The sequence below is a fragment of the Myotis daubentonii genome, chromosome 18 (assembly GCF_963259705.1).
Source record: "Myotis daubentonii chromosome 18, mMyoDau2.1, whole genome shotgun sequence".
NCBI classification, from domain to species: Eukaryota; Metazoa; Chordata; class Mammalia; order Chiroptera; family Vespertilionidae; genus Myotis; species Myotis daubentonii.
In genome coordinates this window covers 30,840,098-31,120,216 of record NC_081857.1, presented here as the reverse complement: position 1 = coordinate 31,120,216, position 280,119 = coordinate 30,840,098, and the positions used below count along the sequence as shown (strand labels likewise).

At 43.2% G+C, this 280,119-nt stretch overlaps 16 protein-coding genes and 2 pseudogenes across 52 annotated transcripts in view; 10 read left to right on the top strand and 8 right to left on the bottom strand.

Annotated features, from left to right (window-relative positions):
* MLLT11 (MLLT11 transcription factor 7 cofactor) overlaps positions 1-4,010 on the bottom strand; it is a 6,223-nt gene extending 2,213 nt beyond the window's left edge. Inside the window, exon 1 of one of the 3 annotated variants that reach the window (XM_059673827.1) lies at positions 3,529-4,010. The gene's annotated coding sequence lies outside the window, so the exon portion shown is untranslated. Of the gene's footprint in view, positions 1-147; positions 317-3,528 lie in introns of those variants that run through there. The other 2 variants (XM_059673826.1, XM_059673828.1) reach the window with 2 other exon arrangements.
* A 395-nt stretch (positions 4,011-4,405) lies between these two features.
* Positions 4,406-10,314, top strand: CDC42SE1 (CDC42 small effector 1). Its single transcript, XM_059673829.1, has 5 exons — positions 4,406-4,564; positions 7,462-7,730; positions 8,281-8,391; positions 9,313-9,401; positions 9,666-10,314. Exons 2-4 carry the CDS (start codon positions 7,677-7,679, stop codon positions 9,385-9,387), a joined length of 240 nt encoding a protein of 79 aa, XP_059529812.1. The 5' UTR covers positions 4,406-4,564; positions 7,462-7,676; the 3' UTR covers positions 9,388-9,401; positions 9,666-10,314.
* Positions 10,315-11,765: 1,451 nt separating this feature from the next.
* C18H1orf56 (chromosome 18 C1orf56 homolog) lies at positions 11,766-14,403 on the bottom strand. The gene is made up of 2 exons (XM_059673825.1): positions 13,262-14,403; positions 11,766-12,412 (listed from the first exon to the last, which is right to left on the bottom strand). The coding sequence occupies exons 1-2, from the start codon at positions 14,234-14,236 to the stop codon at positions 12,392-12,394; spliced, it is 996 nt and encodes a 331-aa protein (XP_059529808.1). The 5' UTR covers positions 14,237-14,403; the 3' UTR covers positions 11,766-12,391.
* A 124-nt stretch (positions 14,404-14,527) lies between these two features.
* BNIPL (BCL2 interacting protein like) lies at positions 14,528-22,803 on the bottom strand. Of its 9 annotated transcripts, XM_059673815.1 has the most exons (11): positions 22,615-22,773; positions 21,985-22,155; positions 21,627-21,730; positions 21,375-21,439; positions 20,937-21,161; positions 18,301-18,483; positions 18,058-18,160; positions 17,763-17,894; positions 16,474-16,560; positions 16,104-16,202; positions 14,528-15,166 (listed from the first exon to the last, which is right to left on the bottom strand). In XM_059673815.1, the coding sequence occupies exons 2-11, from the start codon at positions 22,033-22,035 to the stop codon at positions 15,130-15,132; spliced, it is 1,086 nt and encodes a 361-aa protein (XP_059529798.1). In that variant the 5' UTR covers positions 22,036-22,155; positions 22,615-22,773; the 3' UTR covers positions 14,528-15,129. The 9 variants fall into 9 exon arrangements, with proteins under 9 accessions (XP_059529798.1, XP_059529800.1, XP_059529804.1 ...); XM_059673817.1 differs by lacking the exon at positions 21,985-22,155 and having other exon boundaries at positions 21,635-21,730; positions 22,615-22,801; XM_059673821.1 differs by lacking the exon at positions 20,937-21,161 and having other exon boundaries at positions 22,615-22,795.
* A 709-nt stretch (positions 22,804-23,512) lies between these two features.
* On the bottom strand, positions 23,513-42,630 carry PRUNE1 (prune exopolyphosphatase 1). Of its 2 annotated transcripts, XM_059673800.1 has the most exons (9): positions 41,314-42,630; positions 37,413-37,479; positions 34,662-34,754; positions 33,613-33,815; positions 31,797-31,981; positions 30,332-30,490; positions 29,202-29,296; positions 27,411-27,569; positions 23,513-25,337 (listed from the first exon to the last, which is right to left on the bottom strand). In XM_059673800.1, the coding sequence occupies exons 3-9, from the start codon at positions 34,698-34,700 to the stop codon at positions 24,918-24,920; spliced, it is 1,260 nt and encodes a 419-aa protein (XP_059529783.1). In that variant the 5' UTR covers positions 34,701-34,754; positions 37,413-37,479; positions 41,314-42,630; the 3' UTR covers positions 23,513-24,917. The 2 variants fall into 2 exon arrangements, with proteins under 2 accessions (XP_059529783.1, XP_059529782.1); XM_059673799.1 differs by lacking the exon at positions 37,413-37,479.
* A 178-nt stretch (positions 42,631-42,808) lies between these two features.
* Positions 42,809-52,910, top strand: MINDY1 (MINDY lysine 48 deubiquitinase 1). The gene is made up of 10 exons (XM_059673798.1): positions 42,809-43,342; positions 46,012-46,982; positions 47,360-47,417; positions 47,777-47,841; positions 49,183-49,341; positions 49,668-49,770; positions 50,122-50,264; positions 51,493-51,684; positions 52,013-52,162; positions 52,367-52,910. The coding sequence occupies exons 2-10, from the start codon at positions 46,362-46,364 to the stop codon at positions 52,445-52,447; spliced, it is 1,572 nt and encodes a 523-aa protein (XP_059529781.1). The 5' UTR covers positions 42,809-43,342; positions 46,012-46,361; the 3' UTR covers positions 52,448-52,910.
* An 822-nt stretch (positions 52,911-53,732) lies between these two features.
* ANXA9 (annexin A9) lies at positions 53,733-63,437 on the bottom strand. Of its 6 annotated transcripts, XM_059673804.1 has the most exons (15): positions 63,238-63,437; positions 62,849-62,923; positions 62,608-62,712; positions 62,055-62,140; positions 61,796-61,892; positions 60,863-60,957; positions 60,537-60,650; positions 60,001-60,091; positions 58,677-58,756; positions 58,432-58,491; positions 57,631-57,715; positions 57,399-57,494; positions 57,256-57,314; positions 54,128-54,250; positions 53,733-53,928 (listed from the first exon to the last, which is right to left on the bottom strand). In XM_059673804.1, the coding sequence occupies exons 1-15, from the start codon at positions 63,338-63,340 to the stop codon at positions 53,866-53,868; spliced, it is 1,332 nt and encodes a 443-aa protein (XP_059529787.1). In that variant the 5' UTR covers positions 63,341-63,437; the 3' UTR covers positions 53,733-53,865. The 6 variants fall into 6 exon arrangements, with proteins under 6 accessions (XP_059529787.1, XP_059529788.1, XP_059529790.1 ...); XM_059673805.1 differs by lacking the exon at positions 62,608-62,712; XM_059673807.1 differs by lacking the exon at positions 63,238-63,437 and having other exon boundaries at positions 62,055-62,145; positions 62,849-63,159.
* Positions 63,438-70,684: 7,247 nt separating this feature from the next.
* CERS2 (ceramide synthase 2) lies at positions 70,685-80,608 on the top strand. Of its 5 annotated transcripts, none has more exons than XM_059673887.1 (11): positions 70,685-70,797; positions 76,833-77,006; positions 77,409-77,526; positions 77,734-77,852; positions 78,050-78,107; positions 78,216-78,266; positions 78,468-78,560; positions 78,748-78,876; positions 79,077-79,183; positions 79,307-79,460; positions 79,646-80,608. In XM_059673887.1, the coding sequence occupies exons 1-11, from the start codon at positions 70,793-70,795 to the stop codon at positions 79,784-79,786; spliced, it is 1,149 nt and encodes a 382-aa protein (XP_059529870.1). In that variant the 5' UTR covers positions 70,685-70,792; the 3' UTR covers positions 79,787-80,608. The 5 variants fall into 5 exon arrangements, with proteins under 5 accessions (XP_059529870.1, XP_059529872.1, XP_059529871.1 ...); XM_059673889.1 differs by lacking the exon at positions 70,685-70,797 and adding an exon at positions 71,268-71,285; XM_059673888.1 differs by lacking the exon at positions 70,685-70,797 and adding an exon at positions 71,993-72,216.
* On the bottom strand, positions 80,478-102,722 carry SETDB1 (SET domain bifurcated histone lysine methyltransferase 1). 11 transcript variants are annotated; one of them, XM_059673878.1, is made up of 22 exons: positions 102,639-102,722; positions 101,165-101,435; positions 100,363-100,514; positions 96,142-96,176; positions 95,608-95,707; positions 94,545-94,670; positions 94,180-94,381; positions 93,583-93,656; positions 92,245-92,435; positions 91,310-91,439; positions 90,444-90,675; positions 90,195-90,353; positions 88,566-89,369; positions 88,008-88,124; positions 85,600-85,769; positions 84,389-85,017; positions 83,782-83,810; positions 83,547-83,679; positions 83,099-83,264; positions 81,921-82,132; positions 81,589-81,677; positions 80,478-81,421 (listed from the first exon to the last, which is right to left on the bottom strand). In XM_059673878.1, exons 2-22 carry the CDS (start codon positions 101,422-101,424, stop codon positions 81,304-81,306), a joined length of 4,128 nt encoding a protein of 1,375 aa, XP_059529861.1. In that variant the 5' UTR covers positions 101,425-101,435; positions 102,639-102,722; the 3' UTR covers positions 80,478-81,303. The 11 variants fall into 11 exon arrangements, with proteins under 11 accessions (XP_059529861.1, XP_059529858.1, XP_059529860.1 ...); XM_059673875.1 differs by lacking the exon at positions 102,639-102,722 and adding an exon at positions 102,528-102,628; XM_059673877.1 differs by lacking the exon at positions 102,639-102,722 and adding an exon at positions 102,531-102,623 and having other exon boundaries at positions 101,165-101,439.
* Positions 102,723-108,729: 6,007 nt separating this feature from the next.
* Positions 108,730-122,071, bottom strand: CTXND2 (cortexin domain containing 2). Of its 2 annotated transcripts, none has more exons than XM_059673285.1 (2): positions 121,981-122,071; positions 108,730-109,760 (listed from the first exon to the last, which is right to left on the bottom strand). In XM_059673285.1, exon 2 carries the CDS (start codon positions 109,697-109,699, stop codon positions 109,541-109,543), a length of 159 nt encoding a protein of 52 aa, XP_059529268.1. In that variant the 5' UTR covers positions 109,700-109,760; positions 121,981-122,071; the 3' UTR covers positions 108,730-109,540. The 2 variants fall into 2 exon arrangements, with proteins under 2 accessions (XP_059529268.1, XP_059529269.1); XM_059673286.1 differs by lacking the exon at positions 121,981-122,071 and adding an exon at positions 119,375-119,511.
* LOC132221116 (large ribosomal subunit protein uL4-like) lies at positions 111,647-112,772 on the top strand (annotated as a pseudogene).
* Positions 122,072-122,193: 122 nt separating the features above from the next.
* ARNT (aryl hydrocarbon receptor nuclear translocator) lies at positions 122,194-183,725 on the top strand. 2 transcript variants are annotated; one of them, XM_059674051.1, is made up of 22 exons: positions 122,194-122,374; positions 135,007-135,118; positions 140,076-140,120; positions 144,330-144,374; positions 150,414-150,458; positions 154,365-154,578; positions 156,741-156,954; positions 158,094-158,196; positions 160,680-160,745; positions 161,138-161,223; positions 163,273-163,349; positions 165,240-165,374; positions 168,103-168,177; positions 170,596-170,747; positions 175,624-175,734; positions 175,888-175,960; positions 176,115-176,238; positions 176,429-176,531; positions 176,915-177,062; positions 179,562-179,724; positions 180,603-180,769; positions 181,748-183,725. In XM_059674051.1, exons 1-22 carry the CDS (start codon positions 122,350-122,352, stop codon positions 181,835-181,837), a joined length of 2,373 nt encoding a protein of 790 aa, XP_059530034.1. In that variant the 5' UTR covers positions 122,194-122,349; the 3' UTR covers positions 181,838-183,725. The 2 variants fall into 2 exon arrangements, with proteins under 2 accessions (XP_059530034.1, XP_059530035.1); XM_059674052.1 differs by lacking the exon at positions 122,194-122,374 and having other exon boundaries at positions 135,019-135,118; positions 140,042-140,120.
* A 296-nt stretch (positions 183,726-184,021) lies between these two features.
* CTSK (cathepsin K) lies at positions 184,022-193,368 on the top strand. The gene is made up of 8 exons (XM_059674049.1): positions 184,022-185,137; positions 186,636-186,759; positions 187,228-187,350; positions 187,435-187,590; positions 188,999-189,217; positions 191,544-191,709; positions 191,973-192,078; positions 192,813-193,368. Exons 2-8 carry the CDS (start codon positions 186,637-186,639, stop codon positions 192,910-192,912), a joined length of 993 nt encoding a protein of 330 aa, XP_059530032.1. The 5' UTR covers positions 184,022-185,137; position 186,636; the 3' UTR covers positions 192,913-193,368.
* A 5,590-nt stretch (positions 193,369-198,958) lies between these two features.
* LOC132221276 (superkiller complex protein 8-like) lies at positions 198,959-201,208 on the bottom strand (annotated as a pseudogene).
* A 617-nt stretch (positions 201,209-201,825) lies between these two features.
* On the top strand, positions 201,826-217,270 carry CTSS (cathepsin S). 2 transcript variants are annotated; one of them, XM_059675462.1, is made up of 9 exons: positions 201,826-201,844; positions 202,097-202,193; positions 203,346-203,472; positions 205,062-205,184; positions 207,589-207,738; positions 209,879-210,106; positions 211,137-211,302; positions 212,540-212,642; positions 216,512-217,270. In XM_059675462.1, the coding sequence occupies exons 2-9, from the start codon at positions 202,168-202,170 to the stop codon at positions 216,609-216,611; spliced, it is 1,023 nt and encodes a 340-aa protein (XP_059531445.1). In that variant the 5' UTR covers positions 201,826-201,844; positions 202,097-202,167; the 3' UTR covers positions 216,612-217,270. The 2 variants fall into 2 exon arrangements, with proteins under 2 accessions (XP_059531445.1, XP_059531443.1); XM_059675460.1 differs by lacking the exon at positions 201,826-201,844 and having other exon boundaries at positions 201,928-202,193.
* Positions 217,271-221,407: 4,137 nt separating this feature from the next.
* Positions 221,408-240,279, top strand: HORMAD1 (HORMA domain containing 1). Of its 2 annotated transcripts, XM_059673959.1 has the most exons (14): positions 221,408-221,455; positions 222,035-222,179; positions 224,225-224,288; positions 224,951-224,987; positions 226,960-226,980; positions 227,253-227,279; positions 228,261-228,328; positions 228,811-228,962; positions 230,833-231,092; positions 233,939-234,005; positions 234,082-234,158; positions 235,358-235,441; positions 238,139-238,210; positions 239,994-240,279. In XM_059673959.1, exons 1-14 carry the CDS (start codon positions 221,423-221,425, stop codon positions 240,072-240,074), a joined length of 1,188 nt encoding a protein of 395 aa, XP_059529942.1. In that variant the 5' UTR covers positions 221,408-221,422; the 3' UTR covers positions 240,075-240,279. The 2 variants fall into 2 exon arrangements, with proteins under 2 accessions (XP_059529942.1, XP_059529940.1); XM_059673957.1 differs by lacking the exon at positions 226,960-226,980 and having other exon boundaries at positions 221,423-221,455.
* A 1,210-nt stretch (positions 240,280-241,489) lies between these two features.
* Positions 241,490-264,357, top strand: GOLPH3L (golgi phosphoprotein 3 like). Of its 3 annotated transcripts, XM_059675220.1 has the most exons (6): positions 241,493-241,683; positions 242,143-242,264; positions 243,660-243,854; positions 257,730-257,861; positions 260,600-260,714; positions 261,901-264,357. In XM_059675220.1, exons 3-6 carry the CDS (start codon positions 243,672-243,674, stop codon positions 262,326-262,328), a joined length of 858 nt encoding a protein of 285 aa, XP_059531203.1. In that variant the 5' UTR covers positions 241,493-241,683; positions 242,143-242,264; positions 243,660-243,671; the 3' UTR covers positions 262,329-264,357. The 3 variants fall into 3 exon arrangements, with proteins under 3 accessions (XP_059531204.1, XP_059531203.1, XP_059531202.1); XM_059675219.1 differs by lacking the exon at positions 242,143-242,264 and having other exon boundaries at positions 241,494-241,683; XM_059675221.1 differs by lacking the exons at positions 242,143-242,264; positions 257,730-257,861 and having other exon boundaries at positions 241,490-241,683.
* Positions 264,358-276,102: 11,745 nt separating this feature from the next.
* The window catches only part of ENSA (endosulfine alpha), a 9,641-nt gene continuing 5,624 nt past the window's right edge, over positions 276,103-280,119 (top strand). The window contains exons 1-3 of the mRNA XM_059674588.1: positions 276,103-276,303; positions 278,011-278,136; positions 279,398-279,564. Coding sequence (XP_059530571.1) covers positions 276,247-276,303; positions 278,011-278,136; positions 279,398-279,564 — 350 coding nt within the window. The 5' untranslated portion in view covers positions 276,103-276,246. The remainder of the gene's footprint in view (positions 276,304-278,010; positions 278,137-279,397; positions 279,565-280,119) is intronic.

The following is a 280,119-nucleotide window of genomic DNA, read 5'->3' as shown; positions in this document are numbered from 1 at the left end:
TTTTATCCCCCTCCTTTCCACTCGCTCTCTTAAAAAAAAAAAAATCAACCAATGAATGCATAAATAAGTGGAACAACAGATTGATGTTTCTCTCCCTTCTCTCTAAAATAAAACTTACAATAAAAATAAATCCTATTATAAACTCACCTCTTTCAGGAGGACTTCCTTAAACTTATTCGGCTCCAGCTACCCATTTCTTCTAGCATCTCCCTTACCACTGTAGTTTTACCTGACTATATCAGTTTGGGGTTACAGATCACTGTTACAAGTATAGGGATAGTCTTATCTCCTTCAAGAGACTGAGAGTATCCCCAAGGGTAAAAACCAATCTACTTAGTACTGGGCTTTGCACACAAAAGACATTCAAGGCTGCTGATTAATTTTCTCTCACTCTTTATTTAATACAATGAATACCTCGCCACTCCCACCTATTAGTCCTCAGATAAGCTTTAACAGCCTATCTATTTCTCTCTAACCTACCTCTGCTTCTGAACAAAACCCAGGTGCTAAACGAGTTTTCCTATGCTATAACAGGTCTCTTCTCTGGTCACAATGCTAGAAAATATCTGATGATGGTGCGAGCAAATGGATTAGAAACTCCAGGTAAGTAAGGTAAAGTTTAGATTGGGAGGAGGAGGTGCTTTAACAGAATTAGATACTTGTCCATGCTTTCATCAGTACTTTTATCACCCTTTCTGCTCATCCTTCCCATACACTGATGTTATGTGACTATTATAAATCACCTCCCTGCAGCCTCCACTCTGCTGCTTGCTAGCCAAGGGAAGGGGCAAGAAGCATTAGCTGAAACGTTCCCAAAGGAGCAGAAAGAACATTCCACCACTGCCTCCAAAAATAGAACCCTGTTTCAAAAGGACTTCCTCCAACACACTCCATTGGCTCTCATCAGGCCTTGAGATGCCTAAATAGTGGCCTAAAATAGGTTCCAAAATGTGTTAGGCAGACATGATAACTAGTCCTGACTGGTAGTTCAGTGGTTGGAGCATCAGCCCTTGCACCAAAGAGTCATGGGTTCGATTTCTGGTCAAGGGCATATATCTGGGTTGCAGGTTCAATCCCTGGCCCTGGTCAGGGTGAGTGTGGGAGGCAACCAATTGATGTGTCTCTCTCAAATCAATGTGTGTGTGTGTCTCTCTCCCCCTCCCTAAAAAATAAAATATATTGGATGAAGATTGTTTTTTTTTTTTCTAAACAACAAAAAACATGATAACCAGTACCCTACAGAAACCCTATCAACCCATATAATGTGAAATGTCTCTAAGTAAAAAAGGCAGAAAAAGAATGCATTAATCTAGAATATGTTTCTGTGTGAGTGTGGGAGCTTTAGGAGGGGTAAGTAGGTAGACTCAGATGTTTTTAAAGTTAAAAGCAACTGCTGAGTTGCTCTTTTTTGTCTTAGGTTCAAGCTCCAAAATAAACCCCAAGCAGAGAAGCAGCTTAGGAGTGTGATGCAGGGACCGGGACAGGGGTGGGAACATGTTAGAAAGGTGAGGTCATCATCCTATGATAGGCAGCTCTGATCATCGCTGCAATAATCTGCAGAGACATGTGCACAGAGAGTTGCAAAAATGGTTGTACCTATTAACCAATCAACCAGGGTTATAGAGATCCTAAGAAGCAAACCTTAGGAGACAAAGTGTTACTTCTGTCCACAGGGATATTTTACTAATATTACTAGTTATTTGCCTGCATAACGGGCTTCTTTTATATCCCCGCCCTTACCAGTTTTCTCCAGTGAGAGCTTAGTATAATGCTGGGCAAATACAATAGGCTCTTTAAAAAAAAAAAAAAAAATAGAATCGTAAGGTGGGGAGGAATTAATAGATTTTTAAAACTAGAAAACACCTTAGAAATTATCTAGTGACTTGTGAAGCCTCCCAGCCAGTTTGGATTAGAACCCAGGTCTCATAATCCCCAATCTGGACTTCTTTGATGTGTTGTACATAGATAGTTGCCTTTAGCTTTACGTAATCCTATACCAATATTCTCAAAACTTGCAAGAATTCTTAGTTCCTGGAGAGCAGATACTCAGTGGGTTAGGTACTGATTGTTCTGTGGTTCCGATCTGAATGGTGAACATGCAATAGGCAATGGAGAGCAAGCTAGAATCCGAGAAAGGGAGAAGGCTCTGACAAACGGACTCCCTTCCTTACAGCCAGCATATGTCTCAAAGCTCTCTAATCCCTGAGTGTCTGGCAGGGCTTCTCTTGACAATTAAAAAAGCGGAGGGAAATTGCACGAAATATTGACTTAAAAGGCCTAAAATCTCTAGGTATGGCTCAGAGACATCTACAGAGAGGACCAAATACATTCTAGAAAGATACTCCTACAAGTATTGACAGCATTTAAAATCAAGTCAAGCGCATTACCTACACAGAAAATGGAAGCTAAAATAGCCTTTACATTGATAATGAAATTTTAAAATTTAATAGAGTGTGAATTTGATTCCCAACTACCCAAATTTTGCAAGGTCTCTTTTCAGCTAGAGTTCTCTTCCCCTCTCCATTTGCTTGATTAGCAAATATATATAAAAAGAGACACTCTCACTGAACCACACAGACCCGCCCAAATACCCTTTGTCCAGCCCCCCAGTGGGAATCCAAGGTCTACCAACCAGGCCTTGCTGTGTCATGCTGCCACCGTGGGGTGGAAGGACAAGGCATGGTGATGGTGGGGAATGGAAGTGCTCAGGCATCTCACTGCATGTGCCTCATTCTGGGCTTGGATCTTTCTCATGGCCATATCCTTCCCCCACCGATTCCACTGAGCTGCAAATAAGCATTCCTTTTCCAGAATCTGTCCCTAAACCTACTAGCTTTTGTGTGCTGTACTAATTCAATATGGGGTCCGGTAGTTCTCCAACACAGAGGCCCCCCACCTTCCTACCTCAAGCTGCTGCTTTCTTCGGAGCAAACGTTTGAGATGTGGAGGAGATTATTAAAGGAAATGTGAGGATTAATCTCAATATTATCTCATATCCCATCCCCCAAACTGCCTCCCTCCTATGGAGACAAGTTTGGGGTGAAGGAAGACACATCAATAAGACACTACAGGGAAAAAAAGAAAAGAAACAGAGGGAAATAGAGACTAGAGCAATACAGTAGGACTAGAGATTCATAAGAAGAAGAAAAAAAACACACCACACAAATTATAGCTTGAAAGAAAGATAGAGATAACTAGACTGAAGATAAAATACACAGGACAATAAATTGTAGGCAAATAGGTACTTGACATGAGATAAATGCTAAGAAATAACTACAGGTAAATTGTTAAAAATTAATGTCTGTGTTCAGGATTATAAGGCATGGATGGAGATGTGAGCAAGAGATGGAAAACGGTGAACAAATTAACTACCGTTGTTCATAGCGGCGCCTTCTCTCCGCTAGAACTGTCCCCCAACCTCATCCTTATTTGGGGGTCCCTAACCTAACCAGAAGCAGCTGCTCTTCTATCTCTGCAGCCCCCCTCCCCCTCCCCCCTCCCCCCTCCCCCCTCCCCCAGTTAGTTTACCTGTTATCAGTGAATTACTAGTGTGTTCCGAAGATGGAGGGAGGACCCCAGGCTCCGGTCCCTGCTCTGGGCTGGAGAGAAAGGCAGCAGCGGGGGCTTGGCCGGCTTTGTCTTCTCGCTCCCGCTCCCTCTCCCTCTCCCTCTCCAGTGACTGAGGCTCGCCGCCGCCTCCCCCTGCAATGCAGCCCCTCCTAGGAAGGCGGGGGACCTCCGCCCCTCCCTGCCTGACTCGGCCGATTCAAACCATAGGCTCCCGGGCGCTTTCGGAGGCAGCGGGCTGAGGCGCCTCCGCAGGCTCATTGGTCTGCACGGTGACCCCAGCCCTTCCAGCGCCCCCTGCAACCCGAGGTGCACTGAATAGGCAGCTATTGCCCTCGGATTTCAGGTTTATGGCTTAAACATCTTCACTCTAGACAACAATGGAGGCGTGCCCCTTTATCCCCCCGATTTAAGGGTTTCAGGTGACCAAGTATTTTTGAAAATCAGGGAAATTCTCCCTCCAACCCTCCTCCTCCCGACTCGCCTCCCCACCCCCATAACGGGTGCCCTGCTCCACTGGGGGTAGAACACAAGATGGGGGGCGGGGGGCTCGCTGCGTCTGGGAAACTCGGGACTTGGTGGGGTCCGGGGGACATGGGGGGTTTAGGGACTCCGCTTCGCAATGCCTGGCGCGCAAAGAAAACGTGCGATTCCGGGGGGCCCAGCTTGGGTGCCGGATCCCCACCGACAGGTCCCCACTCCGCAGTGCGCCGAGAGGGGCGGCGGCCCGAGGGGGCTCCCGAGGCCCCGCCCAGGGCCCGCCCCGCGCGCAGCCGCCTCGGTCCGGGGTGGGGGGAGCTGTGCGCCCGCCCCCAGCCGGACGAGTTTCGTAATCGCGTCGCCGCCGTTTCCGCCCTCGGCCAGCCCCACCTCTGCCGGCCCGCCCTCGGCTCCCCACCGCGCCGAGGAGCGATCCCGGGGACCCCACACTGGCGGGCACCGAGCGGGAGCCCCCCAACCAGCTCTAGCCGGGCGCCTCGATGCCGGAGCCGAGCAGGTGAGAGCGTGGACTTGGTCCCCGGGCGGTGCGCCCCGCCCGTCCCGCCGACCGGATGCTGGGGGTGGGGGAGGCGAGCGTCCAGGGCGGCGGGCGGGCTGGGTCGGTGGGAAAAGGGGTGCGTCCCCTGAGTAACCGCCCCCGTCCTCGCTCACGCGCCCCCCGCCCCCCCGGTGCGGCCACTGAGGAGTAGAAGGGAAAGGGGGCTGGGGTGTTGGGGAGGTGGGAGGGGAGGTCTCCTCCGAGGCGCACTGGCCTCGGGCGGAGCCGAGCTGGGTCCGGGGAGGTCTACACCCGGGGCTGGGGTGGCCACGGAAGACCGTGACAGCGCCCGAAAGATGCCCCGAGGGGCCCCAGGCCCGGTGCAGCGCTGGGAGGAGCAGCAGAGGGTGTCGGGGTCGAGTTGGGCGGTCGGCAGAAATGGAGTTTGTGTGGCCAAATGACAGCACGGAGGGGGTTTAGGGCCGGCTTCTGTCTCATCTGACGCCCCACCAGGCCTTCCCCGGGGCAGATGCCTGAAAACGGGGGTCTACCCCGACTGCCCTCGAGCCCCCGGGAGCTCTCCTGGCCTGGAGGCCCGCGGGGGAGCAGCTGCAGCCCCGGGCTGATTGCCCCTCCATTCCCTCCATGCGCTCTCTCTCCAGCTGCTGCCTGTGAAGGCTTGTCAGGCAGCGGGTTGGAGGCCTTGGGGCTGCAGGCAGCGGGACCGGGAAAACCGGTTTGGGGCTAGAACAGGACCGGGGAACTACCTATGAACATCCTTCCTCCCGGAACCTTCTCCCATCCCGTCTCCGCTCACCCCCCATAGCTCCGCAGCTGCTCAGCCGCGAGCCCCGGTGACCTGGTGTCCCCCCAGCTCCAGTTCGCCCTTCCTATTTGGGACTTAGGCCCGGTTCTCGGAACCACCCGACTGTCAGGATGTGCACCTCTGTGCTCTAACCCTGACCCCTCCTGCTGTTTCCCCTTCACTGGGCTTGGTACCTCTTTTAAAGGAGAGTGGCAGCCAATCACTTACTTTTCTGGCCTTGTTCTCCCCACCCTCCCAGCCCCAGTTTCACCCTTCCCGGTTTTCTCCACACGCTGACACCCCCCGCCCCCCAAGTTTTAGGCACCCGGAGGTCCTGTGTCCGAGGGAATGGAATTTCCTGGTCACTTCGCATCATCACGGGTCATTTCATGCCAAGTCCCACACACACACTTTCCCTCCACCCAGCTCTGGCCAGGTCCCTGGAAAAGGAACAGAACCGGCCTTGTTCCCTCCGTTGCCCCGTTCCCTCTCCCTCTCTCTCCTCTCCCCCTCTTTTCTTCTCTCTCCTCCCACCATCCACTTCTGTCCACTCAGCTTTGAGCCAGGGGGGTGCTGGGGAGAGTCCAATCTCAGTGCAGCCTGTCTGGTGGTGTTGGGGGTTTCCTCTCATTCTTCATTGTTGTCTCCATCACCCCCCACCCCTGCCTCCAACCCTTACCACAGGCTGCCACCGCCATCACTACAAACCCTGTGACTGACTTCCCCATTGACCACAGCTCCCCTCTCTGGACAGCTGTGTTCTGACTTCCACTCTGTCTCGTAACTCCTCCCTCCAGCAGTGGGAAGGGAAGTAAGAGAAAGGACCTGGGTCCTTCCCTTCCTTAGAAGCTGTATCTCAGTGTTGGTGTGATCTCATCTCGGGGCTTTTTAAAACACCACCAACTACTAACTCAGTTCTTAGATCCGTCTAGGTTGCCAGAGCTTCAGGGTTCAGGGCCTGGGACTGGAGGGACAGGAGGTCCATATTCATGCATTGATAGTATTTATCAAGCTGCCCTGTCCGTGGAAACGTTGAGCTCGCCTGTGTTACAGGACTGCGGAAACGCAGTGAGCACAGAGAAACTCAGCTGTGCCCTACCCTGGCTGGCAGTCATGAGAGTTCTTCCTGGGGCACTAAGGCTTTGGAAAGTTCCTTGGGGATGGAAGTGGTGAGGACGGAGGAGAGAACAGGTCACGGCATGAGGGGAGGAGAGAGGGGGAGAGAGAGGCGGCCCCGGAGCAGAGTGGCACGATAGGACATGTGGAGAGGGCGGGGAGGCTGGAGAAAGATTCCTCCTGGCCGGCAACCTGTGCACAAGTCACACACAGAGATACGGCCATGCCACGGGGGTGCACGTGCAGGGGTGCAGTGACATAGGACACAGAGAAACAGTGTGTGCAGCCTTGAGGCAGGATCTCAAGGTCAAGTCATAAAGGCACTGCTAAATGTCTTTGGGAGGGGTTGGATCTCCGTGGAGGGAAAGGAGGAGGAACCAGGGCAGGGAATAGAAAGAGAGGGAGGGAATTGCTCACCGTGGCAAGTCTTTCTTGAGGATCAACCTGCCGTACTTAGTTACCTAGGACTTAGGTGGTCAGGGTCTTAAAGAAAATGTAGGTGTTGAGGGTAAGGTAAGGGAGAGCGGGGGAGGGACAGGGGCGGAGGCCTTGTTTGTGAGAACAAAAAAACCACCATTTCCTCTTCAAAGTCACTTCGCTGCCCCTCCCCTTCTGGCCTGTACCCAGGGAGAAGGGAGGTAGAGCTTGTAGTACCCCCCAAAGTGTGCTCAGTTATGCCAATATCCTTTGGTCCCCTCCCATCCCATCGTCCTAGATGCCTCCAGCCCCCTTCCTCTCCCTTGGTGCCAGCAGCTGCTACGCCTTAACCCCTTGGTGCCAGCAGCTGCTACGCCTTAACCCCTTGGTGCCCTTCGGTTCTTTTCCTTCCTTTGAGAGCCTCCCTGTGAGGTTCCGCCGACTGAGGAGGTGAGTGTCGGGCACAGGACTAGGGCTTTTAAGGGAGAACGCCCGTCTGAGCTGTGTAGGAGGCTTCTCAGGGAGGGAGGGATCCCCGTTCACCTTTTCTTCTCTCTCTCCCTTTCTGCTCCTCCAGGGTTCCAGGCCAGAGAAAGAGAACCGCGCGCCTGCCTGCCCACCTCACTCCCTGGCCCTGCTGGTTTCTCGGGGTCTGAGACACGGGCCTTTCCTGCGGCGCGAACCCAGGGTGTTGCGACACCTGAAGGGAGTGAGGAGTGGGCAGTCCAGGCACCAGGGCCAGAGCCCTCTGGGGCCTCGGGCAGCGGAGTGAAACTGGAACCATCAGGGAACATGAGTGAATTTTGGCACAAACTGGGCTGCTGTGTGGTAGAGAAACCCCAGCCGGTGAGTGTCCCTGCCCCCGCCCCACACGCACAGAAATCAGTTACCGTATCCTGTCGGGGAGGCTCACCGTCTAGGACCTGCAGTCTAGAAAGCACTGGTCTAGCCTCCCTCTCTGTCGGGATCGTTTTGGGTGGCGAGGCAGGTGTGTGCCACAGTAAAGAGGGACTGGGTGATGGGAGAAGTGACTATCCTAGCTCTCACTTCCTGTCCCTGTCCCTTCTGAGTTGGGTGGGGGTTGTAGGTGGAGCTTAATACCTGTCAGTTCCCCCCATTGTTTCCTCATCAGCCAGGGGTGACTTTGATGTGTCCTTTCCTTGTCCAGTGTTCACTCTGCCGGCCACTGCCCTCACCGCCCTGCCTGTGTCCTCCCTGTGTCATTCCAGCGTTGCCTTTCACACCCTCGTGATTTATTTCCCTATTGTAACGCCATATTCCCTTTCCTACCGGGCCTTAGCTCTTCCCTTGGTGGTTTTCAAGACTCTTTTTTCCTTCCTCCACTGTGACTGCAGGAGGGGCTTTCAGACATAACTCCCCTATTTTCTCCAAGCAGAAGAAGAAGAGGAGGCGGATCGATCGGACCATGATTGGGGAACCAATGAATTTCGTCCACCTGACTCACATTGGCTCGGGGGAGATGGGGGCCGGAGATGGACTTGCCATGGTAATAAGGGAATGTTTGATATGGGGTTGTGGCCTAGCACGGTTCCTCTTTGAAAGTTCGAGCAGGGGTCATCACAGAATGCTTGATGGGGAAGTAAGCAGCGAGGATTCTAGTCCCGGTCACCAGTTGGGTAAACCTGGGACCTTGGCATTTCAGGTCTCTGGCATTTTAGGCTCCCTCATCTTTACAGTTAACAGATTGTTATTAATTGGGGTGGGAGATAGATATGTCTTTAAGAGTTACTTGGACGGCTTTTTCCAAAAACCGTATCCCTTCCTTCTATTCATTAAGAACTGCTGTCTCAGTGCTGTAGTAAGTCACATTGTGGTTGGGATGTTGGGGCAGGAAAAAGGCCGAGCACCTCTGTCCTAAATAACATCTAATATGTATTTTGCTCTCAAAATAAGGGAAAGGGAAATGGGGATGGAGATAGTGAAGGAGTCTTTTCACCAATTGCAGAACTTAGATAACTATGATAGGGTCCTTTGTGGGAGGATCTTATAAGTAAAAGAATACTTTTTCTTTTTTAAGTCCTCACCCAAGGACATGCTTTTATTAATTTGAGAGAGAGAGGAAGGGAGAGGAACATTGATGTGAGAGTGAAACATCAATTGGTTGCCTCCTGCACATGCCCCGATGGGGGAATCGAATCCATGACCTTCCGGTGTATGGAACCATGCTCCAACCAACTGAGCCACACCAGCCAGGGTGTAAAAGACTAATTTTTGTCTCATCCTCACAAAGGTCAGTGTGAAGGGAGGCATGGGAACCTCCCTTGGAAGAAGGGTGATTAATTTTAACCTTTCCAGATGATTTTATCTTCAAGGAGATGGGGTCAGCCTCTTCCATGGAGGGCACAGGGGAGGTTTCTTACTGTGAGACATGAAGACGTGGGAGAGTTTCACACGTGCTTTTCCACAGACAGGTGCTGTTCAGGAGCAGATGAGATCCAAGGGAAACCGAGACAGGCCATGGAGCAATTCTAGGGGCTTGTAGCTCCAACAGGAATGGTGAGTAAATAGAGAGCACCTCCAGCACCTGCTGAGCTCTGCCTTGGAACCCTGATCCTCTGCAAGAAAGGGAATCGAGGGAAGGAAGAATTAGACCGGGAGAGGCAGTGACGTGGGATCCAGAAAAGCAGAGAGAGAGGGATGTGCAGACAGGAACAGAGAAAAGAGCGCGCTGTGGAACTAGTCTGCACTAGGTGGTGCCTTTCTCCCCGAGACCTTGGTTTTCTTTGAGGCTAATCTTTTTTTTTTTTTTTTTTTAATCAGTTTTTGCTGTCTGAAGTCTCCACTCTGTGCCCAGCCCAGAAGAGATGCTGCCTCCACCAGATCCTCCGAGAACCAGTGTCCTCAAGGCCCCTTTTTTCCTTATCTGCCTGATAGTGCCTCAAAAGGCTTGGGGGCTGGACTCCCCGCTCCCTCCTCTGGCTGTAGCCCCTCCTGGAGATGGGGTCAAGGCAGCAGGACTGACCAAGTAACTACTGGTTGGCCAGAGGAGCTCAGCTGAAGCCCTGGACACTCTCAGATCTGAAATGGGAGTTTCTGGAAACCTGGAATGAGTTCCCTCCTCCTGAATGACAGTCTGGGTGCCGCCTGTTTTTAATCTATTAGCCTGAACTCCTTAAATGGCAGGTGGGTGAGGTTACCAAGCTGGAGCTGGCTTTGCTGAGAGCTCCCTACCTCTCTGCCCTTCTCCTTCCTTCTGGAATGAACTGAAGCAGACCTCAAGCAGGGGCTGGGAGGGGGACCACTGCCTAGTCGACTCTCTTTAAATCTCAGACCTTAAGCTCACAGCCCTTCAATATCTCTCTGCCAATACCAGCGTCTTTCTCTAGTTAGGCCTCTAACCCTGTTTCTGTAGCATTGCTAGCTCCCCAGTATCTTTCCTTTTTAAAAACTAATTAAAGAGTAAATTTAAGATGCATTCTCGTAATTACCCCCACCCTGCTACTACCTCCGTCCTTACCCTTAGAAACCTTATTGTTTCCCATTGAATAAGACTTAAGAGATGGGTCTTAACCTGATGACATTCCAGTTAGATCTTGGGGACCTGGCCTGCCCTCTGCCAACCTCCCTGCTGGCCCAGGTGAGAGGAAGAAGAGGGAGCTGGAGAGAAATCCAGATGGCAGCGAAACTAGGAGTTATGTCTCAGGTGGACTTCCTGACCCTGGAGGATGGAAGGTGGGGAGATGAATTGGTTGAAAACAATCACCTGGGAGTTTAGGAATCTTAAGATCCTCACAACCTGGGCGCAGGGAGACAGCAAGGTTTCTCAGTCTGGACACTTTTGACATTTTGGGCTGGATCATTCTTAGTACTGGGGACTGTCCTGTGCATGATGGGATGTTTAGCAGTGTCCCTGGCCCACCCTAGTTATCGCACCCAAAAATGTCTCCAGACATTGCCAAGTGCCTCCCGGGGGGGCAAAAGCGCCCCAAGCTCAGAGCCAGCGCTCTAGAATCAACACATTTTTCTCTTGAGTGATTTTTATCCCCTACCACACCCCCATCCCATTATTCATCCTAAGCCTGAGCCTGGATGAACTAGACCCCCTGTACACTAGGCTTAATAGTCTCCAACAATTTTGTACTCATTGTGTTGCTTGTGCTTGCATGGGTTGCTTGTGATGGACATGCTTCTCCCTTGCTCGGTGGAGGAGGGGTTCCTGCAGTGGTGGGATTGGGGAAGGGAGGGAGAGAAAAGCAGTAGAGCCGTAGACACCCCAGCTCTGTCCTCCCCAAACTTGAAGCTCTGTTTCTGTGCCCTAGTCCTGGAACCAGACACAAATAAGACTCAGGGAGTTTTGTCTGAAGAATGCCCCACCTGGCCGAAGAGCCTGCTTTAGGTGGGGAAGTAACGGAGGAGCAGGGTGTTCAGGCACTTTCCGTTTTCTCAGGTGTGTTTTGTCCTGCCCCCTTCCTCTTGGGGAGATTAGGAGGCAGCACAGGACAGATGAGCTCCTGCCTGCTCTGTGTCAGTAGCTCAGTAGCAGGAAGCATGGTGGTAGTGGGGGGTCAGGAATGGGGGGGAATGAGGATCCACTCTGCTGATTCCACCATCTATGAAGTTTGCCCCCAGCTACAGTGACTGAGGTTCTAATTTTTTCAAGTTTCCATGTATTTTCTAAAGTTTTCCAAGGTCTAAAATTGCTCAGAGATAACATTCCAAATCTACTCTGTGCCAGTCAAGCTAGTTGCTCTGAAAGTAGTTCATCTTGTTGCCCCAAAAGTAGCTCAATAGCATGAGGGTTTTACTAGATCTAAAGGGTTGACGGGATCGGGTAGGAAGATGGAGGCTCCTGGAATCTGGTCGCCCTCATCTTTTAGCCTCATTCTTAGGCCAGTTCTTTGGGCACGATCTTTCCTTTGGTTCTCTCTCTTTTAATTACCTTCTCTTATGTGTGTGCTGCCATCACTTTAACAATATTTAGAGTGATGGGAATGGGTTTGAGAGTCGTAATTTATATTGAAAATTTGTTGGACTTCTAAATATACTTTTCAAATAAAAAGTTGAAGCAAAATAGTCACAGAGTAATCACTACAGGTGCATATTGGATTAAACGATAGATACGGCTGATGAAGGGTAACTCCTCGAAAGTGGTTGGTGTGGGATTTTGTACCATTGTCCTTTCTGAGGAGAAGGCTAAGTATTGTGAAGGCAAGACCACCATCATCTAAGGGCTCAACTCCTGCTGAGATTTTTTCAAAAGAAGGACTTGTTTTAAAAAACAACTCTGGAAATAAGGAAGATGAACAACAACCATTTTATCCTGGGGGACAGGAGAAGCCCAAGCCAGATGCTGCTAGCTACCCAGTTCAGTTTCACAAAATTTTTGGTCTCTCCTCCCTCAGATACCTCTGTAAAAAGACACAAGACCAAACAATTTTTTTTTCTAGTTTTGTTTTTCTGTACTAAAAAATACCCAGTGGGTGCTGGGATTGAAAGGGGAGGAGAGGTTGAGATGCTGACACCTCTTCTTGCAGATCAAGTGGCCATTACCTCCGGTTTCTGTCTATCTGGGTAAGGAAACAAAATAGAGAAAAGGGGGAATATTATAATGACATCTACTTCGTTTTTCCTTGCTTCTCCCTCTGCCCACAAACCCTCATTCCCTCAACACGACTGCCCCCATGGATGCTTTTTTACATTGAATGATGGCTGTGGACACACAAGGAGAGACACAAAGACCATTAAAATGACCATGCATACATTTTATTGTCCTTCCTCTCTCCCCAAAGGTCCTGTCATTCTGTCAACTGAGAATATTTTAGCAGGTCAACGAGAGCCTTCGGTGGTTCTTTTGGTAAAGCAGAGGCCTGTCCTTAAGAATTCTTAGGTTGCTGAGGATGATACCAGAACAATTCTTGGGGATAGTGATGGTTAAGAGCATCGACACTAGAGTCAAATCTGGTCTAAGTTCTACTGTAACTCTGCCACTTACTGGCTTAATAAACCCCCATTTCTTCAGTTGTAAAGTGGGGATAATAATACCTCATAGGCTGTTGCAGGATTGATCCAGGTGAAGTGCATATAGCAAGACCTCAAATATTGGCTGTTGTTGCTCTTTAACTGCATTAATAAGCTGAAAACTTAATTATCTTCCATATCCATTAATTATCTGCGTCAAGAATTCTTAACAATTTGGTCAGTTATCATCTAGTGACCAATAATACATGTTGCCTAATGACCAACCAGTTGTTCAAGACATAACAGGTGGAATCCATGGCCAACAATAATGTGAATAAACCAATGCATATTAGGAATCAGTCACCAGACAGGTAAGTAGCAGTTCATGCAAGCACCCGGGCTGGTTCAGGACTTTGCAGAGCTATCGACAAAGATCTGGCTCATCACCAAACACTTACCGGTTGCATCTTGGTGAACACTGAAGAGAGGCTGTTCCAAATATCCTCCAGCCCAGCCCTGACCTGCTTCCAAAACATAAGCGCTGGGCTGGGGCTGGGACTGGGGATGAGCCTGGGGATGGGCATGGGGGTGGTGGTGGTGGTGGTGGTGGTGGTCTGAGTTTCAGACCAGAGGGCCGTGTCCAGGGGGCACTCCTCAAGACGCCGATCACAGCGACATTGCTGGTAGGTGCAAGGCCGGTGCTCTGTGCGGAGTTGGCTCAGTGCCCCAACTCGAAGGCGCCCAGAAAGGCCCTGCAGCCTCCCGGCCCGGGTCCTGCTCATGGTGCCCGACTTGCAGTGGCAGTGCCACGGGCCCCAGGGCATCAGCACCAGCCGCAGGTCCTCGGGAGGTGGCATGGATGAGGGTGAGATGCGAGACCAGCGCCTGGGGCTGGAGCCTGCTGTTGGCCAGCGGGTCAGGCTGGTGTCGTACAGCGGCTGGTGCTCAGTAGACCTCCAGCTGCCGGGCGGCAGGCTCGTGGTCAGCCTGTATTCCGGCTCCTGGATATTCGCTGCAAACCTGGAGGTGAACCTCCTCGTGGTGCTGGAAGGCGTGCTGTCAATCCCTGACTCGCTGTTATTCTTTTGGGCGTTAATCACAACCCCCTCCTCCAAAGACCCATCCTGGTCTTGCTCCCAGGAACGCAGCTTGTTCATGTCCGTGAACACCGTAGAAGCCAAGAGCTCGTCAACGGCGGGGCCCGCCAGGCGGTCGGCAGTGGCCCCCACGTCATCCTCATCCTCCATTATTACCCTTCTCTTCGGGGGAACACCGGTCCGGGAGGTGGGCCGGTAGTGGCGGGTCATCGGGCCCCTGGAGCGGAACCTGGTCGGCTGCTTCCCCGTTGAAGCCAGGCCTTGGGCCCCCGCCACCGCCCCGGTGCCCAGGCTCAGCAGCAGGGCCCAGAGCAGCGCGCCGGCGGCGGGGACCATGGGGCTGGACCGTGTGGGGCTGGGAGGGAGGCCAGTGACCGAGGCCCGGCTCCTCCTTTCTCTCCCTCCTCCCTTCCGCTCTCACCGACCCGCCGGGTCGTTAGAACCGAGGCCCGCGGTGGGGGCTCGGATGCGCGCGCCACGCCCTCCCCCAGGGCCCCCGCCTCCCTCCCGAAGCCCCAGGGGCTGAGCTGGAAATCCTCGGGGACCCCGGCAGCGAGAACGCTGCGGACGGACGGATTGTGATGTCAGGGGCGGGGGAAAGAGCAGGGCACTTCGTGGGCGCACAGCTTCAATCTCTCGCAATTTATTGAGCACTGCACATCTGGATTGACTAGAGAAAGGTTTTGAAAACACTCCTTCCCAGGCTCACAGGCAGCAGACAGGACTAAGAAGGAATGAGGCGGCAGACAGCGGTTCTCCAAGCTTTGGGGGGAAAGGGGGGCCATGGACTCCTTGCTGGCTCCCACAGGCAGGCTGGCTGTGCTCGGTGAAGTCCTGCTCTTCCCATGGCCCCTCATCGGGCGCCTGGAATACCCCAGGTGGAGAGATCTCAGCCCCTTCCTTGAAGAGGATGCAGATGACTCCTGGAGATGAAGTGACTGCCCCAGGTTCTACAGCTAAAGCAGGACGAAGACCCACAGCTTTGCACTGGCCCATACAAAAGACCACTCCTTGCTGAAATGAAAGTCACCAGCAGATCAGGTTCCAGACCTCAAGCTCTGCTTGGAAGGCAAGGACTGGGGAGGAATGACACACGGAGATGTACAGATCCCGTGGTACTGCGGTTGACGATGAGATGATTTACAAAACAGCTTAGATGTTTCGGGGGTAAAGGTGTAGGCAGACTGATATCTTTGCTTGGTTCCAAGGCCTTTTATTCCAATCCCAGGCTAGGTCCTTCCTGAGTCATGGAGATCCTGGTCCAGCCTAGGAGAGAGAAGAATAAATGGTACAGGAACAGGACCTGGGTTTTCTTGTTTATTTGGTATATATATATTTAATTGATTTTTGAGAGAGAGAGAGAGAGAGAGAGAGAGAGAGAGAGAGAGAGAGAAACATCAATCAATTGCCTCCCGCACACACCCTGACTGGGGATCAAACCCGAAATCTAGGTATGTGCCCTGGCCAGGAATAAATCCACAACCTTTTGGTGTACAGGATGATGCTCCAATCCACTAAGCCACCAGGCCAGGGCAGAACCTGGGTTTCACTCGCTGGTTTGGGGAGAAAAGCCAGGTGGATGGAAGATCGGTGATGCTTGCGTTGGTCATCATTTAGGGTTCCTTTGCTCCCCAGCACCCCTCCCCGACTGGATAGTCTCTCCAATTTACTGCCAACAAAGGTCCCTTTCTAATTTCTGAATCTCCTCTAAATTCTGTGCTGTGGTTATTCCTTCATTCCTTGTTGCCTCGGCACTCACATGTACAGATTTTTATTTGTTTGTGTTGGATACAGTAGAGTCCTGTCCTTAGCTTTTTCTCTGCATATGTGCATATTTGCCCAGATGCTTCGGAACATCTGAAAGCAGGGCCTCAGGTTTTTAGTTCCTTTGTGTCTCCCCCAAGGCATTAAGAAAACGGATACTGGCCCTAGCTGGTTTGGCTCAGTGCATAGACCTTCGGACTTCGGGTTGGAGGGTCCCAGGTTCGATTCCAGTCAAGGGCACATGCCCGGGTTGCGGGCTTAATCCCTAGTTGGGGGAGTGCAGGAGGCAGCCGATCAATGATTCTCTCATCATTGATGTTTCTATCTCTCCCTCTCCCTTCCTCTCTGAAATCAATAAAAGAAGAAGAAGAAGAAAAGAAAATGGATACTGGCTTTACACATCCCACCCCAAACCACTATCCTTAAGCTCAGGACTCACCGTCTGACAGCTTCGGGGATGTGGACCTGATCCAAGGAGATGAGTTGGCCCAGTTCTCCCAGGCTGTTCAGAAAACGAATTTTTCGTGTGAACTTGGAACTGAAAAGAGGGGATAAACCATATGTGTTGTATACTGGGAAGAGAGCTCCTGGAGACCCTTACAAAGGGAAATGGAACAGGTGGAGAGTGGTTAAAAGACGGGAAAGAGTCAGGATGGGGCAAGTTCTTCTTGATTTTGAAAATGGGAAAGAAGTGGGGAGCATCTGAGATCTTGTTCTAGAGCTTATGTTGTCAATTTGGCTCAAATGAACTCATTTAAAAAAATGGGAAGAAGGGGAAGGTAGGGGGTCCTTGTCCCCAGAGCTCCTACCTGATGAAGGGCCGAAGCAGTGCCAGGAATGCCTTCATATACCACGTGGCATGGACAACCACCAGGGCACGCAGGTTTTTCCTTAGCCTGAAGAAGAATAGGAGATCATCCTATTTCTTCTTCCATCTTTCTACCTGAAGATCAGGTGGAGCTATATTCTTTAACTTCCTTTCCTTTTCTAATTTCTAGATTTTTCTGGCAACTGGGTCTAACCCCCATTCTTTTAATTGCAATCTCAGCTCCATCCATCTTATTCAACCCTCCATGCTCCTCATTCTTAGGAAATTCTCCTCTCAGTATCCCTCAGCTTGATCTTTTTTTTTTTTTTTTTAATATATTTTATTGATTTTTCAAAGAGAGGAAGGGAGAGAGATAGAAAGTTAGAAACATTGATGAGAGAGAAACATCGATCAGCTGCCTCCTGCACATCTCCCACTGGGGATGTGCCCGCAACCCAGGTACATGCCCTTGACCGGAATCGAACCTGGGACCTTTCAGTCCGCAGGCCGACGCTCTATCCACTGAGCCAAACCGGTTTCGGCCCTCAGCTTGATCTTTGATGCCCCATTTCCCTCCCGTGTCCTACCCTCCTCATATAAGTTCCTTTAGTACACTTCTCCATCCCTCCATGACCAGGCCTATTTATAAAACTCCAGGTGGAAGAAGGCCAGTGAGGAGAAAATAAAGAAGAGGGAAGAAGAAAGAGACAAATGAGCAAATGGAAGATGGGGGAAGAAAGGAACAAAGGAGGGGAAGAGATCTGTGGGTCAGGGAGGAAGGCAGAAGAAGAAAATGGATTGGAATTTGAAATCAATGGCAAGACCACAGGGAAAAGGTAGGGTGCCTTCTAAATGCCGGGCAATATGCCACTCTGATTTACTTTAATTTCAGAAATACCCCGCAGCAAAGGTATTTTGCCATTTTGCAAATAAGGAAACTGAGTCCCAGAAAGGTTAAAAGGTTAAGTGACTTGTTCAAAGCCATAGAACTGATAAAAACAAAATAATCAATCCCCCCTGCCTTCCCTCCTCCTCTCTACCCACCCCCCCCAACCCCCGAGCACACACAAATCCAAAGTCAGATAGCTGGTTGGCAAAGGCAAGATTTGAAACTTGATTTCTCTAATCCCAAGAGAGAACAGAAGACAGGAAAGGCTTGGAAAGGGGTGTAGAGGGACAAAAAAGAGGAAGAACTAAATGGAAGTAGAAAGAATGGAAAGATGGAAAAGGGTGAGGATTGATAAAACAAAACAAGGTAAAATAGGCTCAGCCCCTTGTTCTGAGGCTCACCGCCGATCCAGAGTCCGGTAACACTGGCGTATCCAGCTCAGAGGTGGAACTTGAGCCCTGCTTGTGCCTCCATTCAAATGAACAAGCAGATAATTTTCTGCTACCAGCAGCTCCAGAGTTCCCACCATATACCTGGAGGGACAAAATTATCAGGAAAGGTTTATGTTTTGCGTTGTGGGAAATGAGAGGGACCTTACTGTAGACTCTACAACCAGCTACTGAGCAAGAAGGGGTTTCTTTCTTACTTTTCCCTCCCTAACCTCCACCCTGGAGCCCTTCAGGCCTTCCATCTCACCTAAATAAGTGTTCCATGACATAGGTATAGTTGGGAATGCTGCTTCTGGGTAGATAACAGGAAGCAAAGAGGATGACAGCATTGAGGCCCTCACCATGGTAACCTGGGAAGGATAAGGGAAAATTGACAGACCTGGTTAGGTTGAGGGACTCTGAGGATTGTGAACCCAATAACAAGGTTCCAGCTTCGGCATTTTATTCCAGAAGTCACCGTTCTCACCCCTCCACTTATGCTAGCCATTACCTCCATGAGATAGGACTTTCTTATAGGGCTCAATGACAGTCATGTCCACTCGCTGCTCCCTCTGCCCTGTCCGGAAAACCCTCCAGCGATGGCCGTCTTCTCCAGCCACATCCCACATACAACCCTGGCCCAGCCTTTCAGCTGCCTCACTGGCCCCCAGGCCCTCTGCCTGGGGTAGCTCATCTAAAAGAGAGGGATGGGGAAGGATCAACAGGGCGGAATACACACCTTCAGTATCTTGTACCTTCCCCAGATGCCTAGAGTTTATTACTCAACTTCTCATTCCTCAGTTTTCCCCCATGACTCTAGCCCTAGTGTGTTCAATACACCCAGACCCTGGCGGGTTTCAGTTTCCTGTGACTCGTTTTCCTCACAGTGGTCTTGAGGTAACCTTGACTCTGGTAGGTCAATGGCCCTTGACAGTATCAGTTTTTTTTTCTGGATTTTTTCTTTCTTTCTTTCCACACTTCTCCTTGGGTGAGCTCACCTATTCCCATGTTTCAGTTGCCACCAATAAGGTGAGCATTTCCAAATTTGCCTCTTTAACCCAGGCTTCTCTCTTCACTCCAGACCCATGTCCCTCCATGCCTAGACTGGACATCTCCACCTTGTCCGTCTCTGTCATCTCCTAGTCACCAGACACAAAGTGCAACTCGATGACATGCTCTTCCTCCTCGCTCCCATATTTCCTTTCTTGGTGAATGACCCATCTCCCTAGCTTCCTGAGAGAGAAAATTGTACATCGTCCAAGACTCTTTCTTCTCTATCAGCCCTCAAGCCAACTGGACTCCAGATCCTCATTCCTCTACCTCCATTACATTCTTTCCGCTATTACTGTCCTGGTTCAGGTTCTTACCTGGCATTAGTACAACGCTCCTAACTGGCCTCCCTGCCTTTAGTCTGTTTTCCTCCATTCCACCCTCTACGCCACCACTAAAGCAAGCTTTCTGTTCTCCCCTACCTTCTTTACTGAAATGGCAATATACTGCACCCACTAATTCTCCAAAATCTTTCCATGACAATAGAGCTGCCTCATTTTAAAAAATAATTGCCTAGTACTTAGTATTCCATTGTATGGATGCACCATAATAGCATTAATATTCTACTGGGGGAGCCCTTAGGTTATTTCCAATCTTTTCAGAGCAATTAAATCTGATCATGTCATTCCCTTGATTAAAAGCATTCAATGACCCCACCCCCCAATTGCCTATCAGATAAAAATCTAAATTCTTAGCATGGTAGCAAGGATCTCCATGATTTGACATTGCTTATTTAACATAGCACTATTTTTTGTCATTCTCTCTTCACCTCTCAGCCCTTCCTATCTGAGTGATATTATATTTTGTTGTTGTTATTTTGTTCCTGGCTCTGGGGACAGCTCCTGATGAAAAAAGTGAAAAGGTGTTTTGTTATTCATAACAAGCCCCTTTCAAAAACATGGGTTTGTATTAATGAGGTGACATTGGAAAGCCCCTAAGGATCCGTAGCTGGTTGCCAGGGGAACCATCCATGTGATTAGAAGGTTGGAACTCTGGGGAGGGGAGAGAGGAGAGAGAGGTTGTGTTAATCACTAATGGTCAGTGAATTAATCAGTCATGTCTACATAATGAAGCCTCCATAGAAACCCCATCAGAGGGGTATGAAGAGGCTCTGGGTCAGTTAACGCATGGAGGTGCTAGGAGGGTGGTGTGCCTGGAGAGGGCCTGGAAGCTCTACACCCCTGCCCACTCACCTCGTCCTATGCATCTCTTCCTTCTGGCTGTTCCTCTTATAACAAATCTGTAATCCAGTAAGTAAATTGTTTTCCTGAGAGCTAGTGAGCCATTCTAGCAAATTATCGAATCTGAGAAGGGGGCATTGTGTAGCCAGTTGGTCAGAAACACAGGTGACAACCTGGACATGCCACTGGTGTCTGAAGTGGGGGGAGGGGCCACAGTCTTGTGGTACTGAGCCCTTAACCTCTGGGGTCTGTGTTAACTCCAGGAAGTTAGTGTCATAACTGAATCTTAGATACCTGTTAGTGCCTGGGGAGTTGGAGAATTGGTTGATGTGAGGAAAACTCACACGTCCGGTGTCAGAAGTGTTATGAGTAGAGAAGAAACAGTTTTCCTTAATATCTAAATAGTCATGCTTAATCCTTTGAGTTCCCAACATGTCATGCTATAGTCCTAGTTGCTTCTCCAACCACCTGATAAACAACTGCTCAGAATCACCTCTGTGAAGTCCTAGGCAGAGCTGACCTTTTCTTTCTCCCTGCATACATTGTACCCTATACACAGGCAGGTCATAACCTTTAACTGCACTTATTTGTATATATGTTTATTTCTTACCAAACAGGTAATTCTCTGAGGGTAGGGATCTTATTCATCTTTATAACTCCAATTTTAGCTCAGTGATGGCATGCAACAGTCATCCAATAGTTTTTCTTGATAAACAAAAGACCCCACCCCTCCTCTATTGGACTACTCTCCCATTGGATTTCTAGGTTCTACCTTTCCATCCTCAAGAACTAATTTTGCTGACCTGACCTCTCAGTCCCCACCTTATTAGTTCTAACTTCAGTCCCATTAAATCCATCCTGAGCTTTATCACGGGCCTCTACTTCTACCTGATTGTCCCTCAGGTTTCTTTCCCACCTTCCCATTCAAATTCATGTCCACTGTCCAGCTTCTCAGAGTCTGAAGGTGTCTCCAATTCGTCTATTTCCAGGTCAGTACTGTCATCAGGAGAGGAAGGTACAGAGTGGATGGGAGAAACACCATTATCTCCAGGCCCCTTCGTCAAATTCAGTCGTAACTCTGGGGCAGAAAGACGTTTACGCATGCGGCGCTGGCCACACAGGGCTAAAGTGCTGGGGGTACCTGGGTAGGGGTAGGGGGACAAAAAAATAGAAAGATGCGTGTGTGTTGGTTAGGATTCTTTGTATGTGGAAGTGATAATATGGGGTGAATTCTAAAGGACTAACACAGGGGACAGTTGGGAAAAGGGAAGTAGAACTGCAAAGGGATGAGGGCGGCATAACCCTCCACTGGATTAGAATCAAGAACTTGAGGCCTAGGTCCTAATTGACCTACCTGCCTGTGAGTCTCTTTTAGGATTGTCGGGGTCTTCAGAAGAGTCAGACTCTTCAGGAAGCAATCTGGAGGGGGGAAAAAGATTAAAAGGGGGAAGAAACGTAGGCTAAAGGCATCAAGCCAGGTATCAATTCTCTCTCCTTGCCATGAGTTTACACCTCTGCTTTCCTACTCCCACCTCTTCAAGTTCTAATTTGCCATCCTTGTCCTCCATTTGTGACCATCACTTCCGTCTCCCAACCTCCCGCTCACCTCCTCACCTGGGGAACTCTTCGTCCTGCCATTCCTCCTTCAGCTCCAGTTCTCCAAGTCTCGCAGAGGCCCCCAGTCCTGCTGCTTCTGCGTTCTCCCTGACCCTAAGGAAGTCCCCCGGCCCCCGGAAGAAAAGATGATCATGAGACAAACTAGGTAATGTCTCGAGGGAACTGGATTATACGTAGGAGACACAGGAATGAAGAATAGTAATTAAGGGGCAGAGCAGAGAACAGGCCTTGAAAAGAACTTGTCTGGTAGATGTTTCTACCATCTTCACCACTTTCTGGAAACAGAACACCCCGACTGTTAGGGCCAGGAGCAGAGGAAGGGGAGATGTCAAGCTCCTCATATTTACCTCTATGGCAGTTGCTCCACCTACACAGTAGGGGTGAGAGGTATTCCACATGACAATTGGCTGGAAGCCGACAGACCTGCCCAGCTGTCACTTGGCAAAGTCCAGGAAGATGGCACCTAGGCAGGCCTGCCTTTCCTCCACCTGCTGGGGAGTGGTCAGGGGAAACCAGGTCTAGGTGGAGGGGAGAGGAAGAAGGTGAGGAGGAAGAGATTTGCTGGGGAAAGCCTGGACCCAAACTTAGTTCTGGGTCGGCTTTCCTGACAGCCATTTGGAGTATGGGGGTTAGAAAACAGAGAATAGGGGCATATTTATCAGACACAAAATATAGGAACTTCCTTTACGAAAACACACACTAGGGAATTACCCTGGACTCCTTAGTCACCAGTTCCCATACCATACCAACATTTCCTACCTAAAGCCACCCCATCTCTTCTCTGTACATTAATTCCTACAGCTTTTTTTTTAGGTTGTAAAAGTAAACATTTTTATTTTGATTGATTTCTCAATAATTCCTACAGCTTTATCGCCTCTAGGAACCCAAGATTAGACGTGGTGAGAGTTGGATGGTGGGGAAAGTCCCAAGAGTATTCACTTTTTGTTTCCAACCAAGTTAGCTAAGGTGTTACTTACCCAAGAGCCAATGTCTTTTCTCCTGCCTCTTGTGTAGTTCCCATCTTCACAAATGTGCCCCCTTCTTTAAACACCTGGAGTCCTCAGGGAATTGGTCGCCCCAGCTCTCCAACAATTCTCTACCCTTTCTCTGCCTCAGCTGTTGTTGTCTTGCCTCTAAGGAGGAAGGTGTGGAAGGGAGGTAACCTCACTCTCAAACAGGTTTTGCCACCTCCCTTCTCAATGAGCAGGTGTGCCCAAAAGAAAAACCATGCCTATGTGGGGGCGGACTTTGGGGGAGGAGAGTACATTTTCTTTTCTTTTTTTAATTGATGTTTTTAGAGAGAGGAATGGGGGGAGAGAGAAACATCGATTGGTTGCCTCCAGTATGCGCCCCAACTGGAGATTGAACCTGCAACCTAGGTATGTGGCCTGACTGGGAATCGAACCCACCACCTTTTGGTGTATAGAACGCTCCAACCAACTGAGCCACACCAGCCAGGGCGGAGAGTACATTTTTTTTAAATGGCCAGTCATGAAGGGCTCTCGGGAGGCAATTTGCTCTTCTTTCTAGACTCCTTATAATCTGGTAGCTGCTCTTAAAAAAAAAAAAAAAAAAAAGGCAATGGTAAAAACCATTTGGTTGTAGGACTATCTTGGTCCTACACCTTTTAGAGCATAAGCAAAATCAGTGACACGGGAGTATATTATAAGGATGGTTCTAGAAGAAGAAACAAATGGAAGGAAAGGCTGAGGACGGGGAGAGCTAAAAGACTGTTGCTCCTTATTCCCCACAAGAGTCAACTGAAGGAAGATATTAAGTACAACAGGAAGAAAGGAGAAAATATTGAGGAGGCTAAAACAATTACCTGATGGAAAAGCCTGATTGTAGTTGTAAAAAGAGACACTAAGACCCCAACCAGGAAAAAATTATTTAATACTTTAACAAAATGCAAAATAAAGTACCCAAGTTACAAAACATAAATTCCTTTGGTTCAGTAACCACACCACTATTTTTATCTTCCAATGGCTACACACATCATCCCCTCAAAGTGAAGTCACACGGTTGTCCCCTTCGCACTGAAGACATCATGCCAAAACCATCACATACCTCACTATTCAGCGAAACTGTTGGCAACTTACATGGAATAGAGCCTGGGGGCAGGAAAAGGGGGAACAGGTTGGTGTGAAGAAAAAAGGGAACTACACATGCAGAACGAGTCAGTGGGAGGGAGCTCTTTGTTGAATCACTATGGCATGAATCAGACCCCTGTACATGCTACATGAGGCTGAGTCCCTCAATACAATCACATATAAATACAGACAATCCAGTGACCCTGAGCACTCCCAGGGAAAACAGAACTTCTAGTCTAGATCCTTAGTTTTATTGATGGGGAACATGAGACCTAGCGATGAAGTGTGTTGCCAAAGAACACACAGCTCATGGCAGTCCCTATTGGGACTCCATGTTTCCTTGTAATCAGACCAAGAAGAGAATGACATGGACAAGAGATTGACAGACCCGCTAAGGCAGGGGACAGAGTTGAGGCTCTCAGTGCAGTTCTGCCATCTTTGGAGAAGAGTGCCCACTAGGCCTTTCTGAGCGCCTCCTGAACGCTCAGGGGTCTTTTGAGTTTCTTCAGGCTCCCTGTGGCTTTGGAACAAGGGATCCAAAGGAACTGAGAGCCAGGCCACATGATCAGGGCAGAAGATAATGGCCTCTAACCTGCTCCCAAAAAACCCTAAAAGAGTCACAATAAGTTCAGGAAAAACATTTAGCCATCTCAGAATCAGACACCATTACCTAACGGGGCAGAAAGAGGAGTCATGGAGCTGGAAATCTAAAGGCTGAAAGCTGGAATAAGAGTTTCCGAAGCACTCTATTTTTTGCCGGGCTTAGAGTGGGTATTCCATCAATACTTCAATCAATGAGAGAACAAATGAATACATGGAGACAATGAAAGTTTGGTTCCACGGGAGATACTGGTTCTGTGAGAGCCTTGCTGAGGGCACTGTTGGGGTGCACATTCTTTTTGTGCCACGCTGCTGGAACAGCATAGGAGTTACATCGTACCCCTGGGGCGTCAGTGCAGAGCTAAAGAATTAAATTAAATAACAGAATCTGACTGGGGGAGATGGGGGCGGGCAGGTAGAAAGCCATTCCTAAAGCAGCTGCTTTCTCTTCTTTCTCCTTCCAGATTTACGGGAACAGGACAAGTGCACCAGACCCTGGAGCAATGGAGACAGAATTGCTGAAGCCTCTCAAAACATGCATTCGAGGTGGTTCAAGCAACCCCGCCCCCCGCCCTCTCCCCTCGCAATAGTCACTTCTTGGACAGGAAGGCAGCGGTGGATTGTGACAGCGAGATCTGGCTGCACTTCTCAAAGATGGCCTCGGCTGAGAGTTTAGGCAGCCCCTGATCCAGAGGGCACTCATCCACCAAGCTGTTCATGGGTGTGGGGGGCAATGGAGGCTCCTCTTCATCTTGACTCAGTCCAGGAATCAGGGAGGTACCTGCCCTGTCCGATTCCTTGTCCACCTGCTCCCTGGCAGCCTCAGGGTGGCCCGAAGGGATTGTCATGGAGTCAAAATATGCTGACAGGGCTTCCTGGAGCAGAGGCAGAAGTTTCTTTCGAGAGACCTGGGTGTTGCCTTGAAGATAGGCCTGGAGGTTAGGGTGAGTGCTTGGGGCAGGGGTCAGCTTCAGGGCCGGGGAGTGCGACCGTTCCAGGGCTCCACAGATCTAAAGGGGCGACAAGACGGGGAAATGGTATTTCAGGTGGTGAAGCAAACTGCGGAGGCAAACTGCTGAGGCTTCTAAGTTGGGGGCTTCTCTTACAGAGGAGAAAACATTTTTAAATCACCCAGAGTTAAGCTTTATTGCTGGCAACAAAAGGCATATCAGCTAATATACATAGTATTTTATTTATTTATTTATTTTGTAATTAATCCTCACCCAAGGATATTTTTTCTCCCATTGATTTTAATTTATTTTATTTTTTAATATATTTTATTGATTTTTTTTTACAGAGAGGAAGGGAGAGGGATAGAGAGTTAGAAACATCGATGAGAGAGAAACATTGATCAGCTGCCTCCTGCACACCCCCCCACTGGGGATGTGCCCGCAACTAAGGTACAGACAGGCCCTTGACCGGAATCGAACCTGGGACCTTTCAGTCTGCAGGCCGACGCTCTATCCACTGAGCCAAACCGGTTAGGGCTCCCATTGATTTTTAGAGAGTGCAAGGGAGGGGGAGAGACAGAGAGAAACATTGATGTGAGACACATTGATTGGCTGCCTCCTGCACATGCCCCGATGGGGTCAGGGATCGAGCCTGCACTGCAATTTAGGTACGGGACATGTACCTATACTGAGGTCAAGGGAAGGACAGAGGCAGAAAAAAATGAATAGATCAAAGTGAGGGTGGGAGGTATGCCAGGGATGGTGCCAAATCTGGCCATTTATCAATACTGTATTACCTCATTTAATCCTCACAATTGCTTTATTAGATTGGTATTGCTATTACCCTCACTCACAGGTAGGGAAACTGAGGCTTAGATCAGGTGACTTCCTAACGTCTTAATATGAAGGAAGCAAAGCTGACACTGAAACTCAGGTCGGTCACCAAAGCTGGTGTTCTGAATCACCGTGTTCCTAAAACAGGAGGAAGAGAGGCAATGGTAGGGCTGACTGTGAGAAGAGGGCCCATTTCCCAGCACCAGGCAGCCTGGGCCCTGGCAGTGCCATCACAACTCCAGGGAGCAGCACCGAGGGGCTGTGGTCGGGAGAAGGGGGAGAGATACAGGAAGGTGGAGAGAGGCACTTCTACTGGCCAAAGTACCTTTTCCTTTATGGCATGATTAGTAGGAGCCACCTTTTACCCAGTGTTTACTTTGTGCCCAGCAATGTACTATTCATATATTATGTTTAATGATCACATCCGACTAATTAGGAGGTAATATTATGCTATTTACAGGCTCAGAAGTCAACTGACTTGCTTTAGCTCAAAGAGAAAGTAAGTGGCAAATCTGGGACAGAAAAGCACGTCTATTTGCCTTTAAAAACCGTAGTCTTTCCACAGTGCCCAACTTCCTTCCACTGAATGAAGTCACACGCGCTTCCTCGAGGAGGAGACAACGGCAAAGAGAGGTGTGGGAAAGGGCGGGCGTACCTTTTACAGGCTCAAAGGGTGACCTGGCTGTATTCAGACCAGTCTTCAGCGGTCATCACACAGCCCAAGCAACCCAAAGAGGCCCTGGGCTGCCTGAGGTCCACTTTCAAATTCTTCCCGGGGCTAATGAGTAACCAACAGAGGAAACGAAAGGGGAGGAGCTGGGAAAGGGGCCGAAGGGAAGCCCAGGCAAGAAAACAAACCTGCTCCCGTCACTGTCACTTCCCCACCGTCAGCCTACACAGCCGTTACTCCCGCAGGGTGAGTAGTAGGAAAAGCTCTTTCCCCTGTCCAGGCGATCCGGTAAAGAGAGGAATTGACTTTCAGGGGTGAGGAGTTCATGATTCAACAAGAATCAAGTTGAACTCCAGATTCGTTTACATTCACTTATAACCTGATTTTCAGATCTCTTCTAAGTAGGAACTCCATCTCTAATTCTTCTTGGAGTCTCTCTTTCTCAACAACAATATGATTAGGGGAATTCACATAGACATAGAATGGAAAAAGTGGGAGGGGAGATTCTGGAACGAGGTCAAGGGGGCTGTGTGTAAATGTAAGAACCAAGGAGGGGTCTTCACAGCGCAGGGCAGCGTGTGCAGGCAGAGCTCCGCAGAGCCCTCAGGCTGGAGGAGAGCGAGACTCACTGTCGTTCGGAGTGCTGCATGGGGACAGAAGACAGCCAGCTGCCGCACCGGCTCGTTGTGCGCGTTGAAGAAGATAGTCATGGCGACCAGGGCGTCATAGCTGTGAGCCTGGCAGAAAGCATGGAGGTCTGCAAGGAGGCCAGACCTCTGCAGGAAGGCCTGAAAGAGACGAGACGGGCAGGGATGAGGGCTACAGCTGGAACCCCCTTGTCACCACCAACAAAAATGCTTATGAAGAGTTTCTTCGCATCTTAACCTGGGACTTGTACTCCATAAGAAAGGGTGCCTAGTACTTACTCTGTGCTATCTATGTGCTGGGAGGCAGTGTGTAGAATGGGCAGAACACAGGTTTTGGGTTCAGACAAAATTGATTTGAAAATCAGCTCTATTACTTATTAGCTATTGATCAAGGAATTATATTAACCTCCCTGGACTTAAGTTTCCTCATCTATAAAATGAGCATAAAACATCTACCAAGCATGACTGTTTTACTAGGGAAAATGATAATGTTTCCGATCCTTGGCTGTGATTATGGTACTTGGTAAGCCTTTTACATCCTATTGTTTGTTTCCCAAACTAGATTATGAGTCATAAGGGAAGAGGTCATGCTGTTTTGTTTTTATTTAATTATTTAGTATTTTTATATAGCATTTAGTAGAAAGCTGTGCAGACTATGAGAGTATGTGTTCAGATCAGGCTGTCGAAGGATTTAAACCAACATGATATGGAACCAGGAATTAAAATACCATTATCATAGTTATATTCATTTACCCATTCAACAAAATTTACTGAGCATCCACTTTGTGCCAGGTCCTGTCAAAGGTGCTGCAGGTATAGCAGAAACAAAAGAAATAGGGCCCTTGCTCTGGCAGAGCTGATAAACGAACAGAGGAGTATAGACGATAAACAAGGAAACCATGAACTATGATTATTTCAGTGTATTGAGTGCTAGGAAGAAAGTAAGATAACGATTAGAGATTTTTAAACAGGGAGGATATTATTTCAGTTAGGATGGTCAGGAAAACACTCTTTAAAAATATATATATTTTTATTTATTTGAGAAAGGAAGGAAGAGGGGGAGAGAGATAGAAACATCAATGAGAGAGAATCATTGATCAGCTGCCTCCTGCATGCCCCCTACTGGGGATCAAGCCTGCAACCTGGGCATGTGTCCTGATAGGGAATCAAACCGAGACCTCCTGGTTCAGAGGTTGATGCTCAACCACTGAGCCATGCTGGCCAGGCTGGAAAAGCCTCTTAAAAGAGGAGACTCCTGAGCTAAGACCTGAATGACAGGAAGGAGCCAGCTATGCAAAGGGAAAAGCAAGTACAAAGGCCCTGAGTTGGGCATGAACTTAATGATTCCAAGGAATGGAAAGGGAATCAGTATGGCTGCTGTACTGTGAGTGGGGGGAGCAGGGCTGGAGTGAGGTCAGAGAGAAAGACAGGGGCCAGACCAAGGTGGGCCCTCTAAACCATAATAAGGCCTTTACATTTTATTAGAAGTGCAATGAAAAGCCAGTAAAGGAAGGGGGTGATATGATCTAAGTTACTATTAGTGTCATCCCTCTGGCTGCTGTGGAGAGAATGGTTTGTAGGGGTACAAAAGTGGAGGCTGGTAAACTGTGGGGGCTAGTATAGTAATACGGTGAGAGACAATGACTGTGGGAGTTACAAGAGCTGGAGAAACACAGATAGGTACAAGGTATATGTGGAGGAGAGTCAGACGTGAGGGGCAAGGTTATCTACATAACTGAAGGTTTTCTTTCCCCACCTACATCTTGCTCTTACCTCCAAATCCATATATATTGCACTAATGGCCACCTTGATGCCTTGTCTGAAAATGGTCTTCTGGTCCTTTCTCAGCATCTGCTCAGTGGTCAGGCCTAGAAAAATAGATGTGAGACTATGAGTCAAAAAAGAGAGCCCAGGGTCCCAAGACTAGGAAGAGGAAGATACCAAGGTGGGTCATAGGAGAGGAAAAACACAGCCTTTCTTTTGGGCAATAAAAAGGGCTAACTGAAAATGTGATTATATGATAAAAATTACCTTCAATTACTGGGTCACAACAGTTACCTTTAGAGCAAGGGACTTGGAGAGAAGGGTACATGTAGTACTTTACTTTCAACTAGAGGCCTGGTGCATGAAATTCGTGCACAGGTAGGGTCCTTAGGCATGGCCAGTGATCAGGGCCCTTTGTGGGGCAACTGGCGGGGCGATCAGGGGGCCCCCACTGGCACCTGCCTTGGTTGGCCTGGGGCCTGCAGGCTGAGGGCAGCTCCTGCGTTGAGCATCTGCCCCCCTGGTGGTCAGTGCACGCCATAGCGACCAGTTGTTCTGCCATTCGGTTGATTTGCATATTAGGCATTTATTATATAGGATGATGAGAGAGAATCATTGATTGGCTGCCTCCTGCACACCCCCTACTGGGGTCTAAGCCCACAAGCTGGGCATGTGCCTTAACCGGAATCGAACCCAGGACCCTTCCACAGGCTGACGCACTGTCCACTGAGCCAAACCGGCCAGGGCTATTTATTTTTTTAATCAGGAGGTAGCTGGGTGGAAAATTATGTAAGTTTTTTTGTTCTCTTTCTTTGTCCTTGGTATAGTCACCCTGTTTCTTCTGCTTCCCTAACCAATTATCTAGATCTCAGTCTGATAACTTAGCATTCCCTCAGCATATTTTCTTTATAAGTCTATATTCTCTGATTAGATTGAAAACCTCCGAGACTTTAGTATATTCTTCCTATCTTCCCCAATAGCCCAAACAGAACAATCCAGTAAATGACTAATTAGTTCCTGATCAGACGCACACACTACCTCATTTATCTCCAAAGCTTAAGCCATTACCCAAGCTCTGAAATTGTTTTGATGGTGTTTTCTCCTGTAGGAAGGAGAGAAGTCAGTTTGACACTTCATACCTGACACATCAAACTTTGCCTTTTGCAGAGAATCAAAGATGTCATTTCTCTTGGGCAGATCTGTGAAGCGGGCCTCCAGCTTCTCCACATATTTCTTGTCCTTTGGGGTTGCTTTTCCAATTTTAAGGTCCATGTTGACACAGTCCAGGATGATTGTTGCTGTGGAAAGGGAAGATGGCAGAGCTCAAATCTTGTGGCCCTCCATTTATGACCATGGAAACACACATAACCCTCCAAATAGTCCCAATACAGAGGAGACTGTATGCAAACTCACTGAAAATAAAACAAGAAAATGGGGTTATGCCCTAAGACCTCCCAAATCGAAACTAAAATGCAGGCAGGGAAATGGGGAAACAGTAGAAAGAAAACCCAAGCATCTCAATCCTTGGAGATTGTGAGACCTAGTAAGAGAAAGATGACTTCTCTTCAGGAGGCCAAATTCTAGTAAAGAATCCTTTTTTGTTTTGTTGTTAATCCTCACCTGAGAATATTTTCTCCACTGATTTTCAGAGAGAGTGGAAGGGATGGAGGTGGAAGAGAGAGAGCAAAACATTGACATGAGAGAGACACATTGATTGGTTGCCTCCAGCACATGCCCTAAAGAGGCCAGGGAATGAACCGGCAACCCCGGTACATGCCCTCGACTGGGAATCAAACCCGAGACTCGCTGGTCAATGGGCCAACGCTCTACCACTGAGTCACACCAGCCAGGGACCAGTAAAAACAGTCTAATCCAATTCTCTCTTTTTTCCCCCCTCTTTCTCTTTTTTACAAATGGAGAAAAAGAGAACAAGAAAGGTTAAGAGATTTGCTCAAGGTCACATAACTACTTCCTGAGCAGAAATGGTACTGGAATCTTTTCCTGCTTCTTTGGCTACCTCTTTTCTTTTCTTTCTTTTTTCTTTTTTTAAATGGTGTCTGAGTGTCCTACACCATTTGGGTAAACTTTCCCCTCATGGTTACACATATAATGGGCTGCATTTATTGATTTTTTATTGATTTTTTACAGCGAGGAAGGGAGCGGGATAGAGAGCTAGAAACATCGATGAGAGAGAAACATCGATCAGCTGCCTCCCGCACACTCCCTACTGGGGATGTGCCTGCAACCAAGGTACATGCCCTTGCCCGGAATCGAATCTGGGACCCTTGAGTCCGCAGGCCGACGCTCTGTCCCCTGAGCCAAACCCCAAACCGGTCAGGGATGGCTACCTCTTTTCATTGCATAGTGCTGCTGAGCCAGCTTCTAGGTCCGTTGCCCCTGCTTCCCTTCTGCATTCTCCAACAAGGTATCCCACAGCCTTTTAATACTTAATTGCCCCCCTGAAAGAATCCCAGCCTTCAGTATGGGCTGACTGGCTCTGAGAGGGTATGGTCAAGGTGGAAGAATCTAGACTTTTCAACTGTCCCTTCTCTGGGACAGGAATGGAGGTACTACCGAGTCAGGCCCCAACCAAGCCATCCTCACCATGCAGAAGGGCTGCAGTTTGCCTGTCCAAGATCTCTGGCGCCCCCTGCAGGATTCTCTCGGTCACCAGGGTAGCGCAGGACCCCACCAGCTCAACTGAAACATGGCAGGGAGGGCAGCGCTTCTGCTCGATGGGCCGATGGTCTAGCACCTCTGCCACCGCCTCCTCTAGGGCTGCGTCACTTCTGTGTGGGGAAAGGCGGTGTGGGAAAAAGAGAAACACAGGTAGGTAGGAGCACTCCAGCTGCTTCTAACCAATCTCCACCTCACTCAGGAAGGAAAATGCCGGCGTCTTAGGTAAACACCTAGACCTCTGGTCACTTCTACCTCTGCCTCACTCCTTTCAATTCTTTTCTTTCATGTTATAACTGAAGTCATCTTTAAATAGTGTATACGTGACTTTGGCAAAGTGTCTGCTACTCATACCTTATCCACATATCTGAGGTCCTTTAGGGGTGCCTTTCCAATTGACACCCTTGATACCCAACATCTAAATGGCTCCTGTTCCCTCAGTTCACTTAATACCCAAATTCCATGCACGTCACCAGATCCTGTGGCTTCTATCTCAATTTCTATTTATTTCCTCCTTTTCAACCCTCTGCTACTGCCTTATTCTAGACCCTCCATATCTCTCATCTGGATTATTCCAATAGTTTCCTAACCAAACACCTGCTTCCAATCTTAGGCCTTCCGTAGCTGTCCTCCACAATGCTGCCTGGATGATCATTTGAAAAATGCAAATCTGATTCTGTTAGGGCCTGGAGTAAATATAATTAGCAACAGCTCCCCACTGCCCTAAAACAATGTCTGATCTCTTTGGCAGGGTCTCCATGATCTGGCCTGTCTACCTCTCTAGTCTTATCTTTCTCCATGTCTTATTTCTCACTCATATTTTATGCTTCAGCCATGCAAAACAAATTCCGGTTCCCCCAACTCACCATGCTATTTCATGCCTGCCTGCCTTTGCGTGAATTAATCACTTTCTCTGGCTGGATGCTTTTCCTCACTACCTTACCTCCCCACTCCCTGAGTAAACAGCTCGTCCTCTTTCAAGACTGAGATCAAGGGTTAACTCCGTTAGGAAACCTTTCCTGACACCCTCTACTGCCCCCTGGTATATTTAACCACTCCATCCTTCCTCACCTGCTGTCCCCTAGAGTGATGGCTGTCCCCTACCTCTAAGCCCCTTACGGTGATCTGTTTGGCTAGTTCCCTCTTCCTGACTGAAAGCTTCTTGAAAACAGGGACTCTGTCTCACCATCATCTAAACAGAAGTTTATTAATGAGTGAATAGACAGCTACCCTCTGTCAATGTCCTGCTACAACCAGTGTGCTCAAGGAAAAAACACATTTTAATACTAGTAGGAGCCAGATAGACTTACTTATGTTGCTTTGTTGGCGGTTTTTTCCAGTCTTAAATTAGGGATGGAATTATTATAGGTGTGTACCTTTATTAAAGACACTAATAAGATACTGTCTTATGTAGAAAATAATTTTGCTAACTTTTTAAAAATTAAAAAGAGTTGGAACCATTATTCAAAAGTTTCTATTATAATAAATCTGCCACGAAATCTTAAAATATAGTAATACCAAAGGCAGACTTAAATGATTTCTGAGTTATCTTTTAATTTGAATTCTCCAAGTTTCTACTGGCAAACTGGAGAAGCGATAATATTTTCTATATCCAGTGTGACCCATCAATCACCATTAACACGTGAGATTCCCAAGAGCAAAAATTCTTCCTCTCTTTAGATCTTACTCATCAGAGCTCAACATGGCACATGATTGAGTATCAGCTTAACGTCCTTCCACATACCTGGGTAAGACATGGTGGTCAACAAGGATTAGCGTGAGTTGGCCAGCCTGGTGCAACGTGTGGAGGTCAATCTCATCCCGGAAAATTAAGAGGGATTCTGGAATGTGAATCTCCTGAAGGAGGAAGACGCTGTCACCTCGCAGAGGTAGCTCAGAACGTTTTATATTTAAAACTGGAACAAAGACATCCTCAGTCTCCGTCGTCTGGAGAGGAAAGTGAAAAGAAGGTATGGCAATGTTTTGGAACAGGCAGGAAAAGTAACAAGACAAGTGGGACCAAGGAAGACATGATTTTGGGTGAGTTGCTGCTCTTCTCAAAGCCACAACTACCAAGTCAATAAGAATAAAAGGACAACCCTTGCCCTTTCTCATTCTTAGCAACAACATGAAGGTCAACAAGAAAACTCATGCCCTAGCCGGTTTGGCTCAGTGGATGGAGTGTCAGCCCGCAAACTGGGGGGTCCCGGGTTCGATTCCGGTCAAGGGCACATGCCCAAGTTGTGGGCTCGATCCCCAGTGGGAGGCTTGCGGGAGGCAGCTGATCAATGATTCTCTCTCATCATGGAAGTTTCTATCTCTCTCTCCCTCTTCCTTCCTCTCTGAAATCAATAAAAATATATTTAAAAGAAAACTCATGAAAAAGAGCTAGTTCTAGAGATGCTGCAGAGAAGGGATTATCAGCCTTCAAGAGCTGACGTGGACATGAGGCATACACATTAGATTATGGATACCCACAAGTTACTCAATAATAAACTCTTTGAATATTGCTTTATGGTTTACACATTCTTATTTTTGAAAATTTGTGAGTTAATTTGAGCCAAACTGATGATAATTACCAGGAAGCACGATCTCAAATGCTCCCTGTTTACACATTCTTCAAAATACGTTTATTCATTTGATCCTCACAGCAACACTGTAAATTATTTCAGACTTTAGACTCGGAAAAGTTAAGGGATTTAACTTACCCAAGACTAGATGGTGTTAAGCAGCAGAGCTGAATCTTGAATCCAAATCTTTTCATTCTAAGAGATTCTGTTCCTAAGTACTCACCTTTGCCAGGTAAAAAGCCAAGGCGAGAGCGGACACCATGGAGTCCAAGTCACAGGCTTCATTTCCCAGCACGACATGCAGTGGCTGGGACTCCTGGAAGGAGAATGGGAAACTAGCAGAGGCATCTACGCATTTGCCTTTGCCTGGCACTCGCGTAGGGCTTCACACGCATCCTCTCCCTGATTCCCACCGAGGAGGTGAGCAGGTGGAATCTCACGGGTCCTCATTTCATGGACGAGGACATTGGCTCAGAGGGCATCTGTGTTTTGGCAAAGCTTTGAGCATTCCACACAGATCCAGTTAGTGGGGAAGTGCTCTTTTCTCTCCGCTACACTGTCTCCTTGACTGTTAATTTACAAAAAGCCAGCAGTAAATAATTCTGATTTCTGATGTTGCTTTGGGCACTTGAGAAGTCAAAGGTAAGCTGATGTACGAGTATTCAAGCCATGGCTTATTTTTCCCCCATTTTCAAAACAGGGAAAAGAATCCTTAATACTTCAAAAAATAAGATCTAGCCCATTATCCAGTTGTCCATAAAAGCTTCCCCAAGGAACCTCCATGATAACCAGATATAACCAACACCTCAGTCAGAGAAACAGGCCACTTTCCCAGTAGGTTTAGCTTAAAGCAAGCACAGTTGTTGCTGCTGGAACTTTTACTTTATGCTTTGAAAAGTCCAGCTGCTGATAAGAATGGGGTAGGGAGGGTTATTATTAACCTTGTTCCCCTGATTCTCCCTAGCTATCAGAGTTTTAAAGAAAATACATTATAATCTACAGTGCCCACAACAGCAGAGACTAGGGTTTGGTTTAGCTCTGAGACATTTAGAGTGTGCCATGTACTATTCTATAGCTTAATGCGCACAAACTAAAATTTAATCCTCAAAACAACCCGAAGAGGTACGTATTTTAAGAGTGATGATTTCATTATAGGTGTGAGCATTCGGCCAGACGAAATGAGACCTTAAAGTCTATGGTTCAGCTTAGGGCACAAGAATTCTCTCTTACTAATTTGCTTTTGAACTTCTCTCTCAACCTGCTTCTGAGGGACGAAGGGATAAGAGAACAAATGAGAAACACTAGTTATGGCAGAGTTTCTTAATTTCAGCTCTATCGGCATTTTGCACTGGTAATTCTTTGTTGTGGGGGCTATTCTGTGCCTTGTAGGATGTTTGGCAGCAGCTCTGGATTCTACCCACTAGATGCCTATAGCACCCCCAGTCATGGCAATCAAAAATGTCTCCAGACTGGCCAAATATTCTCTAGGAGCAAAATCACTCCTGGGAACCAGGCTGGCCTGGCTCAGTGGTTGAGCATCGACCTATGATGTTGGGGCACATGCCTGGGTTGCGGGCTCGATCCCCAGTGTGAGGTGTGCAGGAGGCAGCCAATCAATGATTCTCTCCCATCATTGATGTTTCTGTCTCTCTCTCTCCCTCTCTGAAATAAATTTAAAAAAAATATTTTTTAAAAATTACTCCCAGGTAAGAACTATTGGGTTATAGAAAGGTAAGATAGAGTGTCGGCCTGGGGACTGGGGGGTCCCAGGTTCGATTCCGGTCAAGGGCATGTACCTTGGTTGCAGGCTCATCCCCAGTAAGGGGTGTGCAGGAGGCAGCTGATCGATGCTTCTCTCTCATCGACGTTTCTAACTCTCTATCCCTCTCCCTTCCTCTCTGTAAAAAATCAATAAATATATATTTTTTAAAAAAGTTCCAAACATTCTGGCTGCTTCTATCAGGGAAGATTTGCTAGATGGGAATTTGTAACAGTAGAACAGGAGTTCAGAGGAGCAAAACATAACAAGGAGCAGTTATCAAGTAATTAATTTTAGGGAAAAAAAGAATCTAGAATCATCTTCCCTGTATTGGCTATTACTCCCCCCCCCCCCCCCCCACACACACACTCCTCCACACCATTCTCCCAGAAAGAGACAATTTTAGAAGATTTCTGGTGGTATAAATTGCTTGATCTCATAACTAAGTTCTTGTTTTTAAACTACCCTCTTTCCCACCTCCTATTCCCACTCCTAGAGAGAAGTACAAAAGGCAGGGGTCATCTGTCAAGATTTTGGGCAAAGGGTCTCTGGGGAAAGTTTGCCCTGAGATTCTCCCCTGTGCCCATTTATTTAAGCCTAATTCAACAGGGTGGCAGCCAAGACCCATTCATACTAAGCAGCATGGCAGATTCTTTTCAATATTAAACTCTTTCCCAACACAATATGAGGATTCTGTGCCCAAGACCCCCCTGCTAGAGGCACTTTCCTGACTTGTGATTCCTCCTCCTGATACCAGAGAAGGCCCCTCTGTTCCCTGGACACCAAGAACTGCCCAGATGGCAGTGGACCAGAGTGACAACAAAGCACTTGAGATAGTGGCTGCCCAGATAACTTGTTCACTGAACCAGTAAGGGGGGGCACAATGTTCTCTAGAGGGAACCATATAAACACAGCGGCCAGATGGTCCTGGTTCTGGAGCAAAAAGTGAGAGGAACAGAGAAAAGGCAGAGCAAGGGGCCCTGGCCAGGCGGCTCAGTGGATTGGAGTGTCATCTCAAACACCAAAAGATTGTGGGTTCGAGTCCCAGTTCAGCGCACGGATGGGAGGCAACCGATTGATGTTTCTCTCATCAACGACTCTCTCTCTCTCTCTCTCTCTCTCTCTCTCTCTCTCTCTCTCAAAAAAAAAAAAAAACAAAAAAAAAACGGGCAGAGCAAAGGGGAGAGACCTATAGAGGCCCTTTCTAAAACTCACATTCGTGCTGCTTCATTTCAGTGGCAGAGGGATCAGGGCCAGTCAGATCGTCAGCGTCGAGAGACGGCTGAGCAGCAGAGCAGAAGGCAGGGACTAAATACAACTTCATGGCTGAGGTGAGGAAAAGGGATTTCCAGAGGAAGACGGATAACCAGCCCCTCGCACTCAGCCCCGTGCGGACAGCAGCCCAAAGGAACGAATACAAAAGGAACACTCGGGAACCTTGAGCTAATCTGGGAACAGGAGCGGCCAAGGGTGGTGGCGGCGTTCCTTTCCCCGGCAGCACCCACCGTTCCGCAGCCTGACTGGTCTATTCGCCGCCCGAGAACCACCCTGTGCACATTCCCAGCCCTGCCGTTGGTGCTGCTGCTCTGCTCCGTCTGGAAGAGCGAGCTGCCGCCTGAAAAGACCACAGACGGTTGAATCTCAGCCCTGCTTCTTACTTGCTGCAGGACCTGGCCTCCCTAAGCCTCGCTGTTTTCACTTGAAAAATCAAGACAATCCTGCCACCAATTCTATGAAGTGGTAATGAGCATTAGATGAGACGGCACAGTAAGTGCCCGCTCTGTGGTAGTAAAGATGCGCTCCCTTCCGTCTCCTTCCCTGCCCCTCCCTGTCCAGTCAGGCCCTCCGGGAAGCCCCCTCTCTCTACGGAGCCTTTCACGACACCCAGGCCAGAGCAACCCGCTTCCTCTAAACCTCCCACTGCCAACATGAGGCTCTCCTATGGAGCTTAACTTCCACTTCCAGGAGCTCACCGCCTTTTCCTGGATACATCCCAAATCCGTGACATAGCTACAAGGTAGGTGACCGTACGCTTTGTTGTTCAAACCAGGGCACTTTCGGAGAAGGAAAGGGGGTTGCAATCAATGGTGATGTCAGAATAAACTAAGACGGTCCTGGGCAGAGCAGGTGTATGGCAGCCCAACCTATAAAGCAACATTCTCCTCCTCATTTAGGAAAGACACAGTCTCCTCACCCCATCCCCCAACAGCTGTCAGCACAAGCCCGACAGCCTCCGTTTTCTGACCATGGGGGGAGAGTTCAGAGCAAACACAGCTATACTTAGAGCATGAGGAAACCTGAGCTGCCAATGGAAGAAATACAACCTGAGAGCCACAAGTAAATATAAACTTTTTCTTTCTTAAAAAACAAAAACAAACAAACAAACAAACACACCCACTACTGAAATGTTATATCCTGGTGTCCACTGCGGCCTCAGTGCGGGGAGAAGAGATGGGTTCCAGGGCTGGCAAAGCAAACCACTCCCTTTCTGAAGCTGAATATGGTCTGAGGCCTTCTCTACAAAATAGTGAAAGAGGGATGGGGGGGGGGGCCTAGGAGCCAGAGATAGAGAAGCCCTCCCAGCAGAGAAAATGGGACTAGTCCTGGCGCCAGGACTATAAATTCCAAAGGATGGCCAGCCACTCCTGGTCCCGGCCTCATGCCTGAGAAGTACGCACAACACAGATTACCCGCAGGCTGCTGGCTGAACACCTGACCTCGAATGCAGCCCCACCCTGAAGCAAAAATTTTCCCCCACTTGGCATGAGTGGGGATTTCTTTTAAATGGAACACACTCCTGTCATTGTGGCAGAGGCTGTAGAAAATCCCTCTGGTATCGAATGCTAAAAATATGGTATCAACAAGAGAGTTGTCTGGGTTATCAGCCGTTTCTATATTACATAAAAGTAAGCATTATCTGAAACACTCAAACTTAAGTGTCTCTAAATCATACTTTCTTTTTATTTTTAAAGATTTTTTATGGATTTTTGAGAGAGGGAGGGAGGGAGAGAGAAACATCGATGGGTTGCCTCCTGAATGTTCCCTGACCTGGGATCGAACCCGCAACCTGGGTAGGTACCCTGACCAGCAATTGAACCTGCCACCTTTTGGTGTACGGGTGACCCTCCAACCAACTGAGCCATCCGGCCAGGGTTAACTCACACTTTCTTTAAACAAGAATCAAGTGTGGCCTCTGGGGAATTAAACGGGGAGAGAAAAATGGATCTTTTTCATTTCATATCCATATTGTATTTTAAAATGTTCACAATGGCCCTAACCGGTTTGGCTCAGTGGATAGAGCATCAGCCTGTGGACTCAAGGGTCCCAGGTTCGATTCCGGTCAAGGGCATGTACCTTGGTTGTGGGCACATCCCAGTGGGGGGCGTGCAGGAGGCAGCTGATCAATGTTTCTAACTCTCTATCCCTCTCCTTTCCTCTCTGTAGAAAATCAATAAAATATATTTTTAAAAAAATGTTCACAATGTACATTTACAAATTCTGTAATTAAAAGCAATCTAAGCTACTGGTGTCCACCTGTATGTCCGGCCCCAGTTCATCCACTAACCTTCCTAGAGTCTAATTTTCTCATTTCTCCTGGAGGCTGTGTGATGATGAGAGCTCTAAGATACCGCCTCACCTTCCCAAGTTCAAGGAAAAATTGAGATCTAGGTCTTGCTCCTTGAGGGATGATTGCTGGCAGAGCAAGGTCAGGATACCAGTAATATTAGAAAATTTCAGTATTTTCAGCTTCATACCACTGCAGAGGATATACTGTTAACCTGAAAAGGGAAGGGATGATCTGGAGAGTAGATGCTGTAGTAATAGATGCATGCAATGAAATGCTACTTGGTGAGGTTTCAATTCCAAGGGCTCTTTACCAAATGGTGGGAAAGACACCAGTCATTCGGGTTATTGCAGGGGGAGCAGTGTGGGGGTGGGGGTACAACTGCTTAGCACTCGGAATGGTGCCACAAAGACTCCAGATCAGTGGTGGAAATGGGAAGTAACCAAAATGAATTAATTCAAATTTGCCTCATGCATTAGAACTTTCCCAAAATTTGTATTTCACAAGTAATTGGTGTTAAAAGTAAACTTCACTCCTATTCTTCAGGTGAGGACATTCATTCACACCAGGAGCTGAGTCTGCAGGCAGAATCAGGTGGCTTTGGGGTTTTGTTAAAGACCAGCATCTATCGCCCAGGGGTATTTTCGGAACTTAAGATACTTAAGAAAGGAAAGCACAGCCAACCATCTGTCTAGGTTTCCGCAGGGGCAGCGCAGCCTAAAGTAGGGGGGCCAAGTGGCCTCCTGGAGCCTCTCTCTGGCCAGCTTTTGCTGCTAACTGGGGACAGCAGCCTGAGGCTGCTGGCCGGGAGATTCCAGCTGGCTCAGAGTCCCCAAAATAAGCCACAAAGCATTCAAGTCATGCTTACAGCTTTGATTCCAAACACACTGTGTGTTTATCTGCGAGGCGGGGTTTTTTAATGGAATCTGTGTGCCTTCGGGCCAAGGAAGAAAACTGGCGGCAAAGGGATGCAGGTTTGCTGGTCAACAGAGATATACTGTGTATGTTTGTCTTAAAAACAGGAAAACACCACGACCACCTCTCGTCTAGGAGGAGTCCGGAGTGCCGGAAAGAACCCGCCGTTCAAAGGCAATAAAGCCATGGGCACAGGTTTCCTTGGACCCCCGGGGTTCACCTGGAGGCCAGTGGGCCAAGGAGGCCTCGTGACCGTAGAACGGAAGGGTTCTAGGGTGACAAGGAGCATCTCGCGGGGCACCCCAGGCGGCGGCACAGCCCTGGACCTTTTGGCGTGACTGACCCAGGCGACAGCGTTCAGAAGCTCAGATACAGGACCAGACCCACGATTCCTCCTTCCCGCTCCCGGGGAGACCCGAGAAGCAGGGCGTCAAAAACCGGGAGCCTGGGCAGCATTTCCACTCTCAAGACTAGATTCTCACTGACCACTGCCCAGGCCCCAAGCCTGAGCAGATCCCAAGCCCCCACCCCACAATTCCCCGTTCCTTCCACACAGACCCTCCTCAGACCCTTACATCTTCGTCCTTCCTAGACCCCATGTTCCATTCCCTACGATCACAGAGAGGGGTCCGTTACCTGCAGAGCAGCTCGACAACCCTGCAGGTAGTCCTCCATGGTGAAGCCCAACGTGTGCCACCGCCCCTTGCAGTGGAGAGGTTACTCGGAGAATGCGCCCCGCCCCGGACTCGGGGACTAGCGGTGAGAGTCAGGAGGCGGGACTCGAACTCGCCACACGGCGATTCGGCCCCGACGCCGGGAGGAAGTGCGTAATCCCACGCTCCGAGAGTCCGACGTCGCCCCGCCCCCAGCGGCGGAGGCGGAGTTCTACGCTCAGCGTCTCCCGGGACACCTTTCCGGAGGCGCCAAGTGGGACCTGGCGCAGGGCGTCTTGGGAAATGTAGTCCAGAAGCTCAGAAATGGCCCCAAGAATTGAGCGGAGGAGAATTTTCTGAGATCACTCATTTGACACGTAACGTATATGTGTCACAGTAACCTATCTTTGTGACATCCGAACTTTCCCTTTCGAGTCAAACTAAGGATAGTACGTCTTTCCATCTATTACACCGAGCCTCTGGTTGACATCTTAAATGACACGTGGCAAAACAGCTCTTCTTCATCTTCCTTTCTCGAATTCTCTCCCTTTAGCAAGCTGACCCATTGTCACCAACTTTGGGATTGTCCATTTTATAAAAACATCAGAATAATCTTTGGGCCCTCTTCTTAATGCCCACAATTTCTTGCCAACTCCTGCTGCTTCTTTCTTTACAACTCTGTGGCCTGTTTCTAATAGTCTCTGAAATTCTCCTCATTCTTCTCCCGAACTGTTGTAACCTGTGTTCTTTGCTCCCTGCCTCCCTAATTGTTTCAACCGCCCTTTCAGCCTTCAGAGTTGCTTGAGGTTTCATCCTATGGCAACCCTGTAAGTAGAGTACTGAGTTTGGAGGACCCTTCAGAATGTAGAGCTAGGTCCCAACCTCCTTTAACTGCCACCTTCCAGCCCCCGACAGCCGTGCAGAGTGCTGCACATAAATGTATTCTCATCACCAAATGTTCCCTCCTTTCTTAACCCATCCCTTTATCTCCTGCCACCAGACTGACACCGGCTTCTCCTGCTCCCCACGCTAGGAACTGAGAGGAGGCGGCTGGTGTAAGTGGAAGCCTGTGGTGGGACCCAGGAACAGAGCCCAGGGATATTGGATCTCCTGCTTGCTCAGCTACTTCTCTCCCTGCTGCACTCTTCTTCCCACAGCCTGGGCTTTCTTCCACACCTCCTTCGGCACTACCTGGGGCATAGCCCAGCCAGTTTCATTTCTAGACTGAAAAGGTGATAGAGTGAAGACTTGGAAAGGAGCAGGATTTTTAAAAATTTAAATGACTGAACATGCAAAATATCTTGCTCTTTGGCCCTGCTTCTGTGGATCCAGAGCAAAGGACTGCTTTACCCGGGGAGAAAGCCCAAATCCAACACACTGCTGCTGTCCAGCCCTGCTCCTCCCGACTCAGCGAGGGCACTTGCTCTTCCCTATTCTCACCAGAGAGGCACAAGCGCTCCGTCCCTTCCAGCGGCAGGCGGAGGCAGGAGAAAGGGTCTGTTGTTTTTCTCTCCTTGTTTCTCTCTCCCTCCCTGCTGATCACCAAGCTGCTGACCGGGTCAGAAAGCCCTGATGGAAATCCTCCGGTGCTGGGCAGGCCCCTCCTCCTCCAAGGAGCCTGTCCTTGACTAATTTTTCTTTGTCCCGATGGGAAGAAAAGAGCGAGAGAGAAAGACGAAAAAAGAAAAACCTCAAACTTCCTTTGAAAACCAGCTTGGAGTCAGGGCCTGAATCGCACATCGACACTCGGCAACTCGGGAATCCTGAAGACACGCTTGGAGCCACGGGGGAGCACCTGGGCTGCACCCCTACCTGCCCTCGCCCTCCTCCCGTGCCCTGGGTCCTGGGCGTGAGTCCGGAAGTGGCCAGGACCCAGCAGGACCGCCCCTGGCTCATAAACCTGTGTAAGCTCTGGCGTTGACAGCTGGAAGGCAGCTGGGACTGTGGCGGCGCCCCCATCGAATTGTCGGAGCTGAGCCCTCCTTCTCAGTCCTGGAACAGCCTTCTTTAAGGTAAAAACTTTGTTTTATCCGCATCCTTCAGCTCCTCTTCGACTCCCAGTTCTCTTTTTCCCCTCCAGCTCGGGGGAGGCCACAGTGACTGTCCTTCCACTCTGGTCTCTACAGGTCTGGATTGGGAGAGGAGTGAGGCAGGGAGGACATGTCAAAGGGATGCTGCTTGCCTCCTTATTTATTTTTCTTTTAATGAAACCTTCCCCCTCTCCATGGCGAGCGAGCACTGTGGTGGTTGGTGGTTGACTTACTCCGAGGGGAAATTTTAAACCATTAGTTGCTTGAAGATTTGGGTCAGACTGAGAAGGATATCGGAGTGGGACAGTAAGGGACACGCAGGGAGAGGGAAGTTCCTGGGATGGGGTAGGAGGGTGAGTGTCTTCTGGAAGCTCCCCACCCATTTTATAGGCTTCTTCCAACTTTTGGCTACTGACTCCACTGCTAGGGAGGGGCCAGGGCTATTTTAACTCCCTCACCCGCAGCCAGAAGATCATTCCTGCTGGAGAGAACATGTAGGACTTGATTGGAGAAAAGAGGAAAAGAATGGAATCCTGATTTGTTTGGGTACCCTCTCCCCCATCCTTTCCTGCTAGGAAATACTCCATGCCCACCCCACCAGGTGTGCACCTTACAGAGTGGGAGTCCTCCGCTCCATTTCCTGCCCCGCCTCTTAGGGCTTAGCCCACTTTGCTTTGCCCAGTTTTCCTGTGACCCAGCTCCCTCACGTGTTCAGCTCCTGGTGTGTTTGGGCTCATCCCCTTAGCCAACTAGCTGCCCAACCCCCACTTAATTATTGATCTGGCATTGGACAGAAAAGATAAAGAGCCCTGCCTTGCTACATGCTTTTTAAACTTTCCCAGGCTTGGCCCCTGCTTCCCTGGCTCATCCTAAGTGTCATCCGGGAAGGGAGGAAAGAAGGAGAGAGAAAAACAAAGTGTCAGGCCTGTAGGCATTTTTTTTCCCCCTGCTCTAAATGAACAACAGGCAGATGAGATACAGCTCGCATAAATTATGTTTGAATCAGGAGGACGATCCATTTGGGTGACTAGGCTTATTTTGTGAACTTTTATGCTCCTCGTCTTCATCTTCCAGGACTTACTCACCCTTCCCCTAAATTCCTGCAGGATTGCAAGGAGAAAGCATAGTCTCAAATTAGGAAGAAGCCAAAGAGAAGATTTCTGACAAGTTTAATTCCTTTCTTCCTTTCTTTCTTTTTTTTTTTTTTAAATCTATTGAGTTTAGGAAACAAGAGGAAGGGAGAGTGAGAGAGGGGGAGATAGATAAACATCAATTTGTTGTTCCACTTAATTATGCATTCATTGGTTGATTCTTGTATGTGCCCTGACTGGGCCTCGAACCCCGAAACATATTGGGAACAGGCTCTAACCAACTGAGCTACCCGGCCAGGACAAGTTTCATTTCTCACCTTTTTTTTTTTTTTTTTACCCTGAGTCAGGGGTGAGGGGAGCATGTTTTCCAGAAGGCAAAGTTTGTGGCTTTTTATTGTTTATGATCCACAGCAGTAATTAAATGTCTGTTCCTGCTGAACTTGATGCTTAGTGCCGATAGAGAGCAGGTAAAACAGGTCCAGTGCTCACATCTAAAATGACCTAGATGGGGAACAGGCAGAACATGTGCACACATCAATGAAGGTAGAGGGGGTATTTTTTATGTAAATAGATAATCATTTTTATATTCCGTATAAAGAGTGGCAAGAGAGTATCTCTGGGTTAAGACAGTTTGGGGAGCAAAGAGGAACTGGGGAGAAGTTGGTATCTCACCTCCCGAGGAGCTTACTGGAGAAATGGAGGCTGGGGTGGGGGCGGGGGGGTGTTATGCTCCTAACCTGAAGGCATTTATTAGCACAGTCTCGGTTCAAGGCCCTGCGGCCTACATTTCCCCTCTCTGGCCCACAGGAAGCCCCTCCCAAGACCTTTGTGTTCTGGTTTGAGATTGTGTAAAGTTCAGGGGAGCCCTTGGAGGGGGAGGACTTCTTTCTCACCCTGTTCCGTCTTCGGGGGCATGGTACTGACTCTGCATCTCTCCTCTTCACCCCAAGCACTGTGTGGCTGTTCGTCTTCCCGCCCCCGGGATGAGGCAGAGAGAAGGTAGTCGGAAGGATGCCTTCTGACAAATGTAACTGTGTGTGCTCGGGACGCTCCATGGACAGCCAAGGGCGGGGTGTGGTGTGGGGCAGAGGAATTACCTCGGTCCTGGCCAGGGTGGGAACCACCAAGGTGATGCCTGTTACAGGGCGAGCTGGAGATCACTGTGTTAATAACCATTAGGATAGTTTTGTTCTTGTTAATCCTCACCCAAGGATATTTTTTCCATTGATTTTTAGAGAGAGTGGAAGGGAGGGAAGGAAGAAGAGGGAGAAAGGGAAGGAGGGAGGGTTGGAGTGAGGGAGGGAAGAAGGGAGGGGGAGAGAGAGAGAGAGAAAGAGAAAGAAACGATGTAAGAGCAACAGATCTATTGGTTGTGGGGATCGAGCCTGCCACCCAGGCACGTGCCCTTGCTGGTAATCGAACCCGCAACCCTTTGGTGAGAGGGCTGACTTTCTAACCACTGATCACACTGGCCAGGCACCATTAGTGTAGTTTTAACATTTCTTTCTCCATCTCCTTCCCTTCTGTCTTTTCTGCATTCCTTGTCCTTATCTGTTCCAGGGAAGCTGATTCCACCCAATGTCTTCCGTCATCTCACTGGACTCGTCCCTCCCAGACCGGAAAGCCCCGCACACTCTGGTCACAGCGAGTTAGAGGTGGACGAGCTCAGCCAGGCCGCTCTTCTGTTTACTCTCGCTGACGACACTGCTCCCGTCGCCAGGAGTAACTGCGGACACTGCAGCCTTCCACACCGCATTCCTCTTCTAAGACTTTTCTGGGCCTATTTGCTTTCCAGCCCAATGATTTGCTTCTTATTTGATCGGTCTCTCTGTTGCACATCAAGCCTAGATTAGGCAACTTCCTGAGGACTGTGGAGTCCTTTGGTGCCCCTCCGTTGACCTCTTCTGACCATGGAACACCATCCACCTGAGCGTCCAGTCTCTGGCAAGGCCAAGACTGCAGAAGCCGTCAGCCCTGAAAACCATGAGGTCCTCTCAGTACCAGATGAGCACCCCCAGGACAAGGATGCTGGAAATGCTACTGGGGCGGCCAGAGATGCTACTGGGGCAGCCAGAGATGCTACTGGGGCTGCCGGAAATGCTACTGGGGCGGCCAGAGATGCTGATGGGGCGGCCAGAGATGCTGATGGGGCAGTTGGAGATGCTACTGGAGCAGCCAGGGATGCTGATGGGGCAGTTGGAGATGCTGATGGGGCAGTTGGAGAACAGGAGCCAGTAGATCAAGGGTCACTGCCGGTCCAGGGCCAGGATAATCTTGAGTCCCCTCCACCTGACACGAGCTCCAACCAGCCAGGGCCAGACCACAGGACGCAGCCTGAGGCAGAGACAGTGGGGGCGTGCTCCGGGCCCCAGGAGCTGCCCCAGTCCCCCAGGGCCCAACAGCTGGAGCTCGATTTCTACTGTGTAAAGTGGATCCCCTGGAAGGGAGAACGGACACCCATCATCACCCAGAGCACGAATGGCCCCTGCCCGCTCCTCGCGATCATGAACATCCTCTTTCTTCAGTGGAAGGTAAGAGAGTTGGGGGGGGGGGGCCTCAGAAACTGCTGAGGACAGTCTCTTCCCTGACCCACTTCCTTGGTCATCCTGATTTTCACAAGCCAGTCAAAAGTTTTCAAGTTACTCTTCCTATTTCTCCAGCTGGAACAAATGAAAAGAAGGAAGAGGTTCATAAAAACCAACAAAAAGCAGTTCTCTGTCCTCTTCCTGTATTGCAGTATTTCACATTCACTCCCTTGCTTGCATTATAAGCCTTCTTTTTTCCACCACACCCTCCCTCTAGGCAACCCCCGCCCCCCCCCCGCCCCCCACCTCCTATGGGTCTCTCCCGAGGTGCCCTGCGAAGGGGAGCAGCACAGGCTGACCCTCTGATCACTCTCTGCCTCCAGGTGAAGCTGCCCCCTCAGAAGGAAGTGATCACATCAGCTGAGCTCATGACCCACCTTGGTGAGTGACTGGGCCTTGAAGAGGAATTGCACAGAATTACGAGCACTGTCCCCTCAGCCAGAAATCCAGAATATTGAGGGACTTCCCATTCGGGGTTCGGATGTGTCAGGGAGGGTGAAGGTCTCGGGGTGTCCGGAGTCCTGGGTGGTAGCTTTCCCATGTGACCCTGGGCAGGCCCTTCACCTCTGTGAGCTGATTTCTTCCTCTGGGACATGAAAGGTCAGGACTCGAATCTAAGGCCCGTCCCAGCTCTGAAAGCCAGTGGTCCGGTGACATTACCCCCACCCATTCTCAGGAGAGGAGGACGCTGCTTTGGGGGCCACTGGTGGAGTAGACTGATAAGGAATCCTGTCTTGTAGGAGACTGCCTCCTGTCCATCAAGCCCCAGGAGAAGTCAGAGGGACTTCAGCTTAATTTTCAGCAGGTGAGCAAAAAGGTCTGTGGACAAAGAGGTTTGCAGCCTGGCAAGGGGACACCCAGGCTATGAAGGGAAGCCTTCCTGCTGCTTCTCAAGAGGGTTCCTTGAACTATGATTTTTTTTTTTTTTCTGCAGGAGGAAGAGGTGGGTAAATCTCTGTCCTAGAAAATAAGTTTATCTACATAAGATAAAGAGGGGTTGTTTGTTTATCTACATAAGATAAAGAGGGGTTGCCGAAGCCGGTTTGGTTCAGTGGGTAGAGCGTCGGCCTGCGGACTGAAGGGTCCCTGGTTCGATTCCGGTCAAGGGCATGTACCTGGGTTGCGGGCACATCCCCAGTAGGAGATGTGCAGGAGGCAGCTGATTGATGTTTCTCTCTCATCGATGTTTCTGACTCTCTATCTCTCTCCCTTCCTCTCTGTAAAAAGTCAATAAAATATATTTTAAAAAAAAAAGATAAAGAGGGGCTGAGGCAAGGGAGGAATGGAATGGCTTGTAAGAGAACCTGGGAAGAAAAGCAACAAGCTTAATATTTTATTTCTGGGGGTGGGACTGGAATGGAGGGGAGGGGAGGCTAGACCATCATGTGCTAAGCTTCATTGAGATATGTAAGTTTAAGATATACAATGTGCTGCCCTGGCAGGTGTGGCTCAGTGGGTTGGGCATTGAAGGGTTGCAGGTTCAATTCCACGTTGGGGCATGTGCCTGGGTTTTCAGTGGCGGGTCGGGGGGTGGGGGTGGGGGAGGGGAAATGCAGGAGGCAGCCAATCCATGTTTTGCTCTCACATTTATGTTTCTCTCTCTCCCTCTTCCTTCTTCTCTCCCCCTCCCCCCCCCCCCAAAAAAAATCACCCAACCAGTGTGGCTCATTGATTGAGCATTGACCTATGAACCAGGAGGTTATGGTTCGATTCCTGGTCGGGGCACATGCCCGGGTTGCAGGCTCGATCCCCAGTGGGGGGCATGCAGGAGGCAGCCGATCAATGATTCTCTCTCATCATTGATGTTTCTCTCTCTCTCTTTCTCTCTCTCTCTCTCTTCCTCTCTGATGAAATCAATTAAAAATATTTTAAAAAAATCAATAAAGAGGCCTAACCAGTTTGGCTCAGTGGATAGAGTGTCGGCCTGCGGACTGAAGGGTCCCAGGTTCTATTCCTGTTAAGGGCATGTACCAGTGGGGGGTGTGCAGGAGGCAGCTGATGGATGTTTCTCTCTCATCGATATTTCTAACTACCCCTCTCCCTTCCTCTCTGTAAAAAATTAATAAAATAAATTTTTAAAAAATCAATAAAGATATGCAATGTGTTAATTATTTAATATATCCATCGATTTCATTTCTACCCCCAGAATGTGGATGACGCAATGACCGTCCTGCCCAAACTGGCCACCGGTCTGGATGTCAATGTGCGATTCACAGGGGTCTCCGATTTTGAGTACACGCCTGAGTGCAGTATCTTCGACCTCCTAGGCATCCCCCTGTACCACGGCTGGCTTGTCGATCCTCAGGTGAGGGCGAGAGGGCCCATATGAGACGCTTGTCCAGCTCAAGCGACAGAGAAGCAGCGTTTTGTGGGCTGGGGGGTAGAGAGGTAGGGGTTAGGGATGTAGGGATTCGATTGGCTTTGGAGGGAATCCGGTTTAGAGGCAGGACCCAGTGGAGAATTCCTTGAACCTTAAACATTTTTGGTAACATTCACATACAAGCAAATCATAGGCAGTTATTGAGACGGCCAAGGTTTCAGGAACCTGTGGTCCTAGGGTTGCAGTCCATTTCCTTCCTAAAAAGATCTCAATTTTTTTTCTATTATTACCCCACCCCACTGCCCATGCAGAGTCCTGAGGCTGTGAGTGCAGTTGGGAAACTGAGCTACAATCAGCTGGTGGAGAAGATCATCACCTGCAAGCACTCCAGCGACACCAACCTGGTGACAGAAGGTGAGCCCCCCACTTCTCTCCTGTGGCTCTTATGTGGAGGGGACGAAGGCTACTTTGATTTATTGTTCATTGTCTATCTCCCCCCCCCCGCCCCCCCTCCCGCAACCACATCCCACTAGAAAGGGAGTTTGGTGAACACATTAGTCCCTCTAGTACAGTGCCTGACGGGCGCGAGGTGGCTGCTCAGCAACTGTTTGTTGAATGAATGACAGCAGCCAGGCTCCAGGGAAGAGATTTCAGAGGGTGGGACCACCCCCCGGCCTTTGGACAGAGACTCTCCGGGTGACCCACGTTCTGTGGACTTGGGATGTGAGCCAAGGCCCCGCCCCCGCTCCTTGTGCCCTCCGGCAGGCCTGATTGCCGAGCAGTTCCTGGAGACCACCGCGGCCCAGCTGACCTACCACGGGCTGTGCGAGCTCACCGCGGCTGCCAAGGAGGGTGAACTTAGCGTCTTTTTCCGGAACAACCACTTTAGCACCATGACTAAGCACAAGGTGATGGGGCGTTGGGGGTGGGGGAGGGCTGGAGGGCTGTTTGTTTCCTCATGCCTTTTCCTTCTGGGTCCGTGTTTCCAGTCAGGGCAGGGGAGATCAAGCGCTGATAACCAATGACCCCCACAGTCCCTGTGTTTTCCTGCAACCAAGGTTTATTCCCCACGAATGCTGCATGGCCGCTGCAGACACTCGCCTCCTCTTCACTCTGGGTCTCAGGCTGACAGAACAGCCTTTACCTGGGATGTAGTGCTCCCGCCTGGAAGTGTCATTTCTGCTACCATCTCATTGGCCAGAGCAAACCATAGGAGTGAGCCTGCCATCCAGGGGACAGGAAAGTATAATCCTGTCCCATTGGAAGGGAATTTTTATTTTTTATTTTATTATTATTATTATTTTTAAAATATATATTTTATTGATTTTTTACAGAGAGGGAGAGGGATAGAGAGTTAGAAACATCGATCAGCTGCCTCCTGCACACTCCCCACTGGGTACGTGCCCGCAACCAAGGTACATGCCCTAGACCGAAATCAAACCTGGGATCCTTGAGTCCGCAGGCCAATGCTCTATCCGCTGAGCCAAACCGGTTAGGGCTATTATTATTATTTTTAATTTATCGATTTCAGAGAGGAAGGGAGAGGGAGAGAGAGATGGAAACATCAGTGATGAGAGAGTATCATTGATCAGCTGCCTCCTATCTGCCCCCTATTGGGGATCAAGCCTGCAACCTGGGCATGTGCCCTTGGCCGGAATCGAACCTGGGACCCTTTAGTCCGCAGACCGACGCTGTATCCATGAGCCAAACCAGCTAGGGCAGGAAGGCAATTTTCCAACAGTACCAAAGTCTTCCCAAGTTAGAAATCGTTTTAGCTCTCTAGGAATTGAGTAGAAGAGGGAGAGGTCTTTGGTTCTCGAAGGATTTCCCCCCACGACCATCAGGTGAGCCTCGGAAACAGTGGGAAGCAGGGGAGGAAGCAGGATCCCAGCTCTGAGGACTCCATGCCTGACCACAGGGACCGCCATGCTCTCACCCAGCTGACCGTCCACTCGGACGTCCCTTCTCTCTCCCCTCAGCCGCTCATACTCATACAAGACCCGCAGCTCACACTGACATGTTCCAGCTGGCACCCCCATTGGCTCAGATGGTCTCCGGGCATCTCAGATGACGTGGGGCCCGTCAACCGTCTCTAGCTCACCTGTCCCACTAATTAGCTCTGTCTCTTCCTTGCAGAGCCACCTGTACTTGCTGGTCACCGACCAGGGCTTTCTGCAGGAGGAGCAGGTGGTGTGGGAGAGCCTGCACAACGTGGACGGGGACAGCTGCTTTTGTGACTCTGACTTTCACCTGAGCCATTCCCTGGGCAAGGGGCCTGGAGCAGAAGGTGGGAGCGGCTCCCCGGAAAAGCAGCGGCAGGTGGACCAGGTGTGCGGCGCTTTGGGGAAGGGCGCAGAGAGCACGTTCCCTTCACAGGCCTTTTTGCCTGTCTGTGAGCTGTGTGCATCGCGTCATCGAGCGATGATTGCATGACACCCCTGTCCCTTTCCTGTTACCTGGGGGCCATCTCCACGCGTGGTGGGCATTCTTTGGCACCACAGAGCATGTGCTTGGCTGTGTGGTCTGCTCTGGAGGAGGAGGCACGAGAGGAATGGAAAGATGAGGAGGAAAAACTGGTTTGGGAACCGAAGCCCAGCCGGAGTATCTCCCAGGCCGCAGCCCACCTCACAACCCTGCTCTCCCCGCCTCTCTGCAGGACTACCTGATCGCCTTGTCCCTGCAGCAGCAGCAACCGCAAGGCACGTTGGGTCTCAGCGACTTGGAGCTGGCCCAGCAACTGCAGCAGGAGGAGTACCAACAGCAGCAAGGGGCCCAGCCGGTGCCAGCACGGGCCCCGTCGCCACAGGTGAGCCCGCTGTACCCTGTCCTCAGCAGCTGTTATTCTTCAAGGTTTCCCTGGGGGGCCCTTCTCCTGTCTGGCCCTCTCCCCTGGGTCCCTTCCTCTCTTCCTCTCCCCACTGCCCCTCCCCATCCTGACCCACTTCCGTCCAGAATCTGTCCTTGTGCTCTGCCCAGGCTGATGGGCGACCACTTGTTAAATCCCATACAGGGGAGAGGAGCCCCATCTGGACGCCCGGCAGGAGAGCGGCGGCGGCGGCCCAAGCCGGAGTCCGACTGTGTCCTCCTGTAGTGCCCGGTGCCTGGTGCCAGGCTGCCCTGCCTCTTCTGTCAGAGGCTGTGACTATTTGGCTTGCTCTCCCAGGTCACCCCCTGAGATATGCAGGGTAACTTATTTATGGACTGTTGGGGATCCGAGCGGGAAGGAAATGTCAAGGTCAGACTCGGCGACATTCTTGCTCACTCACTGCGGCCTTCTCTTCCTCCCAGTCACCCAGGGCAACAGCGGGACTGCTGGGGTGAGGATGTCTGATCCCCAACTCCCTCTGCCCAGAATATCACACTAATATACAGACTCAGGCTCCAGGGTGAGGTCCCTGCCTGAAATGCATCTCCCCTACCTCCCCCCTGACTGGCGGGGTCCTTCCGGCTATCCTGCAAGTCCGTCTCCCTCTGTTTCAGGATTTGATTTGGGTTTCTATCTTCATTATTTGTAATGCCTTCCTAGGGGTTTGGAAATAAAAATCGTCTCCTGAGATCTGTTGTTTGCCATCCCCTGCAGCAATGGGGTCAAGTGGTGAAGCATTTGACCCAATTGAGGAATGCAAAGGGGGAGGGAAGGTAGAGGTGTGAGGGGGTTGCCTGTCATATCGGAATGAGCCAGCAGGGGGAACCAGAGCCTGCTTTTCCCTTCGCTGTTGGTAGTTCCCTGTTTTTGCTGGGCCTTCTTTGGGAAATAGTCCTCTGATTTGGAGGTGGGTTTCCAAGTCCCCCTTTGGACGGATGAATGTAGGGGTTGTGCTCCCTGCTAACCCGAGAGACTTCCCAGGCAGGCAAGAGGCAGCTTGATCCTCGGCTTGCCTCCCAGTTTTGTACAGATGGTCCTTTGCTACCTCTGACCATTTCTGACCTTGTTCAGGTTCCTGTTTCTCAATTATTTTGCCTAAAATTTCCTGGGGAAGAGAGAATAATGGGGGGGAGAGGGGGTGTGGAGGGGAGAGACAACCCTAAGGGAAGGGGGTTGTTGATAACTGCAGCTCTAAAGTCCAAAACAGGATTCCTGTTGAATAACCAAATGCACTTCAACTTCAAGGCCTCCTCCCAGCCCCATGTCCTGCTCCACCCAAACTTCAATCAGGGAACACAAACAAGAATGAAATTAGTTAAAAAAAAAAAAAACTACCAGTGTGGGTGAGATGTTCTGCCCAGGGTATGGGAAGAAGGAGCAGGGCAGAAACTATCCAGGAGATCCCACTAACGCACACCTAAGACAGAGCTAGGCGACCCAGGTGCAGCTCCCACTTTGAGATGAGGACAATGAAGGGGTTTAAAAGAAGACTTCGAGTTCCAGCCTCAACAAGAAGCTGGAACATGTAATGCTCAGTGAGGGGTTATCCTATTTGGAGGCTCGGCTGGTCTCCTGCAGGCTCAGCCAAACGTGGGACGCTCAGATCCTTGAATGTCATGTGGGAGTGGAAGGGGGAGGGGGTCTCAAAGGTCTTCGGCCCTGCACAGGGCTAGTAGGGCTAGACGGCAGTCCCCTTTCACGGCATCCTGCAGACAAGAGAATTAAAGGTTAGAAAGACCAACTACCGCTGTGGCCCAGGACTCTGCCCCCGCCCTCGTGCTGGTACAGAACTTGTCTGGTGCCCGGAGTCTTACACTAAGTTAACCGGAGACTCGTGAATTCTCCAGGGCGTACGCCCAGCTGTGTGCAGGGAGCGCAGCGGGGAGCGAGGGGCAGAGCGCTCACCTGGAGGGAAGAGTAGAGGGACTTCCCAAACTTCCTTTTGAACTCAGCTCGGATGCTTAGAAGGTCAGTCTCACTTCTAGAGATAAGGATGCGCATCAGGGCTTGGTAATTGGGCTCCGTTTCCTAGTGGGAGAAGAAACAGAATGGGGAGGGGATGGCAGTGAGATTCTCAAAGAGTAGGGATTAGATGTCACAGTGGTAAATTATTCTAGAAAGTGGAGGTGAGGTGCGCGTGGAGGGGAAAGAGAAAAGGTTATCTAGGGCAGCGGTTCTCAACCTGTGGGTCGCGACCCCTTTGGGGGTGGAACGACCCTTTCACAGGGGTCAGCTAAGACCATCGGAAAACACATATATAATTACATACTGTTTTTGTGACGAATCACTATGCTTTCATTATGTTCAATTTGTAACAATGAAATTGGGGGTCACCACAACATGAGGAACTGTACTAAAGGGTCGCGGCATTAGGAAGGTTGAGAACCACTGATCTAGGGGAAAAGTTATCTTTGTCCATCCTCATGGAAGATGGCACAGCAGGAAAGATCAGGCTCCGGCAGAAGCTGGGGTACTATTCTCCCCTTCCACGTCTTTCCTGGCCAGGCCACTAGCTCAGAGCCTCGCTCCCCAGAGCTCAGTTGTTCGTGGGCAGCTCCAAAGGCAGGCACTCAAAAGACATGAAGTCTCCAGGGCATATGCTCAGCTGTGTGCGGGGAGTGCAGCGGGGGAGTGAGACTTGCTACCTGTAAAGGCTTCCAGCATGAAAGCCAGGAAGACAGTTTTTAACTCCCGAGTGAGTGTCCCGGAAGGATACACCACCCTACCCCCAAGCTGGGGTGTTGGGGCTCTGACCGGGAACAGTCATGGGACTTCCGGTTCTGATCTGGGCCCACCAGGGCCATCTCCCTGCCCCATCTTTACACATTATTTTCTCCTGGTTGGACCCCTGGGGTTCAGCATCCCGGTCTTCCTCCTCTACCTGCACCAGGCCTCCCGCTTTCTGGTTAAAGACAGTAATGGAGGGTCCCATTTAGACATAATAGCGGTACAAAACATGACCGGGTCATGAATGACAATTGATGATCATAAGTAATGTGCTATCACAAGAGATTGCAAAATAAACATTTTTGGTTGCAAAAGTCCTGTTTGTGTCATGAGCTGTGCACTGGTGCTGTCCCCATTTGCTACCACCCTCCTTTTCAGAGTTTGCTCAGTCACTTGACTCCCATGATCCTTCCCAGAAGTGCCTGTAACCCACACTCATGCCATCCCCACAGATCTCCCATGAAGAAACAAAAGGAAGTGATGAAGTAAAAAGCAAATGCTATATTTCATTTGGACTCATTACCTGATTGGCAGTGGGCCTGATGGCTACTTTATTTTAAAAATTTCATGTGTCATCAGTTTTGTGTCGTGATAAGGATTGTAATTGCTTCCCAGTATCCCTTCTTCCAACTCTTGTTACTCCAAAGGTGTAGAATTTGGGTAAGGGTCACTCATTAACTGAATATTCCCACTGGCATACAAGTACCCTCCACACTAAACCTATATTAAACATAAACCTCGTCTTGATACTTGAGAATGTACTTGGCATCTGATTGGCAAGCTTTTTGGAAGTTTTCTGAAAAAATTTATCCAGAAAAATGGGCCTATATTATTTTCAGACTCTTCCTTCTAAGCTAAATCTAGCATTTATATTCAAGAGTGTGAGTCCTGTAATCCAAATACATACATTACAATTATTTACTGCTGGGATACAATTTGTTTTTATGACGCAAATGAGATAACCACAACTCTAGTGCTGACTCACTATAATAATACAGGCTTTATTGGGTAAGTATAATAATCCACTGTCAAAATGGTAATCTCTAGATGATAGAACAAGTGCTTATATGCACTGTCTTTGTTTTTTGTTGGTACTGTCTTTTGAATAGCTGTCAACAAGGCATGATGGCTTCTCAGCCAGTATACAAAAGGCTAGTCCATTGGCCAAAATAATAACCATTTTTATATTCTTCACATTTTCGAGGATTTTTTTTTTTTTACTTATAGCTTTGGGGGGCCTGGCTCAATGAGCAAAATGACTAGATTCTGCTTATGAAATTATTCAAACCAAAGTCACCAATTTAATCATGAATAATATAGAACAAAGTCTGACAGTATGAACACATAAATGTGTTCCTGGTGCGCTTACGGTGTGGTTTATAGCACAGGCACACCTTGGAGGTATTGTGGGTTTGGTTCCACACTACCATACTAACGCGAATATCACAATAAAGCCAGCCACACAAACTTTTTGGTTTCCCAGTTCATAGTAAAAATATGTTTGCACTATGTTGTAGCCTATTAAGTGTGCAATAGCATTATGTCTAATAAAGCAATGTATATACCTTAATTTTAATATACTTTACTACTTAAAAAGGCTAACTATCATCTAAGTCTTTAGTGAGTTGTCATCTTCTTGCTGGTAGAGGGAGGGTCTTACCTCAATTTGTAAAAAAACTCAATCTCTACATGCTCAATACAACGAGGTGGGACTGTATAGATAGACCAACACCTATGGGATAGACGAGGAGTTGACATGTGACAGTTCAATGTCCTACAGGAACATTATGTATTTTGTAAGGAGAATAGATGACTTAATAGCTGTGTGACCTTGGCAAGGTATGTAATCTCTCTGCTTCAGTTTCTCATCTATAAAACAGGCATTAAATGAAATGAGGGCAATGTGTTCAACATAAGCCCTGGTGCACCATGAACGCCTACGCCATGCTGGTTCTTGTCGTTATTCTTGCTGGTGTTATAACCATCACCGTTCTGGCAAGAACTAAAACTGGGCAAGGCACTGTCCTCCAGCACAAATTCATATCGATATGTGGCCACCTGGACATGAATGAGGCCAAAATGTTAGCTTGAGTGCCTTTAAGTCAACTAACTTAGCTCTAACCACAGCTCACGCCTCTACTCTTGGCAAGACAGTTTGTAAACCTGAGAGCTGCTATAAGTTTATAAAGTAAATATGAAATTGTTGCATTAGCAGCAGCAATGTGAAACTTCCTCTCTCTTGCCCAGGAAGTGTCTCCCCCAGCTTTTGTCCCCAAGGCGGAAGAGAAAAGGAGTGTCCCTCTTACCTGAAGGGCTTGGTGAAGTTTATCGGCAAAGTACAGCGCTGTGTTCCTGATCACCGAGGCTGGAAGCAAAGGGGGAGAGATGGAGAGAGGTAGCTCCAGTTCCCGGGAGGCCCCCTACCCACGTGGCCTGAGCAGGCCCCTACCTAGGCTGAGCAGAGCCCTCTGGGCATCTCCATGGAAACGGTTCCGGACGGTGTGCTCCAACTCATGCCCGGTGCGCCGCTGGTACTGATCAAACACTGTGGCGTGAGGAGGAGGTGGTTAGAAAGATAGATGGGGGGGCTGATGATCACAGAGAAGGGTGAGCTTCCTCACCTTCCTCAGGCAAAACTCATCATTAGAGCAAGTGGGGGAGGCAAGAGGGCTCATGTGTACCTCGGACGAGGTGTTCAGGGTTTCTCTGGGTGAGGATAAGGACCCATATTCCTTCTGTGCTGGGTCCTTCAGCCTGCTTCAATGCCTGGGAGTGGGGAGTAAATTAGGATCGTTGGTTGGGGGCTGCAGAGCCATGGTTACCATGTTCCCAGAATCCATCACAATGATGGTGGAAATGGGATAAGGGTGAAAAAATTTATATCTATCTATCTATGGCGGGGGGGGGGGGGGGTGGCCAGGGTGGCTCAGTAGTTGAGCATTGACCTATGAACCAGGAGGTCACAATTTGATTCCCGGTCAGGGCACATGCCCAGGTTGCGGGCTCGATCCTCAGAGTGGGGTGTGCAGGAGGCAGCCAATCAATGATTCTCTCATCATTGATGTTTCTCTCTCTCTCCCTTCCTCTCTAAAATCAATAAAAATATATTTAAAAAGGGGGGGAGGTAAGACTACAAGAGGGCTTCTACCCTCACAGCTCCACCCCCCATTTTGGGAAATTCTGGCACTGAAGGAATGAAATAATCCCCCAGGGAGAGTCTGGGCAGGGTCCCCCAGCCCAAAGGCCAATGGGAGTTGATGAGCTCACTTCCTGTGAGATCAGGAATCCGAGGTTAGATGAGTGAAAGGTTTCAGATGTGACACCACCTGACACCCCATGCCCCCATCACGCCGCTGAGGACGCCTTCCCCAAGGCAAGGACAGGCTTGCGGGACAAGTGGGTCCATGGGTTGCTGGCTCTAAGGTATGATAGAGGAGGTGTCTTAGGTGCATGACTGTGCCAACTCCTCAGCCCCTGCTCACCTGGACGTCCTGTTCTGCCAAGTTATAGTCAATGATTTCGGAGTAGCTCTCGCGGCCCCCCTAGGAGGAGAAACTCTCTCAGGAGGACTCTGTGAGGGGCAGCTTTTCATCTCCAGGTCAACAATCCAGACCTAGTCCCCCCACAAAGCCCCCTCTTGTCCATTACATCAAAACAATGCTCCGCACTCTGTCCCACCTCCCCCAGATGGTGTAACTCTCGTTCGATGCAAGTCAGTCCTCCTCACCTTGGCCAGGGCCAGGAGCAGGTCCCGCAAGGTGCCACTGGTCTCGGATTTGATGTCCTCCTCTGCCTCCACCTGGAAATCTGGGGTGGGGTCAAGAGCTCTCTGAATCCTCCTGGTTTTCCCCAAGGTGCATGCCTCTAGGACCTGTCGAATGTCTGGCCACTGTGCCCTGCCAACCCTCTACGTCCTGCTTGCAGTAGCTCAATGGTTGCTAGTCCCCAGGATGGAAGGCAGAAGCACCATCATGGCCACCCTGAAAGCATCCGTAAGCTGTGAGCACCCAGGTGCTGTGGGATCACGCACCGTGGCGTGGCCTCATCTGCAGGCGCCAACCTTCTGCGGGCAGGAGGCACCTGTTATCCCAGTGGTCGCCAGGCAGTGAGGAGGAGATAAGAAACCCATGTGATGAGGCAAGAGGGCGAGGGCCTGGCCCCTCGTTGGAGGTTAGGAAAGTGATGCGAGAGGTAGGATATTACAAAAGGAAACGAACAGGAAAGAGAGAAAAGAGAAAAACAGAAGCAACAGGGGAGAGAGGTAGGAGAAGGATTAAGAGATAGGCCAAGCTCAGCCGATGTGGCTCAGTGGTTGAGCATCGAGCTATGAACCAGGAGGTCACGGTTTGATTCCTGGTCAGGGCACATGCCCGGGTTGCAGGCTCAGCCCCCAGTAGATGGCATACAGGAGGCAGCTGATTGATGGTTCTCTCTCATCATTGGTGTTTCTGTCTCTTTCTCCCTCTCCTTCTCTGAAATATATATATATTAAAGGGAGAGATAGGCTAAGACTGGATGTCCAAGGAAAATTGGGGAAAGAAAAAAAATGGGTAGTGACTGAGATGAGGATGCAAAGGAGCTAGGTCCCAATTAGTGGGTGAGGCATGTGGCAGCCAAGCGAGGCCAGCAGCCAGGAGCCGAGAGGGGACACCCATGATTTAGAGAGCAGGCCCCCACCTTCCCCCCTGGCTGCAGCAGGTGTGATTCGGCCTGGGCCGTGGTGTGATGGCGGAATGAGCACGGGGCGTGAAGATGACACAGCTACCCCAGGGACGGTCATCGTGCCCAACGCTGCCATTACCGTGCAATCTGCCCTGGAGCCCCAGACTAAGATGGTTCCTCACTGCCTCTCTCTTTACTGATCACATCTGGCTGTCTCCTGGGGAGACGGGTCCCTGGGTGGGGGCAGGAGGGAGGAGAGAGCCCCAGGTAACAGGACTTGGGCAGACAGGCTCCCCGAGGGCTCGCCCGCCCGGACAGAGGGCAGGGAAGGCGAGGACGGTCCTCGGCTCGGTTTCCAGCTCCCGCAACTCCCTCCCTCGTGCTCTTACCGTGTTTGTAGGCTGCCAGGCACTCCTGCAGCTGGGGTGGGGTGCGAGTGGCAAGGATTTCCACCCCCACATCCTCAGCAGCACCCGAGTCCTACGAGAAATCGGGAGGCCGCTCTGAGACTGGGCCACGTCCTTAGGATGGCAGAGAGCAGATGCTGACCGCCTGTCCTCCTAAGCCAGGGGTTCTCAACCTGTGGGTCGCGACCCCTTTGGCGGTTGAACGACCTTTTCACAGGGGTCGCCTAAGACCATCCTGCATATCAGATACTGACATGACGATTCATCACAGTAGCAACATGACAGTTATGGAGTAGCCACGAAAATAATGTTATGGTTGGGGGTCACAACATGAGGAACTGTATTTAAAGGGCCAGAAGGCTGAGAACCACTGTCCTACGGTCCGGACGGGATGGTCAAAGGGGGCCTCTGCCCAGTCTGCTCCTCTGGAGTGGGCAAAGGCAGGTCAGGCAGCCTTCTCCTTCCCTCCGGGGTGACCTCACTTCCCAGACCCCCCATCAGGCCTCCCGTCCTGGTACCTTCAGGGCTGTCCTCAGTTCCCGAGCATCCAGACGGGCTGCCGGCTGCAGCAGAGCCACCACAATCCCCTCGAGGTGGCCGGAGAGCGCTGCCTGCAGGGACTTGAGCAGGTCCTGCACGTGGCCCCCGTGGCAGAGGCGCGGCATGAGGGGAGGCCCCAGACGTGTGGGGAGGTTTGGGAATATTTGGCTGGTTTTTATCTCAGGCCTGAAGCACCACCCCCATTTAACCAGGGGGCAGGGGCCGGCCTGCTACTGCTGGACCCCAAGTCTTCAGGGACTTCTCACCCCCGGGCACTGCCCCTGGGAAGCCCTGGTGGCCTCACCTGTTGGGTGCGCGCCTGGAAAGCTTGAGCGATGAGCTGCCTTTGCTCTCGGCTCCGATTGGTCAGCACGTCCACAATGGCGGTGCGGTCCACCCCTGAACCAAGATAAGGGCTGGGAAGACCCCAATCAGGGTCTTTACAGGGTTGGGGGTCCCTCGCTCCTCAGGCTTGAAGCCTCCCGAGGAGGACAGGACAAGATCCCAGAAAGGGCTGGAAGGACAGGGGCAGGGGTCCCATCACCCCACCACTTCCATTTGGTTTCAAAAGAAGATGCAGCCCGGCCAGTGTGGCTCAGTGGTTGAGCATTGACCCAGGAACCAAGAGGCTGCCAGTTGGATTCCTGGTCAGGGCACATGTGAGCTGGATCCTCTAGGGGGCGCGGGGGGGGGCACGCGGGGGGGGGGGGCGCGGGGGGGAGGGGGCATGCAGGAGGCAGCCGATCAATGTTCCTCTCTCACACTGATGGGTCTGTTTCCCTCCCCCTCTCCCTTCCTCTCCCTCTTTAAAAATAAAAAATAAAATTCAATAAAAACATTTAACACAGAAAATGCAAATGAGATGCCAAGTGGCATGCAAATCCTACCCAAATTTAGGCAAAGGTGGCCTGTGTGGTGGGGGAAAAAGTGGCTTTTGGGGATCAGCAGAGTTGGATTAGGAGTCAAGCTCTGCCATTATGAGCTGTGAGACCTTGGGGAAGCGCCCTCACCTCCCTGAGCCCCAGTTTCCTCATCCGTCCGATGGAAAGAACAAGACAGCTCACAGGGTGTTGTGAGAACCGCGATGACACACCTACCGTGGTACTTGACATACAGGAATTAAGGCATTCCACGAACGTCTACTGAGTTCGTCAGTCCTCCCTCCTCGCTCTGTCCCGGTCTGCAGACTGGCTTCCAAGAGCGGAACCCCCCCAAGTGCAGAGGGAAAGGGGCTCACCTGGGCCCGTGATGGCCCTCAGCAGCCGCTGCACGTCCTTGTCCACACTGAAGCTCAGGAAGGTCCTGAGGGTGCCCAGGGTCCCCCACGCTGCAGTCTTAAGAGCAAGGAGGCATCAGGGGCTGCCCAGGGCCTCCCCAGAGCCCCAGCCTGACCCTTGGCCTGGCCTCGGGGCCTGTTCTGTTTCCCTGTCCCCAGCCCCCCTCACGCCTTGAGTTGATCAAGTAAAAATGGTTCCTACAGGCCTGGCAGCCCCTACCTTGTTGGCAAGGCCCAGGTGGCTGAGGATCTCCTGGGTCAGGGAGAGCCCCATCTTCTCGCTGGTCACAGACATGGCGCCACTGGCTGCCCTGGGGAACAGTATCCAACTGAGGGTCACTTCCGGCCCCTCTGGGCCTCTTTAGGACCCCCCGGCCCTGAAACCTGGGCTCCCGTTGCCCACCCATTTTCCTTGTTGCAGAAAAAGAGAATCTTAACCTGCTCGGCAGGTTTGGGAGCCCAAGTGGAAGGGTGAGAGGGGAGCCCCCACCTTCCCCACCTCCCTCGCACCCTCCTCCAGGAAGCAAGAGTTGATCAGGGATGCTGCCAGAACTGGCACCAAACGAGCCCTCAACCCTCCCTGCCTCCAGGGCTGGTCCCCCAGCTCCCAGCCCTTGGCCGGAGATGGATGACCGACCCCCTTCTGAGGTCCAAGGCCCCTGGCCTCCGTGGCCCTGCTGGGTGTTCCGGGGGCAGTGAGCAAGTATGTAAGGTGGGAGCTAACTTCTAACAGCAGGACTCCCGCCTCGGCCCCAGCCCACCCCGCTGCCTACCTGCTGTCTGCCTTTCACCCTCAGAGTCCCCAGCTGGGGTATCTAGACCAGCAGGTGCACTTTCTGAACTGATGGGTGTTTGTGTTCTTGTGGGTACATGGGTGCCTGGACCAGGGAGCAGGTACTCATGTCGGAAAGGAAAACCCATTTCTCCCTCCCCCAAGAGATCCGCAGGCCCCTTCTCCACACCCCCACCCCTCCCCCCACCCCCCCAGCCTGGGGGCCCAGGCCCAGTGCTTACCCAGAGGTGCTGGGGGTGAGCAGGTGTCGTCACAGCCTGGTGGTGTGCCCGTGTGGGCACCAGCTCCTGTGTGGCCTGGTAGAGGAGAGGGGGGTGTGTACAGTCAGGTGGAGCAGCCGGTCAGATGACCTCTCCAGCCGACCAGCCCAGCTGTTGTCTCGGCCCTGGCCCCTCCCAAGCGTGGGAGAGGACCAGGCCGTCCTGGGTCCCGCAAGCAACGCCTCCCGCCTGCCCGAGCATCTCTCCTCCCAGACACCCGGCCTCAGGCCGCGCGTGAGAACCCTGCTCGGCCTCAGCAGCTCAGCCCGACACAGGAGGCTTTGTGCACAGCTGCCCCAGTGGGGCCAGGTGGGACCATCGCAGCCCAGCCTCCAAGCCCAGCCTCTGACCTGGCTCTCTGCCTCTGCCTCTGGCTCTGGCTCCCTGGGGGGGCAGGTCAGACAGGCTCCAGGCTGATTTCAGGCCGATAGAGAAAAACCTGTTGGGGCACATACCAGCAAGGCACCCCAGCCTTCACCCCAGAGGGGGTCCCAGCCCAGAAACTCCCTTGACTGCTGCCTCATTAGGGTCAGCCAGCCGGGACGGGACGGGCAGGGCCCGAGGACGGCTTCTATCTGTGGGGAAGGAAGGGCACAGGTATTTGGGGTGGCAGCAGATCGGCAGAGTCAAGAGAGAAAAATGCAAAGGGTGTTCCCTCTGGACAGAAGTGCCAGGCTCCCTCAGGGCAACAGGGAGATAAGGGAGGCTCCCTGGGTCCCTGCTTCTTAGATTCCTTCCACTGCCTTTCGGCTGCCAGGACTGTTTTAGCCGCTGGTGATGCGGCCTCAGCAGCTGGCTTTGTGCTGCTGTCTGTGCACAGAGCAGCAGGTGAACAGTCTTGGGGAGGAGCGTCCGGGGCCCCAGAGCAGGCAGTTACTCGAACCTCAGCCAGCTCCCCAGGGCCTGCGAGCAGTCTCCTCCTGCCTGCCTAGAGGGGTCAAGTGGGGGCTGGGCACCGAAGCCAGAGCGCTGTCTCCATTCCTCGGCCACTGTTCCAACCCGGGAGGCCCCTCCCTGTTTTTTCTACATAAGGAGGTGCCGGCAGCTCGTCCACAGATCAGAGCAGGGAGGGAGGTTGCCGTGGGGCAATCCCTGCTCGTTACTTTTCTCTCCTGTTAAAGTGAAAAAAAAACAGGCACTGGTTTTTGCTGGAGAACATGGGTTCAGGCCCCAGCTCTGCACTGGGGCACCCAAGAAGCTTTCTGGGAGGATTATAAATGAGGTTAGATATGTGATGGCCTCTGATAGAGAAAAGTGCCTTGTCCATTAGGGTTGCCGGACTTAGTAAATAAAAATGCAAGACACCCAGTTAAATTAGAATTTCAGACCAACAACACGTAAGTTGTTGGTATGAAGTATGACCCAAATATGTCATGGGATATACTTATGCTAACACATTATTTGTTGTTGGTCTGAAATTGTAATGTAACTGAGCAGCCCGTATTTTACCTGGCAATCTGAAAAATGGGACTTCGTTTCAGAGTTGCTTAAAAAGGGGTTCTGAAACCGGACAACCAATGGGTCCGGGCTGCCTGCCACTACTTGCGCCGATTAAGCAGAGACAGGGTTAACTCATATCTGAGCGTTTATCCCAATAATGCCGGCAGCGTGGGAGAGCAGCAGGTCATCCACAAAAATCTGCTCTGCAAGGTCCCCCATAAGCCAGCTGCTTATACGGGTTCAAGGACAAAGATTACATGGGAAGTGGGAAAAAGGAATAAAAATGGGTATAATGGTTACTTATTACTGGCAATGTAGTCTGGGGGTTTGCGAAGAGCTAGCAGCTCCAGTTTCAGAAGCAAGGTTGTTAATCTTTCCATGATAATAGGTAGCTCTCGGGTGAGGAGGATGGGCTGCATCTGGGTCGTGTTTCTTTATTTTTTTTTTTAAGATATCTTTATTGATTTCAGAGAGGAAGGGAGTGGGAGAGAGAGATAGAAACACCAATGATGAGAGAGAATCATTGATTGGCTGCCTCCTGCACATCCCCTACTGGGGATCGCCTGCAACCTGGACATATGCCCTTGGCTGGAATCGAACCTGGGACCCTTCAGTCTGCAGGCCGACGCTCTATCCACTAAGCCAAACTGGCTAGGGCCAGGTCGTGTTTCTTTAATCAGAATGAAACAATCATGGTTCACAGAGTATGATTAACATTTCAGATACTTAATAGCTAGTCCCCAATATTCTATTTCTGCCCCTCACATTTCTGAAGCCAGACTCTTTAGGCTGAGAATTCTGGTCTACAGTGTGACTGCGGCAACCACCTTCAACTTTCTGTGCTTAGTTTTCTCATCGTCAAAATGGAGTAATAATAATAGTGGTTTATATTATAGGCGAATGTGTGAATTAAATAAAGTGATACCTGTAAAGCACTTTAGCAGAGTGCTGGGTACAGACTGGTAAGTACACATGTCAAAATGTTAACTACGACGTAGTAATAAATGTTGCTATAATGTTGTCTTAAAGTGATAACTGTTATTAACTTGTCTCCCTAGGAGTCCAACCTTGGCTCTCTTCTGCCAATCTTTCCTGCCAGTCTCCCATCTGGTCACAAGAGGGCATCAGCAGCCACCGGGGACCCAGAGCCCCCTAGCGGTTACATGGAGTCTCCGAGGTTCTGGTTCCACAAGCTCTCAAAGTCTCGCCGCTTCCTTATTGGGGAATGCAGCCTCCTGAAGACCTCGGGTTCCTGAGTGGGCTTGGTAGGAAGGCCAGGTCAGGGACAGAGCCTCAGGTGGACATCCGCCCAAGGGACCCCACTGAGACCGGCCTCAGGACACAGGCAGGGGACTTCTAGGCTGGCTCACCGTAGTACAGCGGCGACACAGCCTTCTGCTTCCTGTGCCTTTCAGGGTCTCTTCTGGGACTACACCCCAAGTCGGCTTAGGGGCCATGAAGGGAGAGAGAGCTCTGGTCCCCCAGTCCAGGCCTCTGCACGGACTGCAGGCTGACCTGCGTGCGGAACTCCGACTTTGAAGAAGGCAGGCAGAACGCCAGTCGTGTCCCAATAGCATCGTCCCACTTGCCCGGGAGTGAGGAGTATGTGTGATGCCCCTGAAACTTGGTGGACCCTCACTTCTTTGGTCCCTTGGTTTGGTTTTGTTCAACTCCAGGGCAGATCGAGGTTGTTTTCAGGTTTGCTAATCACCTTCCACCCCCATGCTCTCAGGTTCAGCATGTCAGAGCTGGCGATCTTAGAGAGGACCCTCTGGTGACTGACCCCAGGGGGCTGAGCGACTTCCCAAGGCCACGGCGTTGGCATCAGAATCCAGGTCTCCTAATTTCCCCCCAGTGTTTTCTTCATCCCTCAGAGCAAGGCATGGCTGATGCGGGGTCCCTCGTAGTGGAACACAGGAGGACACGCAGTAATATATACGGCCTCGGCTGCTGACTCAGAAATACCTCTTCAACTGTTAACTCCATCTTGCTTTTCTACAAATACAGTCACGTGTCGCTTGCTTAACTTAGCCAAGGGGGTACGTTCTGAGAAATGTACGGTCAGGCGCTTGTCCTTGTGGGACTATCACAGAGGGTACTTCCACAAGCCTGGATGAGATAGCCCTTTGCACATCTAGACTACGTGGCACAGCCTATGGCTTCTAGACTACAGGTCTGCACACCATGTTACATTTCTGAATACTGCAGGCAATTGTTACACAGTAGTATTTGTGTATCTAAACATAGAAAAGGTGCAGTAAGAAACGTGGTATAAAAATAAAAAACGGCCGAAACCGGTTTGGCTCAGTGGATAGAGCGTCGGCCTGCGGACTGAAGGGTCCCAGGTTCGATTCCGGTCAAGGGCATGTACCTGGGTTGCGGGCACATCCCCAGTGGGAGATGTGCAGGAGGCAGCTGATCGATGTTTCTCTCTCATCGATGTTTCTAACTCTCTATCTCTCTCCCTTCCTCTCTGTAAAAAATCAATAAAATATGTTTAAAAAAAAAATAAAAAAATAAAAATAAAAAACGTGCACCTGGGTGGGGCACTTACCATGCATGGCGCCTGCAGGACTGGAAGTTGCTCTGGGTAAGTGGTGAGTGAATGGGAAGGCCTGGGACGTCACTGTACGCCACTGCTGACTTTATAAACACTGTACACGTAAGCTACACTGAAATTATTTATTGTTTTCCTTTCTTCAATAATAAATTAACCTTAGCTTACTGTTTTTTACTTTATAAACTTTTTTTTAAACTTTTTGACTCTCGTAATAACACTTAGCTTAAAACACAAACACATTTTATAGCTATAATACTAATATGTATATGTTTATTGATTTTAGAGCGAGAAGAAGGGAGAGAGAGCTAGAAACGTCCATGTGAGAGGGAAACATGCACTGCCTCCTGTACAGGCCCCGACCAGGGCTTGAACCCACAACCTGGCTATGTGCCCTGACTGGGAATCCAACCCACAACCTTTTTGGTGTACAGGACAACACTCCAACCAACTGAGTCACCCAGCCAGGAACAAACATTTTTTTTTTTCTTTATATCCTTATTCTAGAAACATTTTGCTATTTAAATTTTTTAATTTTAATTTTTAGAAAATATGTTTTTCGTTAAAACCTAAGACACACACACAAAAAACAACACAAAAAAAACCCTAAGATACAAACACGTGCATTAGCCTTGGCTTACACAGGTCAGGGTCATTAATATATTACTGTCTCCCCTTCCACATCTTGTCCCACCAGAACCGGTTAATAATGCGGAATTTTTTCAATAGATGGAGTTACACATATGTTGATATATATGCGATTTGATATGTATGCTATTTTGTTGTATTGACAGCAAGCTTCAAAACTTCATATGTTAAATTTTCTGAAGGTGTTAACATCATAGATATTTTTATGCTTAAAAATGTCGAATTTCGTGCCAAAAAAAGATAATTTGCGGGAAGGTTTAATTCATTACTTTATTTTGAAGAAAAGTGCTGCTGAAAGTTATCGTATACTTTGGGAAGCTTATGGTGAATGAACATGCTCCATCTCAAGATATTTGTGAACGCTGGCTTAAACGCTTTAAAAGTGATGATTTCAATGTGAAAGACAAAGAATGTCCAGGTCAACCGAAAAAGTTTGAAGACCAACAATTACAATCATTCTTGGATGAAGATGCGTGTCAAACTCAAAAACAACTTGCAGAAAGATTAAACATTGCTCAGCAAACAATTTCCAATCGTTTACAAGCAATGGGAGAGATTTTAAAGGAAGGAAAATAGGTGCCACATCAACTGAACGAAAGACAAATGGAAAACCGAAAGGTCATCAGTAAAATGTTGCTTCCACAGCACGAAAGAAAGTCTTTTTTTGCATCGAATTGTGACTGGCAATGAAAAGTGGATTTATTTTGAGAATCCCAAACACACAAAATCATGGGTTGATGCAGGTCAACCGTCAACATTGACTCCAAGGCCAAATCTCTTCGGAAAGAAGACAATGCTCTGTGTTTGGTGGGATCAGGAAGGTGTGGTGTATTATGAGCTTCTAAAACCAGGCGAATCCGTTAATACTGATCGTTACCGATAACAAATAATCAATTTGAACCATGTTTTGATCATGAAATGACCAGAATGGGCCAGAAGACACAGCCAAGTAATTTTGCTTCATGATGACACACCATCACACACTTCAAACCAGTTAAAGACACGTTAAAAGATCTTGCCTGGGAAGTATTAACCCACCCGCTGTATTCCCCAGACCTTGCTCCTTCAGATGACCACTTGTTCTGATCGATGGCACACGCACTTTCTGAGCAGCACTTCAAAACGTACAAAGAAGTGGAAAGTTAGGTCTCTGAATGGTTTGCTGCAAAACAAGAAAAGTTCTATTGGGACAGTATCCACAAATTACCTGAAAGATGGGGGAAATGGATAGCTAGCGATGGACATTACTTTGAATAAAGCACTTTTGATGTTTCTCTTGAAATTATCGTGCTTTCTTTGATTATAAAATCCGAATTATTAACCGGTACACCTGGTAATGCATTTCGGTGTTGGCGTTTTCAAAATTTTGTCAGGAGCTTGTTGAAGTCTTCAGAAGCTCCTGCCAGACCCTGGGTTGAATATTTTGGGAGTTCTTTTTCTTCTCCTGCAGTTTCCTTTTCTTTCACTTCGTCAGCTGTGTGTTCCTGCTCCAGCCCCAACAACTTCTCACTAATCAGTTCCTCAGAAACCGCCATAGGCGCTCCCCAGGGTCTTCCTCCTTCACACCCAGGTTAAAGCTGTTGGCCGCCTCAATCACAGCCTTGTCGATTTTTGCAACATTTGCACTATGGGGATGTTAAGGCTGCTATGAAGTCACTGGGTGACAGGAATTCCTCAGCTCCGTTATAATGCTATAGGACAGCTTTGTATATGTGGTCCCTCGTTGACTGAGCCATCATTATGCGGCACATGACTATACTTTGCATTGAATAATTTCAGAAAACACAGACATTCCTGCTGGCAACTTTTCCTCTTGTAAGGAAATGTTTCTCCCCAGGACTCCTGGCGCCTGAATTCCTCTGCTCAGGTGTTAGCCAAGCTCTACTCTTTTTGCTCAAACAGGTTTCTGTGTTGCACCAGCTAGCCTTATCTGGGAAGACCCACTTTCCACAACGGGGGTCCATGTTTTTGCCCGTCCGAGAAGCCTGCCCAGGTACCTAAATCCCAGGCTGAAGGCCTGGCAGCGTGCCTGGCGGTGTCCTCTGCCTCCGGACACCTCAGCAGCCCTTATAGAGGAAGTGAGTCATGGCGAGGCAGGCAGCTTGGGGCATTGTGGGTGTGGCTATGAGGGCTCGGGACAGTGCGGGTGGGTCAGGAGGGCGATGGTCAAAATCTCCTGTGTGTGTGTGTGTGTGTGTGTGTGTCCCAATTGTGTGGACCGAACTGGTGGCACCGTGCTTATACTGACTGAGTTGAGGTTTTCTCTTCTCCATCCACTTTCTCCTTTGTCTCCTGGGGGAGGGGCAGCACACCCTCTTATCTTTATTTGTCAGGCCTTGGCAATCTAACTTCTGTCCCAACACTTCCCCTCCCCACTGGGATCTTAAAAAAGAAAAAGAAAAAAGGTTAACTGGTCTTCAGTCCTGCGTGGGGTCGGGGGATCATTTGAAAAGTTGGGTGAGGAACTTGGGAAAGCCTGGCACCTAGGGAAACTGCCTGAGAAAAGGGTTCCGGAGCTAAAGGAGGGGAGCCAAGTAGGACAGAGGTGTGGGGAGGAGTTGGAGAGGAACCCAAGGCTCCTCTTTGGGCCACAGGAGACACTGGAACCTTACTCCACAGGAATGAACAGTCACATTTACTCCGCTGAATTCTGTTCTTTAACAAAGATCGTGTATTTCGGTGTTGGGGTTCCCAACACTTTGCCAGGAGCTGGTTGAAGCGTGTGGTTGTGTAGGAGAGGAGGAATCTCGGGGAGGCCTCAAGAAAGGTAGAGGGAACTTTGGAATTGGCAGGCGGAGGGAGGGGCAGTTACCAAGGGGTCCTAAGACTTGGGATTCGCTAATAAGGGAGTTGTTCAGCCCCGGGCAAAGGAAGACAGGGCTGGAGGAGTTGCGGGAACTGGCTGGTCTGGGGCTAAAAAAGGTAGAATCCTCTGGGCTGGTTCAGGGGGAGGTGGGCCTGGGCCCGGGGTCCCACTGCAAAGAGCAAATGAACAAACAGGATGGAAATCAGTTGGCTTCGGCCTCTGTACCTCTCCCGGAAGGAGGAGACTTTGGTGAAGGCCAAGCTCCCAAACTGGATAAGTGTGTGTGGGGGGTGGGGAGTGTGTGGGGGAGGGAAGGGTGTCACACTCCTTCCTGAAAGAACTGCCAGAGCACCTGAACTTGACTAGATAAACCGTGCAGCAAGCTACCCTGAGGTTCTAACTGTGGCCATATAAAGCCGGCAACATTTCATCCAGGTAAAACTGTTACCTCTCCATGCAGTAAGTTGTAGCTCTCTTTCTAAACCAGCGGTTCTCAACCTGTGGGTCGCGACCCCTTTGGGGGTCAAACGACCCTTTCACAGGGATCGCCTAAGATCATCGGAAAACACATATATAATTACATATTGATTTTGTGATGAATCACTATGCTTTAATTATGTTCAATTTGTAACAATGAAAATGCATCCTGTATATCAGATATTTACATGACGATTCGTAACAGTAGCAAAATTACAGTTATGAAGTGGCAACGAAAATAATGTTATGGTTGGGGGTCACCACAACATGAGGAACTGTATGAAAGGGTCGCGGCATTAGGAAGGTTGAGAACCACTGCTCTAAACAAACCCTCAAACACATCTGAGTCACACGCTGCCCACACGAGGAGTCAAGGCCAGTTCTCTAGGATGAACGCGTTGCATCTTCCTGAAATACTGATTTTGCCGGACGAAGCGAGAAACGTTTTTTTAATGTGAATGTGGACACGGGTAAGTGTGATGTCGATTGCAAACTCGAATGCATTTTGCAAAACAAAAGTTGGGGGTTGGCTCTTCCAGAACCTGCCAGCAGGGTACGTGTGCCCCGGGGTGGGCTGTGCAGCTCTCGGTGGAAACGCCGTGGGTTTTATGGCGGCGGTGCGGGTGGGGACGCCCTAGGTCGGGGTCGCGGGCTCGGCGCTCGGAAGGGCCGTGGGGTCACCGGGGCCCGCTGCCCGGTCGGCCCTGGAGGGGCTCTCGGCCTGGGCGCACTGCACGGGGGCCAGTCGCCTCGGGGCTGCGCCCGCGGGAGCCTGGACTCCTTCCTCCCTCCCTCCGCTGCCGGTGCGGCTGGAGGTGGGGCGTTGGCAATGCGCCGGGCGGGGGGCGCTGCCAGGCTGAGGTCTCGGGGCGCATCGGAGGCGCGTTGGATGGGGCAGGGGTACTGCCCTCCGCGCCCCGGGCCCCCGTGGGTCTGATCCGGGGTCCCCGAGGGCTGCATCGCACCCCTAACTGAGAGGCGGAGGCTGGCAGAGCCCGCACCGCCTCCGCGCGGCGATCCCCGTGGGCGCGGCCCGGGGCCCGGGGTCCCGAAGCCGGAGGCGGGCGCAGCGGGGGCTGGGCGCGCCCGCCCGCCCCGCCGAGGCCCCGGCCCGCGCCCGCCTCCTCTCCCTTCCCGGCCCGGCCCGGCCGCAGGCCCACGCCCAGTCTCCCGGCTCCGCGGTGGCTCGCGGCCTTTCTTCCCGGGTTGGGCTCGGCCTCTGCTCAGCTGGGCTCGGCGCGCGGCGGGAGGAGGAGGAAGGAGGGAGGGAGCGGGCTGGCGGCGGGCGGAAGGGGGAGGAGAGGACGGGCCGAGCCAGTCCGGAGGGGCCCGGAGCGCGGAGAGGAGCGACGGAGCAGCCAGCGGCTCCCGGCCCCGCCAGCCCCGCGCCGCCGCCGCCGAGTGAGTGGGGACCCCGGCCCGGGACGCGGGGCGCCGCGCGCAGGGTGGGGGGGCCGCGGCCGTGGAGAAGTTGGCAGGACCGGGGGCCGCCCCGACGCAGCTCGCGGAGAGGCCCGGCTGGGCGGAGCGGGGCCGAGGGGGAGCGGGACCGGGGCGCCGGGCGGGGCGGCGCGGGCGCGGGGCCTCCGCCGGGCGCGCTCATGGCGAGGGCCCGGGAGGGCGCGCGGCCCCAGCGCCGCCGGAGGGCAGGCGGCCGGGCGCCTCTGCGTCCCGGGACGCGCCGCCGGAGCGCGGCGAGGCCTCCGGGGCAACAGGTAGGGGCGGGAGGTGGGGCTCCGGGGCGCGGCGCTGCTGGCGGGGGGCCCGAGACCCCGGCGCCGCTGGGTCGGGGGTTAGCGAGGCCGGGGGACCCTGGGCGCGAGAGCCCCCGCCGGCAGGGCCCCGCGCGCTGGCCCGGCCCGGACGGCTCCCGCGGCGGCAGTGGGAGGGGCGAGCAGGGTCTCGCTGCTTTTCCTTCTGGCCGGCGCCCTGTGGCTGCTCGGGAGGGCGGTCGGAGCGCCCATGTGCTTAACGGGAAACGGGAAGGAGTGGCTCAGGGAGTCCGCCCGGCCCCCCAAGGGCACGGCTCCGAGACCGTTATGGGGTGTGTGTAAGGCAGGGGTGGAGGGGAGCCGCTGGAGAAACTGGTTTTCTGGACCACATCTTGCTAATTGCTGGCCCCGAGGTTCTCTGGCAAGTAGGTTAATTACAGGTGTGTGGCACGAACTTTTGGCCTGAGTTTGGGGGTGTCTTTCTCACCCCACGCCAGGCTCCTGGCATCCAAACCTGGTCTCAGCCACCTGAGTTGCCAGGCCCCAGGCTGGGGGCTCTGAGAATCCTGAGGAGCCCCTCTTCCCAGAGCATCAAATCCGGGATGGTCCCCCCACATCCGTGTTGGAGGGGTCGCCATCCCACACCACAGGCCGGGTGATGGGGCCTGAATTTGGGTGGCTGACTGCACTGGTGATGGGGCGCCTAGGGGTGAGGACTTGTCTACAGCGGCATCCTTCAGGGCCCGGCCCTGGTCATACGGTGACTCTGTTCTAAAGAGAGGCTCTTGTCTCCCTCGTACCCCGCCATCCACTCCCGGGCTGGGGCCTCCTGCCAGCTTTCCCCCTGGGAGGAAAGGCCTGCTTGTCTCCGGTCACTGGCCTCAGGCTGGCTGCCCTTCAGCGCTGCTGCTTATCTGCCCGTCAACCTGCCAGCCTGTCCCTGCCCCTTGGGGCTGTAGCCTTATGCGGTAGTGGGGTGTGTTGGGGCTTCTGATGGGACAGTCTAGACAAGCTACCTGAAAGGTTTTCAACAAGGAAGACCACCCGGGTCCTCTTCCACTTCTTTCTCGCTGTGCCTCAAGCTCCCGTGGAAGCCGGGAGCCTGTAGGACCCTCTCTCTCGGCCACTCTCCTCCCTTGCTGAGCCGGTTATGTTTCCTTCAGTTATTCCTCCGAGCTCTGAGAGCTGGTGGGACTGTTTGCACTTGGGCCTGTGAGATTACTTTCTCGCAGACTCACTTCTGCCCTCCCAGCATGCGGGGTGTCCAAGCCCCCATGGGGACCCTCTGCCCCTTTTCATCCATCTGTGAAGGTCTGGGAGGAGGCAGTCAGAGTTGGGGCGAAGGGTGGGGACTGGGCTGAGCCGAGCTCAAGTTCCTGGTAACCCAATGCCCATGAAATCCCTGCTTTGCTGGCTCCTCTCCAGCCTGTGCCTCAGAAAGTGGCATCTGTGTCTCTGTGGCAGGTGTGTGTGTGAGAGACAGAGACAGACAGACATCCCCCCTGCGCGCGTGCACACACACATAACACCCCCCCTGTTGTCTCCTCCTGCCTGTGGGGTGAGTGAATTCTGGGAGTGGAAAGAATATCAGTAGGTGTGATTTTTCTCTATCAGAAAATCAAGGAACTGCCCTGAGGGCCAAGAGGGCCTGGAAAAGCAGGTCGGCTCCCTCTCCTCAGGACACACCCCCCTGTCTCTTGCCCTAGCCTTTTGTTTATGGGATCCCTTGCTTGGCTTGGTGTGCTGGTGCCAAGAAGGCTCCAGGGCTGCCACCTGGGTCAGGAGACCTGTTAGCTCCGCAGGGATGTGTCAGCCAGGCCAGCCTGGAGCCCCTGCTGTCTGCCCTCCCCCTCAATCCCCATGTGGAGCTAGAAGTCCAGACCCTGTGGAGTCTGGTGTCTCTGCTGGGCAAGGTGTGTGTGTTGCGGGGAGGAGGGGATGGGATAGCGCTCCTCTGCTAATGGAAGGACTAGGCAGCAAGGGAAGGCTGTGGTCACAGAAAGCCTGGAACCCGGGTGTGGGAGAGCCCCCATTAATCCGCATCTCTGAAGGCCTGACACATCATGCTTTCTTGCTCACCGCTCACACCCGTCTTCCTGCCGGCGCTGGAAGGAGAGAGGTGTATTTGGTCCTGGGGTTGAGATAGTTGCACTGTCCGGGCAGTTGTCCTTGGCCGCCGCCTGACACAGTCCTTGCCTACCTCCCCAGCTCCTCACTGTCTTTGTAGGGATGAGACTGGCAGCAGGCATTCCTGGGGCACAGGAATCGGAGAGAGGGGCTCCCCCGTCCCTGCAGGACCCCTCGGAATCTTTAATCCTCAACGTGTTCCTGTCGAGAGAAACGTCCCTGCCGGTTTCCACTGAGCAGGGTGGGGATGGGGCCCAACACTTAGGCCTGTTTCTGCCCTGGGCTATCGATCTCACTGGAGGACAAGTTGGACTCCAAGAGACACATCAGTCAAGGGGCTGGGTCAGGCATCCTTCCTCACCTCCAGTCAGGCTGAGCAAAGGGGGGCAAGGGGGGGCGGAGCCAGGGGTGCCGCCACATCCTGGCATTGTCTTGGTCCTTCTCTACCTTATTTTCTACCACTTTTCCTCGGAAAAAAAAGTGTGAGTGTGCGCGCGGTTGTGTGGGAAACGTTCCATTGTGGACAATTATGTTTAATTTTGTTCGGTTGAGGGCTTCCATCTCTTTAATTAAATATTTATTCTGACGAAGGTAGAGAAGGAAGGGGCTGTGCCCTCGTGAGCCGAGGCCTGGAATATGTGTGTGTGTGTGTGTGTGTGTGTACATGTGAGTACGTACGAACATAGGCACCCACGGGTGCTATCGGGGGAAGGCGGAGCTGGAGCTCCTTTGTCAGTGCTGACCTCTGATTTCATCTGAGAGGGGAGTGAGCTGGAGTGGGGACAAGAGGGTAAAGTCCTTGAGCTGGAATACCGACCCGTGACAGGCTGAGAGGGATTTCGCAAGTGCTTCTGTGGTGGGTGGGGGTGGAACAGCCGGAGGAGCGGCGGGAGGTCCAGCCCGGCTCCGCTCCGCTCCGCTGTGACCTGTCTGATCAGTCTCCTGCCAGGGGCAGCCGCTGGTCTCCAGTTCACAGTGGAGAACAATCTCTCCACTCTCTTTCCTTCCTCCTTCGTGGAGTGTGGGTGGCGGGGACACGCGACCACCTTTCTCCTGTGTCAGCTGTTAGTGCCAAGGCCAGCCCGTCCCGGGGGGATGAGGGGCAGGGAGTCTGGAAAGTATTGCCCGGCGTTCACTGCTCAGTCCCAAGACTGCCAGGCAGGTGCACTGGTTCCAGCATCACTGGCTCTGCAGGACCATCTTGCTGCTTCGCTCAGCTCCAAGGGCCACAGACCATTCCCTTCCTCGTTCAGCGTGTCCAGGGGGTCCCTGCCCCTCCTCGTCACAGCGACCTCCTCTTTCAGTGGCCGAAAGGGGGAGGCGGGGAAAGCAGCAGCTCTTTCCTGAGCTGGGGGTGCTGTGACGGGCCGCTCTCTGCAGGCTAGTGTGTTATGTCCTAGGTGCACCTTCATAAGCAGTAGCTTCGCATTCCACCAGAGCTCTGGGTCCGCTGTCTCGATTCTCTGGCCTCTGCAGCTTTGCCTTTACTTTGTTTCTGAAAAGACACTGCTGATAGGATTCTTCTGCTCTATGTGTAGGAATTGGGAGGCTTGGCATGGTGTTGGTCTTGTGTGCAGTAGCCCATGGATTGTCTTTGTGCTCAGCCCATTTGGGCACATAATTTTGCTTTATTCTGGCCTCTTATTCCCCTAGGGACTATGGGTTGTAGGGAAAGGGAAGAGAAGGTTTGCTCCAGCCCTGAAATCTGTTTTTGAAGTTCCCCGGCAAGGAAGCGTACAGTTGTTGTTGGGGGGTGGGGGGGGTGGGGGGGGTGGGGGGGCGGGACTGGATGTGGTGGCTGGAGAGTCAAGGAAGGGAAGGCCCTGACTTGACTCAGCTGGTTGGCTATAGCTCCTAGGACCAGACCCTGCCTGTCCTCCATGCTGGGATAGCAAACTGACGGGAAACCTGACGTCGTTATTCTAGGGACTTAGGACTTCTTGGGGGCGGGGGTGTCGGCATTACCTTCAGTTGCTGTAAATAGTAAATGTTAGAACTGGAAAGTTATCATATCACAGATGAGGAAACTGATCTGTCCAAGGCCACATGACCAGGACCTGGGCCCAGGGCTTGAGTCTCTGCCCCCTGCTCCTTTTGTTAAACCATAAAACTGTCATCTGTTTCTCCCCTGTCGCTGCCCCCTTTAATGCCCTTTTTATTCCCCTCCTCCTCACCCAGGATGCTCCAGACCTTGTATGACTACTTCTGGTGGGAACGGCTGTGGCTGCCTGTGAACTTAACCTGGGCTGATCTAGAAGACCGAGATGGACGTGTCTACGCCAAAGCCTCAGACCTCTATATCACACTACCCCTGGCTTTGCTCTTCCTCATCGTTCGACACTTCTTTGAGCTGTGAGCATACCAGCCCACCCCCGTGCCTTCCCTGGCTGCCAGCCACACCATTGCTTGCACTTCAAGTTTGTCTCTTGCTGTTCGTTGGCCTTAGACCCTGGTGTTCTGGCCACCCAGGTCCCTGCCTACCGTGTGTCCCCCGCTGAAGGCAGCATTGTCTTCCCGAGGGCTCAGCACCCGGGCCCTTTCTGTCAATGGCTATTTGTTCTCACCCTCCACCCGGCCCGGTCACTTGTGAACACAGGCAGCTTTGTCAGCTGTGAGCAGCCCAAGGAGGCCAGCGTGGGGATTGCCAGGAAACTGAGGCCCAGGATAAAGTCGTCTGAGCTTGCAGTCCTTTCCCCTCCCAGCTTAGGGGCTACCAAGACAGTGAGGTGCTTCTCACTCATTTCCCTCCCCCAGTTATGTGGCCACACCACTGGCCGCCCTCCTGAATGTCAAGGAGAAAACGCGGCTGCGGGCACCTCCCAACCCCACCTTGGAGCATTTCTACCTGACCGGCGGCAAGCACCCCAAACAGGTGAGCTGCGGACCGGCCTGAGGAGTCCCTGAGTTCTAGTGGGGAGGGAAACGGAATGGGGTGGAATGTCATTTCTGGTGGGTGGAGAGATGGGAAGGCAGTGGTACAGACTCAATACAAGGTTAATCCTCGGAGGAGGTGGGGGGGTGAGGGCACTGCTGAGGTCTGAAGTGAAATGTGATGGATGGGCTTCTTCCCTCCACCCAGGCCGAGGTAGAGCTGTTGTCCCGGCAGAGTGGGCTCTCTGGCCGCCAGGTAGAGCGCTGGTTCCGCCGCCGTCGCAACCAGGACCGGCCCAGTCTCCTCAAGAAGTTCCGAGAAGCCAGGTGGGGAGGTTGGAGGAGCAGAGGAAAGTCTGATGTATCTTGCTGGGAGGGGTGGGCCGTGGCTGTGTGCAGGGCGAGATGTCGCTCAGGTGAGGTCAGTTTGGTTCTTCATGACATCCTGAGGATCTCTGGGGTACTTGGAGGGTTGTGCCCCTCTCCCACCCCACTGTCCTAGCTGTTTCCGCTTCCTTTTCCAGCTGGAGATTCACCTTTTACCTGATTGCTTTTATTGCCGGCATGGCTGTCATTGTGGATGTGAGTGGGGATTACTAGGAGGTGGGGGAGTAGGGTCTTTGGCAAGGTGGTGGTGGGGGGGGCATAGAATTCGGGTCCCTCCTCTTTTAACCTGTCATCTCTCTGCAGAAACCCTGGTTCTATGACATGAAGAAAGTTTGGGAGGGATATCCCATACAGGTATGAGATGGGGTTCTGACTTCCTTATATGGGGGTGATGAGGAGAATCAGTGTAGCACAGGACTAGGATGTGATCTCTAGAACACATGCCAGAAGGGACTGGAGTTATGGTGCTAAACTCATCTCAGCTGCTAGCAGGGCAGGTGTTAGAGAGGTGACTTGGGCCCCTTATCTAATCTCTCATTCTCTCCTCTCTCCCAGAGCACCATCCCTTCCCAGTATTGGTACTACATGATTGAACTTTCTTTCTACTGGTCCCTGCTCTTCAGTATCGCCTCTGATGTCAAGCGAAAGGTGGGTCGTGGGGCTGTGCCATTAAGCCTAGAAGCCAACATGAAGCTGTGATGAGTAGCCTCAACTAGGATTTCTGGGTGCCCGGGAGGAGCTGTGGGATATGGGGAACAAGTGAGGGGGAGGAAGAAGGCATAGTGGGGGCCGGGGAACAGAAAAAGTTCCCCTGGAGCCTACGCCTTTTCTGCAGGACTTCAAGGAACAGATCATCCACCACGTGGCCACCATCATCCTCATCAGCTTCTCCTGGTTCGCCAACTACATCCGGGCGGGGACTCTCATCATGGCTCTGCACGACTCTTCCGACTACCTGCTCGAGGTCAGGCTTTCTGGGCATTTCTTCAAACCCAGAGACCCTGGTGCAGGTTCCCCCGTCCCTCTCTCCCCTTTTGGGGTGTGTGTGACATTCCTGGGACGAAGGAGGTGGGGGCATGGAGCCTGCGTGGTAACTGGGGTGTATGTGTGAATGTGTACGGGCGAGTCAGGAGCCTGTGGTGACGGACGGGGCTGTCTGTGCAGTCAGCCAAGATGTTTAACTATGCCGGATGGAAGAACACCTGCAACAACATCTTCATCGTCTTCGCCATCGTCTTCATCATCACCCGCCTGGTCATCCTACCCTTCTGGTGAGTAGAGGCCAGGCTATACTCCTGTTCTCATGAAATCAGGGGTCTTGCCCCGCCCTCCCGGTTATCTCCATCTTCACCTCTTCCTCCTGTGTTTACAATTCTCTCCCTTCCCGTTGCCAGGGTCCTGCATTGCACTGTGGTGTACCCACTGGAGCTCTACCCTGCCTTCTTTGGCTATTACTTCTTCAATTCCATGATGGGAGTGCTACAGATGCTGCATATCTTCTGGGCCTACCTCATTTTGCGAATGGCCCACAAGTTCATAACTGGAAAGGTGAAAGCCCTCTCCCCATTTTATAGGCCCTACTCCCCTCAACTCTAAAAACCGCCCAAACTCCCTCCCATACCAGCAGCCCTCTAAAATGTGGGGCCTTGGGAATAGCTGGAACAAGCCCGCACAGAGGGGCAGTATTTAGGGGTTTGAGGACATCAAGTAACCCTTCTTATCCCTTTCCACAGCAGGTAGAAGATGAACGCAGTGACCGGGAAGAAACAGAGAGCTCAGAGGGGGAGGAGGCTCCAGGTGGGGGAGGAGCAAAGAGCCGGGCCCTAGCCAATGGCCACCCCATCCTCAACAACAACCATCGTAAAAATGACTGAACCATTGTCCCTGCTACCCCTCAGATTAATGTGTAAAGCCAAGGAACTATCCCCACCCCTCACAGGGTCACTTTAAGCTCTGGAGAGAAAGGAGAAAGCCAGAGGAGAGTTCTTCTCTGTGCCCCCCACCCTCTGCTTGTCACCCAGATGCCTTTAAGCCAAATCCTAACCAACCTATCCCCACGTCTCTACCTGGGGAGATTGGGTACAGTCTTTGGTAGAGGGGGACGTCTACTTCCAAGTTGTCCTTCTTATTGCTTTCAAGACCCTTCCTCAGCCCTGGGGGTGGGGATCACAAACTCACATTCCTTATCCTTCAGAATTTGGCCCTGTTTGCCTTTGACTCCCTGACCTCCAGAGCCAGGGTCGTGCCTTACTGTCCCACCTGTGGGCCTCATTCTGCCAAAGCTGGACCAAGGCTCACCTTTCTAAGCTCCCTAACTTGGACCAGAAACCAAAGCTGACTTTAACTTTTTCTTTCCGAAGATGTAAATGAACTAAGTGTAGGAGGGTACACATGACCCTTACCCTACCTCTGCCAAAAAGTGGGGGCCATACTGGGGACTGCTCAGACAGTCTTTGTGTTACTTCTCTGCCAGCTGTCCCTGTAGTCACAGGTCCAAGATCTTACTGCCTCCTTTCTCTGGCCTCTTCCCCTAGGCTAGTTGGTTTGGAGTAGAATGGCAACTAGTTCTTTTTTTTTTTTTTTTTAATTTATTAAACATTTGGGGTTTCGGTTTTAAAGCCAGAATTACAACTAGCACCTGGCATTTTAGCAATGGGACCACTTCAGACCAAAATGTACTGTTAATGGTTTTTTTTTTTTTTTTTAAATAAAATATATTGAAGATTAAGTAAAACATGGCAACAAGTGTCTGAGACTATTAGGAATTGAGAAGGGGATCAACTAAATAAATTAAGGTAGACTTTCTCATGCTTTCCTCACAGTTACATAATTTTCTTTTTAAAATTTCACATGGCAAATAAGAAAAAGCAACAGTAGAAAAGGTAGGAGATTGACAGCTGCCCATTGGGAAGGATGGGGGGGAAACATCCCTCACTCAGAGACCCAGAATTGGGAGTATGAAGGCCGAGAGAAAATCAAATCACAATCTTAGTTTTAACATCTTATTAAAAGACTCAAGAAATGATACAAACCATGGACATTAAGTACACAGCCCTCATACAGGAACACAGTGTGTCAGAAGCATGAACACTTGAACTAAGGGAGGAGGGGAGGGATGAGCAACAGGACGACTGAAGGGATGTCAGGCCCAGGTTAAGAGTGGTAACCTCTCCGGGCCCCCTCGGGCCTTAGGGGGTGGAGGAAGGACCCAGCCTGCTAGCACCACATGGGAAGGGATCTCCTGATCCAGAACCCCCATTTCTACCTAGGAGCTGGGGGAGTAGCTATACTGGATGGAGACTTGGGGGTCAGAGTTCAACAGGGAGGAAGACCCGGTTCCTGAGGAAAGGTCAGTCAGGAGGGGTCGGAAGCTCAGGAAGAAGGCTGTCCTCTAAAGAAGACGCCCTCTGCACTCGATGGCCCCACAGCAGCAAAGCAGCTCCTTGCCTTCCACGCTGCCCACCTCGTAGTTGTAGTCCCAAGTAAGTTCGGTCCCAGCCCGGATTCTCCTACAAAGAAGAAAAGCAGCTATCCAGGTGCCTGGGGTTATAGCGTGTGCAGGTGAAGTTGGCTCACACACGGAGAAGGGGCCCTTAGAATTTCAACAGTCCTTGCCCCTTCCCAATCCTGGGCTTCTTTTCCTACCCAATCACCCTCTTTCTTTACTCCCTCTTACTTGCTAGCAAAGAAGGCTACCCAAGGGAAGCGAAGATCATGAGTATCCACGAAGACATTCTGGACAAACAGGTTGGGGCTGCAACTGTGCTGTAGGTTTAATGACAGGATCAGTAAGAACCAGGGAAACAGAATCTGGCTCTGTGGGGTGAGTGAGAGTTGAGTGAAAACCTCCCCATCATAGCAGAGGTTTAGAAAGCTACCTCTTTAAGATCCTTTGAGACCAAGAATTTATAACAAGAAAAGGCAGATTTATATACTTGTGTTAAGAGCACTAGAAATTTGAGGATCATGGCATAATCCCGCGTCTGCAGGTGAGGGAAAGGGTCTTACATTAAGGTAGCGGCCCAGGTTGCCTTCAAGCTTGGCATCGATGATGTAGCAAGACTCTTCACCATCATAGAACTGGCGTGTGTTCTTACGGACAGGCGCACTTTCCCCCTTTTCCGCAGACGCCATGTTGGTTGATTTAATGGCAATCCCGTGGGTTGATTTAAGAGCAAAGCCTCGGGTTGATTTTACTGCCACCTGGCGCTTCATTGGACCTAGGCAGGAAAGAGAACAGGTTCACGACCCATCCCAACCCATGATGGATAGTCTACCCCCATTTCATCCCACGCACTGCAGCTCAGGAATAGCAATAAGCTGGGACTGAGGAAAAGATTCTAAACTGCAGTTTTTCAAGCAGGATTAGATCTGCTAGATAAAGAAGCTGAGGGAAGAGTAGGGAAATGGAGAGAAGAGCGTAAGGAGACATGTGAAACAATATTAACAGTTTAGCTGGGAGCCCTCCTAAAGATGTTTTAACTTTCAGGATCTGAATTTTGTGTTTTTTTTAGTTTCTTAAAAAAAATCCTCTACTCCCAGATGGCCAATAGGTATATGAAATGCTTAAGGTCACTACTCATCAGAGAGATGCAAATTAAAACCACAATGACACATCACCTCACACTTGTCAGAATGGCTATCACCAATAAATCAACACACAAATGTTGGTGAGGATGTGGAGAAAAGGGAACCTTTGTTCATTGTTGGTGGGACTGCAAATTGATGCAGTGACTATGGAAAACAGTATGGAGGTTCTTCAAAGAATTAAAAATAGAACTATTTTATGACCCAGCAATTCTACTTCTGGGTATTTATCTGAAGAAACCCACAACACTAATTTAAAAAGATATATGCTCCCTATGTTCAATGCAGCATAATTTACAATAGTCCAGAAATGAAAGGAACCTAAGTGCCCATCAATAGACTGGATAGAGAAGATGTGATAACATATATACAATGGAATATTATTACTAGGTCATTAAAAGAATTAAATCTTACCACTTGCAACAACATGGATGGACCTAGAGGGTGTTATGCTAAACGGAACAAGTCAGACAAAGACAAGTACCATATGATTTTACTTATGTGGAATCTAAAGAACGAAATAAGTAAACCAGCAAAAACGCCTCTATCTCAACTTTCCTATGTTTCCTTCCAACTACCCCCCAAATGCTTCAGACTACCAGACATGTTCTTCTTGTCCTCAAAGTCATCGCCTTCAGAGCCGGAGGAGATGGTCTGGATATCATCACTGTCAACTGCTGTGGCTGAAGTCTGACCAGCAGTGGGCTTTCGGCTCGTCCCACTTTCCCCCTCACTTTCTGTGCTGCTGGACAGTGTCAAGACATCCTGGGGAGGCAGAAGAGTGAAAGGGAAGAGAGTAAACGGGGAAAGCCCCTTCACGTCCCGGCTCTTACCTAAGGTCAGGCAGAAAGGAGCTGAGATTATGGTAAGAGGAAGATTACATGTTGGATGAAGGAAAATAAGGCAGGAAGTCAAGGCCAAAGAAGCAAGAAAACATCTAGCAGTAATGATGGTGAAGGACTTGGTGAGGTGAGGAGGATGGTCCTTCACTCTGACGCTGAAGGAAACAGGGCTGGGGTGAGGTACGGTTTGGGAAAGGTCACTTACATCAGGGTGGGACTGAGCTGAGGCCAAGAGGCGTCGGCTCTGATGCATACTAGTCTTACTAGGTGGGCGGCGAAGTCCCTCAGTCTTCATGGGAGAAGGATTGTAACCATAATTTCGAGTGCTCTCAGTAACTCTGACGGGAGGGGAAGAGATGGGAGAAGTCAGGTTAATGGCTGTTTCTTTTGAAGGCTTGAGAGAAGACAGACTTGGAAACAGGTCTAAAAGAGGCACTTACATTGATACCTTGTTTCGGTCATCAGGTTCCTGGAAAAGACAGCCAGTGAAGGGTTAAATGTTTTTATGGTCCTGGGTAATAAGTGCAACATTTAGCATTCATCTCAAATGACCTCAAAGACATTAGCCAGTGAGAAGTACACTCTCTAAAGTAAGGTGTGGAGAAATGATTGCAACTCGACAGCAGCAACCATATTCTCATATTCAACCCTTTCCCATGATAAGGCATAAAATGTTCATGGAAAACACCATGGGCAGTCTTACAAGGACAAGGGACAAGTTCGCTACCTGTCATGTGGTAAATTGAAGCATCGCGAAAAATAGACTTTAGATTCTTATTTCTCTAAGAGAAGCAGGCAATGACACAGATAACATGACATAGCACTTAATTTTTAGAAATTACTTATAAACCCTTTACTTTGGGATGAATCAACCCAGCAGGTTGATTTTAAAATATTTCTTTCTTTAAATGAACACCAGGACTGTGCTGGGTGGAGAGGGGAGATAATCAGATTTGACAGAGATATCCATCAAGTAAATAATCTATGTGAAGGCTGCATTAAAGCTTTTACTGTACCAGTCGCACAAACACCACTGCTCGCAGTTACCTCTTTCTTGGCCTGCTTGATGTCTCCCTCATCCTTGAAGCACAGCGCTGAGGCGGAGGCCTTCTCAGCTTCCCCTTTCACTCCCCCAGCCCGGCCTTCCCCACCTTCGCTGGTCTTGAAGGATGAACGGCTATCAGAGTCAGCAAAACCACCTTCACTGACACTATTGGAGCTCAACCACGAGGCTACCTTACTCTTAGACGTCTCTTCAGAAGACGGTGGATTGCAGCTACCCATAGAGACTGACAGAGGGACAGGAAGATGCGGGGGCCCAAGGTCTGGGGGACGGGAGTCCTTGGAAGCCGTCTCAGACAACCCATTCTCCTTCTGGCCCCGGGTCTGCCGCCGAGTAGCATAGCTGCGCCACACTGAACTGGTGCTGAAGTCCTCATCCTTACAGAAGTTATCATCTGAGCTATCGTCATTGGACTCTTCGGGGTCCTCTGTACCGCTATTGCCATCTTCCTGGTCCTTCAAGTCTACACCACTGCTATCAGAGGAACAGGGGGCATCGCTCTCATATCCTTCCTTGAAGTTCTCCACGCTCTCGATATGATCCAGGTTGGCAAAGTACTCATCACCCATTTCCAGGCCCTCCTTGTCTGCAAAGTCATCTGTCAGAATTTTGCCTGGGAATGAAGAGAATTAAAGGCCTTCCAGGGTTATGCGGATGTTTTTGAAAGAATAAGGGTCATTCCAGCAATACCTAACGCACCAGCACATCAAGTCTAAATGCCTCCACTATGGTGTCTTGTTTGCCTTTGATGATACCTCCTCCCTTGTGTCTTCACTAAGAGAATATGAGAAGCCAACTGTAGTTTTAAATCTTGCCGCTTCTGCCTTCCTATTGTTCCTCTTTACTTTGTTTACCAAAAGAGTTCTCAGCTATGCTGAAAGGTCTCTGGGTGGAGTGACAGGGTAGTGTGATGTGGGAGAAAATGATACACTTGATTCTACTATCATGCCCCTTCTCTGGAACATCACCACACCCACAATTTCATCCCTTTTCACTCTTATCCTTAAGAAGCACTTTGTCCCTCCCACATCCACCCCGACAGGCACATCACTCATATGTTCTTTACAGAAGAAAACACTGGCCACCTTTTACTCCCAGTTCAGGTGTCATGCATTTTACTCTGATGTTCAGACTTGTCTCTGGTTCAATTCCCCACCATGTCCTAACTCCAGAAAGCAAATGGTTCACTACCAACCTGCATAAATACAGACAAAGGAGCCTTTGGCAATGTCATCCAGGCAGCGGATACCCCAGCCCTTGTTCTGTGTCTTGAACAGCTGTAGCCGAACCTGTAGTCCATGCTGCACCAACCGGTTTGTGCACATGTTTGGGTCACATTTGCAGCGTTTGTTACACTCATAAACTCTGGGAGGAGGATTCAATAAAATCAGTCATGACACAATCACTAGAGCATCCACTGAACTGTTATAATTCTTAAGGTATCATCATTAACGATATAATGACTAAGTGAGCAGATTTATTGAACTATACTTTGTTTCATTTGGGAATATAGCCCAAGGAAATAATTCCTGAGGGGGAAAGTGATTTATACAGATAGTTATCATATTATACAGATAGTTAGGGGAAAGTGATTTATACAGATAGTTATCATATTATACAGATAGTTAGGGGAAAGTGATTTATACAGATAGTTATCATATTATACAGATAGTAACAGTGAATACCAGAATGCCTAACCTGGAGAAAAGCTAAGAAACTATGATGTGATGAACAAAAAGATAGATACAGAGGCAGAGGAAGCATCAAACAGACTGTCAAATTACAGTGGGAAGGCCGGGGAGTGCTGAAGGCGGGGAGGTTAGAGATCAACCTAATGACTTGTAGGCATACATATAAGCATAACCAATGGACACAGACACTGGGGGCGTGGGGTGAGAGCATGTGCTGGGGGTAGGGGAAGCCGGGGGAAGGTCAATGGGGGAAAATAAAAAGGAGACATATGTACTACTATCTGTAATACTTTAAACAATAAAAAAATTTTTTAAAATATATTTTATTGATTTTTTACAGAGAGGAAGGGAGAGAGATAGAGAGTTAGAAACATCGATGAGAGAGAAACATCGATCAGCTGCCTCCTGCACATCTACTGGGGATGTGCCCGCAACCCAGGTACATGCCCTTGACCGGAATCGAACCTGGGACCTTTCAGTCCGCAGGCCGACGCTCTATCCATTGAGCCAAACCGGTCAGGGCAACAATAAAATTTTTAAAAAAGGTTTATAATGTAAAAAAAAGAAACTGATGTGAACACAGATTAAGAGCCATTAAAATAAGTGCATAAGCTATGTCAATTTGCAGAATAGATGCATAAAATAAAGATGTATGAGAAGAGCAGAAGCCAATTTAATAGATACTGAAAGGGAGTCAAGAGGAGGAACTGGTACGAAAGTTCACTAGATCTTTTCATTCTTCTATTCCAGCGGTTCTCAACCTGTGGGTCGCGACCCCTTTGGGGGGTCGAACGACCCTTTCACAGGGGTCGCCTAAGACCACGGGAAAAACACATATATAATTACATATTGTTTTTGTGATTAATCACTATGCTTTAATTATGTTCAATTTGTAACAATGAAATTAGGGGTCACCACAACATGAGGAACTGTATTAAAGGGTCACGGGATTAGGAAGGTTGAGAACCACTGTTAATTCAGTGAAAATTTATTAAACACCAAGAGCTGTGCTAGACACTAGCGACACAGCAGAAAACATCATAACCTCAGTCAGGAAGCTCATATTCTATACCTAGCTTAAGGAATTTAACAACTATTTTAAAAATAAACTATTGAAGTTAATTAGATCTAGCAATTATCAACATTAATGGAAGCGTCATATGGCTGGAAAAGCTGAATTTCACTCAGACCTGTAACTCCTCTGGTCTTCCATCTCAGTAAAAAAGCCCCAATTTAGTTGCTAAAGTAGAAGATCTAGGAACTGTCCTTGATTCTGCCCCTTCCCTACCCCACTCCATAGTCTATCTACCAAGTTCTGTAGCTCTACCTCCAAATGTACCCCAAATCTATCCTCTTTCACCTCTACTACACTTCCATGTGAGTACCAGCAACCACCTCTCTCTTATATTTTCTAACTGGGCTTCCAAATTTTTCTTTTGCTGCCCTAAAACCTATTTTCTAGACAGAAGCCAGAGTAATCTTCGAAAGGCAAGTCAGATCATTTGACTCCTTAAAAATCTCCAGCAGCTTCCTATTGCACCATGAATTTGACCATCATTTTTATTGATTTACAAAGTCCTAAGTAATCAGGTCTCTGCCTTCTTTTCCTCTCTGAATACATTTCATTTGCCAGAGCAAGCCGTAATCTGCTAGGACATTCATACAGCTATAAAATTAAGATCACCTTGGATTGCAACAGAAAATTCCTAGACACTGTTCAATCATTCTATGTTTTCATTTCAAGGGAAGTCCAAGGAAGTAATATGTGCTGGAATTTTAGTAAATGAGATTCAACTGATAAAATAAATGCCTGTTGCAGTTATTCCATTTTTGGTTCAATTTTTAGAATTCTGATGGATTCTACAAGAATAGAAAATCAAGAGCATGCTCCTCACTTTCCCCTGATACTTACCCTGTGGGCAAACACTCTTCTAGTCTCTTGTTCTGGTAGCCAGAGTTAGGGTTGATTTGGCCGCCTGGGGTGCAGGCTGTAGCCTGGATAGTTAGCTGATGGCAGGCACACTTGGACCTACATAAGATAGAAGGGTAAGATAGGTAGAGCTGTGAGACTTCCTTTAAAACCAAGAAGTACTAATAAATGGCTGGCGATAGAATAGTGAAATTTCATTTTCTTCCTTCATATATGTAAATGAGAAAAGAAAAGACCAAGTAAGAAGATGACTGTGAGAATAAGATAAAAAGAGAATGAAACGAAGTGGCAACTGGAGAAAAGTAAGGGAAAAGGAGAATCAGAGAAAGAAACAAACACAAGACACATGTACCCAGGGTCATGCAGTGGGGCCAAGTCAACCCCAGCATCTCTGTTACATAGCTCCATGGAGACCTTGAGGCAGGAGCTCCAGCTGAGGGCGAAGGTAAAGGGAGACGGGGAAAGGAGTGCAGACATAAGGCAGAGAAAGGTGGGAAGAAAGGCAACCATAGCGGGGTCAGCAACACCCCACCAACTCACTTGTCCCGGCACCCGTCCGTGCATTCACAGCCAACCAGAAATTCAGGGCCTGTGTTAATGAAAACACCCTTGCCCGGGATTCGTTCCTTGCTGTAGGCCACCTGCGGTGGAGGAGTTGTGTCAATCTCATTGACACAGGATAGGGGAACATCTTCTTTCCCATAGGTGATGTCCAAAATATAGTAGAAAGGCTTATAGGGCTGAAACTTCCGGTCCACAAGAACATATGGATCCAAACAGAACATCTCCAGGAAGAGGAAGTTACAGCCAGTCTCAAAAAGGTAGCGTTCGATCTCCTGCATTGTCCGAAGGCAGAGGCCACAGGGTGTCTTATAGATAACATGAAAGCCCATCTTGCGGTTAACTCGGCGCCGGGCTGTCATCCTCCGGAAGTCATACAGCAGTGGGACTAGCAGAGGGTTCTTGCCTCGGTACTGCTCACTTCTTATAGGTCTGACTCGAGACAGACAAGTGTAGCTGCAGACATGAGGTAAATAGAAAAGCTTCTCCATGGGGGCGCGGTAGGAGGGCTCTGCCGGGGCCCGCTCCAGCATGCCATGGAAGGCTGGGAGGGCTGTGGATGCTGGGAGGACTGTGGAGACTGGGAGGACTGTGGTTACTGGGAGGACTGGAAGGACTGTGGATGCTGGGAGGACTGCTGATGCTGGGAGGACTGGAAGGACTGCTGATGCTGGGAGCGCTGGAAGGACTGTGGATGCTGGGAGGGCTGGAAGGACTGTGGACGCTGGGGATGCTGGTGGTGCTGAGGGTGCTGGCGCAGAAGCTGTTGAGCCTAAAGGTGATCTGCAAATGAGATGCAACAGATCCGGTAAGAATGCAACAGGATCTCTCTGTTGAGTAATTATCCCTGAAGCTAGATGGCACAAGAAAGTCAGATTTTTCCCTTGCCTTCCCAAAAAACCTGGACAAGGAAACATCCTGGTTACTCTTCACTGACTGAGAATATCTCTATTTCAACAGTGTATATACCCTTTCTTAAAAGTTTTTTTTGCCTGTGAATTATGGAAGTAGAGTCCAGTCTTCTACCAATGCTTTCTTTCCTGCCATGTGTCCTATAAATGTCCTTATTAACTCTCACAATGCAAGGAAAGTGGCTGTACCGTGCCCTTTTTATGAACCAATGATGCCATCACATTTAATGAGAAGTTTTAACAAATGACTTTCTGGTGATTCTGTATTTCTAGGCACCCAGTGTCTAATTCAGTTCTTTTTATATTTTGTTTCCTGGAAATTTCCAAGGTTAAAAACTTTCTTTTTTTTTTTTTTTAATATATTTTATTGATTTTTTACAGAGAGGAAGGGAGAGAGATAGAGAGTGAGAAACATCGATGAGAGAGAAACATCGATCAGCCGCCTCCTGCACATCTCCTACTGGGGATGTGTCCGCAACCCAGGTACATGCCCTTGACCGGAATCGAACCCGGGACCCTTCAGTCCGCAGGCCGACGCTCTGTCCACTGAGCCAAACCGGTTTCGGCTAAAAACTTTCTTTTCAAATCCAAACTCCTCACCATCATAACCCCTTGGAGCCAAGGAACCTCCCTTCCTGTGACTACTCAGTCCACACTGTACCTCCTTGCCCCCACCAAGGGCCTGAGATTTTCTCACCTGTATGTCTGGCTGATTCCAGGTTTCCCACCAGGGGCATTCTCACTGAGTGAAGGAGACGTAGGGGAGGAATGACCAGAGCCCACAGATCCTAGCCGGAAAGAGGTGCTCTTTTTGGCTACCTGCTTCCGTGACTGGGCAAGCTGGCTTTCCAAGCTTCTAGGAGATTAGAGAAGAGATGATATGATGAAAGATACAGAAAATATGAAATATGAAACTAGCAAGAAAAAAAAAAGGAATAGCACTCACTCAGTGTCACCTGCCGGGGGGGACAGAGGTGGAGCAGGTGGGGCAGGCAGAGTGAGTGTAACAGGTGGGACGGGAGTAGCAGGTGGGATGGGGGTAGCAGGTGGGACGGGTGTAGTAGCAGATGGGGCAGGTGGGGCTGTAGGCTGAGGCAGCTCCGTTGGCTTAAACTGGGTTCCAGTGCTGGTTAGATCCTGGGTGTACTGGACCACAGGGCCTTTGCTCCTCACAGCACCTACAGGAAAAATGAAAGTTACCATTGAGAAGATGACAGCTGTCACTTGTACTTGTGCACACACCTGACCCTCAATTTATATTAATATAAAAAAGCATAAATGGAAACATTCTGAGTAAGTGCTAAGACTGTCAGTTCCCAATATTTATACCAATGAGTGGGAATACTGGCATAAACTGGCTTTGACTTAATAACCTGCCTAAGACGATTTATGTTAGTAACTGTTATATTTTGGTGAAAACTTTCAAAAATGCATTCATTGGTCAACTAATGTAGTCAGGAAAAATCAACCAAAGCATGCCAGGAACATATAAAAGCAAAAATATTTTAGGCTTTAAGAAAGTTGAACCTAGATAACAAAAAGCAGTTATCCTCATGTAAGAGGTCACTAATACCCCTAACCTAAGCCAGTTGTTTCAGACTTTTATGTGGTTGTTTAGAACGAATCAGAGCCACAGCATGTGGAGGCGACACCACAAATCCATCACCACTACTGCAAATAACTCAGGGCACACGTCCTGTTTCCAATGAGTCAGTAGTGTCATCCTGGTAAACAAAGGATAGCCACGGTCTATAATCACCTTGGCTGGTGTGTCCCATTCCACCCTCTCCCGGGATATCTTTCTGGATATACCCATATTTGGACGTGTCCTGAACTGTCCCCCTTGCTTCTTTTCCAATGTAGAGGCCGAGGATGTCTTCATGCTGAACATGGGCTCCAGCCGTGTAGAGCCTCGATAGATCCATTCACATCTTTTGTCATCCTGAGGGATCGGGAGGCAGGGAGGGAGAGAATGGGTTAAAGGCTAGATCTACCCTGCCATTTGTGGAGAATATATATCATGTGTCTCCTTGGGGAAATCTCCCTGATGAGCCCCAAATTCCTTATCTGGTCAATAAACTTAGGTGCTGGGCTCCACGATAAGGCATTAGAAACATAAGGAAGAAAAACATGTTCCTTGTTTATAAGACATTTCAGGAGGAACAGATGTTTTTACTAAGTATGAGAATCACTATCAGGATCATAAGGCCTGAGGAACAAAATGCTGGGATAGCTCAGAGGAGAAATATAATTCTAAGGAAGGCATGAGAGGGGAGAAAAGAATGGGTATAGAAGACCTAAGAGTTAAGTTGGGCCTTGAAAGATCATGGACCTTGAAAGGTCAACAAGACTTCTAATTCCAATTCCTTGATCCTTCCTTCTCTGTCCCATCATGCTACCAAACCCTAACCATGGACAAATGAAACTGGCTGCTTGCTCTGTACCTACATGCATTGTGACTGTTCCTAGAGAAGAAGAAACAAATAAAAACAAAAAAACAAAACCAAAAAAATAAAACCAAAAACCAACCATACAGATTAGTGTCATAATTAAATTCAGGGAATTTATTTTCAACCATTCACAGAGGAACAAAAAGAAGGACAAAGTAAATTTTGATCAAAATAGTGAGGACAGATAGGAGAATAAGAAAGGAAAACCATGAAGTTTTACAAAGTCATCCTCATTATTGCCTTTTATGCTCCCAAACCCACCCTGACTCCTGCCTCAAAAACGAGGGAAGGACGTACCAGAAAGAGGATGCGGACGAGGCTGCCATCCACCTCCTCGACGCGGGACTTCCACCACGTGCCCTCCCACTCGGTCTTGATGAGCTGGCCGCTCTTGAGCAGCACCATGGGCCGGTTGGGGTACGCCGTGATGTACTCCTCAATGAAGTCTCGGCAAGAGATGTCTTCTATGTCCTCCCAAGTCTTTTTCACTGTCCCAAGGAAGAAGTGGGACTGAGAGAGGGCATGTAGGGCATGTCTTGGTAAGAAAAAATGATTGGCAAGGAGATGTTTGGTATTTTTTAAGTTGGGAGGATAGAAAAATAAATGAAAACATAACCTTAAGGGAAACAAAGCTAAGATCACTTAGAAGTACTGAACCTAATGGGTAAATGCTCATATAAATCAAGTGAATACTAAATAAGCAATATATAAATACAGGCAAGTCATTCGTTTTTTTATAAAGTGGATGTTTCTGCTTACGAAAATTCAAGTGAAAATTCTTGCTAACTTGGTATGTCTAGAAGTAAACTAAAAACAATCAGGTGGCATTATGAAATTGATTTAAAAAAATGTATCCTTCCTTCTTATTCTCTATCAGGCTTTTAAGGGGTCCTGAGTGCATTTACTGCCTTGTTATGTGGAAACACAGCAGTGTTAGTTGACTCTTCTGTGAGAGTTTGTACCCAAACCCGAGTCACAAGTACAGAGGACACCATGAAGCCCCCATCTCACACAACTTCTATAGAAAGCACTGAGCAGCCTACAGATTTGCACACAGTAGCTGAAGTATGAGACGAGGAAAGAAGTGAGACTAACATCTTCTCAAACCTAAATTATCTAGAAATGAAATCAAAACACATCTACAACATGATTGTCCATCCAAGTCAGTCGTGATCTTCCAGAGTCTCCCCTCTTTGGTTACAAAGACCCATCACTGGAGATGAACAAATAAAACTTTATCTCCTGCCCTAGCCGGTTTGGCTCAGTGGATAGAGCGTTGGCCTGCGAACTGAAAGGTCCCAGGTTTGATTCCGGTCAAGGGCATATGCCCGGGTTGTGGGCACGATCCCCAGTGGGGGATTTGCAGGAGGCAGCCGATCCATGATTTTCTCTCCATCGCGGATGTTTCTCTCTCTCTCTCCCCCCTCCCTTCCTCTCTGAAATCAATAAAAATATATTAAAAAAAAAACCAAACACAAAAAATAAACTTTATCTCCCAAAGGACTTTAATCAAACTTATGTTCTTTTTGAAATAGAAGCAACAAAAACACTAGGACTTCTCAACTGGTTGTCCTTAAAAGAAATACAAGGTAGAGGAAGATGAATAGAACTAAGGAAGAAAGGAGGGACACTCACGTGGCCGACAAATGGGATACAATTCTGATTGTGTGACATAGGAAGCGTAGCCATCATCAAAGAAAATGAGAAATCTGTAAGGAAAGAGTGATAGTGGAAAGATGAGGGAATTATATTTAACATGACCTACAGGCATTATCTTATCCTAGCTCCCACCTCAGGGAAGATGTTCCAGTCTACTACTTTCTTCCTGTTATTCTTTCTTCCCACCCCAAGAGTTAAGAATTTTCTTCATCTAACCAATATATCCCCACTTTCCCAAAAGCGATTTATTCTAGTTCTACTATCAGATTCCTATTCGGAAAACCATTTAGTCTCTACTTTATTTCTTCCTCCTACATGATTCCCTATTCCCCTACTAACCATTAATCAATCCTGATTACTCTCTTACAAGTTTTCTCAAGGAAAAAAAACAAAAAGAAAAAAAAAGGAGAAAGAAATCACCCACATGACTCCCGTGGCAAAGAAAAAGAAGGACTTTTTGGCCACTGGGGACTAAGAGCACAAAGGCTAATTGTGAGATGTGGATTATGACTTGAACAGGACAGGTGCTGTGCTCCCGGCCTCTGCTCCCTTTACAATCCCCCGTCTAGGTACCTGAGCTTGTTTTTGACGTTTGGTGTCTCGGCTACAATGCCAGCATAGAGCCAGACCTGATTCCCATCTTTGTATTTGGCCACCACTCGACTGCCCACATACAGTTTGTCAGCAGGAGGATGGTAATCATAGGCAATATGGTTCCCCGACAGTAGACTCTTTCCTTTGTTGTCGAATTTCACCTTGTACTTCTTTCCTGGCCCTGAGTAAAAGGGAAAGATAAACAAAAGTTAAAAAAACCCCACCAGTTTCTGTGTAAATCCTGGCTGCTGTGCGAGACAAAAGGCAAGGCTGAGGGGAAGAGAAACAATCAGCAATGGAAACCTGCAGGTTGTTCCTTAGTTCTCCCTCTAGCTTGAACATACCAACTGTCTGGATGGCAATAAGGGTGCCTTTGTGCCATGTCTTAGTTCTCTTCTTGCCCAGAATGCGCATGCTGACTATCAGGTCACCATCTTTGCTCAGTTCTCCAGACATTTGACTCAAGGCTCCTATGGAAGAAAACAAAGTTGTTCTAAAGCAGCGGTTCTCAACCTGTGGGTCGCGACCCCTTTGGGGGGTCGCCTAAGACCATCAGAAAACATATATAATTACATATTGTTTTTGTGATTAATCACTATGCTTTAATTATGTTCAATTTGTAACAATGAAAATACATCCTGCATATCAGATATTTACATTACGATTCATAACAGTAGCAAAATTACAGTAATGAAGTAGCAACGAAAATAATTTTATGGTTGGGGGTCACCACAACATGAGAAACTGTATTAAAGGGTCACAGCATTAGGAAGGTTGAGAACCACTGTTCTAAAGAAATATGGCACAGACTGGGGAGAGAATGAAAAAGTAAAGGGGGTAGTAGGGTAATTAGGGAAAATGGGATAGTCTTTGATCCTTAGCCATTTTTGCTGCTCTCTTGGTCAAGGGTGGAAACATAAAACATAGCTGACAACTGTAATGCTAACAGTAAAAACTCTAACTGAAAGTCACATGTAATTCAAGAACATGTCACTTTAACCAACTGTTTACAACTCATTAATAACATTAACCACCACTCATTAAATGAGAAGAAGCATTTATAAAACATTTTCCTGTAACAAACCCATTCTACAAGCAAAACTTCTCTCAGACTGCTTCTCTCTGATCTCTATCTGGAAGAAGTACCGTACCATGAGGATGAGTTAAAAAATTATTCAGATAAAGCCATTACACACTGGCAAAACGGCAGGCAAAATAAAATACTTAAGCAGACAGCAAGGAAAAACAAAATCACAAATAATCTTATATTGACTTGTATAGCCTGAGGTGTTAAAAGAACCCAAAAGAGGTGGAGAAGGATTCTGAGAAGCTAAAAAAAGCCAGTTATCCATGAAATCTCTATAGGAATTCACCCCCACTGATACTGCAGTACTTCCTGACCCTAACCTTTATGTGGATCCTGGGAACTGCTCTTCTTGTTGACAGCATCCATGAACTTCTGGACATCTTGAGCCGACTTTCTTAAGGCAGCCATTGCTTCACGGAGCTGTAAGGAAGGGGATGAGGGAAATAAGTTTTGAAACAGCAGCATCGGTTAGAAATAATTTTAAAATAAGAAGTAACTTGTCTTTCAAAAGAAACAAAAATAGAATTAGCTGTATTTGGAAACTTATGGTTACTTTATCAGGCAAAACTGCTTTCTTACAAATCTGGTTCAGAAATCAGCTTGAGGAAGCTTTCCTTGATTAATCTCACCTAGCTGAGCGCTGCCAAATTCTACATTCATATGCAATCAGTGCACGCTCTCTAAGTAATCTCTTTTGCTTTTTTATGTCTATATTCGGCCACCGCTGCAACAACTGGGGCTGATTACAGGGTGACTGATTCTATGTCGATGGCTGAACTAACAGAATAGTCAGGCTAAAAGTTTCTCCCATTTTCATGTTATCTTTTACCCTTCCCCTACCCATTCTAACTTACCTTCTGGTCTTTTGGGGTTCTGCTTCCAGCATCACCTATGGATGAGAAAAATGCTAGTGAGTGTAGGATACTTACACACAAGAATTTTCAAGAAACCAAGAACTAAGCTACTTAAAAGCATTATCATAGAAGTATCGTCAGTAACAACTGCAAAGTAGATATAGAGCTACAAATATGTAAAAGTATCAAAAGGGTCCAGAGAGATAACAGAGTAAATAGATGATAGTGCTTACCTGAGGTAAAGTACCGTGACAAGTGGTAATCTATATTAATTTGGGTTTTTATAACATTAATTTACTTATGGATTATTTGAATGACTGAAAAATGAGATGCGATAAAAGCATTAAGCAAAAGTATTTATTTTTGAATAGTGCTGTACAACCGAACTTTCTGCTATGATAGAACTATTCTATATTTGCACTGTCCAATCTATTAACATGTGGCTACTAACCAAATGAAATGCAGCTAGTGCATCTGAGGAAATAATTTTTAAATTAATTTTTTAAAAATATATTTTATTGATTTTTTACAGAGAGGAAGGGAGAGAGATAGGGAGTTAGAAACATCAATGAGAAACATCGATCAGCTGCCTCCTGCACACCTCCTACTGGGGATGTGCCCGCAACTAAGGTACATGCCCTTGACCGGAATCAAACCTGGAACCTTTCAGTCCACAGGCCAACGCTCAATCCACTGCGCCAAACCGGCTTAAATTAATTTTTATAAATTCAGGCATAATTCACATACTATAAAAATTTTAAAAATGTTTAATTCAGCCCTAGGTGGTTTGGCTCAGTGGATAGAACATTCGGCCCACAGACTGAAGGGTCATGGGTTCAATTCCAGTCAAGGGCACGTACCCTGGTTGCAGGTTTGATCCCCAATCCTTAGCACCCCAAGCATGTGAGACACAACCAATTGATGTGTCTCTCTTACATCGATGTTTCTCTCTCCCTGTCTCTCCCCCTCCCTTCCACTCTGTCTAAAAATCAATGGAGCCCAAACTGGTTTGGCTCAGTGGATAGAGCAGTGATGGCGAACCTTTCGAGCTCAGCGTTGTCAGCATTTTGAAAAACCCTAACTTAACTCTGGTGCCGTGTCACATATAGAAATTTTTTGATATTTGCAACCATAGTAAAACTAAGACTTATATTTTTGATATTTATTTTATATATTTAAATGCCATTTAACAAAGAAAAATCAACCAAAAAAATGAGTTCGCATGTCACCTGACACGCATGTCATAGGTTCGCCATCACTGGGACAGAACGTTGGCCTGCGGACTCAAGGGTCCCAGGTTTGATTCCAGTCAAGGGCATGTACCTTGGTTGCAGGCACATCCCCAGTAGGGAGTGTGCAGGAGGCAGCTGATCGATGTTTCTCTCTCATCGATGTTTCTAACTCTCTATCCCTCTCCCTTCCTCTCTGTAAAAAATCAATAAAACATATTTTAAAAAAAATCAATGGAAAAGTATCCTTGAGTGAGGATTAAAAGAAGAAGAAGTTTAATTCAGCCCTGGCCTGATACAGCAAGGTTGCAGGTTTGATCCCCAGTCAGGGCACATACAAGAAGCAACTAACAAGTGCATAAATAAGTAGAAAGAAAAGTCAATGTCTCTCTCTCATATTAACAAAAAAAGTGTTTAATTCAGTGGATTTTAATATATTCACAAGGTTGTACAACCCACTTCACTAATTCCAAAACATTTTCATCACCCCCAAAAGAAAACCTACTAATGAGTATTAAGTTTCCTTATTGGGGTGATGAAAATACCAACTACATTTTTATATCCTAGCAACAAACAATCCCACTTACTATAAAGATATAGAAATTAAGACAGTGTGGTGCTGGTATAAAGATAGTCATTTAGATCAATGTGACCAAATAGATGCTCACATATAAGGCCAGTTGATTTTTGACAAGGGTACCAAAAGAGTAGTCTTTTCAACAAATGGTGGTGGAACTGGATAGCCATAAGCAAAATAAACAAACCACCCTCAACCCTACTAAAGAATTTTTACTCTTTAAAAGACACCATTAAGAAAATAAAGAGCCCTAACCAGTTTGGCCTGCGGACTGAAGGGTCCCGGGTTCGATTCCAGTCAAGGGCACATGCCAGGGTTGCAGGCTCAGTCCCCAGTGTGGGGCATGCAGGAGGCAGCTGATTAATGATTCTCTCTCATCATTTTTGTCTCTCCCTCTCCCCTCTCTGAAATCAATAAAAACGTATTTAAAAAAAGAAAGATATTTTTTAAAAAAGAAAATATTTGACAGAAAGTTTGTAAAAGGTATCTGATAAATGAATTATACCTAAAATATATTCTAAGTCAATAATAAAAAAACAAACAACCTAACTTTGTTTTGTTTTTTTAAAAAATATTTTGATTTCAGAGAGGAAGAGAGAGGGTGTGATAGAAACATCGATGAGAGAATCATTGATCGGCTGCCTCATGCACACCCCCTACTGGGGATCGAGCCCACAACCTGGGCATGTGTCCTTGGCCGGAATGGAACCTGGGGCCAAACCAGCTAAGGCTATTTGTATTCTTTTATTGATTTCAGAAAGAGAAAGGGAGAGATAGAAACATCAATGATGACAGAGAATTATCGATCAGCTACCTCCTCTCTCTCTCTCAAATCAATAAAAAACATATTTAAAAAAAAAGAAGAGCCCGGCTGGCGTGGCTCAGTGGTTGAGCATGGGCCTATGAACCAGGAGGTCACGATGGTTCAATTTCTGGTCAGGGCACGTGCCTGGGTTGCAGGCTCCATCCCCCGTGTGGGGTGAACATGAGGCAGCCGTTCAATGATTCTCTCTCATCATTGATGTTTCTATCTCTCTCTCCCTCTCCTTTCCTCTCTGAAATCAATAAAAATATATTAAAAAAAAAAAAAAAGAAGGAAGAGCCTGGCCAGCATGACTCAGTGGTTGAGCATCGACCTATGAACCAGGGCATAACAGTTTGATTCCAAGTCAGGACACATTCAGGCTCGATCCCCAGCTGGCGCCTGCAGGAGGCAGCCAATCAATGATTCTCTCTTATTATTGATGTTTCTTTCTCCCCTTCTCTCTGAAATCAATATAAATATATATATTTTAAAAAGGAAATTACTGATACATGCAACAAGTCATGGAACCTCAAAAACATTAAGTGACTAAAGCCAGACACAAAAGACATATTGTGATTCTATTTATATGAAATTTCTAAAAAAGGCAAAACTTTACAGAAAGAAAGCAGATCAGTGGTGCAGAGGAGGTGGGACATGGAGATTGAGCAAATAGGCATGAGGGAAATTTTGGGGGTGATGCACGTGTTCTAAAACTGGACTGTGGTAAAGATTGTACTATTGTATAAATTAACTAAAACTAAAACTATACACTTACAGTGGATGTTATAGTATGTAAACTAGACCTTAAAAATTTTTTAAAAATATATACTTTTTATTGATTTCAGAGAGGAAGGGAGAGGGAAAGATAGAAACATCAATGATAAGAAAGAATCACTGATCAGCTGCCTCCTGCATGCCCCTCACTGGTGATCGAGCCCGCAACCCGGGCATGTGCCCTTGATCGGAATCAAACCCGGGGCCCTTCAGTCTGCAGGCCGATGCTCTATCCACTGAGCCAAACTGGCTAGGGCACACCTTCAAAAAAATTTTTTTAAAATAGACAAAAACCAGCCCTGACTGGTTTGGCTCAGTGGATAGAGCGTCGGCCTGCGGACTGAAGGGTCCCAGGTTCGATTCCGGTCAAGGGCATGTACCTTGGTTGCGGGCACATCCCCCACTGGGGGATGTGCAGGAGGCAGCTGATCGATGTCTCTCTCTCTCATCGATGTTTCTAACTCTCTATCCCTCTCCCTTCCTCTCTGTAAAAAATCAATAAAAATTTATATTAAAAAAAAGATGTATCTTAAAAAAAAAATAGACAAAAACCAAACATGCATTCTGAGATATATACATAGATGCCAATGCAACCTACAAAGAAAAGCAAGGACATTCAGAATAGAGATTACACAGAATGGGGAAAGGAGGTTAATTCAACCAGAAGTAGCACGAAAGGAACATTTATGATACTAACAATGTTCTATTTTTTTCTGTAACAGATAAGTCTAACAGTTTAGAATATGGAGTTAGTAACAATGATTTCTCTATTCTTTTATCTTCTACTGTCTCAAGTTTGATCCCGAGACTCTCCTCTTCATAGCTTCATCTCTTACCCGAATCTATACTGAGAACATCATCATCTTCATCAGGAATCTCAATTATTTCTGTAGGCTGGGAAGCTTCGTCCTCAGAGCTACTGTCCCGGTATTGTAGTCCCAGTTTGGAGTAAAAGTCCTTCACCAAAGACTCACAATTAGTCACTGCCCTAATATTGGAACACATGTAGAAAAGGTCAAAGCCAGCAGGAGGTATAGGAGCCACTAGAATTTATATATATTTAAATACAAGCTGCCTTGAATTTATAAACAGCTATATTCCAAGTGTCTCTGTTCAGAATTTAGAATGCTTTTCCCATAGAAAAATATTTAAATAGTGGTTTCCAGACTAGTTTCTTAAAAATCCAAAATAAGCTCAAAGTATAGTTCTTTCAACCATACCTCACTATTTACCTTGTTATTTGAAAACGCTTTCTAAGTGACAACTAGGGCACCAGAAACAAATATTCTGGGGGTTTAGGAATAGATTCAGGGCTCTAGGAACTTATTAATGCTCCACGACTACATAAGACAGTAACTCTTTACGTTCCTCACTCTCTAGACAATCCTACTAAGGAAACAAAGCAATTGCTCTGGTGTGCAAAAGGGGAAGGGACTCAAGACCTGGACACCCCTATTAATGATCATATATTAGGCTCTAACAGATGAATATTCTCTATATGGGTCCTTATGAGGGTCCTGGATTCTAACTTTTGAGGAAGAGTAGGGTTCTACATATCTGCACCTTGTAAACTATAAAGTGCTTGACGTAATGTCTGTCATGATGAATCAATCCCCCTTCTTCCCATACGGTCCTTACCTGGATGCATCATCAAAGAGCTGGTCAACTTGGGCCACCTCAGTCTCCTTCTGTATTACCCACGTCTCCAACTCTGCTAGCTGCTTCCTGCGTTGCTGTATACAGTCCATCTTTTCCAGTTCTTTATCGATGAACTCCCGAAGCTCCTCCATGGAGATACCCAGCTCTTCAACCACTGCTTGTTGCAGCTCTGCAATCTCTTCACACTCCATTGCAGCTGTTTCTGCCTCCAAACCAAGGCACCCAGGGAGGGAGGACATGCTGTTGTCCTCTACCTGGAACAAAACACTGAAATTACCTTTGAAGTCATTATAACCACAACAGAGAATTCCAGGCGCCAAATAAAACTCATTCCCACTCCTTAGTATTCAAATACAGTTAAAGTTGATTCTATGTTCCCTCTCTCCATTCTCCAGTACATGATCCTGAGATTTTGTAGTTCTCATCTTATGCTATATAGACTATAGGCCTGAGTTAAGACTTAAAGGTTTGAGAGGGCATATCCTAGTATTATGCAACAGGGGACTACGGGAAATAATGTTTTGGGAAACTGAAGAGAACCGATTTACTGAGGAAGACACAGGCACGCGGGCTGGGCTTCCAGAACACCTTAATAAAGCCAGTGTGGCAATAAAGGGAATGATAATCTTTTTGCTGGTAGAGGGTCTTTGCCTTCAGTTCGTAAAAAACGTAATACCTGCGAAGTGCCATCAAGCAAAGCGCAATAAAAGGAGGCATGCTTGTATTTCTGAGACCTGTGCTCCTTAAAACTAATTAAACATTTGCATGATATTGCCTAGTTTGAACAAATATCTCCACCCAGAGGGAAGGCGTTGGTCTGTAATTCATTGCTTTCTCTCTATCTGTTCCCCTGACATTCCGTTGCTTCCATGTGGTAATTTACTTTTTTAAAGGTCTATAATACTGAAGCACACAGGCGTGCGGCAAAGAGGTTTCTCCAAAGTTAAGGGGGAATAAAACGTGGCTACCGAAAACCTACAGTCCAATTGTAGCTGCTCTCTTCATCAAACGGCTGAAGTAAAACTGACGCCAGGACGCCGTGCGACCCCCACGCCGGTTCCCATCACCTCCATTTTCCCTGTGCCCGCACACCGCCCCACCCCCGGGCTACCCATTTTAGAGGCGCGTCTCCCCCCGCCCCCTCTACCCCGCCAGGCAAAACCCCGCTAAACCCCGCCCCCGCTCGCCTCACGGGGAAAACTTCCCACCGTCGCTCGACCTCCTCCCACAAACACATCATTTCGGAGAAGCCCTTGGTCTCCAAATACCTCAGTTAAATTCCCACACCTCCCTACTTTCAGCTGCTACAGCTTTTTTTCACCAACCAGACCCCCAGACTCACGACTCGGGGGTCGGCCTCTGTGGGAGAGAACGCCAAGGGAAAAGGGACTAGGGGGAGGGGAAGAAGCGTGATGGAGGGAAGGGGAAGCCTTAGAGACGCCCGGAAGCAAACCTCAGGTGCTGTTCCGGTTCCCAGGACGGTAGCCTGACAGGGTCAAACCCAAAACTGCAGGGTGCTCCTCGGAGGCTAGAAAAAAAAAAAAAAAACCCAGGCAAGCACGCATGCGTCAAAGCAAGCCTTCCAGGGCCCTCGTAGAAGCCATTGGCCTGGTAAAGTGGGCGTGGCCTGGAAATATTACAGAAGCTCCGCCTCTTCCCCCCCCTCAACTGGTGGCAGCAATGCTAGGCTTATTTTGTAAAGACTCAGTTGGCAGACACATAGGTTTAGTTTTTTTTTCTCTCCTCACTTTTACTTGAGTTTATTTAGTTACATAAGCCTTACAAATTGTAAGAAGTCGAGGAATAACAACATGTAATAAGAAAAACATGCTAATGTTCTCTGCTCCCCCATCGGCACCCCTGCTCCTTCAAGGTAAAACAACTTCGTTTTCTAGGCTTGTACATACAAGGTCATGCATATGGATTTTTTTTTGGGGGGGGAGGGTGGGTTTGGACATCCCTCGAAGTCAATAAAAATGTAAAATTTGTCTTTTTGACAGTTGCATAATACTTCATAGTTTGGCTAAACCTTATTTGGAAATTTAGAACAGTTTCAGTTTTTAGCCACTACAATAGACGTTAACATCCTTTTGAAGTAGTACTTTTATTTCTGTGGAAGAGATTTCTCAAAATGGAATCTTGGTCGGGGGGAGGGCGAGTATTTTTTTTTCCATTTTAATAGAATCTACTGTCAAGTTGTTTTTCAAAAAAGTTGAAACAATTTTTACTCCCACTAGAAAATCTCTGGAAGTATTTATTTTCCCACACCTTTATTAGGACTGGATGTTTACTATTTAACTTGAAAGAATTTAATGTGTTAAAATAGCATGTGTATCAGGATAGACTAGGTTATATTGTGGCAACAACTCCAAAAGCTTAAAACAAAACAAAACAAAATGTATAATTCTTGTTCATACCGCATAATCATCTCTAAAGAGTTGGCAGTGGATCTTACCATAGCTACTCAGGAACCCAGACTAATGAGTAATCATGCCAGAGGGAGAGAAAGCTAGAGGGTCTCACAATGGCAATTAAAGTGACTCAGGACACTTTCAGTTACAACTCATTAGCCTGAATGAGTCATAAGGCCCTGCCCAGCCACAAGGGGCCAGGAAGACAAGGAAGGAGAATCAGGTGTATTTAATGAATCAGCACTATTGACTACCATAGTATTTCATTATTGCTTTAATTTGTTCAGCAGTCTTTACTAGTACACTAAGTGCGCCTGACTTCATTAAAAAAATATTAACCACCACCTGCTATGTAAGACTGGAAACAGGGACCAAGCAGCCAGGATTATCAAAATCCTACAAATTCTCTCCCGCTGGCCACACTTTCATCTGTGCTCATTTCACTTATCCACCAGTTTCCTGGGACCATTTTAAGTGCCTATTTCCAATTGTTATGACATCTGGAATTAAAGTACAGAGAAGCGAGGGCTCCTCTAGATATTTGAAATTCAGCATTTTCAAAATGCATTTCATCATGGTATTATCTTCTAATCCAGGGGTGGGCAAACTTTTTGACTCGAGGGCCACAATGGGTTCTTAAACTGGACCTGAGGGCCGGAACAAAAGCATGGATGGAGTGTTTGTGTGAACTAATATAAATTCAAAGTAAACATCATTACATAAAAGGGTACGGTCTTTTTTTTTTTTTTTAGTTTTATTCATTTCAAACGGGCCGGATCCGGCCCGCGGGCCGTAGTTTGCCCACAGCTGTAATCTGAGTTAAAAATTTTGGACATAAAATACCTATAAAACACACATTTACACACAAAATATTGGAGTATTTACTATATAGCAGGCACTGTTCTAAGCACTTTATAGTTATTATTTAATTCTCACAATAATCCTATGAGGTAGGAACTATTATCATCTCTTACTGGATGAGAAAACTGAGGCACAGAATTAAATTTCCCAAAGCCATAGAGCTAAAAGGTGTCAGAGCCAGGCAGTTAATCCTCACCTGAGAATATTATTTCCATGGAGGTAGTGGAAGGGCAGTGTGTGTCGGGGGGCGGGGGGGGGGGGCGGGGGGGCGGCGGGCAGGCGAGAGGGGTGGGGGGGAGGGAGAGAGAGAGAGAGAGAGAGAGAGAGAGAGAGAGAGAAACATCTATGTGCGAGAGACACATCTATTGATTGCCTCCCACACATGCCCAGACAGGGGCCAGGGACAAACCTGTGACCGAGTTATTGCCTTTTCACTTGTAAGTTATCTGTGCATAGTCCTGTCTCCTCTGTTGGGTTGTGATTAACTCAAGGCTGAGGTCCTGTCTTAACCACCTTTTCCCCCCTGGCACCTGACATATTGCCCTGTACATGTGGTGCTCTGTAATGTGTGATAATAAAGGGGAATCTTTGCTCTGCCCTGATTATGTTTCTATTGGTTACTTTCAGCTCCCTGATGTGTGTGTGGGTGGTTTGGGGGTGGAAATGGGGAATGTTGAAGAGAAACAGGAGCTCTTTGGGGTATTACAGTCTGATTTCTTCATTGTCCTGAGAAGGCTGAAGTGATCAGGCTGGCAGAAATCAGCAGTGGGACTCAGGAAGTGTCTTCTAAGACCTTACTACTCAACGTGCAATCAGGGAACTTGTTAAAGATTCTAAATCTCTCTCTGGGCCATTAAGTGTGTACTGAGTAAGAATCTGATCTTTAATAAGACCTCCAGGTAATTCGTTTGCTCGCTATAGGAAAAGCGGGTTTGAGCTGTGTAATCCTGTCTAGGACAGGGCCTTGATATTTAGGGAGCCAAGCTCTGGCTTTGTTTTTGTTAAGTTCTGAAGACTATATACCAGGCACTGTTTAATAGGGCCAGAGATTCAGGCCCTATTATAAATGGCTCACATTATTTAAAATTGAAAAATTCTGAAGGTAGACAGTTCATTGCCAGTTTAATAATATCGTATAATATAATAAATAACTGACACACCATTTGGAATACTCACGTTGGGTGTGCTCAGCACATTCATTTCTATAATACACTGTGATACACTGAAAAATCACAACCACATGCTACTTAATACTTGAACATGAGATGTTATAGCACAGGGCCAAACCCTTGGGATGCCAAATGATCCTTTCCCTGCAGACAGACTTAAGGGAAATTAGATAATAAACTAAAGGTTGCTGAGTGACCTCAGAATCAAAACAAGAGAAGACAGGGATTAAAAACCTCAAAAAGTTCCAGACATTAGGAAAATAATGTAAAGGAGCAAAATGGGTTGAGTGAGAACTGTGGCTACCTGGGAACTATATTTCTCACCTACACGAAGCAGTTGCTGGTTAGCTCCATCTAATCTTTGTCCTGTGTGGTAGTTACAGTGTTGCCGGATCTACAATTTTCCAAGTAAACTTAAAAATCTGTATTTTTATATGAAAATTTCTGAGTTCTGAATGTTGAAAACTAATTTAAAAATTTTGTAAATTTTGCAATACTTTTCTTTTAAAAAATATTTTTATTGATTTCAGAGAGGAAGGGAGAGGGAAATATAGAAACACGAATGATGAGTGAGAATCATCGCTTGGCTGCCTCCTGCAAGCCCTCTCTGGGGATCAAGCCTGAAACCCAGGTATGTGCCCAGATCGGGAATTGAACCATGATCTCCTGGTTCATGGGTTGACACTCAAGGTACAATCCCAAGTGATACCCACTGAACCACACAGGCCCTGCAATACTCTTTAAATCAGCAATTCAACTTCTAGGAATTAAACTACATACCTTTGAAATTGTATACTTTGAATATATATACCTTTGAAAAGACATAAATGCTAAATTATCTTCTGCAACATTTTTTTAAAACAGCAAAATATTCAGAAACAATGTAAATTTTTATCAGCAGGGGTTGGTTAAAGAAATTATGGCACACCAAACAATAGAATACTCTTCAGCTGTATTTTTTAAATTTTATTTATTGATTTTGGGAGAGAGAGATACTGATTTGTTGTTCCACTTATTTATGCATTCATTGGTTAATTCTTGTATGAGCCTTGACCAGGCTTGGAACCCACAACCTTGGTGTAGCAGGATGGTGCTCTAACCAACTGAGCTCCCCGACCAGGGCCTTTCAGCTGTGTTTCTTTTTTTAAAAAAAAGCCTAAGAAAGCTTGCCCTGACCAGGTGGCTCAGTTAGTTGGAGCTTCATCCCATACACCAAAAGGTTGTGGGTTTGATCCTCAGTCATGGTGTTTTTCAGGAGGCAACCAACTGATCCATGTTTCTCTCTCGCCCCCTTCCTCTCTCTCTCTTAAAATCAATAAACATATCATCAGCTGAGGATTTTTTTAAAAAGCTAAGGAAGCTCTTTGTGCATTGATATGGCGTGATGTTCAAGACATTAAATAAGAAAAGTAGGTGCAGAACATTTATATAACACCCTATTGTTTGTATAAATTATGGCAGAAATATTTTTTTTTTCTTACATATACATAAAATATCACTGGAAGGAGGAAAGAAATTAACACTGGCTCTCACTGAAGAGGGCAAATGGAGGGTGGGGGCAAGAGTTGGAGGGAGGGTTTCCATTGCACACCATTTTATACTTTTTGAGTTCTGAAACATGAAATCATGTATCGTATTCACACATATTACATCAAAAAGAAAAAGTCTGGAAAGACACACACATATTCAAAAACAAATGATCATAACAGCAATTACCTCTGGAAGGAAGGATTGGGAAACAAGGCAGTGTCTAGGAATTTTTTGCATATTTGTCATTATCAGCATCATGTGTTGTATATTAGTTTCCTGTGATGACCGTAACTTATTCCTACAAACTAGGTAGCTATAAGAAACAGAAATTTATTCTCTCAAGGTGTTGACAGGGTTGTACTCCTTCCAAAGGGCTCTAGGGAGAATCCTTCCTTGCCTCTTCCAGTCTTGGTGGCTCCAGGCACGGGTTCTTTAGCCGTGGTTGAATGACTCCAATCTCTGTCTCCATCTTCACATGGTCTTTTCCTCCGTCTTCCTGTGTCTTCTTCTCTTCTGTCTTTTATAAAGACACTTGTAATTGGATTTAGGGCTCACCTGGATAATCCAGGATGAGTTTATCTTGAGATCCTTAATTATATCTGCAAAGACCCTTTTTCCAAATCAGGTCACATTCATAGGTTTCAGGGGTGAGGACATGGACATCTTTTTGAGGGTCTCTTTTCAATCCACCAGATGTTATTTTATAGATAAGGCAATTTGAGCTGAGAGAGATTAAGGAATTCAACCAAGGCAAATTAGTGCACTTCCACCATAGAGCTTTGCCCACTTGGTAAGGGCCACAGATTTCATAAGACCTCACACACTAAAAAGGTCCTGTTAGACTCTTATCATAGGTTCCTGCTGGCCTTAGATTTGTATAATAAAGGGACTTCCTAGGACCACCTCTAGGAGGGCTTCTAGTTTTAGGTGCACCTTACCAAGCATCATGATATTATATTACATCATAAAATTATGGCCAACTTATCTTACCGTAAGGACATTAGATACTGGAGAATTGAAACCCATGACCTTATTATTTATTTATTTACTATATTCCCTATGCTGTATTTCACATCCTATGACTGTTTTCTAACTACAAATTGGTACTTCTTAAGCCCTTCACTTTTCCACCCAGGCCACCAATCCCACCTCACCCCTGGTAACTGTCATTTTATTTTCTGCGTTTATAAATCTGTTTGTTTTGTTTCTTCATTAATTTTGTTCTTTAGATTCCACATGTAAGTGAAATAAGAGGGTATTTGTCTTTTATTTCACTTAGGATAATGCCCTCTAGGTCCATCCATGATGCTGCAACTGATAAGATTTCATTCTTTTTTTATGGCTTAGTAATATTCCATTGTAAATATGTACCACCACTTTTTTACCCACTTGCCTATTGATGGATAACTGGGATTGCTTCCATATCTTGGCTATTATTAATAATGCTGCAATGAACATAGGGGTGCATATCTCTTTTTAAATTAGTGTTGTGGGTTTCTTCAGATCAATACCTAGAAGTGGAGTTGCTGGGTTATAAGATAGTCCCATTTTTTAATTTTTTGAGGACCCTCCTTACTATTTTCCATAGTGGCTGCACCAATTTGCAATTCCACAAACAATGCACATCTTCACCAATACTTGTTTGTTGATTTATTGGTGATATTTATTCTGACAGGTGTGAGGTGATAGCTCATGGTTTTATTTTTTAAAATATATTTTTATTGATTTCAGAGAGGAAGGGAGAGGGAGAGAGAGATAGAAATATCAGTGATGAGAGAGAATCATTGATTGGCTGCCTCCTGCATGCCTCACACTGGGGATGGAGCCCACAACCTGGGTATGTGCCCTGACTGGAATCGAACTGTGATCTCCTGGTTCATAGGTCGAAGTTCAACCACTGAGCCACACCTGCTGGGCGATATCTCATGGTTTTAATTTGCATTTCCCTGTTGGTTAATGACCTTGAGCATCTTTTAATATGTCTATTGGCCATCTGTATGTCCTCTTCAGATAGGTGTATATTCAGGTCCTCTGCCCATTTTTAACTGGATATTTTTTGGGTGTTGATTTCTTTGTAAAATTTGGATAAAAATCCCTTATTGATTTATCATTGCCACCCATTGCCTTGTTTTAATGAGTGAGTTCAACCTGTCTCTGTCCCACTTTTGTAACCATTTCCCTGAACAGGAACAATGCAAACTGGCTTGTGTTTCATCCTTTTTATTATTCCTAATTCGCACTCCTGTGCCTATTGTGGAATGCAGGAGTGAGAGGACTGAGACACAGGGAGGCAAAATAATACAGAATCTGGATCACAATAGTCTGTATAAAAGATTTCAAATCTCCTGTGAGGGGGAGTCTACCAGGCTTTTTCATAATTCAGCTCAGAGATGGTTCTCATGTGAACTGGCCTCATAGGGATTCTTCACCAACTTGACACATCGAACAATCATCACTATTAGGAAAAGAAACAGAAGAACAACAAAGGCAATGGCAAAGCCTTTGTCTACGTCAATAGTGCTGGACAGGCTTGAGTCATCCATGGGAACACACCTGTCCTGCTGTAGCTACCTCCTCAGGTATATCTTCAGACTTGTCATATTCCTAAACAAGAGAGTATAAAAAAAGTTTATTGGTTTGTATGTGTATGTATGTATTTTCTCAACAGCACTGGTTTGGCTCAGTGGATACAGCCTGTGGACTGAAGGTTCCCGGGTTTGATTCTAGTCAAGGGCACATGTCCGGGTTGTGGGCTTGATCCCCAGTAGGGGGCGTGCAGGAGGCAGCCAATCAATGATTCTCTATCATCATTGATGTTTCTGTCTCTCTCCTTTCCCTTCCTCTCTGAAATCAATAAAAATATGTTTTAAAGAGAGAGAGAGAGAGAGAAATTGCAAAAAACAAAGTCAGCAAGATTTATTGAAGAAGTGCTTATGAAATGGATAAAGTTCGTATAGGTGATGTTCAAGATATGCACACATGTAAAAGCATAAAATATCTGTAGAATTTCTCCAAAGCAAAACATGAGCAAATATGTATAACTCAGAAATCAACAGGGGCTCCCTGCCCTGCAAGATCCAGGAAAAACTGTCTTAAACATCCCAATTCTGTGTTAAGTCCAAATTTTTCTCTAAGATTTTTTTTCCCTTCAAATTCTAAGAGTACTTACTGTAACTGATTTGTTGTGGAGTCTAGAGATTGGCTGTATGACATTGTACCTAGAGTCAATGATAATATATTGCACACTTAGAAATTCAAGAGATTAGATCCCATGTTAAATGTTCTTAGCATAATAAAATACAGTTTATAAAAAAGAAAGGAAGCCGAAACCGGTTTGGCTCAGTGGATAGAGCGTCGGCCTGTGGACTGAAGGGTCCCAGGTTCGATTCCGGTCAGGGGCATGTATCTTGGTTGCGGGCACATCCCCAGTGGGGAGTGTGCAGGATGCAGCTGGTCGATGTTTCTCTCTCATCGATGTTTCTGGCTCTCTATCCCTCTCCCTTCCCCTCTGTAAAAACTCAATAAAATATATTAAAAAAAAAAAAAAAGAAAAGAAAAAGAAAGGAAGAAAGAGGTTGGCCAAAGCAGCCTATGGCAACAGAGAAAAGGACAGAATTGACATTGAATTGATCACAGAGGATTTTTTTACTTGAGGCCCAGATATAGACCCCACATATAGGGACCAGCCTGGTGCTAGGATGAAATTACCTTAATAAAATGTGGCCGGACATGAACTTGGGTTCAGCGTTGTAAATACTAGCCAGAGGGAGGGACATTGACTCTGAGGGATCTGAAGTTATATAACCCTAGTGAGGGAATGTCTGAAGGAACCATGAAACACACATCTTGAGAGAAAGAGCCCTGAATATCATTCAAGCCAAGAGAGAGAAAATGCCAAGAGATTTCCTTTGAAAAATGGCTTAATGGGTCACATGTGCATTATTGTGTTCCACATTTCAGTGGCTTCTCACTCCCTACATCTGTTAATATCCTTTTGGACCTACTTCCAAAATATCTCTCAAATCAATTTATTTTTCTTTATTTATTTTAAAAATACATTTTTATTTATTTCATAGAGGAAGGAAGAAGGAGAAAGAAATAGAAACATCAATGATGAGAGAGAATCATTGATTGGCTGCCTCTTGCATGTCCCACACTGGGGATTGAGCCCACAACCCAGCCATGTGCCCAGATCAGGAACTGAACCCTGACCTCCTGGTTCATAGGTCTACGCTCAACCGCTGGCTGGGCCAGTTGCCTTTTCTTTATGCCTTTGGTCAGCACTGCACTCTAGGCCATCAAATGCTCGACTTCTGCAAACACTCTCTGATTTCCTGAAAACACGTTTAATCTCTCCAAACCACAAAGCAGTCTTTATTTATTATTATTATTCTAATCCTCACCCAAGGAGTGAGGATATTTTTTTCATTGATTTTTAGAGAGAGTAGAAGGGAGCAGGGAGAGGGAGAGAGAAAGCGAAGGGAGAGAGGGCTGAGTCTTGGGGTACTGGCAGAGCTGTGGCTTGAATTTCCAGAGTTTGAGGTGGTGGGACTCATCATTCTGGCCAGGGTGCTTTTGGAAATAAGTGTTGTGGGGGGCCACATGTTTGCACCAACCAAAACCTGGCGCCATTGGCACCGAAGAGTGAACATAACACAGCAGCGATATGCCATCTGCTCTGCTCTGGCTGCCTCGGCCTTCCCACCACTGGTCGTGTCTAAAGGTCATCATATTGAGGAAGTTCCTGAACTTCCTTGGGTGGTTGAAGATAAAGTTGAAGGTCATGAGGAAACCAAGGAGGCTGTTTTGCTTCTTAAGAAACTTAAGACCTAGAATTATATATATATAAAAGTCTATCCCTCTCAGCGAATGAGAGCTGGAGGGACAAAACGAGAAACCGTCATTGTATCCAGCACAGGGGAACTTGCATCACCTATAATCAGGCAATGGTGTCATTAAAGCCTCCAGAAACATCCCTGGAATTACTCTGCTTAATGTAAGCAAACCGAACATTTTGAAACTTGCTCCTGGTGGGCGTGTGGGCTGTTTCTGCATTTGGACTGAAAATGCTTTCCGCAAGTTAGATGAGCTGTATGGCACCCGGCGTAAAGCTGCCCCCTCAAGAGTAACTACCACCTTCCTGTGCACAAGATGCTCAGTACAGACCTCAGCAGAATGTTGAAAAGCCCAGAGATCCAAAGCGCCCTCCAGGCACCACGAAAAAACGATTCATCATCGCAGAGTCCTGAAGAAGAATCCACTGAGAAACCTTGAGAATCATGTTGAAGCTAAACCCGTATGCAGAGACCATGCACTGGAACAGACCAAGAACCACAAGCTCTGGGTAGATAAAGCAGCAGCAGCGCTGGAAGCCAAATCAGATGAGAAGGGGGTTCCAGGCCAGAAGCCTGTGGTCGGGAAGAAAGGAAGGACGGCTGTTGGTGTTAAGAGGCAGAAGAAGCCTTTGGTGGGGACAAAGAGCAGCTGCTTCCAAGAAACCGGCAGCTGGGAGGAAGCGCCCAGAGAAGAAACCCACCACAGAAGAAGAGCAGCCTGCGGCATAAACGAAGTGTGTTTATTCCATAAAGGTCAAATCACGTGGGACAGCTAATTTTGAATAAAAACATGATCAAAGGTAGTGAAGGGGGGAAAAAGAAGAAGAAGAAAGAAAAGAGTGTCAGCAGATTGGGAAAGAAAATCCAGGTGTTAGTGGATTAAACAGGAAAGGGCAGTGAGAAAATGAAGACACTAAGATTTTTAAATCATTTACGAGAAGTTCAACTAGGAAAGAAATAAGGAGAAAAGCAGCTAAATGTTCAATACAGAATCAAGTGAGAGATTCCTTTTCAAAGGCAGAATAGAAATGTATCGGGGAGGAGGTGTTTGGGTGCAAGTGACAGAAAAATCCACTTAAGTGAGATCAAATAATGCATTAAATAATCTGTTGAATTAGGAGGGTGAAGTTCAGAGTAAGGCTAACTTTAGGTATGGTTGCATCTGCAGATTCAATCCGTTATCAGGGTCCTGCCTTTATAAGTTTATGATTTTTTCTCAACCCCACCTTTCTTCTATGTTGATTGCATGCATACACAGGCTTCCTAGCGGTAGCAAGAATGGCTCCAGCAAATCCAGACCTCAGCAGTCCCTTTTCATGTTATCCCCTCCGCCCCAATTCCAGAGGGAGAAAGAACACTTTCACATCAGTCAGGATTCTTGTTTGCAAGCAACAGAAACAGTCTCCCTTAAGCAGAAAACACATTTTTAAAAATATATATATATATTTTATTGATTTTTTAGAGAGAGGAAGGAAGAGGGATAGAGAGTTAGAAACATCGATGAGAGAGAAACATTGATCAGCTGCCTCCTGCACACTCCCTACTGGGGATGTGCCGGCAACCAAGGTACATGCCCTTGACCGGAATCGAACCTGGGACCCTTGAGTCCGCAGGCCAACGCTCTATCCACTGAGCCAAACCGGTTAGGGTGCAGAAAACACATTTATTATAAGGAGATCAGGTAGGAGTACTTGTCTTATAGAACAGGCAGAAACCAAGAGAGGCCAGGCATTGGGAACCACAGCCGAAGGCAGCACAGGAAAAGTCTGGTTAGGGCACTGCTGGCTCTGGGCACTACCAGTGTGGACACTGCTATTGCTGAGCACTACTGCTACTGTCACTGGATACTGCTGCCTCTGTCATGCCCGAATTGTAAATTGTGTCATCTCTGTGTCACTCAGCATTCCGGTTCCTGGCTGGAGCATCCAACTGTTCAAGACTGAGTCACGCATCAACGCCTTAGCCACCCTGGGATGAAAGTGGGAATATTTGGTTCCCCTAAACTTCTGTAGTGGGAATGAGGTTCTGTCTCTTACAGACTTGCATAAAGGAAGCTTTCCCTCAAATAGGAAGGGTTTTTGGGTGTTGGGCAGACAAAAAATGACATCTATTTTTTTGGTCTTGGCTGCCATATGCTATTTATAAAAAACTCACCTAAAATGTAAAGGCATGGAAAGATTTAATGGAAAAGGTATTTATTTTATTTTTTTAAATGTATATCTTTATTGATTTTAGAGAGGAAAGGAGAGGGAGAGAGAGAGAAACATCAATGATGAGAGAGAATCATTGATTGGCTGCCTTCTGCACACCCCTTACTGAGGTTTGAGCCCGCAACCTGGGCATATGCCCTTGGCCGGAATCGAACCTGGGATCCTTCAGTCCGCAGGCTGATGCTCTATCCACTGAGTCAAACTGGCTAGGGCTGGAAAAGGTATTTAAAAAAGTATACTAGGTAAATACTAACCAAAAGGAAACTGAGATGCTATAGTAATATCAGACAAAATAGACTTTAAGACAAAAAGCATTATTAGGCCGAAACCGGTTTGGCTCAGTGGATAGAGCGTCAGCCTGCGGACTGAGGGGTCCCAGGTTCGATTCCGGTCAAGGGCATGTACCTGTGTTGCGGGCACATCCCCAGTAGGAGGTGTGCAGGAGGCAGCTGATCGATGTTTCTCTCTCATCGATGTTTCTAACTCTCTATCTCTCTCCCTTCCTCTCTGTAAAAAATCAATAAAATATATTAAAAAAAAAAAGCATTATTAGGGATAGAGGGGGTAAATAGATTATAACAAAGAGTAGATAAAATTCAGAGGGAAGATGTAGCAGTTCTAAATTGTATGCACTTAGGGGAATGGGGGGAGGTAAGAGGGGCTAAAGGGGGACAAATGGTGACAAAAGACTTGACTTGGGTGGTGAACACACAATACAATATACAGGTGATGTATTATAGAATTGTACACCTGAAACCTATGTAATTTTATTAACCAGTGTCACCCCAATAAATTAAATAAACATTTTAAAAAGTATAAAAAAAGAAAAGAAGGATAATCTAAAATCAATAAATTAAGCTTCCACTGAGGAAAACTAGAAAAAAGAAGAGCAAATCAAATTAAAAGTAAACAGACCACATTTGGCAAACAAAGGTGGAGCTCTTTGACCCCTCGAAGAAGGGGATAAATTATCAGGGTAAGTTGTGCTTTTAACAGACTAGAATATATGGATTGTAAGTTTCAGTGTGAAATTCAGAGGAAATATTACACAAAAATGTTTAAAATGATTGGCACAATAATCTGCAGAATCAGAAGCCAACCAGAATTTAACTGTGAGCATCTGGAGTATATATGAAATGATGAAAAATACTGGGAGTTTTTCCCCAAGATTCTTATACAATTTAGCTTTATTTTCATAATTACTTTAAAAAATGTTCATTTGGTGCTAAAAAACACCCAAAACAAACAAACAAATAAACAAAAACTAAATTGTATATACCTAATAAAACAGCTTTAAAATAAATAAGGAAACAATAGGACTATAGGGAGAAATTGGTAAAAAACACACACCATTAAAGTGGATAGTCAACACATTTCCTCAAGTATTGGTAAAATAGGCAAAAATCAATGAGATATAAAATATTAGAATAATACAATTAACAAGCTTGAATTATTGAACACCTGTAGAACCCTGATCCAACACTTAGCAAATCCATACTTTTTCATGTATTGTTTAATTTAGTTTAAATTGGATTTTTGTTTTATTATTATTTTTTTGGTCATCTGAAACTAAAAGTATTCTAATTTCATGGCATTAAATCCCTTTTTACTTAAAATAGTGAGAATGGTTTCTGTTTTCTGCAAATAAACCAATAAATACAAATACCAAGTTGAGTTTATCTCAGGAGTGCAGTGTAGTTTACATTGGAAAATTTGTAAATGACATATATATGTATGTATACACAGATTAAAAGAGAAAAAACATGTGAACACCTCAATGGTGGCAGAAAAAACATATGATAAAATTGAATACTAATATACAACACCCATGTTAATATTCTTAGCAAAATAAAGATAGAAAGAAGCAACTGTAACTTGATAAAGGGTATCAACCAAAAATGTATAGCCAACATCCCACCTAATGCTCAAAACTTGAAAGATTTTCCATTTAAAATCAGGAACATGACAAGATGTTACTATCTACTTTTATTCAATATGATTCTGGAGGTTCTAGCCTGTGCAGTAGAATAAGATAAAGAAAAAAATAGGCATAAGGATTTAAAAAGAAGAAACAAAAATGTTAGTTTTTCACAGATATTATTGCCTATAGAGCAATCTACAGAAAATATGAGAAATAAGCAGAGTTTAGCAAGGTGTCTGGATAACACATACAAGACAATTGCATTTTTAAATGCCAGCAACAAACAATAAGAAAATGTAATTTTTAAAAAGGCATTATTGGCCCTGACCAGGTTGCTCAGTTGATTAGAGCATTGGCCTTATATGCCAAGGTTGCAGGTTCCATCTCCCATCAGGGCACATACAAGAATCAACCAATAAATGCATAAATAAGTAAAACAAGTCAATGTTTCCCTCTCTCCCTTCCTTTCTTTCTCTAAATATCACTAAATAAAAAATTTTTAAAAAGGCATTATTTACAATAGTACAAAAATATAGAGGGTATTTGAAAATATAGATATAGAGAACAAACCAATGGTTGCCAAAGGGGAGGAGGTGGGAGAATGGGAATTAAAAAAAAAACCCCAGTAGGGCACATAATTATCTTTTTAAAAATTAAAAAAAAATGGATATGGTATCCTAGATCATATACAAAAGTTTGGACATATTTTCATCTTTGCTTCCAAAATCCTTCTTGATGTATTTTATGGGCTTTTAGCCACAGTAATCTATTAGCCAAAGTCTTTTTTAGAATGGTCCACACTAACTCACTGAAACCTGATATAATGGAGCTTATTATCCTATAATTATAATTTGTATTACAATGCCTAGTTTCCCTAATTCATTAGTTTATACTCATCCTCCCCCAAATGAGTTTTCAGGGCTATGCAAACCCTACACACACGAGGAATAGGTGATATATCACTTCTGTGGAATGAACTGAGGAATTCTGGGAGAGTACTTATAAAAAAATCTTTAAACAACAACAAAATCCACAGTTGTTGCAGTGAGTTGGACTCTAGGCTTTCCAACTCTGCTTAAGCTACGTTTATTTTTCCCCCATATGTGTGTGTCTAATTCATCTTCCCCAGTGCAGATCCCTGCTAAGCTCCCTGCTGCTTCTTCCATCAAACTAATGTCCAGACTTCCAGGATATCCTGCCTCATGAAGGTAGGGGGATAGGCAGGGCTTATCTACATAAATAGAATTTAAGTTGTTTTAAAACAGAGATAGTTGGAGATCAAACCAATACCGATAGCCATCAGTTGTCCTGAGATAAGAGAAGTCCTTTAATTTCCAGGATGAAAAAATGTTTTTGATTGCTAAAACTCTTTGTGAGGAAAAATAATTCCTGTGAGAAACTAGAAAAATTAAATATATCAAATTAAACTTTTCATTATTGCATAATCAGAAATTGGAATCATCATTGCCATACACACTGTGGGATACCAGTACTCATTGGCTCCAGAGATCAGCTTGTGTGTATGTGGGGGAGGGGGGTTTCTCTGTCAAAGAGAGAGCAAATTAGAAACTCCTGCTTGTCCATGCGATTCTTTTCTTTCTTTCTTTTTTTTGATATGTTTTTATTGATTCCAGAGAGGCAGGGAGAGGGAGAGAGGGATAGTAACATCAATGATGAAAGAGAATCATTGATCGGCTGCCTCCTGCCCGACCCCTACTGGGGATTGAGCCCGCAACCTGGGCATGTGCCCTTGACCGGAATTGAACCTGGGATACTTTAGTCTGCAGGCCGATGCTCTATCCATTGAGCCAAACCGTCTAGGACATCCATGCGATTCTTGATTTTGGAAGGGTAAAGGGCATTCTTTCCAGATAAGTGAACCCCCAATAAGCACAATTTAATGGCAATCATGAAATGTAACATGGTGGTGAATAACATGGGTTCCGGAGCCAGTTCCTCTGGATTTGGATCCTAGCTCTAGTAAAGCTTGGTGATCCTGAGCAAGTTACTTAACCTTTCTGAGTCTTGGTTTCCTCATCTGTAAAATGAGGATCCTATATAATAAAAGCATAACATGCAAATCAACCAGACAGAGGAACGACTGGTCACTATGATGCTCACTGACCACTAGAGGGCAGACCCTCAACGCAGGAGCTGTCCCCAGCCCGCAGGTCCCGATTGCCTGATCAGGGCCTGCTGGCCAACCTCTGGGTCCCTCCCCCCGACTGGCAGGCTCCGATTGCCAGATGAGGAACGTGGAACTGGGGGTGGGTGGCAGCAGATGCCGGCAGTGCCAGGCCAAGGCAGGTGCCACACACAGAGGGCAACTGGCAGCGACGGCGGGGGGCGGGGCCAGCTGCAGGCAGCTGGGGAAGATAGGCCCTGATCACAGGCCAGGCCTAGGAACCCTACCCATGCACGAAGTTTGTGCACCGGGCCTCTAGTAATATCTAAGAATCCTATGAGGTAGACGTTGACATTAAATAAATAAATGCATGTAGAACACATAGAACAGTGCCTGGCATAGATCATCTGCTATACATGTGTTTGCTATTACCATCCTCTTAGGTTTACTATGTTCCTCATTTTTTTCACCTTTTCTCCTGCTGCGAAGTGTCTGAAAGTTAATGCCATTTGAATTTTTTATTCAGTGGAGCACACTCTTCATATGTCACAGTTGTGCAGTATTGAAAGTATCTAACATCAACAGCAAAAAGAAGCTAAGATGGTCTGGAGCCCTTGGTATGCCCAATACAGAATATAAAACCCATGCAAACTCAAGGTTATTCATCTAGATATACTTTTATTGCTTGAGGTAAGAGCATAATGAGCCCTGAGGGCCAGCATTTACAAACCTGCAGCTAAGTCAGCTCTTCTTTTACCTAACACTTCCCAGAAAGAATTGATCACTTCTTCCTTTTCTTGTGTTCTCATCCCAAATAACTTTTTCTCCATCTGTAATATCTTATGTTTCTTAAAACAAAAAATTTTAAAACAAAGACCCAGCTTTTCTCTCCCACCCCCCTCACTTGCCTCAAAACAAGACTATGCTTAAGCTATACCCTCTCGAATGAAAGTTTCACTTTTCGCCCCACCCCCCAAAAAAATCTAAGAAAAAAAAGTTCTTTATTTCTGTCAGGTATTTCCCTAGTATTTCCCAAGCTTATAGAAATGTACTGTTCAACCTAGAAGAATTGTTGGAATTGTTCCGATAAAACTATCACCAGGAAGGCACTACAGGTAGTTATTTACCTTTTGAGAGAATGACATTCAAGGCTGGCTGTCGCTAGAGCAGTCTCCTCCTACTCAAGTCCATCTCTTGGCAGCCTCTCCTCTTCTTGTCAACCCTCTCTTACAGAAGGAGAGTGTTTGGTAGCTCTCTCCCTTCCCCACTCCCACACTCAGAGGCTTCATTAATAGTTCAACTAAAACAGGATCAAGTTTCAGACACTCCCACAGTGAGTGAGAAAATGATCCCACTAGATTAAATTGGAGCCTAGATCAGTAGAAGAATATTTCCACAGCTCTGCCAGGGCTGGGGCAGCCAAGGTTAATAGCGCCAATGATACCTTCTAAGTAGGATCACGTGAGTGGGAGAAGATGGGTTCATAGCCAGCTATTTGGTCTATTCAGTCATTCTCCAGATTGGCAGCATCACCTGGAAAATTGTTAGAAATGCACATTCTTGGGCCCTCATCCCAACCTTAATGAATCAGAAACTTTGGACAGGTTGGCATCGGTGTTTTAACCAATTCTTGCAAGTGATTGTGCTGTATGCTCAAGTTTGAGAACTACTTGTCAACAAGATCAGTGAAGCTCTAAAATGTCTCCTTTTCCTCAAAAAGTATTTACTTAGGACATCGGGATCAGAAAAGTTAAAATGACTTCATTTAGCTTTAGTTATTAAACATGTTCATATATACCTTGAATGCAAAATTTACTACTGTTTCCTCTAAGGTTTTATTTGGTTCATTATAAAAACTTCTATAGAATCTGTGTGTGTGTGTGTGTGTGTGTGTGTGTGTGTGTACGCTCTCATAAATATACAGAATACTTATGGAGGGACACACTGCAGGGCTTCTAGATGAGAAATTGGGTGGCTTATATTGTACCATGTGTATATTATCTACTCAGAATTTCTTTTTTCGAGTAGATAAATTTTCAAAATATCACACCTTAAAAAATAACACTCCTGAAAGATGTGCTATGTTTAACAAATATTTACTGAATGTCTATCATGTGTCAATCGCTGTGCTAGATGCTGGGGACAGAATGGAGAATAAAGTACAGTCCCTTTGGCTTCTACTGCCCTGCTCTTTCCAGGTTGCCTCTCCGTTCTTCCATAATCTGAAACAAGTATTGTTGAGGCATCCTTTTTCTTATTTCCTTTAACTTTGGTGCTGTCATTCTCTGCAACTACTAGCCTCTTGCAATTGATGCACAGTTTAGATCTCCTGGGCAGATGTCCTATGATTTTATATGATTAATAAGAATTTTTACTTGGCTGTCCCACCAAACAGTCCACCAACTGAGCAAATCTGAACTTCTAGTTAGCACCCTGTTATTGATATCATCCAGAAGACTTCTTGGATATCACAGCTTTCTTTTACTCCATATACAGTTACATAGAAGGCCTTGTTGGTATTGCCACAATAGCATTTATGGCAATCATTTCCTTTTCAGTATCTAGTCCTTGAAATTCCTTCCCTGAATTTTTGCAGTAGCTATTTACCCAAGTGGATTTCCTGCTTCTAGTCTCTCATCTTCCCAAAATAACCTGGATCAGTGTACTTTAAAATTTTAACTGCCAGGAGTAGGGTTTCCAGATAAAAGATAAATAATTTTTTTTAGTATAAATATGTCCTGTGCAATATTTAGAACATACTTTTACAAAAAATTATTTGTTTGAAATTCAAATTGGCCAATCTGTATTTTTAAAAATACATATTTTTTTTATTGATTTCAGAGAGGAAGAGAGAGGGAGAGAGATAGAAGCATCAAGGATGATGCCAAAACCGGTTTGGCTCAGTGGATAGAGCGTTGGCCTGCGGACTGAGGGGTCCCGGGTTCGATTCCGGTCGGGGGCGTGTGCCTGGGTTGCGGGCACATCCCCAGTGGGAGATGTGCAGGAGGCGGCTGGTCGATGTTTCTCTCCCATCGATGTTTCTGACTCTCTATCTCTCTCCCTTCCTCTCTGTAAAAAACCAATAAAATATATTTAAAAAAAAAAAAATGATGAGAGAGAGTCAGTGATCAGCTACCTCCTGCACGCCCCACATTGGGGATCTAGCCTGCAACCCGCTTTGCAGCTGTTTAATTATGGAAATAATACAGTAACAGAATCGACCTCACGGTTTTGTTGTGAGGGTTAAGTGAGTAAATACATATAAAGCAGTTTTAGTCAGTGTCTGGCCCGAAGAACTCAATGCTTCCTATTAGAAAATAAATCTGTGCAGTCCTCATTTTATCACTTCCCTACTAAAAACCCGTCACTATATCCCCATCTTTGACCAAAGAAAGTGATCTCCAATCCGTCAAAATACCTTCTTGCCTTCCATTTCTGACTGTCGGTATCTCCCTTATTGGACGGTGAGCGCCCAGATCCTCCTGCCCTACCAGTACCATAGCAGACATTTAACAATTAGTTACTGAACTTTTTTTTTCACCAGGGACAAATGTCCTTAAAAGAGGAAAAACTATAGAAAGTATTACAGATCACCATATGAAGTTTAAGCATTAGAGCACCTAACGCGGGTTTTACAAAACCAATCGTCTGCAGAGTGGCCAACTGGGCGAATCCACTACCAAGCGAGGCATTTTAGTAAAATTGTTTTTCACTGACGTTTCTCATCCCTGACCTCTGACGCCCAAGAGGTGGGATTAGGCAGACAGCTGACTTCTTCCTCGCCCTGCCTCCGCCACTGGACCGGCTGGTTCAGTGGCCTGCCCTGCCCGTGGCCGACTTGGCGTTTCCATTGGTCAGTTTCCCCGAGGAGGCTGGCCCTGGCTGTGACCCCGCCCCATGTGGGCGGGGCCTCCCCGCCGTAGGGTCTGGGGACGGTGGGGGTTGTTGTGGCCGCCATCTTGGGTTCCGCGGTAGCGGTGGCGGCCGTAGGGTGCCGCGTCGGGGAGTGGCTCTTCCCTCCTGCTCCCCCCCTCCCGCCCCGCTCGGTGGCAGTGGCTCCTCCCACCGGGGGGGTGGCGGGACGGCGGTGGCACCTACGGCTATGGCGGCTACAACTGCTAATCCCGGTGAGGAGACGGAGGACCGGGGCTCCTCGAGGGGAGGAGGGGCTGACGGGGTTGGCAACTAAGGTGGACCCTGGGCTGAGGGGCCGTCGTGGGAGCTGAGGGCACGGGGACGCGTGGTGGGCCGGGAGGGGGTCCTGGGGGGGATGGGATTGACCTGGGGGAGGGGCCCGACCCTGGGGACTTGGCGGAGACTCGAGGTGGAGAGGGAGGCAGCGGGCGGGGGTTGGGGGTCCCGTACCCCGAGTTCTGTTGGGGCTGGTGTTCGGTAGGGTCCGCCTTCAACCCTCTGTCCACGGGAGCTGCTGGACGCCAAATAGCTGGGTAGAGGGGCTCGGTTTATTTAAAAGTAGTTTAGACTCATGAACACTGGACCACGTTGCTGTTTATCTGAGGTGGTGCTTTCTAACGTTTAGCTTGAAAATTGAAGTTAAGAATATTTGGGTATGTTCGCACGGTTTCTGTAGACTGTACCCTGCCCCCCACCGCACCCCACCCCACCCACCCCACCGCGCCACGGGCTATCCTTGGAAACTCGCGTTTACGTCTTAGAGGTGCCTCGTAGTGTCTTCAGCTGCTGGGGCGGAGGTTTGTGAAATAAATGGTTTGAGGTTCAGGGCAGCCCTTAACAGCAAGCATTCAACAACCCCCGTTTAAATGCTGTTAGGTGCGGGTCGCAGCGTTTCCCACTCTGACAGGAAAGTTCCGTTCCAAGCCATTGCTCAGTGAACATCTCTTCCAAAGGGGGAGCTTGGACATTGGAGAAAGAGATGGAGCGAGGTGGAGTGCATCTGGTCTAGACAGATCAGGTCTTCAAATTCCTAGTCCCAGGCCTCTTTCCACTATATTACAGTTACTTACCCATAGGAAGTGTTTCATTTTAGGGATCCTAGTTTACCTGGGCCATTTTCTTGCAAAATGAAATCCCTTCTTAGAAATCTCTACCTCTAATAGACTTAAGAGGTGGGGATGAATTTCTTGAAAATACAGCATGGAAGGGATTCAGTGCTGTTCCCACGCTGCAGTTTAAATCGGGTTTCTTTCATGCCTGCAAAGTCAGTATTATTTTGCAATATCCAGGTTTTGCTATAATAGTTGAATCACTGTGAAATTTACTCTTGCCTACCACATTTCTGGGAATAGAACTGCTTAAAGCAGTTATTTTGTCACATGCCAATATCATATTTTTAAATCTTTTAAGGTTTTTTTTTTTGTTTTTTTCTTGTAGAGGAAAAGAAGATAAAATTCCATTGTAGGAAGTGCTTAGTGGTGTAATCAAATCGGAAAGATGCTATTATTATAGCCTTATAGTAAAATAACCTAATTCCTTTCTGGGGAGTAAAGAAACAAGATTTTAAATCGATAACATATTGCAAAATACTTATATAATCCTAGTCAAGTTGCAAAGCATTTCTGTTATCAAGACGTTGCCTGGGTAAACAAGTTCAGTGCATATGTCCGAAATTTTTCCCCCCCCCTAGGAGTGTGGGTGGGGTTGCTTTATTTTGTTGTATGTGTGTGTGTGGTTCTTTTAACCGTAACCGGAATGACAATCACTTGACCACATTTTCATTAGCTGATTAATATCAGCTTAAATCTGTAAGCAAAAAATATTGTACATGTGTTGAATCCTTGCTAATGAAACAGTTGATTTTGTTGATTGACAGTCCACTTCTGCAATTCTTAGGTTTATTTTTTGATGTTGAAAAATTCTTCAAACTCTTCCAAGTTATTGATCTCATGTTCAGCACATTATAATTAAATTAGAAAATGTATTTTTTTCCTTCATTTCTTTTGCTACTTTATATCAAAAGAAAGATCATAGATGCACTGTGGACTTTTAGTAGCCTGTTGCTTTTTGGGAAATGAGGACCATGAAAGGAGGGACACAAGATGGAAATGTACTGTGCTCGGTGAAAAAAAAAATAGTTTTCAGGTCAGAATTCTTTGTCACATGGTCAAATCTTTTCTTAGAGCCATTTTAGGGACTAGCGACATCATACCTATTTCTTTGAGTTTTTTCTACTTTTTTTGCTGGTGGTTATTTCCCTACAGTTTATGTTCTGTCTTTACATATGTCTGCAAAGGGCTTTTGTATTAACTGTTCTCTCTAAGCTTCATTTAAGTTAATTCTTAGCATTAATAATAATGCTTGATCATTTTAATTGTACTTGGAGTATGATTTAGGGCAGTGATGGCGAACCTTTTGAGCTCGATGTGTCAGCATTTTGAAAAACCCTAACTTAACTCTGGTGCCGTGTCACATATAGAAATTTTTTGATATTTGCAACCATAGTAAAACAAAGACATATTTTTGATATTTATTTTATATATTTAAATGCCATTTAACAAAGAAAAATCAACCAAAAAAATGAGTTCGCGTGTCAGAGGTGACACATGTCATAGGTTCGCCATCACTGATTTAGGGACTCTTGGTGGCCCTTCAGTATCTTGCAGGGGACCTGGTTTCTTTGCATCTTCACTGTCTTAACATGATGCTGGATCAAGAGAAATAGTAAGAAACGGTTTATACTATACTCTCTAATAAGAATTATGCTCGCCCTATGGTTTGGCTTAGTGGATAGAGCATCGGCCTGTGGACTGAAGGGTTCCGGGTTTGATTCCAAAGGCACATGCCCAGGTTGTGGGCTCGATCCCCTGTGGGGGTGTGCCGGAGGCAGCCAATCAATGATTCTCTCCCATCATTGATGTTTCTATCTCTTCTCTGAAATCAATAAAAATATATTTTAAAAAAGAGTTATGGTGAAGTGATAGTTCTAATATTATGATGGCTTTTTTTCTACATGAATTGATAATTCTTTATATTCTTTTATTTTTTACTAATTTTACTTTCATTGGTAAATAGGAGTGGGTGGGTATGGCCCATGAAGTCTTAGGCTGTATTTTTCTTGTCAATAGAATACTAACAATTTTTAGGAACACTTTTTTTAAAAAAATATATTTTATTGATTTTTTACAGAGAGGAAGGGAGAGAGACAGAGAGTCAGAAACATCGATGAGAGAGAAACACCGATCAGCTGCCTTCTGCACATCTCCTACTGGGGATGTGCCCGCAACCCAGGTACATGCCCTTGACCGGAATTGAACCTGGGACCTTTCATTCCGCAGGCCGACGCTCTATCCACTGAGCCAAACCGGTTTCGGCAGGAACACTTTTAAAATTGCATGTGTGATTGACTAAGGTGCTGGTAGGGAAGAGAGTTGGCATTTGATTTACAATTCAGTATTCAAACAAAAGATGTGAATGAGTTTGTAGGAGTATAGGTTTTTCCTCCCTTAATTCTGGTATTCTCTTTAGTAGAGTTCTTTTTTTGTGCTACCATTAGTACCATTTATTGTGGATGGAGAATGTGGTAGAAGGCAAAGGAAAGAATACTGTTAGGGTTTGTAAGGCTGACATTTAGGAAAAAATGTCCTTTTCACATAATTTTTGCCTACATAAATTACAGTTTCAAAAGCATCAATTAACAATTTATGCAGTGTAAAATTAAGATGCCAAGATACTCTTTTATTATATTCTATTACAAAACACTTTTGAAAAATTACTAATTTACTAATTGAAATATAATTAACATTTTTGAAAAAGAACCTTAATCTGCATTCTTTTTATACTATTAGATTTGTGGCATCAACCTGAATCTTCTCCATTTTCTTAGAAATTAAGAAGTAAATACTTCTGCTTTCTTGCGACTCTAGTTTTGTTGTTGTTTTGAAATAGTGGTCTCTCAGCTTAGTTTTTCAAATTCCAAACCTACCCTTCTATCAGCCCAACGAATGAAACTAATATGTTGTCTTATGGTTGTTTTGTGAAATTTTTTTGTGGTTTTCTGCTATGGATCACTATCTTATAATGCAATAACAATAGGAATTTCCACAGCAGTTGATCTTCAAAAACTAAATTGCAAAACTCGAAACAAACCCTTTTTAAAATTATTTTACTTAGGCCATGACGTCTTATGGGTATTTAATTTCAAAACTAGTAAAATTTGAACTAAGCTTTCTTATTTAAAAGACATCTTTAGTTGAATAATCTTTAACATACTCTTTTTTTGTGCTCACCAATGTTACCTCATATCTATTTCCCTTCTTTATCTTTCATGATGATCACAGTTTTGTATTCTTTTATTTATTTATCTAGTTATCACATCTTTTTTGCATAAAATATTTTGCATGTAATATTTAAAATAGCCATATCTAAATGTTAAAACATCTATATGTTTAATATTATTTTAATCATAATTATCCATGCATATATTTAACAACTGTTCTACATGATTGTTGCAAAAACAGCAGTCTTCTACTCCCTTCTCTCAATTCCTTCCCAGTAACAACCATTTTTATATCTTTTAACCAAATTTTTTGTTTAATTAAATGTCCCTGAAGTAAGACTCCAGTTTTCAAACTGAAGGAGCCAGACCAGTGAATGAAAACAAATCACATCAAGGCATATTATCATGAAATTGCAGCATCAGATGCAAAGAGCATCCTATAAGCTCCAGAGAGGGGGGGGGGGGGGAAATCGGTCGGTTCAAAAGGTTCAGGAATCATCTTGGTCTTGTTTCTCAGTGATCACACAGGAAGTAGAAGACAATGAAGCAATGGCTTCAAAATTCTGAGGCAAAATAATATCCAACTTAGAATTCCCTATCTAGGCAAACTATCAAGTAGTGAAATAGAAGAAAGGTATTTTCATACATACATCCAAGGTCTCCCTTACACTCTTTTTCAGGAACTCACTAGACTCTAATGACTAGAGGATGTGCTTCTCCAGTAGGAGAGAGTCAACCAAGAAAGAAGAAACTGAGTACAGGAAAGAGGCAGGACCTTCGGAGAAAAGAAGCACTCATTTTACATACGTTGCAGTTAGTTTCCCAGTTTTCAGTTTGACCATCACTTTCATCTTTGCTCAGTGTTCTCCAGACTGGAGGACCTCTGGTTTACATTCTCCAGAGAATAAATCAGTCTTTTGACAGGGTGAAGGAGGGGCAGTTTTTCTAGAAGGAACCAGGGAGGGAGAGGATCTGTGAATCTACCTGCTGCTTAAACAGAAGTTGAACCAATCCTTTTAATTTTGGCTTTTATTCATCCTGCACACCCCCACACCCCCACTCCCTCATCCCATACTCCCATTAGTCACCAGTTCCTAGACTTTGGGGGATTTCACCATGCAAATTAGGTTTTGTTTTCTGCTTTTTTCCTTGCTGGCTTAGGAGTGAGTTCTTGTGGGTCTACCAAGGAAGTTGTTTCCAGTTTTCAAAAATTTATTGTTCCTTTCTCCCTCCCACATTTCTATCCATGTGGTTTTACATTGTATAAAATTGTTTTTCTCATATATATGTATATATTTGGGGGGTTGGGTGGGAGAAAGTAAAAGTAGATGTATACATTTAATCCACTACTCTTACTAAGTTGCATAGTTTTACAATTTTAGAGGTTCCTTTACCTTTTCATTCTGCTATCATACTAATTTAGGCCTTTATCACCTCATTTTTTATTAGTCGAATTCATCTTTCTACTTCTGTTACTTCAAACTTTAAATTTATCAGATTAATCTTTTAAATTATATTTTCTTATCACTCTGACTTAATGGTGTATTATATCTTTCAGTTGTTGAATCAGATCTAAGATTTTATCATGGCATTCAAAGCCTTCTCACAGTTGGGTAGCACTTGACATCTTATTTTTTTCTCCCAAATATAGACTCTAGGCTCTTTGTAGGCCTGTTTTCCCTATAGCTCTTCAAAGATATTTGCTCTGCATGTCTTTTTGTCTATGTGGACTGTCTCCTTTACTTTTTTGAGGCCCTGCTTGACCTACCTTTTAAAACTTCCTGACTGGCTCCTGCCTGCCTGTTTCTTTTGGGTTTTCCTTCCTATTGAGGACCTTCTCTGCACTAGGGACTATGCCAGACCTTAATTTAAACCATGCCAGAGCCATCTTTTCTTTCTCTAAATTCTTCTAACTATTAGGTCCTATGTAAACCTATTACTAAAAGTAGGAACTTTATTTTTTTTAATGGGAACATTTTGCTTTTTCTTAGGAAAGTTATTTATACTGGCTATTTAAAACTTACAGGATGAAATAGAAAAGTAAACTTATAAATTAGTAAAAATTTGAAGGATTGCCAAAACCCAGTGCTAGTGGAGGTATGGATAATTTGTTACTGATGAGGCTCTTAATTGGTATAACCTTCTTGGAGGGTAATGGGCTCCTTTAGTCATTCAGAAATTTGTTAGTATGGGAATACTACTGGCATCTGTGCATACACGAGACTATTCATCGAAACATTTATGATAGTGTCAGGAGCTATGATCAATTAGCTTACAATTCTTAGGAATTACTTGTCTAAAGAAGGCCTGATGTCTTCATAGAAGATGTTTTTTGTTTGTTTGTTAATCCTGACCTGAGGATATTTTTTCCATTGATTTTTAGAGAGAGTGGAAGGGAGGGGGAGAGACAGAAACATCAGTATGAGAGAGACACATCAATTGGTTAAATCCTTCACACTCCCCCACTGGGGCTGGGGATTGAGCCTGCAACTGAGGTACGTGCCCTTGACTGGAATTGAAGTCGGAACCCTTCAGTCCACTAAGCCAAACTGGCTAGGGTGACTTATGTTCTTTATTATTTCCTTCCTTATGCTTGCTTTGCATTTGTGTTGTTCTTTTTCTAGATTCTTGAGGTAGAAACTTAGGTGGTTGATTTGACTTTTTCTCTTTTCCAATATATGCATTTTAGTGCTATAAAATTTCCTCTGAGTACAGCTTTTGCTGTGTGCCACAAATTTTGCTAACTTGTATTTTCATTTTAGTTCAGTGTATTTTTATTTCCTTTGAAACTTCCTCTTTGATTCATTTATTGTTTAGAAGTGTGTTTAGTGTCCGTGTGTATGGAGACTTTCCTTTTATTTTTTTGTTACTGATATCTAGTGTGATTCCATTGTAGTTGGAGAACTATAATCTATGATTTCAGATCTTTTAAATTTGTTGTTTGTTTAATGGCTTAAAATGTGGTCTATCTTGCCACTTGAAAAGAATGTGTATGTGTTGTTGAGTGGAGTATTTCTATAAATATTAATTACCTAATGTTAATGTTGTTGAGATCTATATCTTTGCTGATTTGTCTCTCTAATTCCATCAATTTTTTAAAAATATGTTTTTATTGATTTTTAGAGAGAAAGGAAAGGAGAGGAAGAGAGGAGAGAGAGAGATAGAAACATCGATGAGAAACACTGATTGCTGCCTCCTGCAAGCCCCCTCTTGGGAATAGAGCCCAAAACCCGGGCACGTGCCCTGACTGCGAATCGAACCAGTCTTGACCTTTTGGTCCATGAATCGACGCTCAACTACTAAGAGGCATAGTTGAAGTCTCCAACTATAATTATTTTCTCCTTTCTTTCCTGTCAGTTTTTATATAACATATTTTTCAGCTCTTTTGGTTGGTGTGTATACACCAGTTGTCTTCTTGGTGGATTGAACCTTTATTATATAATGTCCTGCTTTGTCTCTGGCAATTTTATTTGCTCTAGAGTTTGCTTTATCTGATTATTATTAATATAGCCACTCTTGCTTTCCTTTGATTAATGTTTACATGATATATCTTTTTCCATTCTTTTACTTTCAACCTGCCTCTACTGTTATATTTGAAACAAATTTCTTGTAGACAGCATATAGTTGGATTATGTTTTGGTTTTTTTAAAAATGTATTTTATTGATTTTTTACAGAGAGGAAGGGAGAGAGATAGAGAATTAGAAACATCGACGAGAGAGAAACATCGATCAGCTGCCTCCTGCACATCTCCCACTGGGGATATGCCCGCAACCCAGGCACATGCCCTTGACCAGAATCGAACCTGGGACCCTTGAGTCCGCAGGCCGACGCTCTATCCACTGAGCCCAACCGGTTTCAGCGGATTATGTTTTTTAATTTACTCTGCCTATCTCTCTATTGTAGATTGGCATTTAGACCATATACATTTAATAACATTATTTAGGCCATTAACATTTAATAAAATTACTGGTATGTTTGGGCTTAAGTCTGCCATTTTATGTTTTGGTTTGGTCTTTGTTTCTGTCTTTGTTTCTTTATTTTCTTTTTTTTTGCCTTCATGTAAATTATTTGAATATTTTTTTTAGAATTCTATTTTGATTCTATGTTTGTTAGTGTATCTTCTTGTATTTTTTTTTCTTATAAATGTTGTAGTGCCTATTGCATTATATAAACATAACTTGTTCAGTCTATTGGTGGCTTCATTATTTTACCAGTTTGAGTAAAGTGTTGAAATCTTAACCTTTCTTTACATTCCTTTACCCTCTCCATTTATAATTTCATTGTATTAAGTATTTTCCCTGTATACATTTAGAAACAGCATTGTAGTTTTTGTTTGAACTATCAAACATAATTAGAAAACTCAAAAGGAGTTTATTGGTTTTATCTATATTATTGCATACTGTGTTCTTTCTTAATGTTCCAAAATTCCTTCTTTTGTAATTTCCTTTCTGTTTAGAGAATTTTGTTTAGCCATTCTTTTTTAGGGTAGGTCTGATGACAAATTTTTCTTAGTTTTCCATCATCAGAGAATGTGGGTTTTCCTTTCATTCTAAATGATGTTTTCACTGGGTATAGAATTCTAGGTTGGCAGTTCTTTTTTTTTCAGAACCTAAAATAATGTTGTATTTTCTTTTAGCTTTCCTATTTTTGATGAAAGATATGAATTGTTTTATATTTGAATTGTTTTTCCTCTATAACTAAGGTGTCATCTTTCTCTAGCTACTTAAAAAGTTTTCTTTGTCTTTTGGCTTTAGAAATTTATTTATAATGTGTATTGGAATGGATTTCTTTAGGTTTATCCTTTAGAGGTTTACTCAACTGCTTGAATCTGTAGGTTACATCTCTTGCCAAATTTAGGAAGCTTCAGATGTTATTGTTCAGCCTTACCTTTTTCTATTTTCTTTCCAGGGCTCTATAATGACAAAATATGTCTTTTGTTATAGTTACATAGATCCCTGAGACCCTGTTAATTTGTTTTTCTGTTTATTCCCCTTCACTCCCAGTCTATTTTATTTCAACAAGCACTGTGTTAGTGCTTGTTGAAGCGTTTTAGTCATGGCTGCTTTTAAAATCTTTGTCTGATACTGCTAACATCTGTGTCATATTATTGTTGGCATCTATTGCTTGTTATTTTTCATTCAATTTGAGATCATCTTGGTTCTTGGTATGATAAATAATTTTTTAAAAATTGAAGCCTAGATATATATTTTTATAAAAAATTAATAAGTGGATATTTTTGTGTTAATGTTATTTGATATTGGATCTTATTTAAACCTGTTTTAGCTGGCTTTCACTAGCACCACATTGGGGCTGGGTGATGAGAAGTGCTGTCTTGTTATTGTGAGGTGGAAATAGAATTCCAGGTTCCCTACTAAACCTTGTTGACACCTGAAGTGGAGGCTTCTTGTTACTGCTGGATGGGGATGGAAGTTACATCTCCTCACATCGTCTCCACTGACACTGTATGGGACAGGTTTTCATTTCCAGAGTTCCAAGACCCTACTTGTCTCTGACACCATTTCAGGCCTCTGTTACAGCCTCACAAGGATGGATGTTTTGCCTCCCTACTCAGGATGTTTGCTGGCAGGGTGCAACTGAGGTCCCGCTTTTCCTCTGGTGTTTGGCTGGGGAAGAGATTGTTATCTAAGAACTTTCTGTCTTGGTAAACTGCCCATTTCTTGGTCCTGTGGCTCGAAAGAGCAGGCTTTTGGGGCAGCTATTTGTAGTCTGTACCCCTTCGTGTCACCAGGTTGCTGAATTTTTCAGCCCTGTGTCTGGGATATATGAGGCACCAAGAAAACCCAGGGGAACTTATCAACCTATCATTCTTCAATCATGTGGTATTAGCTCATCTGCCTTTTCTTCACCTTTCAGAGTATTCTTATGTTTGTTTTATAGATGATGTTCAGACTTTTAGTTGTATTTAGCAGGATGAATAAGGAAAAGTACATGTATTCCATTGCCATGGGAGCAGAAATAAGTATGTGACATTTAATAAGAAAATTTTGTAAAATAAATTAATGGGGAATGGAGGACTTTCCTATGATAATTTAAAATGTACTTTAAAGCTGTTGTAGTCAAAAGTGCTGGGTGTTGATACAAGAGCAGGAAAATATATTAATGTAGAATAGAAGTATAGAAAGATCAATTACCTATAGATACTTAAAGTTTAATAAAGGAATCACTTCAGGTAAGTAAGGAAAGGATGGGCTATTCAGCAAATGATGTTGGAATAGCTATCCATTTGGAAGAATACAGTAGAGTCCTATTTTATGTTAGGTAGGCATATGGTAATAAATTCCAGATGGATTGAAAATCTAAATATGGCCCTGGCCTGTATAACTCAGTTAGTTGGAGTGTTGTCTGTTCACCAGAAGGGCCCGGGTTTGATTCCTGGTTAGGATACATACCTAGGTTTTGGGTTCGATCCCTTGTTGGGGTATGTGCTGAAGGTGGCCAGTTGATGTGTCTCTCTCGCATTGATTTTTCTCTCTCTTTCCCTTCCCCTTTATTTCTAAAATCGATTTTTAAAAAATCTAAATGTGAAAAACAAAACTATAAGGAAATACGGAAATTATCTGGAGGTTTTGGGGAGCTTTCCTAAGCAAGACAAAAATCCAGGAATTATTTGGGAAAAATATTGATAAATTTAACAACATAAAAGTGTAAAATGTGTATAGTTATTTGTAATATATAATGGACAAATGATTCAGTATCTTTTACATGCTGATCTTATAAATTTATTAGAAAAAGTACATATTCAGCATACACATATTAAAGGTATGAAGAGTCAACTCATTGATTTTTGATAACTAATAAATATAAAAAGAAATAATGCAAGTTAAAGCAAAGGGATTTTTATTGACTTTATTGGGGTGACCTTGGTTAATAAAATTATAGGTTTCAGATGTGATAATGTACTATTTTTATCTACCAGAATTGGTAAAATTAAAAAGTATAATATGCAGTACTGATGAAGGAAATAGGTACTCTTTTATCCTGTTCGTGGGAGCATAAATTGTAACAACCTTTTTGGAATGTAATTTAGCAATATCTATCAAAATTTTAAATGCTTATATAGTTGGACACAGTGAATTCCATCTCTAGGAATCTAAAATAGCAAAAGAGAATTTCAAGTTGTATATTTAAATGTCCTTGGAGCATTATTTATAATAGTAAAAGTAAAAAACTTATAATAATAAATAGAATAGTAACATATCCTATATAATAATACCCTAATATGCAAATCGACCAAACAGCGGAAGGGCCAGTGACTATGACGCGCACTGACCACCAGGGGACAGATGCTCAACGCAGGAACTATCCCCTGGTGGTCAGTGCGCTCCCACAGGGGGTGCACCACTCAGCCAGAAGCTGGGCTAACATCTGGCGAGTGCAGCGGTGGTGACAGGAGCCTCTCTGGCCTCCCCTGCAGGCAGGTGGTAAGGACTGAGGAGTCCCAGACTGCGAGAGCCCAGGACTGCAAGAGGGATGTCCGACTGCTGGCTTGGGCCCGATCCCCAGGGGATCGGGCCCAAGCCAGCAGGTGGACATCCCCCAAGGTGTCCCAGACTTCAAGAGGGACCTCTCCTCCCCACAGAACACGAATGTCATGTACTGGGCCTCTAGTAGTTATATAATTGAAATTATAAAAATGAATGAGGTATATATGTGTGTGATTGTGTTTGTGTACGAATATTCATGACGTATATTTTTTTAAAAAGCAAGTTGCAGATCAGGATTCCATTTTCATTAAAAAATGTGCCTATTTTTTATTAGAGATATAGGTATATATAATCTAAGCGAAAAATAAAAGATGAGTTTAACTGATAACAGTGGTTCTTTCTGGGAAATGAGATTGAATCGGAAGGAGGGGGGGGGCAATAAAAGATGCAGGAAAGGGACTTAGAGTTTTACCCTATATAATTTTTTGAGTATTGGTAGGTGATATTTATTTTTGGGTTTTCTGTATTTTTAAAAAAGTATTGATTTTTTTACAGGAAGGAAGGGAGAGGGATAGAGAGTTAGAAACATCGATGAGAGAGAAACATTGATCAGCTGCCTCCTGCACACCCCCTACTGGGAATGTGCCTGCAACCAAGGTACATGCCCTTGACTGGAATTGAACCTGGGACCCCTGAGTCCACAGGCCAACGCTCTATCCACTGAGCCAAACCGGTTTCGGCAGGGCTGTATTTTTTAATAAAATAAAATAAAATAAAATAAAATAGCTAAGTTATATATACTTGTTGCATGAATGCGATGTATAAACCAATTTGTGTATATGTTTAGATTAATATTATGTAACAATTAGAAGTTTTTAAAAGTGAAGTCAGCAGAATATATATAGTGCTTTCTCTTCCAAACTGGGAAATCTTTTACTAGTGTAAGAATTCAAGAAGAGCAATCTGGACATGAACATTGTGTTTTCTAGCAAAATACTGTGATTTTTATCTATAACTTAGCCTTTCTTCTGGCCAACTTGATCATGATGGTGAACAGTGATGGTAATTATAAGCAAGGACCATCTTTTTAAAATGTGTATTTCCGTTTTTCACTGATAGAAATGACATCAGATGTACCATCACTGGGTCCAGCCATTGCCTCTGGAAACCCTGGGCCTGGGATTCAAGGTGGAGGAGCCATTGTACAGAGACCTATTAAGCGGCGACCAGGGTAAGTTTGGGGTAAATTATGTCATGAATGTCTCTCCTAATAACCAGCCTGACTTACTTAATAGCTGAACCCTCTTGACTATTCCTAACCCTTTCACTTCAACTGGTTACTTACTGCACTCCTCTTAAGTAACTTTTTAAAAAATATATATTTATTTTTATTGATTTCAGAGAGGAAGGGAAAGGGATAGAGCGATAGAAACATCAATGATGAGAGAGAATGATTGATTGGCTGCCTCCTGCACGCCCCCTACTGAGGATCGAGCCTACAACCCGGACATGTGCTCTTGACTGGAATCCAACCCGGGACCCCTCAGTCTGCAGGTTGACGCTCTGTCCATTGAGCCAAATCGGCTAGGCGGGGAAGTAACTCTTTTTAGTCCCTGGATTTTTTAATGTTTATTTTATTATTTTTTAAATTGATTTTTATTTATTTTTGTTAATCCTCACCCAAGGATATTTTTTTCATTGATTTTTAGAGAGGGTGAAAGAGAGGGAGGAAGGGTGGGAGGGAGGAAGGAAGGGGGGGGGAAGAGAGAGAGAGAGAGAGAGAGAGAGAGAGAGAGAGACATCCATGTGAGGAAGAAACATGAATTGGTTGCCTTCTGCATGTGCCCCTGTAGACTGACCCTACAACCCAGGTATGTGCCATTGACTGGGAATTGAACCTGCCACCCATAGGTCTGTGGGCTGACGCTCTAACCACTTAGCATGTGGGCCATGGCTGAATTTTTAAAATATACAATTGGTGTCTTTGTCTATTTATCTTTCTAGCTATCTATTATTTTTTTAATCCTCACCTGAGGATATTTTTTCCATTACTTTTCAGAGAGAGTGGCAGGGAACCTTCCACGACCCTTTGGTTCCTGGGATGACACTCTAACCATTGAGCAACTGATCAGGGCTTGTCTAAGTTTCCTATAAGCAGTTTTTTAAAACCAAAAATTTCTGCAGTATAAAGGACTATGACTGTTACTGAGAAAACTTTTACTGCTTTCATTAAACTTTGTGTCTGCATTCTCAAAATGTTTTTGGTAGGCTCTCTACTTTCATGAATTTAGAGAATGCTGAACCCTAGAATATTTCTTCTCTAAGTTATTAATATGATTTTTGTGTGTGTGTATTTGTTTTTTTTATTTTATTTCAGAAAGAAAGAGAGAGGGAGAGAGATAGAAACATAGATGAGAGAGAATCATTGATTGGCTGCCTTCTGCACACTCCTTACTGGGGTATCGAACCCGCAATCTGGGCATGTGCCCTTGACCAGGATGGAACCCGGGACCCTTCAGTGTGTAGGCCAATGCTGTATCCACTGAGCCAAACCAGCTATGGCTGATATGTTTCTTGATTTGGAATGCAGAATCTATTTAGTTCCAAAAGTATTTATGAAATGCCTGATTAGCATAAGGCATTAGGCTGATTGCTAGTAGGATATGGAGGTAAATAAGACACAGTCCTTGCCTTTAAGTTGCTTATGAACATAATCAACTGAAAGGGATCATGATTACATACATAAATATAACACAAGGTAAAATATGCCACGGTTATTAAGAAAGAAAAACAAATAGACTGCTGTGTTTCACAGTATGGTAAAGATTGGGAAAGACTTCAAAAAGGAGGTTGCTTTAGAAAGGCCTGGAAGCACGGGTAGTATTTTTATCCATTTTTTGGCATTAAAATTTCCTTTTTAAAAATTATGTAGTTAATATTATAGCTAGTCTTTAGTTTTATCCCATCAATAGTAATGCAAGAGTGATTCCTTAATAACATATTAAGACTTATTATGTCTCTAAGGGCTTTACACATTTTAACTTATGTACTGAGGCATAGGGTGGGTAAGTAACTTACCCAAGGTTCTAAAGTAAGGGGAAGATTTGTGATGTGAACCTTGGGAAGTTAGCTTTAGAGTCCACTCTCTTAAATACAGTGTTATGTCTGTAAAAAAAAAATCACAAAAATTTAAAAGCAATATAAATATCAAAATTAGGGGCTTGCTTAAGTTACAGTATATTTAAAAATGGAGTACTGGCCCTAGCCAGTTTTGCCCAGTGGATAGAGCATTGGCCTGTGGACCAAAGGGTCCCTGGTTCGATTCACGTCAAGGGCACATACCTTGGTTGCAGGCTCCTCCTGGGCCCAGGCCTTGGTCAAGGCTTGTGCAGGAGGCAACCAGTTGATGTGTTTCTCTCACATCGATGTTTCTCTCTCTCTTTCCTTCTCTCTTCTACTCTCCCTAAAAATCAATGAGAAAATGTCCTTGGGTGAGAATTAACAACAACAACAAAAAAGAGTACTGTACAGCTATTAGAAGTGACAGATATATATCAGTACAGAAAAATTTTCCCAATGTATTGAGAAAAGAGGTTACAATATATGTAATATAGCACTCTATCAGAAATATGTATAAGTTATGATAGCAAAAACACTGAAAGGACACTTATGGAATTTCTGGGTTATGGGTTTATGGGAGACGTATTTCTTCTTTTGTTTTTCATTATTTCCAGATTTTTGAAGTGAATGTGTGTGTATTGGTAATCAGGAAAATATATTAAAAGTAGCAATACACATTCTTTTAAAGAATAGAAAATATGTTTGGCTCAGTGGATAGAGTGTCGGCCTGTGGACTGAAAGGTCCCAGGTTCGATTCCAGTCAAGGGCATGCACCTTAGTTGCAGGCACATCCCCAGTGGGGGGAGTGCAAGAGGCAGCTGATTGATGATGTTTCTCTCTCATCAATGTTTCTAACTCTCTATCCCTCTCCCTTCCTCTCTGTAAAAGATCAATAAAATATATTTTAAAAAAAGTATAGAAAATACAGAAAGAAAGAATAAAATAGCAATAATCCCACTACCTAAAGTCATCTCATCATTTTTTTAGTGTAATTCCTTTATTCTTTACTAGTGGCCGGTGCACGAAATTCGTGCACAGGTAGGGTCCCTCAGCCTGGCCGGCAATTAGGGTTGATTTGTGGGGCAACCCGTGGGGTGATTGGGGCCTCTGCTCACACCCGCCTTGGCTTGTCTGGCATCACCTGCTCACCAGCCCCACCCCTCTCCGCCACTGCTGCTACTGGTTGCCTCCCTCTATGGGGCAACCGGCAGAGCGATTGGGGGCTCCCCCGCTTGCACCCGCTTTGGCTGGCCTGTGGGCTGGGGGCAGCTCCTGTGTTGAGCATCTGCCCCCTGGTGGTCAGTGCACATCACAGCAACCGGCCATTCGGTTGGTCGTTCTGCTGTTCGGTTGATTTGCATATTAGGGTTTTATATAGATAGATATGTAGGTCTTTTTAAAAAACATATTTTTATTTATTTCAAAGAGGAAGGGAGAGGGAGTGAGAGATAGAAACATCAGCGATGAGAGAGAATAATTGATTGGCTGCTTCCTGCACACCCCACACTGGGGTTTGAGCTCACAGCCCTGGGCATATGCCCTGACCAAAAATCAAACCCATGATCTTTTGGTTCATGGATCAATGCTCAACCGCTGAGGCATGCCAACTGGGCATATAGGTCTTTTTTAATAGTTATGTAACTATAGTTTTATATAGCCTGGTCTTTTCACCTAATCATATATAATAACCTCTTTTTTATATTGTTCTAAGTTCTATGTATACATATTTTTAATAGTTACTTAAAGGGATATACTTAATTCCTATTTTGAGACATTTAAGTTGTTTTGAAGATTTTGCCTTTATATATAAAGTTCAATGAATATCTTTGTACATAATTGTTTTCTCCATTTCAAGTTATTTCTTTAGGATAGATTCTTAGAAATGTAGTTAATGGCTAGATTTAGACAGATATTTAGGGACTGCAGGGAGGAAGAGGGACAAACACTTTCAGGATTGATGCTGATTATATACCCACCTAGAGGCCCATAATACCAATTTGTCACACTAGTGTAGATACCAAGAGATCGCTGGGTTAAGGTGCTAATGTAATGTTTAAGTTTAATAGAGTACAGAGATGAATAGGAGATTGGTTTTACTGTGTTACCTGTAATCTTTCCTAATTCTCTGAAATAAAAGTCACCTCTGCTTTTGGTGCTTTCATTGAATAACAGTAGCACATTGATTATGCTCCTTACTTGTATTTGCTTTATATTTGTATTTGTGTATACAAGTAGTCCCTTGAAGGCAAGTCTCTTGTTTTCACCTCATCTAGTACAGTCAGTGTCTTAACTGTAGCATATATTACAGGTTTATTAGAAAAAAGAAAGGAAAAAGCAGTATCTAACAACCTTTTGAGGTGTCAAATCACTCTCTAAAGTAATATTACTGTTCTGAAAGATGTTTTAGAAAGCTGGTAACACAGCTTAGAGTAGACTATAGAAATGAGAAATGGACCTGAATTATTCATATAATTTTCTTTTTTTTTTTTTTTGAGTGTGTTCCTACTCCTTTTGTAGAGGTTGTATTACTTGGATGTAAAACTTGGCAAAGGTTGACTGCTACCCTGGGAAAATGTAAGGTAGCAGAAGGTACTCTTTAAAAAAAAAAAATATATATATATATATATACACACACACACACACACACACACACACACATACATACATATAGATTGATTTCAGAGAGAGAGAGAGGGAGAGTTAGAAACATCAGGGATGAGAGAGAATCATTGATTGGCTGTCACTTGTACACCCCATACTGGGGATTGAGCCCACAACCTGGGCATATGCCCTTGACCAGAATCGAACCCGTACCCTTCAGCCTGCAGGCTGATGCTCTATACACTGAGCCAAATTGGTCAGGTTGGTACTCTTTTTTGATTGCTCAGTTTCTTTGTCCAGTTTGGTACAGCTAAGAAGAGGTAACATAGCTTTGTTTTACTTCTGTCTACTTCTTTACTTCTTTTATTTGGGTGGGTGTTCAAGAAGCTTGTAGGTTGAGAGTTTTTAATTTCTTAATGTTCTGTATTGTCAGTAGGCTTACACTATTTATTGTTGGCTTTCCCTAGGTTGGATTTTGATGATGATGGAGAAGGCAACAGTAAATTTTTGAGGTAAGATTTTAAAAAACTTTCTCTAGATTACTGATGTTAAAAATTAGTTCATGATCTTTATATTTCTGACTTGTGTTCTTTTTATCTTTACGCCTAGGGAGAATGCTTCATCCTAGAATTAAGTTTTTTATTATATTGTATCCCATAAAATGTTCAAGCATTCTTTTAATAGCTGCAGAGGAAGGAGCTCTTTGAGGGGATGGCAGAGAATTTACAAGATCATCTGTGTTAGTTATCTATTGCTGTGTGCATGGCTTAAAAACAGTAATTATTTCTCAGAATTCTGTAGATTGGCTAGGTGGATAGTTATTCTGTTGATCTTTCCTAGACTCAAAATACTGTGTTCAGCTGGCTGGTCAGCTGGGAACTCGACTCAGCTGACATAGCTGGATATCTCTTTCTTTGTGGTCTTTTATTCTTTTTTTTTTTTTTTTCATTAGTAGCTGTTTATTGATAAACGGTTTGATATAAATTTATTTCAGATCTTCAGAATTTGCCCAAATGGATCACAAGCATTACAAATTTTTCTTTTTCCCTTAAAAAAAAGGATAGGGGGCAGGTTGGGAGTACTAGCAGTAGTGACATCTGAGAATAAATCAACCAAAAAAATTTAGCTTGGTCTTTTATTCTTAAGGAGGCCAGTAGATCAGGCTGAGTTTCTTTACATAGTGATGGCTATAATCCAGAGGGTAAGTCCTTATCCTTTGCATTGTAGGATTTATTATACCTTATGATAACTAAATGCTTATTAAGCCTATGCTCTGTTTTGACTTTTGTAATTTCCATTGGCCAAAGCAAATCATATGTCTACATCTGAGTCAATGCGGGGGGGCCCTACACAGGGGCGTAGATACTAGGGGCCGTAATTTGTTGGTGGGTCGTTCTTTGAAACTGATTCACTTCTCCTATAGAACAGGAATTGGAATTTTTATGTTTAATTATTGACTCTGTTGAAGCACTGAAAATGGACTTTTCAGTATATTGATGGAGTTCTTTCAGAGATGGGAAATATTTATTCTTGTGGAGATCAATTACTTGACTTTGTTTTTAAGTAAGGAAAACAGTAAGAGTCAAAGAAGGGAGGATAATCTTGACTGCAACCTGCCTTTTTCTTTTCTTCTTTTAATTTTTTTATTATTTGATAAACATCTGATCAATGTTTAATGGGTAGTATTACACTAAAAAAACCCTAAGGCCTAGTGTACATTGACACTATCAATATTTTTACAATTAAACATTACTACATTTCCAAAAATGCTAATTTTATTTATTTTTAATTTAATTTATTAGGGTGACAATAAAATTATATAGGTTTCAAGTATACAATTCTGTAATACATCATCTGCATATTGTATTGTGTTTTCACCACCTCAAGTGAAGTCTCTTTCCATCACCATTTATCGTCCTTTTACCCTCTTCTACTCTCCAACCCCCTTCCCCTCTGGTAATCACCATATTGTTGTCTGAATCTATGAGTATTTTATTTTCTTTGCTTAATCCCGTCACCTTTTTCATTCAGCCTCCAACTGCTTTCCCCTCTGACAACTGTCAGTCTGTTCTCAGTAAGAAAATGCTAATTATATTTAGCCAGGTATTCCCTATCTACACTGCAGGAGGTCAGAAAAAGTAGTGTTAAATGATATTGATGTCTAGGCAATTCCTTGCTCTTATTGGAACAAGTGAGTTTTATCTTCTTCCTTCATTTTATTAAACCTGCCAAGGGAAAGCTAATGACATACATTCTTTCCCAGGGCCCACACACCCTCTGGTGGAGATGATAAGTAACCAAATTCCCACACACTGATGTCCTAATGTTAACTTGTCAAAGGTAACTCCACATTTTGTTTTACTATCAGCAGCTTCTTGGTCTTCGTAAAGATGAACAGAGCCTGTGGCCTTAAGCATTTATTGCCAGATGATATCATATTTGCTGAATATCCCTTAGAAAATGGCTTAACCTTTTATCAGTAATCTATAAAATCAGTATCCAGGTATTACTCTGTGTACAAGTTTGTGAATCATCAGCGATCCTGTGCATCTGAGGAGATTAGATCAAATAAACATATGCCACATACTCACTGAGGCATGGCTTGACTTGGCATGAAATCTAGCCTCTTTGCTATTTTCATTATATCAGATTGAGTGGTTTCCATCATGTCTTCATAGAACAGTGTTCTTCCTTATCGCTAAACTTCTACACTCACAGTACCTAACCTCTTACCGTGATTTAGACAATCCAGGCATTTCACATACTGTTCATTTCTCAGGAGGGCATTCTTAGCCCTCTTCATCCATATTCTACCCTCTTTTCTTTAAAAAAAAAAAAAAGAAAGAAAGAAAAAAGAAAGAAAAAAAGATTTTTAATTGATTTTTAGAGAGGAAGAGTGAGGAATTGAGAGAGAGAAACATTGATCAGCTGCTTCCTGCATGCCCCCCCAGAGATCAAGCTGGCAACCTGGGCATGTGTCCTGACTGGGAATGGAACTGGCAACCTTTTGCTGCATGTGGGACAGTGCCCAACCAACTGAACCACACTAGCCAAGGCTGCCTGCCTTTTTTCTTTTCCAAAGTTGAAAATACTGGGCTGGAGAAAAGTAGGTTAATAATAATGCAAGAATAACTTCTGTGTTTCATGTACTCACATCTGTAAACCTGCTTTTGCCCACCTCTATATGTACATGCATTCAAATTTGAGAAGCACTATTCTAGTTACTAATAACTCTGACATTGTACCTACAGTTTCAAAACCTTACATTCTTTTAAAATATATATATATTTATTGATTTTAGAGAGAGGAAGGGAGAAAGAAAGAGAGAGAGAGAGAAAACATTAGCGAATCATTGATCGGCTGCCTTCTCTAAGCCCCCCACCAGGGATTGAGCCCCGCAACCCAAGTATGTGCCCTGACCAGGAATTGAACAGGGATTTCCTGGTTCATAGGTTGATGCTCAACCACTGAGAACACTGGGCAAAACCTTGACTTTTTTTTTTTTTTATTGCTTAAAGTATTACAAAGAAAAACCTTGACATTCTTAAAAACTATTTTATAGATGTCTGGGAATATAAAGTGATGCAATCACTATGGAAAACAGTATGGAGATTCCTCAAAAAATTAAAAACAGAATTACCATATGATTCAGCAGTCCCACTTCTGGGTATATATCCAAAAAAAATTGAAAGCAGGATATTGGAGACATACTTGCACATTGATGTTCATTGCCCCATTATTCATAGTAGCCAAGAGGTGGAAGTGGCCCATATATCCATTGATAGACTAATTGATAAAGAAAATGTGGTATTTACATCCAATGGACTGCTATTCAGCCTTAAAAAAGAAGGAAGTCTTGTCGCTTACTACTACATGGGTGAACATTGAGGACATTATACTAAGTGAAATAAGCAAAATAAGACAAATACATTTGACTGTTGAACAGCTCAGCGGTTAGAGTGCCGACTGCTCATACAATAAAAAATTGTAGTATAAATCGACCCTCTGAACATGTGGATTCCTAGTTGTGGATTGAAAATAACAATTGACCCTTGAACAATGCAGGAGCAAACTGCATGGATCCACTTAACTGCGTATACGGGGAGCCACCAGTTCAAACTTGCATTGTTCAAGGGTCAGCTGTACTCTCTGATTCTACTTATATGAGGTATCTAACGTAGTCAAAATCAGAAAAACAAAGTAAAATGAGGGTTGCCAGGAACTGGTGGTGGTATGGAGGGTCGAAATGGAAAGATGGTGTTCAGTGGATATAATTTCAGATTTGAAAGATGAAAAAGTTCTAGAGATCTTTTGCTCAACAGTGTGAATATAATTAGCATTACTGAACTGTACACTTAAAACTGGTTAAATGGTAGTTTTATATTATATATTTTTGCCATAATTAAAAAAACACACAACATAAAAACAACTATCCTTAACCTTAGAGTGGTGCTGACAGGGAAGTCAGCTATACCCTGAAGATACTATCTTTTTTTTTTTTTTTGGAGTGCCTGATAAGGATAAAGGAGACATCAGAAACTTGAGCACTTGTAATGGGTTTTTAAAGTTCTATGGGACATTGTTATTATCTCTATGGATTTTTGGTGTTTTTCCATTGGCTTTTTTCCCATTGAATATTTTTACTCCTTTCTAGTTTTCATTTCAGAGTGAAATGGACATAAGTGTAATGCTTTGAACTAATTCTTTTTTTCCTCCTTCAGGTGTGATGATGATCAGATGTCTAACGATAAGGAACGATTTGCCAGGTAATACAGTAGAACATCTTGGTCCGTGTTGTAGGACTAGGCAATGCTCAGCATACTAAGTTTTAATTTTATTTCAATGTGAGACAGTTTTTCTGTCCAGTCTCTTTTCTGTTCTGAAAGCTGACTAACTTAGTATTATAATAAATACTAGAGGCCTGGTGCACAAATTCGTGCACAGGTAGGGTCTGGCTGGCCTGCCCCAATGGGGGCCTATTGGGGCCAGGCTGGCGGGTGGGGAGGGGAGGGTTGCAGGAGGTCAGCTGGTCCCACTCCCGATTGGGATGGGAGGCTGGTTAGGGGGTGGGGCCAACCAGGGGGAGGGGCCTGGAGAAGATCCACTGAGCTGGAGCTGAGCATGGGCCCCAGGCTTCCCAGGGAGGACCGCCTCAGCAAGGAAATAGAAACGACCAGAAGACTCTTCAAACAGGCCCTGAGCTCCCTTTGGCCAGGCAGACTCAGAGCTGGTATCTGTGTGTACATGAGACATAGCCCGGCACTCGCCTTTGTCTGTTGGTCAAATCCATTGTATTGAAAAATTTGTTCCCCTTCTCTTTGGGCCCTTACAACAAATACAGGCCAATTGGAAGACATGGGCCCCAGTGGTAGAGCCAGGCCCAACTATCACCCGGAATTTAGGCCTAAGACAACTGGGTAGCAATCTCCATGGAACAGAACACACTGCTTAAGAGTCTTAATTCTCCCCTAAAATGTGCCCAGCTGCTCCTCTTTAGCCAGAATAGACTGACCTAAGGAACCAAAGACCGAGTTTCCTTTGAGGTGGGATCCACCAGGAGCCAGCTGGTGGCAAGGCCCCTCACAGGCGGCTGCCTTCTCCCCAGGTTCAGTGTGCTCTGAGCTGGTCCGTTTCTGGCGGTGCCGGGTCCTGGGCTGCTGGTTGGGCAGCAGGTCCACAGGGTTTCTCTCCGCCACCTTCCTTGCCTCCTGAGCAGTACCTGAGAGCAGTACCCTCAGGCCCAGTGTGCAAGGCAGCTGTTGCTAGAGCTGGGACTTGGAGAGCGAAGGAGCTGGCCCGTGCAGAAAGGGACCTGCAGGTGGCCAGGCTGTGTCCCCACCTTGCTTCTCAGTCTCACATGGATCGGGCCAAAGCCTGCTGCCCAAGACTGATGCCACATGGGGAGGGTCACAGCAGGGAGAGGGGCACCTGACCTGCCAGCCTTGGTGATGATCATCTTGCTGCCCAGTTGATTGAATTCGTCCCACAGAGCCTTCATTTCAAGCTGCAGGCTCACGCTGGCCACCTTTGTGTTCTTCTTTACCGGTGCCTTGGCAGTGGCCATGAAACTGGCCCCAGGGCCCTCGGGCTTGGCAGCGATGGTGGTGGTGGCCCCTGCGGCCGGTGCATCATAGTGACTGGTCGTTGTGGTCATTCTGTCATAACAGTTGCTGGGCTTTTATATATATAGATTGTTTATGTTCGAGTAACATGGCTTCACACTATGACTTCAAACTAGTGGTGTGTGTGTATATATATATATATATATATTTTTTTTTTTTTAAAATATATATTTCTTTACTAGGGGCCCGGTGCACGAAATTCGTGCACTGGGTGTGTGTGGGGAGGGGAGTGTCCCTCAGCCCAGCCTGCCCCCTCTCACATACTGGGAGCCCTCAGGCGTTGACCCCCATCACCCTCCAATAGCAGGATCGGCCCCTTGCCCAGGCCTGACGCCTCCGCCAGAGGCATAGACCCCCATCACCCTCCGATCGCCTGATCGGCCCCTTGCCCAGGCCTGATGCCTCCGCCAGAGGTGTCAGGCTTGGACAGGGGACCCTCATCTCCCCCCGATCACTGGCTCTGGCCCCCGCCCAGGCCTGAGGCCTCTGGCCCAGGAATCATGCCTGGGCAGGGGACCCCCATCTCCCTCTGATCGCTTGCTCCACCCCCCGCCCAAGCCTGATGCCTCTGACCCAGGCTTCAGGCCTGGGCAAGGGGACCATCATATCCCCCCAATCCCCGGCTCCGCCCCCCGCCCAGGCCTGAATCCTCGGCCAGAGGAGTTGACCCTCATCACCCTCCGATCACCAATCACCGGATCGGCCCCTTGACCAGGCCTGAGGCCTCCAGCAGAGGTGTCAGGCCTGGGCAGGGGACCCCCAGCTCCCCGCGGTTGCAGGCTCCGCCCCTGCCCAGGCCTAACGCCTCTGGCCTAGGTTTCCGGTCCGGGCAGCAGGGACCCGCAGCTGCAGCGGCCCCGCGATCGTGGGCTTCGCTTTAGGCCCAGGCAAGGGACCCCTAGCTCCTGGGACTGCCAGCTTCGACCGTGCCCAGCTCCCATCGCTGGCTCCACCCCTACTTCCTGCTATCACTGGCCAGGGCAGCAAAGGCGCCTGATTCTCCGATCATTGCTGGGGGGCAGGGCAAAGGCGGCCCCAGGGCCGCCTTTGCCCTGCCTCTCAGCTCTTAGTTCCCCCCTGGGTTTCCGATCACTGTCAGTGGCAGGGGGCTTCTTCCTGCTTTCCCTTTCGCCTCCCTGCTTTGTGCCTACATATGCAAATTAGCCGCCATCTTGTTGGCAGTTAACTGCCAATCTTAGTTGGCAATTAACTGCCAATCATAGCTGGCAGTTAACTGCCAATCATAGTTGGCAGTTAATTTGCATATAGCCCTGATTAGCCAATGAAAAGGGTATCGTCGTACGCCAATTACCATTTTTCTCTTTTATTAGATAGGATTGATTTCAGAGAGGAAGGTAGAAGGAGAGATAGAAACATCAATGATGAGAGAGAATCATTGATTGCCTGCCTCCCACACGTCCCCTACTGGGGATGGAGCCTGCAACCCAAGCATGTGCCCTTGGCCGGAATCGAACCTGGGACCCTTCACTCCACAGTCTGATGCTCCATCCACTGAGCCAAGCCGGCCAGGGCAAACTAGTGGTATATATTTTACAGTGTATTTTTTTTTTAATCTTCATGTGAGGACGTTTTTATTGATTTTTAGAGAGGGGGGAGGGAGAGAGAGAGAGAGAGAGAGAGAGAGAGAGAGAGAGAGAGAGAGAGAGAGAGAAACATTGATATGAGAAAGAAACATTGACCAGTTGCATCCCACATGCCCGACAGAGGATCAAACCCTTAACTTAGGTACATGCCCTGACCAGAAATTGAACCCACAACTTTTTGGTGTATGGGACAGTGCTCCAACCAACTGAGCCACCTGGCCAGGCAGTTTTTTAGTTTGTTTTTTTAAAATGCTTACCCAAGGATATTTTCTTCATTGATTTTTAGACAGAGTGGGAGGGAGGGAAAGAGAGAGGAGGGAAACATCCACATGAAAGAGATTCATTGATTGGTTGCCTCCTACTCACATCCCAATCAGGGCCCGGGATTGAACCTGCACCCAAGGTATGTGCCCTTGACCAGGAATCGAACCCGCAATCCTTTGGTCCACAGGCCAACTCTCTAAGCACTGAGAAAACTAGCCAGGGTGGCAGTTTTATTCTTTTAAAAATGAGAACAGAGAGAGATTTTGTGGTACCAGTTTTGATTGAAATAAATTTGTTTGAATTATCCACCTAGATGAAAAATACTTTGCTTTTTATTAAATCCTTTTCAGCTTATTGGTTTTATATTTAGAAAGTTTATTCTGTATATTATTAAGTACTAAATTATTTTTTTAAAATTGAGTTACAGCAACCTCAGAAAAATGGATAATTCAAAATCCAGTGCTTAACTGCACACTTAATACTTAATTTTTTGCTGATGCTGCTGGTCTGGGGACCATATTTTCAGAACAACTGATATAGAGGCTGAGAAATATCAGTCAGAGTAGTTTAAAACTTCTCTGAAGCAGTAAGATGCTATCATAGGCTTTGAATAAGAGGATGCTATAGAAAATGCATATAGGATTTTTCTATATTTGTAGTATGATAAAAGAAGCACTAATGTCAGGGAGGTAACTAGGAGGCTGTTGAAATAAGAAGGTAGCTATAAAATCATGAGGGCCAGGGATAAAGGTGGTAGCAAAAGCAATAGAAGAGGCGTAAACTTAAGAGGTTTTTGAAGAATTTGTTTATCGAAGTAGACACTTGTAAACGCTTTAGGATGTAAACTATCTCTAAAATGAAAAGTTAATCATAGATATTTAGGAAATAGTTTTTCAAGCTGTATTAGAAAGTTAAGCCATCAAAAAGTAGTGGTATATGTTCACAATCTCTTGACTGAAATTCCAAAAAGCTATGAAAACATGACTTGATGTATTTTAATCTTATTTACCCTGCTTAAGGTGAATATTTATACATTTATATATTAAAGTGGATAAGGGATTATGGATCTCTAGTAGTAGGAGGCAGTAATAATAGGAATTTGGGATATTTTAATTTTCAAACAACACAACTTATTCCTTTAAGACAGTGGTTCTCAACCTTCTGGCCCTTTAAATACAGTTCCTCATGTTGTGACCCAACCAAAAAATTATTTTTGTTGCTAGTTCATAACTGTAATGTTACTACTGTTATGAATTGTAATGTAAATATCTGATATGCAGGATGGTCTTAGGCGACCCCTGTGAAAGGGTCGTTTGACCGCCGAAGGGGTCGCGACCCACAGGTTGAGAACGGATGCTCTAAGATATGATTTGTTAAGCTAATTCACCTCATATCCTTCTTGGGAATTTAGTAGAGGGTCTTCAAAATCTGAAAATGTATGACTTTTCTTAACTTTAAAAAAATGATTTGTAGTTTAAGGAACTATAATAACCCAAATCTTTAAGCTATGTACTATCACTCAGTTCTCTTTCTCTGCTCATTAATTAGTATATATAAATTTTCACATACATAAAGTTCTCATAGTTATTTTGTTATTTGGAGTCTCTATTTTCCTGCTGGCTGTTTTATAGAAACTTTGTCATATATTGATAAAGTCATATATTGATAAAGTGTGCTTGTCATTTTAAAAAAACATATTTTTATTGATTTCAGAGAGGAGAGGAGAGGGAGAGAGAGATAGAAACATCAATGATGAGAGAGAATTATTGATTGGCTGCTTCCTGCACCCCTCCCCCCTCCACTGGGGACCGAGCCCAAAACCCAGGCATGTGCTCTTGACAGGAATTGAACTGGGGACCCTTTAGTCCGCAGCAGATGCTATATCCACTGAGCCAAACTGCTCAGGGCTGTGCTTGTCATTTTAAATAATCTGTTAACATGTCATACTTAGACATTTTATTTGGGGCTTCTTAATCTATTTGCGGGCGCGCGGGCGTGTGTGTGTGTGTGTGTGTGTGTGTGTGTGTGTGTGTGTGAATTGATTACTGATACATTGGCCTACTAACACCTTGGTGTTTTTTCAGTTGCCACCAATCCTTACAGTATTTCTGTGTAAGTAAATACACAGATTTAGCAGTAATCTTTTGTAGTCCCCTCCCAGGGAGGGAGAGTTGGTACTGGGGATCCAACAGGCTTCATTTCAAAGAAGCAGGAGAGTGGCTGAAGAGAAACTTACTACTTCAGGATCAAATCAGTGATAGGGGAAATGCCAGAAACCTAGCTCTTAGTTTGACTTACATACTTTTCCAGTAAAACCTGCTTCATTATTCTGTCTGTGAGTACATGTATGCGTGCCTCTATGTTATAGAGAAATTGTATGTGTGATCACTTATTTGACATTGTTATCATGACTTCCTCCTTGATTATTTAGATATCATTTTCTTTCCAGATTAGAACAGTGTGTGAGAACGGTATTCCCTGGTTTGGTTCTTTTTCAAGCTATATATACTTGGTTTCCATAGAGATTAATTGGCAAAATGCTTTCTGTGTTCAGATGATGTTAATTTATAGTAAATATTGGCCTTGCTTTTGTGTTGACCTTTGTCCTGTAAGTTACTTTTTCTTTATTCTAACAGATGGCTTTGTAGATTTACAGGCAAGGTTCCTATCCATATTTCCATTTTTCCTCTGTTCTCTGAATCTATTTTATTCTATTTCCTTTTTCCTTTCTTTCCTGTCTTTTCCTTCCTTTCTTCCTACCTTTTTTCTTTCTTTTTATTTATATTTTAGCTTAGTTCATTAATTCTGTTTTTAGGTCGGATGATGAGCAGAGCTCTGCGGATAAAGAGAGACTCGCCAGGTAGGAGAACAGTATCTCTTAGCATGATGAAGCAGATAATGCTGCTTTTTCTTTCCTTTTTCTTAGTCTGCTCTTTTCTTCCGCTTTCTCTTTGTATTTTTCCTTATCTGTGGCAAGAGGAGACAATATTTTTTAGAAGTTTGTGTGTAATAGGAACTTTGGCTTCCTCCATCAGAAATTGAGTGGTGAATTGAGGGACTTAGGAATTTAAAAAATTGCTATTAGTTTATAGTTTTTTCTTTTCCTCTTTATCTCAGCACTAAGTTTCAGAACAAAAAGCTTTTAGAAACATTGTAGCTGTGCCAGTTGGTGCTCTAGCAGGGACTCTTTTATCAGAAAATTAATAAATATGCCTGTGCTTGTAATTAGTTCGTGGCCTCTAGGCCTCATCCTTTATTTCACATCTCTTTGGAAAGCTCACCCTTATTTTTCCGTGTAGACTCACACCTAGATTACTGTGACACAGCAGTACAGGTGTTGCTCTGGTGATTGAATCTTTTGTGGTTTACCAGAAAATTTTCAGCAGCCTTGATGTGACTATTTAAAAGATCAACCTTCTGAAAGGAGAACCAAGATGGCGGCATAGGTTAACGCCGGAGTTTGCTGCTTTGAACAACTACTTCAAAAGTGAAACCAAAAAACGGAAGGGACATCACCCAGAACCACAGGAACGCTGGCTGAGTGGAAGTCCTACAACTAGGAGGAAAGAGAAACGCATATGGACACTCAGAGGAGGCGCAGTGCTGAAGTCAAATTCTGAGGTGCGGAGTGCGCGGAGCGGGCTGGCGGCGGAGGGCGCGGTTGTTGTTCTCAATCGGGAGGGAGTCGCAGACTCTGAGCACCAGATCCGGGCGAGTCTTTAGGGACCCAGACTCAAACGGGAGAAGCGGGACTGTCTGGCTTCGGTCAGAGCGAGGGCAGCTTTCTCTCCGAGCTTTGCAGCGGGTGCTGGGACTCAGAGAGGCAGAGCCCCTTGGGACAGGACTGAGAGCTGCCATAACTGCTCTCTCCAGCCCACCCTGTTGATCCTGTGCGACCCGCCCCGCCCAAGCCCTGCACGGAGGCATTTGCCGGATAGCCTCAGGCAAAGGCTAGATTAGCACCTCCCTAGAGGACAGAAGTTCTCTCACTGCTGACACAGCTGATTCTCATAGCCACTTGGCCTGGAGGTCAAACCCTCCCTGGAATTAGCTACAACAATCAAGATTTATCTATAAGACTGCGAACAAAGACCACTAGGGGGTGCACCAAGGAAGCATAACAAAATGCGGAGACAAAGAAACAGGACAAAATTGTCAATGGAAGAAATAGAGTTCAGAACCACACTTTTAAGGTCTCTCAAGAACTGTTTAGAAGCTGCCGATAAACTTAATGAGATCTACACGAAAACTAATAAGACCCTCGATCTTATATTGGGGAACCAACTAGAAATTAAGCACACACGGACTGAAATAACGAATATTATACAGACGCCCGACAGCAGACCAGAGGAGCGCAAGAATCAAGTCAATGATTTGAAATGCGAGGAAGCAAAAAACATCCAACCGGAAAAGCAAAATGAAAAAAGAATCCAAAAATGCGAGGATAGTGTAAGAAGCCTCTGGGACAGCTTCAAGCGTACCAACATCAGAATTATAGGGGTGCCAGAAGATGAGAGAGACCAAGATATTGAAAACCTATTTGAAGAAATAATGACAGAAAACTTCCCCCACCTGGTGAAAGAAATGGACTTACAGGTCCAAGAAGCGCGGAGAACCCCAAACAAAAGGAATCCAAAGAGGACCACACCAAGACACATCATAATTAAAATGCCAAGAGCAAAAGATAAAGAGAGAATCTTAAAAACAGCAAGAGAAAGAAACTCAGTTACCTACAAGGGAATACCCATACGACTGTCAGCTGATTTCTCAACAGAAACTTTGCAGGCCAGAAGGGAGTGGCAAGAAATATTCAAAGTGATGAATACCAAGAACCTACAACCAAGATTACTTTATCCAGCAAAGCTATCATTCAGAATTGAAGGTCAGATAAAGAGCTTCACAGATAAGGAAAAGCTAAAGGAGTTCATCACCACCAAACCAGGATTATATGAAATGCTGAAAGGTATCCTTTAAGAAGAGGAAGAGGAAGAAAAAGGTAAAGATACACATTATGAACAACAAATATGCATCTATCAACAAGTGAATCTAAGAATCAAGTGAATTAATAATCTGATGAACAGAATGAACTGTTGATTATAATAGAATCAGGGACATAGAAAGGGAATGGACTGACTATTCTTGGGGGGGAAAGGGGTGTGGGAGATGTGGGAAGAGACTGGACAAAAATCGTGCACCTATGGATGAGGACAGTGGGTGGGGAGTGAGGGCGGAGGGTGGGGCGGGAATTGGGAGGAGGGGAGTTATGGGGGGGGGGAAAGGAACAAATGTAATAATCTGAACAATAAAGATTTAATTAAAAAAAAAAAAAGTTCCCTAAAAAAAAAAAAAAAAAAAAAAAAAAAAAAAAAAATAAAAGATCAACCTTCTGGACTTCAGTGTCAGGAAACTGTCAGATAATAGGAAGATAGGCGCTTTAAGTTTGAGAGCAGAATTTCCTATTTCTTAGACAAAATAACTGTGTGGACCTCTGTGGTGAGACCTTTCCTCCTTTTTTCTGTTTTCTCGTCTCCGTGATTTGGGACACTCAGTAGGAGATAGCTTGTTGATTGCAACTCCTATTTTTACTACTTTCCCCTCCTCTTATGTCATTAACTCTTTCAGTTGGGTCACAAGCTTATTTTGCTGCCCTTTCAACTCATGCCTCCTACTAACTCTTTCACCCTTCTGAAAACTGATTTGCATGGTATGGTGGGAAGAGCATTCATTGGTATGAAGGCAGCCCTTGGAAAAGTCATCTAATTAAACTGTTTGACCTTAGTTTGCTCTTCTCATAAAAAAGAGATTTATGTTAGATTAGTTCTATTTTTTCTTTTTGTTTTGACAAAGAACTTTTGCTCAAATAGAATCCTTATGTGGTAATAGAAGTAAATAAAATAGAAGTAAATAAAGCTTCTCAGCTAGCAAAAATGCAAGATGTTGTTTGGTTCTCTCTTTGAGGCATCCCCATGGAAAACATTGAGGAACTATTGGGCTTTGCAAAAATCCAATTTGAGAGTACTGGATTATTATTTTTAATGATAATATTCTGTCTTGATTTTGAGGATGTCAGTATTAGAGATGTGATCTCCTTACACTGATGAAATACAAAATGTCTATTTATATAGGCCTTTTCATCCTCCTCCCTACTTCACTCCTACTCTCCAATTCACTTTGTCCCAAACGGGACCCCATAAAGAATCATTAGTAGATGGTATCTTACAATCAATTGAGCTCAGTGCACTGGCACCACACCAAGATAGAGAAGGGAGGACTTTGTACAAATAGAATTTCAAAACATTTTAATTCTGTCTTCTAGTGTTGAGAATGAGAGGGAAGCTTAGAATAAACATTTTATAGAGCAACAGTATCTATACTATCAATTCTTTTATCAGTTGTTGAGCAACATACTTGTATTGGAAAAAAGTAGTCATTTTATGTTTTCAACTATTAAATATTTAAGACTGGCTTGTCTTAAAACATTTTTTTGTTTTGTTCTGAGGGAGTGGTAATTTACATAGAAGATGACATTTCCAGGAAATAGAATTGCTGGTATCTGCTTATTCTCTGTCCCCTTGTTAGTTTCTATTCCATGCTTGCTCTGCATGAGAAGGTTGGCAAACCTTACTCTAACTTCTGAGACTTAAGCAGCCCTGAATCTAAATACCCCATTTCTTCAGCAGCTCAGTTGGTATTCATTTCACTCTCCGTGCTCCCAAATGTTCAGATGTGAACACCTGCATGGGACTTCTCCTCTCTTTCTGTGCAGGGAAAATCATAGTGAAATTGAACGACGGCGACGGAACAAGATGACAGCCTACATCACAGAACTGTCAGACATGGTACCCACCTGTAGTGCCCTGGCTCGGAAACCAGACAAGCTAACCATCTTACGCATGGCAGTTTCTCACATGAAGTCCTTACGAGGAACTGGCAACACATCCACTGATGGCACCTACAAGCCGTCTTTCCTCACTGATCAGGTCTCTGCGATGTACAACTCTGAGAGACTCTAGAAACTCTTGAAAAGTTTTGATCTTTTTGGGGTTGATGACCATAATCCTGAATAGAGGATGTCATAGCAGAGCTGAATCTGTAGATTTTTTAAAGGACAAGAATTCAGCTCTTAAGGAAAAATTTGGACCATTTTGATTCCTGGCTATAACATTTATTAGTGTTGGAACAGTGAGAAGTAGAGACAACTTGTGAAAACTATTTAGCAAGCTTATAAGTATTTTAGAACTTCATTCATAAATACAGCCTATGAGGTAGAAGAAGCACAGGAGAATCACCAGGAGGAGTGATGACTATGTCTGTGTAACCAGTCATCTTCCTTGGCTTTAGAAGATGGAAGACATTTATTTTTTTATACCTGAAGCAGCTTCCAGTTTTAGTGATAAAAGGAGTCTAACAGGCAGTTGTCATTGCTTAGTGATTTGCTGTTATATTTGACGCATTATGAAAAGAATTGAGAAGGCAAAAACATTTTCAGCCTTTCATGAACTCAGTCTGCATATGAGAGTGGCAGAATACATACATAAGTGAAAAAAGATAGGAAACTGCATACAGAGAAGAAATACCTTTAAAAAAAGCAATAATTAATATGGGACTAGATACAGTAGATATATACTGACGGGATTGCTGAAGTGAAGAGAAAGACCAGGCCTGAGTGAGGATGGTCAGCAAAGACTAATAAGAGTAAGGAAGCCATGTTCTATTTTGATTATTAAAATAACACAGGGTTACTGTAGAAAATTTTGGAAAATCCAGGAAGTATAAGGAAGACAGAAATTGACCTATAATGCCACTCTTACTCAAAGGATTAAAAGAAAGGAAGGAATGTGATTTGGAAGAAAGCCATAATAATTTTCCAAAAAAGATGATCTATCTGAAAGTACATACAGCGCAGATTATATATATAAGTAGATCAAAATAGTTAATCAGTTTGTTCTAATTGTGCTTATACAGATATTGATTCAGCGAACTCCAGTTATGTACCTTTTGCGGGCTAACCAGGTGCTTTGTGCTGTGAAAAATAGAAAAATGATAGGAGATTGTCACTGATGGAAATAACATGTAAATAAATAAATCATAATATAAACACAGGATCAGCTCTATAATAAAGGTGCATTAATAAGTCCTATAGAAGTGCAAATATGGAAAACAGAATAGGGGAATAATGTAGTAAATTTTGGGAATGCTGTACTGTAACTTGAGCAATGTGAGAACAAAGACTAGTAAGAATGACTGGGTTATCAAAGAAAATCAAGTAGTTTAACATGCCTTGGGAGATGGTAATAGGAAGGTAGGCTGGGAACTGGTGATGGAATATTTAGGAGTTATGTTAAAAAATTTAGATTTTAATTTTTAGGCAGTGGGGAGCCATCACTTAAGACTTGAAGGAGAGAAGGTATATTTAGAAAGGAAACAACGGTTGGAGTATGATGTCATAGAAACCAGGGGGAAATGAAATTTGAAGGATAGAATGGACAGCATTGTCAGATTCTGCAGAGAGATTGAGTAAAATGATAAAGAGCCAGGAAAGGGGACTTGGATTAGCAATTAAGAGGATGTGACTTGGCAATTAGTAACCTCCTGAAAAAATATAAATGCTATGGTTTAGAGTGAAGATTGCAGTGGAATTGTGGAATGAAAGATAAGAGATTTGAGCTAGTGAATGTAACATTATTCTTGGTATATAATCTTGGCACTGAAAAAGAGATGAGTCAGGCAAAGTTGACAGAAGATTTGTGTAGAATTAGAAAAGTTTATCATATTTATAGATCTGAGGGGCAAAAGAGAAAAAATAGGAAAATTTATAGAGAAAGATCTTAAAAAGAGACCAGAGAGGGTGAGATAAAGAACTGTTAGTGATAAGTCTCTTTATTTCCCATCTTTAGTCCTGAGGTAAAAAGGTTAAGGGTGGATAGTGACTTAGCACATTGAGGAAATATCTATTGGGGAAAAAACATCATGTCAATGAAGATAGTTACATTTAGGGTGCAAAGTTGTGGGTGTGGATGAGGCGGGAGCCAACAATTACTTATGGAGAGATACTTATGGCTGGAAGTGTCTTCTTGCCATGAATAATAATTATTATTTTCTCAGAGTTCAATATTAATTTTTATTTCTCTTTCTTGGACAGGAACTGAAACATTTGATCTTGGAGGCAGCAGATGGCTTTCTGTTTATTGTATCATGTGAGACAGGCCGGGTGGTATATGTATCTGACTCAGTGACCCCTGTTTTGAACCAGCCACAGTCTGAATGGTTTGGCAGCACACTCTATGATCAGGTGCACCCAGATGATGTGGATAAACTTCGTGAACAGCTTTCCACTTCAGAAAACGCCCTGACAGGTATGAGATACTAGATGGACATGAATGAAAATCCTTTCTTTTCTTTCTCAGAAGTGTTTTAGCTCTTAAGTTTGTTCTTTGAATTTGGCAGGGCTTCCAGAATTTTCTCCTTTAATGAATATAATCAGTTCTTTTTATTCACATGCAGAAAATATATTTTATAGCTAGCTCATCCTTAGAAACTTTCATGAGTGGCAATGCTTTTAAAAGTCTAATCTTAATATTAGTGTAAATAAAACAGTGAAAATAAAAACTCCAATAAACTTTTTTCCATTCTGAAAGAATTAAGTGATCCATATTTCTGTCTCATTTGTATGGGTAATTACCTGGTATTTTTTCTACTCCATTGTTCTTGGCTTTGTACTGGATTCTATGATAATAAATTTTTATTTTAGAGGGGAGTTATCAGCCAGGGTATAAGGTTTTGTTCTTTTTGTATTTGTACTATTTTTCTGTCTTTTTTGGTTTGATCCCTCCCCACCTCCATTTTAATGCTCTTCAGTCTTTTTGCCAGAGTTTTGCTAAAGGAAACAAGTCACATCTGTTTCTAAGCAACTCTGGAAAAAATTTTAAAGTGGAAGCAGATCAAAGCTAGTAATTAAAATAAGACCATTTTGATTATATTAATGTTAGTATTTAGTTTCCCCCTCTTTTATGTTTTTAATGGATTTCATTTTGCTATTTCTCCTCCCAAAAGTTGCCAGTTGTTTTCTGTATGATAAAAGGAGGAACAATTTTAGCTTGACATAGATACATGCTTCTATTGCTTATAAAATTGTTTTTAAACCAATGATATTTACTGTGTGTGCGTGCATCTGTGTGTGCATGCATATATATAAAAATAATTAGATCCAAGAATATAGCTTTGTCTCTTGCTTGCCAACACTACTCTCCACTCCTACCTTTCCTTGAACAAGGTTATTTCCAGTGCTACCTTTGAACTTAAGAGTAAGATTTATTGATGGGAATTGAGGTATTTTAGGCTTAAAAAATCCATCCCCTCCTTGGCCCCAGTCTGTTATAAGCAAGAAGATTGGAGGCCATGATTAGGTTACTTACTATCATTGCCTTCACTGTCTCTTCCACTCTTCCTCAAATACAAGAATGCACTCCAGCCTACTCTTCATATTCTTTCTCAGGGCGTATCCTTGACCTAAAGACTGGAACAGTGAAAAAGGAAGGTCAACAGTCTTCTATGAGGATGTGCATGGGCTCAAGGAGATCATTTATTTGCCGTATGAGGTGAGAGTCAAGCTGAAGATTGTGATTTGAGATAGAGAAAATTAAGAGCTGAGGGTTTGATTTCTGGTTAGAAGAGTTAAACTCTTCAATCCGAGCTTCAGTTGGATTAAATTTAACTCTCAGGACCCACATGGGTGGTAACATACAATAAAGTGTCGGATAAGGGAAGTAAGTCCCTCCTGTGCCAGACATTATGATAGGTGCTTATGTTTGTCATCTCATTTCCCACAACTATCCTTTAGGGTAGGATTTATGGTTACTATTTTTCTGAGGGGAAAAAAAAACAGACTCAAAGAAATTAATTCCCAGGATTGCATGATGTCTGATACAGGATTTTATTTTAAACTCCAGAACCTATTTTTTTTCTCAGTACATCATGAGACAACATCCATATATTCAGACCATTCAGATAATTTCTGCTGTTTGTTTGTTTGTTTGTTTGTGTGTGTGTGTGTGTGTGTGTGGTTTTTTGTTTTTCTTTAGAAATTTGAGACTTTTTTATGTCCTTTAGTTAATATTTAGTGTTTATAAATTTTATACTGTACATTTTAGGATTCTGAAGAAAATGATGGTGGTACTTTCTACATAGGTAGAAAAGATCCCTTAAAGTCACAAAATAATTCCAGGTTGTATAATAGAAATTGACTACTTTGTTCTGAGAATAGATGAGTAGAATGTTAAGAAAGGATTCCTATGAAAGTTGCAAAACTGAATTATGGCTCTGGTTAAAGTGGCTTCAGATCCAGACTACTGGATTTGCCACTCACTATCTTCTGAGATCCTGAGCAGATTAAATTATTGCTTTGTGTTTTGATTTTATCATCTAATATTGGGAGTTATATTAACATCAACTTCATAAAGTTGTTATGAGAATTAGATGAATAAATATATATAAAGGTGCTTAGAATAGTACATGGCACATATTCTATGTAAGTTTTATCTATTATTTGAAATAAGAGAAGCAAAGTAGAGAGGATGGGAAAGAGTGTTCCAATGTGTGGACATGGCTAGTGGAAAGACATAGGCAGGAGCAAGATAAATAATAAGGAAATGCAGCAAACAGATAAGGTTGTGGTATAGAGTCAGCAAACCACAACTCTTTTTTTGTTTTGTTAATCCTCACCCAAGGATATTTTTCCATTGATTTCTTTTTAGAGAGAGTGGAAGAGAGAGGGAAAGCCAGAGAGAAACATCGATGTGAGAGAAGCACATCAATTGGTTGCCTCTTACACGTGCCCTTGACCGGAATCGAACCCAGAACCCTTTGGTCCGCAGGCCAATGCTCTATCCACTGAGCAAACTGGCCCACAACTTTTTTTTTTAAATTTTTATTTATTTCAGAGAGGAAGGGAGAAGAAGAGAGAGAAACATCAATGATGAGAATCATTGATTGGCTGCCTCCTGCACACACCCTACCGAGGATCAAGCCTGCAACCTGGGCATGTGACCTGACTGGGAAATGAACCATGACCTCCTGGTTCACAGGTTGATGCTCAACCACTGAGCCACGCCGGCCAGGCTCCACAACTCTTTATTTGTAAATAAACCTTTATTGGAACAACGCCATGCCCGTTTGTTTACATGTCTGTGGTTGCTTTCATGCTATAATGGCAGAGTTGACTAGTTGCAACAGATTATATGGCCCACAAAGCTGAAAATATCTACTATGTCAGCATTTCTCAACCTGTGGGTCGTGACTCCTTTAGGGGTCGAACGACCCTTTCACAGGCATTGCCTAAGACCATCAGAAAACACATATGTAATTACATATTGTTTTTGTGATTAATCACAATGCTTTAATTATGTTCAATTTGTAACAATGAAAATACATCCTGCATATCAGATATTTACATTACGACTCATAACAGTAGCAAAACTACATTTATGAAGTAGCAACGAAAATAATTTTATGGTTGAGGGTCACTACAACATGAGGAACTGTATTAAAGGGTTGCGGCATTAGGGAGGTTGAGAACCACTGTACTATATGGTCCTTTATCGAGATAGTATACTGACCACTGATGTAGAGAATTTCTGCATTTGAAAAACATGCAGAAAATTTCGACTTCAAATTTTTTTTTTAAATATATTTTATTGATTTTTCACAGAGAGGAAGGGAGAGAGACAGAGAGTCAGAAACATCGATGAGAGAGAAACATCGACCAGCCGCCTCCTGCACATCCCCCACTGGGGATGTGCCCGCAACCCAGGCACATGCCCTTGACCGGAATCGAACCTGGGACCCTTCAGTCCGCAGGCCGACGCTCTATCCACTGAGCCAAACCGGTTTCGGCTCGACTTCAAATTTTAGGACGGTTACAAGTTTTGGAAATATACCTGACTTCTTCACGCTTCCTTGTTAGGAGCATTGTTCAGTTTTCTGTATCTGGTTGTATCCAGAACCTATTATCTGGCTGTTAATGGATGACAAAGTCTTTGATAGTGCAGCTAATTGCTTTTAATTTATCTGTTCTTTGAAATAGGTGTGGCAGTAGCTCTGTGGACCCAGTTTCCATGAATAGACTGTGCTTTGTGAGGAACAGATGCAGGTGAGATTCTAAGCAGTTAAAACCAAAGGGATGGCCCAGTACCTGTAGAGTCATCACTTCAACTATCTTACTGTAGTACTTCCTTCAGCAGCCCTCATCCTAATCCCTCACTTTCTGGCAGTGTTTCCCTAAATTTTTAAAGCTTTTGATTATCGTGTTTAAGGAAGTTGCCCTGCCACTTTATCTACTTTTTTCTGCTATAGTACCTTTAAGTTGCTTGACTTTGGCAAGGGTCAGCAGCAATATGATGGTCACTTTGGGGAGGGAAATATCCAAATACAGTTATCCTGTTTTCTAAACATTTAAGAGTCTAAAGTTAAAGGTTCTAAATCACTGTTATCTTTTCAGTGTTACTGGGTAGAGTTTTCTCCTCACATCTCTAACTCTTCCAGGAATGGACTTGGCTCTGTAAAGGATGGGGAACCTCACTTCGTGGTGGTCCACTGCACAGGCTACATCAAGGCCTGGCCCCCAGCAGGTAGGAAAGTTGGATAGTGGCTTCTCTCTTCATGCAGCAGGTTCCTCAGAGTTCAAGAAAGTTAGCTAATATTTACCATATCCCTCGGGTATGAAATGTACTTTGGTATAAACTAAGAAAATAGGAAAGAAAAGTAGTCTCTTTCCCTTCCCCCCTTAAGGATTTATATTCCAATTGATGAGATGATTACATAGACTTGAAAATGGCTCAATGTTGGCTCTCTCACAGAATGTAGTTTTTAAATGTGCAAATTCATAATAATGTATACTAAATACCTAAGTTCTAAGTATTTGTGTTTAAAAATAAATTGGCCTTGAATACAGTTAATTTGGGAAAGCTTTCTAAATTAGGAGCAAGATTTTTCCCTGGGTGGCTCAATTAGTTGGAGCATCATTTCATACATGAAAAAATTTCAGATTTGATTTCTTAACTGGGCACATAAGTGGGTTGCAGGTTTGATCCCCAGTCAGGGCATGTACAGGAGGCAGCCGATTGATGTTTCCCTCCCCTCCTCCCCATCTCTCTCTCTCCAAAATCAATAAAAACATATGTTCAGGCGAGGAAATGAATGAATGAATGAATGAATGAATGAATGAAGTAGGAGCAAGATTTTGAGGGAGAAGGGAAGTGGCTTGATTGTATTGACTTATAAAAAGAGTAGTTTTTGTTAAGGCTTTAAATCAGGATGTGAGCAGATTAGTTTTACTAGAACTTGATGTCAAACAGGGAATGTGAGAAAGGTGGTTGGGATATAGAGACCAGCCTTTTAAACTAGCTTTTCAGAATTTCCATATCTTAGCAACTTTATTACTTCCTTGTTGGATGAGTATAATTTGGAAGTGGATGTTGTAGGGAGACAGAAACTAAGAGAAAAGAAGCAAGGTAGTATATTTTGGTAAGAGATTAAACTTTAGATTTGGAAAAACCTGGGTTTGACTCCGGCAGTATAACCTTGAGTAAATTGTTTGACCTTTGTAAAAAAAAAAATACCTCAGTTTTCTCATCTGTATTTTCTCATCTGTATTTTAGAGGCCCGATGCACGAAATTCATGCACAGGGCTTGGCCCTCACAGCCGCAGCTTTGTCTGGAAGGTCGTTTGGCTGTCCAGTCTAATTAGCATATTATGCTTTTATTATTATAGATACATACATATATATATACTTAAAACAGTACCTGGCATATATGGTAAATTCTACATAATTGTTTACCTTTATTCTTCTTTTAAAAATCCTCACCTGAGGATATGTTATTTTTTAAAATTGATTTTCAGAGAGAGAGAGGAAGGGAGGGAGGGGGAGAGAGCGAGAGAGAAACATCAATGTAAGAGAAAGACCTTTTGGTCTATGGGATGATACTCCAACCAAGCCACCTGGCTAGGGCCCTTTATTCTTTTTTTTGTAATATATATTTTATTAATTTTTCACAAAGAGGAAGGGAGAGGGATAGAGAGTTAGAAACATCGATGAGAGAGAAACATCGACCAGCTGCCTCCTGCACACCCCCCACTGGGGATGTGCCCGCAACCAAGATACATGCCCCCTACCGGAATCGAACCTGGGACCCTTGAGTCCGCAGGCTGACGCTCTATCCACTGAGCCAAACCGGTTTGGCATTTTTTAAAATGTTTTTATTGATTATTTTAGAGAGGAAGGGAGAGGGATAGGTAGATAGATAAATAGATAGAAACATCAATGAGAGAGGGACATCACTTGGCTGCCTCCTCCATGTCCCCTACTGGGGATCAAGCCCAAAACCCAGGTATGTTCCCTGACTGGGAATCAACTGGTGTCCCCTTGGTTCATGGGTTGACGCTCAACCATTGAGCCACACCAGCTGGGTGGAATTTGTACCTCTTAATCCCCTTCACCTTTTTTGCTTATCCCTCCATCTCAGCCATCAGTTTCTTTTCTGTATTTATGAGTACCTTTATCTTATCTTTTGGCACTCTATTGTTTTACACCTACATGAATTGTAAATCTTTACCTATCTGACTTTGAAGGCAGTTGAGTTTGAGATCCCTATTAAATCTTTTAACTTCCTTCCTAAAGGTGTCTCCCTCCCAGATGATGACCCAGAGGCTGGCCAGGGAAGCAAGTTTTGCTTAGTGGCCATTGGCAGATTGCAGGCAAGTATGAATTTTCCATATCTATATTATCTCTTTTCAATGAGAAAAAATCTCTTTCAGGACTTGTTCATGTTATTTTTCTTTTACTCTCTGAATACAAATGAACAGTTCCATAAAATTCTACGTATTTGTAGAAATATGGCATTCATAGTTAATATTGCTCCTCTTGGATTTAACGGAAGCTGAAGAGGATGAGAGAGGAAGGGAGAGCTTTTCCCCTTATTTTTCATATATTCAGCTTTACAATGCTGAATTTTCTATTTTCCACTAATTTCTTTTGCCTGTATACAAAAAAAGAGAGAGAGATTTTAAAAATTTTATTATTGCGTGACTAACAAGAGAGAAGTGAAATTATTTTGATTCTTCTCATAAAAATAGATAAGTTTCTTGGTTATTTGGGACTATAATTTCCCAGTCTGAATAATGAACACAGGCTAACTAAGTGAAGGTAAGAGGGTTTTGGGTTGAATGAATTTTTCTTTACAAAGTTGTTAAAGAGTATCCTATCTAATAAAAGAGAAAAATGGTAATTGGTGTACGACGATACCCTTTTCATTGGCTAATCAGGGCTATATGCAAATTAACTGCCAACTATGATTGGCAGTTAACTGCCAACTAAGATTGGCAGTTAACTGCCAACAAGATGGCGGTTAATTTGCATATGTAGGCACAATGCAGGGAGGCGAAAGGGAAAGCAGGAAGAAGCCCCCTGCCACTGACAGTGATTGGAAACCGAGGGGGGAGCTAAGAGCTGGGGGGCAGGGCAAAGGCGGCCCTGGGGCCGCCTTTGCCCTGCCCCCCAGCCATGATCGGAGAATCAGGCGCCTTTGCTGCCCTGGCCAGTGATAGCAGGAAGTAGGGGTGGAGCCAGCGATGGGAGCTGGGCACGGTCGAAGCTGGCAGTCCCAGGAGCTAGGGGTCCCTTGCCTGGGCCTAAAGCGGAGCCCACGATCGCGGGGCCGCTGTAGCTGTGGGTCCCCGCTGCCCGGGCCGGACGCCTCAGCCAGAGGCGTTAGGCCTGGGCAGGGGCGGAGCCTGCAACCGCGGGGAGCTGGGGGTCCCCTGCCCAGGCCTGACACCTCTGCTGGAGGCCTCAGGCCTGGTCAAGGGGCCGATCCGGTGATTGGTGATCGGAGGGTGATGAGGGTCAACTCCTCTGGCCGAGGCATCAGGCCTGGGTGGGGGGCGGAGCCGGGGATTGGGGGGGATATGATGGTCCCCTTGCCCAGGCCTGAAGCCTGGGTCAGAGGCGTCAGGCTTGGGCGGGGGGTGGAGCAAGCGATCAGAGGGAGATGGGGGTCCCCTGCCCAGGCATGATTCCTGGGCCAGAGGCCTCAGGCCTGGGCGGGGGCCAGAGCCAGTGATCAGGGGGAGATGGGGGTCCCCTGTCCAAGCCTGACACCTCTGACGGAGGCGTCAGGCCTGGGCAAGGGGCCGATCAGGCGATCGGAGGGTGATGGGGGTGTATGCCTCTGGCGGAGGCGTCAGGCCTGGGCAAGGGGCCGATCCTGCAATTGGAGGGTGATGGGGGTCAACGCCTGAGGGCTCCCAGTATGTGAGAGGGGGCAGGCTGGGCTGAGGGACACTCCCCTCCCCACACACACCCAGTGCACGAATTTCGTGCACTGGGCCCCTAGTGTGTGTGTGTGTGTGTGTGTGTGTGTGTGTGTGTGTGTGTGTGTGTGTGTATATATATATATATATGAGTAGGGCTAATGTCCTCTCTGATTGTGATTATCATTATCATTTTTTCCTTCCTGGATGAGGTGTGAAAGTTTTGAATTCCTAAAACTCGGTGCTTCATGTCTATGTAAATGACCATGAGGTGGTAGGAGATACATCTGTGGAGAAATTGTGCTATTTTATCTCACTTTGTCTTTTTACTTTCAGGTGACTAGTTCTCCCAACTGCACAGACATGAGTAATGTTTGTCAGCCAACAGAGTTTATCTCTCGACACAACATCGAGGGAATCTTCACTTTTGTGGATCACCGCTGTGTGGCTACTGTTGGCTACCAACCACAGGTGAGGAGCTGGAGCTGTTACACCACTGATACTTGGCCTCTTGTTTCCCCTTGGCTTCCTTGAGATTACTCAGTGATGTAATTCCAGAGATAGCCAAACATATCGGCCCCTAGCTCAGAGCTAACTTTATTCTGTCAGCTAAATTTATTCTCAGCTTCTTATCACAGTTATCATTCGGTCTAGAGAAATATGGAAGCCAGGTGGGAGCAGCAGGTCCAGCTATATACATTTTTGTTAATGATGTTAACGCAGATATTGGTGTAAAAGTAATAATTTTAATTAGTTATGCTATGGCCACCTTTTGGTAACTCATCTAATCACGTAGATGAATAGTAACCCACAAGTTATTATGATTTTATTTAGATTTATCATTCAGCATGCCAGGTAACTATGCCTCAGTTAAGTAAGTCATTATATAAACATTCAAAACTCTAGTGGCTAGGAAGCAGTTCTGGCTATGGCTGTGTGAAGAGCTTGGTGTAAAGGCGGTTTTAAAAAAGAAGAACAAAGTCAAAGGATTTATACTACCGGATTTAACAACTATTATAAAGCCATTGTTATCAAGACAGTATGGTATTAGTATAAGGATAGGTACATAGATCAGGAGACCAAAATAAAGTCTATTCTCACATGGTCAACTAATTTTCAACAAAGATGCTAAGAAAATTCAGTGGGGAAAAGAAATCTTTAAACAAATAGTAATGAGTCAATTGGATATCCATAAGCAAAAAACACACACAAAACAGACTCTTACAGAATTTTTTCGAAGAAAGTAGAAAATCTTTGAATCTTGAGTTGGACAAGATTCTTATATGACACTAAAAGCATGATTTATAAAAGAAATTGATAAATTTGCCCTCATCATATTTAAAATTTGCCCTCTAAATGTCTAAAGGACATCATTAAGAAATTAAAGGCCCTGGCTGGGTAGCTTAGTTGGTTGTAGCTTTGTCCTGATATGCCAAGGTTACTGGTTTGATCCCCGGTCAGGGCACATACAGGAATCAGTCAATGAATGCATAAATAAGTGGAATAACAAATCAATGTCTGTCTCTCTCTCTCTCTCTCTCTCTCTCTCTCTCTCTCTCTCTCTCTCTCTCCCTCTCTCTCTCTGTCTCTCTCTGTCTCTCTCTCTGTCTTCCTCTCCCACCCCTCCTCTCTTTCTCTAAAACCAATAAAAAAAGAAAATGAAAAGACCAGCCAAAAACTGGGAGACAATTTTGCAAATTATATGTCTGAAAAAAGATTTGTATCCAGACTATATAAAGAAATCTTTAGCCCTAACCGGTTTGGCTCAGTGGATAGAGCGTTGGCCTGCAGACTCAAGGGTCCCAGGTTCGATTCCGGTCAAGGGCATGTACCTTGGTTGCGGGCACATACCCAGTGGGGAGTGTGCAGGAGGCAGCTGATTGATGTTTCTCTCTCATCGATGTTTCTAACTCTCCTTTCCCTCTCCCTTCTTCTCTGTAAAAAATCAATAAAATATATTAAAAAAGAAACCTTTAGAGGTCAACCAAAGGATTTGTATGCATATAAACATAACCAATGGACACAGACACCGGGGAGGGTGGTGGTGGAGGGCATGAATGGGAGTGGGGTGGGGGGCAATGGGAGGATAAGGACACATATGTAATGCCTTAATCAATAAAAATAAAAATGAAGAAATCTTATAACTCATTAAGACAGCCAGTAATTTCAATGTACATTTCATTAAAGAAGTAATGTAAATGCCATGTAAAAAGATATTCATCATCATCAGTCATTAGTTAAGTGCAAATTAATACTACAGTGAGATACCACTGCATGCCCACTAGAATAACTGTAATTAGGAAGTATTCTCCGTATTACCTCATTTAAGAAATTTAATTAAAAGTTTTTTAAAAAGTATTGGCAAGAATGTGGAGAAACTGGAACCATCATACATTGTTGGCAGACATGTAAAATGGTAAAGCCACTTTGGAAAAACATTTTGGCAGTTTCTTAAAAAGTTAAACATACACTTATCTCATAACCCAGCAATTCTACTAGTATTTACCCAAGAGAAATGAAAAATTTTTTCACACTGATTTATACACAGATATTCATAGCTTTATTTTTCATAATAGCCAAAAAGTGAAACAATTTAAATATCCATTAACTAGCAATGGATTCTCAAACTGTGAGAATGCTGCTGAGCAATAAAAAGGAATATATTATTGTAGTAACATAGATGAACTTTAAAACTATGTTCAATGAAAGAAGCCAGACACAAAAGATTGCCTACCTATATTGTATATGAAATCTCTAGAAAAGGCAAAATTAAAATAGTAGAAAGTAGATTAATGGTTGGCTAGGAAATTGGGAGTAGAGATTGACCATAAAAAGGCAAAAGGGAACTTTTGGGGCAATGGACATGTTCTAAAACTAAACTGTGGTAATGGTTGCACAGCTGTACAAATGTACTGTAAGTTATCAAATTGTACACTAAGAATGAATGAATTATATATGTAAATTATAACCTCAAATCTATAAAAAATGTAATTATAATAAACATACAATGCTCTGAAAGGGAAATGCTCCAGAGGCCAGTTTAGCAGATTCCATCTTTTCTTTTTTCTTTTTCCCTTTCCACACTTATCTATAATCCTAGGATAAAAACAGGAGAAATAAAATCCAACCCCCCTGTAATGGACCAGGAAAGTTAGATGCTCATAAAAGTGTTGATCTTACTCTTCTTTTTCCCTTTTAGGAACTTTTAGGAAAGAATATTGTAGAATTCTGTCATCCTGAAGACCAGCAGCTTTTAAGAGACAGCTTCCAACAGGTAACTTTTTTTCCTGGTTTGGACTTGAGTAATAGTTTTAATAATCTTTTATCACATTCATTCCACAAGTATTTATTGACTACAGATTAATTGAGTATTGTGATAGGCACTACAGTTTTACATTCTGTAGTACTTAACCTGTATTTTTAAGGGACAAAAAAAGACCAATCTTTGAAACTGTGAATAATGTCCAAGGTATTTTAGTTTGGTTTTGGCTACTAACTGTCTTGAATCTAACTAGCTGCATCTCTTTAAAGTATGTAAAATACTCTATGCTTTACTGAACTGTGGATAGTATTAGAAAAATTCATTTTATAGTTCTTATATAGTTAACTCTTAATTGTAAGCTGACTCTTTAATTGTAATTTTCAGGCCCTATATCCTGAAAATATCTGGTGAATAAGGTAGTTCTTACTTTATACCAGACTAGTTAATTTTTCTCTTTATGCCGCAGTAGTGTCCTCATTGATACAATAGGTATGATAATAGTATTTAAATTTGGAGGGTTGTTGGGAAGATGAAATAAGATAATGCAGTAAAGCACATAACCCAGCTTCTGGAGGAAATCAGACATTGGCAGTGAAAAGCCTGTCTCCCAAGTACTCAGCATTACCAGTTCCATCCACTCGGCTGCAGCTTACAGAAGGATCACATTCCATGTATAGTCTCAAAACCTAGTCTGACTTGTGTGGAAATTATTCAAAGCTAAAGATACAAACCTTCAGTAGTGTGAGAACATACTGTACAGTATATTTTAAATCCATGAAATTTATCATTCTGATGTTTTTGGCCACAGAGTATCATTTTATCACTTCTGGAAAATGTTTATTTCAAGATAGCTTTAATGGCCCATATATACATCCCATATTCTCAAGGTTATTATTCTGACATCAGTTGTTGATATGATTTTAGAGTATATAAGTAAAAGTGCTTTTTAATGGGCAGTCTTCAGCTGCTTACTTAGTTACTGCTTTCCAGATTTTGATGTTTCTTAAATCTAGATGGACATTTTTTTTCCTCAGTGCATTAATTTAGTTATTATTTCCAATGAAGCTTCCTTTTCTTTATTTTCCTCATTTTGATTATTTCAGTGCTTTGTTTCGCACTTGATTTGTAAAAGTTTTAGACATATATTTAAAATGTCCCCGCCGAAACCGGTTTGGCTCAGTGGATAGAGCGCCGGCCTGCGGACTGAGGGGCGGGTTCGATTCCGGTCAGGGGCATGTACTTGGGTTGTGGGCACATCCCCGGTGGGAGATGTGCAGGAGGCAGCTGATCGATGTTTCTCTTTCATCGATGTTTCTGACTCTCTATCTCTCTCCCTTCCTCTCTGTAAAAAATCAATAAAATATATTTAAAAAATAAAAATAAAATAAAATGTGCTATTTTATTATTGCTAAATTAAGTATGTCCCATTTTCCTCTACACTTATTTTTCAGTCAGTTTGTAAGATCGGCAGATACTGCTGCCGCATTCATCAGCCAAAACATAAATGTTACCGTTTACTTAAAAAAAAAAATTTAAAGTGTAGATATTTTGAAGTACTGGGCTTATATGTCATTGGAATAGATATGTACAGCAATAAGCAGGTTTTCAGAACCAGTATTTAGTTTGTGAACAAACATAATTATGTTCATTTTATATATTATACAGTGAATACATTTAACTTTTAAAAGCTACTTACTATTGTTTAAATGCAAATATTTACATTACATTTTTTTTTATCATGTTAAGTGAATGTTGATTTTTTTAAAAGAAAAAGCACAAAACCTAGTGGTTGACATATAGAAACTACAAAATAAATATTACTGCTAATAATACTTTTTTATTGTTAGAGAATGAGAGTCAAAAGGTTATTTCCTATTAGACTAGAAGCTAAAATAATCTAAAACTAGTTTCTTTTGAAAAACTAAAGCAAAATAAGAACTAAAACCAATTTTGTTTAATTTATAGAAACCTTCATGGGTGCTGTGAGAACAGAACTGCTTAGGTTTGGGGGGAAAGCTAGGATTAAGGAGCAATGCATAAGCTATATTCAGTGTTATTAAACTTATAAATTTCTAGTTTAGACTTGTAAAGCTAGATCAGCATTATCTTTAAGGGGCTTTCCAAGGGAAGTGTGAGAACATAGTCTTGTCTTTCCTGGAAAGAGTTGTTATTCCTTTTTTATTTTGACTAGAGAGGTCAGGTAGCTCTGGGATTCTGGGAAGAAATATGATAAATATATCTCTGAATTATTTAGTCACTTAGTTTTCACTCCTCATACTGTTTTATTAGTAACATTGAAAGAGACAGTGACACAGGAATCTTAGGGTTATAGAGTGACACAGGAATCTTAGGGTTATATGGGAATTTTATTTTTTAATTTTCTAAGGATAATTTTTGTGAGTTTCACTGATAGCATGAAAACTTTTTCAGGTGGTGAAATTAAAAGGCCAGGTGCTGTCTGTCATGTTCCGGTTCCGGTCTAAGAACAGAGAGTGGCTCTGGATGAGAACCAGCTCCTTTACTTTCCAGAACCCTTACTCAGATGAAATTGAGTACATCATCTGTACCAACACCAATGTGAAGTATGTACCGTAAAGGCCTTTTTGAATGTTGGGATTCCTCCTGGGCCAAATCTGCTTACCTCCTTCTCTTCTACCTTCTAGTAGTAAATAGCATTAGTTTGAAGTTCCTCATCTTCCAATTCTTACAATTTGGGTAGTTCATCCAGTAGAGTAAGATTTTAATAAACAATAGATTAGAGACGAGGTTCTGAGATGTGAAAGGTTTGTATTTCCATTTTGTTTCAACCCTCTCTAGAAAGGATTTTGTTGTATACACGATTTTATTGCTCTAGTCTGGCAGAATTTTTCTCTACAGCAGATATCTGAAGACTCTTTCTATAAAAAGCCAGATAGTAAATATTTTAAAGGCTTTGTGGGGCATACAGTTGCTATTGCAACTACTCTGTTATTATAGCATAAAAATAGTCCTAGACGAATAAAATGAGCAAAGATATCTATCTTCCAACGAACTTTTATTTCCAGAGATGCAATGGACTGCATTTGCCCCAGGGACCATAGTTTGCTTTAGAGCATGGCTCCATCACTCTTTTGTTAGCCTCTGTTCTCCTTTATTCCTTGATTTCTTCCTGTTTGAGCCTTCCTTCTTTGTTAAATATACACACACAAAAAACAATTTTATTGAGATGGATTTCACATACTATACAGTTCACTTATTTAAAGTATACATATTTTTAAAGTATGTCACATGATTGTGCAACTATTACCACAATCTAATGTCATCTATCCTAAAAGAAATCCTGTATTTAAGTCACCCCTCCAAGTCCTGTGCAACTAATCTACTCTGTCTCCATAAATTTACCTATTCTAGCTTGACAGTTCATATAAATGGAATCATACAATATGTGGTTCCTTTGTGACTAGCCTCTTTCACTTACTATAATATTTTAAGGTCATCCATGTTATAGCATGTATCAGTACTTCATTTCTTTTTATTGCCAAATAAAATTCTTTTGTATGGATATCCCACATTTTGTTTATTCATTCATTGGTTGATGGACATTGAGTTGTTTCCACTTTTTTGGCTATTAAGAATACTGCTACGAACATTTGTGTACTAGTTTTTGTGTGGGTATGTTTTTTGTTTTGGTTTTTTAAAAAATATATTTTACTGATTTTTTTACAGAGGAAGGGAGAGGGATAGAGAGTTAGAAACATCAGTGAGAGAGAAACATCGATCAGCTGCCTCCTGCACACCCCCCACTGGGGATGTGCCTGCAACCAGGGTACATGTCCTTAATGGGAATCAAACCTGGGACCCTTCAGTCTATAGGCTGACACTCTATCCACTGAGCCAAACCAGTTAGGGTTGTGTGGGTATGTTTTTATTCTCATGGATATATACCTAGGAGTGGAATTGCTGGGTCATTTGGTAACTCTATGTTCAATCTTTTGAGGAACTGTCCAACTGTTTTCCAGAGCTGCTCTCCCATTTTATGTTCCTGTCAGCAATGTATGAGGATTACAGTTTCTCCACATTCTTGCTGTCCTTTTTTATTATACCTATCCTAGCAGGTGTAAAGTTCTTTTTCATTTAGTCTCTCTATGTAGAATTGGCTTTGAATCACCTCTTGAAGATCTGATTTTATAAATAATTAGCAGTATGACTAGCACCTGGTGATGACATTGAGTCTGTATTCTCCAATTCAATTATTAGGGCGTGTAAAGTTTAATTCTCTCTTAACTTAGTATAATGGATTGAGTTAGAAATTTTTATTAACTTAGGACTCAGGTACATATGTTTGTGGTCATTGTAGGGTTTTTTTTCTTCTTCTTTTTAATATATATTTTATTGATTAAGATATTACATATGTGTCCTTATCCCCACGTTACCCTCTACCCCCTCACCCCCCACTCATGCCCTCACCCCCCCCGTTGTCCGTGTCCATTGGTTAGGCCTATATGCTTGCATATAAGTCCTTTGGTTGATCTTTCCCCCTTACCCCTACTCTCCCCTACCTTCCCTCCAAGACCCGACAGTCCAATCAATGCCTCTCCGTCTCTGGATCAGTCCTTGTTCATCAGTTTATGTTGTTCATTATATTCCACAAATGAGTGAGATCATGTGGTATTTATCCGCTCTCCAGTTCCATCCATGCTGTGGCAAATGGTAAGAGTTCCTTTTTCTTCTTCCTCTTCTTAAAGAATACCTTTCAGCATTTCATATAATGCTGGTTTGGTGGTGATGAACTCCTTTAGCGTTTTCTTATCTGTGAAGCTCTTTATCTGACCTTCTATTCTGAATGATAGCTTTGCTGGATAAAGTAATCTTGGTTGTAGGTTCTTGGCATTCATCACTTTGAATATTTCTTGCCACTCCCTTCTGGCTTGCATGGTTTCTGTTGAGAAATCAGCTGACAGCCGTATGAATACTCCCTTGTAGGTAACTGACTGTCTTTCTCTTGCTGCTTTTAAGATTCTCTCTTTGTCGTTTGCTCTTGGCATTTTAATTATGATGTGTCTTGGTGTGGTCCTCTTTGGATTCCTTTTGTTTGGGGTTCTCTGCGCTTCCTGGACATGTAAGTCTATTTCTTTGACCAGGTAGGGGAAGTTTTCTGTCATTATTTCTTCAAATAGGTTTTCAATATCTTGCCCTCTCTCTTCTTCTAGTACCCCTATAATTCTGATGTTGGTACGCTTGAAGCTGTCCCAGAGGCTCCTTACACTATCTTCATATTTTTGGAATCTTTTTTCTTTTTTCTTTTTCGGTTGGGTCTTTTTTGTTTCTTTGTATTTCAAATCTTTGACTTGATTCTTGGGATCTTCTTGTCTGCTGTTGGATCTCTGTATATTATTCTTTATTTCAGTCAGTGTATGCTTAATTTCTAGTTGGTCCTTTTTCATATCCTCGAAAGTCTCACTAGATTTATCGAGGGTCTCACTAAATTTATCGGCGGTTTCCATAAAATTCTTGAAAAACCTTATAAACGTGGCCTTGAACTCTATATCTAGTCGTTTGCTTTCCTCCATTTCTGTCATTTGTGACCTGTTTCTTTGTCTCCGCATTTTTTATGCTTCCCTGTGTTGGTAGAGTGGTTTTGTGTGCTAGGTGTCCTGTAGGGCCCAGTGGCTCAGCCTCCCCAGTTACCTGAGGTGGACACTCTTGGTGTACCCCCTTGTGGGCTTTGTGCACAGTCTTGTTGTAGTTATGCCTTGATTGTTGTAGGATCACTGGGAGGAATTGACCTCCAGGCCAATTGGCTGTGAGAATTAGCTGTGTCTGCAGTGGGAGAACTTCTGTGCTGAAGACACCCTTCTGGGGCAAGACTTGCTTCAGTGGGGTTTTGGTGCTCACTGAGTCTGCACCCTGAGTGTGTCCCTTATGGATCTGAGGAGTTGTAATCCGGATGGTCCCCCTCTGACAACTGGGTACACTGGCTCTTGGATCTAAGGAGGTGCTAATTTAGCCTCTGCCTGAGGTTACACAACAGGAGCTACGAAGAGAACTGCGGATTCCCTTTCATTTTTTGGAGTTTGGAGGTACCCTGATGAGGCCCAGCTGTGAAGCAATGCAAGCCGCTGTGGGGCCTTGGGCCTTCTCTTGGAAGTTCTGGGTCTGTCTGGCCCAGCTGCAGTTAGGTAATTTTCAGGTTGCAAAGGGCCAGGGCATTCATATGCAAAAGCCTCTGCTGTAGCCTGGGTGGGGCGGGGTCTCAGGGAATCAAAGGGCGGAGCAAGCAGCTATGGCGGATTCTCAGCCCTGCCCTAAGGGGCCGTGCGTCTCAGTGTCCCGGTAATTGCTGCAGGCACCTCTGAGGGAAAGCCGACCTCAAGTTCCGAGTTCTGCCCGCTGCCAGACAGTCCAGTTTCTCCCCATATGAGTCCTGGGTCCCCAGAGACTTCCCGGAACCAGAGTTCAGAGCAGTCGGGAGCTTGTGACTCCCTCCCGATTCAAAAAGACAGCCGCGTCCTCAGGTGCTAGCCCCTTTCTGCGCACGCGAGCCTCCGTACCTCTGCACTTTACTTCCGCAGCTCCTCTGGCTCTCAGTGTGCTTTTCTTTCCTTCTAGTTGTAGAATTTCCACTCAGCCAGCTTTCCTGTAGTTCTGGATGATGTCCGTTTTGTCTTTATGTTGTTTTTTTGAAGTTGTTGTGGGAGACAGCAATTTCCCGGTGTTTATCTATGCCGCCATCTTAGTTTCTCTCTCTCTAGGTTTTTATTGATTTTGTTTTTGCATCTTTATATAACAGAACAACTATTGTTTTGTGTTTACATTTTGTTTAAAATTTGAAATCTTTTTAGGAACTTTTTTCTGGAAATAATGGCTTCCCCCATTTTTACATAGAGTTTTCCCTACCACAATTAATTTTAATTAATTAGTAATGTTTTAAAATAACTACTCTTTATAGAAAATTTGGAAAGTATTGAAAACTATAAGAGAAAGTAAAAAAAAAATTCCCTATCCAGAAATAGTCCTTTTTAAAAAAAAAAAAAATTTATTTTATATGTGCCTTGACCAGGAATTGAACCGTGATCTACTGGTTTATAGGTTGATGCTCAACCACTGAGCAACACCAGCCAGGCCAGAAATAATCCTTTTTATGTTTCAGTAAATGTACTTTCAGTTTTTCACTTAGGCATTCTAAAAACACTATATGTATATGCGCGCACATTCACACAACTAGGTACTGAATACCTAGGAAGAGTTAGAACCCAAACAAGAAGAACCCATGTGCCAGAGGACATAATTTATCTTTGTGCCATGTTGTCCATAGTGTGAATTATTTGTTGAATCTGAGGTCATAGGTTGCCTTTAGGATTGGACTTGAAAGGGAATTTATTAGGAATCACCCCACCTACAAGTGAATATATAGAGCTTTTTGTACAAGCAGTGTTAGATATATTTTTTCTCAGTTTTATCTTCTCTCCATTTTCCCAGGAATTCCAGCCAGGAACCACGGCCTACACTGTCTAACACGATTCAGAGGCCACAGCTTGGTCCCACAGCTAATTTATCCCTGGAGATGGGCTCAGGGCAGCTGGCACCCAGGTGAGAAAAGGTGGAAGAATCATTTATTGAACAGTGACTAGTCCAGGGCCGTCTGCAATCCCATTATTTTTTTATTTTGTTAAGCCTTTTCCCCAGATTCTTAAAAAAAAAATTTCCCCCCCTATTTCTCTCCTCACTGGCTTTAACATATAGGCAGCAGCAACAACAGACAGAACTGGACGTAGTACCAGGAAGAGATGGACTGGCCAGCTACAATCATTCCCAGGTTAGTGTATCTTCTTTGAAGAAGGACCGTGAGCATTTTTTAAAGAAATGTCTCCCAGTGCCAGTTAGAGTATAAATGTATCTAAGTGAATTTTAGAGTTATTGAATTATCATGTTAAACCTTTCATGGTTATTTTTATCATTGTATTCCACAGGTTTCTGTTCAGCCTGTGACAACCACAGGGCCAGAACACAGCAAGCCCCTTGAGAAGTCAGATGGTCTGTTTGCCCAGGATAGAGATCCAAGATTTTCAGAAATCTATTCCAACATCAATGCAGGTATGTTTCTTACTCATTCTCCTTTTAAATTCTTATTTTGATCACTTACTGATGGGTCTGCTGCTGCCCAATCAGTAGTCTTCCAACATTCCCTCTTAGTCATGATACCTCATGAGTAAAATAGGAACTTGCTGAACTAATATAGTACAGCCCCTTGACTGGCCCTCCCCCAACTCCTTTTGGTCCACAGATCAGAGTAAAGGCATCTCTTCCAGCACTGTCCCTGCCACCCAACAGCTATTCTCCCAGAGCAACACATTCCCTCCTACACCCCGGTCGGCAGAGAATTTCAGGTGAGCCCCATGTGTGTGTATTGCTTTAAGGGCAACTGATTGATTCATTTGCTGAGTCCAAGTTTTATTCTTCCCTAGCTTTCTCAGGTTATTTCAGACAAAGCAGTGGAACTTATAGGGCCTAGGATGAGGCGAACTGCTTTTCTTCCTCCTGTGTCTTTGCACTTTGCCTGTTGCCATGTTCTAGGTTCCATCTTTGTGTGTCCTGATCAGTGTGTGACTGTCAGTCTTTCTGGTCTTTTCCACATTCTTTTATCAAGTTTTCCTTAACCCCAAGGAAGTCGAGGGAATCTGAGAATAGCACTAAATTGTCCTGTGATTCCTAGATTCTGTGATAAACCCATCCTTTTAATCCTTTACCTTAACTATTTGTTCACGCCTAGAAATAGTGGTCTGGCACCTCCTGTAACCATCGTCCAGCCATCAGCTTCTGCAGGACAAATGTTGGCCCAGATTTCCCGCCACTCCAACCCCACCCAGGGAGCAGCCCCAACTTGGACCCCTAGTACCCGCCCAGGCTTCTCTGCCCAGGTAAAGTTTCTCACTTGTCTTCCCCTGGATATTGTTTTTTGTTTGTTTGTTTGGGCTTTTTTCCATATGTAAAGTTATTGTTGTTTATCTTAGGCTCCTTTTCCTCAACCCCCACCACCTACCTTCCAATTTTTATCTTTGTTAGGATCAACTAGATAATTAAAAACCATGGATAATCTAAAACTCAGAGTCTGTGGTGTTTACATACCCACTTTAAATCAGAATCGCTCACATAAAACATCTTGAACAGACATGATTTTCAAATGTGTTTTGGAGTAAATTATTTTTTTTAAGAGAGATTTTAAATATATATATACTTTTTATTGATTTTAGAGAGGAAAGGAGAGGGAGAGAAAGATAGAAACATCAGTAATTAGAGAAAATCATTGAGCGGCTGCCTCCTGCACACCCCCCCTACTGGGGATTGAGCCTGCAACCCTGGCATATGCCCTTGACTGGAATTGAACCTGGGACCCTTCAGTCAACAGGCTGACGCTCTATCCACTAAGCCAAACCCACTAGGGCTGGAGTAAATTCTAAGAGGCTTCCACTTTGTTTAGGACTATAAAATACAGGAACAAAGGAGAAAATTATGAATTTAGACACAGCGATGTCTATTTACAAAAAAAAGTGTTGAAAAGTCCCTATATACTCTATATGTATATCCTATATAATAAAAGCCTAATATGCTAAGTGTCCAACTGTTTGACTGTTCGACCAGTCGCTAGGATGTGCACTGACCACCAGGGGCAGATGCTCTGACCGGTAGGTTAGCTTGCTGCTGGGGTCTGGCAGATCAGGACTGGGTGAGATGGGCCGGACACACCCTGGCAGGCCAACCTCCCTCGATGTCTCCCTGCCCGGCCGGCCCTTATTGGCCCCAATCGGGACTGGGTAAGACAACCCCAATCGGCCCTGATTGGGACTGGGCAAGATGGCCCCGATCAGCCCTGATCAGGATTGGGCGAGACAGGCCGGACATGTCCCGGAGCCCTCCCACAGTCCCTTCCCTGCCAGCTGGCCCTTACCAGCCCCAAACGGGACTGGGCGAGATGGTCCCGATCAGCCCCAATTGGGACTTGGCGAGAAGGGCCAGACACTCCTTGGAGCCCTCCTGTGGTCCCTCCACACCCTGATCGTGCACTGGTGGGGTCCCTCAGCCTGGCTTGCACCCTCCCGCAATCCAGGACCCCTCAGGGGATGTCAGAGAGCCAGTTTCGGCCCGATCCCATAGGCCAAGCCAAGGGACCCCACTGGTGCACGAATCCATGCACCGGGCCTCTAGTATAATATGTTAAGCTAAAGCTAATATCCTTTCATAAGTTCATATATACTTAATAATATATAACATATAATATATAACATTCTTTATATATTATATAATAATATAAATATAAATGGTAATGTTTTACATTTAAAAAGCTAAAACCAAAAGTAGGCTCCAGAATTATTATTATACAATGTGACCTCAATTGTATAAAAAAATGCATAGGAAAATAAAAACTGGAAGAAATTATCCACCATGTGTCTTTGGTGGTAGAATTGTGATTAATTTTTAAAAAGTATTTTCTTCACTTTGCAAATATTCCTTAGTGTATATACATTACTATTATGGTGAGAAAAATGCTAGTTACTAAAAAATAAAAGGACATCATTAGAAACAAATGAATGTGACACAGACTGAAAAATAAAGTGATGCAAAGTGTTTATATATATACTAGAGGCCCAGTGCACAAAAATTTGTGCACTTGGGGGCGTCCCTCAGCCCAGCCTATGCCCTCTTGCAATCTGGGACCCCTTAGAGGATGTCCACCTGGGGGATCGGGCCCAAGCTGGCAGTCAGACATCCTTCTGGCAGCCCGGCAGCCCTCGGGGGATGTCCACTTTCCAGCAGGGAGCAGACCTAAGCTGTAGTCGGACATCCTTAGTGCTGCTGAGGAGGCAGGAGAGGCTCCCACCACCACTGCTGTGCTGGCAGCCATCAGCCTGGCTTGTGGCTGAGCAGAGCTCCCCCTGTGGGAGCACTCTGACCACCTGGGGACAGCTCCTGCATTGAGCATCTGCCCCCTGGTGGTCAGTGTGTGTCATAGTGACCAGTCATTCCCAGTCGTTCTGCTGTTAGGGTCAATTTGCATATTACCCTTTTATTATATAGGATACACACACACACACACACCATAGTGTTGTTATTAATGCTTCCATTTTTATATAACTTTACAATTTATAAAATGCTTTTATATAAATCATTTTTATTTAATTTTCACAACTCTAAATGTATACTTTTATTAATTTTGTAGTTCTTTTCTTTTTGCACTTTTCACAACTGCCTAAGGATAGTGTCAAGAGAGATTGGGGGTTAATTGGAAGAAATATGCATTAGGAAATGCTTAGTTTCACTCAAAAGAATCTAGTGATTGACAGAGAGAGTTGACTCTCATGGGGATTGTATGTGCAATAATCTTAACGTTCCACTTATTGTTCTCTATTCCTTTCTCTTAGCAGGTGGCCACCCAGGCTACAGGCAAGACTCGTTCTTCCCAATTTGGTGTGGGCAACTTTCAGAGTCCATCTTCCTTTAGTCCCATGTCCGTCCCTGGTGCTTCCACTGCATCACCTGGTGCTGCTGCTTACTCTACTCTCACCAGTCGTGGATCCAACTTTGGTGAGTTCAGTCCAGAAGATGGATAAAAGGAAAATCACAACACTAAAGAGAAAGGATTTGGTGGTTAAGATGGTTTGCTGTGCACTGAGTTCATTATGAGAAAATGCAAGGTATTTGCTATTTAAAACCTAGCCACATGGCCCTGACTGGTTCGGCTCAGTGGGTTAAGTGTTGGCTTGCGGGCTGAAGGGTCCCAGGTTCGATTCTGGTCAAGGACACATGCCCGGGCTGTCGGCTCAATACCCAATAGCAGGAGGCAGCCTATCAATGATTCTCTCTCATTATTGATATTTCTCTCTCTCTCTCCCTATCCATTCATCTCTGAAATCAATAAAAATAAATCCTATATAATAAAAGGCTAATATGCAAATTGACCAAACGGTGGAACAACCAGTTGCTATGACGCGCACTGACCACCAGAGGACAGACGCTCAATGCAGGAGCTGCCCCCTGCTAATTAGTGAAGCTGGGTTCATGGCTGGCTGCCGTCAGTCGGACTCCCCCAAGGGCTCCTGGACTGCGAGAGGACGCAGGCCTATCTGAGGGGGCACCCCCCCCTCCTCCCCCAGTGCACAAATTTCATGCACTGGACCTCTAGTAAATAAAATCTACCCACATGAAAAAGACCTATAACAAAAAACATGTAAAATATTATTAATTTAATATGCAAATTTATTCTAAAATGAGCAAAGGACTCTTTGGAACAGCTTCCTAGAGAAGAAAAATAATTTGGGTTGGGTTTTGAAATAGAAGAGGCATTGATTGGCAGAAAGAAGGGCAGGAGGTTTCTAGGTAAAATTAATGACTTGCATGTAGTTATGTGCTTGATTTTCCTCTCCAATGGAATTAGTAGATTGAAGTTTATTCTTCCTCACTAGCTCCTGAGACTGGACAGACTGCAGGACAATTCCAGACACGGACAGCAGAGGGTGTGGGAGTCTGGCCACAGTGGCAGGGCCAGCAGCCTCATCATCGTTCAAGTTCTAATGAGCAACATGTTCAACAGCCATCAGCACCGCAACCTGGCCAGCCTGAAGTCTTCCAGGTGAGAGGATGAAAAGGCTTTAGAAAATCAGAAATTTGGAGAGAAAGGGTCACGGAGGAGAGACAGAGAAGGAAGCATGCATGTATTAGGGTGTGAATGGGAGAAGACAGTGGAGACATGTAGGGAAAATTGTCATTAATAGGAAAGATTATGAATTTATTTTGATGCACAGCCTTTAACCAGACCATAGTTAGTGATGTGCAGCACCATGCAAAGATGTCTAAGAAAGTAATTATAGCCCTAATCAGTTTGGCTCCGTGGATAGAGCGTCGGCCTGCGGACTCAAGGGTCCCAGGTTCGATTCCGACTAAGGGCATGTACCTTGGTTGCAGGCACATCCCCAGTGGGAGGTGTGCAGGAGGCAGCTGATCAATGTTTCTCTCTCATCGATGTTTCCAACTCTCTATCTCTCTCCCTTCCTCTCTGTGAAAAACCAATAAAATATATTTTTAAAAAAAAGTAATTATAGCCCATTCAAGGAAAACCATTTCACAAAAGCTTGAGTACTATTTGCCTTGATTATAGTTATAAAGGTCTGTTTACCTAATCCTGAGGGGACTGCAAGACTGAGTGGAGTAATCTTAGGCAGAACAAAGGAAGAGCTAGTTTAAAACACAAGTTGAAAGAAGGCAAAACAGGTTTTGGTAGAAAACACAGAGGATAAGAGATACTCCATAATAAATTTATGGGGGGCGGTATATCAAATGTGACAAGCAGATTTTTCCACTTTTGAAAATACTGAGAACTGGAAAAGAGGGAAATGTGTGTGGAACTATAGGGGGAAGACATAGAAGGGAATAGGACAAAAGTTCGTCACCTAAAATAGTCAGAGTTGCTGAGACTAAGGAAAGCTAAGAGAACTCAGCACAGCAGAAACTCTTTGGGGACAGGAATGGTGGTTCAGGGGAATGTTGGGAAAGGAGCTTGATAAATGTAAGGGATCAAGGTGTGTGACCCAACTTATTTTTCTCTTATTAGGAGATGCTGTCCATGTTGGGAGACCAGGGCAACAGCTACAACAATGAAGAATTTCCTGATCTAACTATGTTTCCCTCCTTTTCAGAATAGAACTATTGGGGTGAGGATAAAGGGGTGGGGGAGAGAAAAATACCATTTGTTTTTAAAAAACAAATCTTTCTGTAAACAGAATAAAAGTTCCTCTCCCCTCCCTTCCCTCACCCCTAATGTGAACCCCCTTTCACTTCTGGCCTTTCCCTTGCCCTCCTGCCTCTCTGACATAATTTATAGATGAGATGGAGTAAATCCTCAAGGTTTTGTGGACCGTTTGAAAAATTAAGGCTGGGTGAAGTTAAAAATGCCTTATGTCTCCTGACCAGAAATTTGTACAGAGGTGATTTCTGCTAGGGTCAAGGGACAGATTAGAGAACCTGATGTCCACTATTTGCCTTGTACTGTGGCTTGTTTTTGGAAAGAAATTCTGAATAAGGCGGGGGAGAGGAGAAATGTCCTCATATTTGAGGACCATGAAACATGGTAGGTATATATGGGGCTTTAGGAAGTAAGAATATGTTCTTTCTGCTGCCTGTGAGCGGTTCCTCTGGAAAGAAATGTGAGTGAGGAAATGAGAGAGGTGTGTGTGTGTGTGTGTGTGTGTGTGTGTACATGTATTTCTTTGTGTATTTCTTTCTCCCTATTAGGGAGTTATGCAAAATTTGTCCCAGATTTTATCTTTGTCTTTCTCTGTGTTTTTCAAAGAGTCCTAAGGAGTTAAATCTTCCAGGTATTTTCTACTTAGTATTGCAGCCAAAGAGTATTTAAATAAATGTCTTTGCTGTACTTACATCTGTGCCCAGCCAATAAGCAGATATATAACATTTTCTGTTGATATGATTTGTCTGTCATCAGACATATTTAGTGATAAAACTGGGTCGTTACTGATTTTGGTGCTCTCACCTTATATGGAAGATCTGCAAACATTACAGAAATTGGCTGGCAGGATAAACACTTTCAGAAACCCCATACTTGGCCATAAGGATAATGCTGCATTTTTGTCAGAATTACATATGTGTGTTCCATGGAGGTTATTTCTGCATGGAAACTCAACTTCTTGGATTAGTAGTCCCAGTGAAAACCCTCACTGGTGCAGTTTGAACCAAATACCAGCCTTCTTGCAAAATAGCCTCTTATCTCATTCTCAAAGTATCCAGTCTGGCAAGAAACTGAGATTTAGGTCTTTTCTGACCTATAACTCTTTCCTCTTTGCTCCCTCTCAGTCTTGAGATTGGATTTTGCTTTGTAGTGCAAGTGTAATAAATCCATGTGATAGATGGGGCCTGGACTCTCATCCCAACAGGGTCACTTATTAATTAATTATAGCCATATAAATGTGGATACAGGTTACTACTATCACTCTTTACCTTCCTCAGGTAACAGTCATGTGTATCGGCCTTTTTTTTTAAATTGGCTCAGGCCAGTATTGTAAGTGCAAGACTGAATTAATAAGACATTTTAAATGTAGCCATAGGGGACTGAGGAGCACAGATGGCCTTGGAGAGGCTCAGAGAATGTCATTACGGGGTTTCCCTCCCTTTTGTCTCCAGTCTGGTGCCAGGTATTGGAGTGGAAAGGAGACAGTTTATTTTTTTATTCTATGTGCACACATACAGTATACATATATATTTATATCACAATTTAAGAAACCAAAATGTTGAGTTTCCAATAAAGTCCTTGTTTTTTAATAATCGCCTGTTTCTAAATGTGATCAAGACTATAATATTGTATAGTTATTATAGGGCTTTGGAGGAGGGATGGGGAAGGGAGGGAGAAGATGCTCTGGGGGTTTTATTTTTGCTTTTCCTTCAGGGTTTTATTTTTGATTGTTTTTTTTTCTTGTTGGCCATTTCTGTACTGCTGGCATCTGTGCTGAGCCTTACAGTGGCAAAAACAATGACATGTAGCAAGTATTTTAAAAACAAAATATTTTTCCTTTTGTAAACTTTGTGTTGTGTCATCTTGATTGCGGCTTTATTATTCCTTTGCAGCTCATAAACAACAGACTCCCCACAACTAGTTGAATCCATAGCTTTAGCTCCAAATATACAAACATAAAGCACAATGTGTCTATAATTTCAGAAATGGGAAATCATAGGGCTCTGATCACTCAGCATTCCTCGGTTGTCCTCCTGATCCTGACTCATTCTGAGTGAAGTTAGGGACATCTGACCGTGGGGTGGGATGGCGTTGGGGAATGCCAAAGTCCTTGTGAGAGGAGAGAATTGGGACTGGAGAGGAGTTGGACACATCTGGATTTCTTCCCCCCAGCACGTCCCCCTTTTCTGGATGGAAAGGAATTGGGGGTAGGGAAATTTAAACTATTCAGGTCTGGACCTGGTTTCCCTCTAGGTTCATTAGCGAATCTTACAATGCATAGGCATAAGCCTGTGTTCTTGAGAGTCTATTATGTAATCCACCAGACAATGAATCTAGATCCCACGTATTATCATTTCTGTTCCAAGGACCCTTTTCCTCTTCCCCCACATCCGTTTATGGAAGAATATGGAGTTTGGGAGTGTGGCTCATGATCTGTCACATGCCTGGATATTGGGGGAAGTATGTGGAGAAGCTCATATGACTGGACCTCGGTTGGGGATTTTAGTAATTGAGACAGATAATGTTCATCAGGCATCCCACCATCGGAGATTAGCAACAAATAAGTCACATGTGAGTTTGTCAGTGCTATGGCATTGATTCATGTGCTGTCACAAATTCCTAAGAATACTGATTTTTGTTACTTTTAGAACTGGTTTCATCTGGACTTTCTGGGCATATCCTTCCTCAGCACAACTGTATTAGGCTGAGAGAGCTATTCCTGTGCATAGAAGCAGTGACAACAATTAGCCAACAAGCTTATAAAATACAAATGATTTTGAAGCCTATGGCTTGTCTTATATACTCTTCTAGCCTTTTGTTTTTATTCATCTCAGACACAAATTCAAAAACAAGGTTTAAAGTTGTAGAGATGGGTAATAGGAAAAGATAATCCTCCAATATAATAACGATGGGAGAGATCAGGACTATATTCCTCTACCGAGAGAAGATAAGCCCTGCCTTGGGTACTGTGTATTGAGGTCTATTTTTGTCTGTCCTCGATGTAAAAGCAGCTCTCCACCCTGGCTTACTCCACTTGCATACAGAAACACTGCAGATTCCATGCCTCCTTCCTTCCTCCCTAATCCCCCTTCTCAGCATGTCTATCTCCGCCTCCCTCCCCTGTCCAAATTTTCCAGCCAACAGCTGGAGCTGACTTCCGCAATTCTGATGGAATAAATCCAGCAATCCTAGGCATCCGCCCACATTATCGACACTTCCCTGCAGAAACGAGCCCAGAGAGCAGATTCCCATCAGCAGGTAACATTTTCAACTTCCTAGTTCTTGGTTTTTCTTTCCTCCCAGTTCTACATTTTAGGGGTGTTAGGGATGTAGTGACTGGGGATCAAAATGAACTTCGTAGGCTCTGTGCATGAAAGCAATGATGCCCTTCTTAGGTCATTTCCTGGCCAAATAAAATCTGCCTGGATATGTTTAGGATTACTTCTATGACTTGTATGTTACATGGTTGTTAGTAAAAGCAAAAATATAGGAAGCCTTTACCCATGCTTCACTTAGGGTAGCCTCTGGGGTTTTTTGTTTTGGCCAAAGGTACCAAAAGGGTTAACATAGTGGGAAGTGGAGTGGTGCAGGGAGGTGGCAGCTCAGAATTTGCTACTCTGAGACAGCCCAAAGCCCGTAACATTCCACACATTAAATGCCCTGCTGTATATTTGCCAGTTTGCAAAGATTACATAAAAGTGGACTACAAATTCAAAACTTATGAAAGCTGTATGACTTGCTACGGACTGTAAATTGTTCTTAAAATGGAGGACGCGTAATTAAGCCACTGCAAGGAGTGAAGCTAGAGCAAACTACGGAAAAGCTGTGTATTTGGTCATAGAACACTGCTTTACTGTCTTACATTCTTTTAGCAAACTTTGGTTCTGAGGCTTTTTGTCTTGTGAGGCAGTCACAGAGGTTTTCGTTGTCAGAAAAATAAAAAAACCTTCCTGCCCAAAGCAGCTGGTTGAAATTAGGACAGTTTCCTGCCTGAGGAGGGAGCAGGAAGAGAAAGAAAGAAGCAAAAGACTAAGGAGACAGTAAAATATTTTCTCATAGTTAGAGAATAGGAAAAACTGTCAACTTTTCCCTTGTCCTCTCCTGGCAAGGTCTAGAAAAATTTCCGAACTTAGGCACGGAAAAGAAGAATGCCTTAAATGACCAGGAAGCAAAATGTGGCGGGCAGTCTTCCCTTTTGCGTATTATCCAACCACCATCTGCCCTGCACTTATCTATGTAACCTTGTCCATCTTTTTTAATCTGCTAGGAATATGGGAGGAGACAGGTGCTGAGCCCATGCTGATTGTCCATTTTCTACCCTGTTTCAGGTTGTCAGTGCAAGTTGTGTGTGGGTATGGAATCTCCCTAGGTCAAAATACTTAGCACCAGAAGTATCTGCACCCCATCCAAACCCAGACTCCTCCTGACAATCAGGTTTATCATATGGAAATCACCTTCAGTTGTTTTTCTATCTTCTTCATGAAGCCCAATTTTCCTTTGTCTCATAGTCGATAGGAAGAGGTTCTTAACTTCAGGCTCATGAACTCCCCAGAATTATTGTGTGTGCATGCATTTTTTCTGGTGCGAGGGATTATACAGTGGCTTGCAAATTTTTATTAGCTTCTCAAAAGAGTCTATGACTGCCAAAGGTTGAGAACCACCTGTCTGGGAAGATGGCTCTGGGTATTTCCTCCTGAGCCAGACTAGGACTTTCGTGGCAAACAGAAGAGTTGCCCCTAATTATCCCATTCCTCAGGATGTGGGAGCTCAAGGTTCTACTGCTGCTGCCCGTGGTGAGCTTTGCTCTATACCCTGAGGAGATACTGGACACCCAATGGGAGCTATGGAAGAAGACCTACAAGAAGCAGTATAACAGCAAGGTGCCTGGGGACCTAGAGGGGAGCATGGGGGGAGAGCTAAGTGAGACTTCCAGTCCTAGGTTCCAGACTCCTTCTATCCAAACACTTGAACCACTCCAACCAAGCAAACCTGCCCTTGTTCCCCAGCTGTTAACATGTAGTTTTTATTCCTACTCCTCAAGTCACCATCACATCCTCTCCCTACTTTTCTTAATATTTTTCTTTTGGGATGACTTCTCAGATTAATGCTATTAATCCATAAGCAACTTTTCTGTACATCTCTCCAGATCTTTGCATTCTATTATTTGAATATGCTTGTATATTTCTTCTTGCATGTTCTTAATAATCCCGTGATCATTTCCCAAAGTAGATTATATACTCTCTATTATTGTAAGTTTTATCTTTTCTCCTAAATACCTCCATAATATTACATATGTAACTTTGCACGCAGAACCCAGTCTGTGCCAGTACTGACAATGCTCTATTTAGGTGGATGAAATCTCCCGGCGTTTAATTTGGGAAAAAAACCTGAAGCATATTTCCATTCATAATCTTGAGGCCTCTCTTGGTGTCCATACATATGAACTGGCAATGAACCACTTGGGGGACATGGTGAGTGAACCTCAGCTCTTGTCCTACCTGTCCTGTTTGCCTTAGTTTCCTGATTATGCCTGGCCTCTCTCTTCTTTGTCCCAGACCAGTGAAGAGGTAGTTCAGAAGATGACTGGACTCAGAGTACCTCCATCCCATTCTCGCAGTAACGACACCCTCTATATCCCAGACTGGGAAGGCAAGGCCCCAGACTCCATTGATTATCGAAAGAAGGGATATGTTACTCCTGTCAAAAATCAGGTACCCTCCTGTCTCCTGGGAATGGGTATGTAAGCTGGTATGACCTCTTCCTTTTGCTGTTTCTTTGTTCTTAAGATACAAGGGCATTAGGAAAGGGAAGAGGAATTAAGGTTACCTCTCCCCATGCTAATAGCCTATTTCATCATTTAACTCATCTATTTTTGAACATTTAGGTTTTTTTGTTAATCCTCACCTGAGGATTTTTTCCATTGATTTTTAGAGCAGAAGTGGGGAAGAGAGGAGGAAAGGGAGAAAGAGAAAATGATGTGAGAGAGGCATCAATTGGTTACCTCCCTCACAATGCCCCAACCCCCAACCCAGACAGGGGATCAAACCTGCAACCCAGATACATGCCCTTGACCAGGAATCGAACCCTCAACCCTTTGGTGTGCAGGCCAACGTTCTAACCATTGCAACACTGGCCAGGGCTTTAGGTTGTTTCTGCATTTTTCTTTTTACAAATAGTGTAAGCACCTTGTGCATATAGTTTTGTATCCATATACAAATATGCAAAATAAATCCTCAAATTAAAATGAATAGATCCTTTCCAAAAAGGTTTTACTATCTACATTCTTATCAGCATGAGAATGCCAGTTTTCCCACAACCTTAACAATGTTAATTGTATGTGTCAACTAGATGAACAACTGATTTAACATTCATTCAACAAATACATTTTTTTCCCAGAATTTACCAGTATGTGCTAGGCAGTAGAGAATCAAGATGACTAAGACACACCTGTGTCCCCAAGAAATCCTCCATCTTAAAAAATAGAAAGAAAGCCCCGACCAGTGTGGCTCAGTTGGTTGGAGTATCGTCCCATGCACTGAAAGCTCACAGGTTTGATTACCAGTCACAGCACATGCCCAGGTTGTGTGCAGGCTTGATCCTCTGTTGAGGCGTACGGGAGGCAACCAATGGATATTTCTCACATCGATGTTTCGCTCCCTCTCACTCCTCTCCCTTCTTCTCTCTCTAGAATCAATGAAAAACATATCCTTAGGTAAGGACCAAAAAATAATAAAAATAAAAAATAGAAAAATTTAACACCTATCTTAAGAAGCACTAATGATAGCTAGCACTTTTATTATCCACATTTTACAGATAAGGAAACTGAGGCAAAAAGAGGTTTAGTAACTTACTCAAGGTCCCATATCTAAGGGGTTACAAAGTCAGTACTCTGCTATACTACAGCTAATGGAACAATAGTAACAAAAGTTATCAATAGCAATAACAGCAATAGAACAATGCAACAAATGTTAAATGAAGGGAAATAGGAAGCTTTCACAGCAAAGGGGACATGTATACTGGAATTTATAAAATCTGTGGAATTTCATCAGGCAAGTAGAGGTGAAAAAAACAAAAAACGTGAAGAACAATGACTGATAGTTTCTCTGTTATGCCTCTCAGGGTCAGTGTGGTTCCTGTTGGGCTTTTAGCTCTGTGGGTGCCCTGGAGGGTCAACTCATGAAGAAAACTGGTAAACTCTTAAATCTGAGTCCCCAAAACCTGGTGGATTGTGTGTCTGAGAATGATGGCTGCGGAGGAGGCTACATGACCAATGCCTTCCAGTATGTGCAAAGGAACCGGGGCATTGACTCCGAAGATGCCTACCCGTATGTGGGACAGGTGAGACAGCCCCACCCAGCTCTGTGATGGATCCTCCTGCCTCAGCATGATATTTGTACTAGAAACAATTCCAGAAATCTTGTTTTCTGTTACCGTATTCTGCTTTCTTACTGGGAAAATTGTCCACTAAGGCCAAGAAGATTCCCACATTCTGGGAGAATTTGGGGAGTTTAGGTTACCATAGATCCCATCTGCCTCTGTGCCCTGAGGGAGTGGGGGGAAATAGGGGGTAGGCTATTCCATAGATCTCTGACAAGGTCTCTATAGCCCTCTGTTCAACTGCCACTCCCATCACAAATCTAATTTCATGAATCATGTGGCTTTATTTTGTATGATCTCAGTGTGGGTTCTGGGAACACTTAAGCAAGTTGTGTAAGTTACCATGTATAAAATGAGAGAAAAAACAAGTTGCTTCATATTTGTTGTAATTTTAGAGGTCAACTCACTTCCTCCTATAAGACCCTTTAGCAATAGGAAGCAGATCTTTCTTATCTAAAATGAAGAAATTCTGAGGGCTTTTTATAGACAGAGGGTTGATAATATAATATGGGGTCTTTGCAACAGGAGCCTTTGAAGAAGGGATAACCAGTTTTAGTAATGACGATGGCTACTATGTGCTAATCCATATGCTTGGTGCATTTTCTCATTTACTCTTAACAGCCCTGTAAGGTAGATGTATCCTCACTTTGTAAGAGGGAACTGGCACGAGGTAAAACAGCATATTCAAATTCATACCACTAGTTTTGTAGCAGAGCCAACATTTATCTACCAGATCTGTTTATCTGCTGCAAACATTGCAAGGCACGTCTTCTACGCATAAATGCAAGAGCTGTCTAAGTCCTAAGTTATTTACATCTTCAACTTTGCTAGATAGATCATATCAAATATTTTTACCAAAGTATTTGGAAAAATTTATATTCCCACATTCAATGTATAAGAAATCCCATTGATTTACATCTTTTAAAAAAACTTATTTTTCAATTACAGTTAACATTCAGTCTTGATGTGGCTTCTTCTCTATATCCTTAGTTACAGGAGTTCTGTTTATCTAGTCTTCAGGTGATTCTCAAGGGTGGTTGTTCTATAACTTAGTTGGAATTTTGATGTGGTCATGGGAAGAGGTGAGCACAGTGTCTACTGACTCCGCCATCTTGACGGAAAGTCTCACATCTTCATTAGTGTGTTTATGTGGCCATCTGCATTTCTTTAGTGCATTGAATGTTTATATCTTTTGCCCATTTTTTTAAAAATATATTTTATTGATTTTTTACAGAGAGGAAGGGAGAGAGATAGAGAGCTAGAAACATCGATGGGAGAGAAACATCGATCAGCCGCCTCCTGCACATCTCCTACTGGGGATGTGCCCGCAACCCAGGTACATGCCCTTGACCAGAATCGAACCTGGGACCCTTCAGTCCGCAGGCCGACGCTCCATCCACTGAGCCAAACCGGTTTCGGCACTTTTGCCCATTTTAATTAGGTTTTCTCTTTCTTACTGATTTTTAGGGATTTAAAAAAGAGAGCCCTAACTGGTTTGGCTCAGTGGATAGAGCATCGGCCTGTGGACTGAAGGATCCCAGGTTCGATTCCAGTCAAGGGCATGTACCTTGGTTGCAGGCACATCCCTAGTGGAGGGTGTGCAGGAGGCAGCTGATCGATGTTTCTCTCTCATTGATGTTTCTAACTCTCTATCCCTCTCCCTTCCTCTCTGTAAAAAAAAAAAATCAATAAAATATTAAAAAAAAGATATTTGGATACTAATATTATGTGTGTTGTAGGTTGATGTTTGTCTTTTCACTCTTAATTTTAGTGTAGTAAAATTATTAATTTTTTCCTTTGTAGTTTGTTCCTTTAAAAATTCAATAACAGTGAGTTTATTCATTCATGTTTAGTCATCTGAAATGATGTCTGCTGCAATAAAAATGCTAAAAAAAATCTAAATATTAACAATAATGGCAGCCCTCCCAAGCTCACACATACTACAGGGCCAGAAGATGATACGTGCTCTTTAAAAAATCTTATTTCAGAAATCTTTACACTGAGGTAATACAAAATTCTTTATCTGTTTTTTAGGTTTTACAGTGTTTGCTTTCATATTTATATTTTTAAACTGCCTGAAGCTGATTTTTGTGTATGGTGCAAAGTATTCACTTTTTCACAGTGCTCTAAAATGGCAAAGGGAGAACAGACCTCTCTGAGACCAGTCACTGCCTCTGTTAGTTCACTAACGTCATTAAAATGTTGATAGAGTTTCTCACTCACCAATTCATTGCCTGTTGCTTTGTCCTAGTCCTTTTTCAACCATTTTCTTTTATTCCCCTCGCAGGATGAAAGTTGTATGTACAATCCAACAGGCAAGGCAGCTAAGTGCAGAGGGTACAAGGAGATCCCTGAGGGGAATGAGAAAGCCCTGAAGAAGGCAGTGGCCCGAGTGGGACCCATCTCAGTGGCCATTGATGCAAGCCTGAGCTCCTTTCAGTTTTATAGCAAAGGTAAGGAGCTGCTCCTATGGAACACAGTCAACTTATGATGTGGGCTTGGCAGCTTCTCGAAGGGCACTCAGCACTTTTAGTACTTCGTTTCCATATTCATACTGAGTCTGCCAGAGAGAAACTACCAGCTGCCTTGGCACAGAGCATCTCTGATGTAAGCCCTTCTGACTGGGATGGATTCTACAAAGGGTCACCGAGAGTGGGAGACCCCACAGGGTGCCCCTGGGTTACAGAAAGCTTTACTTTGATTGATTGTTTCCTAGGTGTGTATTACGATGAAAACTGCAATAGCGATAATCTGAACCATGCGGTTTTAGCAGTGGGATATGGGATCCAGAAGGGAAAGAAGCACTGGATAATTAAAAACAGGTAATGATGCAAACGCTACATTTGTCAGTCAGTCACTCTCCCTCTCTCCTCCCCTGCCTCCAGTCTTCCATTCTCTCTACTTATTTCCTTAGCAACATAATCCATTCTCATAGCTTTATTCATTTCTCCTATGGTTTTTATTCCCAAACTCAAATCACCAACTTCAGCCTCTCTTCCTTCTTTCTTATGCTCTATAGACTCATGTTTTCAAGATTACTCTTCCTAAAGCACAAATCAGATTACATCACTCTCCCAATCAGAAACCTTCAGTGTCTCCTCCACTGTGATGGACCACAGAGTCCAAGTCTTTCTTTAGCCTGGAAGTAAAAATAACTCAACTTGATCTCGAACTACCTTACCAGACATACTTCTCCCCTGTCAAGCACCCTACTTTTCAGTCATAAGACTGTAACACATGTCCCATGCTTTCCTGCCTCTGTTACTCATTTCACACGCCTCCACTGGCATCCCATTTCCACAGGCCCCAACTTGATCCAGCCTTTGGGCTCAGCTCAAATGCTACCTCTTACATTAAGTCTTTTTGTTCCTCTTGATCAGAAGCAATCTCCCCTACCTTTGAGACCTATAGTATTAGGCCTTCCATTTCTTGACTTTAAACTTTTTAAAGGTAAAACTGTCTTATTTATTTTGTATGCCATTAGTTCCTGGCACAATACTTAGTGTTTTAATGTATAAATGAGGGTACTAAGTATTTTTCTTGATTGGTCCTACAGCTGGGGAGAAAACTGGGGAAACAAAGGCTATATCCTCATGGCTCGGAATAAGAACAATGCCTGTGGCATTGCCAACCTGGCCAGCTTCCCCAAGATGTGACTTCAGCCAGCCAACCCTATCCTGCTCGTCCATTCCTTCCATGATGGTGCAATGAAGTGATGTACTTTGGAAGGGAGTGGTATGCCTTTCTTGAAGCAGATGCAGTAATACAGAGATTGTCCATTCAGTCTCCTCATTTGTTTGTGTATCAGGCAACACTCCTACTACTTTCCTTCTCTCCACCCAAAGCCTTTATTTTTCACTGTGACCACAGTAGGAATTTCCCCCCAATTATTATGCACTCCAGTTCATAAATCTATTTATCAGTTTTTGGTACAAGTTAACATGATACAAGAAATGTGTTTTCTTTTTCCTTCTTTGCATTTTTTAAGTAAACCTAGTATTTATCTTGTCTATAACTTAATAAATAGCTATTTGGTAGCATCTCATTTTGTGTTGGATACTGTCCTAGGTGCGGGAGACAAAAAGGTGAATAAAACATATTCTTATACTTGATGTGCTTATAGTTTGTTTGGAGAGATCATAACATAAATAATTCATCTTAATTCATTTATGTGTTCATTCCTTCAGCCAACTTCTATTAAGCGCTCTGTACTAAGAACTGTACTAAATTTCAGGAATTAAATGGATATAATGAAATTTCAATATTTAATTCCATTTTAGGGGGAACCAGATTTAGGGGCACATAATACTTAGGCCTTGAAAAATAGCTTAGGGCCCTCTGAAGTTCTAGAACTGAAACTTATGCTGTCACCAAGAGAGGAAATTGAAACTTTAAAAAAAAATACTTTTACTTATTTTTAGTTTTTTCTTTATTGTTGAAAGTATTACAATTGTCCCCTTTGTTAGTTTATGTTTTTTTTCCATTGACCCCCTCCACCCTCCATCCAGGCCTTCATCACTCTATTAGAATTTTTTTTTTTAATGGAAACTCTTTATAATAGTTTCCAAGCAGTGTTAATTCTAAAAGAATTTAGCAGGCTAGTAATAAATCTGCCTAACTGGTTTTACCATTTTTCACAAAATCCTCATTCTTACCACTAGAAAGAATTCAAAGAAAATGCTAACCATATGTCTGGCAGTATTTAATTTTATTCTATGCAAAATCATTTATTTTTATATGTAAAATATTTATTACCATGTGTTATGCAGTGTATTTTAAAGGCATGATGATGAAATATATTAGTAAGACACAGCCCGGACTTCAAGGATAGTATAGACTAGTGACAGACATACAAACAACTAATAATACCAACCATAATGAAATAAATACTAATTATGCAAGTTTAGAAATGAGTCATTCATTCTTTTTTTAAAATTTAATTTTGTTTTATTTCCTAAAGTATTACAAAGAGTATTACATATGTCTCCCTTTTTCCCCCCTTGACATTTCCCCGGCCTCCCCTACCCCCCAGTGTCTTGTGTCCATTGGTTATTCTTATATGAATGCATACAAGTCCTTCGGTTGATCTCTTACCCCCCCCCACAACCCTCCCCAGGTTTCCCACTGTAGTTTGACAGTCTGTTCAATGCTGCTCTGCCTTTGTATCTATTTTTGTTCATCAGTTTATAATGGTCTTTATTATCCATAAATGAGTGAGATCATGAGGTATTTTTCTCAGCTTCCCAGGGGCCGTCGCAGCCTCGCAGGGGCCGTCTCAGCCTCGCAGGGGCCATCTCAGCCTCGCAGGGGCCGTCCCAGCCTCACAGGGGCTGTCTCAATTTCACCAGGGCCGTTTCAACCTCACAGGGGCCGTTGCAGCCTCACAGGGGCCGTTGCAGCCTCACAGGGGCCGTCCCAACCTCCCAGGGGTCGTCTCAACCTCACTGGGGCCGTCTCAACCTCACCGGGGCCGTTTCAACTTCACTGGGGCCGTTTCAACCAAGTCATTCATTCATTTTTTTTTTTAATGTTTTATTGATTTTTTACAGAGAGGAAGGGAGAGGGATAGAGAGTTAGAAACATCGATGAGAGAGAAACACTGATCAGCTGCTTCCCACACACACCCCACTAGGGATGTGCCCGCAACCAAGGTACATGCCCCCTACCGGAACCGAACCCGGGACCCTTCAGTCCCCAGGCCGACGCTCTATCCACTGAGCCAAACCGGTCAGGGCGAGTCATTCATTCTTAATAGTACTTTAGATGAGTTTTCATTGAGAACAGAGCTTTGGAAGATCTGAATGGGCAGAGAAGACAGATGGGGAGTGGAGTGGGAGGAGAGAAGGCATATCAGGCCAAAGGTTCTCAGTGAACAAAGGCACTGAGAGAATTGTGTGTGTGAATGGTGAGGGCTGCGGTGGCTCAAGTATAGGATGCAAAGACATACATGATAGAGCTGAGGTGAGAAAAATAGGTTGGAGAAGAATCATGGAAGGCCTTGAATGCCTCCCATGTCCCAGGAAGTATATACATTATTTTACAGATACACAGGCATTTAGAAGGCATTTTTGAGCAGGAGAGAGACATGATCAGATCTGTATTTTAGCAATATTCCTCTGACAGTGGTGTAAAGAACAAAATGAAGATGCAAGGAAGTGGAGGAAAGTTGACATGTGATGAATACTGCACATACTCTACTTCTTTTCAAAGAAGGATCCTTCACAGAAAAATGACTCCTAAACTTTTCTGAAGCTTGAGTATGTGTTTGCAGATGGGGTGTTAGAAAAAGGCATTCCAGACCCAAAGAATAGCATATTCAAATGTGTAGGCAGGAAAGAGCATGGTTAGCATTTAGCATATATTTTTTCTGACCTTTGAAAGGACCAAAGACAAACTTGAGAGATATCAGACTCCCCACCAAGCAAATCTATACAGTTCTGTTATTTTGATTTGGAATATTTCCCCTTCTGCCTAAAGAGCATTCTTTAAAATTTCCTTTTGTATGAACATGTGGGCAACAAATAGACTCTCTTCCTATATGTTGTTGTGTTTATTTTTAGTGATATGCTAGGGGAGGAATGGTCACCCTGGGGGCAAAGTCCTACCCTACAACTGTTATTACTAGGCATTCAGGGCTTTTCACCCACATGGAGGGCACACTGCGAGTACCCAGCTTGGGTGAATGGGGAGGCTGTGCCACTGGATCCTATAGGGGACCTACTTCATTAGCCTACTCTATCAAGCCTGGGAGATATAGTAGCTCTACCTGATACATAGAAACAAGTACAGGGAAACTGCCAAAATGAGGAGACAAAGAAAGAGGCCCTGCCGGAAGCTGGTCCATCCTTGCTGCTTGACACAGTCGCTGCAGGAAAGAAACATCTGCACAGCATATGTTTCAAGGGACCTGGCGTATATAGCATACTGTTCTTAATATGTTTGCTCCCCTTAGCGCTGTGTGTTTTAACCAAGGTCACCTCTCCGAGAAAGGTTGTTTCCCCAGGTAGGAATTTTTCCCTGAAGTCAGGGAGGGGATGCCTCTCCTAGAAAGGTTGTTTCCCCAGGTAGGAATTTTTCCCTGAAGTCAGGGAGGGGATGAAACTCCTTAACTAAGTGCCAGGCGGGTAGTTAATCACTACAAACTATCATGCTTAAGCTACATAATCTTTACTCCCTGGAACGGAGATAAGAAACGCCCTAACCTTTGTAATAGAAATTGACAGGATTAAAATCAACTGGTATAAATACGGATGTAACAAGACAATAAACAGCAGAACCTCTCTGGAGATCGAGACCAGAACTTGGCTGGAGATCCTGGCTAGGCTGCTGATCAACTGAACGCTGTCTCCGTGTCATTCCTTCTTCGCCGACTCCGTCTACGCCTTTGGGAACCCCTGGACCTGCTGGGGTTGGACCCCGGCAAGGCCCCAAGTGAAAGAACAGAAAAAGCTCCAGAAAAATAATTAAACAAAATGGACACTAGTTACCCTGGCCAGTTTTGTTCAGTGGTTAGAGTGTTGGCCTATAGACCAAAGGATCATGGGTTTGATTCCTGATCGAGGACATGTACCTTGTTTGCAGGTTCGATCTCCAGCTCCAGTAGGGTGTGTGCAAGGAGGCAACTAATTGATGTGTCTCTCTCACATCGATGTTTCTCTCTCCCCCTCCTCCCTCTCTCCCACTACTTATAAAAAAACCAATGGAAAAAATATCCTCGGGTGAAGATAAAAAAAAAAAAAATGAAGAGAAGCAATCTAATAGATGCAGAGTTCAAAACACTGGTTATAAGGATGTTCAGTGAACTTAATGAGAACTTCAACAGCATAAAAATGGACATGAAAATTATAAAAAAAGAACCAGTCAGAAATGAAGAATAGACTGAAATGAAGAATAATTTACAGGGAATCCATAGTAGAATAGATGAAACAGAATCAAATCAGCAATTTGGAATATAAAGAAGCAAAAAGCACCCAGTCAGAACAATAAAAAGAAGAAAAAGGAGCTTCTGGCGCAACTTTAAGTGTACCAACATGCGCATTATGGGGATGCTGGAAGGAGAAGAGAAAAAGCAAGAAATTGAAAACCTATTTGAAAAAAATGACAGAAAATTTCCCTAATTGGTGAAGGAAATTGACATACAAGTCCAGGAAGTCAGAGAATCCAAAACAAGATGAACCCAAAGAGGCCCTCACTGTGACACATCACAATTAAAATTAAATTAAATTCCCAGTACAAAGTTAACCACTTGGGTAAATTAACAGAGAATTAAACTAGCATCAATATTATCCTAAAATTCAGAGTCCCTTTTCTTTAAAACTAGATAAGATAGTTCCTTGGAGAGAATAGAAGCAGCTCACTTTTAGGGTGCATGAAGCTAACAGATGATGATTTCAAAACCGGGGAAGGCGTTAGCCTTCCTTATTCTGCTTTCATTTCCCTTTCCCATATTATTCAAATATTTCCTAATCTGTGATGGAAGGGAGTTAGTGCAATGTCAGAGCCCCATAAGACCAGCGTGATTACAGTAGAGGTTGAAAGTTAAAATTTGTTCACAATTGAGTACAGTGATCAAGGATGTGTCAGATTATGGGGAATGCAACAGAAAGCATTTCTAGGAAACAGCATGATAGTAATATGCCTTAGGTGTACAATTTGGCAATGATATACAGGATGAGATTTCAAGATAGACTGGAATGAAGGCTGTTGAAATAATTTAAACGCTGTCAGCAAGTATTTATTGTCTACTGTATCATTGCACTATATACTGTGGAGTATACAAAATGAGTTAACGGGTAGACTTATATGGCAAAGAAATAAATAATTGTAATATTAGGTAGAAAATTAAGGGTATGATTTCTCTGTCCCCAGAATCTCTGATCTGCCACAAGAGTGCCTCAAAGCAATGCAGAGGCTGAAAAAAAAGACATCTGGTTGGAGATTTTAAAAAGGTTTTTTGAAAAAAGTGTCTTCTGAGATGAGCTATGAAGCTTGAGCAGGATTTCAAGAGGCAGAGAAGGGAAGGAAGTTCCAGACAGTGGGAAAACACTACTTTTAAAACTGGGTTCAATCCCAGGTCAGCAACTAGTTCTGTCCTCTTGAACAAGTTATATAGTCTCTTAGAACTTTAATTTCCCTTGTATAAAATGAGGATAAGAATTGTACCTACCTCATAGTGTTGTAAAGTTTTAATAATAATACAGATTCATTGACATATAATCGGTGTCCAAAATTTGTTAGCTGGGACTGTTAAAAATTATAAAGTGAGTGAAAAAGTGCAGAGGATAAGTGTGGATGTTCTGGAAACATGAAAACTAGTTGCTTTGAGTATAAGGTTTATGTGTGAGTATAGATGGCTTAGTCTGTTTGGGCTGCTATAACAAAATACCATAAACTGGGTGGTTTCTAAACAACAGAAATTTACTTTTCACAGTTCTGGAAGTTGGGAAGTCCAAGATCATGACTCTGGCAGATTCAGTTCCTGGTGTGAACCCCTTCCTGGTTCATAGATGGCTGTCTTTTTGTAGAAGGGCCAAGGGGGCCTCTTGTATAAGGGCAATAATCCCATTCATGAGGGCTCCACCCTGGAAACCTAATCTCCTAATAAGGCCCCACATCCAAATACCTTCACAATGGAGATTAGGTTTCAAAATCTGAATGGGGGAGGGTGGAACGTCCAACCCTCAGACTATAGCAATAGTGAAGATGAAGCTGTAAAGTATAGGGTGATATGTTTTTTAAAAATTTGATTTTATTTCTTTAGAATAGTTTTAGGTTCACAGCAAAATTGAGACGGTAAAGAGATTTCCCATATACCATCTGCCTCCACACAAGCGTAGCCTCCCCCATTATCAACATTCCCCATCAGAGCGGCACATTTGTCACAAAGGATGAACCTACACTGACACATCATAATCACCCAACGACCATAATTTACATTAGGATTCACTCTTGGTGTTGTACATTCCAAGTGTTTGGACAGATGTATAATGATATGTATCTACCATTATAGTATCATACAAAGTAGTTTCACTGCCCTAAAAATCTTTTGTGCTCTGCCTATTCATCCCTCCTTCCCCTAACTCCTGCCAACCTGATTTTTTTAGTGTCTCCATAGTTTTGCCTTGTTTTGGACTTGTATAGTATATAGCCTGTTTAGATTGGCTTCTTTCATTTAGTAATGTGAACTTAAGGTTCCTCCATGTCTTTTCCTGGTTTGACAGCTCATTTCTTTTTAGTGCCAAATAATATTCCATTGTCTGGATGTACCACAGTTTATTTATCCATTCACCCACTGAAGGACATCTTGAGGGCTTCCAAGTTTTGGCAAATATGAATAAATCTGCTATAAACATCTGAGTGCAGATTTTTGTGTGGACATAAGTCCCCCCCCCCAATAAAACATGAAAATGTTTATGTCATATCTACACAATTTAAGTGTCAGCTATAATAAATGCTGTATCTTTTAAACAAGTTAGAAGGATAAGGAATGTTATGTTCAATCTGTACATTCTCTCTGCAGCATTAGCGTGGAAGACTGACGTTTAAATTGGGCAATCATAGATGGGAATTTCCTGATCATCTCCAATGGACGCAATTTTTGAGCCATTTCCATTGTATTTTACTCCCCAGACCTGATCCTGGTGGTCGAAGAAGGTGTGAACACAAGTCTTCGTTCCAATGTCCTAGACTTTCACACTCTTGTCAGATGAACGGGAAAAAAAGTGAGTATTGTCAGGATAGAACGCTACATTCAGCACCCAGGACACTGGTGCCAGGACTCAGAGTGCCAGCTAAGTTGGGGTGTTGTACATCGTAGATCTTGTTGTAGCCATCATCTGAAGCAGTGATGAGGAGCTTGGAATCTGGGGAAAAGGTCAAGGAGCGAATGGACATGGCATGGCCTTCCAGCATGTGCAGCAGTATCCCGGTTGCAATATCAAAAATATTAATGATCCCATCTATGGTCCACCAGCCAGATACCTCCCATCAGGACTATAGGCAATGCTAAGAATGAATTGTCCAAAGAATATTCCTTTTTCCCACTTTCCACTTAAAAAATGTTCACTTTCCCCACATGAGTTCCTGTGGCCAGATACTGGGAATCAGGAGAAAAGGCCAAAGTCCAGGCATCCACCCATCCTGCATCTATGGACTTTATCTGTTTGCCATACTCCCAAGTCCCAGAGACAAATGTGGGCATCGAGAGAACTGGATGCACTGATGGACAGCGTGTGGCTGATGTCCACAGACACCATGCTCAGCTGACGTCCCTCCAGACTCCACTGCAGGTCCAGCCTCTCATCACGCCATTTCCACACTTTCACCAGGTCACCCAGGGACCCTATGACCACTGTCTCAGAGTTTTCTTTCTTGTTTGTCCCCCAGGCCACTAAGTGACATCATCATGGGCTTGCTCTTGTTTGAAGAGAATACTATACTAGTTGGTCATTTCCTTAGCCAAGGATGAAGGGCCAAAGGCCAGACATCTCGCCTCACTGCCCCCTCACATAGCACAGGCGCATGTCTAACCTGGACATACGTTTTTAACTTTTGGACAAATACTAAGGAGCAGAAGACAGCCGAACAATGATTTCTCTCTCATCACTGATGTTTCTTTCTCTCCCTCTCCCTTACTCTCTGAAATCAATAAAAAATATATTTTAAAAAAACATTAGGGAGCTCACAAAATCTCTGGGAAAGTCAAAAAGCCAGTCAGGCTTGGAGATCAAGTAACCAGGAACATTACTTAAACCACAGAGAGAGAGATGCTCAACCTAGGATGCTACTGAACGAAAACACAGTTGACATGAATACTACAACTCATATTGAGAGACGAGTTGGGAGCCAAAAACAGGTTTACAGGCTTTATTAGGGGAAAAAGACCTGCCGGGCTGTTTCGCAATGGGAGAGCAGCAACCGGTGCAGAGGTGAGCATGCCTTTTGAGGGGAGGAATGGGAGCACACTGATTGATGGCTTAATGTATGGTCCATATAGGAGCAAGGGCTTAGGGCAGTGGTCGGCAAACTGCGGCTCGTGAGCCACATGCGGCTCTTTGGCCCCTTGAAGGTGGCTCTTCCACAAAATACCACCACGTGCGGGTGCACACGTACAGTGCGATTGAAACTTCGTGGCCCATGCGCAGAAGTCGGTATTTTGTGGAAGAGCCCCACTCAAGGGGCCAAAGAGCCGCATGTGTCTCGCGAGCCGCAGTTTGCCGACCACTGGCTTAGGGTATTTGGCAGGTGTTGATTGGTGGTTCAATGTATAGTCCATATAAGATACATGGTTAGTCACTCAGGTATTTCGGGCTGCAGGTATGGTTAGGCAGTCACTCAGGTATTTCTGGGCTGCAGGTTAGATCATACTCCGCCCACCAGTTGGGGGAAGGGAGGATCTATCACGTACAGTTAACACAGGATCAGATGGCCAGAAAATCTGCTGCTGCTGCTCATTTCTACCATTATTTCTCTCTTTCTCTCTTTACATTTTTTTAAAACATTCATTTTTTAGAGAGAGGGGAAGGGAAAGGGAGAGAGAGAAAAACATCAATGTGAGAGAGAAACCAATCGGAAAATTGGTGATTTTAGGTAAAGTGAATTACCAAAATGATGAAGGATTAAAGGGTGAACTTAAAGGTACTGCTCTTATTTTACTGAGTAGGTTCTACTGATCTCCTGTACTGGGGGCTCTTTTGATGCCTAGTGTACCCACTTTGTCTCCAAAACCATAGAGATAGGGCTGGAGGCAGGTGACCTCGCAGATTTTAAATGAAACTGAAATGAAAGTTCACTTCCTCTTCGTGGATAACTCATGTGACAAGTTCCAATTTCTTTTTAAAGTCAAATTTAGCTGAAGTCTCTTCGCTGCCTTTGAAATCTTTGGAGAGAGACCACCTTCAAGCATTCTTAATATGGGAGCACCCGCTGGTTCCAATATGTATGTACTGTCTGGGTTTTGTTTTCTCGCATTTGGTCTTTAAACCCTTTCTGTTTTCAGCTTGCTCTGCCTGCCAGGTTTTAAATCTTTGGTTTCAGGAAGTAAACTAAAAAATCAAATGGCTCAATTTGCCTCTTTGCTTTTGGACTAAAAGGAATTTATTTTTGAAAAGTTAAATGTGTGCTGGACATCTAAGCCTGAGGCTGAAATGTAGTTTTCTTTGGCGTATAATTTGAAGATTTACATGGTTACAATTCCAATTATTTTGAATTAAAAAGAAACGGAATTAAAAGGACAATCCAGTTTGAGAAAGGGTTAGTCACTGAATTTCTGTTAAAATGTTTTTTTATTAAATAGATAAGTGGTGTTTTCAAAAGAAGTTAATTGCTTCCTTTGAAATCAATATTTTGATTGCTGGGGGGAAAGTTTAAAAAATTAACTCAATAAAATGACCTTTGGATGTGAAAAGAATACTTGGGAGTTGTCTTTTAACTACCTCTAAATGTTGTGAATATTTAAATCGGCCAGTTAAGAAGAACACACATTCAAAAATTCTGAGAATAAATGATTTTTCCGAGGTTTGCCTTCCCCTTAATAAGAAAAGAGGATTTCCCTTGATTAGATTTGTTGGCAAATCCTGGAAAGTCCCTGCTTCCTGCAACAATGTCAACCCTGAAAGTGAGTTTGGTTTACCAAATACCAGGAAATTTCTGAAAATCACTTTTTAAAGAGCTAATAAGCATTAGTAGTAGCATTTCTGGCATAAATCTGCAGTTATTCCCTGTGACTATACAGGGTGGGGCAAAAGTAGGTTTACAGTTGATTGTATGGAAAATAATACAATAATTCACAAAAATAGCACAAAAATAAATTTTGTACATGAAACAGTGTTTATTACAAGAATAAACTCTGTACATGAGTTTATTCTTGTATTATTATTTATTACTTAGTTATTGTATTATTTTCATACGAACAACTGTAAACCTACTTTGCCCCACCCTGCATATCCTCCCAAACTTTTCCTGTGTAATTCTGATTTGCAGTATTCTGTCCCTTTGACAGACTTTGCATTGCTATTTTTTGTTACGAAAGATATGGTCACAATAGATGCAGCTAACAGCTACTCTTCCGATGTGACCTTTCCTTTCACAGAATGAAATGGCTGCTCCTGGTTCTCCTGGGGTGCTCCTCTGCCATGGCACAGCTGCACAAAGACCCCACGCTGGATCACCACTGGGATCTCTGGAAGAAAACCTATGGCAAGCAATACACAGAAGAGGTAGACGGGATTGCCAATTGAGCGATCTGCTTTTATTCCAGTGCTCTGTGCTTTATCCCTCTCAAATTATATTCTTACAAGCAGTGTTTTCAATAAATGTTCCGTTCACATTTCTTGCCAGATTCTGCTCTTGGTACAGCAGGAAACAAAAAAAACTAAAGTTCCTGTTTTTATAGAGCTTATACCCTAGTAGGAGAGACAGGAAATAAGTCAATAAGTAAGCAGGTATATAGTATGTTAAACGGTGATAAGTGAAGTAGAGAAAAACAAAGCGAGGCATGGAGGGTAGGAAGGGCCCTGGGTGATGGCTGGGGGAGGCTGGGAATGATTATTCTATAGGACAGTCAGGGAAGGCCTCACATACTGGTATAAGGTGACATTTGAGCAGAGAATGGATAGAAGCCAGGGAGCAAGCAAAGTGGATAACTAGAGTGAAGGTCCCAGGCCATGAGGAAAGAGTACATGTTTGGGAAATAAAAGACCCTGATTTCCGCCCCTGGCAGATGGAATGCCAGATGTTGTTTCTTGACTCTCACTTCCCACTTTGTACTCTTGTTTTTATTTCAAAACATACTTATTGATTTTGATTTTAAGTCCTTAACCCTAGTGCTCCAAATAACTAAGTCCTGTAACTACAGGGTGTCCCCCCAAAAGGTATACATACTTTGAATAATTATAAAGGCAGTATTTATTAAAATACATTTCATTTTCAAAATGTAGTAGAACCGACAGACATTGTATATATACATTTTGTGGGACACTCTGTACATAATACTAATGAGTTTGTAGGCAAACATGCAATTACTTATTTGATATATCATTTCTGTATAAAAAGATACTTTGAGTAGAACATGCACTCTGAGTTGTTTTCTTGGAACGATGAACTTCACCCTCACTCTAATTTCCAAGTCCACTAGAGTTAGATGTGCAGATGGCACCACTGTCTGGTTAAATTAAAGCTATCTCTCTTTTTAATGATTTCACTCCCTAAGGAGAAATAAAAATGACTTTCCATTGGTATCTTACCTTAATTTATTTAATTATCCTACTTTACTTACCTCAATAAGTTCATTTCTTGTTTCCTTTCCTATACTTCATTATATTTATTTTTCTTTATTCAGTTTTTTCAATTCTAGTGGTTTAGAATAATAAATACCAGAAGAAAATGGAGAAATAGCTTCAAATCACTAAAGAAACATAGCTAGAAATATATAATCAGTTAAACTATCTTTCAAGATTGAGGGCAAAAAAAATTTTTTTAAACCTGTAAAGATTTCATGAATTTACTACCTACGGAGGATATACTTCAACCAATAGCACTTTGTAAAAAAAACCAAAAAAAAAACTCTTTAGCAGATTGAAGAAGTTCATTATATATCATAAAATAATATTAATCACATCCAGCAATTAAGAGCAAGAATTAAGATTAATATACAGTTTTACCCGTTATATTGAATATATTCATTTATTTAGATGCCCCCTTGCAGATCCGCATTTGGTAGAATGCTTCATAATATGTTTATTTTCATTACTGAACACTTATTTGTGCAGGATTCAGTACAACTATGTTCTTTTTCCTTACATATTAGAATGAGGAAGTAACACGACGTTTCATCTGGGAAAAGAATCTGAAATTTGTGATGCTTCACAACCTGGAGCATTCAATGGGAATGCATTCATATGATTTAGGCATGAACCACCTGGCAGACATGGTAGGTAAACCACAGATAATCCTACTCTTATCTCTTGGTAAGCATGATTTCTGTCTTTCAAAAGCAAATTGAAAGTAAATGACAAAGGCCAGTTATTTACATGTACGTTAGTTAGAAAAATGCAGAATTTAAAGACAAGAATTTGTACAGATTCCTTTAGTCCTACTGTGACCACTTTCCTTAACAAATCCCTTCTTTATTTTAAACTCATAGACTACTATTGTTTTTAGTTTTTATTAATTTTAGAAAGCATTGCCTAATTTTTTAAAGCCTGATAAGACTACTCACAATCTTGTAGTTACCATACTCATGTAAGTCTAAATTGACAATTTAATATGATCCACCTGCTTTCTTAATTGGGGAATGCAGGGATGTAATATCACACAAAAAAAATCTCCCATTTTAGACTCTGAACTACCCTGCAAAACTGCACCACTGTGGCCAAAATTAAGAATCATAGGATCATTTGAGATCTTGTTCCTTGGAATCACCGTACCCCTTGGAAGGGAACATCCTAGGTAGATTAAATTCCCACTTAAATGTTGGACTCTCCTTTGTAATGCTTTCTCACAAGAAAGACCAATTCAGTTCACTTTTTAGACAGCTCTTTTATAGAATTACTAGGGGCCCGGTGCACGAAATTCGTGCACTGGGGGGGGGGTGTCCCTCAGCCCAGCCTGCCCCCTCTCACATACTGGGAGCCCTCAGGCGTTTACCCCCATCACCCTCCAATCGCAGGATCGGCCCCTTGCCCAGGCCTGACGCCTCTGACAGAGGCGTCAGGCCTGGGCAGGGGACCCTCATTTACCCCCATCACTGGTTCTGCCCCCAGCCCAGGCCTGATGCCTCTGGCCCAGGCATCAGGCCTAGGCAGGGGACCCCCAGACCCCTCCGATTGCTGGCTCTGCCCCTTGCCCAGGCCTGATGCCTCCGCCAGAGGCGTAGACCCCCATCACCCTCCAATCGCCTGATCGGCCCCTTGCCCAGGCCTGATGCCTCTGCCAGAGGTGTCAGGCTTGGACAGGGGACCCCCATCTCCCCCCGATCACTGGCTCTGGCCCCCGCCCAGGCCTGAGGCCTCTGGCCAGGAATCATGCCTGGGCAGGGGACCCCCATCTCCCTCTGATCGCTTGCTCCACCCCCCCACCCAAGCCTGACGCCTCTGACCCAGGCTTCAGGCCTGGGCAAGGGGACCATCATATCCCCCCAATCCCCGGCTCCGCCCCCCGCCCAGGCCTGATGCCTCGGCCAGAGGAGTTGACCCTCATCACCCTCCGATCACCAATCACTGGATCGGCCCCTTGACCAGGCCTGAGGCCTCCAGCAGAGGTGTCAGGCCTGGGCAGGGGACCCCCAGCTCCCCGCGGTTGCAGGCTCCGCCCATGCCCAGGCCTAATGCCTCTGGCTGAGGCGTCTGGCTCGGGCAGCGGGGACCCGCAGCTGCAGCGGCCCCGCGATCGTGGGCTCTGCTTTAGGCCCAGGCAAGGGACCCCTAGTTCCCGGGACTGCCAGCTTCGACCGTGTCCAGCTCCCATCGCTGGCTCCACCCCTATTTCCTGCTATCACTGGCCAGGGTGGCAAAGGCGCCTGATTCTCCGATCATGGCTGGGGGGCAGGGCAAAGGCGGCCCCAGGGCCGCCTTTTCCCTGCCCCCCAGCTCTTAGCTCCCCCCTGGGTTTCCGATCACTGTCAGTGGCAGGGGGCTTCTTCCTGCTTTCCCTTTCGCCTCCCTGCATTGTGCCTACGTATGCAAATTAACCGCCATCTTGTTGGCAGTTAACTGCCAATCTTAGTTGGCAGTTAACTGCCAATCTTAGTTGGCAGTTAACTGCCAATCATAGTTGGCAGTTAATTTGCATATAGCCCTGATTAGCCAATGAAAAGGGTATCGTCGTACGCCAATTACCATTTTTCTCTTTTATTAGTGTAGATGCCTTGCTTTGAACCAAAAATCTATCTCCCAGTAACTTCTAGTTTTTATAATTTTCTTCTCCTTCCCACTGTCTAACTGGGATATTAATGCAAAATGTAAGAGTAAAAAAGAGACCCAGACAATTCACCCACGAGGTAGTTAACAGTATCTATGATGGTCAAAACTACCACTTGTTTTTTCTCAGATGTCAAATACACGGAGTGGCCAGATTATTATGACCACCCCATCAGTACTTCATTGACACTTCCAAAAATACTGAATATTGAAAACATCCTAAGCAAATACTCTCAAGGTTTTATTATTATTATTTGCATAACTAATTCACTTCACTGTACTGATGGGGGGTGGTCATAATAATCTGGCCAGTCATAATAATCTGGCCACTCAGTGTATATTCAGAGTTATAGTTACTAGGATATTGAAAAGCAGGATATAAATAAAAGGATATATATACATTTTTTTGCCTTGTAGACGAGTGAAGAAGTAATGTTATTGATGAGTTCCTTAAGAGTTCCCAGCCAATGGCAGAGAAATGTCACTTTCAAGTCAAACCCTAATCAAAAATTACCTGATTCTATGGACTGGAGAGACAAGGGGTGTGTTACCGAAGTGAAAAACCAGGTGAGTACCATCATGCCAGGCCTCTGTACCCCAGGTAGAGTTCTCTCTCCTGTAAATATTTAGTCTAGCTACATAATTTGGCAGTGAATCTCCCTTATGTACTTTCTAATTATTTTTATTATTCTGTCTTCTCAACTAAATTGTGAGCTTCTTGAGAGCAAGGACCACATACCATACTTTATTTGTATTCCTCACTAACGATTAGAGCCACATTATACAAAAACTGTGAACTAAGCAAATAGGTCAAGACAGACTTTCAGTGCTCATGCTATCCATCGACTGCACTGGACCCTCCACCATGCTAACTGCTTGAGAAACAATATTGTCTGTGAGAGAATATCTCCCTCCATCTCACTTATGAAATTCAGGTTGGAAGGAGAGGAAGGAGTTAGAGCTCAGAGTAAATAGCACAATTGATTCGATTAGGCTTGCATTGTTAGAAAAAGAAATACAGCTTTAAATTTTTGTTTCTATGTTTTTATATTTCTTTTATTTTGCTTGTAAAAAAAAAAGCTACAAAAATCCTAAATTAGGGCTAAATAGGAGTAAAACACATATATCACCTTAGAGATCTAGGTAAGGAAGACTCAGAATATTCTAAGCACCTGCCCCGGCTTGTGACCCATAAAGAATGTAAAAATTAATGAGTGAATGCTACTGTTCATCTCTTTTTCCACCTAGTTATTTTTATTTCAACTAGTTTTGGGTTTCTTTTTTAAAAAAATATATTTTATTGATTTTTACAGAGAGGAAGGGAGAGAGATAGAGAGTTAGAAACATTGATCAGCCGCCTCCTGCACATCTCCTACTGGGGATGTGCCCGCAACCCAGGTACATGCCCTTGACCGGAATCGAACCTGGGACCCTTCAGTCCGCAGGCCGACGCTCTATCCACTGAGCCAAACTGGTTTCGGCTAGTTTTGGGTTTCTTAATGGAGATTATCTAAAATAAAAGTATGGGAAGATCTGATAAACTACTTATTTAGGTGTTGACTATAAATAATGTAATGAACTTCTTTCCCTGGGTGCTTGCATTTTAATAGGTGATTTTGCTTAAACCAAAAGCAAATTCAGTGTGCTTTCTTTGGGTAGAGAGCAAGGTGGGATGAGAAAAGAAGAGAGAGCAATTATGATTGGGCTCTGGACCCTCTATACCTTTTGTTTTTCTGTTTGTGAAATATCTTTGGATTTAAAAATTCAGAAGCTAAAATAAATTTTTGACCTTATGTTTCAGGCATGGCATCATTTGGCAGGAGAAAGGGCATTTTAGATCAAGGGAATCACCCCAGCTCCTTTCAAATCATTTTATTGTAGGAAACTATTTCCTTTATTTATGGGTGAAAATAGCTTGGATTTAGTACATGCTTAATAAGTACTGTTTCTTAATATGTTTGAATATGGCAATTATGCTTTGAGCTCAGCCATTTGCAAATCTTTCTCAAGGCTGAACCTTGCCCAGAGAATGAGCAGGGGTTTAGCCTTCATTCCCATTGTCTAAGACAATGATTGTCAAACCTTTTTCATCCCATGGTACAAATAAACAAATTACTAAAATCTGTGTCACAACAACAACAAAATTTTTTTGCTTATCTGACACAAAAAATAGGTATAATTTTGATTCATTCATACTGGACAGCTATTGTGTTAGTTGTCATTTTTGAAAAATATGTTTTTATTGATTTTATAAAGGAAGGGGGGGGAGGAGGAGGAGAGAGAGAAAGAAAGACAGAGAAACATGATGAGAGAAAAACATCAATTGGCTGCCTACCAAATGCCCCCCTACTGGGGCTCAAGCCCTGAAAACCAGGCATGTGCCCTAACAGGGAATGGAACCCGTGACCTCTAGGTGCCTGGGACAATGCTCAACCAACTGAACCTCATCGGCCAGGGCAGCTGTTGTCACGTTTTTATTTGACAATCTAAGGGAAAAGAAGTCAGTTTCCTTGTATGTTTTAAAAATTCTTGCAGCACACCAGTGTGTTACGGCCTACCAGTTGAAAATCACTGGTCCAAGGAGAAGAGGAAATAATAGTGGGGGAGCTCTTCCGAGAACTATGGACAGGGCTGACATGTTGGGTGTTGCCCAATTTGGGTGTTATAACTTTCTATGATTGCCTATATGACTCTGTCTCTGTTTCAGGGTTCTTGTGGTTCCTGTTGGGCTTTCAGTGCTGTGGGGGCCCTGGAAGCACAGCTGAAGCTGAAGACAGGAAAGCTGGTGTCTCTGAGTGTCCAGAACCTGGTGGATTGCTCAACTGGAAAATACAGCAATAAAGGCTGCAATGGTGGAATCATGACAGAGGCTTTCCAATATATCATTGACAACAATGGCATTGATTCAGAAGCTTCCTATCCCTATAAAGCCATGGTGTGTCACAAGGAAATATTTTGGGCTGTCCCATGATCTTATATCCCTTGACTGACTGTACTAAACTCACCACCAAGCCAATTGCTTGAGAAACAGTGTTATGCGTATAAGAATCCTGATTAGGAATTCTAAATTCTCAAGAGTTCTCTTTCTTATGCAAGAGCCTTCTTAATTTATCAGTGGCATATTGGTTTTAGACAAGCAAATACAATTCATGCTTAGAAGTGGAATTTCAGCAAACCTTCCTTAAAATTCTTTCTAAATATCTGCCTGGTATTTAAACTCTGTCCTGTAGCCTCCCATGATCACTCTTATCTCGGATCATCAACCACATCATTCTTCTAGCTACTAAAAAACTAAGTAATGCTCTCTTCCTCCTCCTTGTGAGTTCATAATATATTTTATTAAACAATATAAGTAATATATCCGTCTATATTGCAGAAAATTTAGAAAAGGTAAAGTTACTCCAAAACCTCCTACCTTATCTTCTATTATTTTGGTTTATTTCTTTCAAGTTCTTTTTCTACTAAGCACTTAAAAAGCATAGTTGTATAAACAAACATGAATCGGTAACCCCCCCTTTCCCACATGAAATATACTGTTTTCCATATTACATGGTTGTTATAAACCATTATTTAAACTGCAGATCATCTTGTAGGCATTATATTACCAAAAAGATTTTAAAGCTCTAGTCTAGAGTTTATGATCTTTATGTTGTACACCCCTACAATCCACCTTAGAGTGTGAGGGACATTATCCTGGCAACTTATGCACATATGAAGATGTGCATAATGTAAAACAATAGAATAATTCTATATATCCTCTGCTATTGATGAAACATGGAACTGGGCTTTGGAAGATTTGATTTTTCTTTCTTCAAAAACAGGAAGGCACCTTAGATACTTGAAAAGGCTAAATGAGGAAAGAAAAGATATTTGAAGTCCAAACTTAGGATATTGGTGATTTATGAAAGAAAGTGAAGTATACTTCTTTATCTAATTTATACTTTTTTTTTTTTTTTTTTTTGCAGGATGGAAAGTGCCAGTATGATGTAAAAAATCGAGCTGCCACATGTTCAAAGTATGTTGAACTTCCTTTTGGTAGTGAAGAGGCCTTGAAAGAAGCTGTGGCCAATAAAGGACCTGTGTCTGTTGCTATAGATGCGAGCCATCCTTCTTTCTTCCTCTACAGAAGTGGTAAAACTCAGATATAGTATCCTCTTGTTATATTCTGCCCTTGCACTATTAGAAAGAATATTACCCACCTCTGAACGTTTTGAGTAGGATAAACAGAACCCTCCATTTCATATACACATTTTATACCCAGTTCTAATTAGTAAAGTAATACTTACCAAAGTTTACTAACACTATATGCCAAGTACCATGATGATGAATTCTTTCTATGCATTATCTCATTTAATCCTCACAATAACCCTATTTTACAGATGAAAAATCTTAGGTTAACTTGCCTAAAGTCACACATTCTGAAAATGGTTAGCTGGGATTAGAAACTGTGCTACTTGACTCCAGCACCTGTGCTCCTAACCACTGTAGCCACTGTGGACTACAGGTGCAGCATAGCAGTATAAAGGAGGGCACCCATTGATGGGTAGAAGGCTATAATATTTTTTCTAAACCTCACCTTACAAATAATTTCATCTAGCCCTGGCTGGTATGCTCAGTGGTTAGAGTGTTGGCCCCCACATACCTCAGGGTTGTTGGTTTGATTCCCAGTCAAGGACACGTACCTGGGTTGCAGGTTCACTCCCCGCCCCCCTGTCGGAGTACATATGGGAGGTAACCAGTCGATGTGTCTCTCTCACATCGATGTTTCTTTCTCTCCTCCTTCCTCCCTCCCTTCTACTCTCTCTGAAAAGCAATGGAAAAAATATCCTCAGGGGAAGAGTAACAAAAAATTTTAACAAAATCATTTAATCTACTAAGGAATGAAAATGTATGGAAGAAACAATTTAGGAATATTTACACAAAGAAATTCAGGAGGCCCTGGCTGGCTAGCTCTGTTGGTTAGATGGTCATCTGGATAGGACACGGTGATGGGTCCCATTCCCTGGTCAGGGCACATATAAGAAGCACCAATGAATGCATAGGTAGCTGGAACAACAAAGCAATCTCTCCCTCTCTCTCATAAAAAAAAAAGAAATACAATAACTGTACATAAGTTAAAAATAATTAGAAAAGGGTGACAGTTTTATCAAAGAAAACTTCTTAGGAAACTTGACAAAAAAACTGACAAACACAGCATTGATGGCAAAGAAGAATATAAATAGTTTAAAAATTAGAGTATAGGTTCCTAAAATTTTAATTAACCTTAGCCATATATGCAAAACAGTCTAGTAAAAGTAATAGCATTTTCAAATGTCCTTCATTGTCACATACCATTCACTCTTTCTATCTCCACCCATTTTATTCTCAGGTGTCTACTATGACAAAGCCTGTACTCTAAATGTGACTCATGCTGTATTAGTGGTTGGCTACGGTAACTATAATGGGAAAGACTACTGGCTTGTGAAAAACAGGTAATATATTTGTACTTCAATGTATATTTAATTAAAATCAGGAATTGGAGGGAGCCTCAACAAATGCTTTCTTGTGATTATGGTGATGATCATGATATTGACAATGATAACATCTTATAAAGTGACATTCTAAATAACTCAGTGCCCCCATTTCTTCACTTCCTATTGTGCTTTCAGCACTTTGTCTTCATGGCTGATCTTCTATAATACTTTTCTGATCATTCCTTCTTGATCTCCTTTAAGAATACTTACTCCTCTGCTTAGCTCACAAATGTTGGTCTTTCCTCCAGGGCTCCATCCTTTGCCCATTACTCTTCTTATTCTATATTTTTCTTGGGTAACATCCTTCCATTCTTAGGATTTTTAGCTATATACTATACTAGAAGCCCGATGCATGAAATTCGTGCAGGAGTCGGCCTTCCTTGCCCCAGCTGCCAGCACTGGCTTCCCTCTGGTACCAGGGACCTGGGCTTCCCTCACAGCCCCAGCTTTGTCCGGAAAGTCGTCCAGAAGGAAGTCCGGAAGGACATCCGATCTAATTAGCATATTACACTTTTATTATTATAGATACTTTCAAATCTCTAACTCTAATTCTGACCTCTGCCCTGAACTTCAAACTTATTTATTGGGATATATTCACTTCTGTGTATCTTATTTTCTCCAAACTCAATATATCCAAGGAATTCGTTACCCTCTCTACCATACTGTCCTTCCCTAGAGCTTCCCATCTCACTAAATGACAATAACACACAACACAGTCACCCCACCCTATTAGATACTATGGATTTGTCTAGACCCCTCCAGATCCAATCAAGCAACAAGTCAAATTAATTTTTCTTCATATCTGTCCTTGCTTCTGTTTCCTCTCCATTTCTTCTTTTATTGCTCCAGGTCAGACATTTCTTACCTGGACTAGTCCTGTAGCCTTCTAATTTTAATCTCAAATCCATCTTTCATACTGCTTCCAAACTGGTCTGTCTAAAAATATGAGTCTGAACTTATAACTCTTCTACTTAGTACCATTCAGTGTAAAATTAATATTCCCTAGTAAAGACAAGTTGTCTATGCTGTGGTTCCTACCTGCCTGGTCAGCCTCAACTTCTGGCACTTGTTGTCTTACACTTCTGATTCTAGTTATATTGAATTATACACAGTTATAGTTCCTATTCATATATTCAAATATTATCTTTACCACAAATCAGACTGTCAACCTTTTGGTGCACAGGATGATGCTCAACCAACTGAACCACCTTGGTCGGGCAGCTAACTTTTAATACTGAGATGACTCCATAGGTTTTAGAGCTAAGTACTGTTTCACATCATTTGATGTACATTCAGAAAACATAAAGCCCTCAATTTGGCTCAGTGGATAGAGTGTCGGCCTGTGGACTGAAGGGTCCTGGGTTCGATTCCTGTCAAGGATCCTGGTTGCCGGCTTGGTCCCCAGTAAGGGGTGTGCAGGAGGCAGCCAATCAATGATTCTCTCTCATCATTGATGTTTCTCTCTCTCTCTCTCTCTCTCTCTCTCTCTCTCTCTCTCTCTCTCTCTCTCTCTCCATTCTTCTCTGAAATCAGTAAAAATATATTTAAAACAAAACAAAACAAAAAAACCATAAAGAGGCTTTTAATATAGTCCCAAATCAAGTTTAAATAGAAAGAGAAATTTTATATATATTTAAATATACTAATGACACTAAGTCACAAGACTAAGGCATATTAGAAGTACTTCTTTGATAAGATAGGGAAAATCTGTTTTGATTCAGATCCCATAATAAATCCTTAACTTCATTCAAGTATACTCTGGGGATTAAAAACAAAACAAAAAACAGACCTGAAGAATTACCAGAATCTCAGCATTATTCCTCTCCAGGGCTATGTCAAAGGCAGATTTATCAAACTTGCTGAAAGCATGGACATCAGCTCCATATTTGATAAGCAGCTCTACAACATCTCGATGGTGGTATTCTGTGGCCCAATGCAAAGCTGTCATCTTCAGCATATACTTGGCATTCACATCTGCACCATTCTGTCATAGAAAAGTAATGTTTCACTGGTTACAACAGCACACGTGCAAGATCCCATCACCAATACAGAGAATTTCCATAGATTACACATATTCAAATTTAGATCATGCTTAAGAAATATCAAAGGGAAAAACATTTCTCAAATTATCGTGCAGTTGATAGACACTAGGGCAAATGATACCTCATTTAAAATAAGCAATATTTTTACTTATATCTTGTTGACTCCATATAGTATTTACCTTTAATACTAAGTATTCTAAATTCCCTTCTCCATTGAAATTGTTCTTCTTAAAGATTATATATTTCTTTTAGTGTTTAAATCTAAAACCTCTTTTCAGTATTTATTTGTTCAATAAGCATTTACTAGGCATCTATAACATGACAAGCATTATCTAGGCTGTGGAGATACAAAAGTTAGTAAGAAATTATCCTTTCCTGATAATGGGGAATTAGATATATTTTTAAATAATAAAGTATAACACATGGTATAATGACATATGTCTCAATGATTATGGGACCATAGAGGAAGAGATTCCTAACTGCCTCCACAGAGAAGGCACTACTTGTACTAAGTTTTCAGAGGAGGAATTGCTCCTGTATCGGAGGAGAAAAATAAGTTCCCCAATGACCCGAAAAGCCTATGCCATGGCACAGAAATGTGAAAGACTTCTCTGCTTTATAAACTCTCTGCTGCAGTTCTTTCTCCTTCTTTTTTTAAATTCTCATTTGAGGACATGCTTTTAATTGATTTTATTTATTGTTAAATATGTTTTTATTGATTTCAGAGAGAGGAAAGGAGATGGAGAGCTGCACTTTTTATTGCTTACTTTAGAATTCCCTGCCCTATGCCTTTTCTACAGTAGTCTCTCAAAAATATTTAATTGACATTCCCTAAAGGAATTTAAGTTTGATAGAAAATGATCACCTATGATCCTATTATGCAAAAACATTCAGTGGTGGGGCCTTCAAAAGAATAATAACACGCATTCCCTGCATAAGGCATAGTTACAAAGTAGGAGGATTAAAGGTTTGGAATGGACCTTTCAGTGTTTTCTTTACATATTAAGTATTCATCAAAACAGGGTGACGCAAGAGTAGGTTTACAATTGTTCATATGGAAAATAATACAATAATTAATAAGTAATAATACAAGAATAAACTCTGTGTTTCACATACTCACAATTAAAAACCTACTTTTGCGCCTCCCCCCCCCCCCCCCCCGGAAAAGCACTAAACTCTTCTAAACTTCCTTTGAAAATTGCCTAAAGGTCCTTGGGAAATTATTATATTATTTTGTTCTAATTTTGTTTCACAGCTTTTTATTTTTTGAAACAATTTTATTTATTGATTTGAGAGAGAGGAAGGGAGAGGGAGAGAAAGAAAGAAAGAAACATCGATTTGTTGTTCTACTTATTTATGCATTCATTAGTTGATTCTTTTTTTTTTTTAATATATTTTATTGATTTTTCACAGAGAGGAAGGGAGAGGGATAGAGAGTTAGAAACATCCATCAGCTGCCTCCTGCACACCCACCACTGGGGATGTGCCCGCAACCAAGGCACATGCCCTTGACCGGAATCGAACCTGGGACCCTCCAGTCTGCAGGCTGACACTCTATCCATTGAGCCAAACCAGTCAGGGCCATTAGTTGATTCTTGTATGTGCCCTGGCCAGGGATCAAACCTACAACCTTGGTGTGTTGGGACAATGCTCTAACCAACTGAGCTACCTAGCCAGGCCTGCAGCTTTTTATATAGAGTTGCTTTATGAGAAACACAATCTAAGAGATAAAATATTGATAATGTGGCATTCATTTGTAATTTTGTGTTATTTCTTTTTCTAAAGCTGGGGCCTCCACTTTGGTGAACAAGGATATATTCGAATGGCAAGAAATAGCGGAAATCATTGTGGGATTGCTAGTTATGCCTCTTACCCAGAAATCTAGAGGATCTCTTCATTATATAACAAGTCAAGAAAGATGAAACGCTTTCTCTTCGATTTTACCTGCTAAAACTAGTAGAAATAAGTGTGTCATGATCAATGTAAATATATAGTTTGACTCTTCTACTTTTTTAACTTTGCAGATCTTGAAAAATTTTGCAAAGTAAAAATTAATAATATATTATAGATATAACTGTATGAGGATTAGTCAACCTAATCCAATTTGTCATTGTCTTATTTTACCTCTTTGTCTTTTTATGTCCCCTGATATCCTTTTGTAATTTGATGGAATATGCTTAATAATTATCTGTCTTTTCAACTTAGTATCATTACCACATAACATTCTTTTCTTATTCTTAGGTAATATTATAATCTATCATGAAAAAGTAAATTGTGGTATGCTGGTGATGGGCTATGGCAACTTTAATGGAAGAAACTATTAAGTTATTAATGTGGCTCAGATTGTATCTTTGCACATAAAAGCATTCAATAAATGTTTTAAATGAAGTTAAAGTAGACAAATACTTAAGAGACTGTCTGTTTTCACACATTTTGTAAGAATTATTTAATGACCAACAAGTAATATACTAATTCAATTATTAGCAATTTGGCCAGGACCTTTTTGGAGCAAATAATTAAATAAACCTGAATAAAATAACCAAACTGCATTTGTTTTTAATATTTAATATTCCATTTCATTTTTATCTAATTCAGATTGATCTTTCCTCACAACTGCTATAGATATGTAGATGGGTTCTGAAAAGGCAGCAAGAACTTTAAATTTTATAAGCTCATGCCTATGACATAAAATGTGTGTGGGACGATGTCATCAGTATATCTTAAACTGAACTTAAACTAATTTCGCTATCTCTTAATCCTTCTCCATAAAGTACATTTCCCCCCCATAAAGTACATTTTAAAGAATAAGAATTGCTAACTATAAAAACATGGTTATCCTATATAATAAAGAGCTAATATGCAAATAGTTGTCACACCCTCGCACCCTAGCACCGGGGCCAGGGGACCTGAGGCCAGGCTGGGGCACCTGAGGCCGTACCCCCCGCGCCAGCGCCTGGGCCCGGGGGACATGAGGCTGCATCCCTCCCACTATGCCCCCACCCCGGCGCCTGGGCCGGGGTACCTGAGGCCATGCTCCCTACCCCAGCGCTGGGGCTGGGGGACCTGAGGCTGCACACCCCCACCCAGCGCCAGGCCAGGGGACTTGAGGCTGCGCCCCCCACCCTGTGGGGCTTGATGGGGGTGTGGCTGGCCAGGTCAGCATCTCGCATGATTTTGAGGTGTATGCAGGTGGGCAGGGACTTGACTCTGAGTCCTGCAGCGCGCCCCAGACTCTGACAGGAGGGAGATTTTCATATACATTTTACGAATTTTCTTTCATCTCTGACACTTCTATTATAGAGAAAGGGCAAATAGCAACATTACAATATTTCCTCTAATTAATTCCCTTTTAATGTGCATGAATTTCATGCACCGGGCCACTAGTACTATATAATTATCATCAAATGTATAGAGACACATTATAATTAAAAATTATTTAGTTAAGCTCTGGCCGGTGTGGCTCAGTTGGTTGAACATTGCCCCATGCACCAAGAGGTCGCAGGTTCAATTCAGGGTCAGGGAACATGTCCAGGTTCAGGCTCTGTCCCTCACTGGGACATGCAGGGGGCAGCTGATTGGTGTTTCTCTCTCTCTCCCTTTCCTTTACCCTCTCTCTAAAATCAATAAAAATGTATTTTTTTAAAAGTATTTAGTTGAGTATTTTTTTATTTAAATTCTTAATTGTTTAAAGTATTATAGAAGTCTCCTGAGTATTCTTTTGTTGTTATTTTGCCCTTAATTTTTCAAGCACTGTAAATGGAATAAAAATTTGGGTTCTTTACCTTTGTCAGTCTAATGAAGCCTATGAACACCTTCTCAGAATAATGTTCTTAAGTGCATAAAATAAAATATATAGGATTACAAAGGAAGCTGATTATTAAAATGTTAAAATATAAATTTGTGCTATAGTAACATACTGTACATGTTTCTTTATAAATGCATTAAATAACAAGAGTTAATAACTATCTTTAATTTGAAGTAGTGATGAGCATATTTGAAGATATCTGCAAAAACTGTAAGGTGATATAAAAATATCTGAGTTTTCTTTTGGTTGTAAAATTACAAGTATTGCTAATTTGGTTTATGAACTACATAAAAGAAATGCTAACTTTTAGTTAGAGGTTAGGCCTGTATGTTCATGTAGAGTCTAATGTCACCGCAATAAAATTTAAAATAAAAAAATAAATAAATCAGTTAGAGGTTAGTGAAAATAAAGATATAATTTTTTGCCTGTCCAGTGTATCTCAGTGGTCGAGTGTTGACCTATGAACCAGGAGGTCACGATTAGATTCCATCGGGGCATATGCCGGGAGCTGTGGACTCGATCCCCAGGAGGGGTTGTGCAGGAGGCAGCCCATCAAGTCTCCGTCATCACTGATTTTCTATCTCTCCCTCTCCCTTCCTCTCTGAAATCAATTTAAAAAAACACATATTTAAGAAAAAAACAAAAAGCTTGCATTTCTCCTGTTAATCTATCTCTGTCTTTAAATTGTAGCCAACAACCCTAAGAAGAAGGTAGAGGAGAAATTATCCCTCCCCTACAGCATTATTATGATTCACAGATGGGCATTTACGGTTTCATATTTTTGTGGGTTTTTTCCCCTATAGTTATTAATGACTCAAAATAAATTTAACATGAAGCACCATACCATAAATTTAACATGTCGTCATTCGGGGTTTGGCTCCCCCCTCTGCCAGCACTGAAATTAGTTGTGATTGGGGCAAACCAGTTTTACTTGAATAGGTTTTCTCATCTCTAACACAGGAGTCGTATGTGCTGGGAGAGACATAGTAAGAGTAAGGTAGGAGAATGTGACAGTGAATGTGAAAGCTCTTTATAAACTTTAAGTGTGTGAGAAGTATAAACCACAATAATTATACCAGGGGATTTTCACTATTTTTGACCCTGAAAACAGGGTTCTAGTCTCCATCCTCTCCTATTTGACTCTGGGCAAATCTTTTCATATATGGAATCACTGTTTTCTAACTGATAATACAGACATATCAAGATTATGAATTACTATGATATGTTTACACTTCTAAACCAATTTATTTGGACATATAACAATCTGCAAACTAAGAAGTTTGTGCTGCTAGACAATCTCAAATTACCTACCAGCTCTGATTTTATTATTTTGTTTCTAAGTGAGACATTAATGATAGCCTAAACCAGAGGTTCTCAACCTGTGGGTCGCGACCCCTTTGGGGGCGAACAACCCTTTCACAGGGGTCGCCTAAGACCATCAGAAAACACAAATATAATTACATATTGTTTTGTGATTAATCACTATGCTTTAATTATGTTCAATTACCACTATAAGGTGGTAATGCACGATATGGTAGATTCAATAACGAAATCAGAGAAAACAATCCGAGATTACTATGGTTAATTAAACGGAGGTTGAGGACACTGGTCACGGCAGGAAATCTGTGCATATCGGCACAGCTGTGCACATGCACTTACTTAACCTCCCCCTCGGCATCTGGCTTTTCTAGTTGAGATGCGGCACCAGGTCCTTGGGATTCCCAGCCTGCCTTGCGCTACTCTTGGCGGGAAAGCTGACCTCGACGGGGGTCAAAAGGCTACTGACGCGCTTCTTCCGGGCAACCGTTGAAGGAAAGCGCATGCGCATTGGGCAGAGAGCGTGCTTCGCGGCGGTGCTCTCCTGGTCGCTGGTGCCTCTCCGTCAGACGTTATGTAATATATACGTTTGTGTCTGTTTTCCTTTATTAATTTCATTCGTAGTCGTAATATTTGCTTTTAAATCTCTTTTTCTGTCACCGGCTGCTTACTTTTAAGTTTCTTAGAGTCTTAATGGCGAAACATTCAGGGTAAAATGTATACTTAGTCAGAGGTCTTTGGAAGTAGGTTGACTCACGTCTCGTCCAGCCTTCGTCAGGATAACTTTAAATGTTTACAGTAAATAGACTCTTCTATGAACTTTTCTAGTTGAATTGTCTGATGAAGAAAAATGACATTGGGACCAAAAGATGGAAACATCAAAATAACAAAGTTATAATTGAGAAACCAGAATCAGTAAAAAACAAAAATGTAGGATATTTTCTGTTTTCCTTTTACGGCTGTTCCGCGCTGCCAGCTCAGCGAAGGAAAGTCACCCGATTCGCTTATTTTGAAACACAAATTTAAAACAAAAATTAAAAGATTGTTGTGCAGGGTTTGGCAGGGGCAGTTTTTCATTACCCAGTACCTACCTGTACAATGTTGTTAATGCTGGAATACCCTGAAGTGAAGAAAAATAGAAGATTATGCTTTAAAAAAAAAAAAAAAAAAAAAAGCCTGGTAGCCCTGGCCGTGCTCGGTGGCGAGAGCGGCCGCCCGCGCCCGGCAGGGACCCGGTCAAGGGCGCATGGGGGGGGGGGGGCGCCTCAGCTTCTTCTCCGCAGTTCTACCTAACATCTATGGAACACCCCCCCAAAAAAGGTCTTTGAAAGAGCTTTCTTAACCCATTTATGTCAGGCTTGCTAGCACAACGGCTTAAAATGAGGACCTTACAAGAAGGGCAAAATGAATGTTTTTGAAGATTCCATTTTAAGTAAAGGAATCCTCTCGTTTAGTCACGTATCATTCTTCCTGCCTGGATAGGTAGTAAACTAGAAAAGGGTAAAAATAAGGCCTGACGTTAAAGCTTGTGTTTGTCTCACAAGGTTGAATTAAAGACAATACTTCCTCAGAAGATGGCCACTGCACAGCTGCAGGGAACACCCATGGTATGAGTTTTTTTCGTATTCTAATACATTTTAATTTAGCTAATTTTATTGTTGTCTTGAAGTCTGCTTTTGTATTTGAGAATTAGAGCCAGCTGTTTGAGGGTTTAGTGATATCCGAAAACTCCCATGTTTTGAGAAATGGAGATTTTTTTTTTTTTTTTGCTAAACTGTTTTGAATGAATGGAGAAGCCTGTTGGATGTTGGATGTTCAAGGTCAGTTCACCTTGGGTGCGAATGCGTGCGGTCCGGTTGCTCTGATGAAGTTATCATCGATGGCGTCCACTCCTAGAAACCGATGTTCACGGCCCACAGAGGTCAGAAGTCAGAGGTCAGAGCGCCACCTTTGCAGGGGCCTCACCTGCACGGTATTTGCTGTCTGTGCAGCGGGTGCTTTTCATGTCGCTGCTGGGCTGCTGCCTGCGAGCACCTTCCCACCGCAGGGGCCAGGCTGCCTTCTGGGGGTTATTGTCTGCGAGGGCCAGGGGTTCTGGGGAGAGCACCTGCTTTTGCAGGACTGGGTCTACTGCAAGGAAGACTTTCCTTTTCGTAAGCGAAATGTCTCCTTCCCCTCGAACGTAGAGTGCGTTGGTGTTTCCCAACGAGATGATGACCGAGCAGAGCTCTCTGATGCTGGTGAAGAGGCTCCTAGCGATTTCCGTGTCCTGCATCACGTATTTGAGAGGAATATTTCCAGAATGTGCTTATGGATCAAGATACCTAGATGGTAATATGTTTATTTTAAAACTTCCTTTAAACGTAGTTATTCTTATAGGGGCTTGCTCTAAAATTATAATTTTTTCCTTACAGATTTTGCTTTTTTAATAACAGCTTTATTATTGAGATATAATTCACACACCTGACAAGTCACTCATTTAAATTGCACAATTGAGTGGTTTTCAGATGTTCAAAGGGATATGCAACTATCACCACTGTCAATTTTAGTAAATTTTCATTGCTCCCAAAGAAACTCCATGCCCACTAAGTCACTCTCACCTCCCTTAGCTTCCCAGTCCTAAGCAACTCCTGTCTCCATGGGTTTTTCTATTCTGGACATTTCGTATAATTGCAATCATACAATATGTGGCCCTTTGTGACTGGCGTATTTCACTTAGCATAATGTTTTCAAAGCTCATCCACATTGTAGCGTGGGTTGCATATTTGCATATTAGCCTTTTATATTAATACTAATCATCTGAGAGTTCATTGACAATAATATACTGACTAGGGGCCCAGTGCACGAATTTGTGCACCTTGACAGGAACTGAGGGCTGTGGGGCTGATGTGGGTACAGGGGCGGGTCTCAGCCCATTGTCCATGCCCCTGCCCGGCCCCTCCCACTGAGGCCCCCAGTCCCATGTCTGCCGGCAGCTCCGCTCCTATCGCTGCCGCTCCCACACGCTTTTGGCACCAGCCCCGCTCCCACCTGTTGATGGCGTGGAGCTATTGGGGCCGGTGCCAGCAGCGAGTGTGAGCAGGGCCAGCGCTGTCAGTGACTGCGAGTGGCGGCTGCTGCCCTGATTACTCCTCAGGAGCAGGGGGAGGTGGAGAAGTCCTCAGGGACAATCTGGCCAACAGCTGCCGCTCGCACCTGCTGACAGTGCCAAGCAATCGGGACTGGTGCTGACTACGGGTGCAAGCAGGGCTGTTGTCAGCAGCAGGTGCGAGAGGCGGCTGCTGGCCCCAATCGCCACTCAGGAGCAGGGGGAGGTGGAGAAGCCCTGAGGGGCAATTGGAGCTGGCAGCTGCTACTCACACCCACTGACGCGGCGAGCGATGGGGGCCGGCCCTGGGTGCCAGGAGCAGGTGCGAGTGGCGGCTCCAGCGCCAGCAGTGGGTGGGAGCAGACCTGTGCCGACAGCAGGTGAGAACACTGGGCAGGACCGCAGTGCATGGGAGCAAAGAATTTTCAGTAACCACCAGAGGTTTGCCCTGATGACAGCGACCGGCACCCGACCTTGGTCTGGTGCCCCTGCTCACCTGCTCCACCATCCCACTGCGGCCAATGCCCACCATGTTCCGTGCTCTGCCGCCTGCTGCCATCGCCCGCCATGTTCTGCGCACGCCCCCTGGTGGTCAGCACATGTCATAGGGGCCAGTTGTTCGTTTGTTCCTCTGTTTGGTCTATTTGCATATTAGCCTTTTATTATATAGGACTAGAGGCCCGATGCACAAAATTCATGCAAGGTGTGTGGCCGTGGCAGCTTGCTTTGGCCCTCACAGCCCCAGCTTCATCTGGAAGGTCATCCAGAAGGACATCTGGAAGGTTGTTCGGCTGGACAGTCTAATTAGCATATTACATTTTTATTATACTAGAGGCCCAGTGCACAACATTCGTGCACTGGGGGGATGGGGGTGTTCCTTAGCCCGGCCTGCACCCTTTAACAGTCTGGGAGCCCTTGGAAGATGTCCCCTGTGGGGAGCAGGCCTAAGCCACAGTCGGACATCCTTAGCGCGCTGCAGAGGCCGGAAAGGCTACCCCCACCGCCAGTGCACTTTCCAGCCCCCAGCCCAACTTGTGGCTGAGCGGCAGTCCTCCTGTGGGAGCACACTGACCACCAGGGGTCAGCTCCTGCATTGAGCGTCTGCCCCCTGGTGGTCAGTGTGCATCATAGCAACCAGTCGTTCCACCGTTCGGTCAATTTTCATATGACCCTTTTATTATATAGCATTATTGTAGATAATACACAGCTGAAGAACATAATCTTCACTTTAAATTTCTAGTTGTTTACTAATCTTAAGTAGCTCTAAATTTATAATTTTTATGTTTAGATCTTTGTGTCAAAATTCTGAGAGAAAATAAAAGTTGTCCAGGAGCTACACAGTTAGTGCATTGGTAAGTAAAATGATACCTAACAATAGGATTTTTTTTTATTAAATCACATTTTTTGTACCTTGGATACATTTCAGTGTTTAACCCAATTTTAGCAAGTCCCCCTTTAACCTTGGATACTATATTTGCAGGTCTTTGGATTTTTGCATTAAATTTTTTCTTTATTTTATGCTCCATGTGAGCTTCATTTTCCTATTATTGTTCCCCACAAATAGTAGGTCAGATATTTTACTTGTTATTTTTTAAAATATATTGTTTATTGATTTCAGAGAGGAAGGGAGAGGAAGAGATATAGAAACATCAATGAGAGAGAACCATTGATTGGCTGCCTCCTGCACACCCCACACTGGGGATCGAGCCTGAAGCCCAGGAATGTGCCTGACTGGGAATCGAACCATGACCTCCTGGTTCACAGGTCAATGCTCAACCACTGAGCCATGCTGGCCAGGCTGAGGTCAGATATTTATATCTTCCCTTCCCTCCATATCAGCATTTTATATTCTTGGCATTGTTTGTTTTCATTATTTTAAACTAGTTAATAAGACAGGAGCTTTAATAAGAAAATTTTATATTATTTAGTCATTAGATAATAAGGAGATTTATTAAAAGAATTATTTTCTGGAAATGCATTCAATCTAAAAATGAATCCTTGATTATTTTTTTAGGATGCGAGGATGCTATGATGCTTTACAGAAAAAATATGTAAGTCAATATCTCTTTATCCTTTTTCTCCACAATTTATTCTACATATGTAACATTAATTACCATGTAGTAAAACATTAATTTAAACTAACTTTAGCATAGGCCAGTTCAAATTACTGAAAAGCCTAAACATTTGAATATTTTAAAGACCAATATTTCCCTCATTTAAAGCTAATAGAATTACTATATCACAGATTTTGCCAAGACAGTTGTGGTTGTTAACACTCATTAACCCACATATTAATTTACAAAAACAATGAATTAAAAGCTCTTTAAGTAGTTTATTCATGCCCAGCTGGTGTTGCTCAGTGGCTGAGCATAGACCTATGAACCAGGAGGTCATGGTTCACTTCCCAGTCAGGGCACATGCCGGGGGTTGTGGACTCAGTCCCCAGGAGGAATTGTGCAGGAGGCAGCCCATCAATGATTCTTTCTCATCATTGATGTGTCTATGTCTCTCTCCCTTCCTCTCTGAAATCAATAAAAATATATTTTAAAAAATAAATAGTTTATTAATTAGTTTCACATGCCTTCTCTACTCTTATTTATACTGATAATTTAATAATTTATTCATGAGCATTCAAAAATAAATTTCCATTAGTCTAAGTTATATTGTCACAAATTCTGAATTAGTGAAATTTCAATTAATAAAGTTTTACGATAGACCATGAGCCTTTTTGTATAGTTAGCATATATTTATATCAACATATACAAAGAAGTGAAATAAAGTTGAGAAAGGTGAAATTTTATCTATGGTCACTAATCTCCCTCATTAAGGCATTAAATATTTAATGTTTATTAAATATTGAGTGCCTACTGTGTGCTAGACACATATTCTGGGTAGGAGCTGGGTAAGCTAACAGTGGTCAAACAAGCAAGTCAGATAAGTGCAATTAAAATTTTTAGAAATAATAGGTGGCAAATGAAAGGTAAGGTAACTTTAGATGGGGTGTTCAGAGGAACTACGTGAGTAGGTGGGATTTAAGCTGAGACTTAAATGAGAATAAACCAGGCAGGCATTGATATTAGGGAGAGAATATTCCTAGCAGAGCAGCAAATTCAGAGCTGGAGGGGAGTTTGGAGAGTTCAAGGAACAAAAAGGCCAGTATGTTTGTAGTGCAATCAACAGTGTAGAGTGGCAGGAGATGAGCTTGGAGAGAGAAGGAGGGCAGGAGCATTCACAGCTATGTAGGTAAAGAGTTTGGATTTTACTTTAGGTGCAAATAAAAATCATTTGAAGATTTTGAGTAGAAATGTAACATTATTTGATTTATATGTTAAATTAGAAATCACTCTGGCTGCTATTTAGAGAATATACTATAGAAGTAGAATAAGATTGAAATTAAGGAGAATAGCACTTTAATCTATTATTACAGTACTGGTAAAACAAACAAACTGGTGGCTTAGACCAGGATAACAGAAGAGGAGAAAAAAAAAGAGATTTAAGATATGTTTCATAGTAGAATTGATTGGACTTGGTGGTAGATTGGTTCTGAAGTATTAGCAAAAGATCTAAATCAAGGATGACTCTTAGATTTTGGCAGGTTACTTGAGTGAATGATTTCCTGTGATTCTCTGTTCTGTGGTCTCAAAAGCCTCTTCCCTTTATTAAATGACCAGGGCCCTGAATTCTGTATTTTTTCTCCTTTCAAAGTTAGTTTTCACATTGGAAAGATTTAATGTGTTCTTTCAAAATATATATTTTTCTTGTAACTGGCAGTAATTCTCCTGTTTGCTTAAGCAAATAACATGAATTTCATCCTTCAGTAAGTCAACTAGAAGTAGATGTTTTAGGGAATAGAGAAAGACATGTAAAGTATGTATTGTTCTATATGCATCATATGAAGTCTATTTTCTGCAAGATTATTTTTTACTAGGAATAAATTTTGAAATAGGACAGAATTCTTAATGATCCATCATGAAAACATTTTATACAATAAAAGTAAGATTTTTGTTCTTTGTTGTATTTCAGCTAAGGATTGTTGTTCTAGCTGTAAGTATTTTTAAATTATATGTTGTTGTTTTTTAAAGACAGTAGAATTCTACCTTGCTTAATTAAGTAATACTAAAACCATCAATTAATTATGTCACTTTATTCAAATAACTAATCTATTTAATAGGGGAAAAGTATCAAATTAATATTATAAGGGGTTGTTTTGTATTTTATTTTGCTGAGTTCATGTAATAGTTTAGTCTAAACAACTAATTTACTTCTCTGTGAATACTTAGCCTTGTATCACTCAATTGTAAATTATTTTAAAATAGGTATACACCAACCCAGAAGACCCTCAGGTAACTCTGCTTAAGTTAGTAAAGATACATAATGCCTCTAATATCTAAAAAATAAATTATAATATAATATCTTATGCTTTTAATTGTGTTTTAATCAATGCACTTTCACATATATTTTCAAGTTTGAACCTCATAAAGACTTTTTTGAGGTAAAACAGGGTTTGTATAGTTACCTTCAAACAAATTAATACACTTACTACAAGAGAGATTATGTGACTGATCCTAGGTCACAAAGCCACAGACCATTTGAAATAACTTAAATATCCTGACTTTTGGTTCTTTATAGTATTCCTTTTATAAAATTACTAAAGGCCTGGTGCATGAAATTCGTGCACTTGGGCGGGGGCGGGGTCCCTCAGCCCGACATGCACCCTCTCGCAGTCTGAGAGCCCTTGGGGATGTTCGACTGCTGGCTTAGGCCTGCTCCCCGTGACCTATGAACCAGGAGGTCACGGCTCAATTCCCTGTCAGGACACATGCCAGGGTTGTGGGCTCAATCCCCAGTAGGGAGCATGCAGGAGGCAGCCAGTCATTGATTCTCTCTCATCATTGATGTTCCTATTGTTCTTTCCCTCTCCCTTCCTCTCTGAAAGCAATAAAAAGATATATTTTTTTAAAAGCATAAATGACTTGCTTGTGGTTACAGTATAGCAAGAATTGAAGGCCTGTGCTTTGTCGTTCTGCTAAAGTAAGAGATATGCTGCCTCCCTTCCTTATCTGTCTGCCAAGGAATTCCTTCTCTCTGATAAATCTAACATACATTGCAATGAGTAGGAGAATAAATTTCTCTCAAAGATTGAAGCCATAAATCCCAAACCATGGTAATCAACTATTGGGACTTTAAAGTTTCGATGAACCAATAGGGATTAATATGGCAGAAAATATTATTAAGTAAATATTAAGTCATACAAAAGCAGTATACAGCTACTTGGCTTCCAGTACTGTATATCAGATACATAACTGCAGTGTTTTCTACTTAAGACAATTTCAGAATGTTACCAATTTAAATTCAAGTACACTGAGAATGGACCAGTCATGGACTTCATAAGGTATTGTTCTATACTTTTCTTTTTCTATGACAGATTACCATTTATTCATATTAATACTATATAACTAAACTTCAGGATTAATTTGGAACTTTTCAGACATCCCCAATTAACCATCAAGGTATAGCTGTACCAAGTATCCTTTGAGTAGCTGTAAACCAGGATTCTGTGGCTAATTGTATGTTATTTTAATTAGGAAACAGAGCCAAAGAGTAGGAAAGCTATTGCATGCTTGAGTGATTATAAATATAATTAAAATCCATGATTTGTTTTCTTCAAGCATCTTATATAAAATGCATATTAATTTATGTAAAATTAAGCTACTAGTTTATAATAATAACTTTTTTATCATAATGACATTTTATGGTTCCTTTCAACTTTACAACTTAATGCTATAATAGAAATAAGAATCTTAAATAGTAAAATGTGAAGCTATGTTATTAGAAGCTACAGGTGTCATAAAATAATGTGTGATTCTCTTCTAGTCAAAATCAAAGCACTGAATCTAGTTTGTCATCTGCTGACACCAAGAAAGCAAGTATTCTCCTCATTCGCAAGATGTATGTTCTAATGCAAAATCTGGAACCTTTACCTAATGATGTTTGCTTGACCATGAAACTTTTTTACTATGATGAAGGTACTATTTGCAATACATACTGTTTTATTTTTTTAAAAAAATATATTTTTATTGATCTCAGAGAAAAAGGGGGAAGAGAGAGAGAGAGAGACATCAATAATGAGAGAGAACCATCACTCAGCTGCCTCCTGCACACTCCACACTGGGGATTGAGCCCACAACCTGGGCATGTGCCCTGACCGGGAATCGAGCTGTGACCTGGTTCATAGGTCAACACTCAAACACTGAGCCACGCAGGCTGGGCTGCAATACATACTGTTTTAGTATCTGCATGTTTTATTATTGTTGAAACGATTGGTTTTCATCCCAAATGTTTGTAAGGATCTAAATTGTTATATACTTTTTTTGAAATCACAAAATTTACACTTAATATTAACATTTGAAAAACAAAGAATTGAAAAAATGCACTTTAAAAAATACACAGACTTCTCCAATGATAACATCTATGATAGGTAAAGTCTTACTCATAATTAAAGAAATGAAACATACCATTTTCACTTATTAGATCAGCAAAATTTATAAACACATTATTGGCAAGGGTGTGTGGGAGGGAAGCAGGCATTTTTATATACTCTTGAGAGAATATGCATAGGTACAACATTTTTAAATAACAATTTGGCAGTATTACAATTTTAAATGCACATTGCCTTTAATCCAAAAATTCTATAGCTAGGAAAATATCTTAGGAATATACTTACACAAATATGCAATATATATACATATATATATATAATATATATATACATATATATGTTACATGTGTATATATATGTATATATATGTATATATGGATTTTCATTATACTGTTGGTTAAAACAGGAACAAACTGGAAACAACCTTGAGTGTCCTTCATTGGAGGATTATGTAAATAAATTATGGTGCATCTATATAATAAAATACTGTGCAAGCTATTAAAAAGTATGCACTGATAACCCGTCTGGTGTGGCTCAGCAGTTGAGCATCGACGCAGGAACCAAGAGGTCACAGTTTGATTCGGGGTCAAGGCATATGCCTGGGTTGCACGCTCAATCCCCAGTGGGGAGGGTGTGCAGGAGGCAGCCAATCATCAGATGTTTCTCTCTCATCAATGTTTCTATTTCTCTATCCTTCTCCCTTTCTCTCTCTACAAATCAGTAAAAACATTAAAAAATTATTTTTAACCCTTTGGGGTCCAATGTTATTTTTGGAATTCAAACAGTCTGGTCCAAATTAATTGACGGGATTGAATGTTGAACTAAAAAGTTCTTAAAAAATGTTCTTATTGTTCGACATTGGACCTGCTCTTAGCGCCTGGTCTGTCGAGTCAGCCTCAAGGTTGGACCGAAAAGGGTTAAAAATTCGCTGATAAATTAAGTTATTCAAGAAATATTAAAACATTTAAAAGATGTTATAAACAGGTTGGCACAGGTATGATCTTATTTGTGTTTTTAAGTGTATATATATGAATATACATAGAATATTATAAATTTTATATGCATAATCTGTCTTCTAAAAGAACATAAAGCAACAACATAAAAACAACTGGCATTTATTAAATACTTACTATGTGCCAGTCCCGTTCTGAGCATTTTGCACACTTTAATTCATTTAATATCCACAATTACCCTATGAGGTAGGTCCTGTTATTTTCCCCATTTGACAGATGAGTAAATCAAATCAAGGATGATAAATAATTTCCTCAAGATCACACAGACAGTCAAATGGGGAAAAAAAAAGGTTACCTTTAGGGAATAAAATAAGAACTTGGAAACAATAGGAGGGTGATTTTTACTTTTTATTGTATTTGAAATTTCTTCAATCTGCATATATTTTTATAATAATATTTTCTTCAATTTTGTGAACAGCACAGTTTATTCTTACTTTTTTGCAGTTACACCCCCAGGTTACCAGCCTCCTGGTTTTAAGGATGGTGATTGTGAAGGAGTGATATTTGAAGGGGAGCCTATATACTTAAATGTGGGAGAAGTCCCAACACCCTTTCACACCTTCAAAGTAAAGGTGACCACCGAGAAAGAACGAATGGAAAATATTGATTCAACTATATTATTTCCAAACCAGTTAAAAACACCATTTCAAAAAATACTCATGGATGAAGGTAATCCAGAAGATGAACAGGAGCATAATACATCTGTAAGTGTATTTAAAGAGATATAAAGTACAGTAGTAATAAATGTTTGCCTCAATAAGGACTTTAATAGCTCATGTTAATATTTGAATAAATATTGAATCAGAAACGTAAACTCAAGGTTGGAAGGGACCTTAAAGAAGGTATAGGCTTGTTTTAAAAGACAAATTATAAAAATATACAACTTTCTCAAAATGTATCCTGGTTTCTTAAGAGCCCCTAGATCTTATTAGTGTTTGAGGGTACTAAATTAGAAATGTTCACACAATAAGCTACCACTTTCATAGCTTTGGAATTTCCATACAGATATTAGTATACACTCTGAATATGCCCAACCCAGTTTAAAAATTCAAAATGTTTTAATGCTTTTTATCTCAATACAAACATTATTTAAAAGTGCAACAAGTTTGCCCTGATCAGTTTGGCTCAGTGGCTAGAGCATCAGCCTGTGGACTGAAGAGTCCCAGGTTCGATTCCGGTCAAGGACATGTACCTTGGTTGCGGCAGGAGGCAGCTGATGGATGTTTCTCTCTCATGGATGTTTCTAACTCTCTATCCCTCTCCCTTCCTCTCTGTAAAAAAAATCAATAAAATATATTTAAAAAAAAAAAAGTGCAACAAGTTTGAAGTCTGGAATGGTCCTAGAGGCCCAGCCAACCACTTGACCTCCCCTCATAGTGGTGAGCATAGTTTGGTCTCTGGAGCATAGTTTGAAAACCACTGATCCAGTCCAATTCTCCAACTAATGCTGGAACCCTTTTTACAATTCTATTAGCTCTGCTTGAATTTTTTTAGGGCCTGGAGGGTCAGTCCTGAAGCAGCCTGGAGTTCCTAGAAGGAAGAAAAAGTATCTTATTGTTGTCCTCCTGTACCTAGCACTTAGATTTACAAGTGTGCATTCTCAGTATTGGTTGAATGAATGGATGAATCTATACTAATAATGGACAAATATGTAAATTGACTGTCCCTCCAAGATTCCCACAGCCAATCAGGAGTGAGTATGCAAATTAGCCCAACAAAGTTGGCAGACCTGTGGGCAGCGCGCACACGCACAGGTGTCAAGCAGCCAGGGGCGGGGCGGGATGCCTGCTCACCTGCCACGTTGCCGGGGCAATGTGGCGGGCGTCCCCAGGACCCTGGCCACTCCAAGCCTGTGGCCAGCATGCACACTCTGGCGCCAAGCAGCCTGGGTCCCAGGGACAGCACTGGAGTATCCGGTCCTGTCAGCCAGGCCTGCGGGCAGCTGGAGTTCCCAGTCCTTTTGGTTTATGCAGCCCCTGTACCGGAAGCAGAAGCCCAGAGCGTGGGGAGCACCAAGAATGCTGGGAATCATAGTTCTGGTGGCAGACGTGTTGCGGGACCTCCTAGACACTAGAGCAAAATGAGCCTGGAGCAAGTTACTGTTGCGGGTGGGAGTTGGAGGGAAAGCAAAGGTGAGAGACATAGTAAAGTCAGAGTGTTGAGGAAAAATTAAAAGGAAGATATCCTGCTACTTCTAGGAAATCTCCCACCAATGGAGCAAAGAAAAAAAAAGACCTCTATTATTCTGTGAGCATCAAACCAAACTGGGTTGAGGTCTCAGACAATTCGCTCATATGATTGCAAAGACAGACAGAAACTCCTGGGTTGGAGAGGGCTCCCCTGAGGGTTCCCAGATTGGAGAGGGTACAGGTCGGGCTGAGGGACCCACCCCCTGTGCACGAATTTCATGCACCAGGCCCCTAGTATAAGTATAAGAAAGCTTTTGTTGTTGTTGCCTCACTCCAAGGAAATCTTTCATCATTAACATAATTTTCTTTAATCTCATCTTTGTTGTTTGTTCTTGTCTCATTTTATCCTAAATTGGGACCACAGTTCTGACTATTCTGATTTAGGCTCTGTCCCCACATCCTTACAAATAGAAAAATTTCATTTTCAACCAATACTGCCAAAGAAGAAATATTTTCCCTAAAAATTAAACCACAGTCTTGCTTTATAAACAAATATGTCTGGGATTTATGTAGCATTCTTTAAAATATTTAAAGCTTGGCCCTGGCTCAGTTGGTTTAGTGTTCCATGCACCAGGAGGTCACTGGTTCAATTCCGGTCAGGACACATGCTTGGGTTGCAAGCTCCATCCCCCACCCCTTCCCATCCTACCCCATGCAGGAGGCAGCCTATCGATGTTTCTCTCTCTCCCTCTCCCTTTTTCTCTCTAAAATCAATAAAAACATATTTTAAAAAAATATTTAAAGTTCTTTGACATATGTCACATAGGGAATACTTATGAAGTAGACATTAAACCTGTTCAGAGTGTATGCTAACATCTGTGTGGAAATTCCAGAACAATAGAAGTGGCAGCTTGTTTTGTGAATATGTCTAATTCAGTGCCCTCAAACACAGTAAGATCTAAGGGTTCTTAGAACCATTATACATTTTGAGAAAATTGTATATTTTTATCATTTGTCCTCAAAGCAACCCTGTAAAGTAAAGTATTTTATACTTTGGATAAATAAGTTGCCTTGTTATAGTAATTATACGACCATTTTATTTCTAGCAAGCATAAGGTAGTTGTAGTCTTATGTTATACTAGAGGCCAGGTGCACAAATTCGTGCATGCGTGGGGTCTGGCCCAGGCAGATCAGGCCAGCTGGGGGGAGGGGCTGCAGGTGGTTGGTGGGCTGGCCCCGCCCTCTGGTCGAACTCTAAAAGGGTTTGGTCAAGGGGGCAATTTGCATATTAGCCTTTTATTATATAGGATTATTATATAGGATTTAACCTTCACAGAAAACAAATTTGTTTAAATAGGTCCACCAAGTTATTTTATTTTCCTTTTGAAATGTGTCCTTTTATTCCCCATGTAATTATATAGGATGATTTTGACATTGAAATGAAAACAGAAGAGCAGAAAAAAAATCCTGGATCTTCTGAACTTGGAGGTATGAAGTTAATGTAAATGTAGATTGATTCACTTCTAACTCAGTTTTATGCTTTTAACTTTTTTTTTTTTTTCAGAACCAAATTTAGCTTGTGAGGAAGATGAGATTATGAAATCTAAAGAAGTTCCAGAGCTTTCAGTTTCTCCTTCTCAGGTATAAACTTGATAGTTCCATCTTACTTTTGTTTTTTTCTTATTTTTATTTTTGTTGATCCTCACCCGAGGATATTTTTCCATTGATTCTTGGAGAGAGTGCAGAGAGAAATATTAATGTGAGTGAGTCACATCGATTGGTTTCCTCCTGCATGGGGATCAAGCCTGCAGCTGAGGTACATGCCTTGACCAGGGACCCTTCAGTCCACAGGCCGACGCTCTGTCCACTGAGCCAAACCCGCTAGGGCTTAACTTTTTTTTTTAAGACTGTTTCTTATGTGTTTAGTTATTTCTCAGATTTTCTTAATCTAGGTCTTTTAGAAGAAAATTAGTATTAAAAATGCTCATTAACAAAATTCGGGAATTATATGTTGTAAGTTTTAAGTATATTATTGGTAGATTTGTTTAATAATCTACATACTGTTCATAGAATCTCAATATTTCAGAGCTAGATGGAATCTTAAGCAATTACTATACACCACCCTTTCTATTTACAAATGGATTATATAATATATAATATATATATTACATTTTTGTTGTCTTGGAGCAGAACATGTTTAATTTTGTTTTCCATTTACAGTAAAATCTAGAAGTAACATTTAGGTAAAATGAACTTGAAAATGTTATTGATGATTGTCCCCCTTTACACAGCCCCTTTTTCCATTGGCAGTGAGCTAAAGTTTTTCTTCTAGAAGAGTAGTGCCTAGTGATGATCATTTGGGACTTTCTCAGCTCAGAGAATAGTCAACTGTGAACAGTGTCAGTTTCACTATCTTTATATTTGTACTTTTTATGACAGTAAAAACCAACTCAAAATTACTAAGTTTCATTACCTCAACAAACAAGACCCTAAATTTTATGTGATTGAATTATTTTTAAAAATATTTTTATTGATTTCAGGGAGGAAGGGAAAGAGAGAGAGAGAGATAGAAAATCAATGATAATAGAGAATCGTTGACTGGCTGCCTCCTGCATGCCCCCAACCAGGAATCAAGCCTAAAACCCAAGTATTTACCCTGACGCCCTGACCCTCTGTCCCCCTGACCGAGAATCTAACTATGATCACCTGATTCATAGGTCGATGCTCAACCACTGAGCCACACCGGCCAGACTATAATTGAATTTTTAAACCCTATTATTGTGTTATGAGAACACATGGTTCAATAGGATTATATTATGTGTAATTATTTTCTTCTCTAGGTTGAGCAGTTAGTCAGTAAAACATCTGAACTTGTTATGTCTGAAAGCAAAACAAGAAGTGGAAGAATTTTTCACAGTAAAATAGTAAGTGTCTCTTTAGATTGTTTTCCATTCTAACCTTATAATTTCCCCCCATATATGAGTTTATTTTGTTTATGAACACTTCATTTATTGGACCAATATTTAGTAAGCACCTACTATGTGTCAGATACTTTATTAGGTGTTAAAAATAACACATAGTTCCTGTTCTTAGCTAAAAGTTTAGTAATTGGAGGTCAACAAGCAGTGATATAGGGCCATTATAGCAGTCTGAATAAACTACATAGAGCCACAAAGGAAAGAATGGTTAATTTCATTGAAGGTACATTAGAGAGGGACATCCAGAAAAGGCTTTGAGAAGTGACACTATTATATACGAGTAGACTCCCAAGGAAATGCCAAAATGTTCCATGTTCTATCTTATAAATGGATTATCTTGTTAATAAGACATTAAAAATGAATGTTTTATATACATCTTGCATAAAATGAATCTCATGTTCTTAAGCAAAAAGGCAAACACTGCTTTGTTTTACTTTTTGGTATGAATTGTATTAAATAGAAATTTGTATTTTATTTTAAACCTTTAAGTTACTCTCAAAGGTTCAGAGGTGAAAAAAAGAAGCATTCTGTAAAATATGCAAAATATTATGTCCAAAAATAGAAAACAGTGCACTTTAACAGTGGTATGCTGGAGTATTTCTCCCCACTCCTCATTCAGTGACATCATGTTGGCAGCTTGAAATTGGACATGATAGAGTATTTACAGCATGGATATCAGCAAATGCCTCAACCTAGGATTTGTTCCCAGAGAACCAGTTGTTAAACATTTACCAGCACATCACTGCCATTTTTAGGTGTCCTTTCCCCCCAACATTCTCAATGGGAAGTTAGAACTAGCATAAAACAGCGTTCAAACTAGTCTGCTGATGAAAGCAAAAGATAAAAGAATTTCAAAAATTAGTATTTCTAGCAGCAAAATATTCTTCCTAGGAAACTTCTATTTAGGATGAGTATCCTTTTTTAGGATATAGGGAGAAAAGCCAGAATTAAAAACAATTATTAGGTAGCCTGGCAGGTGTGGCTCAGTGGTTGGGCATTAACCTATGAACCAGGAGGTCATGGTTCAAAGATTTCCTTGTAATGTAATATGAGGATGTGTTGGGAACATAAATTCATTTCTGAAATTGCCTATGTTTTTGGATATAAAGTCTGCCAAAAGTACTCCTGATTTTGAGAATCATGACTGAATTATGGTTAGGAAAGGGCAATAAATGAAAATATTTAATAGTATATATACTAAGGAAGTTACTATTGAAGAGTACATTTCAAGCATCAGAAAATTATGTCCTTTTAAAGAATAATAGTATGATAGATAATTTGTCATTCAGTATTCATTTTAAAAACTGAATATCTGACATTATTCACGGTAGTCAAAAGATGGAAAAAAACCTAAGTGTCTATCAAAGGATGAATAAACAAAATGTGGCATATACATACAATAGAATATTATCCTATATAATAAAAGCCCAGCAACCATAACAGCAGAACAACCAGAATGACCGCTCGACCAGTCACTATGAGGTGCACTGACCACCTTCCCCGGCACTGGTCACTTTCCCCGGCCAGCAGAATCCGATTGCCTGATACAAACAGGGACCCAGGGCTGGGGGTGGGGGAATGTATGTGGCACCAAGCCAAGGCCCCCGCCCTCTACCAGTCACACCACACACAGAGGGCAATGTGGTGGGGGTGGGGCCGAAAGCGGATGGAACAGCCAGCCTCTCAGTCCCTCCCCCTGGCCATCAAGCTCCCATCGCCCGATGATGGTGAACAGAACCGAGGTGGGTGGCAGCGGGCGGAACAGCTGACCTCTTGGTCCCTCCCCCGGGCCGGCAGGCTCTGATCACCTGATAGTGAACAGGGACCCAGGGATGGGTGGCAGGGGATGAGGCAGCACCAGGCCAAAGCCTCTGCCCCCTGCTGGTCGCCCCACACACACAGGGCAACCCGCGGCGGGGGTGGGGCCGGTGAGTGGATGGAAGGGCCGACTCTCGGTCCCTCTCCCTGGCCATCAGGCTCCCATCGCCTGATGGCGAACAGGGAACGGGAGTGGGTAGCAGCAGGTGGAACAGCTGACCTTTTGGTCCCTCCCCCCGGCTGGTAGGCTCCAATTGCCCGATGGTGAATGCAGAACCGGGGTAGGTGGCGGCAGGGGGCAGGGCTGGCTGCTGGCAGCCAGGAAGATGGCCCTGATCGCAGACTAGGCCTAGGGACCATATCCACACACCAATTTCATGCACTGGGCCTCTAGTTCAGCTATAAAAAGAAATGGTGTATCAGTACATGCTTCAACTTGGATGGACCTTGAAAACATTATGCTAAGTGTAAGAAATCAATCACAAAAGTCCACATATTATATGATTCCATTTACATGAAAGTCCAGAATAGGGATTTCTATAAATTCAGAAAGTCATGGAGTTGATGGGAAGATGAGGGAATAGATGAGTGATAACTATAAGGGGAGAGGGTTTGTTTTTAGAGTGTTCTCTAAATGTTCTAAAATTGACAATGGTAATGATAGTATAGCTCTATGAACTATTAAATAGGTGAATGGCATGGTGTCTGGATTATAGCTATTTAAAAAAAATTTTTAAAAACTTCATATAGTACCTATGGTTAAAAATCAAGTGTTATTTGTTCTTTGAGAAGTAACCCATTAGTAATTATTCTCTATTTTTGGAGGCTAATGAAAATAAACCAGTAAAATCTTCTAAAGCAAATCGGAAGAGAAGTCAACTAGAATCTGGAGAAACAGTAAGTCTTATGATAATAAATAGGTAGAATAAAATGGCAAGTATCAGAATATCATTATTATGGATTAAATTGAAGATGACAAATATAAAATCCCTTGATATACCTCAGAATTCTGATATCAAAATCTTTAAAAAATATATTTGGTTCTAAAAAATGGAATGATTTTAAAATAAGATGCAGTATGTTGGTGTATTAATTTTCTCCATGTAAATATTTAATGTCTGATTCCATGAATGATTTGAAGTAGCTGGAGGAATTTATAAAATAAAATCAGTATCAGAAAAATATGAGAATGAAAAATTGAGAGTACAAGAATATTCAAGCCATTTTATTTATATAGAGTTAAAATTGGGTCACAAATTTGATCTGAACTTTCTAAGATCAAAACTAAAGCAGAAACAGATAAGTTGTCAAATCCAGTTGTTCCTTAAAAATATAGTATTTCTGCCCTAACTGGTTTGGCTCAGCAGATAGAGCGTCAGTCTGCGGACTCAAGGGTCCCAAGTTCGATTCCGGTCAAGGGCATGTACCTTGGTTGCAGGCACATCCCCAGTGGGGAGTGTGCAGGAGGCAGCTGATCGATGTTTCTCTCTCGTCGATGTTTCTAACTCTCTAGCCCTCTCCCTACCTCTCTGTAAAAAATCAATAAAACATATTTTTTTAAAAAATATATATATATAGTATTTCTTCTTAGTACCTTAGGAGAAAAAATTTTCCCTGACCTAAATCCAAGTGAGATAATGTATTTGTCATTTCTGAGATAAATATTTATACTTTTTCAACTATAATTTTTAGTGTTATTAATAGGTTAAAATTAGAAACTGAAAACTTTTTAAAAATCAAATGTTAAAGGGGTAATCTAAAAAATTTACATATCTTAAGCAGAAAATGGAATAATTTGACATGTCACTAATATATTAGAGTCTTTCATTTTCCCCAGTGTATTAAGCCTTGATTTCTCTCCCTGCAAAATCATAATTCAATCCTATCCTTTGTTTTTTTTGTTTGTTTATTTTGTTTGTTTTTTAATATATTTTATTGATTTTTTACAGAGAGGAAGGGAGAGGGATAGAGAGTTAGAAACATCGATGAGAGAGAAACATCGATAAGCTGCCTCCTGCACACTCCCCACTGGGGATGTGCCCGCAACCAAGGTACATGCCCTTGACCGGAATCAAACCTGGGACCCTTGAGTCTGCAGGCTGATGCTCTATCCACTGAGCCAAACCAGTTAGGGCTCAATCGTATCCTTTGTAAGTTTCTTCCAGAAAAATCAAAGTTCAATAACTCAGGAAATCTTGTTAGGAATTTTCCTAGTTTGTCATCCCAGTCATTCAAAAGTGTGCATTGAATGTCTACTATCTATTAGGCACTGCTAAGTACCAAGGATACAAAAACAAAACATGATTTTAATCTTACATTGTGCCTAGGTAGACTGCTTTTCTATCTGCAGCTCATTTTATAATCCTTTTTCCCTCTCTGTATCCCCCAAAATATTTTACTATTTTGAGAGCATAATGTTAACTCTATTTATCTACTCCAACAACCCTTATAATTTGCAAGTATGTACTTTCAGCAGCCATCAGAAGATTTAAATATGTCAATAATAAAATTTCCCCTACTTTTAAAGAACCCAGGTAACCTACTTTAGAAGGACGTAGATATACTAGGTATAATTTTTGAAAAAGAAGAAGAAAGAAACTTCAGAAACATAAAAAGATATAAAACTAAAGACATTTAAACTGTAAAATACCGATTCTTAGTAGTTGTTTTCTTTTGACAGGTTCTTCATCACGTTGATTCTGCTAGTCAAGAGTCAGTGACAAAAAGAAGAAAGCTTAGTGAACCAGAGGAACATATATAAAAATTATTTTTCTTCTGCATGATTGCAAAGTTCATCTCTACATTTAAAGGATACTATATTACTTTTTTAAGGTGTGTTTGCCCTACCTCTGGAAATTTATATGTAGTCTTAAGCAGTTAGTACACTAAAATGAATTCTTAGCTATCATATTGTGATCCTTAAACTTATCTAAGACAAATCCAATAGAACTTTTTAATAAAACCAAAAGAACCATTGTCATAATTGATTCTGTTTAATAGCTACTCAATATTGATTTATCTTCCATTTTGGTGGACACTTTCTTTAAACAAACATTAATTTTTTAAGGTCCTCTAAAGCCATTTTTGAAACAAATAATGTTTATTTTGGTGTTATATTTTGTAAGGAATTAACTTTTTACTTGTGTTAAAACTATACCATTTAACTGGTTTTGTTTGCAACTGTGTTATTAAAACAATTCTCTTCAGTAGTTTGATATAGTGTATTAACATGATAATATATAATGTATAATTGAATATTGGTACTTTACCTTTTTTAAAAAATTTTTTTACTATAAGACAAAATGATAACTGATTTTAAAAGTCTGGCATTTTACAGAGCATAAATAAAATATTGTTAAGCATCTATACTCTTTCATGGCTTCCAATTTTTATATAATTAGCAGAAAGTGTTTAGGCACTAATTTCGAGATCATTTCGGTAGATATTACTTTGCAAGAGTTGAGCACACTTCCTAGAATTTTTGAGTGGTGGTGTGAAAGACTGCCCTTAGTGAGAAACCCTGGACATGGTTCCAGGCTTGACCATTTCCTTTGCTTTAGAAACAGAAGACTTAAAACTTGGTCTGCTTGCCTCTTGCGGTTTCAGCAGACATATTCTAAAAACATACATTATTCATAGGTTTGCTAGTAACAAGCGTTAAATAGAGAATGTTGGTATGTATGTGATGGTAGAAAAGTACCCATCCTGTTCAACATAAACCAAATAAAGGTTCACAAACTGAGCCACATCAGGCTTTTCTGGAACAGGATAATTAGGAATAAGCTAATTGTCAAACACAACCAATTTTTAAATGTTTATTATTAGCTTTATTGTATCCCAACACACCTCACTTTATTGTGCTAGTATACACTGTTACACTGAGATTGACCAACAGAAACCTCTCGCTCGGCAGCTGGAGCTAGCTTACTTAACATTTGGATTGGCCGGTTCGATGGGGCTTGGGAGCTCAGGCCTCTCCCCTATTGTACCGAGGTTCCTTCATTGGATTGACCAGCTGTCAGGTTCAACCCAAACCTGCCTCCTTTTAGTGGTGTTTGTCTGGATCGCAACACAATGTGGGGGGAGGGGAGAGCCTCCCCTCGTAAGCTCCGATTGGCTGGACTTAACCATGGCGGTTTCTGATTGGTCCAATGAAGAAACACCAAGGTAGGTTGCCTAGTGATCCTGAGGAAGCTGATGTGTTATTCCTTTTCTGCAGCGAAGGATCAGGAAGTTTGTGCTCTTTCCTTGGCTGGGAAGTTTTTCACCTACTAGGACAAGGGTAGGGGATTGGGTGGAGGACAGGTGTTCTCCTAAAGTAGAGTGCAAGCTGCAGCCTCCCTCGGGCCGTAACCCAGGAGTAACGTCAGGTAAGCAACCGGGGAAACGCATTTCGTAACGTCAAAAAATAAACCAAAACCCTCCACATTTTTTATTTTATGGGGAAAAGGTGGTTTTGATTTATTTAAATTTTTTGCCTTTTTTAAAATAGGATTTTTAACTAGTAAATGTCCACGGGGAGGGGAGATTCATTTCTCAAAGAAACCCCCCCTCTTTCCCGCCCCCCTCCCCCAAGATTTAAAGTTTCTTGGACTGGGTTAGGAAATAAGCCCTATTCACAGTGCCAGATAAGGTTAATGCCCTTAAGCATTTTATTTATTTCATGGTTCTCTTCGTCCTTCACTCTTTCCACCTCCTACCAAGAATTATATTTGAAATATAGTCCTGTACAAAGAGTCTTTTGTAAGTTACTTAATTTGTATTTCTATTTTAAAAGTTCACATGCATTTCTGAGAATTCATTTTAATCAGTATATATTTATTGAGCAGTTACAACGTTAAAGACCTTGTGCTAGTTGCTATGGAGAATAAAAAAAGCCTAAGAAGACAATATCTCTGCCCTCAAGAAGTTTACAGTTGAGAGACAGCCAGTCTATAATAAGTACTTTAAAGTAAGTAAGTATAAATAAAGTTTTGAAAGTACAGCTGAGGGAGAGACCAATTCTGACCATGGGACATGGGTAATGGAGGAGACTCACTTAAGCCTCAATAGGCCTTTTAAGAATAAGTAGAATTTAAAGAGTAGGAGGAAAGGGAGAGAACTCCAACATGTACAGAGGAGCAGAGGTGAAAGACATGGCACACGTTTGAGAAATGGTTTGTTCACAGTATGGAATTGGAATTAATGGGAAATAATTGAGAAAAGATAGAATGGGATTCAGTCGCAGAGGTTCCTGAATGCATTCTTCTCTTTTTTTTTAATCCTCTCTCAAGGATATGTTTTACTGATTTCAGAGAGAGGGGGAAGGAAGAGAGAGAGAGAGAGAAACATCAGTGGTCTCCTTTAAATGTCCCCACTGGGGATGGAACCCGCAACCTTTCTGTGCATAGGAGGACACTCCAACCAACTAAGCCACACTGGTCAGGGCTTGAATGCATTCTTTTGATGTTGCAAAATATATTCTTTTAAACAATTGCTGATAAAAAAAAAATATTTATTGTATATCATCTTAACAACTGGCATTTAGGTTTAGCTCAAAGTAAGCTAACTTAAACTTCATTACAAATGACAGTGCAATTTCTCTTGACTAGATTTTAAAACAAATGTAGTGCTTGGTATAAAAGGGCATGTGCTTTGATTTTTTTTTTTTTTTTGAGAAAGAATTTGCTAATTTTTTAACATTCTCTTGCCAGTATTTTTGTTTGTAGCTGTTTTGTTTGCAAGATGAATAGAGATGAAAGTTTTCTGGAATTACTACACATGATCTTCTGAGTGTTATTCTCTAAAGTAGTGATCTCCTAAGTGAGTTCATGAACTGAGTCATTAGGGTTTGGGAAGAAAATATTAGAACATCTATTTCTATTTAGTTTTTTAAATTTTTTACTGTATAATTTTTTGTGTATGCTTTATAATGTGCCACTGAATGTTTATAGAAGTTCTATATAAATTATCATATGCATATTTGGACTGGATGCTCACAGTTTTTTGCTGTCCCATATTATTTAACTTGGGGAGGATCCATTTTGTGAAAGAGGAGTCACAATGATAGACAGTCACTCCTAGGTTATAGATTATGCACAAGAAATCAACAGGTTTAAAAGATGATTATTTCTACTGGTCTTTAAAATTACTGATTTGATTTCTTGCCAGTGCCTTCTGTGTATTTAAATTATGTACTTTGGAAGATATTGAATTATGTTACCCACTTAATTTTTCTGGTCATTATTCTTTCTTTCTCTAAGTTATAAATATTTCTTATTCATATACATTTTGGTATGCATGTATAAGTATCTATATGTATTTATTTACATAAGCACACTATAAATATTTTTCATCACCCTTCCAGAAACAGTTCAGAATGACCACTTTAACTCACCGTGCCCGTCGTATGGAAGTAGGCAAGAACCCTGAAAAGAAGGTAGAAAGTGAGGAAGATACTAATCAAGACAGGAGTTCAGACAATGAAGACTCTGGAGACTCTAAGGATATTCGTCTCACCCTTATGGAAGAAGTATTGCTCCTGGGACTAAAAGATAAAGAGGTAATGTAGTTGGGTCGGCTGGGCCATCCCAAAGACTTAAATACTGAAATGTTTTTAGGAAGTAATAGAATAGAATATTTGTATTAATGTTAGGTTGACCTTAGAATTATGCTGTGGACATCTTAGTGAGGAATGAGGAATTTTGGCGGTTAGCTGATACTCGGAGGGTAAAATCCAGAAGTGCAATTACTTGAAGTGTAATTTAATTACAAAATTATTCCAAAATTTTAGAGGATACAAGAGAAGATATAACACAGTGTAAAGTTTTTGTAGTTACAGTGTCCCAAGTGATAGTGATACTGAAATAACCTCTTATTAAATTAAGAAAGAAGGCCCAGCCCTGGCCCGGTGGCTCAGTTGGTTGGAGCATTGTCCCCTGCACCAAAAGGTTGCAGGTTCGATTCCGATCAGAGAACATACCTGGGTTTTGGGTTTGATCCTCAGTTGGGGCTCCTACAGGAGGTAGCCATTGATATTTCTCTCTCACTTTGATGTTTCTCTCTCTCCCTACCTCTGTCTTTCTCTCTCCCTTCCTCTCTATCTAAGGTTAATTTTATAACCTCAGGTGAGGATTTAAAAAAGGTCAAATAAATGAAAAAGCAAAACTGACTCTCTAAAAGAATGTCAGAGTAGGTCTGAAGATTAGATGGTATAAATACTGTCTTGAAATGCTTACATAAGTGCGGAGGAAACATTCACTGACTGTAGAAGCAGAGCATATTAGAACTAAGAAGCTATTTCGTTTTAGTTTTGAATAGAAATTATTAATTTCCTGCTGACCCTACATATTGGATTTTTGCTTTTGTTCTGTAGAGAAACTGCCTCTGGACTTATCTTCGTTTGTCTAAATTTATAGTAGTTGATATAAACTTAGGGAAATAGAATTTAAAAAATAAAGCATCTCATTTAGAGCTCTAATCATAGTGGGTACTCAACATATTGGTGAGATACTGTACAAAGATGGGCAAATAAAAATTAATTACCTTTCTAATTGTTCTAATTTCATTTTTGAATATGCTAAATTAAGTTTTTAGCTTTCAGTTGTCTCAGGAAGACTAAAAAAGGATGAATCCTTAGGTGCAAATAAACAGAAGAGGTCAAACCTTTGGATATGTTAAAGTAGTAATAGTAGTTTTCCAAAATGCCAGTTACATAACTATCTCTAAAAATGTTACATTGATTTCCAGTTCTACTCATTTTCTTCTTATTTCCCAAAGTAGATTTATTTAATCAATATTTAGTGTGATTGGGGACACCCATTATGTGCTTAGTGTTATGCAAATACTAAAGTAAATATAAAATAGTATAAATGGTCCCTGCCCCCAAGAAATTTGTATTCTAACTGGAGATAAAAGTTAACCCAAAGGATCATCAACAGTAAAATGGATAAAAATGAGTATATTTATTTAAATAAGCATAAGTATACCTCTAGCTAGTTTGGCTCAGTGGATAGAGCGTCAGCCTGCAGACTGAAGGGTCCCAGGTTCGATCCCAGTCAAGGGCACATACCTGGGTTGCAGGTTCAATCCCCAGTGTGGGGCATGCAGGAGGCAGCCAGTCAATGATTCTCTTTGATTATTGATGTTTCTATCTCTCTCTCCCCCTCTCCCTTCCTCTCTGAAATCAATAAAAATATATTAAATAAATGAGTATATTTTTAGATGAAAATGAACATTGTTACAAAACATGTATAATTCTCATGTAAAGTTCAGTAAAGGAGTCCAAACACAAAAGATTACATACTCTATGAACCTATATATATAAAATTCAGAACACTATAGTATTTGAGGTTGCATGTTAGAGATGGTAAAACTATAAAGAACAGCAGGAAAGGAATTACCATAGTTGTTAGGAGAGTGGTTACATTTTTGTGGGAGGGGAGAGTAGGTTTTAGTCATTAGAAAAGCGAATGAGGAGGTTTTCTGGGTACTAGCAGTTTTCTGTGTCTGTACTTGTGGGATATTTCATGGATATTGACTTAGGGATAATTCATTGTTTTTATCTTTCATGTACTCTCCTATGTGTGCATTATATTTCACAATTCAAAAGATTTTTAAAGAAAAAACAGAAAGTCTTTCCATGTTAGAACAATAGGAGCCAACGGAGTTAAAGGGAGGAGAGATCATCATGAGTTGGAATAATCTGGGGAAGAATAGAAGGGAGTAAAACAAGCTGGGCCTTTAAGAATGGGTAAGATTGATAGAAATGGAGAGAAGGGAATACATTGTGGATGAGGGGAACCTGAGTAAGCAAAGGTATCATGAACTTGATGAGTTTGGGAGATAACTAAGTAACCAGTATGACTGAAGTAGGCTCTGTTCTTGGAGAACAATGAGAATCAAAATTGACATATTAGATTCAGAGTATGGAGGATTTTGAGTTCTAGGCAGAGACATTTAGACTCTTTCCTTTAAGCAAAAGAGGATTAGCCTAGTGAAAACAGCAAAGCTCATTTCATTGTTGTGTCCAAATTAAGGACTTAGTGATATTTTCGCTCTATTTTGTTTCTGCGTTTATATTTTACTATGTATTATTTCTTGTTTTACATGGTTTGAGTTTGTGACGTGTCAAAGAAAAATCCTAAATGTTAAACTTTGTATCCCAAAGTCCCAAAATTAACTTTTGCTGAAGATTCCCATAAGACTTTCTGTTTATAAATCAATACTATAATTTTGAAAAAATACATCTGTTTCAAAAGCATGTAAGTGGAAGATAATACAAAGAGATTAGTACTTCAAGAATTGTGGGGCTAGAAAGGAGTGAGAGTAGGCCATAGTCAAATTGCTTGTCAAATATTACTGTCATCCCTTTCTTAAGATTCTTCTGAGGAGTAGTGGCCACAGACTGGTTTTAAAATATTAAGCTTCATTGTCTTATGAAAATAATCAGGAAATTTAAATATATGTTGAAGAATCTAACCTTTCAAGTACACTTAAAATTAGATGTTATCTCAGTTCAATAACACTGACCTCAACTGAGAAAATTAAATTTGAGTCCCAGCCTGACTAAAATAAAATAGATTTATTTCCTGTTATAGCCTGTGATAAGAATTTTGCTATAGATATTACTGACTCATGGACAACTAATGCTTTAATTAAATTGCTAGTATATTTAAAATTTCCCTTTATGAGAATCTTTATTATTAAGTTACCTATAAGAGGAGTGAGCCTATTAATGCTTTTGACTTGATGGTAATATTTTTAGTTTGTGGATAATATTTTTTAACCCTCTTTCCTGTTTTGCAAAGCTTTCTCCTAGTATTGCCATTTATTGAATACTTACTATGCACTGGGACATAAAAGCTTTTCATCATGCCCAGGTTGTGGGCTCAACCCCCAGTAGGGGGTGTGCAGAAGGCAGCTGATCAATGATTCTCTCTCATCATTGATGTTTCTATCTCTCTCTTCCTCTCCATTCCTCTCTGAAATCAATATACCTACACTAATAAAAGAGAAACATGCAAATTGGTGTCACTCTGCTACGCCCACCAGCCAATCAGAGCGACTATGCAAATTTACCGAACAAAGACGGCAGTTAATTTGCATACACAGGCATGGAGCAAAGACTGAAGACTGAAGAGTCTTGGCTTCTCCGCTGCGGCCATACCAAAGGCCTGGGTCCCGGGTGCCGGAGGAAAACTGGTGCCAGCAGCCAGGGGAAGGAAGGCCTATTGCGCGAACCTTCATGCAACGGGGTTCTATATATATATAAAAGGCTAACATGCTAAGTGTCCGACCATCCAACTGGTCGCTATGACACGCATTGACCACCATGGGTCAGACCAGCCGTGGGCAAACTACGGCCTGCGGGCCGGATCCGGCCCGTTTGAAATGAATAAAACTAAAAAAAAAAAAAAGACCTTACCCTTTTATGTAATGATGTTTACTTTGAATTTATATTAGTTCACACAAACACTCCATCCATGCTTTTGTTCCGGCCCTCCGGTCCAGTTTAAGAACCCATTGTGGCCCTCGAGTCAAAAAGTTTGCCCACCCCTGGGTCAGATACTCAATGCAGAGCTGCAGAGCTGCAGTGACTTGGCAGTGGTGGTTCTCGGGTGACAGACCTGAAACCAGAGAGGAGGGAGCCTGATTCCTCGCTGGCTGTGCAGTTCCACCTTCAGCTGTGGGTTATGTTGTTGCTGCGGCACTGTAGCCCTGAATCTGGTTTACTGCACACTTGCTTTTGCGTTCCACACCCTGTATGACAGCAACTTTACAGAGTGCCCTCTCTCACTCCGGGATCCCTTGGGGGATGTCGGAGAGCCGGTTTCTGCCCGATCCCTACAGGCCAGGCCGAGGAACCCCACCTGGTTGAGGGACCCCGCTTACCCCGCAGGTGCCAGGGAGGGACTATGGAGGTTGGCTCCAGGGCATGTCCGGCCCACCTCACCTAGTCCTGGCCTGCTGGCCACCTTCTAATTAATTTCCTTTCAATGTGCACGAATCTGTGCACTAGGTCACTAGTAAAAATATATTAAAAAAAAAAAAAAGTCTGTGGAGAGACAGGATGTAAGAAAAAAGTACATAAGTGGGATGTTTATGATAATTTTAGTGATTTGCAACTGGAATAATGTCCCATATTTGAAAGCATCCTATCTCCTGTAAATAAATTCGGATGTTTTGAAATTTAAGTACCAAACAGAATTAGACACTCAGCTCTGTGTTTTATTGTTTAACTTTTCTAAAATTGTGAAATATAGCATATCTAGAAAAGTATTTAGCACTTATGTACAATTTAACAGGTAATTTTTTTGTTTTTATTGATTTTTAGAGAGGAAAGGAGAGGGATAGAGAGATAGAAAGATCAATGAGAGAGAAAAATCAATTAGCTGCTTCCTGCACATCTCCCACCAGGGATCTAGCCCACAACCCGGGCATGTGTCCTGACCAGGAGTCGTACCAGTGACTTCTTGGTTCATGGGTCAGTGCTCAACCAGTGAGCCACATCGGCTGGGCTTAACAAGTAATTTTAAAGCAAATATTCATGTAACCACCACCAGTAGAGTACAATCAGCATCCTAGAAGCATCCTCTTGTGCACTTCTCTAATCACATGCTGCCCTTCCTCCTGTAATTGTAAATGTATATATATATCCCTGAACAAAGTATTTTAATTTTGCCTCCTTATAAAATTCATATTATTGGGTTAATGCTGTTATATATTTTTTGTTCAGTATGATGTTTGAGATTCATCCATGTTGCTGCATATAATTTAATTAAGTTCACTGCAATATAGTATTTTGTTATCTGAATATACCACCATTCACTCATACTACTGGCTAATGAACATTCAGGAGTTATTATTATCAACAATGCTGCTAAGAATATTCTAGTACTGATTAGTTATGTTCTTTCAAACCATGCCACTATTCATACATATAAAAAAATGATAAAGTAGACTGGATAACACTTTTATCTTAAATTATAAAAAACGTTCATGCTAAGCTTTTTCAAGCTAGTAATGATTTCCTATTGGTTATAATTCACTCATTGTAATTTATTAGCAGTGGGAGACTAGAAGTTCAAGCTTTTCTAAGTTGGTAAAAAAATTTTCAGTGAACTAGTCAAGAAATTTTAAAAAATCAGTAAGTCAGTACTTAACTTGTCAGTGGATGACTATAGATGGAAAAAATGCTACTCTTCAAAAGTTGCTCAGTCCTAAAACATTTTCTTAAAATTAAAAGATTAAAAGATTACTTAGACCAGTACCTGACCTTTTAGTTTCCTGATTGAACAAAATGAACAATAAATCTCTTGTTAGTAGCTATTGCTGACAAGTGTGAATAAGGAAGTGTATCAGGACTCGTTTGTCAAGTTTTGTGGTTTTTATTAACCTAGACTGTTAAAAAATAACTTCTGTTTTGTTTTTATTATTTCCAGTCATATAACCCCAAGGAATTATTTACTATTGGTACAAAAGGAAATAAACTGAAAGACCAAAGCCCTATTCTAACAATAGGAAAATATAGTTTAAACTCTTTCATTGAGAGCCTGCCTTTCCCTAACCTTCCAACCCCCTAATGTACACTGTTCTCTTCTGATATACCTGGAATTGAGATTATCTCCCCTTCATATGTTGTTTGTATAACTTAAGAGTGTTCAGAACTGTTTTTCTATATGTCTATAATTATTGGGTTTTTTGGTTGAAAACTGGACATTTGAATATGGTACCTCTGGAGGTCAGGTTTGATCCCTCCTCAGTTGGGGCACATGCCGGAGGCAACCATTAATGTGTCTCTCTCACATCCATAGTTCCCTTTCTCCCTCCTCCCCTCCTTTCCACTCTCTCTAAAAATCAATGGAAAAAATATCCTCGGGTGAAGATTTAAAACAAAATTGTATTGCCCAGTGCCGGTTTGCCCCTTCTATCTCTATTCTCCACTATGAAAGTTTATAATGTATGCATACATTCCATTCCATAATTTTCACACACTGCTGTTCTATGAAGAAAAGCCCCAGAATTAAGGTTGGGGAAGAAGAAACAGATGGGAAAATTGGTGGCTAGGAGAGAAGATATGTGTATTATATGTATAAAGAAAAATATGATTTTATATACACCCAAATGATAATAGAATGATGGAATTTATGAGCAATTTTTATTTCATTTTTTATTTTCAAATTTCTAAAATATATGTATACTATTTAATGGGTGGGGGGAAGCTATTTGAAAATAAAAAATGTACCTGCATTTACCTCGTTTTGCTCTTCTAAGGTGTGAGCATACCATATGGAAAAAGCTTCTGGAAGACACTTATGATTCCTTCTTTCATGGAAAATTAAGCAATTTAATGTTGAAACTTCAGATTTGGGGGGAGGGAAGGATTTGTTTCTGATTTTTTTTCCTAATAAAGTGACATTTTCTTAATGTAGATAATTTGGGGGGGAAATTGAAAACCATTTTAAAAATTAGAAAACCATTTTTTAAAATATTTTACATAATTGCAGTAATCTTGATTACACAATTATTTATTTGGCTATTTTTCACATAACTTTATCATAAGGATTTTCTAACATTATTTTTAAAAACTCCTTATAAGCATTAAAAATGATGCTTTAAGTTCCTTTGCATTTTATGTCATGCAGGTAACTTTAACATTTTTAACCTTCAGAGTTGTTGGGGTTTTTTTGTCTGTTTGTTTTTAAATTCACCCTTTTTATTTTCAGAGAGAGTGGAAGGGAGGGGAGAGACAGAGAAACATCAATGTGAGAGAGATACATCGATTGGTTGGCAAGGTGCATGCTCTGAACTGGAATCTAACTTGTGACCCTTCAGTCTTCAGACTGATGCTCTATTTACTTGAGCCAAACCGACTACGGCCAGAGTTGTTTTAAGGTGTATCTTCAAGGAAGTTTGAATAAGGAATACTTGACTAGGTGGAAATTCGTCATAAGATATTGACAGAATTTATTGAAATCTCATTGCCCAGCCTTTCACAAGAGCAAAATGACATTATCAAAAATTTAAATATGTATACTCTTTGATTCAAAAGTTTCTTCTAGGAATTTGTTCAACCAATACACAAATGAATATTTCTTCTTTTTTTCTTTTTTTATTCTAGAGAGAGGAAGGGGGGAAGAGAGAGAATTTTTCTCTCTTTTCCCTCCTGTATTTGAGATAATTAAATTTAATGATTAACTGGTAAACTTTAGCATGTATGTGCTAGATCATCCTGCATACTAAAGCAGTGGCCCTTTAACACAGACTCTTTATTGTAGATTGAGAATTTACTGAGGCAGCTACATATATTTAGAGGGGAAATGGACCTTAGAATTATAATTATTTTTTAAAACTCCACATGTGTACTTTTATACTTTTTCCATTATGGTATATGACTTAATAAAAAGGAAGTTTAAAAACTCATTTAAGAGTTTCGCGTGTTATGAGCTACTAGGATGAGAAAAGGGTAATATTAAAAAACATACAGTTTCTACATCCTGGTCTCTGTTTCTTTATTTACCATGCTTCTCACCGTTCTGTTGACAATCTGACATCACTGTCACTGAAACAGAAGGTATATAGTTAGGAAGAAATAAGAAAACAAAGGAAAACTTTCTTCTAATTGCTTTAATACCAGCTGAAATGTTTGCACACCTGTTGAAATTTATAGTCACCAGGATATACTAGTAAAGTTATGACCTAAGTAAATTACTTATTCTGACATAAGTTATAGTTTAACCTTAATTAGGCTACTAAATTGTATAAAACCAAGTATTAACCTAAAAAAAAACTTACTTTGTCCTTGAAGTAGCCATGAGGCAGGCAGTGGAGGGAAGTAATCCCAGCTTTGAGTCTAGAATCAGGCCCTCAGGAAATTTGGATATATCTAGGGATGTATGGTTCAAGCTGAGTTTTTACCAGGTTAACATATTTCAATCATAAAATTCTTGAAACATATTTCAAGAAACATTTATAGAGAAATACTATGTATCAATCAGATACTCTCTCCTTAAGGAATTTATAGTCTAAGGTTAAACTGTTGATTGCAATGTGATATACTAAATGATAGGGGAGAAGTGTATATATACTTAGGCACACCCAGGTGAGGTACCTAACCCAGATGGTAGAGGGAAAGACAATGTGAGAGAAGGTTACAAGGAAGATGTGAATCCTGTAGGAGAAAAAAAAGTATTGGTTCTTCTAGACCATTGGTTCTCAACCTTCCTAATGCCACAACTCTTTAATACAGTTCCTCATGTTGTGGTGACCCCCAATTTCATTGTTACAAATTGAACATAATTAAAGCATAGTGATTGCCGAAACCGGTTTGGCTCAGTGGATAGAGCGTCAGCCTGCGGACTGAAGGGTCCCAGGTTCGATTCCGGTCAGGGGCATGTACCTGGGTTGCGGGCACATCCCCAGTAGGAGATGTGCAGGAGGCAGCTGATTGATGTTTCTCTCTCATCGATGTTTCTAACTCTCTATCTCTCTCCCTTCCTCTCTGTAAAAAATCAATAAAATATATTCTAAAAAAATAAATAAATAAATAAAGCATAGTGATTAATCACAAAAACAATATGTAATTATATATGTGTTTTCCGATGGTGTTAGGCCACCCCTGTGAAAGGGTTGTTCGACCCCCAAAGGGGTTGAGAACCGCTGTTCTAGACAGAACTTTGTGTGTGACCTAGCCAGCGTGGCTCAGTGGTTGGGCGTTAACCTATGAACCAGGAAGTCATGGTTCCATTCCTGGTCAGGGTACATGCTCAGGTTGCACATGCCCAGGTTGCGGACTCGATCCTCACTGTGGGGCATGCAGGTGGCAGCCAATCAATGATCCTCTCTCATCATTGATATTTCTCTCTCTCTCTCTCTCCCTCACAAGTCAATAAAAATATTTAAAAAAAAAAAAAACAAACTTTATGCCCTAGCTGGTTTGGCTCAGTGGATAGAGCGTCCGCCTGTGGACAGAAGGGTCCTAGGTTCAATTCCGATCAAGGGCACATGCCCAGGTTGCGGGCTCTATCCTTAGTAGGGGGCATGCAGGAGGCAGTTGATCAATGATTCTCTATCATTGATGTTTCTTTTTCTCTTTCCCTCTCCCTTCCTCTCTGAAATCAATAAAAATATATTTTTTAAAAAACAACAACTTTGTGTGTGCAAAGTCCAATAGGCAAAAATGATGCATTAAGAGTACTTAAAATAGTTTTGGAAAGCTAGAGCATAGTGTTCTAGGGGAAAGAGGCCAGAAAGAGAATAATAAATAGCCTCCTCATTTGAGTGCTATACAGTAAACCCTAGATTTTGTGGACCTTGATTTAACAGACTTTGGATTTAATGGAGAAAACTTCGATCTGTATGTCCTGTGAAAAGTACCACCCTGTTAATTTTAAAATGCTTTTAACCAAGATTTGCTTGTCATTAACAGGTTATTTTTTGTTATTAATTCACTGTAACTTTTAACAAACTTCAGTGAATAGGCCATATGTTGGAAAAAACACTGTAGTAATTTTGTTGACATAAATAAATATTACCTATCTACAACTATAGTCTACATATTTAAATCCAAGAGTCACTGCTCGTAAACAGTGTATATTGAATGACTAGCAGGTGATCACACTACATTGCAAGGCTAATTGGTTCTGTGATCTAGTGGCGTGACTTTCTGCAGCAGATTTAAGGAGCCGGCCAATGTTCTCACGTGCACTGAGCCTCCTCCCAGCCCTGTGCATGTATTTACCCACGGTGTCTGGCAAATACACATGTTTGCTAGACCTATTCAGTATAAATTTAAAATTACTGGAATACATATAGAAAACTTCTCTGTGAAACTAAATTTTTCATACATACTTAATTAACCAAATGTGTGTACATAAGTGAAAACAAGTAAACTAATTTGTCAATTTTTTAACATAGGCGTTCAGAAAACCTGCTTTATTAATAACGTACTTTCAACTTTAAGGGACACCCCCTTGCCTGAATTAGTCCATTATAGTGAGGTTTTACTATACCAAGGAGTTTGGCCCTGACTGAGAGGAGTATTTGAAAGATTTTTAAGCAGAGGGGAAGGGAGTTATATAATTAGATTTGAGCTTAAAGATCATCCTGGCTAGGGGAATAATGGAATTGGAAAACCCCTACCTCTGTCAGTATAGGGGTCAGATATTAAGTCTTGAGTAAACTTAATTTCAAACTTGTAATAGAAAGTAAAGGGAATCTTCAAAGCCCCCCATCCCCCCCCCAAAAAAAATTTAAATCCTAGAGGTAAGCAATAAACTAATTTGCCCTGGGGAAAATTGCCAAATCAGTTCAGAGATTCAGGAATTTGGTGGTCAGAAATAAATCTTGGTGTTAAGATAAAAGCGGGAAGGGAAGCTAAATGTAACTGTGGTCCCAGTTGTGGGGCATTCCCTCAAACCTCCCATGCCCAACTGTTAGCAGAAGCAAATGCAGATCTTCCTCTCTGAAGGAAGACATCCTCAATTTAGGTCTCCACAATCTTTCAGATTCACAAAAAAATAAATATGGACCTCTTAATCAAATATCATCAGTCATACAAATAATCAAATACCCATGAGAAGGAATCAGGAGAAATAACAAATAATAGGTCATTCAAGGACTTCAGATCAGATAATAAAATATATGTGACATTTATTAAAGAAATAAAAGAATCAAAGGTACAACAAAAAGAAATGCTCACAAATGACCAGGCAAATGTAAAAAATAACTATATAGAGTTTTAGAAATGAAGAATAGTTGAAACCAAAATCTCAGGGATAGTTTAACATATTAAATACAAATGGCAAGAGTAAATTGCAAGCTAGATATGAAATGACTCTTCAGAAAGTAGTATGGGGACAGAGAAAATGGAAAATATAAAAAGAGAGGTTAAGCCCCAGCTGGTTTGGCTCAGTAGAGCATTGGCCTGTGGATTGAAAGGTCCTGGGTTCGATTCCAGTGAAGGGCACATGCCCAGGTTGTGGGCTCCATCCCCAATAGGGGGTGTGCAGGAGGCAGCCGATCAATGATTCTCTCTCATCATTGATGTTTCTATCTTTCCCTCTCCCTTCCTCTCTGAAATCAATAAAAATATATTAAAAGAGAGAGAGAGAGATTAAAAGACATGGGGAGCTAGGATAAGAAAAATGATAGTCCCAGAAGAAAAATATAAAGAAAATGGAGGAAAGCCAAAATTCTTAGAGATAAGAACTGAGAATTTTTTTTTTAAATATATTTTATTGATTTTTTACAGAGAGGAAGGTAGAGAGATAGTTAGAAACATCGATGAGAGAGAAACATCGATCAGTTGCCCTCCTGCACACCCCCCACTGGGGATGTGCCCACAACCCAGGTACATGCCCTTGACCGGAATCGAACCTGGGACCCCTCAGTCCGCAGGCCGACGCTCTATCCACTGAGCCAAACCGGTTACGGCTGAACTGAGAATTTTTAAGAACTAAGAAATGAACCTACAGATATAAGAGGCCTATCCCAAATAAGATAAGTAAATGCACACACAGTCATATTGTAATCAAACTGCAAAACATCAAGAGAGAAGGTCTTAAAGGACCAAAGAAAAAGGCAGATCAACCACAAAGAAACCACAAGCAATAAAAATGATAGATCTCACTTGCACAATGGAAGCTAGAAGAGGAAGACATATCTTTAATGTGATAGAGAAAACTATCAGGTTAGAATTTTATGTCCAGAGAAACTGTCTTTCAAGAATGATGGTAAAATACAGACATTTCAGATAAACAAAATAGTTTGCCTCCAACAGACTTTCACTTAAGGAAATTCTACTTTAGGAAGAAGGAAAATGGTACCAGAAAGGAGGTCTGAGATGCAAGAAGGAATGGTGAGCAAGGAAATTGGTAAGCATCTGAGTAAATCTAAACAAGTGCTACCTGTATAAAGTAATGATGCTGCTAATAATGTCTAATTTGTGAGGTTAAAAAAAGATAAAATATTGCTCAACTAGGACAGTGGTTACTATATTGACTCATTTAAAAAATAAATCTGATCTTGTATTAATTTTAAATTGTTGTGCTGCATGTTAAAATGTCAAGGATAATGTTCCTAAAGAAAAGTGGAGCATTTAATTTCCAAAGCAATACTGAAGAAAATTTTTTTTAAGTTTAATAAAAAAATTATTTACTGCTATTACTAGTAATTAGTTTTGGGGTTGCTTTAAAGCCATAATAAACTGTCCCTGCCAACATCTCACCCAGCTTCTCTCCAGTGAGAGGTATTGCCATAACCAAAGATAGCTAAAGAGTGTTGAACAGCTCTGATGGGTGTTCCTTGCATTCATCATAATTCCTTGCTCAGAACCTTCAGGATTCAATACTGCCTTTCAATAAAAAGTTCAAAGCATCAAGGCTTTTCAACCATCTGGCCCCAACCAACTTGATCTCATTATTTCTCTTTAAATCCTTGAGTTTGACCTCTAAACATATTTGAGACCTCCTTCCTTGACACTTTAGTTAAAATGCCCTCTTGAAGAATAGGTGGAATTTGGAGGAAAACCCTCCCTCTCTGCCAAATTCAACCTTTTCTTCAAACCACTGCTCAGGTCCCATGAAAGTTCCTGACTACTCTAGCCTAAAAGTGACTTATATAATTTGAATAACTATCATCTAAACCAAACTTACAACAGTCATTTATGCCTCTCTCTTCTGCTTTTACAACGAGCTTTTATTTAAATTTTATATTAACACAGAACTTTGCTGAAATTTGCATGGTCTTTCCAGCTAGATTTTCAGTTCCTTAAGACAGTGGCTATTTCGTACATGTCTTTGTATCCTCTATACCACCTAGGGAAGGGAAACTAACATTTAAGTGCCTACAATATGCCAGGCCCTGTAATAAATTCTTTCTTGTATATGACATTTCATTTATTCCTCACAGCAAACGTATAAAGATAGATATTAGTGTCCCCATTTTACAGATCAGGACATACAAATAATCACTTGAGAAAGGTTAAGTCACATACCGAAGGAACTTAACTAGTCAGTGTTAGAGCTGGATTTCAACTATATCACCCATCAAAATAGCTTGTATTATTAATACATATCTTGGAGGAGTAAAAAACTCAAATGGTTTGTAAATTTTTCTATTTAATTCATTTGTATTCTACACTGAATTTGGAGTGTCATGGAAACAGATTTTAAAAATTCTTCTCAAAAATTAAAGTTTGATTTGCCAATTATTAACTAATAGCCAAATACACAAAGAACTTAAAAAGTCAGACAGAAAATCATAATTGGGGAGGGGGTAGGTTAAGGGAATTAAATAGAGATTCCTTTATTGTATACTTTGCTTTGAGTTCATGTAATATAACCTGAAACAAAACACAACAGAGTATACCATTCTTAGGATGCTTGCTGCAAGTCCCTATCTCTTTCAGAACATTCTTTCTCTTCTCTTTTCCTAGGGTTACACATCTTTCTGGAATGACTGCATATCATCTGGCCTGCGAGGGGGCATCCTGATAGAGCTGGCCATGCGGGGTCGTATCTATCTGGAACCCCCAACCATGCGTAAGAAGCGACTGCTAGACAGAAAGGTACAGCATCCTCTGTGACATTCTCTGAGTTTATGAAAGGGCAGGTGCCAATGGTCCATTTTGGAGGAGTAGAAAGATTTGAATAGTGAGACAAGGTAAATATCACTGACTCAGTTGTCCCATTGTCTAATAGGTTTAATTATTCTATTTCAGAGGGAGAAATCCAAGGGTCCAATAGTCTAAAGAGTAATAAGAAGTTCATACTTTTGTCTTTCTTTTCCATGCAGAAAATCACATTTAAGGTGCTGTTGATTATTCCTCCCTCCATAGCTATAGCTCTAACATGGAAGAGAGTATTATATAGGAGTATGTAAACATGTGGGTCAGGTGCAGTCTTTGCTAAACTCTGGTCATCCTCAGATAATCATTCAATTTCTCTCCTTCCATTTTCTGCAAGTCCTCTGCAGCATGTTAGCCATACTCCTGTCTCCATTTTCTTCTATTTTTTTCTACTCACACTTTCACTGTCATACTTAGCATTTAGCGCTGAAACCACATTCTTATGTATCACCAGTTTCTTTTCAGTCTTTGTCTCTTTTAACCTCTATGTGGCATTTGACACTTTGACCACCTTCTCCTAATTGAAACTGTCTTAATTCTTGGCCTCTATTATATTACACTAGAGGCCCAGTGCACGAAATTCTGCACAGGTAGGGTCCCTAGCGGCTACAGCTGCTGGCCAGGGCCTCCTTTCCCTGGCTGCCAGCTGCCGGCCAGGGCCTTCCTTCATTCCGCGCCTCCCTCTGATGGTCAGCGCACGTCATAGCAAGCGATCAAACTCCCAGTTGGTTGAACTCCTGAAGGGACACTTTGCATATTAGGCTTTTATATATATAGATTCACTTACTTCTCTAGCTGTACCCTATTTCCTTTACTTCTCCATTCCTTAACATCTAAGTCTCAAGTTTGTATCCCTTTGTGTAACTTATATCCTTTTAAAGATATCATTTACCTTTACAGCTTCATGTAGTACCTTCATATAATAACTACTAAATCCTAGGCTTACCTTCTTTTTTTAAAAAAAAATTTTTAATATGCTTTTAGCCCTAGCCAGTTTGGCTCAATGGATAGAACTTTGGCCTGCGGACTGAAGGGTCCCGGGTTCGATTCCAGTCAAGGGCACATGCCTGATTGTGGGCTCAATCCCCAGTGTGGGGTGTGCAGGAGGCAGCTGATCAATGATTCTCTCTCATCATTGATGTCTCTTTTTGTATTGTTAATTCTCACCCGAAGATATTTTTCCATTGAGAGAGTGGAAGGGAGAGGGAGAGATAGAGAGAAACATCGATATGAGAGGAGACATCAGTTGGTTGCCTCCTGCACACACCCCAACCAGGGCAGGGGAACTGCAACTAAGGTACATGCCCTTGTCCAGAATCGAACCTGGGACCCTTCAGTCCAAGGGCCAAACCTCTATCCACTGAGCAAAACCAGCTAGGGCACATTGATCAGCTGCCTCCTGCAGGCCCCCTACTGGGGATTGAGCCCACAACCCTGGTATGTACCCTGATTGGGAATTGAAGTGCTACCTCCTGGTTCATGGCTGACACTCGCCATTGAGCAATACTGGCCGGACAGGCCTATCCTTTTTTTTTTTTTTTTAATATATTTTATTGATTTTTTAAAAAATATATTTTATTGATTTTTTACAGAGAGGAAGGGAGAGAGATAGAGAGTTAGAAACATCGATGAGAGAGGAACATCGATCAGCTGCCTCCTGCACATCTCCTACTGGGGATGTGCCCACAACCCAAGTACATGCCCTTGACCGGAATTGAACCTGGGACCCTTCAGTCCGCAGGCCGACGCTCCATCCACTGAGCCAAACCGGTTTTGGCTGATTTTTTTTTTTTAAATATATTTTATTGATTATTTACAGAGAGGAAGGGAGAGGGATAGAGAGCCAGAAACATCAATGAGAGAGAAACATTGATCAGCTGCCTCCTGCACGCCCCCCACTGGGGATGTGCCCACAACCAAGGTACATGCCCTTGACCGGAATCGAACCCAGGACCCTTGAGTCCACAGGCCAACCCTCTATCCACTGAGCCAAACCGGTTCTGGCAGGCCTATCTTCTTTTGTCAGCCCCAGGAACATATTTATCTATTGGCTAGGCATTTCAACTGGCTCTCCCATATCAGTTAAAACCAAACTTAACTTTTCCCCCAAACTGACTTCTTTTCCTGATTTTCCTACCTTTATTGATTGTTTTGCAAGTAGGTTTTCCAGACTCAAAGAATCATTATTGAATCTTTTCTCCATTATCATTTATATCCAGTTTGTCACTAGGGCCCTCATCAAATGTATTTTTGTCTCCTCACTATCTCCCCATACTAGATTATTCAACTTTTTTTTTTTTTTTAATCCTCACACGAGGATATTTTTCCATTGATTTTTAGAGAGGGAAAGGCAGAAATATCGATGTGAGAGAGACACATTGATTGGTTGCTTCCTGCACGAGCCCTGACCAGGGCCCGGCCTAGGCCTGGGCCCAAGAGGAGCCTGCAACCAAGTTACTGAAATCAAACCCAGGACCCTTTCGTCCGCAGGTGGACGCTTTATCCACTGAGCCAAACCGGCTAGAGCAATTTTTCAACTTCTTGAGAACAGAGACAGTATATTATACTGCTTTGCATTTTCTATAATACTTAACCAATAGTGTTCATATGGTGTATTGAAAGATTTTAATTTGAATGAATTGAATGAACCAGGGTCCCTTGTTTCTTCTTTCTAAAAGGTACTGCTGAAGTCAGACAGCCCAACAGGTGACGTTTTACTGGATGAAACTCTCAAACACATCAAAGCCACTGAACCCACAGAAACTGTCCAGACGTGGATAGAGCTACTCACCGGTAAGATGGCTCAAAATGATTCAGAAGTCCTACACTTAGTTATCTTTATCCTACTCTTAAGGTCAGGAAAAGAAGGGCAGAAATTAAAGGGGCTCAATTAGGTACAGATGGTTCACTGATCATGTTATGCAGTCTTTGTTATATGTTGCTGAATTTGCTTTGCTAGTATTTGTTGAGTACTTTATACCTGGGATATTGGTGTGTAATTTTCTAGTGATGTCTTTGTCTGGTTTTGGTATCAGAGTAATATCATATAGATTAAGGAAGTATTCCCTCCTCTTCTGATTCTTTGAAAGATTTGTGAAGAATTAGCATTGTATTTAAATATTTGACAGAATTCCCTGTAAAGCTGTCTTGGCCACACTTTTCCTTGTGGGAAATTTTAAAGTTACTTATTCACTCTATTTACTTGTTGTTGATCTAGTCAGAATTTTCTCTATTTATGGTATCCCCTCATTACCCTCTTTATTTCTTTAAGGTCAATAGTGATATCTCCTCTTTCATTCCTAATTGTAATTTGAGTCTTCTCTCTTTTTTCCTGGGTCAGTCTAGGCTTGTCAGTTTTATCTATCTTTTCAAGAAACCAATTCTTGATTTATTTTCTCTATTGTTTTTATTTTCTATGTTTATTTCCACTATAATCTTTACCATTTCCTTTCTTCTGCTTGCTTTGGGTTTAGTGCTCTTTTTTTTTTATAGTTTCTTAAGGTAGATTAGATTATTGATTTGACATCATTCCTAGAATAGCACTTGGAATTATAAATTTTCCTCTTGACACTGCTTTAAGGTGCATCCCATAAGTTTTGATATGTTTTCATTTTCATTCAACTCAGAGTATTTTTTAAATTTCCCTTGTGATTTCTTCTTTGATCCATTGGTTATTTCAAAGCATGTTATTTAATTTCCATATATTTTTGAATTTTCCAAATTTCCTTCTGTTAATAATTTTTTATTTAATTCCATTGTGGTTGGATAGCATACTTTGTATATTTTTAGTCCTTTTAAATTTATTAAGGCTGTTTTAAATTTATTAAGGCCTAGCATATGGTTTCTCCTGGAGAATGCTCCATGTGTACTTGAGAAGAATGTATATTCTGCTGTTAAAGGGTGGAATGTTCTAAAAGATGTCTTGTTCGGTCTGGTTAGTTTATAGTGTTGTTCTAAGTTTTCATTTCTTTTCCCATAGGCGAGACTTGGAACCCCTTCAAATTACAATACCAGCTGAGAAATGTAAGAGAGCGAATTGCAAAGAACCTAGTAGAGAAGGGCATTCTAACCACGGAGAAGCAGAATTTCCTCCTATTTGATATGACTACTCATCCAGTGACCAACACAACAGAGAAACAGCGACTAGTGAAAAAAATCCAAGATAGTGTCCTAGAGCGGTGGGTAAATGACCCCCAGCGTATGGACAAGCGAACACTAGCACTCCTGGTGCTAGCCCACTCCTCCGACGTACTAGAAAATGTCTTCTCCTCTCTGACAGATGACAAGTATGATGTGGCAATGAATCGAGCCAAGGACCTAGTAGAACTGGACCCCGAAGTGGAAGGGACAAAGCACAGTGCCACAGAGATGATCTGGGCTGTGTTGGCAGCCTTCAATAAATCCTAAAGCCAGCAGGTGGGTTTCTCCTTTTTCCCCTGCTGGGCTGGTGACTATCAGAGACACTATCACTGAGTTTTGTGTGATGAGATGTTTTTCATCATTTTCTTTCCTTCTCTTGAATCAGACTTGTGATTTGGGGAAAGCAACTTCAGGGCTTCTCCATAGACCTTGACCTTTATAAGCAGACTTTATTTCTCCTTATACCTCCGCTCCAGAGGCGACTAAACTGGGGGTGAGCCCACACATCCCCAATAAACATTTTCTCTCATTTCTTAGTTTACTTCAACCTAGTGTGCTTTTGGATAAGCAAGATTACCTAAGTGGTGTTTGCTGTTCTCCAGCCACAGATTGTGAATGAGATGTAGAGCAAACCATTTATTACATTTTTTAAAGTCTGTTTTCTATCTAAAATACATGTTTTCAGTCTTTGTCTCTCAGGCTCTGCTAGGTAATGTAGCTTATTGAAATGACTGCCTCTCTGAATAAGGGTCAATGGAAACAAACTAGTTTTTGGAGTAGGTAGTCTCTGGGATTTTATTTCCTGTTAGTGATTTTCTCACTTTCTTGTTCTAACCTAATGAGAATATTCCAAATTTGATTACCTGATTCTCATAGCCTTATAATCAGAAATACATTCTAACCTCTTTCTTAGCATTACCCTACTCCATCATTGGACAGAAATCTAAGTGAAAAAAAAATATCTCTCTCTCTCAGCCACTTCCTTCATGCAATCAGCATTACAATTTCTAAGGGAAGGAAGTGGTATCAGAATTTCCACCTTTTGCACATGACTATCCTGATTCCTCCAGACAATTTTAAACCTTTCTGCTGTGATTGAACTGAGAAAGTTGTAAATTTCAATTGCTGAATAGCAGCATCCTGAATCTAGATAATATATCTAAACTCCAGGTTTTCTTTGTTCCCTGTTTTTTGCTTTCTGCATAAATTAATAAATTCTATCTATATTTAAACATTCTGGAAATAATTTTGTTTATATTTTATCCACAACCATCTTTCTAGCCAAATCTCTAAACTGTTTTTTCAATTTAGTAGTGAGTGCAAAGAGAAGCTTATTAAGAAAAATCCTATGTGGAGGGTCAGTTTGATGTCAAAAGCATGCCCCCCCCTTTTTTTTTTCCAAAAGCATGCTGATATAAAGTTCAGTATTTGGAAATAGAGGACCAAATTGTGCTTATGTCGAGCATTTATTATGCTAGTACTTGTAATGGGTCCTGCCTCTTGACCATTACAGAGAAATAGGCTGCCAAAGGGCTAATACAGGTGGCTCAGAGCTGATATTAAATCTTCCTGATCAGAAATAATTAAATGAATCATAATTTCCATTTCCTTTCTAAACCTGTTTAACGCCCCCAAAATTGCCGAGCTCAACTTTCTTTTTTTCACTGCAGTTATCACTTAGGTAACTAAAGAAATAAATTGTAACATGAAACAAACTCTCAATGTGAGGTGAAGTAGAGCTTTAGTCTGGCTCTCTAAAAATTCAAAAACCAGTCCATGTGTTATCTCTACCTGCCTTAGTTTTTCTTTCCATTTGAACAATTTGGCATGAATTGAAACTAGGTTTTCCAGTGGAAAGTTTCAGCTTAATTGGAGGGCATGGAAGTTGAGTTGAGTTCTTTCTCACAACTCTTAGTCGTGTTTATTTTTATATTGTATCGCAATAAAATGAGGATGTCCCTAATCTGCAGAATGTCCACTGCATATCACCTTCTCATTTAAAGCATATGGCCTTCACATTTCTGTATAATAAAGATATTGGCTCTCTAGTCTCTCTGTGCAGTTTTACAACTTCAGTTAATTTAGCTGGAAATAAAAACTTTCCACACAAGGCCTTTACACTAGGATACCAACTTCTGTTTCATCCTGTGTAGAAAATTAGAATACACAAATATTATAATTGTAACATATATAGACTGGGGGGGGCAGGGCACATCAAGGCTAACCTGAACACTAACCAATGTTGTAAAGTCCAAATAATGTCTCCATCCTAATAAAAATAAGTTATCCAACTATATATCATTTATACCATGAAGAGAATGTGTATGTTCTTTCCTATTAATATCTACTTGCTCATGACACCTGAATTTAAGAGCTGGAAGTCTTAAGTTCCAAATGTAGGTAACAGGTAACTACAACAGAGTTAACATGTGAAAGGATAACTGTGCTTATAATTAGCTTACTCTTCCTTCTTAATAATGATTACAGGACAAGGAACAATAAGAAATGTAGTTACTAGGATTGTTTATACTTCCCTGTTGTTTTTACTTCAGACAAAGCATTGTTCCCATAATTCTTTTTTATTTGTTTTTATAATCCTCACCTTAGGATTTTTTTTTTCCCATTGATTTTTACAGAGAGTGGAAGGGAGGGAGGGACGGAGAGAGAGAAGCATCCATGTGAGAGAGAGATATCAATTGGTTGCCCTCCAGCATGGAAGTCCCCCGTGGAGGCCTGGGATTGAACCCCCAACCTTTTTGGTGTTGGAGCATGGGACAATGCTCCAACCAACTGAGCCACCCAGTTAGGGCCAAAATTCTGACTTTTTTAAAAAAATATATTTTATTGATTTTTTACACAGAGGAAGGGACAGGGATGGAGAGTTAGAAACATCGATCAGCTGCCTCCTGCACACTCCCCACTGGGGATGTGCCCGCAACCAAGGTACATGCCCTTGACCGGAATGGAACCTGGGACCCTTGAGTCCGCAGGCCGACGCTCTATCCGCTGAGCCAAACCGGTTAGGGCCATAATTCTGACTTTTAATACAATAGATTGGTTTTGCTTCTGAACATTATGTAAGTATTTTTTGTGATCATTTATCCTTTGAACATTTGGGTTCTAGTTTGGGGCTGTTAGAAATAATGCTGTGCCTGACCAGCATGGTCAGTGGTTGAGCACTGACTTATGAACCAGAAGGTCACAGTTCAATTCCCAATCAGGGCATTGCTGTTTCTCAAATACACTAGAAACATGTCCTGCTTCAGAAGCTTTGCATTCGTTCATCCCTCTGCTTGGACCAGTTTTCCTCCAGCTATCTGCTTGGCTACTCCCCACCTCTTTCAGATCTCTGCTCACGTATCTCAGGTCTTTCCTAATCAATCTAAAGTATCACCTTCTCCCACCCAGTCACAAATAGAACAGCTACTGAGCACATCCTGTACCCCAGACACTGCTAGTTTTAGTGAAATGACACTTTTTTTTTCTGGCTTTACTTTTATTATAAGTTCCACCCTTCCTAATGCTCAACGATTTAGCTATGCCAAGGATGAAAGTGTAATTTAAATCAGTCCCTTAGCATAGTTTTTATACATTTCTCTTAAGCAGAGCTTGGGGTTAAAACAATCTTAGCTGGTATCAAAAGTATTTATCAAAAGAACTTGTTCATTTTTTAGATATTTAACCGAATCTCTTAAACACATTCATAATATATTGCCACCATAATTGCCCAAACCTGATTTGACCAATAGTTTACATTTTCTTTCCCCACATGACCTGGCTTAAACTTAGCCTGCCTTCTTTTATCCCTTTCCTCTATCCAACTGGGCCATACATTCAACTGGTTACCAAGTTCTGTCCATCTAAGTTTGTAATATGTTTCATTCTGCAAACTTCCATTCCCACTGCCTCTTGCCACTACCCCTTGTCAATCAGCCAAAACTGGATCATGAGACTTTGGAAAATTAGCAGTGGTCGATGATTCTGAGCAAAAATATGAAGATCATTTGCTATGCTCCTTTATGCCCCCTTTTATTATCCACTCACTTCCCTGAAGCAGATGAAACTTAAACAGAGAAGGGTTTTCGTTTGTTTTGCTTTTGTTTGTTTTGTTTTTGTTTGTTTTAGTTTAAGCCTTTCATTGAAATGTACATGCAGAGAAGTGCATAACTCAGTTTTCACAAACTGAACATACCCATGTAACCACCAGCAGGATTAAGAAACAACATTCCTAGCACTTCAGAATCTTTTGTACTCCCTTCCAGTCATTAGCCCCCAAGGGTAAACGATTTCCTGACTTCTGTCAACACTGACCAGTGTTACCTTAACAAGGCTTTTCAGAGAAGTAGAAAAAAGCTTAGATGGGGGATTATTTGAGGAAAAGCACATTTTAGAAACCTGAAACAAAAAGGAAAAGAAATGGGAAGGAGAGGTCTAGACGATCTAAAAAGAAGAAGGACAAGGAGAAAGGAGGAAGAGGGAATGAGGAAGAGAAAGTAGGAGTTTGGAGAGAATCATTCTAGCTGTTTGGTTTCCAGGGAAACCCACCAGTGAAACTCTTAAGCTTGTCTTCTCCTTTTCCCCTTGCTCCAGCCTCCCACCTCTTCCCCCAACCTGTGCCCCACTGACAGCCCTCTGCTCCAAACCTCTCTCAGGTCTTTAGGTGGCACATTAAATTTCATTAAGGCTTCATTCTTTTTTTTTTTTTAAGTATATTTTATTGAGTTTTTACAGAGAGGAAAGGAGAGAGATAGAGAGTTAGAAACATCGATGAGAGAGAAACATCGATCAGCTGCCTCCTGCACACTCCCCACTGGGGATGTGCCCGCAACCAAGGTACATGCCCTTGACCGGAATCGAACCTGGGACCTTTCAGTCCGCAGGCCAACACTCTATCCACTGAGCCAAACCGGTTTCGGCAAGGCTTCATTCTTTTAGGTTAAAATTGCTCCTTTTTGGCTGAGTACTTTTTAAATACAAATATTAAAATACAGATACTAAACCAAAAAGTAAGCTGCTGACGCACAATAGGTGCTACGTAAATTTTCTTTCTGTGATTTTCTCTAAGGCCTTCCGAGCCAAAATTTCACAGAATAGCTGTTAACATTGACCTGATTACTTAAACCACATTTAAAATGGCAACTGATAATGTCGATTTGGTATTTCTGGGTAATATGTTTGCACTTTAGTTGGAATTTGAATGCAATGAAAGGCAGAGGTGATATATTTATGAAAAGAGGCTTTTTTGTTCTAGGGGGGAAATTATAAAAGACTTTACAATAGGAAAAACATGACTGGGTATTGTCTTAGAGCAACGGTTCTCAACCTGTGGGTCACGACCCTTTCACAGGGGTCGCCTAAGACCATCAGAAAACACATATATAATTACATATTGTTTTTGTGATTAATCACTATGCTTTAATTATGTTCAATTTGTAACAATGAAAATCCTGCATATCAGATATTTACATTACAATTCATAACAGTAGCAAAATTACAGTTATGAAGTAGCAACGAAAGTAATTTTATGGTTGGGGGTCACCACAACATGAGGAACTGTATTAAAGGGTCTCGGCATTAGGAAGGTGGAGAACCACTGTATTAGAGGAATCTGAAGTTATCTGACCTATGCTTTTCGTTGTCTTTGAACTGTCACCAGCTGGGGACATGCCTGGAGCTGGTCTACCTCTGCCGGCTGGTAGTGTGTGAGTTCTTGAATTTGTGCAGGAAAGATTTCACAACACAAGTCCAGGTGATTTTGAGAGTGTGTTCATTACAGCTGGGGACAACTGAACAAAGGAAGAACTTAGGGTAGAAGAAGCAATAGGAGAGCGCCTAGTGCTCTGCTTCGGCTTTCTGGAAACATTATAGGAAAGAAGTGAGCCAAGGCAGGCTACTTTTGGCTCACTAGAGGAAAGGGAGCCTTGGAGACAAGATCAGGGGGTAAGCCCAGGACAAGCTGCTGCTGCCCATTGCTCCCCTGGTTGCTGTTATGCCCAGATTTCAAGATCCCCAAGGAAACCACACCAGGGAACTAGCCAGAGTCCGATGCAAAAGCAGAGGGTCCTTTATTGAGCTAGCTAACTCGACCCTGCCTCCTGGCCGACGCAGCGACCAGAAGCAGAGTGCCCCCACCGTGGGAAAAACAGGGTTTTAATAGGGGGTGGAGTGAGGGGAGGGGAGCTGACTGTGGGCCCTGCCGATTGGCCAGGTGCCAGTTGGGTCTTCTTACACAGGATGTGGTCATCTCTATGGCGCGCACGTCCCTTGATTGTCATTGGTTAGTTTAAGAAGACTCCGGGCGTGGCCAGCAGAGGCCTGGGCTTCCGGGAAGAAGGTACTTTCCTGAGCACCTGGCGGCTGCCCCAACATGGGGGGTACGGGGCAAGATGGAGGGCATAGCCCTCACCCTTTCAGTTGCAAGTCTCATGAGGACCCTTATAGTTTAGAAGAAAGTAAAAAGTTCATGTCCATGAAAGGGCATGGGTGTGCTCTAGAGTGAGCCTGCACTTTGTCTTGGGGTCTTTATTTCTCTTCTGTGGGCAATAATCTTAGGCAACGGTTTAAGCAGAATATTCATCAGCTTTCCAGGTGTGTGTTTAATATGCTGATGCATCAAAATAAGCATACTGGGGAGTTTGAGATTATTATTTGATCTGCTTTACTGTTTTTATCTTGGGTCTGTCTGGCTTTAATCAGGTTTTTGTTATTTGTTTCCCTGACTTCATCCATAATTGGGTTTAGTTGGCATAAATGGCATTAATTGGGTCTCTGTTCTGTATCTCCCCCACCAGCATGATTTAAGTAATGTATTCTCTGGTTTGGGAGGAGAGTTATAAAACATTTGCTCTCAAGTGTCCTTGGTTAGGGAAGATAAGGTCTTCAGATTCTAGCTGGCGTTAAGTTGTTCAAATTGTTTGGCCTTGTTTCATTATCTTGTTTCAGTTTCCCCATTCCACTTACCCAGGAATTTTCCTAGCTTCTTACTATTCTCCCTCAGCACTATTTTACAATTTGTAAGTTGAGAAAACTGATGGCAATGCAAATGATTCTTCTACATAGAAAGACAAATGAATTTTGTCCAGTGAGACACAATTGATTTCCACCCTGTGAAAAAGATCATTCTAAAAGTTATATGTTGCCAAAGCCGGTTTGGCTCAGTGGATAGAGCGTCGGCCTGCAGACTGAAAGGTCCCAGGTTCGATTCCGGTCAAGGGCATGTACCTGGGTTGCGGGCACATCCCCAGTAGGAGATGTGCTGGAGGCAGCTGATTGATGTTTCTCTCTCATCGATGTTTCTAACTCTCTATCTCTCTCCCTTCCTCTCTGTAAAAAAATCAATAAAATATATTTTAAAAAAAATAAAAAATAAATAAAAGTTATATGTTATGCCCTTTAGATATTGACCAACTTTATATCTATCAGCAGTCTTAAATATCTATATATTTGTCTGTCCTTAGATTCTCTTTTGAACCAGCTTAACATCTTCTAATTCCCTCATTTATATGATTTGTTATTTTACTTTTTTGAAAATTCTCTTAAACACTGTATTATTCTGGTCACGTGGCTATTTCCCTAGGCTACACTTAAGGCCAGTCCTAAGAGCATAAATTTCTAAAGGAAGGAAAAGAGGATGGAACTTGGTTAATTTCCTGGTGTTCTCAGTCTGGCCATCAGAGGGTGCTAATGGCCTGTGTCTTAAACCCAGATATTTTTCCAGCCTTTTTTTATGGCCATTTTTCAGAAGAATGTTACTTATGCACTGATGACCTGTACATTGTCATTCCAGATATCTCATCTCATTCTTTAAAGATTTAGATGCTGCTCTGAAAAATTCAGATATGAGCAAGAGAAAAGACCAAAAGACTAGGAATAAATGTGTAAGAAGTTTAGGTCCTCTTCTCACCTTACTTCTCCACCCCACCCCACCCCACCCCACCCCACCCCCCAATCTGCTCTTTTCCATGCTTTTCTGCAAATGGCACCACCCTTCACTCAGGAATTTGGGATCCATACTTGGTTCTCCCCTCAACTTTATTCACCACCTCAATATTATTTGTCTCTTCAGCTCCTCTCCTTTGGCATGGCCTCTGCCTTTGACCAGGCCTCTCTAGTCTTGCCTAGATTCCCACAATCAGAGCTCTAACTGGTCTTCCTCTCCACTCCAGTCCAATTTCCACATGGCTACCACAGTAAAGTCTTTCCAAATTCCATCCCTAACAATACCATTTTCCTGCTTGAAATCAGAAGTTCCCTTTTGTCTTCATTAAACCCCAACCCTTTAGCATGACTTACAAGTCTCCTCAGAACCTCAGCAGCCTGGACAGTGTCATGTCTTGCTGCTCCACAAAAGTTCCAGCCTTATATGCATTTCTCTCCTTAGAAAGCTTTTCAAAAATACAGATTTCACTGAAACTGGTTTAGCTCAGTGGATAGAGCATCGGCCTGCGGATTGAAAGGTCCCAGGTTCGATACCAGTCAAGGGCATGTACCTGGGTTGCGGACACATACCCGGTAGGAGATGTGCAGGAGGCAGCTGATCGATGTTTCTCTCTCATCGATGTTTCTAGTTCTCTATCTCTCTCCCTTCCTCTCTGTAAAAAATCAATTTAAAAAAAAATACAGATTTCTACCCAGCTCGTGTGGCTCAATGGTTATGCATCAACCTATGAACCAGGAGGTCACAGTTCAAGTCCCAGTCAAGGCACATACCTGGGTTGCTGGCTCCATCCGTGGTAAGGAGCATGCAGAAGGCAGCTGATCAATGATTCTCCCTCATCATTGATGTTTCTTTCTTTTTTTAAAAAATATATTTTATTGATTTTTTACAGAGTGGAAGAGAGAGAGATAGAGAGTTAGAAACATCGATGAGAGAGAAACATCGATCAGCTGCCTCCTGCACATCCCCCACTGGGGAAGTGCCCACAACCCAGGTACATGCCCTTGGCCGGAATCGAACCCGGGACCTTTCAGGCCACAGGCCGACGCTCTATCCACTGAGCCAAACCGGTTTCGGTGATGTTTCTATCTTTCTCTCCCTCTCCCTTCCTCTCTAAAATCAATAAAAATACATTTTTTAAAGAGTTTACATTTCCTTGTAAAAATAAAGATTCCCAGGCCACAACCCAGAGATGCTGATTCAATTGGGGTGAAATAGGGCTAAGGAAATCTGTATTTTCATAAAGTTCCCTGGGAACTTCTAATCACATAAGTTTGAGAACCAAGGACCTAGGACATGGAGTTTCTTAAAGTTCTGTGTGTTTTCACACGAGGTTCCCTCTGCCTGAAAAGGGTTTCTCCACTTTTTTTTTTTTTTTTTTTTTTTTTTTTTTTACCTTAACTACCCCTACAGTTCCTTCAAATGTCATTTCCTCCAGGAAGCTGCCTTTAATACCCTGATCCAGTGTACATTGTCTTTCTCTCTTATCTCCTCTCTCATCTCTGAACAATTTGAAGACAGAGACTCTCTTTCATCTTTGCTTCTAGCACAATACCTAGCACATAATGACTGCTAAGTTAAATTTGTTGGATGAAAGAGGCGTCTTGCTGGGCTAGCATGATCTCACTCCCTTCGGGAACTTGTTACTCTTGCTATAATTTTTCTCTCTCCCTTTTCCATTGTCCTCAGATATGGATCGGCTATCCTCTAACATTTTATAAGATAGCATGATTCTCTAAATTGTCTCCCTTTCCTCCCTCCCCCTGCCAATCTCCAACCTTCCTATTTATCCTAATCGTCCCAGCTTAGGTACTACCTTGTCTGAAACATTACTCAACCAGCTCAGCCAGAAATGACTTTTTAAACACTCATACATGTCATTTATTTGGTGTCATACATTGCCTAATATTGTAGTTACTCTACAATGTAAAGCGCTGCCTTACATACTAAAATGCATGTGTTAGAGACCTACAGCTCATTCTCAATATATGGGTCACAGTCACCTTCCCTATCATTATGCTCTGAGACTTCAACATTGGGGACTTCACGTTTACTTGATTGCATCAACGTCACTGGCTTTTATAGCCATGCCATATCTGCCACCAATTATAATTATCATAGGCTAGAGCTCATGATAACCTGTAATTTCTCCACCTTCCTAGATACAAATTGAAATTTGCCTCTCATTGCAACCTCCTACTTTTCTACCTCTCTCAGTCACTCCCACCAAATCTGAGCTTTGTATGTCTCATGACCATTTGGTCAACTCCTTTCTATTCTCCCAATTTATCAATCGTATTCTGTCTTTCCTAAAGAACCTAGATGCCATGGTCAGCTATTTCAACAAACCAATCTAGACTTCTTCATTGTCTTCTCTGTTCTTTCTTTACCAATCCTTTTGCCCCAGTTAACTTTGGCTATCTGTTTTCTCCACTCCAAGGCAGCCAGGAGTTATTGACCAAAGTCACAAAGCCACACTGGTTGCGACTTCCTACCACAAACTCATACTTATCTAATCCCAGGTAGATCATTCTTGCTGTTTTGAATTATTCCATTTTTTTATTTATTGATTTGAGAGAGAGAGTCGGGGAGAGGGAGGGAGAGAGATTTGTTGTTCCACTGATTTATGCATTCATTCATTGGTTGTGCCCTGACTAGGGATCAAACCCACAATCTTGACATATTGGGACAATACTCTAAACAACTGAGCTACCTGGCCAGCGTGAATTATTGCTAATTTCTTTTTTTTAAATATATTTTTATTGATTTCAGAGAGGAAGGGAAAGGGAGAAATAGAAACATCAGTGATAAGAGAGAATCATTGATTGGCTGCCTCCTGTATACCCCTACTGGAGATTGAGCCTGCAATCCGGGCACGTGTGATTGACCGGAATCGGACTTGGGACCTTTCAATCTGCAGGCCTAGGCTCTATCCACTGAGCCAAACTGGCTAGGGCTTATTGCTATTTTCTGTAGAGCTGTTTCTACCCCCATTTCTCCTAGATCTTCTATCCACCAATCATCCTTTATATTCTCAAAAGATAGACTGGCAAGGCCATTTAATGTGACTTTCTTATGTGTTTAGCCACTTCAAAATCTCTCTTTACATTTCTCCTCCAACTCTTCCTTTATAATTGCCAAAGCCAACCTGTCTGCCTCTCTCCCTCTTGATCTAATAATCTCCTCTGGGACTTTAATTATTTCATTATCTCCTCTTTAAAGTGGATAATTACATTTTTAGTTTCTCTCTCAATTAGCCCCTCTCCTTTTCTTGAGTCTTGCCTACCCTCCATAAACTAAAATCTTTTGCTGCTTCCTCTTCAATTCATTGCCCTAATTTACTTGCTGTTAAATATTGCTACCACCTCCCCACTCTTTAACCACTTGCAATTAGCTTTTGTCCCCTCCATCTTTAACTTCTCTGTCACTTCTCTCCTGGTTCTTATCCTTACCACTCTGATCATTTGTCTCTGTGACCCTGGCCAATTTTCCCCAAGTTTCTGTCTTGTGACTTATTCTTTCTCCTTTCTCCTTTGATGATCCCATCTACTTACACAACTTTACTAATATTTACGTGAAAAGGTCCAAATTTTATTCATATGTATCTTCTACTTTTCTCCCCAACTCCAAATTTACATTTTCTAGAACCCTAAAATTTTAGATATGGAGGCATTCTCAGAAGTCATGTATCCTAAGTCTTCATTGCCTAGGTATCTCTACCAAATGGCTCTCTGGCTTTCAAAGGAGGCAGTGTTTCTAAAACTGACCACCTCATTTTCTCGCTGCTTCCAATTCCATTCCCAAAATTACTCCTCTTCTTGAATTTATTATTTCTACATCAGTCACCCTGAGGCACACAGCCTCCTTTTCCTGTATTCAATCAGTTACTAATCTAGTAGATCCCATTGCCACAGACTCTCTTAATTACATTCACTGTTTTCTCTTCTAAACGACCACATTTCTAGTTTAAATACTACATACTTCCTAGAGTATTGCAGTGGACTCCTGGATAGACCACCCACCTCTAGTCTATTATCTTTCTACTTGGGATTCTGAATTATTTTTGTTCATTACCACCAAATTAATCTTTCTAAAGAGCAGTTCTGACCTGCCACTCTCTGGCCTAAAAACCTTAAATGTCTCTCACAGATTACTAAATTATTCACAAGTTCCTTATCCTGTTACTCAAAGTCTTCCATGTTCTGGACTCAGTTCTATTTTTTAGCCTTCATGCCGTGCCCTTCACCCAGAATATCCTTCCTTCATCTTTACTAGCAAACTCCTAAGTTCTTTAAAGCTATTTGAAATAAAGATATCTGAAATAAATACCACTTCCATCACAGAGTCTTTTTTTTCACCCTAAACTGACTCTGAGCCTTCCTTTGAACCCCTATCACACATTATTAAGTTTTATTTCAATTCTTACCAAATTTTGCCTTGTATGATAATCTGTGTATTCCAGTGCTCCTCAAACTTTTTTTTTATTGTCTGAAGTTTTACATATGTCTCCTTTTTCCCCAATTGACTGCCCCTGCCCCCCAGCCATTCCCATCCCGGGCAAGCCCCCACCGCCCCAGTGTCTGTGTCCATTGGTTATGCTCCTATGCATGCATACAAGTCCTTTGGTTGCTCTCTAACTCCCGCTCTCCCCTAGCATTTGTCTCTGGATCTATTCTTGTTCATCAAATTATGTTGATCATTATATCCCACATATGAGTGAGATCATGTGATATTTATCTTTCTCGGACTGGCTTATTTCACTTAGCATAATGCTCTCCAGTTCCATCCATGCTGTTGCAAGTGGTAAAAGTTCCTTTTTTATAGCGGCATAGTATTCCATTGTGTAGATGTACCACAGTTTTTTAATCCACTCCTCTGCTGATGGGCACTTAGGCTGTTTCCAAATCTTAGCTATTGTAAATTGTGCTACTATGAACATAGGGGTGCATATATCCTTTCTGATTGGTGTTTCTGGTTTCTTGGGATATATTCCTAGAAGTGGGATCATTGGGTCAAATGGGGGTTCCATTTTTAACTTTTTATGGAAACTCCATATGATCTTCCACAGTGGCTGCACCAGTCTGCATTCCCACCAACAGTGCAGGAGCGTTCCTTTTTCTCCACATCCTCGCCAGCACTTGTGCTCCTTTTTAGAAGTGCACCTAGTTCACGGAAAAATGAACTGATAGCCAAGACTACCTGTCACAAAAGCTGCCTGGAAAATTAAATTTTAATATGAATTTTACAGTGTTATTAGTATTAGACTGTTTGTTTTCAATATAAAAAATGATGTGACTTAACACTCCAAGAAGACGGGTCTATTTCATTTGAGGGACTTAGGGTCCACCTGGAACACTGGGAAAACCCTCCCCACATGCCCACTAACCTAAGGGGAGTGAATGCCTTGCTATATATGAAACCCCTGTAAAACGAATACAGTGCCATCTACAAACGCTCAAGAAATATTGACCTGTGACTCGGGATAGGTTAACTAGTGTTAACTGTATTTACTAAATGTTTACCATTAGAACGGTGCTCTGTTTCAAGGAGCTTAGTCCAAGTCCACAGGATGACCTTAAACAAGTATAAAACTATACATAAGAGTTAAATTATAAAGCCCAAGTCATTTGTGTTCAGCAAAAGACTCGGACTGGGAACTCGGTCTCTCTCTCGGGTCCACACCAAGTGACACATCGGAATCGTGCTGAGTTCCACTTCCAAGTCCACTCTGACCTCCCAATTGTTTTCTGGAGCTCGATGACTTTCTGCCAACACTGAGCAAAGCTTACTCCTCTCCACCTGGAAATAAAGGTTTACATCCTTCCGCTCTCCCGTTTTAAGTTCAGCCAAGGTTCCCGGGAGAGGGGCCGTGGAGCAGAAGGCAGCCGGTGCCACCAAAGGAACAAATCTGCCAAACCGAGCAGCACCGCCCCCTACCTTTCCCCACGGGCTCCCAATTGGTCCTTGTGGCTCCGGATTGGTGTTCCAGCTTGCCCGTCGCCTCCATAGACCCCACCCTTAGCCTGCGACTATTGGTAAATCGTTACGTCATTGCCCCATCTACCTCACTCCTATTGGTTCCCATAGGCAGGGGCGGTCGCAACGTCACAGGCAAGGGCCGCCATTTTAACTGAGCAACCCTAGTGACAGGAGCCGAAGGAGCAGCGCAGGTTGTCCCCATTTCCCCTCCCCCTTCCCTTCTCCGTTTGACTTCCCGGGCCCCTTACATTCCACAGTCCCGGTCCCGCCATGTCTCAGAAACAAGAAGAGGAGAACCCTGCGGAGGAGACCGGCGAGGAGAAGCAGGTGAAATGGAGGGGGTGCGGGCGAGCGAGCCGGGGGCGACAGTGAGGGGGCGGGAGACGGTCTCCCACCGGTGCGGATTGGTCGCCCTGATCTCAGGCTCTGCAGGGGTTGGCCACTTCTTGCGTCACGCCGAGTGAGCGTCAACGCGACTTGCTGCTTTGGCGCTGATTGGTTGGGTCGATTGTCAGTCAGTGCCTTACCCTTCCTCATTGGCCAAGAAGCCTACCGCTCAGCTCCTTCAAGCTGTGCTATAATTGGCCGAGCTTGGGCGCGGGGCGGGTGTTTGGAAAGACTGGGTGAATGAAAGGGGGCTGGTGGTCCCTGGATGTGATGTGTATTTTTGGTTATTAGGGGTAAATAACACGACTACCAGGCTGGGGCCTGCATCCCAAATCCTTCGGAAGCTACAGGTTGAGGTAAAGACGTTTAAAAAAAGGACCAGCATTGGGGGAAGGGAGAAGAGTAATTCTTACCATGGTTAAAGGCGGCAATTTTATCAAGATAACCTATTTTGACGATTGGGGATGGTCTGTTGCCCATCTTCCGTGAGGACGGAACAAGATTGAAGAGGACTGAAGTCCCATACAGAATCATCGAGGTTAAATTTAGAAAAGACACCAGGAGAGTCGTGACAAGAAAGACGCCACTCTATCACCCTATTTCCCCCAGACTTCCAAGGCAGCGAGACTTAGTTCACCCGCAATTCTGTGATGAAAACACGCCAATTAGACCTCTGCTTGGGGGTTGTATTTGACTTACAACATTTCGTACTGGGTTCAGAGACTCATGACATGCACCTGTTGTTATACCTGTGCCGGAATACCAAGGAGAGGTAATATAATCCCACCAAGAAGAGCCAAGAGTGGCTTTAGATTATTTTTAAAAGTTACCAAAGAAAAGGGCAGCGGGGCCCACAAAAAGCCAGGAGCGTAGACAGTGAGAGCCACTGCAAGCCAGTCGAGCTCTTGCCATGTTCCCCAAACTGCCATCACTAGCCCCATGAGGGTTGGTGTTTACTTTTTGGCAAAAACTGGGTAAAATGCTAGTGGACCTACTGTATCTTAATTTTCCCGAGATTAAAAATAGGGTCATTTTCATCTCTGTTTACCTACCACCTCCCTGCCACATGTTTATGGAAATGCTGAAGCAATGTCCTCCCATTACTAAGGTGGAGATTTTTGGAGAAGGCTGTGTAGCTCTAGCCTCCTCCACAGAGAGACTTCTCAGATGACTATCTTCGATTCTAAATAGGGAGGGAGCATTTCAGCAGAATTATCTATCCCGTTTGCTTTCCCATTTGACCTGTACTGTGAGTTAGTCAGCAGCCAGGGTACTTTCCTACTCATCATGTATCACCAAAAAGCCTTGGCTGGTTCTTTCTCTCTTTGTCTTTCCTAGCTTCTGTGCTGAGTGAGCTATGGCTTGCTCTGTGATTAACTAGGCATTACCTTTAACCCAGTACTCACAGGTCACCGAGGTGGTTCCCTGGGTAGAGTGTGAGAAGCACCTTGTCTTTTCTTCTCACAATACAGTGTTCTTGGGCTTTAGGAATTTGAACAAAGGTCTAGCTTTATTTGAGAGTAGAGTGGAAATAGCATGTTTACAAGTAAGTGGATCTTCAGGAAAAAAAATAGCATACAGGTTATCAAATATTAGAAGCAGTTGCTTCTCAGTCTTTAATTTTATCTGCCCATTTGTTCCTTCCAGGACACGCAGGAGAAAGAAGGTATTCTCCCTGAGAGAGCTGAGGAGGCAAAGCTAAAGGCCAAATATCCAAGCCTAGGACAAAAGCCTGGAGGCTCCGACTTCCTCATGAAGAGACTCCAGAAAGGGGTATGTAGGGGACACAGTCTCTTAGCCTCTTCTTTGGAGCCAAAGGGGATGAGCTCTATAGAGGTTCTACTGAATGCTGACCTGGAAGTTTTGTTTGTTGGGCAGCAGTGGAAAGGAATTAGAAACTTATAATGAGCAAAGCAAATTGTTGTAAATCTCTGACATGGTATCAGTTTATCATCTGGCTTCCCACATAGGATATTAAGGCTTTATGTAGGGGCATTTGGCTATGGGAGATTTGGGGGATAAAGGAAGGTTGTTAGAGACTGGAACACTGGCTGCACTAGGCATTTGCCTATTTGGATGGTGGGAATTTTAGGACTGCATTCTTTAGAATTAGAGCTAAAGGTTGTAGGTGCATCATTTCAGAAAAAGATCAAACCATCTGTCCTACAGATTTCCTGAACTTAAAATGAATGGATTTATTCAGACCCTTGAAGTTAGCACAAGCCATTTACTCCTTTCTGTCCAAAGAGGTTCTATTTACCAAGGGAGAATCTACCTTCATAGCCATCTAGCCCCTGATCAGGTTTCTCAGTCCCCAGAGGTGGCTAAATCTACTGAGGGATTGGGAATCATTAAGCCAGAGTGTATTCCTCTGTGGATGAAATGGAGAGTGAAATAGACCCGTGAAGAATCCCAGTTGTTGAGTCTTCGCCACAGGTGATGTGTGATGCTGATTTGCAGTTTACCTTGCTGTAGGCAAGACAGGCATGGGCAGGCTTTCACAACCATGGAACCTGTGGAGGGAGTGGGAGTCAGAGGAAAAGTACATCATCCTCAGGGACAAGCCTGGTTTCTATTCATGGTCTGAGAAAACCCTTTTCCAGTTTGAGGTTGTTGGCTGGAGGTTGATCTGCTGTTTGCTAGGGTAGCCCCAGATTACCCCTTCTTTATATCTGTCTCCCCCGCACCAAATCTGTTGGTGACTAATAGGTCCTCAGTAAGCCTTTATGTATAAAGTCAATCATTTTGTTGAACCATCTTCTGCTGATGAGGCTACAAATGATGTGGCTACAAAGGATGTAGAGGCTATTTCTTAACTCCAAAAATCTATACTCTAGCTGAGAAATTGCTGACATACATTTGGGGAGCAGATACAAGTGCATGTAATTAATGCTAAGGTGTGTATGCATGAGATTAATCATGAAAGACTTGAAAGATCTGAGAGTGGATGAAGATTTGTAATGGATGTGGATCTCCTTGTTTTTGAGGATGGCCAGGGCTCCTCACTCACCTAAACCTCCCTCTTGTCTCTTAGCAAAAGTACTTTGACTCAGGAGACTACAACATGGCCAAAGCCAAGATGAAGAATAAGCAGCTGCCAAGTGCAGGACCAGACAAGAACCTGGTGACTGGTGACCACATCCCTACCCCACAGGATCTGCCCCAGAGAAAGTCCTCGCTCGTCACCAGCAAGCTTGCGGGGTAACCTGGGCCCCTCTTTTCCCCTTCCTCACCCACTGGACTTTTATATATCATAGGCAGGAATGGAATGGGCATCTAGTTAGAGAACTTCTCAGCTTGCTAGCCAGCAGTGACTGCGATTCAGCTGGGGGCTGCTGAGAAGGGGTGTGTGTGGAGCAGGGGCTCTGAGTTCATTTCTTTGGTTAAATTGGTATTCCCACACCCTCACTATAGCCCAGAAGTAGGAGACTAGGATTGAGTAATACTGCAAACTTTTTTTCTTCTGTACAAGAAACTGGGGAGACGTGATTTCTTTTTCGGAAGAGAGAATCTCAGAATTGGTTAGGCCAAGCCTTGAGAATAATGTGGCAGGTTTTAACATTCAAGGCTAACCTGACATTATTGGGAAAGGTAGATTGAATGAGATCTTTTCTCTGTGCTTCTAAGTGTTTTGTCTTAGGCTGCTATTGCTTCATGTTTCCATTATGGCAGATTTAGAGAATCCTCAAAAAAGAAAAACTGATTTGCTTGCCTAAAACTACAGTGCCCACCTAACCTCCCTTAGTCAGTGTCTCT

What these genes read in the sequence shown, in the direction of transcription:
- BNIPL (XM_059673815.1), bottom strand. Translation starts at nt 22,035, where the DNA reads ATGTGGAATACCTCTCACCCCTACTGTGTAGGTGGAGCAACTGCCATA. An exon ending in TAAAAGAGACTCACAGGCAG is followed by an intron (nt 21,162 to 21,374) that starts GTAGGTCAATTA and finishes ACCCCTACCCAG; the next exon opens with GTACCCCCAGCACTTTAGCC. An exon ending in GTCATGGAACACTTATTTAG is followed by an intron (nt 17,895 to 18,057) that starts GTGAGATGGAAG and finishes TTGTCCCTCCAG; the next exon opens with GTATATGGTGGGAACTCTGG.
- MINDY1 (XM_059673798.1), top strand. Translation starts at nt 46,362, where the DNA reads ATGGAACACCATCCACCTGAGCGTCCAGTCTCTGGCAAGGCCAAGACT. An exon ending in TGAGCTCATGACCCACCTTG is followed by an intron (nt 47,418 to 47,776) that starts GTGAGTGACTGG and finishes CCTGTCTTGTAG; the next exon opens with GAGACTGCCTCCTGTCCATC. An exon ending in TTCAGCTTAATTTTCAGCAG is followed by an intron (nt 47,842 to 49,182) that starts GTGAGCAAAAAG and finishes TTCTACCCCCAG; the next exon opens with AATGTGGATGACGCAATGAC.
- GOLPH3L (XM_059675220.1), top strand. Translation starts at nt 243,672, where the DNA reads ATGACCACTTTAACTCACCGTGCCCGTCGTATGGAAGTAGGCAAGAAC. An exon ending in TGGGACTAAAAGATAAAGAG is followed by an intron (nt 243,855 to 257,729) that starts GTAATGTAGTTG and finishes CTCTTTTCCTAG; the next exon opens with GGTTACACATCTTTCTGGAA. An exon ending in GTGGATAGAGCTACTCACCG is followed by an intron (nt 260,715 to 261,900) that starts GTAAGATGGCTC and finishes CTTTTCCCATAG; the next exon opens with GCGAGACTTGGAACCCCTTC.
- CTSS (XM_059675462.1), top strand. Translation starts at nt 202,168, where the DNA reads ATGGGAGCACCCGCTGGTTCCAATAT. An exon ending in TTACCGAAGTGAAAAACCAG is followed by an intron (nt 207,739 to 209,878) that starts GTGAGTACCATC and finishes TCTCTGTTTCAG; the next exon opens with GGTTCTTGTGGTTCCTGTTG. An exon ending in TACTGGCTTGTGAAAAACAG is followed by an intron (nt 212,643 to 216,511) that starts GTAATATATTTG and finishes CTTTTTCTAAAG; the next exon opens with CTGGGGCCTCCACTTTGGTG.
- CTXND2 (XM_059673285.1), bottom strand. Translation starts at nt 109,699, where the DNA reads ATGGATGACTCAAGCCTGTCCAGCACTATTGACGTAGACAAAGGCTTT.
- ANXA9 (XM_059673804.1), bottom strand. Translation starts at nt 63,340, where the DNA reads ATGTGCCCCAACAGGTTTTTCTCTATCGGCCTGAAATCAGCCTGGAGC. An exon ending in AGGCAGAGGCAGAGAGCCAG is followed by an intron (nt 62,924 to 63,237) that starts GTCAGAGGCTGG and finishes CTCCTCTACCAG; the next exon opens with GCCACACAGGAGCTGGTGCC. An exon ending in GAGGGCTCTGCTCAGCCTAG is followed by an intron (nt 57,315 to 57,398) that starts GTAGGGGCCTGC and finishes CTTTGCTTCCAG; the next exon opens with CCTCGGTGATCAGGAACACA.
- ARNT (XM_059674051.1), top strand. Translation starts at nt 122,350, where the DNA reads ATGGCGGCTACAACTGCTAATCCCG. An exon ending in CAAGGCCTGGCCCCCAGCAG is followed by an intron (nt 161,224 to 163,272) that starts GTAGGAAAGTTG and finishes TCCTTCCTAAAG; the next exon opens with GTGTCTCCCTCCCAGATGAT. An exon ending in CTGTTGGCTACCAACCACAG is followed by an intron (nt 165,375 to 168,102) that starts GTGAGGAGCTGG and finishes TTTCCCTTTTAG; the next exon opens with GAACTTTTAGGAAAGAATAT.
- HORMAD1 (XM_059673959.1), top strand. Translation starts at nt 221,423, where the DNA reads ATGGCCACTGCACAGCTGCAGGGAACACCCATG. An exon ending in CCAGTCATGGACTTCATAAG is followed by an intron (nt 228,329 to 228,810) that starts GTATTGTTCTAT and finishes ATTCTCTTCTAG; the next exon opens with TCAAAATCAAAGCACTGAAT. An exon ending in AACAGGAGCATAATACATCT is followed by an intron (nt 231,093 to 233,938) that starts GTAAGTGTATTT and finishes GTAATTATATAG; the next exon opens with GATGATTTTGACATTGAAAT.
- CTSK (XM_059674049.1), top strand. Translation starts at nt 186,637, where the DNA reads ATGTGGGAGCTCAAGGTTCTACTGCTGCTGCCCGTGGTGAGCTTTGCT. An exon ending in TGAACCACTTGGGGGACATG is followed by an intron (nt 187,351 to 187,434) that starts GTGAGTGAACCT and finishes TCTTTGTCCCAG; the next exon opens with ACCAGTGAAGAGGTAGTTCA. An exon ending in CCTACCCGTATGTGGGACAG is followed by an intron (nt 189,218 to 191,543) that starts GTGAGACAGCCC and finishes TTCCCCTCGCAG; the next exon opens with GATGAAAGTTGTATGTACAA.
- PRUNE1 (XM_059673799.1), bottom strand. Translation starts at nt 41,352, where the DNA reads ATGGAGGACTACCTGCAGGGTTGTCGAGCTGCTCTGCAG. An exon ending in CAATATATATGGATTTGGAG is followed by an intron (nt 27,570 to 29,201) that starts GTAAGAGCAAGA and finishes CGTCTCTTTCAG; the next exon opens with GCCTTCCTGCAGAGGTCTGG. An exon ending in ATGCAGCACTCCGAACGACA is followed by an intron (nt 25,338 to 27,410) that starts GTGAGTCTCGCT and finishes TCGCCCCTTTAG; the next exon opens with ATCTGTGGAGCCCTGGAACG.
- CDC42SE1 (XM_059673829.1), top strand. Translation starts at nt 7,677, where the DNA reads ATGAGTGAATTTTGGCACAAACTGGGCTGCTGTGTGGTAGAGAAACCC. An exon ending in TGGTAGAGAAACCCCAGCCG is followed by an intron (nt 7,731 to 8,280) that starts GTGAGTGTCCCT and finishes TTCTCCAAGCAG; the next exon opens with AAGAAGAAGAGGAGGCGGAT. An exon ending in CCGGAGATGGACTTGCCATG is followed by an intron (nt 8,392 to 9,312) that starts GTAATAAGGGAA and finishes GCTTTTCCACAG; the next exon opens with ACAGGTGCTGTTCAGGAGCA.
- SETDB1 (XM_059673878.1), bottom strand. Translation starts at nt 101,424, where the DNA reads ATGTCCTCCCTCCCTGGGTGCCTTGGTTTGGAGGCAGAAACAGCTGCA. An exon ending in TGTTCTCAGTATAGATTCGG is followed by an intron (nt 96,177 to 100,362) that starts GTAAGAGATGAA and finishes TCTCATCCATAG; the next exon opens with GTGATGCTGGAAGCAGAACC. An exon ending in ACCTGGGCCGCTACCTTAAT is followed by an intron (nt 81,678 to 81,920) that starts GTAAGACCCTTT and finishes TTAAACCTACAG; the next exon opens with CACAGTTGCAGCCCCAACCT.
- C18H1orf56 (XM_059673825.1), bottom strand. Translation starts at nt 14,236, where the DNA reads ATGGTCCCCGCCGCCGGCGCGCTGCTCTGGGCCCTGCTGCTGAGCCTG. An exon ending in TGTTCACCAAGATGCAACCG is followed by an intron (nt 12,413 to 13,261) that starts GTAAGTGTTTGG and finishes TTCCTTACCCAG; the next exon opens with ATAGACAGAAACCGGAGGTA.
- CERS2 (XM_059673886.1), top strand. Translation starts at nt 76,801, where the DNA reads ATGCCCTTTTTATTCCCCTCCTCCTCACCCAGGATGCTCCAGACCTTG. An exon ending in GGGAGGGATATCCCATACAG is followed by an intron (nt 78,267 to 78,467) that starts GTATGAGATGGG and finishes CCTCTCTCCCAG; the next exon opens with AGCACCATCCCTTCCCAGTA. An exon ending in CTGGTCATCCTACCCTTCTG is followed by an intron (nt 79,184 to 79,306) that starts GTGAGTAGAGGC and finishes TCCCGTTGCCAG; the next exon opens with GGTCCTGCATTGCACTGTGG.